The sequence below is a fragment of the Copadichromis virginalis genome, linkage group LG4, assembly GCF_057382275.1.
Source record: "Copadichromis virginalis isolate Kocher_CV1m ecotype Utaka linkage group LG4, C_Virginalis_male_GT1.1, whole genome shotgun sequence".
Lineage (NCBI taxonomy): Eukaryota > Metazoa > Chordata > Actinopteri > Cichliformes > Cichlidae > Copadichromis > Copadichromis virginalis.
In genome coordinates this window covers 11,647,526-11,867,405 of record NC_140621.1, presented here as the reverse complement: position 1 = coordinate 11,867,405, position 219,880 = coordinate 11,647,526, and the positions used below count along the sequence as shown (strand labels likewise).

The following is a 219,880-nucleotide window of genomic DNA, read 5'->3' as shown; positions in this document are numbered from 1 at the left end:
CAGACAAATGCAGCAGGCTGATCCAACTTTGTCTGCCATGTTGCTGAGGGCTAAGGAAAAGGACTCTGTTGAATCTGACACAAATAAAGAGCTGTACATTCTGCAAGATGGCATTTTATACCACCAGCACGACCAGGTTAAACAGTTAGTGGTCCCTAAAGTAGCCTGTGAAACAGTGCTTACTTTGGGGCACTCCATTCCCTGGGCTGGCCACCTGGGGAAGCATAAGACCACCGCTCGCATCAAGCGATACTTTTTCTGGCCTGGTTTACGCTCAGATGTTGCTATGTTTTGCAGGAGTTGTCCTCAATGTCAGAAGACTTCAATTAGAGTCCCCACCAAAGCACCACTCCAACCTCTCCCAATCATTGGTATACCATTTCAGCGTCTTGGCATGGACGTAGTTGGTCCTGTAGAAAAAAGTAAATCTGGAAATCGCTTTATGCTAGTCATTACAGACTATGCTACGAGGTATCCTGAAGTCTTTCCATTAAAAACTGTTAAAGCAAAAACTGTAGCTTCCTCATTGATTCAACTGTTCTCAAGGGTTGGATTCCCACAGGAGATTTTAACTGACCAGGGCACTAATTTTATGTCCACACTGTTGAAAGAGGTCTATAAGCTGTTAGGCATCAGGAGTATGCGGACAACCCCTTATCACCCACAGACAGATGGACTGACGGAGCGCTTCAACCAAACTCTCAAACAAATGCTCCGAAAGTTTGTCAATGATACAGGGTCTGATTGGGACCAGTGGCTGCCATACCTCCTTTTTGCCTACAGGGAAGTTCCTCAAGCCTCCACTGGCTTCTCCCCGTTTGAGCTTCTTTATGGCCATGAGGTGAGAGGCCCATTGACCCTGCTAAAGGACTCATGGGAGGGAGAGCAAGGTAAAGAGGAATCGGTCAATGTTATTTCATATGTCATTCATATGAGAGAAAAGCTTCAGCAGATGAGTGAACTGGCTCAGAGTCATATGGAAGCTGCTCAGAGGCAACAAAAGACTTTGTTTGATAAAAAAGCTCGCCACAGGAGTTTTGTCCCTGGCCAGAAGGTTTTGGTAATGTTGCCAACTTCTGACAGCAAGTTGCTGGCAAAGTGGCAGGGACCCTTTGAAGTACAGAAGAAACTTGGACCTACTACCTACAAAGTTTCTACACCAGGTCTCCAGCGAGGGAGTAGAGTGCTCCATGTTAACCTTCTTAAGGAATGGATTCCACGCACTGAGAATAAAACAGAGGGTTTGCTTATTCACAGCGTGGATGAGGAGGAAGAAGTTAATGACTACTTGCCTTCAGTAACAGTCTCTGTCCTGGACCTGAGCCATCTCACCAGTGAGCAACAGTCTCAGGTAACACCTCTGATTAATTCAGACATATTTCAAAAGTACCCAGGTCGCACGAGTCTGGTGGAGCATGACATTGTTTTAAAACCTGATGCAGCTGTGAAGCGTATGAGTTACAGGATACCGGAACGCTTCCTGGTGGAGTTAAAGGAGGAGGTGGACCTCATGCTGTCTCTTGGAATCATCCAACCTTCAACAAGTGAGTGGTGCAACCCTGTTGTGTTGGCTCCGAAAAAGGATAGCTCGATACGTTTTTGCATCGACTTCAGGTATCTCAATTCCATATCAAAATTTGACTCTTACCCGATGCCACGCATTGACGATCTCATTGAGCGTTTGGGGAAGGCAAAATATCTAACGACCATTGATCTCTCCAAGGGATACTGGCAAGTACCTCTCACTAAACTGTCTCAAGAGTTGACAGCATTCCGTACTCCGTGGGGATTGTTCGAGTTCAGTCTTACCATTTGGTCTGCATGGGGCCCCAGCAACATTTCAAAGGCTAATGGATAAGGTACTCTGTGGGCTCTCAGCATTCACCTGTGCGTACCTTGATGATGTTGTTGTTTTCAGTGGAACTTGGGAAGAGCATGTGGATCACCTAAGGATCATGCTGGATTGGCTGTGTTCCGCAGGCCTTACCATCAATCCAGCAAAGTGTGCTCTTGCTAGGACTGAAGTCCAGTACCTCAGGTTTACTGTTGGAGGTGGGACAATTAAACCACAGGTTGACAAAATTAATGCAATTGCATCATGTCCTCTTCCACAAACCAGGAAACGGCTGCGATCCTTCCTCGGCATGGCTGCGTTCTACAACAGATTCATTCCCAACTTCTCAGCTAGAGCAGCCCCACTGACGGACAGGATTGGCTCAAGATGTCCCAATAAGATTCGGTGGACAGCTGAAGCTGTTGCAGCTTTCAAAGACCTTCGCCAGTCCCTGAGTAAGGACCCCGTTCTGCACTCACCAGATTTCACAAAAGACTTTACATTGCAGACTGATGCTTCTGAAAGGGGTTTGGGAGCAGTGCTTCTGCAGGGACCACCAGAGGATCGACATCCTGTCGCCTACATCAGCCGTAAGCTGCTACCAAGGGAGAGCCGCTACGCAACGGTTGAGAAGGAAACCTTGGCCATTAAATGGGCACTTGACTCTTTCAAGTATTATTTGCTGGGAAGAGAATTCATCCTTCAAACTGACCACAAAGCCCTGCAGTGGCTGGAGAGAATGAAAGACACTAATGGGAGAATCACCAGGTGGTATCTGGCTATGCAGCCATACCGGTTTAAGGTTCACTATATCCCTGGTAAAGACAACACCATTGCTGATTACCTCTCCCGCTGCCTGATGGAAGATCCAGAAGTGGGGGGGTGTGTGATGGCCAAACCCGTGGCCACACTCTAAAGTCGGTAACTTTTGTATTTTCATTCTTCATTTGAACATAGTAATACATTTTAGTTGCCAATAACTTCATTGATTGGTTTGGATACATTTGTTCTATTTGTAAGCGCGCACATTTAGTTTACTTATGTATTCATACTACTTCATTTCTTTGCTTTCTGACTAACCTTTGTCTTTTTATTTCTTACCTGCCATCATCACTGGGAGTTGCTGGACAAAAGATGGTAGCCAGGGTTTGAAACCATTAAATACAAAGGAAGATAATTGGACCACACCACCACTTCCTGCTGAAGGGGGAATGTGTGTTTTCTTTACTTTAAAAACAAAGTATTTGTATTTAATTAAATATTTGAGTTTAGGGTTTAATGGGGTTTTTGATTTTCTTCTTTAGTGGTTAGTTTATTAACAAACTAGATTGTACTGCATCGTTTGTGGTTTATGATTGTGTTTTGTTTGTTACCCCTCATGTGTCACAATGGTCTGATCAGCCATTATATATACCCTTGTATGTCATTTCATGTTTAGGTCAATTATGTACGTTTGGGCAGTCATTTGGTTTGTTAAGGTTGCAGTCTTTGCCTGAGTTCAGTTTTGTTTCTTTGACCTCTTTTATGAGCTCAACATTTATTAGTCTTGTAAATATAATTTTTGGGGGTTAAATAAATGGAAACTATATTTTCTAATAATTCCTGGGACTCCTCCTGTTTTTCAACTCGGTCCATCACATGCACCAACTGCAAAAATGAGGGATATTCAGAGGTGACCGCATGCTTTAAAAACAAATGTCTTCACAGCGATCTGATCATGTTTCACAAAACTACTGCACATGCTGACAAAGTGCATATACTGTTCTATGAAAAACTAAGTGCACCCCAGTAGATCTTAGAAACACTTTTAGCAGCAATAACTTGAAGTAATAATTTTCTGCATGATTTTATCAGTTTGGGCCCACTCTTCTGTACCGGCTGGCAGGTCATTTGTCTACAGCTCTCTAAGGTGCAACTGCAGCTTTTTAATTGGGTTGAGGCCTGGACTTTGGGTCATTGCAACACTTTGACTCTTTTCTTTTTCAACCATTCTGTTGTAGTATTGCTGCTCTGCTTAGGATCATTCTCCTGTTATGCCAAGCGTCCCTACTTTGTTATACAGAAGAATTTGTAGTTGACTCTGAATGCAAGGTGCTCGGGTACTGTGGCTGCAAAAAAGCCCAAATCATCATGCCTCCACAGTATGACAGTATAAGAGGGGTTTGTGCTGAAACATGGTGCTGTGCATTTTGGACAAACATTTTTATTGATGCTCTAAGAAAGATTTGTTTTGCAGTTGATTGAGCAGGCATCCATTCTCTTCAGATACCAAAAACAGAGACTGGAGAATACTCACAGAGACATGACAAGAAAAGAAAAAGGAGATCAGAGAGAATGCTACAGGCGTCACTAAAACAGCAACGTTAAAAACATAATAAATTAACAGATTAACTGTGAAAAAGTATTTGTCCTCTTCCTGATTTCTTATTTTTTTGCATATTTGTCTCACTTACATATTAGACAAAGATAACCAATGGAAATACAAAATGCTGTTTTTGAATGACGATTTCAGTTATTAAGGGAAGAATAAAAAGCTATCCAAGTCTATCTGACCATCTGTGCCAAAGTCACTGCCTTTTAAACCTAACAACAGTTTGTGCCGCCCTTGGCAGCAAGAACTGCAATGAAGTGTTTGTGATAGCTGCCAATGACTCTTTCACATCACTGTGGAGGAATTTTGGCCCACTCTTCTTTGCAGAATTGTTGTAATTCAGCCACATTGGCGTGTTTACCAGCATAAACAGGCTATTTAAGATCATGCCAAAACTTCTCAATCAGATTAAAGTACAGACTTTTGACTATGCTACTCCATAACGCTAAACGTGTTTCCTTTAAACCATTCAGAGGTGGGCCAGCTGGTGTCTGGATCATTGCCCTGCAGCATAACCTGCTGTGCTTGAACTTTACAGCAGAAACTAATGGATGGACATTCTCCTTCAGCGTTTTCTGGTACAAAGCCGAATCAACTACAGCAAGTCATCCAGGTCCTGAAGCAGTAAACAGCCCCAGACCATCACACCACCATCACCGTGTTTGACTGTTGGTATGACGTTCTTTTATGAAAAATTGTTAGTTTTACACGAGATGTAATGGGACTCAAACTTTCCAAAAAATTCAGCTTTTGCTTCATCTGCCACAGAATATTTTCCCAAAAGTCTTCAAAATCATCAACATGTTTTTTGGCAAATGTGAGATGAGCCTTTGTGTTCTTGTTGGTCATCAGTTTTCATCTTAGAAAATTTCTCATGGATGGCATTTTTGTCCAGTCTCTTTCTTATTGTTGAATCATGAACTCTGGGAAGGGAGGCCTGCAGTTCTTTAGATGCTGTTCTGGGTTATTTTATGACCTCCTGGATGAGTTGTTGGTGCGTTCTTGGACACTTATCACCACGGTTCACTCAAATCCCAAAGCCTAAAAATGGCTTTGTAACCCTTTCCAGACTGATAGATGTGATGTGGTAGATGTGGCCTGGGTGTAACTGGTTAAACTGAGTTCAGCTTTCTAAAAAACATTTTTAGTCAGCTAAGGTCATGATATAACAAGAGGACGCAATTACTTTCCTCCCTTAATAAATAAAAATAAATAATGCAAATTGAAACTCTACATTTTATATTTACTAAGATTATCGTTATCTAACATTAAAATCTGATGGACGATCTGAAAATTTTAAATTGAACAAACATTCAAAAACCTAAGAAATCAGGAAAAGGGCAAATGCTGTTTATTACATGAAGGCACCAGGAAATTCAACCGCATCTCACTCTTAATGAACTGGAAACAGGTCAGCAATGTATGGAAGCCCGTTTCTGCCACTAAAAAAAAAAGGACCCATAACTCTAAATTTCGAGTTATTTTCTCAAAATTTCGAGTTAAGAACTCAGAATTTTGAGTTCGCGCTGCCAATCAGTAATCTACGTGAATGACGTAATTTCCTTGTTACCCGGAAGCTGAAGCCCTCAGCTACAAATGCTACAGCTAAGCTACCAGTATTACATCCAGTCATGAACGCACAGATTGCTGAGTATTTTCATCGTGACTTCAAAAATAATGAAATCCTTGTGTTATTAGCTGAATCACATGGCGTTACTATCAGCCAACGTACTTGCAATCCGGTTTTGAGTGCGCGTTACTCTGCGCCATATGCTTCCGGGTAACAAGAAAGTGACCTCATTCACGTAGATTACTGATTGGCAGAGCTAACTCGAAATTTTGAGTTATTAACTTGACATTTTGAGAAAAGTAACTAGAAATTTGGAGAAACAGAACTCGGAGTTCTGTTTTTCAAAAAAATAACTCAAAATTTCGAGTTATGGATACTTGTTTTTTTTTTTAGCAATGTGGTTTAAAAAAAGAAAAAAGCCTCCCAGTCAGGCTGAGTCTTTTGAAAAGATGAGGAGGAGTTCACTACTCTGAAACACCGTGGGGCAAATACTTCAACAATTTAAAAATAAGATGAAATTGCAGAAACTAGTCTATGGTACATAATATTAAAAGACTCAAAGAAATCACTGTAAGAAAAGTGGAAAACTGGCAATTGCCATGATAGATTAATTAAGCCATCTGTTTATTGACATTAGTTTAACCCCTTATGCAGCTTCTTTTTGTTTTTACTAAAATAGGCTGTTAGCTCAGAAGCTTTTACCTCTTCCACTTACAGTAAAACAGTATGCAGCACATAGTGAGTCACCAAACAGATGCCTGTATATTAAATGATAAGAAAATATCTTTTTAATGTTTACACATTGATTGGAAATAAATGCATTCTGTGGCTGCAGTTTGCTGCATCGCATGATCCTTTTGTATCCACCAAGAGAAGCCTATAAATCCATGGCCTGCTGAGCCCAGCTGCAGCTGTGACTGCAAAAAGAGACGCAGTACAAAAAGAGGGATGATGCAGAAGGAGTAAGAGAAAGATTAACCTCAATGGTGCCTTGTATCATTTGCATCTGTCTCTTCTGTAAGAAAACCCAGTCATATTACTATGATTTTTTAAAAATATCTACCAGTTTCTGCATATACCAGACAATATAATGTGTATCTACCTATATATACATATATGTGTGTGTTAAATTTTTGAAAGCTCTGTTACACGTCCCTACATATACACATGGTAATATCTGGAAACTCCCAAACAACCCATCTCTGTAGGACGAGGGGACACACTTGAAAAATGATAATTGGGCGGAATGAGAGGCGAGGGATGTGGAGATTGAGTCATTTGCAGGAAAATGTAGAAAATGATGTTCAAGAATTCAGCGGGGAACAAGGGTCCCCTTTGTTTGGATGTCTCTGCTGCATTTCTGGCTGGTTGCTGTTTGGGACATCATCGCACAGCAATGATGTTTCTTCCTGAAATGTTCATTTTTTAATGATTCTCTCAGACTGTTTTACCCTTGGTCACCAAACAAAAGTCTTAATAAATAACTTATTTGGCTTGACATTTTAGTGGCTGAGGACAACAACATGCTTTTCAGATACGTGCAAACACAATTGATGGAAAGTAATGGAGTGTATTTACTCAGTAACTGCAGCGAGTTTGATACTGTAGAATTTACAGTTAATCATTCTGTATAGTTCCACTCATTCGGCACCATGCAAAAGGTACTTAACGTACCTTTCCATGCAATCAGACATGTATGTAAATACAGCACATGAGGCAAAATGGTAAATGGCCTGTATTTGTATAGTGCTTCACTAGTCCCTAAGGACCCCAAAGCGCTTTACACAACCAGTCATCCACCCATTCACACACTGGTGATGGCAAGCTACATTGTGGCCACAGCTGCCCTGGGGCGCACTGACAGAGGCGAGACTGCTGGACACTGGCGCCACTGGACCCTCTGACCACCACCAGTAGGCAACGGGTGAAGTGTCTTGCCCAAGGACACAACGATGGAGACTGTCCACGCCGGGGCTCGAACCGGCAACCTTCCGATTACAAGGCGAACTCCCAACTCTTGAGCCACGATCGCCCCAAAAGAGTTTGTATAATTCTAACAAACCTTTAGGTTGATATCTGACATGACCACCTTTATTCCTCAACACACTCTGATCTCTCTTAAGCAGCTTTCTTTAAGCCGTTTTCAGGAATAGTTTTCCAGGTTTCCTTCTCTTTATTTGTTGGATGTTTTTCATCCATTTTCTGTCACTGCTTCAATAATGTTGCGGTCTGGGCTCTGGGGCCAGTCCATGAGTGGTTTCTTTTATTTGTTTTGTACTGACAGTGTGTTTGTCATCATTGTCATGCTGGAAAATGAAGCTGCTGCCAATCAGACAGTTTTTAGATGGTTGCATGGTGGATCAAAGTCTGATGATATTTTTCTGTGTTCATAATTCAATCAATTTTGACAAGATCCCTGACACCACAGGCCGAAATGCTGCCCCAAAGCACGATAGTGCCTCTGCCGTGTTTTACAGATGCCATTTTATATCAACTGAAGATATTCTACTTACCTTAGTTAATTGTACACATACTAAATAAATGTAAACTGGGAGATTACCTGGTAGCATATAAAAATAGAACTAGTTCTGATAAACTACAGCCTCTAAAATGATCATAACATTGGATTAACTCCAGTGCAACTCTAATGAAAGGTGGTGTTATTGCAGGACTGGTGTAGCCTGTGTTAGTTATTTTGTACAGAACCTATTCATAGTGTTTTCTAAAAGTGAACACATTCAGAGATTCGCTCATTGATGTCAGGGTTTGATAACGTCCCATTCACCAAACACTGCTCAACATACTCTAGGATATGTTTTGACATTTTATGACAGGTTCACATTTATAGCATCTTTTTAAAGTCATACAGCTTTAGAGGAGGTTCTGTAGGGCGTATACAATGAAGACGTCGTCACATCTTTATTACTCAGGGTTCAAACTTTCATTGTAGTTGCCTCTTCTCTTTTCTGATCAACTGCATTCAAAACAGTAAACATGGTAACATTATTTGTGTGATCGTAATGTAATGTTCATGCATCTTAACCGAATCAGGCAGTGAAAGCTCACTGGAAGTGGTTTGAACCATCACTGTGTAGTCCAGCGCTGGGAGAGGGCTGACCTGGGTTTTACTTCTTTTGTGTTTACAGGACATGAGTTGTTTTGATGATAGACAGAAAACCAGAGTCAGGGACAAGAGGAAGAGGGCCGATGCTTAAGAAGAGATACGGAAAACAAGAAGGATAAAAAAAAAAAGAAGTCATTTTCCAATCATGAGTTTTTCTCGGAACATTGAATTAAGCAGCGTGAAAGGGTGGGGGCCTCGAGGGTCTGGGGGTGGCTGCTGCAAAGTTGCCTGAATGAAAGAGTCCGTTGTTTGATGCTGGGAGAGGGAGATGAAAGGGGAGAGGGAGATGGCGAGTTTGTCGAGCATCAGTCCCCTCTCCTATCGGCTTCTCACCCTGCAGCCCTCCCTCACTCTGCCCATGTGAGCTAGAGTTCAAACGCAGGGCCCACAGCTGCTCATATATATATATATATATATATATATATATATATATATATATATATATATATATATACATACACACACATCCATACACTGAAATGCGCATACTTGTCCACATGCATGTAAAAAAACGCCTAACTTCAACATTTAGGTAGATGTGCAAATTACAATCCTTAGTTTGCTGTGTAAATGTAAATAAAAATAGAATGAAATTATCTTACAGATCATTTAAATCTGCTCAATGCGTTTAAAAAAACATAGCAAGAAAAATACTGCAATTGCTAAATAAAGAGATAGAGAAACCAAGGGTGGACACATGCAAAAAGCATCTGGGTCAACTGAAAAAATAATGTCACTGATCGTACATCACTTCATTTGAAACAGACACGATCCTTTAGTGGAAATAACTGTGGAGGCTCATGATCTTCATTCTTTGTCCACAAATGAAGATTAAAAAAGATCCATGCAAAGAAAAAATTGGATCCACAAATGCACCTTTTCTTGGCTTTAGCTGGTTTGTGATGGACTTAGCATTTCTTCGTGGCTCACCTCTTTTCACATCTGTGTTTTTATACACCTCAATTTTATTAATTGTCTTTTATCCTGTCTCTGGCCCCACAACTCAAATCCGTCACAGAGGATGGCAGTCTCTCCCTGAGCCTGGTTCTGCCAGAGGTTTCTTCCTGTTAAAAGGGAGTTTTTTCTTCCCACTGTTGCCAAGTGCTTGTTCAGAGGGCGTCGTCTGATTGTTGGGGTTTCTTTCTGATATTGTAGGGTCTGTATCTTACAATATAAGGTGTCTTGAGGTGACTGCTATTGCAAATTAGAAATATAAATAAAATGAATTGAACTATGTCGTCACCAAACAATATTTCTTTACTGATTTTTTACTGATTTTTCTTTCACAGTATCCTAAAGTGAAGTGGAAGGTTACAAGCACACAGGCATTTGTGGTGTGCATTAGTGCATTAAGTCTGTATAAGTTTTGAAGGCACCATTAATGCTGAAAAAATGTATGCAAGAAAAAGCATTGCATGTTTCAGCAACCCAATCCCAAAGCTTATCCTGTGTGTATTGCAGCAGCATGGCTGCAAACTAAGAGCCGAGCTGCTAAAATGGCTCGGTGTCGTCACCCACTGAAAAATATTTGTTCCATTATGAAGTGAAAAATACAACAAAGCTTTCCCTGATCTGCTGATAAGCTCAAAATTGGACATTAAGCAACAATGCGTAAAATGATTCACTTTCAAAACTGTAGCAGATGATCGCCCCAGTCCCCAAATGCCGACAGAGTGTTGTTAAAAAAAGAGATGATGCATCATGGGTAATCAAACCAGTGCCTCAGCTTTTTTTATATATATATGCGTTGCTGCCATCAAATTCAAAATGTGCATATAAGAAAATAAATCATCAGATTTGTCAGGTTTAAAATTTGAATGCTATTTTTGAAGGCTCGGAAATAAAATACATAATATAAAATACACCATACAGCAGACATGATGGATATGATTGAACTAGTTATCTTTTTTTTAAGTGATTTGTTAACATTTTTTTTTTTTTTTCGCCTGTCCCATTTGGTTCTTTAGCCATCAGAATTGTTGTCTGAAGACCAACAAGGATACCCAATGGATTTACTTTGCCAAATGGATCATCGTGGCATTGCCGTATTGGTCCATTTGGTCGATCTTTGTTTTTATTATTTATTATATTTTATTTTCAGATGTTACAGACGGGACAGACATGAGTGAGGGATAGGAAAGGGAGAAAGAAAGAGGAAGGAAAGGAAAAACAGAAGGGGAGAGGGACAGTGAGAAAGGGGGGGAGAAAAAAAATAAAAATCTCCTGGATCACCTGTTGAGAGAAGAATGGAAAACAAGCAAAAAAAGACAAAAAAAACAAAAAAAACAAAGCAACATACTAAACACAACACCATCGCATTAATCTAGCTAAGTGTAAACAGCAGTAAATACTAAATATTCAATGTTGTTGTGCAGCACGCAGGACAGATGTGCTTCGAAGTAGCAGCCAAGAAAGGTGTAATTTGGGTCTACGAGCAGTGAACACCCGTGTGCATACCTGTGTGGATCAGCGCGCTTGTATTCCAAAGGTTTCTCCATGTAACGATGGGAGTGTGGGGGGGCCACAGCCCCGTCCTCCAGGGTGTGAAGCAGGTATGGAGGAGATCAAAACTCCAGACATCCAGAGGCCCCCAGAACACAAGAAACCATGGAAGACCAACAGAGGGGCAGCCGCGCCACTGTTCCATACATAATTGTATTAAAATACTCCTGTAGGCACAAACACAGCCACGAGTTCTAGTTCAGTTAACATTTTTTAAGTGAATGTTTTGTAGCTACAGTGTTACAAAAGTTGGTGAACTCAAATTGCAAATTCATTTTTGCAAATTAATTATTTCTTAAATTTTCTTTTTCTTTATTTTCTTCCATGGCCACAGTCTTTCCTACAAAGGTCACTCAAAAACCAAGATCAGTGCATGGTTTTATTTTGTATGGGTTGAAGGGTACACATGAAAAACTGGAACTATTGTGGAGAGCTGAACCAATAATCTTATAAAGAGATAAAAATAATAATACTGAGCAGAACTGAGTCCACTCTTCCACAGAGGCGGCCCCACAGGAAAAATTAATTGACCTCTTCTTTAGATGAAGCTCCCTATTTCCATGATGTTTCTGCAAATATCCCAGCACAGCAGTTAGCCTCAGAACTTGTCTCCTGGCTTGAGTAATGGACATGATTGAAGTTCAGCATCTGTAACTTCATTACTCACAGTATAAAGCATTCAGATGACAAATGACATCAAAGTAATGGTTCGAGTTATCAGGTCCAACAAAGCTGCCCTTGTTGTGTAAACAGTGAGTGACATTTCTCATTGATTCTGTCGCGCTCTTTCAATTTCTTCCGAATCATCTGAAATAATGCTGTTTAACTGACATCAGCTCACTGTACACTGAAGACACCCTGTGAATGCCACACATATGAGGGCTCTGTTGTGGAAATGGATTGTAGACAGTCATTTAAATGTGGCATTCAACAAAGTAAAGAGAAAATTTAAATGGCCTGTTTCAACCAGTGAAAACCATTAATTTTGCATCCTACAGTAAAGTTAGTAGCAGTAAGACTCAGTTTCTGAATTTGCCTCCCATGACGAGTAAAAGAACCAACACAACAACAACAACAAAAATAAGATAAAAAGATCTTAAACTGAATTTAGTCCATTTCTTCCACTGATCCAGTAAAGGGTTGCAGGAGCCTATCGTCCAGGAATTTATAGCAACATTTAGAATCAGGTCCATAGGTTTTTGGATAGTGATTTTTTGGGGTGTGTTTTTGGTACTGCCTCCACGGTGGATTTTAAATCAAATATCAATGTCTGATTGAAGTGTAGACCTTCAACTTCAATGGGTACCAGCATTTTTACACACAGTCGCCCATTTTGAGTCCCCTAAGACTCAAAAGTAATTGATCAAACTAACATAAATATAAGGATTGCGTTTAATAGGCCTGGAATGCGTGGATATCATGAAATGCTGTGTTACTGAAGCCACCTTCAGTTGGTGCTTGTTTGTGGCTCTCCCACCCTTCAGTTCTGTCTTTAATAACAGAACAGCATGCTCTACTGGCATTTAGTGGCTGAGATCAGGTGACTGACTCGACCAGTGAAGAATATCCCATTTCTTTGCCTTGAGAAAAACTTGGGGTGCTTTTGCAGCACACTTTGGGTCATTGTCCATTTGCACTGCGAAGAGCTGCCCGATCAGTTTTACAGCATTTGAATGTGAATCTGAGAAGAGAGTACAGCCCTGTACACTTCACAGTTTATCCTGCTGCTTCTGTCAGCGGCCACATCATCAATAAACCAATGGAGACCCTGTTCCATTGGCAGCCATGCATGCCCATGCCATAACTATCTCTGCTATGTTTGACAGATGATCAGATGACAGGTCACACTATAGATCAGGGTGTCCTGCAGGTTTTAGATGCGTCCTTGATCCAACACAGCTGATTTAAATGCTAAAATTGCCTCCTCAACATGTCTTGAAGTTCCCCAGAGGCCTGGTAATGAACTAATCATCGTAATTAAATTGTGTTGACACAGCGTGAGATCTAAAGCCTGCAGGCCCTTGAGGCCTGGAGTTCCCCACCCCTGCTATAGATCATGAACTGGTCTCAATTAGACGTTTCGTTTCCTGTCATTCTGGTACAATTCAAACCCTTTGAGACGTTTCTTGATTGTAGACTTTAACAGTGTTACTCCTACCGCCCTAAGAATGTTCTTCACATGGTTAGATGCTGTGAAGTTGTTTTTCTTAACCATCATCCTGCACCTCAGTTGTCTTCTATGGTCTTTCAGGCCTTTTGGTGTTGCTGAGCTGGTCAGAATGGTAAGAATGAGCTAAATTGTTGTGGTGGCCACTCCTAAAGTTGTTGCTATCTCTCTGATAGGTCTAGTTTCGTTTTTTGATCTAATGGTGACCTCCTTCATTTACATGGACATTTCTTTGGACCTCATATTTAAAGATTTCAGTGACCCTAATGAAAGATCATAACTTGGAATTCAGCACTTTAAGCAGCGTAATTTGTCACTGAATAAAATGAGCACCTGACCTGATCATGAAACTGTTTGTCAGTCAATTGTTCAGTTATGTTTGAGTCTCTGAAAATGTGGGAACTTGTATAAAAATGGCTGTCATTCCTAAACAGTTTAGGCGATACTTTTGTTAAACTTTTGCTAATAATTTATGATCCTGACATAAACAATTAGAGCTTCATTTACAAAATAAACATAATCTTGTCTTGAGTGTGACTTACAGGTAGCGATTGAGACTGAAACGTGTGTACTAAAGTCATAAATGAAGTAAGAAGTAGGGACGTCTTCTCATAGACTTCTATAGAATCAGACGGCTTTATGTAGCCACATGTGTCGCCCACTTCTGGGCATTAGAAAGAATGCAGATTCCACATTTTCGGACATAATATTATTAAAATGCAAGCCTTACTGAAATGCTGAAATAAGAAAATCCAATGGTTAAGATTTTGATTGGATTTTCATGTGTTTAAAAGAAAAAATATATCTTGAAAATGTGTTTGTCATCCTCATTCTTGGAATTCTTAGGCCAAAATAATTTGGGAATCTGGAGTCATACACCTATAATACATAAAAAAGAAATACAGAGGAAGCACAGGCTAAACTTTTCAGAAGGAGTCATCAAAGAAGGGCATGTCTGAAGATGAAATTTTCCGTGGCTAAATGTGAGGATAATGTCCTATACAGACTTTAAGAGAGGCTTAATGTTTGAACGATCGAGCGAAAGCGAAACGAATCCAAGCATGGCATAATCAGAAACAGCTGATAAGTAAAAAATAAATAACACTGAGGGGGGAAAAGAAGAGGATTAGGAATGAAGAGAGAAAATGAAGAAGACGGACACAACAGGAAAGGAGCTTCAACCGGGGTCAGGCAGTGACTCTGAGATCAGTGGGGCTTGGTGCCTTGGGGAAAGATAGAAAACGGAGACAGAGAGGAGCTGGAAGAGCGTAAATCCCAGGAGAGAGATGGAAGAGACCAGAACATGATGGATACTTGCTGGCACACAGAGAAACACACATTTCCCATAATTAGCATGCTAAACGGCAGTTAAATGTCCCACACAAAGGCTTACTGTTGGGCCTCATTTGCTCACTCTGGAGACAATGCACAATGGGAGTCAGTGGGAGCCCCCAAATCACCCTAATAGCCGACGTGGCCCAGCACGGCTTCTCCTGTTTTACCATTCCAAGGATTGCGCTCATTCACTCACTCACTGACTCGCTAATGAAAAGCCGATAGCCTCGAGGCCCGAGGTTACTGAGCAGCTTGCCCCTTCATCCTCCTGTCCCTCTTTTCATTTTCAATGCTTCTCCACTTCTCCTGTGGCTCAGAGGTCGCCTGTTTTTGCTGTCAGGATTCTTGTGCATGGGAAATGCTTTAGACTGACAGACAGAGATGGCATATAATTAAGAAGTCGGTGAGAAGACAGGAAAGTTGAGAGAAATTATTTAATCAGAAACCCACAAAATGCATTTTGGATATTAGTATATTAACATCAGCTGTGAGGTCTCACAACTCTTAATGTTGTAAGCAGCCCATCAGTGTGACCCCTTTTATTAAGCACCCATATTTGCAGAAATAACTTATGCACTGAGAAGCTGGATTCCCTTTATAGTTACTCATCAAATGTGTAACATTAGGAGGTCTGCTCTGTATTTAGACCTGAAAGACACTACACCCTGCTGAATTGCAAATCAGTGGATCAGTTTTACATCATTAAGACTCCAAAAAGGATATATTTATCTCTCTATGTGATTCTAAATTGGCCATAGTCAGTGTGTAGGACTGATCTTTGACTGTGACTTAAAATCAACTTCCATTGATTGATCGACCAAATGACATCAACATACCATTGCTTGTTTGTGTCATGTTGGATTTTCTGCATTTTTACGTTATCAGAAGCAGTAATTTTGCATAGTTGGATAAGATTCATAGAGAGTTTGCATCTAGACACGCTTGACTAGAAGTGTAAAAGATTGCTGGTACTGCTGTCCATGAAGTTATTAGAAGCCAGTCAGTTTTCTTCCCTCTTTGCACACAATCTTTTCCATCAAACTAGAATGTCACCGATGAAAAAGGTCCAGTCAAGAACAAATTTCTAGTACTTGTCCAGCAGAGGGCGCTGGCTTCCATTGCACAAGAAGTTCCAGTACTTGCATTAATTTTGCAAACTTTCTTGGCTAAATTATCATGAAGTCATCAGATCTGGAAAGTTTGGAAGTCTCCGAGACTAGAATATTTCAAAAGTGTTATGTCTCCATCCTACAATGTTGTTTTGAATTGATCCGATTCCAAAATAGTTTTAAAGCTTTATAAATACATCTGAGAAAACACAGCATATTTATATTTCCTAAATATGTAAGTGACTGAATTTCTGCAGTTTAATCTTCATTTTGACAGCAGACAAACACCTTGCTTCCCAAATCAATCCTTATCCCCTCTTTCCTACATACAGAAATAGGTTGTTATTCCTGCACTATTATTATGTTATTTCTGCCACACAAATGAAATATGACAGATTAAAACGAATAAACAGTAAATACTTTTTTTTATAAGTAAAAAAAAACGACTTTAAGCGTCATCAGTTGAGGTTGTTTCGCTGCTTCCTCTCATCCGTCTGTTACTTTTTTGTTCATCACAATGCATGATGGTATAGTGTCCCTGGACATTGAACAGAGAACTTCAAATATAACCTTAGATCATCTCTTTTAGTCACTAAATACTGCAGATATTTTGAGTTGTCAGAGTTTAGGATTGCACAGGTGTATCGATAATAGCTGAAGTCCACTTGGCCTGCTTTTGTGCAGGATTTCTGTCATAGCTTTACGGGATACTTAAGAGAATCCAGCTATCACTAACTCCACCCGTGCTTTGCATACAGAAACAAAATGTGTGCTTTATATGTGTAAATGACCTATTTTGGATAAAAAATTACCCTTAGGGGTCTTCAGTTGTCAATCTGTTCCTTTGATTCAAACAAATATGCATTTAAAGACAATGATCAGTCTGGTTTGACGTGCTTGCTTTCATTCCGAGTTTCTGCCGATATTCCTTTGATTTTCTTTTGTCTGGTCAAACCATCCATCTCAGAGGAAAACACAACAGACATGTGACTCTGGATGGATGCACACTTTAGAGCCCTTTGAACATTTATCAGTCACTAGGATTGTGCTTTGTAGCACTGAAAGCTAATCATGTGATATGTACCATGGCCTGCTGTGATTACTGTCATTTGAAAATATAGCTGCTTTTTGGGGGGTCAGATATTTTTAATGCAGCAGGAAATGCTGCCGTGAGTTTAAAGCTTGTACCTTTTGAATCATTCAAACATAACTTGTGTCTTCTCATCAGTGAAACCTCTAATGAGGTTCATAAAAGTTTTCCTGTTAATAAAAAACAATCCTATAAAAAGAACCTCACATTTCCAGGACATAAGTTTAAAAAAGACCAAAACCCATCAAAATCTGAGTCACATTTTCTCTCTGTTTATCAAGTGATATGTTATAATGATGATGCTTTCAGCTCTCTGGCACCATTGTGGTGTCCCTTGTGAGATGCCACACCCAGGGCAATGCCCTTTAGTGCAAAAAGGCAGACATTTGAAATTACATCAAACTATCTGAGGCCAAAACTCTTGTTTTTCCAGTGATATATTTCTTTTTTATAGTTTTGCCTTTAAGAAAAACAAAATTATAAATTTAGGTTGCACTTAAAAGCAGCAATACACTTCTCGTGTGATGGAAACGCCTGCAGAGGCATCTAGTGGCTGCGGAGAGGAATGGCAAACAGTGCAGAGGAGTTCAGTGCATACACTAGAAAGGAGTGTGTGTGTGTGTGTGTGTGTGTGTGTGTGTGTGTGTGTGTGTGTGTGTGTGTGTGTGTGTGTGTGTGTGTGTGTGTGTGAGAGAGAGAGAGAGAGAGCAGAGAACAGCATTACAGACATAATTACAGAAATATTTATTTGCAACATCAAAAAATGTACAAGAAAGAATAAAGTGCTTTGTACTTCAGGGTTTTTTTTTTTGTTTTTTTTGTTTTTTAAATCTTTTCAGCTTATTTCAGTCTGACAGTAGTTTGCTCAGTGCGTGTGTTAATCCCCAAGGAAGGAATGGAAAATCATTTGATTTCTACAAAGCAGGAAGACTTTATAGCAAAGGATACAAAGCACATACTTGTTAAGTTAACACCCATTCTTGTCAAGTATTACACAATCCAGAACTGACATTGCATAAAGACTTTTATACACTGCCAGTCAAAACCTTGTGAAAAATGTGTTTTCACTTTTTTATTTTTAAAATAACTTAAGAATTTCAGAGTAACTTAAAATTGTATTTTTTTTGCCCATGTTCATGTCAAAATAATCTGTACACAAGTATAGAAATTTAACAACATTTCAATCAGAATCTGATTACATTTAAATATGGAGAACCAAAACCAACAATGTATATGTCTCAATAAATAAATATAAAGTAAAATTTCAGAAATTACACGAACAACCACACTAAAAAAAAAGTCAGAATCAGAAGTCCAGAACTCCAATTTTACTTGTTTATTGCATCTCACCTGCTTTCAGTAACTAAATGAATATGCCATCAAATGTGCCAAATCAGGCACATTTTCATTTAATATGTTAATTTAATTAAGTAATGTTTTGGTCCTCCGTATTTTAAGGTGTCCTTGTCAAATCAAATTCACACAATTGTAAAATTTGAATTTAAGTGTGTTAAATATGCATTTCATATGAATGTTTGAGAAAATTATTATGGATACAGTAATTTCAGTCTTATTTACAAGATGTACCAGGGCAAACAAAAAAACATTTACACCAAAACTTGCACTGTACTGTCAAAAACATTTATAAATATGAATAAACATGATGATAAACGTGAAACTGATATGCACATCAAAGTGTAAGTTATTTAAAAGTCAGTTATGTTTGTATTTTTTATTTTGTCATCCTGCAGTGTTGAATTCATTAAACCATAGTAAGTATTTTACTTTGGCTGGCAGTGTATGTTTGTCAGTTGAGTTGCTTTACATATGCTTTGTATAATCCTAGTTATCTGGATTGAGAATTTTGACAATAAAACATTATGAAAACTAAAACTATTTACTGTTTGTTGCTCAGATGCACGTCGTTTCTACATCCAGTCTCTCTCCCACACATTCACATTAATACAAAACAAACACGCCTGCTAGCAGTCAGCAAAAAAAAAAAAAAATTAAACTCATAAAAGTCTCAATAAACAAAACAAAACAATAAGATAAAATAAAATAAAATAAAAACCATCAGACTGAATATTGTAGTCGGTACAGTCTGATTACTGCATGTAAAAGCCACAGGGTAAACATATTACAAATATTTGTTCAGGCCTCAGTCTGAAACTAATTGATGGGAAATATTTGACGATACAATCAGTAAAGTAAATAATGTTTATTTACAGGTATTTTAGTATTTTCCATGGTAAACTTTTATCATCTATCATATCATTTGGCTCTCTCAGCATGCTTTCCCAGTAAATATTGGAAACTTATTTCTCATGTCATCTATCATACAATCATCATGTCAACTTTGTCTGCAACAATTCATAAGACATTAGTAATAATCCCGTCCACCCACATCCAAATACTTATTGCACTTCCTGAGACTGCACAAACAGCCTCCGTCCCTTTGTTTCCTGTTGTGCTTCCTACTATCATAGACGCAAGTACTGTACACGGGCCACTGTTATCCAACACCACACCTTTCTTTGGCGGACAGTAACAGAGCAAATGTGTTTTGAAGCCGATTCTCAGTATTGATTCTGTAATCACAGCCTGCAACCTCCGCAAGAAACAAACCAAGAAAGAAATCCTCAGAAGGAGCGATCAAGAAATCTGCACAGTAAAAACAAAATCTGTAAAAATACAGTGAAATGTGCTGGTTTAAAATGAAATCATTTTCCATATGAACTTTTTAAGGATTTTTTTTGTGTATTTTTTAATCACACAATAATTTTACCAGTTACCAAATACGCAAACCTCCATTAAAAATGTAATGGCAGAAAATTACCAGGACATTTCCCCCTTCTTTTTTTTTTACACAATTTTTTATAGTGTACTCTGCTTTTTAATCATTATCAAAAACTTAATAAAGTTATTTTAGTCTTGATACACTAATAAAATTAAGCATTTTAACAAATCAACTTTAAGCTCAAAACTATGTTTTAAACATTAGATTTTAAATCCAGTGACATCCCTCTAAGTTTATCTTAAGGAAACTTTATTACGTTCTTCAGGAAACATCTTCTGTTACACTTAGTGATTGCACTTAGAATTTTTTTTGCTACTGTACAAAATCAAAAAGTTTATCAATAATGTATGCTAAATAACTTATTATAGGGCAGTTTTAGGAAATATACTTGAATGAACGTTTATATAGAAGATTCTCTCCTGTAAATTTCAACATTTGCAGCGCACAAATATTTTCCATTTCAATGTACATTTGTAAGTCAAATATTCTGACTTCTTTCAGCAGTAGAAACAAGCTTCAATACAAATGGGAATATAAAAGACAATGTGGGAAACTATTGCCAGCATGATGATCCATGAACCAGCTGAAGTTTATCGAGCATAAAACTTGAAGAACTTCGGTTCTCTTCATAAAGAGAATTCAAATCAGAATTGCTATTTCTTTCATAAAATATATTGTTTATGTTCACATAGAAATTAAGTTAAGATAAAGAACATTTTAATTATGCAAAATATACATTTCTTAGTCCAAGTTTGTGGGCTTTTCTGCCACTGTGCTTTCCTTTGTCAAATCATAATAAAAGAGCCAAAATCCTGTCGGGAGCCAAAATAAAAAAAGCCAGATTTATTCTGCACAAAGAACCTTTGACAAAAGCTCTAAGAAATTCCATCACAAAACTATTTAGGAAACATTTCGTACTTTTGAGCCACTGAATGTGAATATAAAATAACACTGGAAAGGCAAAAGGGGTATGGGAAATGCAGAAAACAGGTCGAGAAACAGGAGGAGCATGGGAGACCATACCCTCCCCCTTCTCACTGAATCTCTTGCTCGCTCTTATAGGTCACTGGATCAAGAGGAATTGCAGTCTGTAAGATATCAAACTCCATCTGGTTATTGTCCATGTCAAGAACACACATGACATTGTGACTGCCTGAAGTCACGGTCGAGTTGTCGTGGAACATATTTTGGAAGTCAACAGAAACTGAAGTCCTTCTCTCCTCTGCCCTCTCCTTCCCTACAATCTGAGAAGAGTCAAATATATCATCCTCTTCCTCCCCACAGCTCAATGCCACCTCGTTCTCATAGCAGAAAGCGTTAAGTGACATGGGGATCAAGTCTTTTGTGGCTCTGCATGCAGACGCAGGAGAAGCAGCGGAAGAAGCCTTGCTCGCAGCTTCATCCAGCTCTTTGGCGCTGAGATGGGGCATTGACGGCACCTCGTATGTCTTGTGAAAGCGTGCGTAGTCTACCTTGTAGCGGTCGCGGTCCTCGTAGATCACAGGCTCAAACCTGTGGCCCCAGAAGATCTCTCTGGAAAGGTAGGAGCTACGGAACTGGGTGGTCATGGCTGTGGCCTCCACCATTCCTTCCAGGATCACAACGACCTCAAAGTCATCTGCCTCCAGATCAGCTCGGCTCAGAGTATACAAGGGGCTATCTTTGTCTATCTCGTGGACTATAACCAGTGGAGATACTAGAAACAGCCTGTCTGTGCCCTCATCATAGCCCACATTGAGGTCCATCTGCTCTAAAGGGATGAATTCGCCCTCAGCTGTGACATACGAACGTATGAGCTGGGCACGGACGTGAGCCTCCACAATGTGGCTCTTCCGCAGGTTCCCCACCCTCCACATGAGGCACAGCTTGCCATCACGCAGCGCAATGACAGCATTTTTGGAGAACATGAGGGTCTGGTTCCTCTTCTTTGGCCGAGCCATCTTGGCCATAATGGTGCCAATCATGAACGAGTCAATGATGCAGCCTACTATGGACTGTATCACCACTGTTATTACAGCAACAGGGCACTCCTCGGTAACACAGCGCCATCCGTAACCAATAGTAGTTTGGGTCTCCATGGAGAACAGGAGCGCCCCAATAAACCCCTGAACATGAAGTATGCAGGGCATCCTTTGTGCTTGCTCTCCAGTTGTATGTCCAGATGTGGCTCCGTGCAGACCTCCAGGTGTCAGTCCATCACCCTTCAGTGTAGGGTGCTCTTCAAAGTCCCCATGTGCCAGGGCAACAGTGTAAAAGATTAAACCAAAAAACAGCCAGGAGACAAGAAAGCTGGTGCAGAATACAGCCAACAGGTATCTCCAGCGGCTGTCCACACAGGTGGTGAAGATGTCAGCTAGAAAGCGCTGCCCCTTTTCTTCCATGTTGGTGAACACAACGTTACATTGTCCATTTTTCTTCACAAATCGGCTCCGTACTTGGTTGGAGCCCCTTGTCAGAACCTTTCCGTTGTAGTTGTTCATCACTCCTTGCTCCGTCGTGCTGGGCACGATAGCGGAGGTTCCTGACCTCCTCCTGTCTTCTCCTTCTGAGGTGCAGGCCAAGTGCAGTCTGAATCTGGGTGAACTGTGGCCGTTATGGAGTCCTAAGCTAGAAATCTTTTGCCTTTCTTCCTCTGGTAAAGTATCAGACACAATGCTGTACCTGTCAGGAAAAAAAGGGACTTGGATTAAAAATTGTATTTTTTTTTCTTTTATTCTTAGTTGATTGTGGCGTACTGTGCAAAACTCTTTTCTTTATCTGTTGCTTCCAATTAGCTCCAGAATTTCCAATTCCAATTTTTGAAGGGGTGTTGAGAAATAGTTCTCTGGGTTTCTGAAGCTCTTTTCAAAGTTTGTCCTTAGACATTGGCTGCTTTTTTTTTACTCATTCTCAGTCCAGTCAGATTGGAAGGTCAGCATCAAGTAACATTTATGACTCCAGTCATAAAACAAAACATATATTGAACTCAGAGTCACAAATGGTCTACTTAAATTGACCAAACTCATCTTCACCTGAGTGTATCAGCATCTCCTTTACATAGAGGATTACCTGCTAGGAAGGTGAGTTCAATTTAGCTGCGTGAGAAGGATCGCTGTCATCACAGATTATAGGATTATACGTGACTCAGTGTCAGTCAGACAAATCATTTTGGGATGGACATGCCTGTACTGTGGGGGCACTTCATCATATGTAAATGAGTGTTAACACTCTATTAATCATTCATTGACCCACTGACACTTGAGAGCTCTGTTTGAGAGATGCTAAGTTTATGTTGACAATGACAAATCGATGTTATGTGTTGTTTTTCTTGGGTGGGGATGTGAGCGGTTGTGGTGCTGGGGGTAAACATCATGCTGATTCGCAAGACACAAAACTGTAAGACAAAATGAAATCCATAAGAACCGCCTTGGTATATTTAAGTCACAACAAGCAGTTAAAGAAGAAAGAAATTAGGTGTTGTGTGTTCAAAAAATAAGGTGTCCGACTATTGATTTACACACAGAATGGAAAAAAATGAACATAGTGCATAGTACATCAAGGCAACCTCCTTCTTCACTGTGCGAGACCTGCTGCAGCTACCTGAAGCCGAGAGCTCTTCATGTGCCGCTGGTCAGGACAGCGTAGGACGGCCTTGGCCTTTTCTAAGGATCTGCTTACTGTAAATATCCCTGAGCTGGTCCTGACTCATCCTGCCAACCCAAATTAACAAGCCCATTCTCACCGGACGGTTGGATACTTCTAAACCAACCAACGTTCAAATTAAAAAAGGATGAAATTGTTTCAGTGAACGCAGCAGTCTTTGATCCTCTACAAATTAGTCAGGAAATAATGAGATGAAGCTGAGAATTCAAAGATAGCTGCCCAAACAGAGCTGATACAGTAATAATGAGATGCTACAATTCCAGCAACACCAAGTAAAATGAGTTCAAAGACCAATGGTCCGCATCAGTAAATTTACATCAGGCTGATATTACTGGGCTCACCTGTTGGCTCTACTTGTTCCCATGGCACCAGTGATCACAGGTAGAGGGCCACAGTGGGAGGCCAAACTGTGTCCTACTCCCAAACATCTGGTCTCTTCACAGCAGGTGGTGTTCAGGCCACTGAAGAGACCCCTGGAAGAAGCATAAAATTCAACAGAAACTGTCATGTGATGGTTGCTGTCTTGCTTTTTTAAACCAACCTCACCACATTTAATATTTTGCATAATAGTAATGCATGAGTGGAAAATCTGAGGAATAGTAGTCTATGCATGGTTTTGGTTTTGTGAGTTAAAATGTGGTTCCCATGAGGATGCATGAGTGTAACAGACAAAGCAAAAAGAAGTCATCTGAAGTTTTAAAGTCTTCTCACTGACAAAGACATCAACCACAGCCTGGCATCGCACACTGAAGAAGGCAGCATATTTTGTTTAATTTAAGGAGCGTTTTCTTTCTTTTTAATTACAGAAAATGGACTGAAACTGAAAACCTGTGCCTTTTTTCCCAAGACATCCCAGGCTTGTTGTCATTTGCTTTGTTATCAAATGCTAATGCTGATAAAATGCACCTCTACTTCTTTACAATAAAAAAAACTGATTTCTTTTTTCTTTTTTTAAAAGTTTTAGTCCACTTGCAATCACATGAAGGGATCTGTGGCCTATGAACTAAAATGAGTTTGACAGATACTTTGGCAACCTAGCAAAATTACATGTTACAAACCTGATTGCAGCCAGTGTGTTATATTACTGCTACACCCAGACCAAGAGATCAAGGATAGTAGCATGAACTTACCTCCCACCCCTCCAAGACTCACATACCTTACTATGACACAGTTTATTTGCATTTTGTGTTCACCATTGTGCTTTTATTTTCTCAGAAGCTTTTCAGACTTAATGAAATCCAGTCAGACAAGTCATTTGAAATTTTTTGAACAATGCGTTTACTATTAAACTCTCTCTTTGTATCTATTTAGCACATCTGCAATGTCAGAGAGCTGTTTGTGAGACTATTCGTATCTTATGCATCTTTAATTGAAAATAAAAGTTTATGCAGTTATTTGTTTAAGACATATGGGGCCCGATCTAAAGGCGCAAAACTGTCTATATCTGTCTATAGTGTAGCTTATATCGATAATATAACACTATATCGGGCATCAGAATCAAATGCATGTGTTGAGCTGAGTTTTTTTTTTTTACGTGATTTCTAGTTCAAAATATAGTAAAATAAGAGAATAAATTAGCAAAGTGACACTGACTTTTCTTGAATTTTCAGGTGTCACATGAAACTGTATTTTTGTTTCTCTGTAAGACGGGGTCGGAGGCTTTAATCATTTCTCCTAATCAACCAGAGAGTTCACTGGAAACCACATACACATAGAGAAATGTCTGTAAGTGCTGATCGCAGGGATTCGATTTTTAATAAGTAGTGTGTGTCTGCCTCCACTCAGGCTAACTTCCAGCTAACAGCATGATTTTGCAGATCTCCTAGCTTGTGTCTGTTTCAGTGAGCCAGCAGTGTATAAGCTCTAAGGCTTCCCCTTGAGTGCAAAAGGTTTCTAAGCTGTAATGAACAGGAGGGCTGGCAGAGTGCAGGTACCAAAGTGTTGAAGCAGTGATGAGACACACACAATACAAACCAGTTAATGGTCACCACCTAAAACTGGGGATTTTTTTTTCTGATGTCAGTTTCCATAGGAACACATCTCCTCTGGCATTTAGGGGATGGAGGGAAGTGGAGAGAGTCACCAGCTGTGTGTGTGCGTGGAGGGGGGCAGTATACAGTATTAAGTGCTCTTATAAAATAAGTCAGAGAGCTTTTGATAATGGCCCCTGATGAGATAAACGACATTGTCAGCCACTAAGAAAAGTAATATTTTCAGTGCGAATGCCAGAGCTTTATATCAGATGTCAGACATGCTTTATATCAGATACAGCCTCAGATGAAGCAGTCATCATGCACAAGGATCTTGATCGCTGGTCATCATGCGTTGATTGTTGAAAACAGGAAAGTGGCTTCAGTGTCCTTAAAAGACTTTGTGAACAAATGCAAATGACATTGCATATAAATGTTTTCTGCATGAAGACAAAATTAGAAGTAAACTGAAAACTACTCAAATACAACAAGCTAACCTTCAAACTCTGTATATACAGGAACTATTTTTCAATTGTTGCCTTAAACTATCATTTATTTTCACTGTCGTGGAATTTGATTATTCAGGTTTTGATCAATAACTTTGATAATCTTATCAAAAAGACTGTTTTTAGTTAGTCATCCCACTTCTCTTTGCTTCTCTTTCTTCTGTGAAAGCTAATCAATACATACCCTGGTTTCACCTCAGTACCTACAAAGCATCAGCAGTAGCCATGAAGAGAATTATTCCCACGCTATCTTCACATCCCAGACATCCTCCATCTTGGCTTCAATTCAGATTTGTTTGGGTTTTTTTTCCTATTTTGTCCTATTTTAATTTTTGCATAACATATTGTATTTTCTGGTTCACGATTCAGGCCGGTTATACAAACTGACCACATGATCATTTTGCAACACATCGGGTTGAAAGTGATGACAAAGTTTTAAAAGCAGCAATGACACTTAGTCACAGGTCACATTTACCTTGATCCCACCTAACTTCTCTTTATTCTCATGAGCAGATAGAGAAAGGTCACTATGGCGACTGCTCATCTGCAGCAGCTCAAGTCTATTGACCGTTTAAAGTTAGTTGTCTGATATCTCAGTCATGTCTCTGAACAATGTAGTCAGTTTTTTTGGAATAAAATGTCTCACTACAGTTTATTCAATTTAACTGACCTAAAGGATTACCAGCGTTTATTAGCCTGACGAGACTAGGTCACAGTGATGTAATCGAGGATAATTAATCAATTTGTCCTTCATACAAACTAAGAAGTTTTATTTTATATTAAAGTTCCTGCACACTGTTGTCCACATGTTTAGCATTTTCTGCAAAAGAAAATGTGTTTGCATCATTATGAAGATTGTGTCAGAGGATCCCTTCAACTTCTTCCATCTTTGTGGAGCCATCAGTGGATAATTTGTTCCCTTTTCCTTCACTTTACTCTGCAGATGTGGAAGATACAATGAGGCTGTTCCTCTCCTTTTTCTGAAGGCTCCAGAAACAATGATTCCCTTCTGATGAGATTGCATAAAAACATAAGACAGGTGCGTAAGAAGATCAACAGGTGGACAGCATCACTGTCTTCGGGCATATTTATACCTGATGATTCTTGATATGTCTTCATGTGATGCATTTAAGCTTCGCCAGGGTTGTAGAGATTTGCAGTGTTTGAATGACTAGTGTGACCTAACCCTACACAGCAGTTTCCATGATGCCCGAGCTTTGAGTACGTCTGACGCAGTGCTTATTCTGGGTTGATCTCTGCGAAACAGTGCGCTGTCCGCATGCAAAACTAAAAGCTGCTCTTCATGTCTGTCATCAGAGGTTACCAAAGTTCTAAAATACAAGCAAAGTTATCACATAAATGTATTCAAAGTTCGGTTTATCAAACTGTTTTTCAGCAAATCTTTCTGATACTTAAATATTGGCATTTGAGCAGGAGTTACTCTCACCTTGCAAATGATCAGTTGTTTCCTTTCTTTTGCTTGTACTTTTAGTTCGCTCTCACTCTGCGGGGCAAAGCTCCAACGTCCTTAAGTTCATAAGGTGTGTGACAACTTCTTTAATTCTTCCTTTCTTTGAATAGTTTCCTCTAGTTACTCCTTCATCGCTTATTCATCGTTTCATCCCCGCCGTGTCTCTCCTTCAATCCTTTGCTGTCCTCCGCTGCCTCCTTCGCTGATGGTAATCCTGTCTGTGCGCACCCTCCTCTGCTACTGTACTCATACGCCACAGCCTGAAAACGCTGTGTCAATCTCCCCTCTGCTGTGCATGGGGGGAGGGAGGGGGAGGTGGATGGAGAGGAGAGGAGAGGAGAGGAGAGGAGAGGAGAGGAGAGGAGAGGAGAGGAGAGGAGAGGAGAGGAGAGGAGAGGAGAGGAGAGGAGAGGAGAGGAGAGGAGAGGAGAAAAAAAGCAAAAGAAAGTAAGAGAGGAAGGAGAGGAAATGACACTAAATGGATATCCACTTGGTGTGCTCTCAGCTTGTGTAGGTGTTGAGTAATGCCTGATGTGCCCATGTAAGCAAGCAGGAACTCATTTGAGTCATGATTTCTGAAGTAAGTCTATTCAAGGAACAAAAATGGCAACAGGTGGGAGACAAAAATATGGGCTCTTGGAGATTAAGCAAGTTGCCAACACAGTTTAAAACTGTGCATCACCCTGATGATTACAGGGCTGTTGCCGCAAATTGCACTTTGACGGTAAATGCTTTCCATTTACTCCCGAACAGCTGTGCTAGAGATGTTTTCCAGCTTGTTGTTAACACCTGACAAAGGTTATAACAACAGTGAGCTACGAAAGGCAGAGAGCGCTGGATTTAAGCTTTGAAACTTTGTCCATGTCCCTGTGTTTAGTTTAACTTTAACTGTGATAAAGCAGCAGGCTTCCTCTCACATACTGTGGTCATTCCAGAAGGAGTGCAAATTTGTTACCTAAGTGCTGAAAGTGTTGTTTGACCTGAATCTGAGCAGAATGTGTGATTAATCTCAGTAATATATTGAAAATTCTCATTTTTAAATCATAATTATAATAATAATCATATTTTACTGCAAATCTTTAATTTGATATTCCTGAACTTCCAACTTAATGATGCAGTATGACTGAGCATATGGTGTGTTCACTATTGGACTATTATTTCAAAGTAACAATGATCAGCGAGTTAATACAGATACGTCTATACATTTTGTAGCTTTGCCTCTGTACACTATCACAGTGATTGCAGATCAAATAGTCAACGCAGACTTTCAGCTTTAATTCAAAGGGTTTAACAAAACGACTGCATTAACTCATTACTAATAATCGCAGTATCTTAGCTGTTCCTAGGACTGCACTCTTCTGGAAAGAAATCTTGGGTGTTGTTCCTGGGATCTGCTGGAGCCACTCGCGCTGCTTGGGGGTCACTGCCCTGAGTGCTCCGATTACCACTGGGGCCACTGTTACATTTACCCTTGACATCTTCTTAAACTCTTCTCTGAGTCCTTGGTACTTCTCCAACTTCTTGTGTTCCCTCTTCCTGATGTTGCTGTCATTCAGTATCGCCACATTTATCACTACAGCCAACTTCCTCTGTTTGTCTACCACCACTATGTCCGATCGGTTAGCTATCACCATTTTGTCTGTCTGCATGTCCACCCTTGGGGGCGTCTCCCATTTTGACCTCGGGACTTCCATGTATGCCCTGCCTGCTAGCATCTTGCACCCTGCTTTATGTGCTGGGTTGTCTCAGGGGCATCTTTACACAGCCTGCACCTGGGGTCTTGCCTGGTGTGATAGATGCTCAGAGCTTGTGCCTGTGCTTCCATGATCAGTGCCTCTGTGCTGTCTTTAAGCCCAGCTTTGTCCAGCCACTGGTTGGATTTCTGGATGTCAGCCACCTCCTCTATCTGCCGGTGATACTTACCATGCAGGGCTCTGTCCTTCCATGATGGTTCCTCCTCTTCCTCCTTTTTCTTGGGTTTCTGCAGCTTGAAGTATTCACTGCGCACACAGTCAGTCGTGGCCATCTTCCTGATGTTCGATGTCTCATCCTGGACTGTGGTTCTAGCACTCTGGCCTCCTTCCTTCTGCTTAGTGCACAGCCTCAGGGTCCTGGACTATAAACCATCCATGCATGGTCAGGAGCTTCCTTGCCTGCTGATAGAGATAGTGGCTTCTATCTCCTCCTTTAGCCAACTTATTATCCCTGCAGGGTAACTGATCACGGGCAGAGCTTAGGTGTTGATGGCCCGGATCTTGTTCTTTCCATTCAACTGACTCCTCAGGACTTGCCTGATCCTCTTCAGGTACTTGGTAGTTGCAGCTTTCCTAGCGGCCTCTTCTTGGTTCCCATTTCCCTTAACAGCATGGTCACTTTGTTGGCCTACCACTGTGGTCCAGACAGGAACAATTTAAAATCACATTTCTATTCACATTTGTACAAATATTAATGATCCTCCAAAAATAAATCCGACTTGCCTTACTGAAATGTTATGACTTTTTATAACCAGAACTTCAGTTGTTTTGTTTTTTTCTGCTTCTCAGTGAAATTCTCAATGTCTACTCAGCAGAGTGACTCCTAATTTTCTTCAGACATTCATGATTTCGAAACAGTGAATCATGATGAATTACAGTCATTATGATTCACTGACTGGACACCATAAATGTCTGTACAACATTACATTCTTCCTTTTCTCTACCATGATAATAGGCTATTTATGTTTTTGAGTTGAAAGTCCTAATATTGAACCGACTGTCATGAAATTACAGACAACTACAGGATACTTTGGGATACTTCTGTTTGTGACTACACCTGTAAAACCACTGTTGCTGCAGAGCCTCTGCACCCCTTCAGGAATAATTATAGAGGAGTAAACAGAATATATTTCCTGAAACACAGCAGAGTGGAGTTTCCAAAAATGAAAATGGAAACTAATATAGTTTCAGTCTGAGGGAAGCAGCAGACCTCAAACTCCCCTCAACAGTTTCAATGTACTTTTCAGACCTTCTTTTGTCTGTTTGCACGATTTAAAAGAAAAATCTCAGGAGACGTTTGCTAGTTTAGCTGCCTTCATGCAGAATCCGCATCACTATATCAGATATTAAACTGAGCAAAGCTGTTTCTATGGAAACCTTCTTCCTCCCAGTCCACCTTCACCCTTAGCTCCTCTTTAGGCCCCTCACTCCTCCGTGCTTTTCTCTAAGTCTTGCTCTCCTCCTCTTCTACCTAAATTATAGAGCAGGAGTCAGTGGAGGGGTGCTTCATTTCAAAATCTCCTCCTTTGAATACAGATGTGGGTGTTGCATTTGCTCAGATGAGAAACAAGGAGGAGGACGGAGACATGTTGCTATTAGGAGCAGCGACATAGAGATAAACAGAAGCTGGAGTCAAGGTTTCTAAAGTTAATAGACACAGCGAAAGCAATGAAACATTTCAAAGGCCAGTCTAAGAGGGCAAAGACTAAAACAACAACAAAAAAAACAGGAAAAAAGAAAGTCCAATACACATAAAGTACACAAAAGCTTCACCAAAGGATTATTGCCACACAAGAGCAGGAAAAAGCACCAAGAAACTTGAATGTATTAGCATTAAATGGCAAGCACACATTAACATTCATAATTAGTTTGAATTAGACCACTGTGTAGGTCTGTTCCTTTAAGTATAATGTACTGAAATGCTAATATACACAATATAAATCTAAACCACAAATAAACAAAGTAGAATGGTTTAAACAAGGGGTGTCAATCTAACTTTATACAGTATGCTCCAGTTTGGTTAATTTAAGGGGGCCAGACCAGTTAACTGATGCATAATGACCTACCTTTCTTTTAATGTAAAGGAACACAAGTAAGCATTCACATTTGGTAAGCTCACTATGTACAGCACAAGTGACAAACAGCTGTTTATCTTAGCTGTTTTTTTTTAACTTTCCGTGTGCAGTACTGTACAAAACTCTTGAGCCAAATCTCTTTTTTATATATATTTTGGGAAATAGCTGCAGGCAAAACAGAGTTTGCACAAATTTAACAAGCTTAAAAGTCAATATTTGGTGTGACCACCTTTATTAGCCAACACAGTCTGAACTCTCTTAGGCAGCTTTCGTGTCATTTCTTTAAGAAGTCTTCAGGAATAGTTCTCCGGGTTACTTGAAGGACCTTCAATTCTATTCTTTGGATGTTGGCTGCATTTTTTTTTTATCACTACATGATCACACACTTCATCAATAATTTTGAAGTCCGGGCTCTGGGGAGGCCAATCCATGACTGATGGTGTTCAAGTTTGTGTTTTTTTTTTTTTATCCATGTGTGTTTTTACTGCATTGGCAGTCTGTTAGAGATCAATGTCATGTTGAAATATAAAGCCACTACCAATTAATGGCAGTGCTAATAAATTTAGCTGTATTTTGTGACAGGATATTGCTTGTTTAAGTGCCTACAATTTAAAGGTTATTTATTGGTTTATAGGGTATTTGCTAAGTTGTCTGTTATGTGTAGACACAACATGGGTTCATCTCTTGAGTTGGGAGCTATTTTACGATTTAACAAACAAAAAAGCATATCTCTAAATTGTCAGATACACGAGCTGGAGGTTGAGTGAAAACCAGTGTCCGAAGAAGAACTTTGAAAGACCTGTCTATGTAGTAAACTTAAAAAACAAACAAATATTTAAACATTTAAGACATTAAAATCTCTCTGTAAAATCTCTAGCCTTTGGAGGGCCAGTTCTAGTCCACTACCCGCATGTTTAACAACTCAACTTTAAACCATCCAGTTGGTCTGATCCTTATAAGGTAGAAATACACTGCTATAAATATTTTTTTCGCCCATATTTCAAATAAAAACAAGCTGACAGGAGCCATTGTCATGGAGCATTGATGGTTTTGAACTGGATGCAGTTCTAGTGCAGTAGCTATGTGTGGCGAGAGAAAGAGAGGAGACAGAGGCTTGCAGACAGGATGATCCGACATTCACACCGTCCAGCAGAAGATGACCAGGCAGACAGACTCTCTGGGGCAGACCAGGCTGTGTGTATGTATAAATAGCTATTAATCGGGCCTGGGTGTCAGATTAGTTCCCATAACCTTTTGCTCAGCACACACTTGTTATGGGAGTATGGGTCAGCTCTGTCCAGGGGATGTCCTTTGTGGTACATTTGCTTCTATCATTCAGCCGATGAACATTCATCAATGTGTTTATAAGACTGGAACTAATGGACTAATATAGCATACATTAAGTTTTCTTCCATTTCTCCTTTAATTTGCTCATTGAGAACTTTTGCTTTCTCGTGTTTCAGATTTTTAAATATGTGCGTGCCTCTGCTTGAGGATAACCAAATCAGAAAAAACAACCAGTGCCTCTGTGCTGGATGCTTCTGGGGTATATAAAGAAGCTATGTACTTTTCGTTGGTGTCCGTCGCCCCCTCATTTCTCTGCACCACCACTGATGTACTCTAAGTAGGCTGGAAGCATTTCCTGAGTAATCTAGGAGGTCTATATCACATGAAAATGAGAGGAGGATGTTGGGTAGCGTGATGTACGCAAGGCCAGAATTCGGCTTCAGTTTGTAGGTTACGGTCAGAGGGAGGAGGTGGAGATTTTGTGGGATCATGTGGGATCAGAAACGCGGGATGGTGAGAAACAGTGTCTCAGTGATTCAGTGATACAGCTTTCCTCAGAATTAGGAGGAAAGGGGGCCAGGGTGAGGAACTGTCAGAAAGCAGTGAACACACAAAGAGGGTGGAGAATATTTTAAAACACTGATAAGTAAGAGTAAAATGTTTCAGGTCACTTTACAATCTAGTCCGGTTCTTTAGCCAAATAAAAAGAAAGCACAAACATTGCTTCTTGGTGAACAGCCTAAAGCCCGGTGTCAAAGCTGCCCACTCATCTTCACTTCATGTTCATGAGACATATACAGTTCTGAAGCAGACAGACTCCTCATCTGCAAAAGGATGAACACCGTTGGCACAGACTTAAACAGCCCTGAAGTGCTTTACACATTTCAGCGTTTCATAAGTTGGTAATTATTTGTTTTGTGTTCCATTGTGTGCCAAACTGAGCTGACATTTAGTTATGAGGCATTAGCCTTTTTCTTTTGTATCTGAATTTCTTTAGAAAACACAAAGAGAAAAACACAGTGCAACTCTAGAAGACCGAAAAATACATTTTTCATGTTTCCAAATTATTTCTTGCCAACTGTGAAACAGAAGTGGGAATCAGAGCTATTTTTTGCAGGGTACATTTGCTCACTCATTTTTTTATTGTTAAAAAATATCATATAATAGTTTAGTAATCTTTTTTTTTCATCTTGAGTTTTATTGAAAGCTTTTATGGGGTTTTTGTGATATCAGTGGTACAGTCATGTGAAAACAAAAGCTTTCACAGGACTAGGTGGAAAAAAAGTAGGTGAAAAACTAAGTGTACACTTGCTGCTTCTATAGGAATTAAGAGGTTAAGCAGCAGCCAGGAGGTGCTAATCAAATCCACTTGATTCACTGATCATCCAAAAGTGGGAGTACCTCTACAAAAGCAGAGGTTTTGGGAGTTTGCTGAGCATTCAGGTGTGTTAACTTGCAACTATGCAACTATCTTTGCAGGAGTGGACATTCAACACAAAGTCAGACAATACAAGGTTCAGAGATGCTGCAGAAACCCACGAGCACCACAAACTCCACAGCCCTCAGTTAGCATGTTAAATGTTAAAGTTCATCACGATGCAAAACACTAAAAAACTTGCTGCAAGGAGAAAGCTTCTTCTCACTAAAAAGAACATGTCAGTACAGCTCAGGTTTGCACAGCAACATTTAAATAAGCCATGAGACTTCTAGAACAATGTCTTTAGGACAGACAACACCGAATTGGAGATGTTTTCCCACAATGAACAGCACCATGTTTAATTAATATCAGCACAGACCCCCTCAAACCATCAAACACCGTGGTAGTGGTGGTGGTGGTGATAGAGGGATGTTCATATGGGCTTGTTTTTCATTCGTAGCATCTGGGTGCCCTGGAATCATGGAGTTGACCATAAACTTCTCAGAATATGTAATAAATATTGTCTAATGTGAATCCATCTGTCCAATGCATGTATTTGTACACTAGCTTTTAAATGGGTAAGTCATATGATTTATTATTATAGATCCACTGGTGAAGTTAATAAAAGACAACAAGCAAAATAATGCAGTTTGTTTGGAAAACACATTTCAGACAACCAGGAGATTCATTCAAACAAATTAAAAGGAAAACCATTTTAAATAACGCCATTAAATACATTTAATTATCCTATAGAGAAGGCGTGGCTCATTAATTTTCCCCAAGGAAACACAATTATGGCCTAATTGGAGCATCTATTCTTACCAGCAGCACTTTATAAAGAGACAAAATTAGTCCTGAGCAACTAAACTGAGTTTAGTTTGTTGGAGCAGCCCTCCACAACAGTGCCAGTTTCTCATCTGGTAATTTTAATTCCCCACCTATGCTTTAGAGCAGGAATATCAGAATGATTTTACAATGGGCTACATACAGCCCTGTTTGATCTTAAGTGGGCCAGATCAGCGAAACTCCCTTTCCTGCAAGTGTAAATAAGTTTAACCAATCCATGAGATATCCTAATATAAGAAATAAATTTTAACAATGCATCTCAGTTTTTCCCAGCGATAAAGAAATGCTGCCGAACTCACTGCCCAAAAGAACAAAAAACAAAAAACAAATCTCCGGAAAGTTGTACAGTAGATAATGAAAAAAAAAAACTGTACTTTTTCATATAATTGTTTATGTATTACTTAATTAATTACTGTGTTTTAGTATGAATGACCATGAAGGAGGTTATTCTGTAGGAAAAGCTGTAACAGTTAATAACAGACAGTAAGTCCCAAATTTGCCTTCCTTCACATTTTCCAAAGCTGGGCACCAGTGTCTGACACTCCTGCTCTCGAGGGACCATTTCCAATAACGAAACACCATATAGATAGGTAGATAAGTAGTTTGTCGCCATCTGCTGTGAAATCAGTGCATTGCAGGATGTCTTCCATCAAGTTCGCCATAGAAAGTCGGTCATTACCGGGAACAACCTTCAAAATAAAAATAGTTATGGATAGTGAAAGAGCTAATAATCACCCAGAAGTCAGAAGTCAGTGTGTTGAACTTAGTATTGAAAAGAAAAAAAATCAGTAAATGTACTAAAGAGTGTTTTCTACAGTCATTGGGCTAAACTCTCAACGAGCATGCGCTTTAACCAGCACAAGGTTTTACTTTGAAAGTCGTAAGCCGGAAACAGGTATATTTAGCTCTGTAATGAATCTATGACGGCGAAGAGCTGAGCTATCAGCCACGTCACCTCCTCGGAAGCGGTTTTCCTGTCTGTCCACGGCACACACGGATCTGTAAGCGGAATCCACGGAGTCTGTGTCTAGCGTCACGCGCACAGAGAGTGAGCCGTCCGACCGTGACCGCGCAGCTTGTCGCCTCTCTGCCCACGCCAGCACAGCACCCCTTTGGCGTTTTATGAGCAGCGACTGCCTCCTGAGGACGTGCAAGGCCCGTGAGGAGTTGCATTAAGGTTTTTTGCTGGAGCATAAACACCATGAATATCTTCCGTCTGGCGGGTGACGTGTCACACTTGGTGGCTATCATCATCCTGTTGCTGAAGATATGGAGGTCCAAGTCGTGTGCTGGTAGGTTGACACTAGCAACACAGTGTGGGTGCTGTGCGATCATATCAGTGCATTTGGGCTGTTATGATTTTTCATCCGCGCTAAAGATGTATGCGTGTGGCTGTGGTGCACAAAAACAGCTGTGACACAATGAAACTTCTCTTATCTGCTGTGTGCATTAAGGATGGCATTTGCATGGCGCTGATTGTCCTGCGCCAGTGGAAGCTACGTGGCAATGATAACAAAGTTAAGAGCAGCCTGCTCGACCAATCATACAGCTTTGTTTAAAGTGAGAGAGCTGCACAGCTGAGTTGCAGAAGAAAGAAGAAAAAAAAGGAAACGTTTAACTTCTCTGTTTCATCCTCTCACTTTTAATTTCTCTCATTTTATTTCCATTACAGGCATCTCTGGGAAGTCTCAGGTGCTGTTTGCGATTGTCTTCACCACCAGGTATCTCGACCTGTTCACGGTCTACATTTCTGCTTACAACACGGTCATGAAGGTAAGTTTGTAGGTCACACCCACACACAGTCACACACACATTTCCCTGTCAGATTATATATATATATATATATATATATATATATATATATATATATATATATATATATATATATATATATATATATATATATAAATATATATATATATATATATATATATATATATATATATATATAAAATATATATATATATATATATATATATATATATATATATATATATATATATATAAAATATATATATATATATATATATAAAATATATATATATATATATAATAAACACAAAGCAGGGATGTTAGCAAAATAAGCAAAAGCATCTTGTAGTGTTTCACAGTGTCTTCAATTAAGTTCACTTTTCCTGATCAGTGTTTGGCTCCGCCCTCAGGTGGTGTTCCTGGCTTTGTCCTATGCTACGGTGTACTTGATCTACATGCGCTTCAGGAACACGTACGACTCTGAGAACGACACTTTCCGCGTGGAGTTCCTGCTGGTCCCAGTCACCGGGCTGTCCTTCCTGGAGAACTATGCTTTCACCCCAATGGAGGTAAAGGTGTCTGTCAGAAATGTAGAGCTCCCTCAATTAAAAACAGCTTTAAAATTAACACGCACCCCTTTGCCTCCAGATCCTGTGGACCTTCTCCATCTTTCTGGAAGCAGTGGCCATAATGCCACAGCTCTTCATGATCACCAAGACCGGCGAGGCGGAGTCCATCACCACCCACTACCTGTTCTTCCTCGGCCTCTACAGAGCCCTCTACATCGCCAACTGGGTGTGGCGCTATCACACAGAGGGCTTCTTCGACCAGATCGCGGTGGTGTCCGGCGTCGTGCAGACCATCTTCTACTGCGATTTCTTCTACCTCTACGTCACAAAAGGTGAGTAAGAACACGATCATTCGCTGCTACGCTACAGGGCCGAGTCTAGGTGTGATCCATTTACGTTGGCAGGATGCCACGCCAGAATTATGTTTGAGTAATCATCCGATATTTGCAGCGTTATTATTAGGGTTATCGGCCTTGCCTGTTTTACTGCACTTTCTGTTCTGATGATATAAAACAGCATGCAGAAGTAATTTGCAATGAAATCTAGCACACAGCTATGCTCTGTGACTGAAAGAGAGCTTCTGCTCAGATTGTTTACCTGTCGAGGGAGGATATGTATCCTTAATGCCAGCTGCTGTAGGTTGCTCTAAAGTGTTTGCTCACCTGCTAAACAAAGGAGTGGGGGAAGCTAAAAAACACTCCCTCACCCTCGCTGTGTTCTCACTTTTTTCTTTCTCGTCCGTCTTCCTTCAGTGCTTCGGGGAAGAGGAAAGATGACCCTGCCGATGCCGGTTTAAAACGGACCCCTCCACCACAGCCCTCCACCCTTCTGTGCCTGCCACGTATCGGCATCTGAGAGCAGATCCTTCAGCTGTATTTGTACTTAATGATATAACTGGTCTGTGATTGTAGTTTAGACCATTTTTTTCTTTCTTCTTTTTTTGTCTGATCGGTTCTTTGGGTTTAAGTCTGTACATTTGCAGGAGTTTACATGGTTGTTTTATTAGTCCATAAGATGCAGGTGCGACACTGGAAGTGTGTCCCTAATATGCACCAGGCAAGTGAGCAACAGCAGTACAGAAACAGTATTTGTGCACGCTTGTGGGTTTTTTGTTTTTTGTTTTTCTTTGGAAGCTGAGGGTGACTGTGACTCTGGAGGTGCTTACATTTACATCCTGAACAATCAACAGTATTTTGAGCACAAAAATGTAGCTGCAATGTTTTTCGTACAGCACTCAGGTGGACTACACGTAGTTCTCTTTCAGTATAAATCCTTCACATTTCACATAGTCTTTAAAAATATGGTAGTGTTTGTACATTTGTGCTCCCCGATCTTTTTACGGCGTGTTGTCCTTTTTCACTCTGTGCTGTTAGACACTCCCTGAATAGGTCACTGCGTTGTATGCAAACCATTTCCTTTCCTCACTGCCAGCTGCAAACTGATGAATCCCTTCGTCATCTTTTGTGTGTCAGTGCATTTGTACAGAAGAGAATAAAGGGCTAAAATATGTTGTCACTTGTTATATGAAGCCAAAGACGGATAAGGTAACTGCTGCAATGTTTTAAACAGTTCTTCTTATTTTTAAATCTTCCTGTGTTGTTACCTTAACCAAATCACGCCATTGTGTCGGGGGTGGAAATGATGGGAAAATTGTTTTTTAATGTATTGTATCAGTGTAGCGAACTAACCTATTTTTGACAAATACAAATGTGTGAAGTCATAATAAGATGAACTGGACTTTTTTTTTTTGTGTGACTTTATTGTGCTGTGAGTTCGTATTTCACAGTATAGTCTAAGAGTGCGTGTGTGGTGCGCTTGTGGTGTTGAACAATGGAAACACAATCATAGTTAAGTGATGCATCTGTAGGTTCTCATTCATCCAGGTCATGGTGGAGCTTGAGAAAATGGCAGCTTGGCTTTTTTAGGTCTTTGAAGATGCTTCGCCTCTCATCCAGGAGGCTTTTTCATCCCTAGAGCACCTGGTGGATGGTCTCGGGCTATAAACCACTGGTAGGGATTTGACCCCTTCTCTAGAGAAACATCTTGGATGAGAAGCGAAACGTCTTCAAAACCTAAAGAAGTCCAGCTGGCCTTACATCAAGTGACTTGTCCTCACCACGTGGGTTTCGTTGTGTCCTGTCTCTTTGATTTACCTTTCAGCGCAGTAAAGTTTTTCTGTGTTTGTATAGCACCTTGCTTCCTTCTCTCACGGCCCCTCCCACTGCTTTCGCAGCCGACCTGACAGAGAGCGGAGACGCAGCCAGAGCTGCCACTTTCTCCACCACCTTCGCCTTCTTCACAGCTTTCCCTTTCCCCTTGTCCTTTCCCATGATCCCTGCCCCCTCCGCAGCACCTTTCCCCAGGGCGGTCACCAGCTCGCACCAGAAAAGCCTCTCCGCTCTCTTCCGGGCCTCCTCTTCCTCCCTTCTCCTCTCCTCATCCTCCCACTTCTTTTCCAATCTTGGCAGCCGCCCCTCTGTGACCTCAGCCTCTGTCTGAATAGACTCCACCACGTGCCCAGCTTCACCCAGAATCCTCTCATGTGCCTCCCTTATGGCACCTTCAGCCTCCTTCAGCATCTCATCGCTGTAGCAACCGCCTCCATTCTTAGCCACAATTTGGTCCACCTTCTCCAAAAGTTGCATGACTTGATGTGAACATTCATCTGTTTCCTCCTGCCTGCTGTTATCAAAGACGTGATATCCTCCATAGCAGCTGCTGACAAACTCAGACAGCTCCTGGCTCTCCTCTAGAAAGTCCTCGATGCGTTTCCCCTTCAGCTGGTCACCACAGGTGAACAGCACCATCGTAAACCTCATTACTCCAGGCCCTAATCTAGCTTTGATCCACTCAAAGGCCTCCCTCTCCTCATGGGTGAACCTGCCGAGCTGCAGTGTCACCAAGAAGGCGTGGGGTCCCGGAGAAGAGAAACCAACACACTGTCCCACCTCTGCCATAACCTCCTGAGAAGACAGGTGTGTGTGGAAGAGCCCGGGAGTGTCAATGACGGAGATACTCCGCTTTCCCACTATCCCGCTCTGTTTCTTGCATCGTGCGGTTACAGAACAGGGGGACACGTCCACCAGGAACGCAGACCTTCCCAGGATGGTGTTGCCAGAGGAGCTTCTGCCTGTCCCGGTCCGGCCCAGCAGAACGATCCTCAGAGATTCAGCCTCTGATGTGGGGGCTGATGCTTCACTGACTGCCAACCAGAGAGTCATGTGTGTGTCATAATTACCTTTGACATTAATATAATGCATGCACATCCAGGCAACATATATAATATTAAATCATGTAGGCACATTTACATTTCAAAGGGTAAGTGATTTGATCGTTCACAACTTGCTAATCCAAAGTAATGCAACACAAGTGTAATGGGCATACCTTCATGTGACGCAGCACTTTCAGATGACGACATTCTGATGGAGAAACTGTAGTGAAGCCTTCAAAATGTTTTTTTAAAAATAGCTGAAATCCTGGAGAGAGACAGAGACTGGCTGTTTCTGAGATACGCTCGTGTTTCTAGATCATTTGACCGCAGAGTGCTTCAATGCAGCTGCAATCTGTGGTGGAGCAGAGAGGCGCTGCTTGCACACTAGTGATGGGTCGTTCGCGAACGAAATGGCTCTTAGAGCCGACTCTTTGACGTGAACGACGCGAGCCGGCTCCTTATCGCGAGCCGTCACGTGGGTTTTTTTTTTTTTTTCTTTCTCTCAGCCTCTCTCTCGCACTTTTTTTCCGCTTCACTCTGCACGCGAGCCTTGTGCTTTACGCTGGGCAGAGGGGGGAGGGGCGGTAGTTACACTCAGTAGCACAGGAACAGAGCCAGAGAGAGAGAAAGAGAGGCAGGGACAACAACATTAGAAAGGTATAGTAATCATCCACAACTATTTTCGGTTGCAGATGATAAAGGATTGAGAAAGTTTATTCATGCAGGTCCATATGACAGAGAATATGCATGTTCTTTTTGTTTTCATATTATAATTTATATTTAATTGTGTTGTGGTTTGCAGTGTTTTGTGTTCTTTTCACTTTAAATTTGTGAAAGGAAAAAGCTGAAAATTTAAATAGTTAAAACTTGAAATGTGAATAGTTGATTTTTGTATTATATGATTTATTTATTACATTTTATGTGGAGTGAATAAATAAAAGTATATTTACGGTGGCCCCTAGAGACAAAGCACATACAAACTTCAAATCACGTACGAACTCTGAAGCATGTACAAACTCCAAAACACGTAAAAACACGTACAAACTCCAAAACACGTAAAAACTCCAAAACACGTAAAAACACGTACAAACTCCGAAGCACGTAAAAACTCAGAAGCACATAAAAACTCAAAACACGTACAAAAGACAACAGAAGTGCTCCAGGATGCTGGGCGCAGTGTTGAGCCTTTGTTATCTTGTGGCTACACAAGCCAGCAAGTACCAACGACCGGATTTGGTGTGTGGTAGTAACAGGTAAATGAACTTTTTTTTAAATTATTTGAATATATATATATGAGTGCCTGTGTATAAATACACAAACAATACACACATGCTTTCAGTTGTGTAATTTAAGTGATCTAGTAGCTCTGCTTTGGAAGTTCAGTTCATGCTAGAAATGTGTTTTGGAGTTTGTACGTGTTTTGTCTCTAGGGGCCACCGCATATATTTATATATAAACATATATAAATAAAACCATTTGTTTTTACGTTAGTAATTCCTTTTGTGCATAATTTTATATTATTGTTAATAATAAATTAATTAAAGCAACAAAACAACCTGAAGAGCCGGTTCGGAGCCGAAAGAGCCGGCTCTTCAGGTTGTGGGCCGAACCGAAAGAGCCGGATCTCTAAAAAGAGCCGGAAATCCCATCACTATTGCACACTGCCACCCTGACGCACAGTGTAACCAAACCCACAAAAAATGATAACACGAGGGATACGTGTTAGCTTGCAGTGAAAACTGCAGAAAAGTGTTATTAACGGAGCTCTGTGACAATACAATGGCCAACACGAGTGAGAAATAATAATTCGATCTTTTGATACAAATTTAATAATAATAATAATAATGGATTGGATTTATATAGCGCTTTTCAAGGCACCCAAAGCGCTTTACAATGCCACTATTCATTCACTCTCACATTCATACACTGGTGGAGGCAAGCTACAGTTGTAGCCACAGCTGCCCTGGGGCAGACTGACAGAAGCGATGCTGCCATTTCGCGCCATCGGCCCCTCTGGCCAGCACCAGTAGGCAAGTAGGGTAAAGTGTCTTGCCCAAGGACACAACGACCAGGACAGAGAGCCCAGGGATCGAATCGGCGACCTTCCGGTTACAGATACGCTTCCCAACCCCCTGAGCCACGGTCGCCCGCTGTTGTTTCAAACTGTGACCACTAGATGGCAGTGAATCCTCACATAATGAACGCATCAACGTCAATTTCACCAAAAAGACAGAAATACTATTTCCGTCTATTAACAATTATTAGAATATCCTAACGTAACGAAACTAACAAAAAGCCTTTAGTTCTTCAGTTCAGGGCTAATGGTGTTTTAAGTTATCCTCACCAGTCTCCAGACCAAAGTCACACTTTTGGCAGACTCCAAACATTTTTATTAATAATAGAAACATTAAAGAAAAATGTTAAAACTGGGAGAATTAACCATATTAAGAAAAATATTAGCTCATTTTGAGTTTGGTGGCAGCAACATGTCTCAAAAAAATTGGGACAGGGCCATGTTCCTTATCGTGTAGCATTTCAGCACTAGTCTGTAAACATCTGGAAAGTGAGGAGACCAGCTGTTTCCCCCTTTTTGTCTGATATGTGATTCTAGCTGTTCTACAGTCCTGGGTCTTCTTTGTCATATGTTTTGTTTCATCAGCATGTTCAGCGCCCGAGTCTTCTTTTACAAAGATGTTATAATAGATGCAGTATGTAGTTTAGGATTGTCCATATGCAAGGCCTTCCCAACAAAACATGTCATCTGGATGGGACCATATGGTGCTTTTACAGATGTGCAAGCTGATGTACCATGATACAATCAGAGATGCAGGCTTTGAACTGAGTGCTGATGACAAGTAGGATGGTCCTTTCTTTTCAGTCCAGATGTGGTAGTCCATGTTCACCAAAAAAATTTTAATTTTGTTTTTTCTGACTGCAGAACAGTTTTTTTCACTTTGCCTCAGTCTGTTTTAGATCTTTGGCCCCAAGAAGACAGTGTTTCTGAATCATGTTCACATATGGCTTCTTCTTTTAATAAAGTAACCTGCATTAGTGGATGCCATGATGAACTATGTTCACAGACTTCTGTGAACTTCAGACTTCTGGACACGTCTCTGAGCTCATGCAGTGATTTCCATGACAGAAACATCCCTGTTTCTAATGCAGTGCTGCCCGAGGGTCCAAAGATCACAGAGATCTTCTACTGATTCTCAGCCTTGTCCCTTGAGCAGATTTTTCTCCAGATTCTCTGAAACTTTCTATTTTATGTGCTGTTATTATGAGAACATTCAGAGTTTTCACAGTTTTACACTGAGGAACATTATTCTGAAATTATTCGAACCTCTGCCCCCCAAAGGTGCTCTTAGATGCGAAATGCTCCTCCAGCTGTTTCTTACTATGACTTCATTTTCCAGTCTTTTGTTGCCTCTGCCCAACTTTTTGCTACGTATTGCTGCCACCAAATTCAAAAGTGCCACACTTTTTTTCTGAAAATGCTCAGTTTAAACACTTATATGTGTTTAATAGGTTTTCTCTGTTTAACTGTGAGTGAAATATGGGCCAGGAAGTTGCAAATCTTTGCATTGTTTTTATTTACATTTTAAACTACCTTTTTGGACATGGAGCTTTGGAAAAGATCTGAAACTCTGAACATTTTGATTTAATTTTGATTTATTTGAAATGGACTGTGCTTATTCACAAACAGGAAAATAACTAAATAAGCCAGAGTTAGCCCTGTGGTGTAAAATTTCCTCCCTTGTCTTTTGCCACTTAAAGAGAAACCTAAACTGCAGGCCACAGATTACACAGTAAATACATGACACCAAAACAGTAGCAAGTCATTAAGATGAGCTAATACCAGTAGTTAATACCAACACTGATGCCAGTGTTATCATTTTTAAAGCACACTAAAATTAAGAGCGGGCTATTTATTGAAACAAAAGCTATTTCAGTAACTACTGTGAGCCCTGCTGTGATAAACACAACAAACTGCAGATCTGAGTGTGACAGGATAAATAGTTTTGATTGTTTTCACTTTACTTAACATTTCTCTTATTATTCATTATTGCATTGCATCTATGTTCCAGCCAGTTGTAAACATCAGAAAAGCATGAATCGAATGCCAAAACTCGCATATTAGCCACAAATTGAAGAGAGTTTTAATAATTTTGACCACTAGATGTCAGTAAACAGCCATCTATGGTCCATCATCTTCAGAGCAAACACCAGTTCACTCTTCTTCCATCTAAAAATGTATCAAGTTACCAAAGGGGGCAGATTCCCCTCTGTATGGTCAGGTCGACCTGATATGACTTTTCACCATCCCAACACTTTTCACCTCCTCACACACAGACTGAGCATTTAAAGCACAAGATCAATGATGTGCTCTAACTGATGTATGGTGACCAAGCTTCCTCTGATACACATTAAATACCATAAATGCTTTCCCACTAAATTACACAGGGGGAAAAAACTTCTGCTTTGATCCCACCTGTAACTATTCAAAGTTTGTCAGAGCCGGCTCTATCTTAATAAGAATTTGAACATCACGCTGCTGTAGTCCTTTATCTGCTCTTTTAAGACAAATGATTTCGACACATCAGTGGGGGGACATTCTCAGCAGATCGCTCCACTAGATTGTATTGTTAAACCAAATACCGTTCAAAGCTGATGTTTCTACGCCTTCGTTTTATCATAAAGGGATGGGGGTGCGATTAAAATACCAAGCTGCTTATCTCAAGTCAAACTCCGCGCTCCTCTTTGTTTAATTAACAATCTGTGTAAGTGCACCATCTTCCAGTATCAAATGGGCGCTTGAAGTCATTCTGAGTGATTTGAAATTGCATTAAACTATGATGGATTTCCAGCCTTAACAAGTACAGAGTGAGATAACATGTCAAACAAGCAGGAGTGCATTAGCAGCTGTCAGAGAGTGCAGGGGCTTTTGAAATCAGACATGCAGGCATTGATTTTCTCCTAGAAGTGAGGACATGTAGGAGATACAAACGGCCTCTAAATTCATTTATCTGGATGTTTGGGATGTTTAGATGTCATTTCATTAATAGTACATTCATTACTACAGCTCGTTTATGAGGTCGCACGCTGATTCAGCCTCTCAAGGCTGGCTAACCGACTCAAGCATTTGTATTTTATGCCTAACATATTGCACTTCCATAATAGTATTAACTGTGGCAACGCACAAAGAAGTTTAATTTGAAAAAGCGTCTCATTAAAATGGCCATATACTGACTTTCATTGAAAGACGCCGAGCTGAAAGGCAAGACCATTATATCCTATTGTGTTCTTACATTCTAATATGCTTTCAGCGCTCTCGTTCAGTTTGCCTCTCTGTGGTAAATAAACCAGAGAAACCGCTTCGAACCAAACCAAACGCAGCCGTAATTATTCAGTTACACATGCAAGTATGACAGCTTTTCTTAATCTGCCAAGCAAATGCTTCCATTTGACTGAATTGTGGGAATTTAATGGGTTTGTTTACAGCTCCGACAAGCAGCAGCGTGGATGTTTTTGTGCTGTAGTGAATAATGGGTTTTCAAGTCATAACAGCAACAATATAGCTTAATTTTTCCACCTAACAAGGTTAAATGGACTCTATATTAGAAAAGATAAACTAAAGCCAAAGAAATGTGCAAAAAAAAAAGGGAAAAAATCCACACAGCCTCCTTTTCATTTCCCGTATTTTCCATTATCTTGGGTGTGACAAGTGTGCGATATGAGCTTGTATCTGCCTGTCATTTAAAACACTGATTTAAGATCAGGAAACAAGGAGAATGTCTAAGTCACAGGGTCAAATTTGGATTTTCTGCATGTAAATTCACACTAAAGTCTGAAGGATCCAGGTGTTTAAGCTGACATCAGGATGGGCTGTTAGAGGGTCTCTCCCACTCCACTTGATTCCTTACTGGAAGACACGCCCCCTTACTGGGAAGCTTCTGAGTCTCTGCTTTGTCTTGAGGAACGTCTGTGGAAACAGGCGCATCACCATCTGCGCCATTCACCGTGCCGTAAGAGGCAGGCGTGTATTGTTCTTGTGACAACGGGCAGCTGCTTCCATCCACTGGGTCTGAATTCCCAAACTCAAAGATGGAGTTTCTTTCACCAATGTCCAGTCCAAAGCTCTCTAGCATGTCCATTACTGATGGCGTGGATGGGCATGAGGGGTTCTCCTCCTCAATGAGACTCAGCGTTGGCAAGATGTCCACCAACTCTGCCATCTCCATCGGCCGGATTACTTCAGTGATGCTGTAGGACTCCTGTGTGTCCAAAGTTGGATAGTCCACTTCCAGCTGTGCAACAGCAGCAGGCTTCAATCCAGACTCCATTAAAGCATTTCCAGATCCCAAATCTGACTGGCCAGAACTTGCCAAGTCTGCAGGCAACTGAGTGGTGATGTCTACAGGGTACCCTCCCTTCACGACACCCTCCATCAACACCAGCGCAGCCTCTGCAGGGATAGCTGGAGCTGAGACCTCAGCGGTGACGATGTTTGGCGGAGTCGCACTGCCCGAATTCTCTGAAAGAGAAGCACGAAGAAAATAAGGTCGAGAAAGAGAAAGTATTTATCTTTGTTTTAAAGCATCATTTGCTCTACAAATTACACTTAATTCTTGTAACAGCGGTTATTATGACAGTGCAATGGTAACAGTTCATTGTAATATTCAATTTTCCCTCAAGTGTTTTGACTAGCAGACATATTTTCTGTTTTGCCAAGTATAAATATCCGCAACTGCTTTCTGCTGCTGCTTTTCAGATTGATCGAATAAGATTTAAACATATAATTAATCTTATAAATAAAATGATCTGGATCAGGTGACCCTGAATCCTCCTTTAGTTAGGCTGCTGGGGCTTCCCGTGATGCTCTGAATTTGTCTTCTTCACTCACATTTTTTCACTCACTATGTGTTTATACACCACTCCACATTCAATCATTGGGTATCATCAATCTCAGGCTCTCTTCCACAGCAGGTCTTTGAAGGCAGTTGATCTATCCAGTCATTTGTCACAACTTTTACATTTAACATGCAAACTTTAAAGGCCATTATAGGGGAAAGTCAACAGATTTTAAAATTATGTAAATAAGTAATTAAATTCATGTTAAATAATGTTTTTGTGTATTCAGTGCTACATGTGTACACTAGCATGACTGCAGTACCTGTAATGGCTCTCTGTGCTAATCGATGGGGCCATGACAATCGGACAGTCAAACTCTCCTCTTCCTCACCATCAGGACATGGTGGTGGGTCTCCTCCCATCACCAGGCCTAAAGGCACCGCCCCCACCCACTGTTTGGACCGAACACACTGTAGACAGTCCATAATCCAGCGGGCATCCCTCCAGACCACATCCAGACGCTAATGAAACATAAAAAACAGGCAGTAGAGACAGTAAAGCGTTTGTCTCTAATTCACTTTCATTATGAAATCTTTACTTTACTTTTTTTAATATAATTAAGTCAACTGAAATGTGGATTTGGCAACAGTGGAAGCAAATATAAACCACGTGTCACAGGATCTCACCTGTGAAAGCCCACTGATGTGGTTCAGCCGCTCCCGGGCTTCCTGCACCTCTTTGGTCTCCAGCGCTTCCCGTAGAGCCTGCTGGGCAAGGTGAGTGTCCAGCTCCAGCCTTACCCAGGCCTGACAGTACTGTGAGAGGAAATCCCGCTCATATGTCCAGAAGTGAACTGGGTTACAAGCCAGAGAGGAGAGGAAAGACAAATGACTTCATCAAAGCCAGGAGGAAAAAGCCACAGAATTTATCAGTGCACTCTACTCTAGCTTTAATGAGAGGAGAACAGTGAACTGCATTAGACATTGTGCCTCAGTGTGCTTTCTGCATATCTTTGCAGGGATTTATTTAACATTTAAAACTGTAGTCTCATTTAGACGGTATGTGTCAGTCTAGCTCGCCGTTTCTGGGTCCCTTTTCTCATCACTGAAACACTCTGCGCTACCATTGTTAAATAGATCCACTGGATATATAGTTTTCCACTTACCCAGCTCAAAGATCTGCAGAGGCATGGTGAGGCCGGGCTCCTTGGTCCCCACCAGAGGCCAGTAACTGGAGCTGAAGTCCTCACTGGGAGGCAGCAGCAGCAGCATTGACAGGTTATCCCCAAACTGAAGCAACTCCTGGGTGTACACGCCGTACTGATACGCCTGTGAGAAACACAATTATTCAAATACAGATGAGAAACAGAAAATCCTTCCGCTGGATCAAGAGCTAGTGCTGATAAAACAACATAAAGCGGACAAAGAAAATCAGTTTAAAAGATTATTTCTCTTCATAATAGTCTGACAGAGAATTTCAGGTGTTTCAGGTAAATATGAGGTGGCTGGAAAGTAGTGTTTACCCTGTAGAGGGGGATGTTGAGCTTCGTCAGGAGATGTGTGACTGCTGCTCTCAGAGACCTGACGAATTCCTCCATACTGCTGCTCTCCATCGTGCTCTCGTCCTCAGCGTCCAACAGACTCTGAACACCGCCATTGGCTGCAGTGTAAACATGACTCTGAAGCCACGTCCACTCCTCTCTGCCACACAGTAAAAACACAGTCAACAAAACGGGCATAATAAGTAAGGAGAGAGGTCCAAAAACAATCCAGTATCACTGCCTGTTGAAGCCCTAACATTTGTATAGATACTGCACTTGTTTGTGCAGATCATTTAAAATAGTATATCTTTTTCGACGGTTGTTTTCCAGATAAAGTTGTAAAAATACTGCAATAACCTGATGAACGTCAACATAGTCTATCAAGGGACTGACACAGATATCACCTGGTCAAGTTACGTTACCTGGTCACGTGCGCGTTGTGCCGAACCCGTGTGTGGCAGAGTAAACTGGGCAACCTCTGAGGCACCAGCACCCTGATCTGTTCCACCGAGCTACACAGTTTCAGGATGCCCACATACAGACCCGGCTGGGCCCACTGGAGGCTGTGCCTGTGAAAGGACAGCTTCTCCTGGAGAACAGAGACAAAGAGATACGGTGCAAAAGAGAGCGAAATGTTAAGATCTGTTAATAGGATGTAAAGCTTATGAGACTTATTTCCCCCTGCCTCACTATGTGTTGTTAGCTAATTCAGTTTGGGGATCCCAAATTAATTTCAGTGCTTTTTCAGGGTTAGCAGCACAGGAGGTAAACTAGTGGCTCAGTAAAACTCAGCGCCCAATGCGCTATTGTTGAAAGCCGCTGCTGGGTGCGACTGTTTTCCTCTCCTCACCTTGAGCTGCTCAGCGAGCATGTCCATGGCGGTGGGCTCAGGCAGCAGAGGCGTTCTGCTGCGGTTCTTTTCCAGGCGTGCCAGAGGCATCCAGTGGAGCGGGGGGTCGGGGGGGCTAGAGCAGACAAGCCAGGGAAAAATGAAATGCAACCACGTGGAACCACCAAAGAAAAGGTCGATTCATCAAGAATAGCAAAGCCAGTACCCCACCAACAACCAGCTGACAGGCTGTATAACCCAAAGATATTGTACAGCATGACTTCCAAACATGCCCAGCTTGACACCTAATTACGCTACCACCGACTGCAAACAAAGGTCATTTTTGTTGTGATAGTGTGATAGAAGTTTTTTTTCCTGGTAAATTCTGAAACTATGATTTCATGACGTGCCAGATGGTTTCAGCAGGTGAAAAGCCTGGACAGCCAGACAGGATAGTTTAGCACTTCTACTATGAAGCCATGCTGTTATAATAAATGCAGTATGTGGTTTAGCCTTTACCTGAAAAAGACATAATTTGGACCAGAGCACACTGCACATTCCTCTAAAACCTTTTATATATGGTGCAAACTGTCAATTCCATCAGCACTGATGCAAACTAATGCCATCAGACATGCAGGCGTTTGATCCGAGTGCTGATGGTGCCTCTGCTCTTTAGTCCAGAGGATGTTGTGTCCACGTTCTCCAAAAAAGATTTTTGCTTTTCACCACCTTCACCTGACAGCAGAACAGTTTTTTCGCGTTGTCTCCGTCTATTTCAAATGAGCTTTGTGCCAGAGTAGACAGAGGCATTTCAGAATCATTTTCAAATACGGCTTCTTTTTGCATGATAGAGCTTTAACCTGAATTGTGTGGACGCCAAGTGCGTTCACAGACAGTGATTTATGGAAGTGTTCCTGAGCTTATGCAGTGATTTCCATGACGAATCACATCTGTTTTTCATGCAGTGTTGCCTGAGGGCAGATTTTCAGTCTTGTCCCTTACACACAGAGATTTCTCCATATTCTCTAATAATATACAGAACATAATATGAGATCATCAAAGTCTTTGCATTTTAATTTCAGAACATTATTCAGATTTCTTTTCATAATTTCCAGATACAGTTTTTTACAGAATGCTGACTACATTCCCATCTTTACTGAGAAACTCTGCCTCTTTAAGATGCTCTTTTTATACCCAGTCGTGTTACTGACCTGTTACTATTTAACCTAATTAATTGCAAAATGTTCCTCCAAACATTTCTTTTTACTTTCCCACCCCTGTCAAAATGTCTCAGTTTAAACAAATATGTTTCCTGTGTCTTCTCACGTATTCAGTATGGGTTTATGGGATTTTCATATTCTTGCATTCTGCCCTTATTTACATTTTCCAGGGTTCTAACTTTTCCAAATTGTATTTGCCCAATTAGTTTAAAGCCCTTTTGGTGCTCTCTGCCCTTTTTCTTTGACCTTTTCTTACCTGGGAGTGTTTGGAAATTCCTTAAGAGTGACTAGCAGTACGTTGCCCTGCCGATCCTTCAGGGGTTCATAGTAGATCTGGCCCAGGTCCACTGCTCCCAGAGAAGACTGACATCAGAGAGGTGGACAAGAGAAACCAAGGATTAAAAAGTATAAGTGCATTGGAGATTAATTCAGCCAAACAGGGGATCTGTGGGCGCAGTTGTGTAGCCGGACAGAGGAAAGCATGGCAAAAATAAGGAAAGGAAGAGGAGGAAGAGATGTAAAGAAGTAATTAAAATAGCAATTAACCCATTTTGGTGCTTCTTATCTTAACAATAGGCGGCTTAACTTCCTACCTGCAGCTGGGAAACAGCTCTTAAAATGTTGTGTCTGTTCTGAAGGAGGGAGGAGGGAGATGAGTGAGCGGAGGAAAGCCCTTGCTGTAGCCAGGGCACTTGCTGCCATGCACAGGACAGCTACAAGAAAAACCGAACACCCAATTTAAGCAGAAAAATCACACTGAGATTCATTTTCTGTAAATATATTTAATATTTATGAATTGTGATCATTCAATTACTTGTACAGTGAGTCAACAAGCTATGTAACAGTTCACCTTGGCAAGCCAAAGGAAGTCTTGGGTGATGGAGGTGGAGCAGCACTGGATCTCCACCAGTGGGATCTGATCTTCGGCTGTGACCAGGATGTTATCCTTGTGGTAGAACACAGTCGCCAAGTACATCCCCCTGACCGGATCAATTTGAGAAAACGCAGATATCGTCAGAAAAAGTGCACACGCTGCTTTCAATTTCACAAGTCACCGCGGACCGCAAAATTACAAGAAACAATAAAAAGCAATGCCTCCGGGGGGAAAGTTTATAGCTGAAAAAGATCAATTTTGTGGCTTGACAGCAATTTATTTTTTGAATCACCCAGTGGATTTTCAAACACTTATTACTGTCAAAGCAGCTTATAATCCCTCAAGTAAAGCAAAAGCACAGAGGCTGGTTTCATAGACCAACATGACAGTCCAGTAGGAAACATGGTCTCTTTTTTTTTAAATTACTCAGGGGTCCAAACACAGTCAACTTCTCTCTGTTCACTACCAAAGTTTTCTTTTTTTTTTTAACCTTCACTGTGGTTCATATTCATGAACATAATCATGCAGCACGATCTTTTGTACTTTGCTAGCTTCTGATGTGGTGAGTGTGGTCGACGGATCGCTTGTGGGAGGATGAAGGATTTATCAGTCACCTGCCACTTGCCACAGTCCAGTGATTACAGCCATCGTTCTGTTCAAAAGACCTTTTTACTAACAGCTACAGTGGCTCTAATGTGACTACTGTTCTCTGCAATAACAGTAAGAGATAAGGCTTTTCAACTTTGCAGCCTATGCTGCTCTAATGGGATTGCATTTAATCCATTACTTGTGATACCCTCAGGGCACAGTGGGATAGGTAAGAGAGACTGAGCGCTACCTCTGTAGGAAACGAACAAACTTGGTGGCGGACTGGAACAGTTGTTTGATGCCTCGAGACACTGACAGACGCTTGCTGGGACTCTGGGGCTTCGAGCTCTCTGTGGAGAGGAGGCAAGGAGGATCAGACTGGATGAAATTCATTTATCTCCCAAAATACATTCACTGTGCACGCACGACACTTGACTGGGTGAAGGCAGGGAAAAGACTTTTCTCTTTGTATTTAAAGGAGCTGACATCTCTAGCGCATGCTGCTGATATAAATGGTGAGAAGTAGAAATAAAATGTTGTCGAGTATGCACATTAAAGGCTTGTGCAAATAATCTGATTTTCTGACTGTTTGCACACATCTTGAACGGAAAACACAGCTACTTTGAACATGTAAACCACCACAGTTAAAGAACACAGAATTAATATTTTCTTTAGATATTAAATACTGGCATGGGACAAAATGTAAGAAAGTCCCTGAACAGGTAGAACCCCTCAGATGGTAAATGGTCTGTATTTGTATAGCACTTTAGTAGTCCCTAAGGACCCCAAAGCGCTCTAAACATCCAGTCATCCACCCATTCACACACTGGTGATGGCAAGCTACATTGTAGCCAGAGCTGCCCTGGGACGCACTGACAGACTGACGCCACCGGGCCCTCTGACCACCACCAGTAGGCAACAAGTGAAGTGTCTTGCCCAAGGACACAACGCCCGAGACTGTCCAAGCTGGGGCTCGAACCGGCAACCTTCCGATTACAAGGCGAACTCCCAACTCTTGAGCCACGATCACCCACTGACGGCTCCTTAAACACATCACAAAACTCCTACATGCAAACTACCCTATCAGTATATAAACAAAATTCAGATAAAGATGTTGTATCTGACAAAACTGACTTCTTGAAATCAATTTTTTTGAGTTCTGGGAGAAAATATGAAAATGTCTATGCTGTCAGGCTAGTAGGGAGCTCTTTCCATTCATTCATAGCGTTACCCTCCTAGGACCTGGCGTCCACATATGTGGACACATTTTGGGTTGTCTAGACCAAAATAGTAAATTTTGCTCTACAAGGGCCTGATATCCACTTACCAGGACATTGTACTGCCACTGTTCTATCGAAATTTAAAATGAATGTCCTCATATGTGGATCTCATTTTTCTCAGCAACAAAAATCAGGTTAAAATAAATTAATTAATTAAATAAAATAAAAAAAATCAGGTAATTCTTTGTTTTTACATTCATCAGGTCCCAATCAGCCCAAATAGCAAAGAGAAATTAAAAATGCATGCCATGAAAGAGTTTGGGTCTTAGTAGGTTAAATGAAAAAGCAGATTGTGCAAACAACTTTAAGAACAACTTTGCATTCTCTTTTACTATAATTTCAAGATGTGTTTCAAATTATTTTTAAAACAACATGAACATCTGAATACCACACGAGATTCTTAAGGCAAGGCTGAAAATACAACACATAAGAATTTCAATAAAAGCTCAATTTTGTGCAAGTATAATTACACACACACAACGGCAACAACATGTGCACTTGGACCCAATGCACCAAAGCATAAAAAAACCAGAGGTCTCACGTTACCTATGCAATATCCTCTAAGATGCGACTCCTTGGCATCTTCCAGCAGCTTCCTCACGAGGGCCTCGTGATTTCTGAGCTGTGACTTTACACCAGCGCACTCTCTCCAAACTGCACAGGACAGGCAGAGAGAAGCAGATTGTGGCTTTCACTTCTATGCAATTAGGAAAATCAGCTAAGACAGCAAGAAATAATTTGCAAGCGACTCCTGAGTGCCGCTTTTTTTTTTTTTTAATCTTTTGGTGATTAGGAAGCGACAGCGTCTCCATGAGAGACCGTCTGTATGCTGTGAAAGTTGAAATTGAAGTTGATTCATTGTGACTCGCTCGAATCATGTATCTATTTAAGCTGGGGATCTTTTGCGTGTGTGTGTGTTTTTAAAGTGAATCTTTATTTATTTATTTAATTTCCGCTCACTTCCATCTCAAGGTTGACAGAATAATTCCTACTGATCTTATACTGGGTCTTAGTGAAGCCCCTCAATCTCAAGGTATTAACAGCAGGCGGATGGGGATTCTGCACCCACCTGTGTGTGTGCATGTTGACATTATATAGTAACGTATAGAAAGAAACTGCCTGAAGCCTGAGTTTTGGGTTCAGAGGGATTTCTTATCATGATTGATATGATATACTGTCTACTGTAACAGCATATGTGACAGAAAATAAGGAAAAGCACAACAAATCTCCTTTACGATAAATTGGGCAATCTATTACACTCTGGCTGTGATTGTTTACTGACCAGTGTTTGCTTTGACATCAATATTTTCAGCCTTTATTCCCCATTACAAATCCTTGCTTGGCAGCTCTGGCTTTTGTTAGAAGTAGAAAGTAACAGCAAGTAAGCCCAGCGATAGGGGTGGGTGGCGTCCAAGAAAGATTACGAGCCAAAAATTCAAAGTCAAAGCGGCACGGCTGCAAGGCCCATTGACTCGTGTTTCCGTCTTTAAGTTTCCACGTTTTAATAACTCATTAATCTACAAGCCACGAGAGGATTGGACTTCTTTCACATCAAGCTTAATGTCAGCTAAGTAATTCTATTACACTGGGACAAAGAGGGAAAGAATGGAGCTCTTTCGAAGCTTCAAAATCCACATTCATCAAAGTTGTGTAGTTCTGCACACTCACTGGAGGGGGCAGCGCTGGCTGGAGTGGAGCACTGAGGCGGGCCCCATCCTTTCACGTTGTAGGCGCTCACTCTCACGAAGTAATGCACTCCCTGTGTTTGGAGAAACAGCAGACCTGCCAAATTATCACCGAGCATTAACCAAGAAGCCATACGGCGCTCTCATTATTAATTCATCTGGTTAAAGTGAGCCTGCTGATAAGTGTACTCTTATGAGAGGTGGTTCAGTGCAGAAGATAGTGATGGAGGAGCAATAAACACAGTGTGTGTGGGTGCAGAGCTGCAGCACGTGTTTTATACCCGTCTGCTTGATTATGTGCCTCTGAGAAATTACAGGTGTCAGTTTCTGTGCGTGTCTGCAGCATCTGTGCATTTGCAGCTGTTATCTGTGGTTGTGAATACGTGTGACTGTGGGCGACTTACTGCCGTCAGCCCCTTGATAACGTAGGAGGGGTTCTTGGTCTCTATAACTTGGGCCGTGCCGAGGATGCGTTTGAAGCTGGCCGAGGTGCTCCATTCGACTGTGAATGCAAAACAATCCCACAGATAGATTATTCTCTGGCTTTGCTCAAAACCCCTCGTGAGGGATAACTTAAGGACGTGAGTGTTTACAGGTTTAGGAACTTGCTGCATCTGGGCTTAATCTATTCTTGGCCGCGAAGCATGACATTTATACGTCTATAAAACCGACCAGCAAAAACAGCCCAAACTAGATACTGTGTCAGCCGGCTTAAATTACTTTCAAGACTTTGATTAAATTGCACCAGTAAAGTCTATACTCCATTAATTTCCTTATCTATCCATCATGAATCGATCCATTTTCTGCCCCACATCTAACTGACCCTTTTATCTACCCATCCATTCAACCAATCCTCCATGAAAGTCTTCTTGCCTGGTTCTCTCCCTACCTCTGTAGCGGGTGATGAGCCCCACCATGTCCCCCTCTGGCTCTTTGATTGTCACAAACAGAGAGGATGTGCTCGTCACCAGGATGGACACATGACTGGGGGAGCCCGGGAGCTCTGCGTGGAACATTGAAAAGATAAAAATCGGGTTAAAATGAGCACGAGTAAATAACAGAAAAAATGCAGACAGCCAAAGTACTGCACTGAGTTTTACAGAATATCACACTGCAGTAAACTTGATGACAAAAAAAAAAAACACACACACACAAATAAACTCCGGAAAATTTATCACATCCAACAGATATCACTGATAACCACTAGTATATTTGTCCTCTATCTTAGAAAGACTACATATTATTTTACACTAGCTCAGCTAAGGTTTTCTTAAATAGGTGATCACGGCAACCACAGACTGATGTCTGACCTCGGCCTATGGTGAGGTCAGCTGGTGGCAGGGCACACACTAACAGAAAAGGAGATAGATACAGTAACGGCTATTATTCTCTTAAACATAAAAGCTATTTCTCCATGGCTTTTATTCCCACACTGGTGCTTTTTAGCGCCACAACCAAGCATTTAATCTTTAACCATCTGACTGGGTTTGCCAACAGTTAAAGAAAGGTTAAAAACGAGCACTGCATTAGCAGCTGGCTACTGAAAAATGATATGCAATCAGACTGTTCCAGACTGATGTCAACCCTGCAGGGCCAACTGTACCATAGACAGACTTTATTAATCCCACACTGGGGAAATTCACATGTTACAGCAGCACAAGGGCCAACAAGACAAAGTGAATTAAACTGTATTAAAAACAGAAAAATAAATAAATTACTGTATGCAGTAAATACACTTACAAATTTTGTGAATTTGTGCGCTATTTATTTACATCATCATCAAATCTTTCTCCTGAAAAACCTAAATAAATTGCACAAAAACACCAGATTTTGTGAAAAATGATGCTTGAATAAACATTCCAGATTCAAAAACTTTGAATTTTGGGGCCATTATTTCATGGCTCAGGCTTTACAGGGTTGAAAATTGTATTCCCTGCAGACTCTGTGTTGTTTCAAGACAATCTTGGAGCTTTTTATTATCACAATTATGTACCTTAAAACGCTGCCAGAGTTTGATGATTAAATCTAATTGTGTTTCCGTTTCTTCAGCCTAAGATGTAATCTTGAGTGAAAACATTACCATAAGTAAGTCACAGTCGTCAGACAAAAACACATCCATATTTTATATTTAAAGATGCCATCCGGCTCTCCTACCCAGCGAGATTTACAATAAGAGTGAGTTTAATTTCACTGCACATGAAAACAAGCGCCGGGGCCTGGCTGCCCTTACAATAACGCTGCGATAATAAAACAGTCAGAGAGAGAATTGGCTGTGCTTGAAAGAGAAATGAAACGAGAGCTAAGGAGAGACGTTTATAAAGAGCTGTTAAAGTTGGTACAGCGGGGAACATTGCAATATAAATCTGAAAAAAATAAGACAAAAAAAATTAGCCCAACAGAGAGCCAAGAGGAAAAGGCTTGAACAGGTGGTGCAGAGGATGGTAAGTTGCCTGATGCGTCGACGCATGATTTGCCGAAGTCTTGAAGGTTTTTGCACGTGTGAATTTCTATTGAAATCTACAGCTGTGATTATTTGATACAGGCAGCCAGTGGAGGGAGTGCAGGGAAGGAGAGGATTTGAAAGGCTGATGACACGGCAGTCTGCTGAATGTTGGATGAGATGAAAGAGGCTAGAGGGAGAGTTTTAGTAAAACTTAAGCAAGATGTTGAGTTGAAGACTTGATCACTGCCGTCTTGTCAGCAGTGGCGGGTGGCTTTGTAGAGTTAAATTGGCAGGAAAGTACTGCGCTGGCTGCAGAAAAAGTTTTATTATGAGAGCAGAAATAAAGAATGAGGGGGAAAAACGAGCGAGAGTTCACTGAAAACAGAAAGAAAACTGATCTGAGTTTGAGTGCTAAGCAGCGAAACAGTGAAATACCACAAGCTGACCGCTGACCTGTGTTCTGGAAGTTCTCTCTCATCCGATAGTACAGCTGCTGCCGCAGCCTCCAGAGCTGGATGTGCCTCTGAAGATCAGCCTGTGCCTGAGGGCCTGCCCCGGCCTTTTTCGCTAACTCCGTCTTCCTCTCTTCTGTCCGTTTATCTGCCAAGGCCACCAGAGCGTCCAGCTTGAGTGCCCACTCCGCTGGTCGGCACACTGAGAGGCACAGGACGAGCACACGAAGCAAGACAAAGGGCATAATCTGAATTAAAGTCAAGCCGTACAGAATCTGATTTTACACCATTATTTTTGACATTTTACATGAAAAGACTTACAAACAGGGTTGTGCCTGGCTCCTGCCTTTGTCAGTACATGAAGCAGCGGGGAATTGTGGGTAAGGGCAGCCACATCCAGGGGGACCAGCCCCTGTTCACTCACTCTGTTCACCCCTTTCTCCCGGTCCCTCTCCCAGTCCCTGTCTTTTTTCTCTCCTTTCTCCCATACGCCTCCGCCTCCTCCACCGCTGCTGCGGTCTCTGGACAGAAGGCTTTGTACAGCCAGTGTATCCTCATTTTCCACTGCCTCCCACAGGGTCTTGTACTGATGGGGAGCAGGAGAAAGGGTGCAGGGCCGCGGGAGGGTAGGCAGGTGGAGGAACGAGATAGAGAAAGAGAAAGAGGGTTAAGAAGGATAGAGAGATTTATTTCCCGCAGTAAAGAGAAGGGAGCGTTAAAAGGGAGAATGATATCGGACACAAATCAAATCATAAACCAAAGGTGCCTCGACTGATGCTTTATACAGGAGCCTCCTGAGACCAGGAAAGTTTGTGAATTGCTCTTATTATTATATGAAGCAGCAGCAGGAGCAGCTCTATATAACAGAGGGTGCTTGAGAGTGATTTCCTTTTCTGAAAGCATTTTTTCCCAGTGTAATGTAATGCCCTGTGTAGTGGACGTTAGGGAATTTCTCAATAAAATAAAAGAAGACTGGAAAATTTTAATGCTGAACTTCAAGAATTCAGTTTTTTTGTTTTGTTTTGATTTTTTTTAAAGCAGATGTTAAAACTATAAATTTTTACCTGCACACACAGTGTTTTGACACATACTCAACAAGCTCAAAAATATTTGAAAGGGACCTGGGAGATCAAACTATGAGCAACTGCCAGTGTGTGTCAGGGCTGTGAGCCAATCAAGAAAATCAATTAACCAATCCCTAAATAAACTAATCGCAAGCTTCAGGTAACTGCCCATGCACTGCATACATGACAACGCATGCACAGTTCACAGTTCAAAGTAATCAGTCGTTACTATATATTTAGCTTTTGTGCAGCCGCTCGGTTCGTAAATAGAAGGGATGAAGAGCAGACGTTGCGGGCTTCTGCGCTCATAGCTATAGCTGTGTGCCTCTCTTTGTGCCGCCACACAGAGCCAGTAACAGAAAGAGAAATGTGTTTTAAAATACCCAACCAGAGGCTATTTCTGCAAGAGGTTTCCTCCTGTTAAAAGGGAGTTTTTCCTTTCCACTGTCGCCAAGTGTTTGCTCATAGTCGTTTCATTGTTGGGGTATTTTCTGTATTGTTGACATATGCTGACTACAACCACGTTTAGTATGCGAATCTACCATTTAATATATGAATAACATATATGACAGAATATATGACAGGAAATAAGATAAACCGAATAGGTCGGCTTTAAAGCTTACAATGCTTTGTCACAGAGGACTGATTTATTTTCTGAAACTAGCTTTGATTTTTTTTTTTATCTCTTGCTCCCATAAAATGTGGCTGTCAAACTACAGTAGGAGTCAGTTTGACGATGGTGACAGCCTCACACGTGAGACATCTAACAATGAGTCTGCTCGCCTATTGGAATACCCTTGAGAGACACGTGTCCACAAAATGTATTGTCAGGTCTCAGGAGGTTAGTGACACAGAGATAGCGTGTAATGTCAAGTAGAGATCTCATAGTTTTTAACCATAACAGAAACAAGGCAGATGACATTTCAGTCAACGTGACCAAAGCTCCCTTTCAGAATGACACCTGGATATCTTACAGCATCTGCAGACTTGCTGGGGCGTTTAGGCGCATCCAAGTCGGCGGCAACAGATGACTCTCCACCCCCCCTGAGTCTGAAGGACAGGTTTCTGTAGATGCGTTTGGGCGAGACGGGACCTAGAGAGCGCCGGCGCTGTGGTGGGTTCCTCATGGATACAGACATGACAAGAGAAGAAAGTAAAGGTCTGAAAGAGGACAGGCGAGAGCAGGAGAGGATGTGAGCTACGTGGGAACAGGGGATGGTTGAAGAAAAGGTTGGAGAGATAGTGTGAAAGGCTGGAGGGGGAAAAAAAAGAGTTTAAGAGTCCAGCTTTAGAGCCAGATAGAGAGGAGAGAGTAGTAAAAGATAAAAGTCAGTGGAAACCTTGATTAAAGAATAAGGTGAGAAATACAAAGAGGGAAACAAAAGAAGAACACACAGTCAGACTTTTTCAACGTTACAGAAAAAAATTGATGCTGACTTGAAGTACTGAGCAAAAGTACTTGTGTTGTGTGGGTGGATAAATGGATAAGAGTTACTATTCCTGTACAGACTAGATGAAAATGCCTCGAAGCATTTATTTTGTGCCTTGCACTATTCTCCCCTTTGTTCATCTTTTTTACCCACGATTATGTGACACGGTTTTATTCATTCTGAATGGAGTTTTCCAGCACGCGAGGCAACAGACGCATCAATCTAATTAGTGGAAGAATGGAAGGCCAGATCGCATGGAAGAGCCAGGATTCTTTCCTGCTAATAAACTCGAATCCGCTCCCATCATCCGCATGAAGATGAAAATCCATCACCACCGCTGTAATGATGGTTCATTATCAATTCCATTGGCTTTGCATCATTACAGTCAGTCACTTTTTTGTGCATGAAAATCTGTCTTGCAGTTTTTTGTTTTTAACTTTGGGCACCGTCTGAAATTCCCCCTCCTCTTCACTCAGCAGGTCGTTTTCAGTGCCACTTTCTGTCCATCCTCTCTTTTCACCGCCCTCCAGGTTAAAACTGATCTCGGTGCCGTTTTGATTTGCATCGCTGTCCTGAGCTTATGATATCAAAAGCATCTTTGTGAAAGCGAGACACTCAGACCCAGGGCTGAGCATTGGTGGCTGTCCTTGTCTGAAAGCAAATACTCCCCTGGTTGGTGCTACCTGAGGACAACACCTGGGGCCTTTGACCACGATGACATCTGAGTGACACGTCACGTCGCACATCACAGCTCGCACAGTACCTGCACTGTCTATATACATGGATGCGGGACTATAGAGGTAAAAGTAGCTACTGTTGTTGGTACAGTTTCCCCAGTTTGTTTACTGTGCCTTACATCAGCTATGGAAAGTGCTGAGGAGTCATTTAGAGAGCCGTAGTGTTTGTTTGCGTTTTCTTTTTCTTCTACTTTTTTCTTGAGTCTGCCTGAAGATAAGGCAAAACAAGAAAAAGTGTTTGCACATGTTCAACCTGCAGTCTAGCAAACAGCGGTTATGTAAGCAGGCTAGAGAGTAAGATGCTCCAGTCTGACCATAAACAGAAAGTATACAGTAGATTCACTGTGGTTTTATTTCATGTCTCAAACTGGGGGTTTTTTCTTACCTCTCTGTACTGTGGCCAAGAGAGCAGAGTGTGCTGCATATTTTGCAAAAGTCTTTCCGGTTTGTGAGTTTGCTGTGGCTGTATGGAAACATTTGATGACTAACATTTCAGATCCCCCAGGAAGTAATGCAACATATTTGCCTGGGTCTTCAGTACTTCCACTCCACCAGGTTGACTGGTGGAGTGGAAGTACTTCACAACTAGGGGATCAGACTGGGACACATGAATTTGTATGAATGAGGCACAAAGAGTTTCAGTTTAAGGGCTGTTGTTAAAACATGACTTCACTTTGTGCTTGCACACTGAAGTTATATGTGCTTCTCTGATTATTCAGCAGCAGGACAAATTAAAATGAACATAAACGATCTTGTTGATTGTGGCTCAAGAGTTGGGAGTTCGCCTTGTAATCGGAAGGTTGCCGGTTCGAGCCCCGGCTTGGACAGTCTCGGTCGTTGTGTCCTTGGGCAAGACACTTCACCCGTTGCCTACTGGTGGTGGTCAGAGGGCCCGGTGGCGCCAGTGTCCGGCAGCCTCGCCTCTGTCAGTGCGCCCCAGGGTGGCTGTGGTTACAATGTAGCTTGCCATCACCAGTGTGTGAATGGGTGGATGACCGGATATGTAAAGCGCTTTGGGGTCCTTACAGGCTATGTTTCAGAGTAAAAGTTTCAATTTGAAAACAGTAACAGAAGGCAAGCCTATTTTGGTCTATTTTGAGAAAATGTATAGGTCTTATTAAAATAAAACTTTAAATATATGTATAAAAAACTTTGCTATATCATATCTAACCAACAGGTGACGCAATGTATGCCACATTATAGCCACAAAAACAGCACAAATGATCAAACATCCAAAGTTTAAGTTCCCGTTTCACCGAGTAAAAAACATAACTGAGTTTTCGGTCTCTTACCGTCACAGAGGACTTTAACGGCTTTAATCGGGCTTTCCTCCGACTCTGCCGCGATGCTTCAACATATTTCACTGTATTTTCATAAATGACTGCCTGCTGATATCTTATAATCCATGGTAGCGGTTTCGGAAAGTTTTCACCTCTGAATGAGGATGAAGCGCACCTGAGCGCTACAGACGAGAGACAGACCGGCGAGCCTCCCCCAGCCGACGCACACGCATATTTTCCCCGTTCCGCCCACTTCCGATCTGCGATCATTTCTCTGAACCAAACTTTTTTTTCTCCTTTTTTGAGAACATATTTAGAAGCAGTGCTGCGTCATAAAACACTGATAGGTTTACACGAAGTGGCCCGTTTATTTATTTCAATATTTATTTGTAGTAAATGGGCTCAGTAACAATATAATGATCCAGTGCTGTGGTTTAAACACTCTGTTTAGGTTTACCGGGTGATGAGGTAGCGCAGATCCTTGAGTAGATAATCCTAGCCAGTGTATTGCTGTGAGCAGTCAGTGAATTGATGATCCCAGCCACTACTGAAAATAAAAATTGTTACTCTAAAAGTTGTTGCCTCTGTATAACAGCGTGTTGCAGTGCAAGGAAGCTGGTGATATGATCAAGCGTAGGCTGAAGATAATGGACAAATTTATAGAGCTATTTTTTGATTGCCACAACACCCCCATTAATGGCTTTCGCAGGGGCAGAGGAAGTGGTTCGAGCCAAGGGAAAGAAAGGCCAGGCAACGGTGTGAAAACTGTTCTCATGCTATGCCCCCCACTTGTGCTCAGAAAGGAGAAAGGAGTTGTTTCCAAACCATTTGTCTTCGCCCTGAAACGCCCCCTTGAAGTAAATGTAAAGCAGTTGTCAAATAAAGTTGACAGATTATGCAGCCTGTTTACCCGAGCAGCGAGAAAGGCTCTCCGTCTCTTTGTGTTATATTTGCCTCTCTCAGGGGGCAAATAAAAAGCCACAGACTGATGGATTTAGCTCCTGTCCTGGCACAAATTTATAAACCGATATCTTGTCTGACTCTTCTCAGTCAACCAGAAGAAACAAAACCCTCTGACCACTTCCTGCACACACAGTCCCAGCGCAGTAGCTACACTTCGCCTAAAATATGTTTGCTGGAGCGCAGCACATTTGTCAAAGGTTACATATATTGAACTCTGAGAGGGTTTATCTTTCTGCACACTCATTTACACCGTCACTGACAGACAGAGGCGCGGCGTGATGAGCTGGCCACACGTGTGATGCTTTGATGCACACTGAACTCTGCTTAAAGAGAAGCAGAGGGAGATTATAAATCGACATGTCGGTAGTAGCTGATACTCGCCCCCACACACCTATCATCACACAGTGGCTCAGTTACCCAGAGGCTTTTGTTGTCATGGTGATAACCAAATTGTGGCCTTCACAGCTAAATGATACTCAGACACACGTCTCAGCATAACGATCAGCTAAGATATTCCTTGGAGGGTAAATTGGTGTTGATATATAATTGTGAGGCTAATTGTGCATGGATTTGCTCAAACATACACCATCAGGCTTCCTTTGAATGTTAGAGACTGTTGATTTGATTGGACTTTTAATATTAGAGCAGTACAATGTACTGAGCTCCAATGTTCATCAGCAAGAAATATGGGACCTAAGCAGCTGTTTCATGTGATTTTATGTTAAAAAAACAACAACAAAAAAAACCAAGCATGAGTGTAATGATGAGGCAAGCATTTCCCATATGTACACGAAATTGAAAAGTTCCAATAACTGCAGCAAAAATGATCATAGCATTTCAGATAATTATCATTATTTGCCAGAACATTATCTTCATGCACTATTGTTCAACACATGGATCTTTCTAGTAAAAAAGTGAAATAACAACCAGAAAAAAATGCTTGTATCTTATCTTTTTTTCATACATTTACAAAAAAACAAAACAAGTTATTCATATATATTCATAGTTTACAACTATGGTTATGTACTTGCACTATTCCAGAGTTGTTTCATTTGCATTTTTATTATCATACACATTTAAAGATACCAGATAAATCCATTAGATCATCAGCTCTTTTTGTGGTTTTTAAATAAGGGTTAGCTTTCAACATAACACTTGCTAATATGAGTAAAACCACTCTTAAAGATATTAATATATTGTCCTGTGTTATCTTTTTGTCAGAATTTGGCCTTTTTTTTTGTTTATTTTAAAACCAACACTTAATGTTAAGGTAAATTTTGAAGGAGGCTTCACAGGAGAATTTAGTTATTTAATAAATAGACATCTTAAGTTTTTGTATCATATATTTGTTTATAAATATCAATTTTTATAGTATCATTATAATATTAAAATGTTTTACATTATAAATGCAGTTTTTATTAGTACAACAGTGTTTGGAATTATTTTGGTAACCTACTGTACTGTAATGTTCAATAAAGTTTGGGGTTTTGACTTTAGCCATCATTTCTGCACAGTTCTCGTCTGATATATACTGTCAGCAAAGGTTAGTTTATGGTTTATTACACATATTTTGTGGTTATTAGAGTTTGTCAATAGCATTTGTTTTAATAGAAATCTTCAAAAACATCTGTTTTTAAAGAAAATCATGGCTAGTTAAGTTATAAATTAACTCTAGCTAGTGCTAATAATATAGTTAGCATGTAGCGCTAGGTAATTTATAACTTAGCTAGCCATAATTTTACTTAAAAACAGATGTTTTTGAAGGTTTTAAGAGAAATCTTCAAAAACATCTGTTTTTAAGGATATTATGGCTAGCTAAGTCACAAATTAACTTTAGCTAGTGCTAATATTATAGTTAGCATGTAGCGCTAGGTAATACAATAGCTTGCTAGCACTCTTGCTCGCCTGCAGTTTTGTATAAAAAGCTGTTGTGGTCTTTCTGTCTGAACAGGCGAAACAAACAGAATGACAAGCAGGGATATAGTTTGCAACAAGATCCACTTCAGACATGACCCAAAGTGGAGTAGGCGCCTTGGGCCTGTGGAGGGAGGCGGGCTGCTGCTCTGTGTGGCCTGCCTCATTGAAATGATTGACGATGAAGACATAGCAGTGAGAAGAAATATATTTATATACATCTCCATGTTGTAGCTGTTTACTGTGGCTTTACATTCTCTTGCACAACCTTTAGGAAGGATTGGGAAATGTGTATGAAAATTGCATTATGCTGATAATTTCCCTTGATGCTCAGCTGGAGCTTTATTTACCCTCCTATATCTCTCCTCCTACACGCTTGTCTGTGGGATGCAGTCTGTGAGGAAGTCTTCTGCCTTGTCCAGTGTAAGTGGAGTGCTGAAGTATTCTCCGGGGGCTTTGAGAGAGCTGCTCCAACAGGACCACAGAGTCTGTCTGCATTTTACAGCCAAACTATTGGGTGAGAAATAGTAACACATGCAGCAGATTAGAAACAGAAGGAATGTCTAGCAAGGGCGATTGTGAAGCGCTGGACTTTCACCTCTCACTTGCTATCTCTCTAAAGGTGCAAACAGTTTTATGCTAGGTAGGCAAAATCAGACTGGAATGCACTTAGAAAACAAGGAGCATCAACAGTACTATTGCAGTGCACAGACCTTCAGTCAGTACTGACAGTCCTAACCATCACTGGCTGTTTTCTCACTAGCTCGAGCTTGATTGTTTAACATTTGCACTCCTTGAAGCTAATCACCACTGTGTTAGTCCACTGTTGTATTGGTGGTGCAGTCGCATTACAGCTTTTCTGCAAGGTCAGGCTGAACAGAGAGAACAATTGATCTTAGCAATCAACCAGAACACGATACAGAAATATTCACACTACTGGACATAATAGTTTTTGCGTTGATTTCATTTAAAAAAAAGGATCCACGCCGATAATGCAGTTAACCTTGAGTTTACTACTTTTCTTTTCTTTGGAGAGGTGTGCTTGTCATCGGTAGTGTGATTAAACCATTATACTGATTTGTGACTTTGATGTGATGCAGTAATTTGGGCCTTAATTAAGTGCTGTATATGTAACTGATTTTCATTTTTAATGACAGCCACATTAAATCTCATTTCATAGATGGAATCATCAAACTAAGTAGCCACCAAAAAAAAGATCATTAGCATGGGCTGCAGGCTAGTGGACAGCTTTGCTTTTAACTATGACGGGGATTGGGACCCACACCCAGTTTCACACCTTGGCTCAGGTGATTAGAGGATCATCAGGGGGTCCTTTTGTCCCTCTGTGGGGGGATACTCCCACTAGGTTTATATCTGGGACTCTCCACCATTTGACCTTAAGAACTGAAGAAGCTTCTCGGATGAGAGGTGAAACATCTTCCATCCATCCATCCATCTTCATCCGCTTTATCCGGGGCCGGGTCACGGGGGCAGCAGCCTAAGCCAAGAGGCCCAGACCTCCCTCTCCCCAGCCACCTCCTCCAGCTTATCCGGGGGAATACCAAGGCGTTCCCAGGCCAGCCGAGAGATATAATCTCTCCAGCGTGTCCTGGGTCTGCCCCGGGGCCTCCTCCCGGTGGGACATGCCTGGAACACCTCACCCAGGAGGCGCCCAGGGGGCATCCTTGTCAGATGCCCGAACCACCTCAGCTGGCTCCTTTCGATGTGGAGCAGCAGCTGCTCTACTCTGAGCCCCTCCCGGATGGCCGAACTTCTCACCCTATCTCTAAGGGAGAGGCCAGCCACCCTTCGGAGGAAGCTCATTTCTGCCGCTTGTATCCGCGATCTCGTTCTTTCGGTCACTACCCACAGCTCGTGGCCATAGGTGAGGGTAGGGACGTAGATCGACCGGTAAATTGAGAGCTTCGCTTTTACACTCAGCTCCCTCTTCACCACGACGGACCGGTGCAGCGTCCGCATTACTGCAGCTGCAGCCCCAATCCGTCTGTCGATCTCCGGCTCCCTTCTCCCATCACTCGCGAACAAGACCCCAAGATACTTGAACTCCTCCACTTGGGGCAGGAACTCATCCCCGACCCGGAGTGGGCACTCCACCCTTTTCCGGCTGAGAACCATGGCCTCAGATTTGGAGGTGCTGATCCTCATTCCCGCTGCTTCACACTCGGCTGCAAACCGTTCCAGTGCGAGCTGGAGGCCCTCACCCGATGAAGCCAACAGAACCACATCATCTGCAAAAATCAGAGATGAGATTCTGAGGCCACCAAAGCGAAAGCCCTCCGCCACTTGGCTGCGCCTAGAAATTCTGTCCATAAAAATTATGAACAGAACCGGAGACAAAGGGCAGCCCTGGCGGAGCCCATCACCCACCGGGAACGAGTCCGACTTATTGCCGGCAATGCGAACCAAGCTCTTGCAACGGTTGTATAGGGATCGAATGGCCCGTAGCAATGGGCCAGACACCCCATATTCCCGCAACACCTCCCACAGGACACCCCGAGGGACACGGTCGAATGCCTTCTCCAAGTCCACAAAACACATGTAGACTGGTTGGGCAAACTCCCATGCACCCTCAAGTATCCTGGAGAGGATAAAGAGCTGGTCCAGTGTTCCGCGACCAGGACGAAAACCGCATTGTTCCTCCTGTATCCGAGGTTCGACTAACGGACGAACTCTCCTTTCCAGCACCGTGGCATAGACTTTCCCAGGGAGGCTGAGGAGTGTGATCCCCCTGTAGTTGGAACACACCCTCCGGTCCCCCTTCTTAAAGATGGGGACCACCACCCCGGTCTGCCAGTCCACAGGTACTGCCCCTGATCTCCACGCAACATTGCAGAGGCGTGTCAACCAGGACAGCCCTACAACGTCCAGAGCCTTCAGGAACTCGGGGCGGACCTCATCAACACCAGGGGCTCTGCCACCAAGGAGTTGTTTAACTGCCTCAGTGACCTCGCCCCCGGAAATTGGCGGGTCATTCCCCTCATCCCCAGACTCTGCTTCCTCCTCGGAAGACGTGTCAGTGGGATTAAGGAAGTCCTCGAAGTATTCCTTCCACCGCCTGACAATTTTCTCAGTCGACGTCAGCAGCGCTCCGCCAGCACTATACACAGTGCAGGTAGAGCACCGCTTTCCCCTCCTGAGACGTCTGACGGTTTGCCAGAATCTCTTCGAGGCAGCCCGAAAGTCTTTTTCCATGGCCTCTCCGAACTCCTCCCACACCCGAGTTTTTGCTTCAGCCACTGCCCGAGCCGCATTCCGCTTGGCCTGTCGATACCTGTCGGCTGCCTCCGGAGTCCCACAGGCTAACCAAGCCCGATAGGACTCCTTCTTCAGCCTGGTGGCTCCCTTCACCTCTGGTGTCCACCATTTGGTTCGGGGATTACCATCTTCAAGTAACTTAAAGAAGTCCAGACGCTTTTCTTTGCAAGCTCCTTTGACTAACTATGACGGGGTTTCTGAAATTATTTCTGAAATGTTTGATTTAAAGACACAAAATACGAGCTATTAACAAAAGTATAAAACATATAAAACTATCAAGACTTTCATTATTTGTGATTTCTTGTTTGCATTTAAGTTGTAGCGTAAGTTATTTCGACTCCTGTACCGTGAATAATTCTCTGTGTCAACATATCGGATGACATGACAGCAATAATTTTTGAGGATCTTTAAATATGGAATGAGTTGCCGTGCCGTGAAAATCCCAGTGGAGCCAGTAAGACTGTTAATATATAGACCTGCATTGTGTTTCATTATTCTCACAACACTAAATTACTGACTCCTCTATTGCAAATGTTACACTGCTATAATTGAACCTCTGTATGTTTTTTTAATGCTAGATCATCCCAGGGTTTTATTGATAACTTCCTCATTGGAGGATTATTAGGTTGCCGCATTAAGTGCTATGTTGAAACCATTTAAGCTCTAATCAAATTAGCACAATAAGAGGATGTGTGGCAAAATGCTAAGCCATAAAAGCTCTGACCAATCTGACAAGACGTTAAAAGAGCTATTAGAGTTCTTGTGGGATTGTCTGCATGAATTGTGCTTCTCCATCTGAGCATAATCCAATAAAAATATGCCTTACATTCATCACTACACTGAGTTGTTTTTCTTTAACATGCTTTTAAGATAGTACTTTATCTTGGATGTCCAGCAAAGCTAATGCAAGGTAGAGTACCCTGTACAGTATGATCAAATAGATCTTTATTAGCATGAAGCCCCATCTAATGTCTCTGTAATTTGTATTTTCTATTTTGTCCTATTTCATCCTTTTTTTTTTGCATAATGACATTAAATTTCTTCCTCCTGTACTTCTGTGTAGAAGCAAGAGTGCATGTGGTTTTTGAAGTATGCCTTTTAAAATCTGCTCTGTCATATCTTCTCTGTCCCCAGGGATGCTTCAAACTGCAGAGGACCCTGTAACTCTGGAGAAGGTTGACCAAGGTGAAGAGATGCCTCTTTCTGGTTTGGTGATGTATGCTTGTGTGTCTGTGTGTGCTCAGGAAAACACACATACACACTCTATGTACAGACTCGTGCTCACATTGCACTCACGCAAACATAGATGGAGGCCTTCTATGCAGTTGTTTTTGTGAACACACACACACACACACACACACACACACACACACACACACAGTAATGGTCAGGGCTGGTGGCTAAGGCGATCTTTGACTTCAAAGCTGAAATGTGAATTTCTCTTTGTACTTAATGAGTTTATTTGGGCAGCCAAATGCAGATTATTCTGTATCCTCAATCTTGGCCTCGTGGCAAAGTCTCACTTTCAAACACTCAGACAGATTTTCCCATTGCAGCCTTTCAAAAATGCTAAAAATAAAAATTTTTAGTAAGTCCAAATTAATTCAGTGCAATTCACTTTTATTTAATTTATATAGCGCCATATCACAAGAGCAGTTGCCTCAAGGTGCTTTATATTGTAAGGTAAAGAACCTACAATTATACATGAGAAAACCCAAACAATCATATGAACCTCCTATGAGCAAGTGCTTTTGCAACAGTGGAAAGGAAAAACTTCCACTAAACAGGAAGAAACCTCCCGAGTCAGGGAGGGGCGGTCATCTGCCGCGACCGGTTGGGGGTGAGCAGATGAAGACAGGACAGAGACATACTGTGAAAGAGAGCCAGAGATGAGTAATAGCTAATTAAATGCAGGTATATAAATGCATCATGAGTGGAAAAAGGTAACTGAAGAAGAAACACTCAGTGCATCATGGGAATCCCCCAGCAGCCTGGACCTATGGCTGCGAATCAAATGATTTTACGGGAGCTGTCTTAAAAATGCCCAAGGGACTGCTTTTCTGTAACAGTTAGAAGAGTACTTAAAATGTGACACTGCATTTGGTTTCTGCACAGACAGTGTGTAAAGCACACGTTTTGTAAATCACTTGAGCGCTATAAATAATGCAGTCATAGTGTGAGGAGATAAGAAAGAAGGAGAAAGAAAGCCTACAATCTTCACAGAATTGTTCAGCTTTGCAGTTACAGCTTAATGAGAACTTGCGTTGTAACTGAGAGGGAAACCGATGCATTAAACATTAAACTTGCATCTATTGCAGTTTATTTATTTGGTACACTGCCTTTTTGATATGACAGGGTAGGGCTGTTCGATATATATCGGATGACGATATAAAAACATCTATCGTTTCAGATTACGCTATCGTTTTTTCGTGGTTTTGATGGTCACTGTAGTGGCTATATTAATTTGTTAAAGTTCTCTCTTTCTCTTACATTTAATATAACCACACTACGGACGGACAAGCGACTGTTTTTGTCGTTTGCAACCACGACCGTAAAACATTGGCGTGGCCCCGCCGTCCGCTTGTTTATTTTGCATATTAACCTTTCACAATAAAGCTCAAGATCCTGTTGAGACTTTTCAAAACAAAATAAATTATGTGAAAGTGTATGCAGAGTTTTTACGGATGAGAAGGAAAAAAGATGCGTTAGGTACTAAAAAAAAACAAACCTTAAACTCAAACGTTAGAACAGGCTTTTCCCCGCAGCACGCCGTGTAATAAATACAAAGAAAACGGCGGCTGTTACAACCTATGCCTTCATGCATCTGTTAAAAGTCTCAACTCCAGGTACACAGCGCCCAGCTGAAAACACTTCACGCAAGTCGAGCTGCCCGAGATTCACAGAATTTACAGAAAATGTTAAATTTTTGTGATTTATATCGTTATCGGGATGATAGATATCTTATATCGGGATATGAGATTTTGGTCATATCGCACAGCCCTATGACAGGGTTTAATATATGTCACTACTGTTTGGATAACGCTTGTATAACACCCAATAATGGAAATATACCACAACTCATAGCCTGTTGCACACCAGTGCACATCCTTTAATGGAAACAGGTTCTACTTGCATACGTATCATTATGTTTTGCACAGTTTTCAAATTGAACTTGCCCCAAATGTTATGTTTAGTTTGCAGTATGGGACTTTTGCCTCTCCCCTTTGGCAGGGAGAAAAGTAACACAAACATTCTCCATACGTACTCACGACAATGCTAATCCCTGTTTGTCCATCACTTTTTTTAGACCTTAAAAAAGGTTCCTAAACCTTCCACCTAACATGATATTGTTTTCTAGCACTACTTATGCCCTGAGCTCACTCTTCGTCATGTGACACATGAACCATGGAGCCACTGGAGCTCCAGGGCGCTAATGTCACACTAGACGCCAGCTCTAAAATTTCAGTATGCTGTAAAATAATGGCACATTTATCTGATACTGATTAACACTGATCGGTAGAAATGTTTGGTAAGGGCTTAAAGAAAGGGCTGTAAGAAATTGCTGGAGGTTGCTGGCAGTTGCTGTGAAACTAATTGCTACAGCTACCTTCATACAGACCCAGAGACTGGTCAGTGAACGCTGGCAACTGTATTCTCTGACAGGTAGCAAGTGGTTTACTGGAGGTTCCTGGCAGTCAGCAGGGTGTAATTGAGGGTGTACAGTGCTGCACCAAAAATCTCCTTGCAGTTCCTTTGGTTGCTAGCAGATTGCTGCAGTTAGCATGTAAGAAGCTGTCTTCTCTGCAGACTTGCACTTTTTGAACTGTGTTGGTTGCAGGCAGCATTAAGGCACAACCTTTACTTTCTCCATTCCCAGCTTGCATTGCACTTCTTCAAGTTTCACTACTGCTCGGAATAAACGGTGACTGCACCGTAATGAGCAACCACACCAATCTGCTGCCAACCATGGCAAAGTTTTCAGTGCACAACCCTCCCCCCAGTCAGGGAATGCACATTTTCCACTAGCGCCTTGTGGTTGTCAGGCTTGTGTGACACGATGCCTTATGTAACGCAAATTCCTTAACTACCATTATTTATAGGCACTTCATATTTAAGTAAATTCCTGTTTGAATCATTTAATCGCATGCAAATTTCTAAAGCAGTGGTAGAAGATTCTGAAGGATAATTTAAAAACTTCAAAAATTATACACCTGGATTTTTCATTAACATTGACTGTTTTGATTTTCTGTCTTGTAATTGCAGTGACTGTGCGAAAGTGTGAAACTGCACTTATTTGTGATGTTTATGCATACATTTGTGTGTGTGTTTACTTGCGTCAGTGCTGGTTCAGCTACTCCTGGAGCTCCAGAGCGAGCTATCATTTCGCTTCGTTTTGGATGAGATACACAAACAGGTAAGACAAATAGAGAAACGCTCCTACTCATGTGCACGTGCAGGCAGAAGAACATGCCCAACATCTTAAAAATTTTAATAGCACTTGTGTAACTAGCGTCATACTCTCCCAAGGCTGTTTAGTAAACAGACAGTGTGCTTGTCTCCCTCTTGCTGCTGTTGTGTCACCTCAGGGGGAGACAGTAATGGAGAAGGCTCATCCTGCTGCAGGTGGAAAACAGTATAGCTGTGTATACTGATGATGACAGAAAAATATAACACCAGCCACAGCAGACAAGTCTCATTTATGCTACAAGAACAGAGCTTGATTATAAGTTTTGACACAAACTGTTAGTGGAAGAAATTATTATTTTTTTCAGTTTAAACACGCAAGCACTTGGCTCAGATTAACCCTTCTTCTGTGTATCACTATGTATGGAAGTGGCCTAGTGTTATTATGCTTCATTTTTCTTGCACCAGATTTGGTAGAGTTGCAGTTGTAGGATTTTTTTGTGTTTACTTACCCATTATTAATTCTCCAATTTGCAGTTGGTATTTGGTGGAAATAAAAATGTCAGCTTTTGATAGAGTGTTTCCTACCTCACTCAAAGCTGGTGATGGGGGACAAGGAGGCAAAAATCTCTCGAGTGTCTCTAATCCTGTCACAGTCTGGCGAGGGCAGACTGTATGAATTGAAAAAGGACCCAAAATGCAGACTCCAAGGAACAGGGAACAAAACTTTAATGTTAACAAAAAGCGAGCCGTTTAATATGGCTGGTAAAAAAGGTACAAACAAAGGGCAAGGCAAACTGAAGCAAAATTAACACAAACCTAAACTGGGAAATCTAAACAAACAGTAAGAAAAACCTAGACAAGAAACTTGGAAGCATAGCATAGGAAACATGGCGTGGACAACAGACGACCTGACAATCACACACTGAAAACAGAGGACTTAAATACACAGGAGGTGATTAGGGGAAGTGGGAACACATGGAGGAACAGCTGAGGGTAATAAAGCAGGACGAGGCAAGGGAAGCAAAACTAGAAACACTCACATGAGACATGGACCTTCAAAGTAAAACAGGAAACACACTGACTGAATTCTAAACATGCAAACTTAACAGCAACTGGGGAGACAGAATATAGGAACCTGAAATATGGTACAAAACCATCACAGTGGACATAACATGGAACACAGGGAAGCCATATGACGAAGCCAAAGAGCAAAACCTAAGATAACCATAACTGAGATCTAGGGAAACACGAAACAGTACTACAAAGGACTCAAAACATAATCCATAATATAAAAACACGAGATCTCTCCAAAATGAAACAGGAACATGAGAGGCAGACATAACAACATAAGACAACAGACATGAAACACACGAAGGGCAAGGGAGATTTAACATAGTTGGAACACGAGGGGGAAATAATAAGAACTAGAAACACTTAGGCATGATAATACAAACTTGATAACATAAGACATGCAGCATGAAACACGAAGGGTGAGGGGAAGCTTAAATACAGGGGAAGAAAACACAAGGAGTCTAATAACCAAATGAACTTAGATAACCTAATGAACAAAATAAACTCAAACTTAAAACGCTGGGTCAAAAGACCCAGGACCATGACAAATCCTCTGAGCCCATTGTCGTGTGTGCTTGGCCTTACTGTTGTGGAGCTCTCGCTGAATAATTTCAGAGATTTTTTATCGAGTGGAAATAAAAAACTTAAGCGGTTAATAACATATATGTAGTATATGGAAGCCCGTTTCCGCCACTAAAAAAAAAAAGCTAGTATCCATAACTCGAAATTTCGAGTTATTTTCTCGAAATTTCGAGTTATTTTCTCGAAATTTCGAGTTATTATCTCAAAATTTCGAGAAATATAACTCAAAATTTCGAGTTAGCTCTGCCAATCAAAAATATACGTGAATGAGGTTGCTTTCTTGTTACCCGGAAGCATATGGCGCACTCAAAAACGGATCCCAACAAATTAAAGTATGTTTGCTGATAGTAACACCATGTGATTCAGCTAATAACACAGGGATTTCATCATTTGTGAAGCCAGGCTGAAAACACTCAGCAATCTGTGCATTCACGACTGGATGTAATACCGGTAGCTTAGCTGTAGCATTTGTAGCTGAGGGCTTCAGCTTCCGGGTAACATGGAAATGACGTCATTCACGTAGATTACTGATTGGCAGCGCTAACTCGAAATTTCGAGTTGCTTTTCTCAAAATTTTGAGTTAATATGTCGAAATTTCGAGATAATAACTCGAAATTTCGAGAAAATAACTCGAAATTTCGAGAAAATAACTCGAAATTTTGAGTTATGGATCCTTTTTTTTTTTTTAGTGGTGGAAACGGGCTTCCATAGTAGTAGGATATTTAGGTTGTTGTAGTAGTTTTAAAATATATTTTGGTCATTTTGAAGATTTTTTTTAACCTACCATTAAAATAGCCGTTTAGCTTTAAGACACCCGTGCAAACCGATGTTGTAGAGCTTTATGATCTAATGCATTAAGATTTCCTTTATATTACTGTGTGTGTGTGTGTGTGTGTAAGTACTGATGATTTTTTTCTGTGTTCTTTTTCTAGCTTACTGAGCAGCTCAGTGTGAAGCATTTCCTGCCTACATTCAGCTTCTTGGGTAACCTAATAAAAGCTGCCCCTACTGTGTCCCAGAGCCTTGTGACTCATTATGGTGAGACCCTGGAAATGACACTCAGTGAGACCTCAGAGTAATACAGGGACACGTAGCCCCTAGTAGTAGTAGTCTGTTTTCATCCTTGTTTCTATTTTCTTTACAGTCCATTATCAAGAAAGGTACATCAGTAAGCTCGTCTCTCAACACGAGCGTGAACTTTATCTCGTCAAGTGATAAACAGTTCTTGGAAATGTTGTAAGCAACGCATAATTTTTCCCCTTTGTTTTTACCAGCACTGGATACAGGTGGAAAGGTGATGCGTGGACTTATTTATAAAGTTCATGCTTCATGAATTCCTCTCATTGAGATTTATAATCCGGCGCTAAATACTTTTTAAACTGTAAACATACTGCTGTGTAGCAGGCCACAGCCACTGACCCCTTTGTATAGCAAAGACATTCATTTGCCTTACGGAATGTATAGAGTATCTGCAAGAAATTGATGACGTGCGTTGATTCAGGTCAGTTTTTAAAAATGCAGTTGAGACAGGATCGGTCAGGTTTCAGGTAGCTTACTGTGCAGTCTCTGTTTCACTCTTCACTGTGGCACTGGAGAGGCAGAAACTGAATTAAAAATGTATTATTTCAGGGGCTAAGATCCAAGAATGTGTTCGAAATGTAGAGTTCACCTGAAGTGGAAGAGGAAGATATAAAGGAATACATAATTTTCCTGATCGCTTTTGTCTTAGAGAGACATATCTACATTTCAGTCACCGTAGCCTATATTGATCTTCTTAAACTGTATCCAAGATGCATGGAAAGCATTGTCTGCATGTATTGGCGACATATCCAGGACGTTCTATACCAGCTCAGACAGGCTACAGCCTCCTGAGTCCCCTAGTTGGATAAGAAAATTGGCTGATGGAAATAGCTGTGCTATGTCTACTTTTGAAACCAGCTTTCTCATGCTGTTCCCTATTCCACCTCCTCTGCCTCTAAGAAATTAGAAAAAATCACACAAGTCTATCTTCCATATCCTTTCCCCTGAACTCTCTCAATTCAATCTCTCTAGCTGTTATGACCTTTTCAATTGCTCTCCAGCTGCACCGAGATAACCAACCTTAAAATTCCATCTGCATAGCCAATCCCATACCAGCACCTGCTGAAAGTAAAATAGCAAAAGCTACAAATACTGCAAATGTTCATCCGAACCTTTTCCCTGAATCTCCCCGTCTATATGAATGTATTTATCTAGGTACAAAGCTGTAGTATAGCGAGCTGAAAAGATACTCCTCCCCCAACGCACAGTTGTTGATTTAATCTCTTTTACAACCACCTGTATGATATCTTTGTACTCTCCGAATCATTTTTCCACAGTGCTTATTAGGCTTTGTCAATCAGCTTCGTGTTCGTGTGTGCATTGTGCTGTGTTTGTGTCACGCCTGACTGCTTGTCTTTACGATCGAGCGCGAATGTGGTCCTTATGCCAAAAAGGCAGCCACCGTAGTTATTTTATTATGCTATGTGTGTCCACCTCTCATGTATTTTCATGAGTTTTCCAAGCTCCCTCCAGCAGCTGCAGGTAGTGGTGAGTTGTTACAATGTTGATGCAAGATGTGGGCTGCCACTATTGACTGTGTGTGCTTGTCTGTGGCCTGTCACTCAGCAAGTCTCTGTGGGGCTGTTTGGACTAACGACAACAGCAAGGCAATGACAACACAAGCCCAGAGCACCCAGGAGATTGCCCTCTGTCTCTGACTCACTGGCTGCCTGTCTTTCTGACTGATTAACCCCTCTTTTTGTCCTCACTCGTTGACTTTTCTCTTCCAGAATTCTCTCTTCGATTTCTGTATTGCTGATACTGATTGAGGAGCGGATACAGACAAAACAGGGAAGATGAAACAGATAAGAAAAATGGAAGGCAAAAAGAGATAACAAGAGGGATGAAAGAAGGAAAGGACAATAGTGCAAGTTAAAAATGTTTCTCACAAGCTGATATGTAAAAATATCAGCCATCTAAAATTAAACAGTTAAATGGCAAGTTTCATCATTTCTATAGCTTTGCATCATCTCAGCATTCAGCATTTCCGCTTTGTTTTTGGTTTTTTGCAAGCACTTTTTTATGCTGAGACTTTTCACAAGACATTTTTTTTAGAAAGTGCTTACAAAAATATAGAGAAACTAAAATGTTTTTTAATAGACCAAGAAAGAGGAAGCAGGGTGAAGCAACAAGTGCAAAGCGATGGTTAAATACTGTAGAAAGCGGATCAGAAGATGAACAGAGAGGTAGTTCAAAGCATCAGAGTAGGGCAGCCAAACACTAAGCAAGGTAAACAGAAATGAACTTTTGCTCTTTTCTTTAAGGAAAGCACAAGACGACCTTTTTGTCTGTTTGCCGTGCCTCCCCCGTGTTTGTTTCTTTCTCATTGAGTGGCATTAAACAGCAGCACGTCGCTTTATTTCTCATCTGTTCTTTTGCAGCTCATATTTTGTTCCCTACATTTTTTTTATCCTCTGTCTGTGGAGGAGTTACCACCCCCTCTACCTCTTTTCCCTTCTTCTCCCCCACCGCTTCTCTCTTTATGCTTTGCTGTCATCTTGGCCGCCTCATATATTTCGGTTTAATCAAACATGTCTGGGAGCTTCTTCTGCTTCACATGGGTTTTGATCTGCTCCAGAGAGCAGCTGGCTTGGATTTGGCTCTCCTGCTCTGTCATCTCTGTCTCTTTCTCTCCATGTTCGACACTCGCTGAGTCCCGTGTTGCTTTGTGCTCTTATCCGCTGTGCAACTATTCTCATTGTTGCTGTTTTAGACATATTTGACTCTTTCACCCCTCTTTAGCCACTCCAGTCTCCTGCCTGTGTCTCATCTGCCATCGCGTATACTGGTGTGTTCACACTAAATTCTTAATTTTTTGCCCTTTTATTTACATTGATGTATAAAGGAGAAAATTATGAGTAATTAAGTTCTCCTAGCAACAAACTAATGTTAGGGTTCAAATTATTTTGTGAAAATAATTATAAAAGTACTCGTGTTTTTATATTTTTATGCTCCAATCTACGCCTGCATAGTTTTTCAATCTAGTCTGCTCACACTCTCATCTGCCGTTTAACTCTGCTCTCTCCCACAATTGCCAATCTTCAACCGTTTCATCTTCAAGGCAATTTTCCCGCCGACACTGGGTCCACCGTTGTCTGTCATAGCTAGAGTTGAAACTCTCCACCTTGTTCCCAGCAGTTTGCACTTTTTCCATTTTGTAATCTCACTGTCCTTTTGTGGTGTCTGTTGAGCTTCTCTCACAGTAATACAATTACTTCACCTCTGGGTTTCTCTTATTTTCCTGCATTTCTGTACATACTCGCAGACTTCTTTCTTGGTAATTGAAATGTACAATATCTTGAAATGTCACATGATGTTGCAATCATACGTCTATTTATGCACTTATCAGCAGCTTTATTAGGTACACCTCGATAGTACTTGGACCCCCTTTTGCTTCCAAAACTTCCTTAAATCTTCACAGATTCAACAATGTCCTTGAAACATAACTCAGAGATTTGGTCCATACTGACGTGATAGCATCACACAGCTTCTGTGGATTTGTTGGTCCACATCTGTGAAGTTAATCGCCTGTTCCACCACATCCCAAAGGTGCTCCATTGGATTAAGATCTAGTGACTGTGGGGCCATTTGAATACAGTGATCTCATTCTCATGTTCAAGAAACCGGTTTGAGATGATCTGTATCTCTTTATGAGATATCGTCTAATCCTGCTCAAAGCAGCCATTAGAAGATGTTACATGAAGGTCATAAATGAATAGACAATACAGCAACAATACTCAGGGAGGCTGTGGTGTTTAAATGAGACTCACTTAGTACTTAAAGGCCTAAAGTGTGCCAAGAAATTATATCCTCCATACCATCCACCACTGCCTGCCTGAGCCCATGAGAGAAGGTAAACAACATGATTTTATGTTGTTTATGCCAAATTCTGACCCAACATGTAAATGTTGCAGCCAATATTTGCCCAATTTTCTGTTGTCCAGTTTTGGTGAGTCACTGTAAATTTTAAGCTCAGTTTCTTGGTCTTAGCTGACAGGAGTGGCACCCGGTGTGGTCTTCTGCTGCTGTAACCCATCTGCTTCAAGGTTCAACATGTTGTGAATTCAAAGATGATTTTCTGCATACCTTGGCTTGAGTTCCTGTTGTCTTCCTATCAGCTCAAAGCTTTCTTGTTATTCTAAATGCATTGAGTTTCTGCTCTCTGATTAGATAATGGTGTTAACAAGCAATTAAGCAGGTGTACCTAATAAAGCAGCTGCTTCACAACAACATACAGACACTTAACAACTATACCACATGATTATGCCTGTGTCTTACTTGTGCTCTAAGTACTTACCTGTTTCCATTTCTCTCCACCAGTGCCCCTGTTAGACCGCCTGTGCTCAGCGCTGCTTTTCCCAGACGAAGCACTGAAGGGTGCAGTGGTGTATGTGTGGCTCCAACTGCTTGGAGCTCCTGGGGGCTCAGCAGCCCAGTCCTTGCCTTCTGCTGTTAGGGACAGAGTGTGTAATGTGTTGCTGAAAACATTAGCCAATGCCAGCTCCCCGCAGCTCCTCAGATATTGTGTCGGTGAGAAAAATATTTTGGTTGAATACATTTTATGAGTTTTATTTTTTGGGGGTGATTTTTTAAACAAATCCTTTTATAACATAGTATGTTTTACAAGATGGATAAAGTAATGTCGATGTAATTTGATACAGCATGTTGGGAAAATGACAGTTGATTATCATAAAGTAATCTCAAGGCATTCAGTTTCAGATTTTTAAAAGTACAATTGACTACATCAGTAGCTGCTTAAATGAAAAATTGCATATACCGTATTTCCCGGACTACAAAGCGCACCTAAATATTAGCCGCACAAGCTAAAATCAGGGGAAAATCCTGTTTTGTACATACATTAGCCGCACCTGACCAAAAGCCGCAGGTGTTTCAATGTTGACTTATCATATGTAAGAGAATATGCACAAAGGGAATTGTCAGGAAAGAGATGGCTGTTTGGAGACATCACTTTTATTAATATTTTGAAAAACAAGTTATGGGTACATATTTGCACATGTAGTACATAACAATAACCTACAGCACACCAGAACAATAGATTCGGCCTACCTTTTAGGCTCAGGTGCAGTGACACAGCTTTAACAAGAAGAAAAGTCAGTCATTCACCACCATCTTTCTCTTCTTCCTACGCACTAAAACCACCAAAGTCCTCTTCTCCAGTGTCGGATACAAACAGGCTCATGATGGCTTCGTCATCCACTCTTCTTCTCTCCTTCGTTGTCACTTTCAAAACCAAAGAAATCCTCATTGTCAGTGTCAGAGTCGAACACCCTCAGAAGGGCCGTGGCGGTGTCCTCCTCTCCATCATGCAGCAGTCCAGCCCTTCAAAATCCGTTGCTGATCGTGGATGTTTTCACACTTTTCCACGCTGTCAGAATCCACCGGTGGAGTTGGGCATAACTTGCTTTTTGGGCATAACTTGTAAGTTTATCGCCGCTCATCATCCACGACTCCCGCTGAACGCGTAGCGCTACTTTGAAGTTTGTTTTTCGCGCTACTTCGTACGGCACTACGTTGCCTGGCGGACGGACATGTGACTAACATACCACTCTTGAACCCCGATCCTTCCGCCAGGCAACGTAGTGCCGTACAACAGCAGAACAAACAAAACAAATCGTCTTACGATATGACAAAAATCATGGAAAATCCATAGAAAAGCCGCACCTGACTAAAAGCCGCAGGGTTCAAAGCTTGTGCAAAAAGTAGCGGCTTATAGCCCGACATTTACAGTATTTGCGTTTTTGAAGTGCAAATTAAACTGATACCTAACTAGAGTGAAATTGGTTTTCTACCATCTAAAAGTCTGATCATGTAGATTTTTGTTATTCAGGCCTTAAAAACAAGGATCTTGGTGAGATTAAAAGAGAGGTGGTGAATTTGTAGCAATGTATGAAACAAAATTTCACTCCCTGCTGGCTGAGAGAAGACAGCCGAGGACTTATTTGAATGGCAATGTGGTCATTTGACATCTGCCTTTCGAACTGAAAAAAAAATGTAATTTAAGAAATTTCCCTTACTTTGTACGGCTTAATAATAACAAAAAGGAGTTGTTTTCTTCCCTAAATCCCCCAAATCTCCTTAAGAGCGAAGCTATATGGAGAAAGAGGGAGGATTATGTGGAGATGAAAGAGTCCTGCTATCTGGAGGAGCTTTGACTTATAAGGACAATAAGCTTGCAGTGTGCGCTTTGGTGATAACCAGAACTGAGATCTACATTAGGTACAGACATTTACGAAAAATAAGACAGAGTCATTATTTCCCAGAAATTTAAAGTTGGAATGTATGCCACTGTAATAACTTGGGAGAAAAATGTGTTGCACAGCAGGTTTGAAATAGAGGTTGGTTTGCAATTGCAAAGTAAACATGGCTGAACTGTTGTTATTAGTTTAATACCAGCAAGCTTACCTACGATAGCAGCAACATGATGGAAGAAGCAGGAGGTATTATTAATTTTATTTAGCATTTGGAAATGGCTACAATATATAAGTAAGATTATTGTATTTTAATAATGTTGCACTTTGGGAAGTTGCATTTTTGTATTTTTATGATTACAAATCGGTGCTGAGTCTGAAGAAATCCCTCACCGTGAGACTTTTATTATTATAGAAGGTGTTTAATATTTATAAATGATTATCTAATATAAAACTTCCCTCTGTGATATTTGAAATAGCCCAGTTTATTATCAAATTAATGGTGGCGATTTTCAGTGGTGACACTGACGCTGTAGGTAATATTTGTGCACCTTTTATTCTAAATTTAAAAAGAAACCAGACAAAACATGAATGTATTTATCAGCACATGCATGTGTAGATCTCAGCCATGTTTAGGCCTTTGTATAAACTTTGCATCGTGTTTAAAACTTCTGATCTGTGTCATTAGTATCTGTAACAGCTTGTCTTTCATCTGTTAGGCCTGCTGTCACAACTTGTGCATCTGGCTGATGCTGTGTCAGTTCTGATGAACAGCCTGAGCTGTCAGGTCATGTGCGATGAGAACGAGGACATCCTCGCCAACAACAGCCAGAGCCTCAGCCAAAACCAAGACCAACAGCCCCCTGACCACTGCCTTCTGCCTCTCATACTGAAAAAGGTCTCTGTCCAAACATCCTGCTCTCATCCCCAAGACCTGCATTCTGGCTCTGACGATAATCATAACAAGAAGTTCTAATCCTGGATTATTGTGCCTTTGAATAGGGATTCAGTGGGGTTTTACCCTGGACAAATATTTGTGGTTCATGTCTGGGAAATCATTGTGTAGTTTACATCTCGTTAGATTTTCTCAGTGATGACTCACATTACAGAACAGCTAATGACGTTGGGAGGTTTTATGGAGGGCTCTGTTCTCTAATGTGTTGCTTCTAAATGAAACTCTTAACTAAATAATCAACGCTGTGACGTCAGACCAGCACTGTTTTGGGATTGGTTGTCGGTGAAACGACTACACCCTCAGCCGTATATAATCTGCACCTAATCCATTTCTGTGTGGAATTTACAAAAGTATAAATCCCCCCTCGGTACACGAGTCAATATGTTGTAGCTCCAGACTTTAATATATTCAAACGAAAACAAGAAGCACTCCGCCAAGGCACTTTACTCTTAGGGGAATAGTATTATATTATTTATTTATTCATTTTTTTCTTTGTTCTTTTTAAATCTACTTTATGAAGTTTTTAGTGCAGTAAGAATCAGATAAAGGTAGCATGACAGATGTTTACTTTGATTACACAAACATTATGTAGGAGTAGGTAATGGATGATAAGTACTGATTTGTAAATAAATGAACATGAATAATTTGAGCTTATTATATAAGATTGTATTACAGTATATTTCTAGCTAACTAGGCAGCTTGTTCTCTTTCTCTTGACAGTATTTAACATATTGTAGGGTCAACTTGAATGAAACGAGGGTCAAAGGTGACATGATATTTAGATACAAACTGTACACCAATATCATTGCTTGATTGGTGCCAATGCAAACAGGCAGCATAATTTTAAGCAGAGTTTTAAAGAGAAAAGAGAATTTCTGAAAGTTTGACCTTAAAGATGAGGTCAGAGGTCAAACAAACGTAATATTTAGAATACCAAAATATACTTCCCTGTATATCGACAATGGCACCAAGAAACATCAATAAATCTGTATAGCATTATTATCTCTTTGAACTTCAGATCAGTCTCTTGGCCTTGAAGGAGAGGTCAAAGGTTAAATGTGACACGATACTTTAAAACTTTAAATGGTGTTTTCTGTATGTTGATAAGGTTTTAAGGCTGTTTGTCAGTTTGCGGCCAATAAATCATTAAGTTTACCTTGAAAACCTTGGTGGATGTAAGCCAAATTTGAATGGATTGTTAACATGACCCCACTCGACACCCCTAGAAACTTTTAATAGAATTCATTCAAAACTTTTTGAGCTTTACAGACTCAGAGAATAAACATGCACACACACACACACACACACACACACACACACACACAAATGCTGCCAAGATTAACCTTCTTGGCAGAGGTAACTAACACACTAAACTGCAATGCCACACAGTGCATGGAAGATGGGAGCCAGTTGTTGCTTCAGTCTATCATGAGCCGTTAGAATCGAAGAAACATTTATAGTGTAAACACTGTAGTACTATGGAAGTCTTGCACACTGTTTGATTAACACGCATCTTTATTTAAGTCAAGGATTGGAAAAAAAAAAAACCTAAATTGTGTCTTTCAGTTGCTTCTGAGTGGCGATGAGAACTTGCAGGTGACCAGTGCAAAGTGTATTGCATCTGTTCTGGTTCATTCCCCCAGTCAGTACAGTGCTCCCTTCATCAACGCTGACGTACCTGGTAACACGCACACACAGGCACACAAACACAGTCGCTGCGATGAGTTAATGCCTTCTTTGAATTGTTCTATTAATGATTTCCTCTGTGTTCCCTTTGGATCCTTCTCTTTGTCCAGACTCCTGTTATTATGTTATCTGCCACTTTGTATTTCTTATGCTGTTTGCCTGCGATTATTATTGTCATTACTTTTGATGAGGCTTTGGCTAACATTGTCATAATTTTTGCCGTACTGTTTCACATGGCCCTGTTATATTTTTCCTAGTTACATACCTCCATATGTACTGTTACAACGATCCATCTGTATAATGTCAGCAGCCCCACCCGCCTGCTGCTCAGACCTTTTATTGTTCAAGGGCGAGCCAATCAGAAGAAAGAGGGAAGTAAAACCAACGTGTTTCAGACAGAAGATGTGCTAATGGGCTACAAAAAGACCCGATTAAATAATCTAAATAAATATTATTTTGAACTTTAAATCATGTGAAGCTTCTCTAGTAGGGTCCAAGAATAAAAATATGGAGCTGGGAATTAGCATAACAGGTCCTCTTTAATGTGCAAGAAAACATTGCCCTACTTTCAGAAGAGTGTTGTAGTAATTCTTCCCTGTCCTCTCTTTTTCTTTCAACTTTGTTTAAAAGAACAAAACAAAGTTTTAAAATTGTCTTTTTGTCACTGTTTTTAAAGAGTTTCTGTTTGACCGTCTGGCCTGTAGTAGCAACGAGGTGCTGCTGTGGTCTGCCTACAGCTGCTTGCTGCTACTAACTGAGGAGCCCCTCTTTTTCTCCCAGTGTCACTCTGTTTACGGTGAGAACACAGGCTGTAGGAGCACGACCACTGTATCTCTCTGTGTGAATGCAAAGACAAAATATGTCACTACTGCAGAGGCTCCGGTTGCGAATGGCATAAACAAGGTAAGATGGAAGCGTTTGTTTCTCAAATGTTTTGGCTTCACTTTTGTGCATCTGTCTCGACATCCATCTTTTAAATCTATGGGCGAGACAGCCGAAACAGCAGATCAGAAACCATTCCTGAGTGAATTACGACGATGCCATCTCTGCTTTTTGTCTTCAGCCCTGGGTTTCGTTGTATATCGGTTAACGTATCTGAAAATAGCTGCTGCTGGATAATTGATGGAAAGACAGGTCCTTGACAGCTTAGATGGAATGACGCTGCACTCTGTAATTTTTCTGACAGCGACTGGAAATTTTAATAAACCCTCCAAAGTGGAAGTTTCTCGACATCTGCATCTGCTCCATCTGCTCCCAGTCGCATTAAAATTGAATTTAGACCAATAGAATTTGCTACTCTATTCTGGGTTATTTCATCTAGACAGCTGGTGCTTTTGTAATATAACAAGAATCAGGCAAAATGGCCAAATATTAGGAAAATGGTTACAGAAGCGAGCAGTAATTGCTGATTGGGGAAAAAATGTCACAATATTGCATTTCTTAGCATTGTTCAGACACATGCATGTGTATGTGTCACTCTGTGTGTGTGTGTTTGTATGCCTTTGATGTGAGCCATTACAATGGATTATGCATGTGAGGCCCCACAGTAATTGCAGCACTTCAGCACCACCCCAGAGAAATAGTTTGAGAAACACTTGCTATGCAGACTTAATTTACGAGTACACAGGATATCTGCTCTAACCACTCCTTGTTGCTGTTAGGTTCTTGCTCTAGGTCAGTATGAACACAGCAGCAGACTCCGTGTAGCAGTAAATTAGAAAGATGTACCGCTGTCTCTGTTTGTTTAACATGCAAGGCTGCGAGTGCTGTTGTGTGTGCATCCTTTGTGATACATTTATGAGCATGTCACTCATTTTAATATGCGAACTTGCTGTAGGCTGTAGTCTCTCAACAACTCTTAAGAACTTTGGCACCGAGCAAGGTTAGAGAGTGTTTTTTTGTTGTTGTTTTTGTGTCTGCTCATTTGAGAGTTCGAGTATTTCTTTGAAGCAGTGAGCATGTTTGTGTTGCAAGCTAGGTATGGAGTCCTTGGTGCGCAGTCTGAAGGAGTCTTTGCAGCTGACCAACCTGGAAGTGCCAAAACAAGGGTTGCTGCTCCTTAGAGAAATACTGGAGAGGTGAGATGGATATTTATTTTCTTCAGTTACTCTATTTATTGACTAGCTCCATAGTGTAGTAGTTAACACATTTGGCTAACAAAACAAAACAAAAAGGTCACCAGGAGGGCAAACAAATCTCTGGGAGGCATGCCTCAAATGGGGCATTGGCATGACAAATCTGTGGCAAATCAAATATGCAGATCCATCTGCTACGACAACCCCTGGCAAATAAGAGAGCAACTGAAGAAGAAGAAATGATAATCACTGGGATCCCAAAGTAAATAGATTAATATTTAAAATGTTATTATACAGTTTACAATATGGCTCCCTCAGAAAATACGCTGGTGATTAGCCAAATGATATTAATATACTATATTGCCAAAAGTATTCACTCATCCATCCAAATCATTGAATTCAGGTGTTCCAATCACTTTCATGTGTATAAAATCAAAATCATGATAGCCCAGTCGTGAAACTTCCTTGTTACTAAGTAATCCACAGTCAGCTGTTAGAGGTATTATAACAAGGGGGAAGCAATTGGGATTGACAGCAGCACAGCTCGGAAGTGATAGGACTTTTTTTTTTTTTTTGCCTGTCCCGTTTGGCCCTTTTGCTATCAGAATTATTGTCTAAAGGCAAAGAAAGATGCCCAACGGATTTACTTTACCAAATTGACCATCCCAGCCTTGCCGTTATGGTCCATTTGATTCACCTTTTACTGTTTATTTTATTTTCATTTGCTGAATACGGGACAGACTTGACTGGTGGAAAGAAAGAAAGAAGAAAAAAAACCAAAACCAAAAAAAAACAACAACAACAACAGAATAAGCAGAGAGAAAGAAGAAGAAAAAAAATGCATATATCGATCACCTGGATCACCTGTTGAGAAAGAAAAAAAGAAAACAAGCAGAAGAAAACGAGAGCAATAGAATAAACAACATCACAATGATTTATGGGAATACGACAGTAAATACCAAATACTAAACATTACCGTGCAGCACGCAAGATCGACGGCACACAGTGCGCTTCGAAGTAGTAGCCAAAAAGGGTGTAGTTTGTGTGTGTGATCACCCGTGTGTACACCTGTGAGCATGGACGCGCTTGTTTTTAAAAGGTTCCTTCATGTAATGATTTGCTAGAGGGTGTGGGGAGCCACTGCCCCCGTCCTCCAGGGCATGAAGCAGGTATGGAGGAAATCAAAACTCCAGACATCCAGAGGCCCTCAGAACATAAGAGACCAAGGAAGACCAACAGAGGGGCAGCCGCGCCACTGTCCCAGAAAGAGCTGAGGCGAGTCCCCGATGAGGGGTCACTCAGCAGCCGCGGAGCAGAAGCCAGGAGGGGTTGCAGTGACGCGCCCGTGAGCTCCACCAGCAGCCAGCTGTGCCTGAGTGACCGAGCCCCAGGCCGAGAGACCGGGGGCACTCCGCCCCTGAAGCGGCCCGAGCGAGCCCTAGGCTCCAGGCCCCGATAAGTGGCCGCCAAGGAGTGAGCCGGTGTGTACCCGGACGCCCATCCCCGGACACAAAGAACCACCAACGCACTGATGATAGTGATAGGACATTTAAAATCACAGAGTGGGGTCAGGTCATTTGCAGGAGACCTCCTAACTTGCCTTGGCCTTCAGATTAGCTCAAGAACAGCGCAGAGAGAGCTTCATAGAACGGCTTTCCATGGCTGAGCAGCGCAATGCTTAAGGTCAGATGCAGTGGTATAAAGCACGCACTGGACTCTAGAGCACTGGAGATGTGTTCTAAGGAGTGATGAAGTGCACTTCTCCATTTGGTAATCCGATGGACAAGACCAGGTTTGTTAGGAGAACGGTACTTATATGACTGCATTGTGCCAAGTGTAAAGTTTGGTGGAGGGGGAATTATGGTGTGGGGTTGTTTTTCAGGAGTTTGGCTCGGTGCCTTAGTACCATTAAAAGGAACTCTTAATGCTTCAACATACCAGGACATTTTGGACAGCCTCATACTCCCAACTTTGTGGGAGCAGTTTGGGGATGGCCCCTTCCTGTTCCAACATGACTGTGCACCAGTGTAAAAAGCAAGGTCTGCAAAGACATGAGCGTGTTTAGTGTGGAAGTACTTGACTGTCATGCACAGAGTTTTGATCTCAACCTGATGTAACACCTTTGTGATTAAGTAGAGCTGAGCCAGGGCTTCTCGTCCAACATCATTGTTTAATCTCACAAATGCAATTCTGAAAGAATAATCAAAAATTTCCATAAATGTTGAAAAGACTTCCTAGAAGAGTTGAAGCTGTTATAGCTGCAAATGATAGGACTGCATCACATGTTTGTGAAGGAAGACGAGCAAATACTTTTGGCAATATAGTGTTCAAATGTTTGTTAAACCACTGATTCAATACCCAATACTTATATACGTTTGTAAAATGTTCCTTGTGGCTAGATATGCGTGTATTTTGTAACGTTTTTAAAAGTTATTCCATTATTATTAAACCATCAGCACATCTGTCTGTTTGCGGTAAGTTGTGGTTGTAAAGTTTACATAGTGTATGTCATTTCACCAAAACCCCACAGCCAATTATGCTGAAGATTTTACTCCACCACACATTTGCTCGTTTACTGAACATCGCGCGCAGCTCCATCTGCTCCGACAAGGAGACGCTACCTCCTGTAAAACATGTTAAATACGGTGGACTGGAAACTTTAATTAGATGTGAATTAACTGTCTGCTGTCTCGGAGATGAAAATATATCTCAAGCCAGTAAAAACAGGAGTCTTGTTTCTGCAAGGTTGACATAATTTTAATGGAACATTTCCCCTGTCACATGGCAGAGATACAGAGGATAAGAGATTTTATAATCTTAGGGGGAAATTTGTCCTTTACGCTGAGTAGAAGTGTAAAAAGTAGCAGGGCCGGTGCTCTTAAAGTGCTGAACAAGCTAAAGTGTGTGTGTGCACCTGTGTGTCTGTGTGTGTTGTCTGGGTGTATACTTGTATATCTGTCTTTATGAAAAACAGTTTGAGTTTGAGACCCAACATTTTAGGAGGTTGAGGAGGTTTTTTTTAGACTAGGTTTAGGTTAATGTTACGTGTAAGGCTTTGAGTAAAGCATTGAATTGTAATGGTAAAGCTATAAAAGCTATATTTTTATATAGAATCACCCGACATGACTCAGTTATTATTAAGGTCGGGGTTTGGGTTGGATCATCCACAGCGAATAAAAATCAATACAGTGCTCTAACAAGAACCATTATCACACATGCTCTGCAGGCTTGAACTTTTCAAGACAGCAACTAGCTGAGGTACAAGTCTGCTTTCAACCCTCTAGCCCCCCAATACAAAGTTAGTTTGATTACAGATTGTGCCATTGTGCACATAATGTAACTAATAGCACAGTTAGGAAGTTTAATTAGATTTGAATATAGTGCCTGCTGTCTCGGTGCATTCACTGCTAAGTGTAAGTGAGTGTGCTGCCTCCTGCACGCAGCTACCTCGCTTAAATGACGCAGGGGTGGCACGACAATTTGTGTGTTTGTGTACACTTCAGTGTGCATGCATGTGTTATTTAGGATGTTCTGTGTAACTAATGTTGCGGCAACAGTGAGCCAGTGCACAGCTGTGATGCTGCAGCTTGGAGATGTACTCTGGTGATCTTTCTAAGGCCGATAGGTCAGCACTATTTGTTTATTGTGTGTGCCTGCCCTTAAAGAGAGTTTGTGTGTGTGTGAGTGAGGGAGGCAGGGACTCAGCAAACAGTCACTGCTGCTATTGGCACAGCAGGACAAAGAATTATAGATAAGGTCAGGCAAAAAGAAAAAGTAGACGGTCAGCTTTTTCATGGTTTCTTATTGACTCTCATGTCAAAAATTTCCTATCAGTGAAAAATTCCTGATTTCTTTTAGCACAGTTCTCTGCAGCTTTCAGATCCACTGTGATGTGTCATTTTTAAATGTCTTCCTTTTTCATTCTTTGCTTCAACAAGCAAAACCCTATTAGGTTTCCTGGTAATGCTTTACATGTCTGTTTGTGTGCATGTGCAGACAACCTGCAAGTGTGCGTCTGTTCCCCAGTGGCGCAGGGTTTGTGGCAGTTTCAGAGGTCCTGGTTGGTGGAGTCTCCTCTTCCTGCCTGCTGGTAGCCACACAGGCAGCCAGCGTTACTTCTGCTTTGTTCAGGTATACACAAACATGTATGCTGCAAATATGTAAAAGAGTTACTTCTTGCCAAAGGGCGGTTGTGCAACTATATCCTGAGGAAACACGCAACCTTTTAGAGTCTTTTAAAGCAAATTCTCTGTATAATTTTTTCTGACCTATTAGTGATAAAGTGACAAAACAGACAGATACATTGCCTAAGACCTTTATGCACACAGTAAACACATTAGTAGCAGACATGTACAACAACACAGCATGACACAAAAAAGTAAAAACATACTTACACACTTAATTGATCGTTTGAGCTGTTTTAACTTCTGTGTAGGTCACACATGGGTGTACATACAGAACTACTTGATATCCACACCAATGCCCTTCTGCAACGCTTGCTTGTTCTTCCCTGCACCATCCACCTACTCCACCCCCGATAATATCAAGTGTTTACTTTTGTGTTTGAATTCTTCAGACTCGACCACCAGTCCAGACCAGTCCAGTACGAGGCAATAATCAAGTTGATAGAGGCCATCACCAACAGATTTGTCAACCTAACGCTGCCCTCCCCCGCTCATCTGCGAAGCTCTGTGAGATTTTGTTTTATCTGCAAATGGAAAAATACGAGATCTGTCTCGTCTGTCAATCTGTGCCAGGTTTTACAGTGAGTGGTCACCACCACCCCACCACCCACTGTGGTTATCAGTGCTTTCAAAAGTTACACTGACACAGAGCTCTCTTTGATGCCGTTTTTTTTGTCTGTCACCGCTGTTTTTTAAAGAGTCCTGATTCCTGGCTAAAAATGAACAGTGTTGCAACAATGGTATTTAATGTGACTATCAACAAGTTTGCATGCACTTATATTCAAGCTGTAACAACCAGAGATATACACGTGAGTGGGTGATTCTTGTATAACAGAGGGGTCTCTTTCAGTCTGTTTTTATGAAGAGGTTCCATTATTTACTAGTACTTGTAAAGGATGATGGTTTTCTGTTTGATGTGATTTCCTGACTTTTGCATCATTTCTTCTCTCTTTTCTGCACTCCCTTTTTAACATCTCATTTTCAGGGGAGAATGAAGAGGTCAGATCCCAGCAGCCAGGCTTTGAGGTCTGAAAGATTTCTGCTCCAGGCCCTGGTCTGTTTTCAGTCTGCCTGCAGGTCAGAACGTTGTTAAGTCAGTGGCATCACTGAATAAACGCATTTACAAAGTTTTATGAGTTTCTTACAGTATGTCTGTCAGATTTTCTCATATGGATGAAAAAAGGTGAAAATGAAGAAGATGAAAATAGGACTGAATCAATAACTATCGTAGAAGTAACTGAATTACATCTTTTCTGTTAAACTGCAGATGGAAGAGCTTAATGAAATCCTTGGTATGAGTGTTTACAGATATATTTTTTGCATCTATCTCTGTGTATTTTTTTATAGGCAGGTTATTGTGTGTGTTTGATATCTGTTCAAGGCTGGCTGAGGAGTGTGCATCAGACCCTGTTTTGAAGGAGAACACATTTACAGCTCCATACAAGCACAGCGGTGCTCAGGACTCTCTAGAGTCTCTGTGTCAATGCCTGCTCCGCTGCTGTGACGCTGTCTGGATACCCACTGTTATAGTGAGAGCTGAAAACCATCACACACACACGTACACCCAGATTTACATTAATCATCTTCTCATCTTAACCCTGTGTCTCTCTTTCATAGTCGTAACCAAACACTTGAGGAAATGATCAATTGCCGGCTGCTGTTTTCTGAGAAATAGGTCATGCTGATTATAATGCACCGTCTGGCGGCTCCTCTAAATGACTATATTAATAAGCACAGCCACACAACCTCTGTCTACATTAGCTTTGCGTACACATGGACATGCGTGCCTATTGATCAGTGCCTCTGCTGTAGTGTTGGTAATTGTTTTTATGTTATATTTCGTTGGGTCTCTTCAGGCTAAAAAAATCAATCACACGGGAAAAAATTGTTTACAGTTTGTGGTTTGTTTTTGTCTGTAAATTCCTATGTGTGTAGAGGATGTGTGAGCGTGCACCCAGTGCCCCCATACTGCAGAACTTCTACTCTATCCTATCTTCCCAGTTCACCCTGCTTCCATCTCTCATGCCTGCCTTTGCAAATAAGCTCGGTGAGTTCTGAATAAACTCAAAACAGCAGTAGGTGTTTCATGATAAGAAATGATATGATAGAATGATGTACGGTATCATTCTTTTTTTGTCTGTGGTAAATCTTAGTCTTGAATAAGAATGTTTTCACAGGAGTCTATGCAGTACTTTGAAATACTAAGTGCACTCATAGCTGCTTCCATTTGAATTATAAGCAGCAACCAGCTGATGCTAATCAACTGAGCTTTATTAACTGATCAACAGCAAGTCCAAGTATCTATATAAAAGCAGAGCTTTTGCCAGTTTGCTGGTCTGGAACATTCAAGTATGAATGGCACAATCTTTCCGGCAGTGGATATCTGAGCAATTTTGCCCGAGGTCAAACTGTGCAACGCTCAAGAGCTTGCAAATGAAACCAAGAGCCACATCCCAGGCTCTACAAAAAAACCAAAATAACATCAGCACGAACACCTCACACTTAATGTGAAGCACGGTGGTGGAGGGGTGATGATTTGGGTTTGTTTTGCAGCCACAGGACCTCAGCACATTGCAGACACTGAGTCAAAAATGAACTCTTGTGTATATCAAAGTAGTCTAGTGTCAAATGTGTCAGTTTGTCTGAAACAACAGATGACTGCATGTTGTCTAGGCTGCAAGGTTGTGTGTTGCAGCATCTATAAGAATTATTCCTAAACTGTTGTTCTTGTAATGGTTTATTGTATAGATAACAAATGGTATATAGGACAGATTATTCACAAATTATAAAGATGTTAGCAGAGAAATGTAAGTTACTTTGGTATATTTAAAAAATACATTGTTATTGACACGGACACAATAAAATATTTTACTATGTATGCTACTGTAAGATCACCAAAAGACTTGTTCTAAATTATAAAGCTACTTTCCTGGATTATAAAGATTATAAAGAATGCTCCTTTAATGAAAATTTCCTAGTATAGCCAATAATATAATTTATATTAGATTTGTGGGTTTTTTTTAATGTTCACAGAAAAGGGTGAATCACTTTCACTTCAGGTTTCCTGCACATTTAGATTTTAGCTTTAATACGATAATCAGTTGATTTATGAACACTTCGATCCTGGCCAAAGTGAATTTACAGACGTTAACAGATAATGTAAACAAAACATTTTGACAATAAAACAAACGATTTTTGATTGACACACAAGTGAACAGGAACTGCAATAGTTTACCACAAAGTTCAGTGGAGCAGTTCATGTGAATGTCTTCACCTTGCTGTGTATATAAAAGCTTCCACATCTGAAAAGGGAGACCAGTGCGAATATTGGATATGCCTGCATTCTTTCTAATCACCAGCAGGAGGTGACTGCTCTAGTTGGAAAGTGTTTTTAATACATAGTGGTGTTCATTTTGTGCGGATAATGGTCAGCATTAGAGTCAAAAAGTACGACGAAGAAGATTTAGCCTTTGCTTACCACATCATTTCCAAAAAATCACCGTCAGCTTGATGCTTCAAAAATGGCTGGCGTTACAGAGGCTACTGCCATCTTTTACATACAGTTTATGGCTTTACAGTGCAATGGGAAAGCACACTTAATTTTCACACCATGGCAGCACTAACTACACCACAATGTAAATACCACATTTGTTTGTCTGGAGGCTGATAGAACTCATTTACAGTGTAGTGAGATTCATGATATCAGTAGCTGAAAGGGCTTGTAGAGCCCTCACAGCTCATGTTTCTAAATTAGCCGCTCCTTTGAGTCTTGTTATCGTTGGCTCTGCAGATATCACGGGTGGTATTGCTAGAAACATACAGCCAGCCCACATCACCACGAGTCTCGAGGTCTCCGTGTGTCTGATCTTCACAGGAATACAAAATACAAACTAAATATATTTCCAAACAAGCCTGTTCGTTTAATCCAACTTGGCCAATTAAACGCTTTGCTTAAATGTTGTTTAAAGTCTTAAATTGTTTTACTAAATGAAATAAACAGAAGCAGTTTCATCACAAAGCTTTATTCCCAGCTAATCATATAAAAAGAAATTAAGCTCATTTTATTTCATCACCACCAACATATTGTGTTCACCGCCGAGCCACTGAACCTTTGATATGGTTAGATAACGTTTACAAAATGAAAATCGGGCTTTTGCACTGTTTGATGCCAGAAACAGTAATATCAACATTTTATTCTACATTTATCAAAAGTGAGGCTAAATGCCTTAATTAAATTTGATATCGCTGTAGTGGGAAAACTATGCAGGCTCTTAAAAATTGGCTGTCAGCACGATGAGACTCAGTAATTGACAGAGAACTTGTTGCCTCTGGCGTCCAGACAAGCCGATGTGGTGACATTATAAACAAACCTAAGCTCGGTATTTGTCCTGGAAGCGCTTATCAAAGCAGAGCAGTTTCCTGCAGATGTGGCATAGGTCCACATGGACAAAGAAGAAAGCAATTTAGTTCCCTTATGGGATTAAAACATCTCTCTAATAAGTCTGAGGTGCTTTCTCTCACTGAAGCACTGCAACGGTCAAGATATTAAATACAGCTTTACAGTATAGCCTTTTTTTCCTTTACTGAAGGCAAATTTGTCATAAGTCTTCAGTGATTCATTAAATTAAATTTAAAAGTTATTTTGTGTTGCTTGGAAACTAATTTAAGATAAAAAAAAATGCAAAGGTTTGGGCATCATGAACTGATGGCACCTGTGTTTTACCAGCACTTTTTCATCCCGGTGTTTCATAAAATGCATTTTTTTAGAGCCAGCTTGTGTCTAAACATGAGGTCTCCGTGGCTCGCTAGTGTGAGACCTGCAGCATCTGTGTTAGAAAGCTGAATGTGTTTTTCACTTTGTTTTGCTTTTTTAATTCACTGATTCCCTTCATTTTTACTCACTGTCACTAGTTACATTTAGGCACTGAAAACTACTGAGGCAGGGCTGAGAGAAAATTGTGTGCGAGTGGGGAAAAAATGTCGCTTTAAAACAGTAATCCTGCATGTTGGAAAATGACAAGTTATAACCTGTCAGTCACACATTACACCTAAAAGAAACCTTTTTTTGTCAGGACTCCCTGCAGTCCTGTGAAAAACCACCCTGTGATTCAGAAGCTTGTAGAACCACATTTTGCAGCAATATCTTGAAGAAATGTTTTTCTGTGACGTTATCAGTGTCTCGCATCAGTGTGGTTCACTCTTCTTTAGACCATTGCTTCATTTGTTTATGCGCAGCTCCCTTCCAACCGCAGGATTTCACTCTGATTGAGGTCTGGATTTGACATTCTGCTGCAGACTCTGCTGTGCGTGGGATCATTGTCCTGTTGTGTGACTCACTTTTGGCCAAACTTTAGATGTCAGCCCGACAGACAGAGAACTTCAGATTTTGAATCTAGACTAATTTGGTATACAGAGAAGCTGATGGTCGACTCAATGGTCCCATGATTACAAACAAACCCAAATGATCACCCTTAAACTGTGCTTGATAGTGTTGGTATGAGGTGTTGTCATTGTAGCTGAAGTCTTGTTCTTTGTTCAGATCAACGTTTGCAAAACCTTTCCAAACAAGTCATACTTGTTCAGTCTTTTTCTAATTGTTCTGTAATAAACTGTAACATTTAAGATGGTAACAGAGGCCTGTAGAATCTGAGATGTATTACCAACAACAACTGGTAAGTCTCACCTAGTTGATCCTAATCAGCTATACTACTACTCTGATAGGGTGGACATGGCAGTAAGGTGACATGACTTTAAATGTGACACATGAGATGAGATGAAGAAAATTTTGACAGCCTAGAAATAAAAAAGAGCTTCTATTACTCTTGCTCTTCCTCTTTCTCGTCATTTAAATTCATTGCTAAACTCGTCATTACCACACTGAGCTTTGGGTCGGTGTTTTCCTTAGAATTAGGCTGAATGGTTTTTTTTGTGTGTGTTTACACTAACTGTCACATTTTTTGTTAGTGGCTTTGATGTACCTCAGTGTTTGCATTATATAAATGGTGTTTTTGCTATCATCCTCATCTTCTTCCTCATTTCTCACTGTGTAGTAGTTTATTTATTCTGCTCTTCACCTCTTCTTCCCTCCAGCGTCCTCTGGTTTCTACAGACTGGCTGTGGAACACAAAGGCCTCCTCTGTGCAGGAAACAGGTACATTGTAAGAGGATAACCTGAGGACACACACACACAGAGACACACACGACAATTAAAACTGCAGCGGCGCACGCGTGTTTCTCTACACTGTGTGTATCCAGCCGCGGTGGCTCTGTGAGCCGAGCTGCTATTATCATTCTCTGTCGAAGCACATTTAGCAATGAGGCAGATAACACCGACCGAGGCATCTGTCATTTTTGAATCACTCTACTTTTTTTCCAATAAGCCAGTCTTCTCAGCAGTGTGTCTGTCTCTAAGCGATGGATCTACTACTTCAAAGTCCACAGTGTGCTTTTGCATTGTGTGTGCTTTGTTTTTCACATGTAAGAATATGCGCTTTTGTGGGTCTTCGTGTTAGAGTGTGCCTTTTTTTGTGTTCATATACTAGTGTGGTCATATATGTGGTTTACTTGATAGGCTTAAGCCCACCCCCTGTGCTCTGAGCTGTAATGAAACTAAACACTGTGCATTTCATCTTTGAGAGAAGTTTGTCAAAGCACATCCTGTCCTCGGTTTTACAGTTAGCTCTTAGCTGTATTGACCGCGCATTGAGCGGTAATTGTTCACTGTTTGTCTCTGGTGCCCTCATTCTCTCTTTTTTTAAAATCTTTTTTTCCTTCGGTGTGTTTGTTTGTGTGTGTTCAAGCGCCTTTTCCCTCTTTCAGGAACCCAAATCTGAATGCATCTTGCTGTGGTTTTCTACAAAAACTCAGTATGTGTCTTCTCTCCCAGTCAGACCTTCCTTCTGGCTCCCACCAGCACGGTATGCAAATACATGCACGTTTGCACCACACACGGAGACATGCAGTCAGGGTAAAAACCCTGTTTTTGCTCTCAGCAGTGATGTCATGCTGCCAGTTTTCTGAGAAATATTGAACTGTCATTGCAGTTTATCCGAATAGGCTAGGTCAGTGTGTCACCAAAGCACGTCTTAGCTGTAGCTGAGGTTTTCAACTGTTTTTTCCCGATTCACAGCTTAATCAAATATTTACCGCCTGTCTGTATTAACGTGATACATGTAGGTATAGTTCATACTCGGCAAACTAAATCAAACTGACTTCATATTACATTCAGCAGGTGCTTCTTCATCAAATCCTTCATTATACATTTTTTTTACCCAGAACCGCTGCCATGAACTGACAAAATGATGCTGGATTTTAAAAGTAAATAAGGTTCTTTTGCAGTTTTGCTTTAGTTTTTCTTTGTCACATGCCTGCTTCCTCGCCCACTCAGGCTCACGCTCTCTCTCTTTCGTCTTTATGTTGACTTTAAACATCAAAAACTCGAGCGAGAGTCTCATTTCCATCTGACTCACCTGTTCTTTTGAGTTAAGTTAACTCTGTTCTTAAGGAGGGTCTGACAGTCAACAGGCAAGCTTAAGAAAAAAACAAAGAAAGTGTTTGCACGTTGACTAACAAGAGCTCCGGTTTCTGTTAAGGATGAAAGGAAGGGAACCAGGTGTGCGGACTATAAACACGGTGATTGTGTTAACTGGCTTTGAATTGTATTTCCTATGTGAGAGAGCTCAGGCCAAGGCTTTTAAATGTCAGCGCGCTTTATGACACATAGGTCCGCACAGGTAACATTTCCAGTTCCAAGTGGTTGCTTTTAATTCCATTACACGGAAGCAAATGCACAAACTCCATACACTTCCTTATTTCACATCACTGCAGCATCCACTAAAATAAAGAGCAAAGGAAAGCAGCTCATTGGTAACTGCAGCTGTCCCCCGCAGATGTGTCTGTGTGACACTGACACCAGAGTGGAGTAAAATATTTCTTTGAGGTAATGAGATGTGTGTGTCTGTGTGTGTGTGTGTGTGTGTGTGTGTGTGTGTGTGTGTGTGTGTGTGTGTGATGGTGAATAATGAGTTTGGCAGAGCGAGAGTCCTGTTTGTTTCTTTTCCTGCCTGTCACCATCTTCCTCCCTTTTATCATCCTTATCAGGTTCCATTTCATTTTCAGCCTCTTGCTTTCCCTCATTTTTCTTCCCTCTCATCTTGAAATTTTCCTATCACATTTTACAGTGTATGTTTTTCTTGTTCAAAAACTCCTGTTTTTCAGGTTTTTAGCAGATTTTTTTCCCTGTCTGTCATGTCCTGCTTTGTGTACAGTCTCATTAGTGCTTTTAAGATTTTATATTACTGATTACTCCTGTGATACATCACAGCGTGTCATCGGGATTGTGCTTTTAAGATATCTGCTAATCTCATGTGAATGTTTAAGAAAAGGCTCTTGTCCTCTCGTCTCGGATTACTTTTCTGTTCTTTAGGACCTGAACAGGAGGCAGTGTGTCACTGCTGCCTGCTGTGTGGGTCTATTTCTTTTTTCTTTCCCATCTGTTGTCCCCTTTCTCATCTTCTTCATCTGTCTACCCTTTGCTGTATTTCTCTCTGTCCCAGTCCTCCCTCTTAAACTCAGTACAACCCCCTATTCTTCTTCACTCCTCACTCTTTGACTCTTTCCCTGGAGGCGATGGCTGCATTGGTAACTGGAGCCCTTCTTACTTTCCTCTGTTTTGTAAACAGTATATTTTCTTACTTACAGTTACCCTCCAGACCATAGAGCTCACTGTTGCCACTCTCTCTCTCTCTCTCTCTCTGCTTTTCCTGTGCTTTTTGTTTTTTTTTCCTCATTTCATTCTTTATTTTCTTTGTTGCACTTCCTGCAGATGCTGTTGGAGCTTTACTGTATATCCACTGTGTAGTCATGGATCAGGGTCTGTGCCTTGCCTGTGCCGTTCTTCTCCTTTCTCTAACACTGCTTTCCTGCTTGAGCCCTTCTGTCTTTCATCTTCATCTGACTCCTTTTTTCATGTTTTACGTTTTCATGTTCCCTCTTATGCTCCCTTTCATTTCACACCCATCATTCTATCGGCTTTTTAATCCATCCTAATTTTTCTACATTATGCAACAGAATGTGTTTTTTCAGATAATATTATAAGACATTAATTAAAGCTTTTCCATGTTTGCTTAATGATGAATTTTGGCGTTGTAGTTGGATTTGTTTGGATATCAGTCAAGCCTCACTCGTTTTTGCCTGTAAAAGAGTGTTTTTTCATAAACATCAGCTTTGGCATGCCTTCAGTTGTTTAAAAATAATAATAAAAAAATTAGTGAGTAATACCTGTTTGGAAAATTGGCCTCAGGGCCTCTTCTGCTGTGTTCTGTTTTATTTTCACCACCTCTCACCTTCATTCATTTCCTCTCATTCTCTCCACCTTCTCTTGTTGCTTTCTCGCTCTCTATCGCAAACCTTCTCCTCTTCCCATTTCTAGCATTGATTGCATTTCTCCTTTCTGTTTCATCACCTTGCTTGTCCCTCAGATCTGAAGGAGGTTGAAAATCTACTGCTGCACAACCTTCCCTCTTTGTGTTATCGCCTGTCAGAGTGGCCCTCTGTGCTGTGTGAATATCAAGGACCACAGGCTCCGAAATACTGCCTGGTGATAATGCTGTACCTCGCCCTGCAGCAAGGAGACAGGTAATAACGCACACAAGCAGCAGGGATATATTTAGATATATACAAGCACTCTTGGGATAAATTATTATGTACTTCAGTGTTGAACATCACAAACAGTTTGTTCAATTTAAGTGCCCAGCAACCTTGTGATATAAGCTGTTATTTTATTTATTTATTTTGTGGAAATAAAAATAACCGATGCATATTTTAGCATCAGCATCATTTTTCTTATGTATCTAAGCACTTGTGAAGAGTAAACATTTGTCTCTATCGTATATTGACATGGACCTTATTGAATATTACATTTCTCCGACTATTTGGAAAGAATTGTACATTTTTGCAATTAAAGTAGTTTTGGAAAATTTTGGTTCATGTGGATATGACCAAACATCTCGCACTCTCAAAGCCTTGTTTAGCTATGCTGTAGTCCATACTTTGAGAGCAGAAAAGGCAACATTTGAGCTATATTACTGTGTTTACATAACCAAAATCTCAAGATGATGAATGCAGTCATGCTATATCGAATATATCAGACTTGTATGAATATAAATTCGTCTGGTTTCACACGTCATTGCAGCTCTCTCCTTGTTCTTCTGCCGTGGCCCGTCGAGGGTGGTCTCAAATGCATTTTTTATAACCTGAGAAAAACAGCGTGTCGGCTTCTTGGAAAGTTTAATTTTTCTTTCTGCGAATCCTCGGCTATGCATTAACCTCCTGGGAAGGCGATGAAAGCCTCTCCCTGCCACTGCGCGGTCTCATCAAGATTATGAGAGATGTGGCCAGAGATTTACATAGCGTGGGAGGGCTGAGGGTGCGTGTTGTTTGTATACTCAGGGATAGGATCTCTGAATGTGTGTGTTGATCTTTTGCATATGTTTTAGTGCGTTTGTGTTGAGAGATATCGAGTTTCTTTCGTCAGCGTGTCCCTGGGGGCACTTTGTCTTTATGTGAACTTTGAATACTGCAATTAATGCCGTTAATATGTGTGTGTGTGTGTGTGTGTGTGTGTGTGTGTGTGTGTGTGTGTGTGTGTGTGTGTGTGTGTGTGTGTGTGTAATCCAGGCTCCTCCCTGACCAGATAGTCTTCTCCAATGTTGTGTGGCTGTTGCGCTCTGTGCAGGAGCAGGGCTGTGTCCCGCCTCACTCTGTGCTCCGCTCTGCCCTCTACCTGCTGGCACTCACACAGGACAAGAGCCCCTCACTCGATGGGGTAACTCTGAGCCAAAATCAAAACACACACAGTAACTTTGAAAACTTTCAAAGCAGTCACTACTTACAGTACAGCGTCACCGTGGAAGTAAAGTTTAAACTTTACCTAGATTTCAGGCTTCTCTGCTATTATGGTGCCTTAAGGCTCCAGTATTTTTAACTTTTCTTTTCCTTTTTTTAACCTTTATCACTTTTAATGCCAAAACACGCTGACAGCGAAGACACGTCTGCCTCGGTTTGAGAATTTTTTTTTTAAAATTTTGTGTTCAGTAAATCAGTCTAACAATATGAAACAGATTGAAGGTTGAGATAGGTGTACTGACAAGCAATGCCATATTAATGTGTCAGGATCTCATCATTTTGAACGTGTTCAGTTTTTTTTTTCCCCGTCCACAGACGAAAGAGTGGCGCGTACGGAGCCGATGCTTCTTTTTTTTTTTTTTTCATGATTGAATATGGAAACCATTTTTTAACAGGCTTAGAAATACTTAGAGTCAGAGCTTGACTGCTCATGTTCATCTCTTGATACAAAATCTATATTGTGCTGTAGAGAATTCACCAGCAAAGAATTTTAACTATAGTTGAGCATCACAGAAGAAAAAAACATGAAAAATGCGCCCTTCTTTATTTCACAGAGTATTACGCGGCCTCTCTGAGACTACTCAATATTATATACCTTACATTGACTGTGAATAAAAATAGATTACAGAAGAGTTGCTCCTCTGTCTAAGGGCTCTGCCTCAGTAGGGTTTCAAAAGAGATCCTCCTCCGGATTGTGAAGAAAATTATTTTCAAAATTGCAAGTTTTTAACTTGGATGTGTACACTCAACTCAAAGAGAGTACTTTGACTTCATCGATCTTTCTTCACCATGTTATTCAAGGCTTCTTTGAATTGCATCAGCAAGGCACTCTCCTCCTGCCAAAGCTTCTCTTCACTCTACTTTCACCATCCTGCGCTGATCCACTTCATGTGTCGATACCCAGAGCTGGCAGAGAAATTTGCCGCCCTGGTCTTGGAGCTGTGGTTGACCAAGGAACAGGACACAAACACAGGGCCTACCCCGGTAATGAGACATCTGCTTAAACTGTATCCCAGCAAGTATTTCTGAATAATTCAGTGATTTTACTGAACTCAATTTGCTTGTTTCACTCTGGCAACTTTCACTAATTAGTTTCACTCTGACAGAGCAAGTCTTAGAGACACATTGGGGTGTGTTTTCCTGAATTCCCTTCAACTCTGGTAAGTCAGAGTTGATGAAAAGGTGGCTGGGTTTCATCTGGTCTTACAGGCAGACACACAGGAGGAGAAAGAAAGCCGTGCTGATGAGAGGTCGGATCAGAAGACAGACACAGAAACCATGGAGCTGCTGTCTGTGATGGAGAAGTACCCAGCTGTCATACTGACCCTCCTGGTGAGAGCCAGAGACCTTGAATAAGAGTTCAGAGTTAATGACTTTGCTATATTCAAATGAACACATTTTTATGCAGCTGAATGCTGCATTGTAAAGGGAGCTGTTTGGAATAAAAATTTGAATCGAGCATGGAGTAAATTCTCCGTGCCAGCCCCACGTCATACCCTCCTAAATATCCAGCTTGCAGATCTCATATAGGACATGCTGGTTAAACTTCTTTAACCTGCCCACAGTTGCTGCCCACACAAGCCACTGTACCAGTCACCTCCACCACAGATCCTCCTTTTCATGCTGTGCCTGACTTAATCAGTTTCATATTTGTAGTCACCGATGTCTGCTCTGTTCTGTATCGGGGTCTCGCTGCTGCTCTCATGTATGCACATGAAAGGGTGGGGAGGTCCCAGAAAGAGCCATGGTGCCATATGTAATTCCTCTTTAGGCTACAATTGTCTTCATTCAACTGATTCTCTTTACTGCTTTGGGATAATACTGTTACCAAGAGATATTCTAAATGGATGTGCCTTCTTTGTTGTGACTTTTTTAATTGACCACAGGACATGGTTTGCACCAGAGAGGCTCCTCTAGCTGAGCGAGTGTTGGGTGTACTAGAAGTTCTTCTGGGAGGTCAAAGAGGCTACAACATAAACCTGTGTACAAAGCTAAGACCAGCCTTGCTCCAGGCCCTACAGCGGGTCAGTGTGGTGAACACAGACCATGGGTTTGAACAGGAATACGCTGCACAGGGTAAGAAACACAGAGCTTATATTGTAACACCTCTAGCATCTTCAAAGCAAAATAATCTGTACAGGAATCAGCGTAACTGTGGCTCTATTGTATTTAAATTAATGAGAATAGATGCACCAGAATAGAAAAGATGAAACAAAATTCACTTTAATTTTTTTCTTTTTCTTTTTTCCCCCAAAATGTACCAGGTAACATTTTTATCAGCTTCATGGAGAGCTGATTAAAAAAATTGAGAGAGCAGTTTTAATTCAAACTTCTGCGAGCTCTCTCTGGGAAATACAGAGATAAACCGCACAGCATAAAACCTCTGGCGGCAGCTTCGCGCACTCGCCGTGCAGCGATGAAGCAGTAATGGAGTCTTTCATTTAAAGTTAATGTGCCTCAATCAGGGAAAGCATTTAGCATATTATGTGTGACTCCAATTGTTTTTATAGCACAACAGCTTTTAAGTAGGCTCTGCTGTGAACGGTGTCCTGTCTGTTGGAACAGCTGATTGTATCTGTGTGCAGAGACATTCATTATTTTATTAATACATATTTAAAGGTGTATGTACACAAACAGTCAGCGTGTAGTGTGCTGTGCAAAAGTCTCAAACCACTCCTCATTTCTTGCTGTCTTTCTTGCTTTCTTGCTGCCGACGAGTCAGACTACCTGAACATTTTCAGGGATGCTTGTTTGTTTGTCATTCATCATTCAAGCAGAAAAAAGTACCTACTGTAACTCAAGGGATGAACCAGTGGTCTGTCTATACATAACAGACAACCTAGCAAAGAGCCACTTCTCAGTTGCATCTTTTGGCACTTCATTATTAGAAGCCTGCTATAAAGCCACAGTGTTTGCATTTCTTTAGTTGACTATGAAAAATGCCAAAGCTAACACAGTTAGCGTAAAATAGTGTTTTTCTGCCACCAAGTTGATTACCAAAGAGCTGCTAGCTAAAAACTTAGTGTATCTGGTATGGTATTGCAATTACTAGACACTGGGAGCAGATGTAGACCAACAATAAAAGGCTTATAAGGTTTATTTAGAGACTGAATTAAGTTAACAACAGGCAGATGAGCAATTAGGCAGCTAGTGTTTCTGTCAGATGAGCCCAGAGAGGGTCTGCAGAGAGGGAGACTGGTAGTTAGTGAAGGTAGCAGCAATAGAGATGTGCAAGGATTATTCAACTCTGAGATCTCACTTGTTAGATTCTGTGTTTGAGTCGTGGAGGAGTAGCAGGTGGGCAGACTGAAATCCAGGGTAGGCGAAGAAAGCTTAATGGAGAGTGGGCAGGTAGGGGCTGACTGACTCTTAGAGTGGAAGAGGAAAATGGCCAGCTGTGATCTTTAGACTCCTCAAGAGAGCACAAGTAGCTTCACCAGGAAACGAACAACGAACTCAGAAAATTACTGAGCAGAAAACACAACAGCAAAAACTAAACTGGAAGATCCAATTTTGAGAGAACAACTGCCTCAGCCGGTCCTTACGTACCGTAATGAGGCAATGGGCGCAAGTGCGTGAGTGGCGGCTTCGCCTGTGGGTGGAGACACAGGTAAAGCCCACCTCTCTGTCTGAGAGAACAAAGAGAGACAGAAGGAGAAAACAGAGGGGAAAACAGCCTGCCCAGACCCTAACAATATCTCAGCATAGTGTGCAGTGTGTCCTTGAGAAAAATGAGGAAAATGGACAAATGGAGGAAAGGAAGAAGTGGCAGACCTAAAAAACTATCCGCAGTAGGTAAGCAGTATCTGAAAGGTATGTCCTTTAGAAAGAGGAAAAGTCCTGGCAGAGCACCTGAGAGATTTATCTGATCCTTCAGATGATTCATCTAACAGAGCTAATATAAAATGAAGTTAAGGCACAAAATAAAATAAAGGTAAATTTTAAGAAATAGGTAATTTTAAGAAAATCTGTTATAGCAATAAGAATCTAAACAGCCTTGTTGAATAAAAAAGGTTCTGAAAAGAGTCCACAGAATTGGCTAAATGTAGTTTAGTGGGAGACTGTTCTAAAGCCTTGGTGCCACAGACTGAAAGGCTCTGTCCTCACTAGTGTTTAATCTTGTCTGACGAACAGCTAACAAATCCTGAGCCTGGTGGCCATCAAGAAGCTATTCATAGTGAAGGTAAACAGGCACAGAAGCTGAGATATGCCCATGTACACAAGAACTGGACTGAAAATCAGTGGTGACTGGTCTGATGTAGTGATGAATCCAAAGTAAAATTTATGGTACAAATCATCATCCGTCTGTACAGCAGTTACAAGAGAGGTGCAATGGTGAGTGTCTACAGCCATCTGTAAAACAGGGTGGAGGCTCGGACGTGATTTGGGGCTGCATTTCATACAGTGTTGCTGGTGATCTGGTCAAGATTTATAGAATTATGAATGCAGAATAGTGCAGTACCATCTGGAAAGCATCTGATTGGCAACGGCTTCGTTTTTCAGCGATAATAAATGATCCCAAACGTACTGCCAATGCAGTAAAAGCATACCTGGATAGGATAAAAACCACACAGTGGAACACTATCAGTTATGGATTTTCCTTCCCAGAGCCCAGACCGCAACATTATTGAAGCAGAGAGCAGAACAAAAGGCAGCCAACATCCAAAGAAGCAACTATTCCTGAAGACTGCTTAAAGAAATGACAAGAAAGCTGCCTAAGAGAGTCCAGACTGTGTCAAAGAATAAAGGTGCTCATGCCAAATATAGACTTTATTATATTCTGTATTTCCATGTATGTTTGCACGTTTCAATAAATTCCTGTGTCTATTTCCTTTTTTCCAAAAATGGCAAAATATAAAGAAAGTAGAGGTTTTTAAGTACCATGTGATAGATTTGTGATAGATAAGTATAATTTCTAATATATGTACTTATTTAGAAATGAGGGGTGGATCAAGACTTTTGCACATTACTGTCTTTTTTTTTAACTCAAAGTATATTGATAAATTAATTTTCACTTTACAACGTGACCTCTCAGACAACTTTCAGACTCTGTGTGTACTTCCACCGAAAATGTGTCCTCAGCTCTGTTTTTTAAACCTTGATCCCGAATTTAGGGATGAGCGCTAATGCCTTAATAACTGTGTTAATAATTATGACTCTGTGGTTACAAAACACAGCACTATACTAATAGATTAATTTTCTCACACATAAAGTGATTCACCATTCTGAATGAATGAATTCACCACTCAGCGTTGCGCATCGACATTAATGCCAGCTGATTTGGCTTCATGCTCACTTATGTCTCATTAAGTCACGGATACGGTTAATTACAGTCGATGTATAGAGGTAAACGTTGCAGCTCGGCCCCCAGAGTTTGAGTTTCACCATGTGGGACACTGTTTTATTCGTCTTTCTTAGTCATCCAAATGAAAACATTTTGTAGCAAATAAAAGTTTCAGCTGTTTCAAACCCACTCAGCACAAGCTCATCCACACAGTACACAGGAACACATCCACCTGCAGGGTGAGGTAGTGGGCTCCCACACAGTGAGACATAATAGATCAAACGCATGTCGGGTTTTTTTTCTCCCCACACAGCAGACACTGGAAGATTTATCCAAGTGAAGCAGCAGCAGCCACACCTGAGCTGTTTGGTTTGAGATGCCCTTCTCATCATTTTGACTTGAAAAGAAAAAAGATTTTCATTTAAAAAGAGCTATTTTTGATTTATTGTCTCTCCACAGTTATTAACACAGTTTATTACTCAGGCTTTTCACCACAGCTCAAACGAAGAAGGATTACATGCTGTTGATTGGTGAGCTTTTCTGTATCTAGGATACCAAATTTAATTGAATTAAATTAGGGAAATTTAGCAAGTTTATGCGTCTTCGTGTTTGCAGATGTTGTTAGTTCTTCTGGCATAAATAATCAAAAACTAATGGAACCTAGTAGAATAGTAATATATTAAAAATGCATTTGTATTTTGTTTAAAGAAAAACAACTTTCACAATCAATTCATCTTTTGCTCCATAACCGTGACGTGAGCGTGCCAAGATGTTTTACTGGGGGTTAAAAATAACAGTTGGCATATACCATAATAAAACATCTATTAAGTAATGTACACGGATTAATTGGAGCGTTTGGCACAATGTCTTGTGCGATATAATGGAAAGCACTTAGGCTAATTATTCTCAAATATGATTGATTTACGTTTGCGAGTCCATTTTCTCTGGCAGCATTTTCTTTCTGCTTTAAACGATTGTTATAGTGACATTCAGAGATAGCAGAAGAGCTGTTTAATGATAATTGTGTTTTTTCTTCTTTTTCAAATTAGTACATTTGCAGAAAAGCACAGCTGTTCAGATAAGAACATTTATTGCAGAGCAAACATGGGCACAAAGATTATATTGACTTGAATTTATTTAAAGAAAAATTTGTGGCAGTCGAATGAGGCTTGGTATATCCTAAAATATGACTTAACAGCAGCTGGACACAGTGCTCAGTTTAAGTGCAGTGCTATTTCTTATAACCAACCTGCCATATAAATCTCATTTTAAGTGAACTGGAATAACAAAGCCTCCTAAAATATGGTTGGTTTTGAATTGGATTAAAATGGCAAGAAAAAGTCTCCGTCGCCTCTGATTAATGCTGGAAGGAAAAAACCTCGTAAAATGAATTCCTCGACCAGGCAGTGGAAGGTGAGATACCATAAACTGGGGTGTAACTGGACACAGTCAGATTAGGTCAGACAATTTCACTTCACTTGTTTTGCTCATAGACTGTATTTAGTAGATGGACGTAGCCATCATGATGCCACCCATCAGTTTGTGCACTCTTCAGGTTGAAGTCTTATGGTGGGAGCCACCTTAACTCTCTGGAATGCTAATCAGATAATGCTAGCATAGCCACAGATACCAGATTATTTAAAACTACAAATCCCTCACCAAAACTGCCATATAAACCTCTTGGATGAACTGTAACTGGCTTCAGTTCAAATTATTTGTCAGATTATTGTATTAAAAATACTCCAAAGCGAACCAAAAACACGGTGGAGAGGTCCACTTCACTGACTACAGTTTGTGGAGTTAAAGGACAGTAGACAGTGACTGGCTAAAGCTGGCAATGTCTGAACATTCATTAGCTATACCAGCTACAACATTTTGTTTACCAGGCTGTAAACATGTTTATTTCATCTCTGAATTTGTGCATTTTATGATGGATGTGTACAGCCATTCGTTAGCTTTTGGATTTGCTTGTGGAGCCAACAAAGGAAATTTAGGAAAAACGTGTTTTTGGCTCTTCTCTGTTGACTTAATTTACATTAAACAGTTATATATGTAGAATTGGTCGTTATTACCATTTCACTCGATCAGTTCACATTTGAATTTTTAATATAGCTGCATGTTGGGCTCTGCGCTGGGAGCTCATCGAAAGCATAGAGCGTGTGTTGCATATTTTGATATGTTATGAGCTTGTATGACTGCTGCCTTGGCTAGATCTCTGGTGAAAGAGATTTGATCTCTGTTATCTTCCTGGTGAAACACAGTAAATAGTTAAAAAAAAATCTCCTGCTGGAACCTGCAGGTGGATGCAGGGGTGGTGGAGGGGTCAAACTGCAGGCAGCAGTGCAGACACTGAGATGAGAGATGAGACATTTACATCTTAAACAGAATTTGAGGAGAGTGTAGCATGTCACACGGGTATAAATTAGCTTGAGTGGACTGCCTAAACTAGCATCCGGGCCTCACTTGTTTTCAGAAGGCTGCTGTATCTTTATTAGAACCATAAAACCATGACATAAATGCTGAAATTGAAGGTTTGTAACAATGAAAAAAAGAACAAAAGAATGCAAATGTGCAAATAATGTATTTTTTTGTTATAGGTGTCTGCCGTATGGTGTTATTACGTCTGTGTACTTGCCCAGGTTAATGAGCACAGCTGAAGGGCACAACAGCAGCGTGCCAGCTGGGGATTCAGAAACTGTTGCTGTGGTTAGCCTCTGCCTGCTTTCTGCTCATCCCGGGCCCTGAGGGAATTACAGCCTGTTATCCCTCCACATGTTCCAATTCAGCCCACTGTAATTTGCATTAATATATACTTTATATTAGCTTCAGTGCGGCGGCATCCCAAAGGGGAGATATTTTAATGTTATGCAATACAGCAGTGAAAGGGGAATGTAGATGACTGTTCAGCCTGAAGTTTCTTTCCAGTTAAAGTCCCCTTGCCCTTTGTCTCCTGTCCCCTCTGGTCCTTTTTCTCCACCCTCTTACGCCACCATTTATCCTAGCTATATCTAGACACCTAATATTGGTTTCTAAAGTGTGTGTGTGGTCATTTTTAATCATTCTGAGTAAGATGTGGTCATTTCCTCCCGGTTCCTTTCTCTTCACGATGACTTGTGCTAGCTCCAGAAATCCCTCTTAGGGAAACCAAACTTCATAAAAACCACAAGTGAATGCAAGAAATCCTTCATCCTATAGAGTGCATGTTTGGACCACATCCTCTGTGTTGGCTTTGTTGACAAATGATGTGCACAACAGGTTCCAGACTAAAGTAATGACTTGAGAGAAAATGCTAATTCATTGTCATTCTCGTCTCTCGCTCTGTCACACTCCATCCTCTGTCTTACCTTTTCTTTTTTCTGGTTTGTTTTTGTTTGTGTCTGTTTTTATGGAGCAGTGAACTCACTCCCTCTGGTGCTGAAGCTGCTTTGTGTGACGCAGGCCAATGATCCACCTTCATCTCCCCATTACAGTAATATGGAAGGAGTGCACTTCAAACTGCTATACCATGGTGAGGCCCCAAGGTGCTGCTGACATGTCACGCTGAGCACAGCTCTCTCTCTCTGCATTTATCTAAAATATCCAAATAACCGCTCAAGCCCCCTATGTTAAGAGGCAGATTTAGCAACATGATCGCTACAGCAAACAGTTTCGCTTACAGTGATACCAAGAAAAGCTCCGACAGCAGGCAAACAAGTCAGCTCGCTCTCTCAGTCATCCACAGAGACTGCATCTCCCTTTCTTACAGCGTCGCCGGCATGCCATCTTACTACACAGCAACACAATTATCTAGCGAGAGAGACAATGTTGTCGTGTTTGTTTCCTCTTCTGCATTCATCTGTATTTCAATTACTCCTCACTCACCTTTGATTTAATACCATCCTCACAAACATACTCAGAGGAGCGTTTTCTGCTGATCTGCAGATCAAAATGCTGCACTGAACTTTACTAGACGGTAACTCATAACTCCATGCCTGTTACAAGGGTCTAATTTGCTTTGCTTTTCGTCTTTATGTCAGCAACACTCATCCCTCTGTGGCTTACCACGTTTTTCTTTTTACTGCATATTTGGAGCCTCATCCTCAGTTGTAAGTTGTATATTTCAGCCCACTGTCTTTTGCAGCGTTTCTCAAATAAGGGTGCTAGTAACCCTATGGTTTCTTTAGAGTATTGCAAGCACACTTTCTTTTTTTATTTAAAAAATATCCTATCATGATCTTTAAGATAACTGTTACTCTTGGATCTTGTCTTGTTGTTCTTTAATAATGATATATTGCTATACTAAACCCCTATATATTGCAATGTTTTTGGCATCATGAATGTTTTGATCAGGCATTTTCACTGTTATTGACGCACCACGACATGCAATAAATGACAAAGCCCACAATGTTACATTTGATCTGCTACATCACATTTGAATGCCCCTGTATAAAATCCTTGAGAGCACCGCAGATAAAATCATAGATGAAAGAGTGAGAAAATTGTTGGATACTCGACTATATTTTACATTACATTTAGGGTCAGCTGTGCAGTAAAGGTATATTTCCCAGAAATAATGCCCGTGTGTTTATGTGTGTGTGTGTGTGTGTGTGTGTGTGTGTGTGTGTGTGTGTGTGTGAGTCAGTGAGTAACATAGCAGGGAGGTTGAAGCCTATAAAAACAGAGAGCCTGCTGCCTGCCATCAGCTACCTGTACTGCTGCCTGAGCCTGTCCCCTGCACACTGCACTGACAGAGGTTAGACACGTTCTTACTGCCACTTTTAGTTACACTCTGCATGGTCTCTGTGCCTTTTATTCACTCCTTCTCTTAACGTCACACCTTTCACACACGCAGCCTCTTCACCCTCTGTCTCAGAAGGTTTCTCTCGACTCTTGCTGTCTTTTCATTTCGCTCCCCACTCTCCTGTTTGAGAGAAGCGAGAGGCTGACCTTGATGCACGTTGTACTGAGGCACAAAGCAAATAATAACCGTAAAAGCTCACACCTGCACTACAAATGGTACACAGGCTTTGGCTCGGTCGTGGACATTGTCTTTGGCTCTTGTCTTTTGTTACGGTGTCAAGTCTGTGAGCTTGTCGCACATTTGCACAAAAGCAATGACTGGCAGACTCGTGTCGTCGCCTTGCTACAGCTAAATACCTGTAACACACAGGTCCAAACACAAATAGCACTTACCGCCACGGCAACATGTAGGTTTCTAAGGTAAGAAATCTCACATAAATCCATATATAGACGAACAAAATCAGTAATTAGGTGCAGCTGGAAGATGTATGATAACATAAGGGGGTTTTTCCAAGAGAGTTTCACTAAAGCTTTTATTTTTAGAAATCTCTCTTTAAAACCAAAGTCGCTCAATCAGTCAATGAGCCAGAACACAAAAGTATCAGGTACTAAAGAGCTTGAGAAATTAATACTTGAATATTTTTCACAACAGACAAAAGTATGCCTTCAGACCTGTTACACTGCGCTTATCACAGACATTTATTTGATCAGTTACAGGGTATTCTTTTCTAGTCATGCTGAGTGCTCAAAGTGTTTATTCTATAAGTCTCATTTTACTCAAACATTGCTCTATTTTTTACAATTAAAGCACTTTATCCACCTCACATCTATGGCCAATTTAGGATCGCAAATTAACTTAGCATGCATACTGTATGTGTGGACTGTGGGAGGAAACCGGAGTGGCTGGAGAGAACCCACGCAGGAACACAGAAAGACTCCAACTGTGGTTTGACCCAGAAATATGCCTTCTGTGAGGCAACAGTGCTAACCAGTACACCAACTTCTCTGGTTAACTTGGAGGTCAGACAGAAGGGTTACCATTGGGAAGCAAAGCTAATAATGTCAGTGGTATTAATTTGCAGTAAGGCTCCGTGATTATGGACAACAATTATTTTCATCAGTACGGAGATCCACATTATTTGTCCGATTATTCATTGATTTTAGTGATAAATGTGTTTTTATTGCACTTTCACGTAAACCGAACGCTGATATTACGTTTCCATATATGTACAGATCTTTGCATCAAAATAAAATTTGTCCTCATTCACCTAAATACAGTGCACCTCTTTGAAAAAAGTAAAATAGATTTAAAAAGAAAATGCCCTGCAGAGCAAGAGGGCACCTTTATTTTGTGTTCTGTTCCTGTTAATTAATCCGTAAATTCATCTTTGCAGACAAATAAGGTGTTTGTTCACCTGGTCTAAGTGCATCTCTAGAAGCAAAATAAAAAGGTTGTTGTTGGGTCTGTGTTTCCACAAACCCCGCTAATTCTAGAGACTTATTCATCATGAAGAAAACAAGACAGTCGATCGATCCATTACTACATCAAAAGAAACAGATCTTTCAGATAGGATGTATCTACAATAAAACCTCCCCCAGCACAGAGTGGCTGGAAAGGTGGTCAGGATCAAAGGGATGGCTTTGATCCTACTGCTTAAACTAAGACTGTACAAATTTAAGAAACACAATGGCAACATTCAACAATTAGACTTAACAGTTGTCAATAAAACCCCTAGCAAAGTACTCGACGGCTTTATTTTCCCTCCAAGGTTTGCATACAGCACAGGTGTTGCCACTTTGGAATAATTGTGCGAGGGGGTGACATATCTTTTGTCCGGTGTGTTGACCATTTTCCTGAAGTGTTCGTAATTCACTGTCTTTACTGCACGTGGAGTGCGATTGCATTTGTGATTTCAGTGCGTCTTTGTGAGCTGGATGCATGCGCAGCTGCACTTTTATGGATGCCTGAATTCATGTTGGATGACTTACGTTAGCAACCACGATGTAGCTTTCTTAGGTTTCATGCCTCAATATACTGCAGTTTTTTTGCAGTAGATGACTGCCCTTCCCTTTATCTGGTTCTGTTGGAGGTTTCTTCCTGTTAAAAGGGAGATTTTCCTTCCCACTATCGCCAAGTGCTTGCTCATAAGGGGTTTCTGATTGCTGGGTTTTCTCTTTCTTATTCTAGAGTTCTTACCTTACAATATAAAGTGCTTTAAGGTCACTGTTGTTGTGATTTGGTGTTTTACAAATAAAAATCTAACGATTTGAGTCTGTAGTATTTTTTCGGACAGTTCAGTTGAATAAGTTCTGTCCTGCAGGTTTTAGACATCCCCCTGGGTCAACACCTGAATCACATGATTAGTTCTAAAGAACTTCAAGACATGTTGAGGAGGTAATTTAGCCATTTAAATCAGTTGTGTTGGATCAAGTACACATCTAAAACCTGCAGGACACCGGCCCTTGAGGCCTGGAGTTCCCCCACACCTGATCTAGAGATTCTAGAGACAAGCCCTTCACTCTCTGCTCTGCCAGACATTTGAGTTTTGTTGCATATTCATGTGTATCTTTTGGTGTAGTGTTATTCCAGGAAACTGGCACATGCAGGCACGTGATTTAGGGAGCGCTTAATTTTGCTTTGCATTCTATTGGCGAAGTGCGCTTTTTCAGTATCGCTCGATCATGCTCATTTAATTATGGGAAGACAAAATTGGGATTAAAGTTCGATTAATTGTGGCGCTCTACTTTGCAGCTTCTCCTGCAGCCTCTCTATGTATTCAGCCTTCATTATCACTAGTGATCAGTTTACAGCTACCTGTTTCAGCCTCAGGCTAGACACTATTTCAGTGATGGTGCAAAGGAGAAGGAACACATTACTCTGTTTCAAAGCGAAAAGAACATATGATTACTTTAAGATTGTTTCATTTGGGGGGATTTTTTTAGCACTTGGAGGTGATGCTTTGTTTGCATCTTGTTGCCCTTGTGTCATATCGTTCTATTATCACATTGTTTAAATTATTCAGCCTGCCCACATGTATATGGTAAAACAGCAATATCAGTGTTTATGAATAGAGAACAGTATAGTTTAACCTATTTTCACTTAGTAATGTTACAAAGACCTCACAGGTGTTTGCATTGTTGTGGGTCTGTTGCTGCAGCACGTCACTCTGCAGTCATAAGGACCAGCTGCTATCAAAACCCACGCACAGCGTAGTGAAACAGAAGCACACATCCCATTAAAGTGTGATGACACTGTTCCTTTTCTTTCCCAGCTGTCTCCATGCTGCTCTCTAACAGCGGGCTGATGGACCAGCTGCAGACAGTCTTCTCCTCTTCCTCCTCCTCCTCTTCCTCTGCCACATCCCTCTCTCCATCAGCCTGTCCTCCTTTGGCCCTGCTGTGCTGCTGCCATCTACTCCTGTCCTCCCTCATTACCTTGCAGCGTGTTCACTCCACTCAGGTACACACAACAGCTCAGCTCTGCTCTTATCACAACTTCACGATACAACTTCATACAGTCAAGGGCAAGACACAGCATAATGTAAAGTAGGGTATAGATTGAGATATAGGGGCAGAATGCAAAACAGAAATTGGATTTGCTTGATGCATATCTCAGTGAGGCCGTGGTACAAAATAACACGCTTTCTTCTTTGCTTTCAGCCGGCACTGCAGGGATAATAATGCATTTTAACTCACAAAGATTTCAGTCCTAATCTTGTTATATTCCTGATTCCTCCCCTCTCTCTCTTATTTTCTACCCTCTCTCTCTCATTTTCTATTATTTAAGGTCCGTAAGAGCATCACTTGGAGTCTGGACACAGCTGTGCAGCGACTCCTTACTCAGAAGAGAAACACAGACAGTCTCCTGCTGAGTAAGAGACCAAATTTTACTGATTGTTTTTACAAGTCTTCATCCCATGCAGACAGCCGGCGGCAAAACAGTTCATTAGTGCTGAAATTATAGCAACAGTGTGTGACCCAAGAATACAAAAGAAACTTGGCTGAAAATTCTGCATTTGTGGTTGGCTGGTGTTTTTCTATTTTCCTCAATTTGCTTTTATTCTTCCAGATTTGTGTCTTGAGTCATCTGTTCCAGAATTTTGTGCTACTCGGTTTCCCTGTCCAACGCAATTATGAAAACATCGGGAGGTCCATAAGACCAAGATACCTGTGTTCATATGAGTAGCATTAGGCATCCCTGATTAATGTAACATCTGTCCATATACTGTGCAAACCAGAGGGTACTAATGGGGTCCACCTTTGCTTGGTTTACATGTACATACGTAAAGTCAATGTGTTATCCTCAGTGGAGCTAACCAAACCATGCATTTCACACACTTTCATTATATTAAGTGGCCCCAATCCCACTGCTGCACTGGGAGACAGATCATCCCTGCTGCTCCTGCATCTCTGTCTGTCAGCTGGATAAGTGGCCTGTCAGAGTTGCTGTGATGTATTGGCTCCCTCCCTCTGCCTGCCTCTCTCTCTTTCTAGTCACTCAGCGTCCTTTCTCTGTCTTTCTCTCAATTTTTATCTCCCCTATGCTTCTTCCCAGCCTGCCCGTATATTTCCAACTCTTCCCGTTTCTCTCTATCTCTTTGGCCTGTCTCTCCTCCCTCTTTTCTTCTGCCACTAATTGAGTCCTCTCTCCCTCACAGGGCTCTAATCTCAGTGTACATGGCATTAAGTGGGATTCAGATGGCTGGCAGCACTAAGTTTGGATTCCACTGTGTTTTAGGAGTCTTTTTACCCCTGTTGTTCGCTTTTTCTCCATCACTACTTGGGTCTCGCTGAACTTCCTTCAGTTTCCTTCACTTCGTTCTGCCTTGCACTCTCTCTCTATGTACTTGGCACTGACATCTTTAACTTCTTGCCCTCTCTTTCTCTCACGTCTCTTATAAAAAAATTGCTCTCAGTTCCTTTCAGCTGTACTCTTGCACCCTCTGCTCCATGATTGTTACCATCTTTTTCAGTTTTTACTCACACACTCGCTGCTTTCTGTTGTGCTGTGGACCTCTTTCTTCTGTGGCCTTGCCTTCCACATTTATTTTCCTTCTCTCTTTCTTTCACCCTCCTTTGCTTAGACATTCCATCATTCTCTTTATTTGCTCTGCTTTTTCAGACATTTACAATTTTCCTCTATCTCCCTCTTCCCAGTCAGCTACCTGAGGCTGCTGCAGGCTCTGCTTGATACTGACCTGGCATCGGAAGTTGTGTGTCTGACTTCTGGTCCTGGCTTGGTTGGGCTCAGACCTCTTGGGGTTGAAGACGGTGCTTTGTACCCACTTGGCTCCAGAGGGGCGCAGTGCCTCTCAATTGCTCTCAGTGGACTCCTTCTGCAGGTATTAGCATGTTTGAATATGAGTAGGTTTGTATTGATATGGTGATTTGAGTGTATGGGTACAAAAAGCTATCTGGATCCGGTTCAGTTTGTAACATTTTCTTGAGAACATTATGACAGTGATTCACAGGTTTTTGGCCAAACGTTTAATTTTGCCATTGTTAAAGAATTCCTCCCAAAATTCCTGGATCTGGATCCAGAGTGTAAATCATTTTAATCCCTTTAGCCTAGAGGTGGTGTGGTAAAATTTGCCTGCAAATGTGTCACAACTTTTTGAGCAAACCTGCTAACAAAGAGACAAACAAACAGACCAAACCAAGCCAATCACATAGCCTTCTTGATGGAAGTAATCCAATCAGTTTCCAGAATTAACAGCTTTCTACTACTTTAAAACTTTCACTATATAGTTAGATATATTACCTATGTCTTCTGTATCACGCTCCCTTGTGGTTCAGCGGTTTGGAGTTGTGGCTTTCTCCTGGGTTTGACTCCATGGATTATATTCTGCATTTTAAATCAACTGGGAAAACATGTCGTATGCCATCTTGCTTGATTGCAGGGATTGAATAATATCTGCCTGTTATAAGCTGTCCTCTGTCTGTCTGTATATCCAGTTTGCCTGTTATCAGCCTGCTGAATGGCTATTATCAGGCTCATGCATATTGCCTTTAGGCCGTTACCCTCCCCTACCTGCTGGCACGCTCTAAAGGCTGTTATCATCTGTTGTAATCAGTGATAACAAGAGACCAACACCGGCCCCCTTCTTATTGCTTGCCTTGTACATCCTTGTTTCCTTTCCTTACTAAACCTCCTTGCACATCATTTCCTCCATCTTTCCTTCGTGCACAGACCAGCTCAGTGTGTCAGTAACGTGCAGATGTCAGACTTTTTTCCCCGTAGTTTAGCATGAAGGTGTACTTATCTGTGGAATCCTCCTCCTCCGTGTTCCAGCTGCCTGTCACACCTCCCTGCATCAAGCATAAACAAACTTCCACATAGGATACACATGTCATATCCTGGATCATAACTTCTCCAGCAAAGCTTCTTCTCTCCTCATTCCTTTCTCCTGCTGATTCGTTTTAGGTGTTGAGACATCCTTCATGATGGCACACCGAGATTGATTTTCAGGTCACGGGAAAGAAGGCAGAGGAGACAAGAAGGCACAAGTTAGAGAAAATGACAAAAGCCCCATATAGTGCAGGGGACGTGTGATGAAGCACATGTAAAATCTGCAGTGGTAAAAGATTACTATATTACTCATGTTGTGTGGGTGTAAATCTGCCTCGCTTCTGGAGTCTGGATAATTCTTGATGATGTAAGTCATACATTTCAGGGTAGGTTTCCATTTAGGGTAAATTTGAAGTAATGGTTGAAAAAGTAGTAATTATGTTTTGTGTGTGTGTGTGTGTGTGTGTGTGTGTGTGTGTGTGTGTGTGTGTGTGTGTGTGTGTGTGTGTGTGTGTGTGTGTGTGTGTGTGTGTGTGTGTGTGTGCGCGAGAGAGAAAGACTTTCACTGCAGCGTTGCATTTCCCAGTTCTTGCTTATGGAGGGTATGAATTAATATAACAAGCTAGTTCAGTAAATCCCTGTGTTATAATGAAAGCTCGAGCGCTGCAGTACCCAGTGTGCTGTCTCAATTGTTACTAAGCTAGCTGGTCTAGGACATTTAATTGTAAAACTGTGTCTTTAATGGTGGCTTTGTGAGCAAGAGGTACATAATGAAAAACTGGAGAAAGCTGCACGCCTTCTATAAATCGCATGCACATATGCAGCAAATGGAATAAAAACACCAGTGTGCACGCACATGGTTTCACAAATGCGTTAACGGTGTCGATCTATCGCCGGATACAATAAAGAATATATGAATGACAACTTAAATGCTCATGTTATGAAACCCCCTCCCCCCCATCGCTCCTTTGACACTTCCCCTTGCCCTTTATCCCACAGCAGAAGTAACACAAAGGTAATCTTTAAAATCTTTACATAATGACAGTGAACCTGCCTTTCACAAGCGCAGTTGTGTGGGGAAATGAGATGCCGATTGATTTAACAGTTAGCACTGCGGCACTGCACACGGATCCAGTGCAGTCACGTCCGTCTCTACATTGTTATTACATGTTGGTGGTGAAACAAACGGTCTAAAGTATGACTAACCCAAAAGAGTAGCAGATGATTTCTTTGTCAAAGAAATCATGAAGAATATTTTCTATAGGCTTTTCTTGTAGGATGAGAGTTATAGGAGGCCTCTAGCTATTAAAAAGGTATATAAGGGATCATTTGTGCCATAAAGCAATTAATATACTGAATAAGATGATGTGATGTATTTTGAATGGAATTGAATGTTCACATGTTTATATGTATGAATGTGTGCTTGATTTGAATCGATTGACTTGATGATCCAAAGACAATTTTTCCACTAATGTGGACAATAAAGTAATTTTATTCTGTTGTATTGTATATGTGGAACTGTTGGGTGGTTTCTGTGTCAGGCCCGCACTTGTTTTTTCTTCTTCTGTGCTGCAGTATACCAGCCTCTGGTTCCACACTAGCAGCATTTCCTCTCTCTGTAAGAAGCTGTAGTGCTGAACTGAGTTTCAGTTCTATGGTTCAGTGCTCTGTAGTCTGCTATTCAGCAGCTGATATGAGTTCCCCACTCTCCTCCTCTCCTTTTGCTGTCTTTCCTCTCGATGCTCCGATTCAGCAGCAGCAAGACTCACTGCAGCTCCAGAGTCCCTCTCCCACACATACTTTTTTCGACTCTGCGCTGCTCTCCCTTTCTCCTTGCTTGTTCTTAGCTCTCATTTTAACCTCTCCTTTTATCTTCCTGTCCTCATTTGCCCTCCTCTCATCTAAGCGTTCTCGTACCTCTGCACACTTCAGCTCCCTCGCGCTCACTCCAGCTCATCCTCTTGACTCCTTTCTTCAGCTTTCTGCTCCTCGCTGCTTATGGATTATAGTCCAACTTTCCACTGTCATCTATATATCTCCGTGGCCTACTTCAGTATTTTTGGACACTACATAGTGCTCAGTGTAAGCCCTGACACTGCGGGAGAGACATGCATTATTAAAACATCACTCAGTCACTCTCTCTAGTGTTCCCTTCTTACCCCCCTTCTTTTGCTGACTGCATCTCCGTCTGTTGGAGAGCAGATATCTGTGTTTCTTCCCCCAATTCATCTGTTGCTGCCATCGCGCCCATTTCTGCCGAGCGAGAGCACACAGGCACACGTTTCACATTCTGCTCTTTCCCTGGCTTGCAGCGATTTGACATTTTAAAGCTGAGAGATATTTTTTCTTTTTCTTTTTTTTTCTTCTGCGAATCTCATGTTTTACCTCAATGTGTCTCTTTCTCCTCAGAAGCACGAGTTGCTGTTGCGAGCCTCAGTCAACTGTCTGAGCTCCCTGCTGGGCTTCCTTCAGAGAAAGAGTCCCGCTACAGGTATCAAACAGAGAGATGGGGAAAGAGGGAGTGAGTGAGGATAATGTGCACACGTCCACAGAGAAAGAAATGAAAAACTGCAAATGTATATATTTGAAGGAGATTTGAGAAACAGCAGTGTTTTATGAGTATGACATGTACAGCTGTGGAAAGCAACTGTAAGTGAATTTACAGCAAGTCTTGAGTTGTTTTTTTTTTACTTTGTAACTTAAACTTGAAATAGCATATGTGAAGGTTACATGCCATTGTTTATTCGGACAATATCTGTGCAGCAACAACAGGTTTGTCTTGAGTGGATCTAAGTAAGGCGTGTGTGCGTGTGTGTGTGTGTGTGTGTGTGTGTGTGTGTGTGTGTGTGTGTGTGTGTGTGTGTGTGTGTGTGTGTGTGTGTGTGTGTGGAGCAGCCAAGCATGTGGTGTGTCAGCCATGGAGTCGATTCCTCCTCCACAGCCTGCTCAGCTCAGGACAGAGCTGCCTTCTGCACCCTGCCATTCTCAGATTCATCATACTTGTAAGATGCTTTACAAACACACACACAAATACAAATCCAAGTAATAAATATTTGATAGCAGAAGTATTCAAAGAAGCATTTAGATCACATCCAAGTGAATACAGTGCAGTCCATCCTGACACAATACAGCGAATCAAAATAAAAGAAAAGTCATTACCATGTCTGTAAGCTCACTTTATTTATTATTCATTCAGCTCGGGGTTGGAACTGTGGGATTACTTGGAACTACTGGTCAGCTGGAGCCCTGTGAGCCTCCCGCTGCATTAAAAATGTCTGACCTAAAGCATTTTGTGAAAAATCTGGGACAGCGTGTGACTTTGTCCTTCCAACACAAATAAACAAAATGGAAGCAGATTTAATGGAGTTAGGCAGCACTGTGACACGAGTTTAAACACTTTAAATATTTAGCTTGTTTTTCACTTGGTCTGAAATTCACTGTCCACAAACCTAAACATACAGTGGTTGTTAAGAAGGAAAAGAAACAGTGTTGCTCACATTTTTCCAGACATCATTGGATTACATGGAAAGGTAGAAGCAACCGAAAAAGTCCCAAACTATGAGCCAACCAATCAGTCATGTGTACTGAGGAGAACTTATTTTCAATGCAAAGTTAATGCAAATACTTATTTGGTGTGTTTGAATGATAATTAAAAAAAATATTCATGCCATTATTTATGAAAGACTCTTAATTTTAACAAAAGCGGAACAAAATAAAAATCAGTCAGGAGGGACAAAGACAGGAGCAGCCTGTGGCCACCACCACCTATTGGAGGTTGTCTTTTTGCTGCCTCTCCAGTGCACTTGTTGACACTGATGTCCCCGAGGTTTAATATGATAATCAAGTTAATGGTTTTAGAGCAGCGTTTGTTTTTTTTACTGCACAGTAATGTACATCTGTGCAGGATCGTGCATGCGTACGTGTACATGTGTTTCTGCATCTGTGCTTGTGTTCTCCGCAGCTGCTGCAGGACAGCGGGACACCAGTGCTGCGGGAGCCTGACCTGCTCCAGGTGATGGAGGGAGTGGAGAGGAGGGGGGTGAAGGAGCTCAGCAAGGAAGCAGAACAGGCCCTGAGGCTGCTGCTGACACAGGTAAACCTTTGCACACACACACGTATGCTCACACAGATAAAATAGGAGATAATCACACAACAACAGGCCTTCAGTTACCTGTGGATCTGTTCATTCCTCAAATGAATTAATTAGAAAAGGAATCATACAAAGTTCAGTTTTAGCTGGAATCAGTTTGTATTTATATGTTGTGAAAATCAAAACAAGCAGACTGTACTGAGGGGAAATGTGTTTGTGGAAGACCAGGTAGGTTTGTGCAGTTGAAACAGTTATTTCACGTATTTCAACATCTCAAAAAGTAATCGAGTATAAATCTGGATCATGACCAATGTTTGTGTTTGACTTAGATTAGAACATGTACAATACATAAAAGCAGCAAATGGCAAATAATAAGTCGAGCCCGCCCCACACGAGCATGAATCACAATACATTCCACCTCAAGTCAAGGTGAAAATCAGTTTTTCATTAGAAATGCAAAAGCGACTAATCACGACTCCCAGCAGGAAAAAGATTGAAGAAAAGTAACAAACAAGCCTACTGAATTATTCAAATAATTATAATATTCATCACGCATTGTGATGTTGATTTTGCCTTTGCACGCTTTTCATCACTCAGTCGTTCTGTGGTAAGCAAGCGTGTGTTGCTGAATTTTTCTCCCGATGTGTAGTTTATGTTGTTATGAAGTTTGCAACCCGGGTAACCACCTAAGCAAACATTTAGGCTGTCAGTGTGTAAATGTTTAAGTGCAGTTTGAGCTGACAAGCCAGGGTGCGATTTCAAATGATTACTGTCTCACTACCTCCTGAAAGCCAAACTCTAAAGAATTAACTTGCCATCTCTTTATCTCCAAGTATTAAATCTTATCACTGCGAAGCATTAAATTACAATAAAATCAGTTTGCCTCTAAGTAGACATTTCTTTTTTTCCCTCCTGGTCGTTATTTTAAAGATGACTTTGCAGAGTCTCCTGCTGCAAAGACAAACGCTGAGCATCCTGCTCCACTCGTCTTTTCACAGCCAAACCCAACCATAAATGCTATAAAGCATAAATGCATCTTCAGTGGCTAATTAAAACTTAGGTTTATATTTTTAAGTAACTGTTGTGTGTGTAAAACTGATTACTGAACTGTGAGCTAACAATATGATTGCAGTTCGTGTCAGTCTGGGCCTCTCCTCTCCATCCCAGAGCACAGCAGACCAATCAAACTTCCCAACATGGCAAAAGACTTATTGAAAAAATGACTGGTTGACTTGGATGATTGGTAGATCTGTCTGAAAAGTGAGAGGTTAAAAGTCATCTTTTCAAGTTGCTGAAAAGACCTTTAGATAAAAATGTCTTAATCAGCTTGAGAAGTAAAAGGACATCTCTTCAGTTCCCTTTTTCTATCACAGATAGGGTCAGGAGCATCTCAGTGGGTACTGGACCAGTGCATGGCCTCTGACACATAGAGAAACAACCATTTACACTCATATCAACACCTTCACAATCTCCTCAGACGACCAGCAGCTTTTAACGGAGATCCTTCTTGCTTTGAGTCATGCTTTCTTTGGCCACAGGCTTGCAGGAAGAAGGTCGCCATGCAGCACAAACAGTGTGACAGAATCAAACCTTAGATATTCATAAATGAAATAGACGCTTAATCCAGTGTAGAACGTGATTGAAAACGTGGATGATTTCAAGTGTTTGTGACAGCCTGTTACATTTTAACCAAATATCAAAGCTGTTGGGCCGTATAGCAAGAGTGTTTTAAAACACTGGGTTTCATGGCTGTACTCTGTTTATTCCAGGAAAGATGGACTAAATTTGGACCGGATCAGACAGACATGTGACATTTAAAAAAGAGCGAGCTGGTGGAGTTATGTTAATTTGACAGGCACAGAAATATTTGTGGTTTATTTGCAGAGCTTTTCTACCCATCATATTGTTGTGTTGCAGATTGCAGCATAATTTTTTTTGCCAGCCAAACAGATGTTAGCGGAATAGCTGAAATTACTCAGTTTATTTTCCCCACAGATCACAGAGGTGAACTGAGTTTAAAAAAGAAGTTGATGGAAACAACTGTGCTTTCTCTCTCCTCAACTGTGATCACTGGCACAAGCTCTTTGTATCGTTAGTATCATTTGCCAAATCGCTCTTATTATGTCTGAACTGGTCTCAAGATGGTGTATTCTCTGCACGGGTGGGGGGGAGGGGGGGTGCGGTCCGCGTGAGGTGAATATTCCTGTTACCCTAGTTAGCTTTGCTGCAAATGCATAAATCTCAGTTGGGTTCGCCTCAAGATTAGGGGCCACATCAGATTGCATAGCTCTAATATGGCATCGTGTGCAGGACCAGAAATGCTTTTGGTGTTCTGAAAGTGGCTCAGAGTCGGAGGAGTGACAGAATGATGGCATACACTGCAGCTCCCAGTGCACTGTGTTCCAGGCAATCGTGAAGTGTGTGAATACATGCGTCTGTGGCTTGTGTAGGTGTGTATGAGTGTGTGGTTGTGTGTGAGTGTGTCTGTATATCTATATGTGTGTTTTTTTAAGTCAGTGACACAGGTTAGGGTAGGCAGGGTTCAATGTGACGCATTTCTCTTAACGGTCTCACAAACAGTGTGATTTTTGTCCCCTGGCATCTCTGCTGCTCTTCTCTCACATACATTTTCACAGATGAGCTTCACAGTTTTCAGAGGTTTTGTTCATCTAGCTTTTGGACTAAAGTGAAGTTTCAGTTCACAAGGAAGTGCATATTTATAAATGATCTATTCTCAGATCACTGGTTTTGCTTCTTGTTTCCTCCCCATGAAAGCTGACATAACGAGCACCGGTGTGCCTGCATGCACATACAGTCAGCAGATATCACCTTTTCTGTTTGCAAGCTTCCATTCCCTGGTTTGTTGTTTCCAGTCAACATTTTTCAGTCTACCTGGTTCCCAAGTAGTCCTAAATACAGATTTCTAATGAATAGGTCTTCAAAATAAAGGAGTGCACCGAAATCTTGAGCCACCTGATTTCTTTGTATTTCGCTTTCTCTAATGTTTCAAAGTGCTCTAGAGCAATAGTCTCCAGGCTTTCTGAAGGTCTTTCGAGTTTTTCTTTGGACATTGGTTACTTTTTCACTCACTTTCAGTCCAGTCCTTGTACTTGACCATTTTCAGAGAACTGTTTTAATTGGGTTTTTTTATATCCTAATACTCTGATCTATGAATCATTCAAGCACCAAACTCAAGGGATGAACCAGTGTTGTGTCTGCACATAAAAGACAACTTTGCAAAGAATCTATTTAAATTGTATCTTTAGGCCATTTGTTAGTAGCAGCCTGTTGCAAAAACAGATAACTTGTTCCACTTGTTTAGTTGAATCTATGAAAAATGCCAAAGATAAGACAGTTTGACAGGAATAAAATAGTATTTTTTTCATGATGATTCCCGAAGAGGCATTAGCTGAAAACTTATCTCCACAATGTTTGCAGTAAGTCCTTGAAAAAGTTGTGAAAGTGGAGGACAAAAGAACAAGTTTCAGATTTAAAAAACAATTTACAGCAGATGAGCAGTGTCTGAAAGTCGTGTTTTTAAGAAACAAGAGGAATAAAATCCAGCAAAGACCCTGACACAGGACTGCAGAGATGCATCTGTACCTTCAGTTGATTCATCTGCAGTTCACTGAAGCCTTATCAGACATAGTCTCAGTGGAAGGGTGGCTGTCAGCCATTCTTAATGAAGAGAAACAGAAAGAAAAGGCTGAAGAAATTGGACTGAGCATCAATCCTATAAAGTGAGTGTCTACAACCACCTGTTAAATACAGTGGAGGCTCTGTCATGGTTTGGGGTAGTATTTTGGCCAGTGGTGTTGGAGATCTTGTCAAAATTGATGGAATTATAAACGCAGAAAAAACACCATTAAATTTTGATCCACCTTGCAATGCCATCTGACTGCCAACGGCTTAATTTTGCATCATAACAAAGATCACAAACACACTGCTAATGCAATAAAAGCAAACCTGGATAGAAGAACACACAGTGGAACTCTATCAGTCATGGATTGGCCTCCCCAGAGTCTGGACCTCAGCATTATTAAGCAGAGAACAAAACAAAAAGGCAGAAACATCCAAAGAAGAGCTTTGAATATCCTTCAAGAAGCCTATTAATGAAGACTACTTAAAGAAATGACAAGAAAGCTGCCTAAGAGAGATCAGACTGTGTTAAAGAATGAAGGTCGTACCAAATATTGACTTTCAAGCTCATTAGACTCGTACAGACTCTGTTTTTACCTTATATACTGTATTTACATAAATGTTTTCACGTGTTTCAATGAATCACTGCATCCATTTCCCATTTTTGTACCAAAATAAAAGAGAAATGAGGAGTTTCTCAAAACTTATGCACAGAATAAAGTTGTCCTATTTTCGGTTTGCATAGGTCTTAAATGTTTCAGTGCAAGTCTTTGAAGCACACAAATGCTTTAGTTCTTGCAAAGGTGCTGCATCATTCAGGTTGTGCTTCATAGTGCACCAAACTCTTTGAGGTTGTTTTCCTTTTTGTAAAAACAGTTAATGGAAACAATCGCCTGATAGAATACATTAAGTAGTTGTTAGCACAAAATTACAAAAACCCTTGGGTTGGGTGGGAATCGGTTCATTTCCATCCCAAGTTGGGTTTCAAGTTTAATTTAAAGTGGTCATTAAGAAATCTGAACTTTACCTTGGTTGTGGACATGTTTGAAGAGTGTTAGGAGTGAGCAAGAATACATACAGGCATAGTATTTACTTGTTAGCTTTTTCCATTCCCCAGTGAATTTATTTGTTTCCTCCTTTCCTTTTTTAATGCTCCCAATTGTATTGATCCTATTAGCTCCACCTCTGCCTCACCTGTTGCTTTTATCAGTTTTCAGCCCTTGTTTTAAGCTGCCTTCCATCTCATCCTGAACACACCACTGGCAGCAGCTGCTGCCAAATAAAACTGATTTGACTTTGACTTTAAAAAACCCCACTCACATACGTGTCGGGGTTCCCTTACATACTTTGAAATGATCTTTAGAGAAGTCTCTGAACCTTGGCTTCAGCAGAGAGCTGATCAGTTATAGCTCAGGCCAGGTTCTGGCTGTATCCGCATGAACAACGACGAATAGTAAATCTTGCAGCGTGAGTCTGTTTCTGTGTTGGGGTTGCTCATAACTGCAGGGAAAACTCTGCAAACTTTGAATGTTTGGAAAGTTTTCTGTTGATTGTGAATATTTTTCTCCCAGATTTCTGTTCTTGTTGCTGTTTGTGGCAAACTTTCACTGTTCCCTGTTGCCTACAGTACACATCTGCATCTTCACTGAAGTCCTGTTTGCTGCTTTATGCACATTTTCTGCTTGTGCATATGCTTATGACAGCTGAAATACAGATTTTCAAACTTAATATGCTTTTCATTATCATCTGTCATACATATTTATATATTTTTACAATGCTGGAGGTGTAACATGGGCAAAGTTTCAAATAATGAGTTCCTGTTTATGTGCAAGTAATCCCTGTGAGGCAAAAATTCTAAAAACTTTCATCCAAAGCAATTTTAGTGGAATCCACTAATAATAATTTTAAAAAGGAAATAATTATAATGGAATGCCTGTAAAATCTATATTATGTTGTTTTCAGAAGTTTTCGGGTTTTCTGTGCATCCCTTGGGGTATCCTGTGGGGAGTGCTTTGGGAGCATGGGGTGTTTGGCCTGTTGTTACAGGGCATTCGGTCCCTGTACACCTGCAGAGATAGCTTGGTTCATATTTCTGGCAATAAGTGGGACTCATTTCCATTTGGTCCTGGACTTCTCCATTCATAGTTTTTATGGACAGAATATCTATCCATAACCAATGATTTTCCCTTGAAGGTTGGCTGAGCTGTCCCTTAAAAATAGGGTGAGGAGCTTGGTAATTCAAGTGGGACTCGGAGTAGAACTCCTGCTCTTCCGCATCAAAAGGAGCTAGTTGATGTGGGTTGGATATCTGACTAGGATGCCTCCTGAGCACCTCTGAGGCAAGATATTGCGAAACATGTCCTACCAGGAGGAGGCCTGGGACTCGCTGGAAAGAATCCTGGGTCTCAGCTGGCTTGGGAATGACTCAGTGTTAAATGATAGAAATTAATGGATGGATTCATGGATTTCAAAATTCAAGATCTTAAGGTTCTTGTGTTAGGTCCTTCTAACCCTAGGAAGCTTTTTGTTTTTCCTCTTTTGTTCATTCAAATCCAGAGCAGAGACCTTCTACCCAGAGAGGAACACAAGCAGAAAGTGAAGAACATGATAGAGGAACTCGGAGAGCCCGATGAGAGCTGCAGACACAGTCAGTCCCACGATGTCCTGTATCCTTCACGTGAAGTGAAACACATGCACACCGTTGAACTTTGCTAACACAAACAGCCTCTGAACATGCCTCTGTAAGCAGGAAGTGCTGCAGAAAGCAGTAACCCACACAGTAAAGCACATTAGGAAACTCGTACTTTAACATCAGCATCTTCATTGATTTTTCACTGGCAGTTTAATAGATGCCTGTGTTGAACAACACACGCTCTACTGTACATTCATAGTCAGCATGTCATCTGTCATGCTGGCTGACTCCCTCTACTCACATTTTTCTGCTAATATTAATAATAAACAAATACACAACATATACGTGGAAATAGTAGTTCATTAAAAACACAGTGCATTCAGGCTCAGTAAAGCTGGTAGCAGTTTCAATTTGTTTCTTAATTTAAATGTTCTATCTTTCATCTTCACGCCCACTGCCCCCTCTCACTTTGCTCATTGCTCCTTGACGCTTATCTTCAGACATGTTGGAGACGTGCCCCTCTGCCTGTCTGACTTTGTGCTTTAGACAGGACATCGATTTTGAAAGTTCTTCACCTTGCTCATTTGTTGCATCCGTTTGACTGTTTCTGTTGTGCTCCTAAAACAATACAACCTGTAGTTTCACAGCGTTCTAGCAATCTGACTGACTGCATGCATTTGTTCATAGAAGCTAGTTCATATTTGCAGCAGTGTTAAAGAAAACAAACATCTTGAATTATAAGTGCATCAATAAATCACTTGTTTTTGTTACAGGTCAACGTTGCTGCTTTTTTGTCTGATGTGGTAGCACTGACAAGCTAATCAACCTTTCCTCTTAAGAAAATGATTTTTGTACTTTAACATATTTCCATCATATATGCAATGTTACAATAGTAGTTATTGTTGTTATAAAGCATGCCCAAAGTTTAAAATATATTAAGCATATATACATTAACCCCTTTGAACCAGGTGCTCACGGTTAAAAAAGTACTCAGGATATGCCTAATATGGTCATCTCAGGCACAGAGCTCTGACTGTGAACACAGAAGCCTGGTAGAGTTGGTCATCTAATAATGGAAAGGTTGATGGTTCTATCAGAGGGTGCTCTAGTCTCTAGTCTGCATTCCTAAGTGTCCTTGGGCAACATATTGAACCCCATGTCGCTCTCTGATGCGTTCATCGGATATGAATGTGTGAATGTTAGGTAGAAAGCACCGGGCGTAGACAAAAGTACATGTATGAAAGGGGGTGAATGGCTGAATGAAGCATGTTGTATCAAGCCCTTTGAGTGCTAGAGTAGAGTCGCAAAGCATTATATAAGAACAAGTCCATTTAGCATTTATCTAGACCGTCTGTTTGCCGGGGACAGCCAATTAGAAGGCGTTAAAGGAGAAATGTTAAAACAGCCTATTACAGGCAGAGAGTGAATCTTTTTAGACCAGGACACTGCTAATAAAAAAAACACTGTCTAAGCTGCAGGTGAGCAGCTCTGTTCGGGGAATTAACTCTCTCGCTTTCCCACCTAGAGTTTCTTCTGCCAGGATTTAACCACATTAATGTGAATTTCTCTACCCCATCCACACCTTCTCAAAGTGTCAGGTGATGGGAGTACGACTCCCTGTAGACCACTGGTGTGTGTGGCAGTGGTTGTGAGGTGGACAAGCTGCCAGAGAGCAGCTGTCGGCGAAGTGCTTGAGAGCCATGTGGGATATAATTGCAGGGTAAAACGTCTCCTGTGGTCTATTTTTGAACTGTATGGCCACTGATGGGCTCTCAGGCTTTAGGCTACTGCAAGAAAATCAATCGTTCATTGTACCATCGGGTAGCTCCAGTGTGTTTCTTTACTTCTCACTGGCAGCTCATTAAGTGGCAATGGTGGGGTTCTTATATGATCGCACAGTCCCTTTTGACGTCCAGTTGACTTTTAAATTGCTGTCACAGCCAGCTTCCAGAAAGGCAAGTTTTCATTAGCATAGCCAACCCTAGCTGCAAATAAACTACCTAACATGCTCGCTTACTCCGCCCTGCTGCCATCTTTATAAAATACCTCGGGAGTTTATAGCGTGGCTGGACAGCATCATAATCCCCGAGGAAACTGAGCATAAACCGAACGCAGCCCCTTATCCCCACGTTCTGGCGGTGTCTCCCTCTAACTCCTCCGTGTGGAAACCGCACTCCTCCTCCTCCGTGTTTAGCGCCCGCTCGCTGTCATTCGTCCAAGACGAGCCAGCCGGTGCGATCGTGGCACTGGCAGAGTGGAGCAGCGAGAGCCGCATGTAAATGAACGCCTCCACCTCCGTTGTTGTCACCTGAGGATCCAGAGGAGAGCAAACTCACTGTCCCGTCTACCTCATCGGCGAGCCGAGCTCTTTTTCTGTCTTTGTTCACGCTCGGAGCGGAGATAAAGAAGGTTCAACTGCACTCTTTACTTTGGAGCAAACGCCGCTCGCTAATCGCTGCCTTGTGGCGCTGTCGTTTCTCGCTACAATACGGTGAGTGGACCTCGAGTTTGGTGGCTGTAGTGTCCAGCAGAGCTCTATCTGCCGGGGAATCTGCTGTGCTGGCCGCTGGCTGGCTGGCGGATCCGCCGGAGCGTACAGCTGCGATGACAGGAGGCATCGATTTGTCGACTTTAAATACTTAATTTACAAAAGTGAGCCCCTAGTTGGGAAGTCTTCTATAAATAGTTGTATATCATTGAGATGTTGGTGTATAATACCACTGTATGTAGCCGTGCATCCAAGATACAAAAAGCGTGTAATTCTCCGTTTAGAATATAAATAGTTGCTCAGTAGTTGGGTACAGACAGCCGTGCAGCTGTGGGAAGCCAGGTCAGGTAGGGGACATGCAATCAATTACCGTAAACAATCTGTAGCTGATGGTGCATGTGACAGTCTTTATCCACCATCACCATTACGCATGTCCGTCCCTCTGTATGAATGATGACAGAAGGAGAGCCTCTAGGATGGAAGCAGAGAGAGAGAGAGAGAGAGATGATGTGTCAGTCCTTGAACCTCAAGCCTCCCACAGCAGGCTGGCAGCCTGAGGGGAACCGGGCTCCACTCCTGCTGCACATCCAGCTGTTTGAAAGGCATCTTGCTTTTTTCCCATCCTCTCTGGAGCGCTGTTCACCTCAAGGGTCAGCTGTGGCTCTTGAAATGAATGCTGCAGAGCAGGCTTGTTTGCGGGTCGGACTTCTTTCTCCTCCTTGATTGAAGATTATCATCTTTCATCACACTGGTGAAAATTGGATACATGTTTTCAACAATACAGTCAGAGCGGTTCTTCTTCACGTGTGATTAGATAATGTAACCTACTTTACTGACAAAGCTGGAACCTGGATCTCCCACACAGGAAATCAAACTTCAGCCTCTTTGCCCCAAAGAGGTTGTTGCTAGCAGCTCCAAGCCAAGAGATTTACGTGGGCTCACACGACTTCAGCAAGAACCACTCTGCCTCTGCCTCCAGACCTCCCCGACACATCTCACCAGCTCGAGTGCCGGAGGGACAGACGGCTTCGGAACCGAGCCTCCCACCTTGGATGCTGAACATCTCCCCTGAAGTTTCTTCATTCCAGGACTCAGCAGGGGAGAATATGAAAGAAAGCGTTTTGCAGATCAGCTGGGTTGTCCTAACAGTGTTCTAGTGCATGCACTGCTTTGAGATCAATTTTGTTTATATGTGCACCAAAAAAAGAAAAGGGTTGGTTAAAGACCGATGAGAACCCCTGCAGGGATCTGACGATCCCTTTTGAGCAGCACATGATGGCGATGGCCAGGTGAACTCCCCCCCTCAGCTGGTTTTACTCCTGTAGTAAGACAGGCTGGGGGTGCAGGGATGCAGGCAATGACTGTTGTGTAAGTTCTCTCTCACAGAGCAGCATCATTTTTAAGGGGAGCTTAAAGTTAACATTAATGTCAGCAGATGATGATTTTTGCATAGTTTTGTGCTTCACACTCCTTTCAGTTCCACTCAGGACCGAGCCAAGTGCCCTGGAATTAGTGACGTGCCCATCCTGTGTAATCAGGGTTGCCTGTTTACAATTAATGGATGCACTTCTGCACTGCCCGTGCCACATTAGAAATGATTGATCCTGCCTTAATGCCCTTCCTACATCACTTCTTACGGCCTCAGCACTTTGCCCCTCTGTGCGGAAACATCAGCAGCTCCTGGTTATACGTATTGACGGTGATGACCTTTTCCCTCATAAATATCTGTCAGAGCTACATGGCTGCCTGCTAGGAGGCACACAGGAACATCAAATAACCCGACAAGCTGCTGCTACTACCAGAAAGAGAACCCCCACCCGTCTCTGGCTGTTATCGAGAAATATTGAGGCTTTCGACCAGCACTTAAGGATATTTAGTGCAGCATTTCTCAGAAAGCTGGGAAGCTACCCAAAAGATGTTCTCAGAATGCACAAATTGGCCTTAATCGAACATTGTCTTCACTCAGCTGTCTGCAGGAACGCCGGTTTCTGCTGACTCCGTATGAACAAAGTTGTTTTTGAGTTTTATTTTTAAAATAAATGACCCCAGAGACTGGCAGGGAAAGCCAAAATGAAATAGGGGGAAAAAAATCTGCTTTCATTTTTCCGGAAATAATACACCGACGCTGCCGTTAAACAGAAGAATGAGTCAGTATGAAATGCTCATTGTTTGTCTGCGTTATCAGCGTGCCGTAGATGTACAGGCAACGTTGAGAAGCAGATGGGGTTTCTTTCTTTCCCTGTTCTGATTGGAGCAAGTTCTCTTAAGGGTGCTCACTTTAGTCTAAATTAATATTCACGCCCTGAAACATTTGCTCCCTTTCCCGTTCCTTGAGATTTGAGAACAGGCACCCCGGGTTTGTAAAGATTAATCCAGTCAGCGCAGAAATCGAGTATCCCGTGCTCATTATCTGTCATTCCACAGCCGCCTCCTCTATCTTGCACTAGTTCTCCCATCTGTGTGTCTTTGGGTTTCACCGCTGTGCCTTAGCAAAAGGTAGATGAAATATTCACCAGGAAAGCTGTTGTTTCCCTCAGGGTCTCCAACTCCTCTACCCCACCCCCTTCTTCCAAACGCTCCAACGCCCCTCCCTCCTCTCCTCCTCTTCCCCCCCGCTGCTTCTCCTAATATTACTCTCCCTCCATCCTATCTGTACCCCACTGAATCCCTCTGATAGTATCATTGATGGAGCCCCTGCTAAATTATGCATGGATTAGATGAATTATATCTTGTAGCTTTTCATCTACATGTCCTCTCCCTGCCTCCAGTTACTTCTGTTTTCTGCTAATGTTTTCTTTAAAAAAAAAAAAAACTTTATTTTTTGGCTCGCATCGAATCCTCCTTTGATGAGGTCCTATATTTAGCTGTTGTATTTATCTTCTCACTTTCATGCCTCCCTTTGAAACGTACCAAAAAAAGAAAAAAGCCTTGGAGGACGGGGACAGTTGCGACAGGATCAGAATGATATAGAAGACCGCCGCTTTTGAATAGAGAGGGCAGAGGACGGGCAAGAGCAGACCGGGCACCTGCTACAGAGACTGTAAAAGTTCCTCTGGGGATTATGCAAGTGCCAGACATCAGACGTGTCTTAAAAGGAACATACGGAGGCCCTCTTCAAATGCCGGCTACCCTCTGGTGTTCTATATTGACCACTTATCCCCAACATGTCTCCGTATTTCACATATTCCACAAGTATCACACGAGAGAGCACGAGCCCATCTAGTAGCTCTGGAAGGAGAAAAATGAATGAATGGAGAAGAAAGCTGTGTTTGCTGGCTCCATGTGAAAGCGTAGCGAGTCAGGCAAGCTGAAAGGATCTAATCAGGCGACTGTGTGACAATATTCTGCTGTGGAACAATGTCTGATGGCTCATCATCCCTGTTTTCAGAAGAGTGCCTCTCTGCCACCCCCTGCTGACCATGCGGAGTGTGGGTGCAGTGGTCCTGGCGCTCGCCGCTGCCGCACTCAGCTCGGCAGACTCCGACACGCACCGACCGAGACACGACTCCAACCTGGAGATCTGTATCCTTCTGCTGACGGCGTGCAGAGCTGCCGCCAAATGCTGTCCGCTGATGTCTGTGTGTGTGTGTGCAAGTCACTAAGTGTTGAACTTAAGCATCTTCACGGGTGTGTCTCTCTTGATGTAGAGAGCGTTTGTCCTCCTGACCTCCTCCTGTCAGACAAGCGGCTGTTTGAGACCAAGAGGAAAGATCAGCTGAATGCACTCAAGAATCTAGTAGAGCTGAACGACATCAACCAGCAGTACAAGATCATAGACATCATGCTCAAAGGGCTCTTCAAGGTACAGTGTGTATGTGTGTGTGTAAGACATCATATAGTGCCTGGGAAGCAGCAAGTCAAGCACAGACAAGGCCACTAGCATCAGAGAGCAGGCGCTCTGAAGCTCGACCTGCCTGGTGTTTCCAGCAAATTGAAGGATAAGAACGTTTGTAGCTCAATAGAGAATCAAAAGCTCTAAAATCCACCGCATTCAGCAGCGCGTGAGCTCGCTTTTCATTTGAATCTGAATTCATGCTGCTTACAGGTGCCATTCACTTGCACCAGACTGGGAGCTGTGATTTTACTGTAGGCCTCCATTTCCCAGCGGGCAGCTATGCGTGTATCTGCATCGCTCTCAAGGAGAACGAGCAGAGTCGACCTTCGGGGGCTGCAAAACATCGTCAGCACTTCTATACGTCTGCGTGTGTGTGAGCCAGCGTATCTATTCTGTGCAGTGTCCACACAGATCACGCGTTGACTGTAACGTCTGTGGGAGGTGGTGTGTAAAATGTCATAAGAATAACAATCGTAGCACGTAGATGGGAGTACATAACCCTGGAGATTGAGCTCTCTTTCTCTCTTAAGGTGTTGGAGGACTCCCGACAGGTCTTGGTTGCGGCCAACATGCAGCCCGATGACCCCTTCCCCATGGACGATAAGATCAAAGAAGGTCTGATTCGCTTTTAAATCTCAGCTGTTGCCTTCTCTCTTGCTCTCGAGTGTTTTTCACACACTGATTCTGTCTCCAACACCTCTGCCTGGGTTGTCTTACGCTCTGTTACCCATCTCAAAAAAACCCCACTTCTGCCTGGTGTTCATCATCCCATCTTTATCCCCTTCAGTGCGGTCTGAGTGTGCTCCCCCAGTAAAACCTTGAGCTGTTTTCCTCCCTTTGTTCTGTTAAGCATCATTTTCACCGTGCGCTATATACATGTGCATATTCATATTCTGTTTCTGTCCTGCAGCTTATTCCCACGTAGTGGAGAATACGGCGTTCTTTGGCGACGTGGCGTTGCGTTTCCCCCGTATCGTCCACCACTACTACGACCGGAACACCGACTGGAGCGGCCTGCTGCGCTGGGGGCTGAACTTCTGTAACCAGACGGGGGTTTTCACAGGAGGAGCCCACCAGCACGTCCTCACACTTGTAAGACCTGCCGCAGCCTTTTTATTAAGGGTGTCAAAAAAAATGTTTCTGGTTTCACTTTTTCTCATTTCGATCGTGTGGATTTAGAAGAGATTTGTCGACGTCTCGCTGAAGACTGAGAGTTGTTGCAAAAGCTGAAAGAAAATGATTCAGATCAAAATCTAACTACCTAATTCTTCCTTTGCCAGTGCTCCACTAAGTTTCATGAGATTCAGCGTGATTGATCTTGCAGTGATTGCATACCGCCGCTTCAGCTCACGCCTTGGATTAGAAAAGAAAACATCTCTCTGCAGGAGGATATAATGGAAATATTCAAAACACAGCGAGAAAACAGTGCGTTACAAACCGTAGCACAGTGATGTAAATGTGTCTGGCACAGAGCAAAAGAATAGTTGAGGTTTACAGGGATTCTTCGGCTCCTAATATCCAGCCTTATCCCTGGCAGCGTGTTTAAGGCTCAGCGAATTCTGAAATCTATAGATTCTTGCAAAAGCAACAATAATGGTGCGATGGTAGTAGATTAATATCTCCAGAAGCGAAAAAGCTGCACTGGCTAAAAGAAGGAGTTCAATATCTCAGGGTCTTGCTCACGAGTGGGAGCAAAAGGCGAGCTTGACGGACAGATCGGTTTGGCATCACCAGTGATGTAGACTCTGAGTCTGCTTCACTGTGGTGAAATGAGAGATGAGCGTAAAAGCGAAGCTGTCGATTTATCGGAGCACCTACGTTCCTGCGCTCACCTGTGCCCGCAAGCTCCGTGTGGCGACTGAAAGAATGAGACTGCAGATAGAAGGGGTGGAAATGAACTTTCTCTCAAAAGGTGTCAGGGCTCTCCCTTACAGACTGGATAAGGAGAGCGGTCATTCAGGAGGGGCTCAGAATAGAGGTACTACTCCTCCACGTTAAAAAGGAGCCAGTTGCTTGGAAACGCCTCGGTGTCACCCCAGAAGAGCTGGAGGAAGTGGCTGGTGAGAGGGAGGTGGGCCTGGGTAAATGGCAAGGGATGGAAGGGTGGAAAGAACCTTTTATTTTGGAAAACAATACTCAAATATCGAGGGTTTTTTTTCCCCCAGATTTGTTTTGTTCTATAAATACAGTTCTTATCTCCCACTCGCTATTGAAATTTAAATGAATTTAGATAATGCTTCCCAATAACTGCCCAAACTGCCCACCTGCATTTCAAAGTGGCTGCTCAGTGGCTTCTAGATCAGTTTTAGCCACACGTTAAACAGAAGGCACATTCTCATAAACCACAAGAGGTTATCTTTTCAGCAGAAGTGCCATCTGTGCATCATTAGCTATACCAAACAGGAAAAAATGACTTTAAAAAAAAGGGTGACAGTTCTCTGGAAACCTGGTGGGTTTGAAGAGTGATGCAATCTCATGTCATGTAAGTGTGGAGTTATCAGTCATCAGTGTCAGCCAGCGTGTCAGATATTTCTGTAGAAATTGAAATTTGGCCTTTTAAACTTTAAAGACCAAAGGCGTCTAACTGGTGTTTCCTTGTTTAATGTGCGGGTTAATGAACTAAACTCCTGCAGGATTAATCTGTGACCTTAGCAATGTGCCAAGAGGATTATGAAGTGGATTAATTCTGAGGCTCGAAGCAGCAGCAGCAGTTTTGCGTCCTAAAAGTGTGCGTTCGACCCTCGCTTAACCCCACGCTTGGTTTCCGACTCCCTCGTCTCTATTTCATCCACCTCCATGAGCGGTAAATAATGAAGAATGAGCTCTAATACTCACAAGGAATGTGGTTTAAATTGCATCAAAGCGCTTCTTAGCTGTAGCATAAGTGATGTGACGTTTCTTAGCTCTTTTTGAAGCAAGCATTATGTATCATCTCCCCCTCTTTTCTTTCCTCTGCCATCTTTCCTATTCTGCTCACCTTGCAGATGTCACAGGAACTGGGAATAACAGAGAAATCCCCAGACTTTATAAACCCGTACCGCACAGAGAGAGATGATGTGAGTACGCTGCGTACATGCTGTTCTACACTTTGCCATCATCCATTATTATTCTAGCCTGATACCTGGTAACAGCTTTCTTAATACCCCGGAGACTCTCTGGGTACACCTTTGCAACCAGCAGGAGTAGAAACACATGCAGATCTTTGCTTTGTTTTTCGTAGAAATTCTCTAAGAAAACACAGCCTCTCTCACATCGCGACTTTGATCTCCCCGCACCCTTTCTTATCTGCCGCAGGTGCTTCACACAGCCGAGGCTTTCCAGAAGATCCTGAGGGAGGAGGAGAAGAGGAGGAGGAAGGAGGAGAAGAGGAAAGAGATCAGGAAAGGCCCTCGCATATCCCGCTCTCGCAACGAGCTATAGCGCTACACCTCATCGAGCGCGAAGAGCAGAGGAGAGGGAGGAAGAGGAGGAGGAGGAGATGAGAAGGCGCGTACACTCCCAGTCCACAAGGGGTGGCTTGACTTGTAGACTCTGGTGACAGTGAAGAAAAACAAAAAGCTGCCGTCACTTGTACAAAAGCCAGGTGCTCGAGAGAGAGAGAGAGAGAAAACCTCAATGTGACACAAAAATGTAAAGTGGAGGAGGGGGTTCGTCCAGATCTGAGAAAAGCCTGAGCTGCTGTAAGTCAGCAGTTCTTTAGAATTTGGGGGGGAAGGAAAAAATAACAAGAGAAATAACTCTCTGGAGATGAAGTTAAGGCAAACTCATTTTTGATAACTTGAAGCTTATGTAACTGAACTTTGGGATATTAATTAATTTTAGTCTAATCGTTTTTCTTCAAAACTTTGCGAAGCCCCCGCTGTACTGTGTCTGGTCTCGGTTTAATGTATCTAAAATCCCATACGCTTCAAGTAGGTGCAATTGCCAAATTTGACCTTTTGAAAATGTGGCGTGTTTATGGTTGGGTTGGGCTCGACCGCTGATTGAATATTATCTTTCATTATTTCTAAGAGCTGTTGAATTTCTCAAAGGATGTTTGTGAATAGGCAGATTTACATTCCCACTGCTGCTCAGAATTAATAAGGACACATCATTATGTTGCGTTTGCCTGAAGGATGGCGTAATGATAAAGATTACCATGGGTTCATTTTTATGTCTGCTATTTTATTTCCATCTGAGGGACTCATTTGAGATTTTTTTTTTAATTGACCATATAGTTTTTTCTGCCTTAATGAGCCTTCACATTATTTTTATCCTGTCAACCTGAAATACAACATGTGACCATTCATCTAGCAGTCCCTCGTCTTTAACCTTTTTTCCCATATTTTTCCCCTTTTTAAATTGACACGTTTTGTGGATTCAGAGCTACACAATTGAGACTGATGTAATTTTCATATAGTAATAATGACTGTTATGAAAACTATATGTATATTCAGAGAAAAATATCATTGCTGCAGAATGAACAAGCCATTTTGTTAACACGTGTAATGAAATAAAGTGACTCTGATACATAAGGAAGAAAATTATATATATAATATATTTGTACTTCATGTGGCTTCATACTGTAGGGATGTCAATCTCATTTTACATTGTGGGCCACGCACAGCCCTCTTTGACCTTAAACGGCTGGACCAGTGAAAGTACAAAATAAATAATAAAAATAAAATTACAGAAAAAAGCTCCGGTAGTTCATTATACAGACTGTCACTGTACTTAATATACAGGTTTTGTTAATTCACAAAAAATGTCTCTTTTTTTTTTCTTTTTTTTCTTTTTTTTTACTGTGTAATTTACCTGTCATTTAATTTTTTATCTGTTAATTAATTGCTTTTAGTAAGAATGGCAACGGGGCTGGGCTTTATCAATAGGAAAAACTGTAACACAAACTCTATACAAAGATTCAGGGCTTTATATGTGACAACTCTACACTTTGGCGTTTACTCAATTTGTATAATAGCAAACAAAAGGTTACCGGTTCGAGCCCGGGGAGACACACAAACCTCTTGCTATTGTGTCAGGATGGAGGTAAAAAAAAAAAAAAAAAGAAGAAGAAAGTAATCTTCCAAATCAAGCGTGAACATGAGAGCGGCTGAAAGCAACCCCTTCTGTGCTCCACAGACCTGCTACATTTGTTTTTGTCGAGCAGATGAACCGACAGAGGGCAGGAAACCATCAAAGACACAAAGTCCAGTGTTTGCATTTCATATGCGGGCAGAACAGTTTGACTTCAGCCCATCTGTGGCCGCATGTAGAGGATGAAGGGGAAGCTGGCATGCAGAGAAGAAACGGCCTTTTAGTCTCTCTGCGAAATGTTTCATCATTTGTACTGTGGTAAGATCACTCTTTGATGTTTCTGTCAAAGTTAGCGACTTGCTAACGAAAGCTAAGCTAAAGCTGTTAACGTGCTAAGGCTGAATTATTAGCAGGCAGTCTAATTAACGAGATTAAAGCGTGAGCTCTTCATTCGACATTTGATTTTTAGTTTCAGGGTATGTTGTCACTGGGTGGTGTTAAAGTTAGACATTTAATTTAACCACCTAGTGGATGTTGCTAGCTTCGCGTCCCTCTTGCCTGTAGCTAGCCTATTGCTGTTTTGTTTATGTGGAAGAAGCTTCCTGATGCTCTCACTTGACAAAGCTCATTACATTGCTGTTATCTTTCCCAACGACACAAAGTGGAGATAATACAAGCCTTGGTTGCTGTCTGCTTTTCCATTGGTCATTACATTTGCAGTGAACATTTCAAAAAAACATTTACAGTAGTCTGAGCGTTAACGCCAAACGTTTTCTGCTCCTAATGTTCTGTTAGAAGACGAGGAGGGGAACAAGGAACCAGTACACATGGAGGGTGAGAAGGAAGGAGTCGACTCTGAGACCATGTGTAGCGAAGACCTCAGACTGGTCCTTGTTGGAAAGACCGGATCTGGCAAGAGTGCATCTGGGAACACCATCCTGGGCCGCAGGCAGTTCCTGTCACAGGTCAGCGCCAGCTCTGTCACTCAGATTTGCGAGATGGGAAACACTGAGCTCGCTGAAGAAGATGGCCGGGCCGTCCCACAGAGGAGAGTGAGGCGAATCATGGTTGTTGACATGCCAGGCTTTGGAGACACTCACCTCAGTGTGGAGCAGATTCACGCAGAGATTGCCAAATGCGTGTCTCTCTCTGCCCCTGGCCCCCACGCTTTCCTCCTTGTAGTGCCAATAGGACGATACACAGACAACGAGAACCAGGCTGTTTGTGAGCTGGCCAAGATATTTGGGGAGGATGCTGTATTTCACCATACAGTGGTTCTTTTTACAAGGGGGGATGACCTAGAGGGAATGGGGATAGAAGAATATCTGAACATGACTGCACCTCCTGGGCTGAGGGCTCTGATAGACAAGTGTGGGGGTAGGTACCATGTGCTCAACAACAAAGACCCCAGTAACACAGCACAGGTTAAAGAGCTCTTGGTGAAGGTAGACAGTATGGTGAGGCAGAGTAACGGAGGGTTTTATACTAACATTATGTTTTTAGAGGCAGAGGCTGCAATCAGGGAGGAGCAGAATAGGATTTTGCGAGAGCGAGGGCAAGCAGATGGTGAAGACCAAGAAGGAAGTAACTGCAGAACTGATGAGGGAGCTAAACTTGCAAAAAGAAGGAAATGTGTTTTAGAGTCTGACATAGCAGGAAGCAGCGAGAGAGGATTACAAGAGCTCCAGAGGAAAGGGGTAGAAAGAGGAAGTGAAGATGATCTTAGGGTGGAGAGATGGGCAAAGGAGAGCAGAAGCAGTCCTTTCAGCCTGCTGAGAGACCAGATCAGAGGCCGACATCGGGGCCATGGCAGAGCTGTCAGCCGGCGGCCATCTGTTCGGTCGTCACTAATTCGTTTCAGGAGGGAAGCCGCGCTCTCTCCCATGGTGCTGGAGAGAGTTAAGGTCCTGGTGGCTGCTGGAGCCACTGGCATGGCAGTTGGGGCAGTTTTTGGAGCGGCTGCCCCTTTGGCAGCCGCAGCTGGGGCATCTCTTGTTGGGAACTCGGTTGGTTTTGCTGCAGCTCAGTTAGCTGGGATGTCTGTGGCGGGAGGCTCAGGTGTGGGGAACGCCGTGGGCGCCATAGTGGCAGCAGCCTCGGGGAAAACTGCAGTGGCTCTAGGCGCAGCAACAGGTGGCGTTCTGGGTAGTTCTGTTGGAGTCATTGCTAGCGCTGAGGCTTCCAGTCCTGCAGAAGGTGCTTTAGATACCCTCAGCCAGGTTAGTATCATAGGGGCCACTGCAGTCGGGGTGGCGGCCGGTGTGGGATGCACCATGGCAGGTGGGGCTGCTTTAGGAGCAGCTCTGGAGGGAGCAGCTGCCCTCGGTGGAGCTGAAACTGCAGCAGCAGCAGGAGTAGCTCAGGGTAGTTTAGTGTCAGGAGCCACTGGGACTCCTCAGTGTGCTGCCGCCTTAGCTCAGGAAGTGGCCGCTGGTGCTGTGTGTGGGGTAACAGGGCCCAGTGTGGCAACAGCAGCCAGCAGGGTTGCATCAGACCCGTGGGGCACCATGTCGACAACAGCGCGCATCCTGAGCGCGGTGGCCGAAATCGGCAAAGCTGCAGCCGGCATCGCCCTCGCTGGTGGTCTGGTGGTGAAAGTGGTGAAGGAAAAAGTGAGAAGCGGCACAGGAACGACGGAGGCTTCCTACTCAGAGAAGAAGTCTTATGAATTCTACTGGAACAAATAAATACAGGCTGAGCGTAGAGTCCAAATCCAGGATGTAAGAGATTTATTTTTCCACCTTCACAAGTAAACACCACACAACACAGTAGCTTACTGCAGTGAGGGATATTTTTACATGTATGTAAATGATTAAAGATGCACTGCTAGCAACAACATCTGTGTAATAAAGTTGTATGCGGTATTAATATGAAACCACTTTTTGAAAGAAAAGGTAGAAATTTCTTATTCTAAATGTTGGTTCAAGCTGAGGCTGAATAATCCATGACATTTGCACTTGTGTGGGACGACTGAAAGACATATTAGATGGGTGTTGATTCTGTTGTTTCTTATTTTTAAACATGTTCATTTCATTGCTGGTTGGTATTAAAACACACTTTAGTCCTTGAGCACACATCATACTTAAAAAAATAAATAAATACAGTGAGTATTATAAACAGAAAAAAGTCATCTTAAGCACCTCATCAGTTTCCATAATGAATGATATGCAACGATTGGCTGGGTTTATTGTCACGTAATATGTAAACCGGGAGAGTTATCCAGTTATGTATTAACACAGGTTAATACAGGCAACACATCTGCTGGAAATGAGTCAGCAGTTCACTGATGTGTTCATGTTTTTGCTGTGAAATAAAAAAAATACAAATATTGTTGCAAGAACTAACGTTTTTGGCCTTCTTTTTTCCTTTTGTTGTGGTATTATATTTGTGTTATCTTTTTATAATGCCATATGTGTGGAGTTGATTTATTGGTTAAAAAGTACAACTATGGTTCTCCATTTGAAGAATTCTGCAAACACATTAGGTAAAAATGTGATGGTGCTTAGAATTAAGATCTGTGCCATTTTAAATGTGTAGATTTGATGACTTTGTTAGGTACACTAATACCTGGTTGGACGTCCTTTTGCCTTCAGAGCTGACTTAATTTTTCCTGGCATGGATTCAACAACAATGTCCCAAAGATGCTCTGTTGGACTGACGTCTTGTGACGGTGGTGGCCATTTGAGTACAATGAACTCATGTTCAAGAAACCAGTTTGAGATGATGTCAGCTTTATGGTTGTGTTATCCTGCTGATGGTTCCTGTGAACCATCAGAAGAAAGGTACACTGTAGTTATAACTGGATGGGCATGATCAGCAACAATACTCAGGTGGTGCGATGGTAAGTTGGTACTAAGGGGACAGAATCCCTGTAGATCAGCAGTTGCTAAAACACACAGTGCAGCCCATCTGCCACCAACACCTATGCCAATAAACTTAAAGCAACTTAAACTCCCATATTTCTCCGTGTTTCTGATGCTCAGTTTGAACTTTGGCAGGTCATTTCGACCTTATCTACATGCCTAAATGTGATTGATTACCTACCTAATAGAGTCGATGAGTAGCTCAACTGTAGTTCTTTCATTTTTATTAACACAATATCATACAATTTTTATGCTTAAAAAGTAAAATTTGGAGTATATGCCATTAACCCTTTTTTCCTATAACACAACTTGTAATCTTTAAAGCTTTAAAATGTAAATAATAAATACGATAGTATTAATCTGTACGCTGGAAAACATGCTTATCACGTTAGCTGTGGCAAAATAGAAGAAACGAGTGAAACTGTGTGTTTGGCGAATGACGGCAGAATGACTGTGTGGGTTTATCGCCGTCATCTTTTCCAAGGAGCTGCATTTGTCCACCGAGGTCGAGTGCTTTTCGTGAAGGTAGGGGGAGCGGTTTATTCAAATGACACCCAAGCTTCTGATAGTTGACGTACTATCAGACCACGGCGAATACGGGCCTGTCATTGGACCATGATGACTGGTCTCATGACAAGAACGAATTGGTCTCAGCCAATCAGATCCCTCTATGGGCCACGGAGTCTGTTTGTGAATGACGTAATGAGCGTGAAACAAGATGGCGTCGCCTCAAACATAAATTGATGCCAATGAGTTTATCGGTGTAGAAGTGCTCCTCTCTTGGGGCTTCTGTTGTTTTGGGGTTGAGAGGACATATTCCGCGGTCAGTTAGCTGTGTGGTAGGCGTTGCCGAACGCCCACGGAGGAGCTCGTGGACCTTGTTTGTTTTGTCCCTCCGTTGACAACCGGAGAGGAGAGCTGCTGACAGATAGGATGGACAGCGGGGAATATATCTCCACCATGGAGAACATGGACACGACTTTAGCGGAATTAGGGGACGAATTCACCTTGGGAGACATTGACGGTGAGTGTCCGTGTCACCGTTAAAAAAAATAGGAAGGTTAAGCTGTGTTTCACGAGTGTTGGCCTGTTTCCGTTTAGCCCGACAGCTGTTCTTCCTGCCGAGCGGAAGGAGATGAGCAGCTCTGGCTCTTAATTCTTGCGACAATGTTTAAGTATTCAAGATACCACTCAGGAAAATAGAGACCACTTATATTTAGTAGTCCTCGAATGCTCTGTTATTTTGGCATTATCGTTGTCTATTTTCTTTATTTGTTTCTCTAATACCCCCCACCCCCCAAAAACAACAACAAACAAAAAACCCAAAACAAACAAACAATGAACATAAACTAAAAGATGAAGAAGTGATACTGTTGTGTTGTCTTGACTCCTCCATAAGAAGTGTCAGTTACTTTCTGACCTTCTTGTTTTTGAAGAAAGCTTTAACTCCTACTTGAGCATCTTTTTGCTTCTGCAGACCTAATTGAGCATCATCTGTGGGACAACATCTAAATAAATAAAACCGATAGCATTTTGCACTCTGTGGGCCTGTACCCTGTGAACAAACAGCATCCTTGTTCCAACTTCCCTGTTATCAAAACATGTTTCACCCTTTGGCACACAGTGAAAGGATGGGGGCTTTTGGTGTGAGGCTGGCCAACGCAGAGTCACCAGCTTTTTATTAGGGTGGAATTTTACTGAATGCTAACCCACCAGACCGGATTGATACACTGGTGAATTTGTGTGTGTGTGTGTGTGTGTGTGTGTGTGTGAGACGCACAGTATGGGATGAATTGGTTGTGTTAAGTTTAAATTACTCATCAGCATACAACCAAAGTGCTCTAACTGAGATCATGCAAAGCCTAATAAAGATTACTATGCATGGGTTTGAAAACCTACCTGCCTGTGGCATCTGGTGTTAATTCTCTCTCGTGAACAGCCCAGTCACAGCTATTTAATCTCACTTAATCACTGTGTCAAAAGAAGAATGTGCAGATTGTGTGAAAGTCAAATGACTGTTGAGGTTTGACTGATCCTAACTTGACTTTTGCTTCACTCAGTGCATTTTGCCTGCAGCTGTGTGGGGGGGAAAATGCAGGTTTCCCATGAGGAAAAGCATTTAACTGCTGCAAATTCAGATTAGTCACAAGCTTTTCTTTTGTGCATTTGACTCTGTATTAATGTTGAACATTCTTGCTTTTCCAATTATTCACTTAACAACTGCTGCTCTGCTTATGTAACTTATTTTCTTTGCTCTCAGCAGCCCACAAAATTGTCCCCCACTGCACCCTCACCCTCGCCCTACACCCCCATTTAATGGATTTACCCTTTGTGTCGGAGTCTCGGTCTGGAGCTCCATGGGCTCAGAGGTGCTTTGTTCTGTCAGCCACTGTAACCCCCTCCCCTCGAGGTGTTGAAGTGTGCGAGTGCCTTACTGTAAGTGTAAATTCGACTGGATGGTTGGTAGAAACGGTTCTGAGAGGAAGCCCATTTAGTGTTCCTGTGATGTTATTTGAAATCCCGTCCTGCACTCCTCTGGGCTCACTTTTCAAAGAAAGCATCACAGTGTTTCCCTTTTATTGGTTTCGAAAGTGGTCATTACTGTTTCTTTACCTCTCAATGTCATGTCAACACAGGTCACATGCAGACTTCAGTCATGGCTATCAGTGCATGAATTACTGGCCTTGACCTCTCTGCTGCTAGTGTTGGACTGTTGATCTCTTTTTTACAGCTTGAGATTTTGCAGCAGTAGAAATGCAGATATGATATATTATCCAAGATGAGATCTAAACACACATGAGTTCGTTTTAAAGACTTGTTGGATTTCAATTCATGTCTGGAGTCGGCAACCCTTCACACTGATGGGAACGAACGCCTTTTATTGTTTTTGTACGCTGTGCTAAAATGCAGCGAGTGATCAAAGACAAAGCTGACAGGATGTTGGCTTCTTTTCCAAACATATCTGAGAACCTTTTGGTGTTTTAAAAAGTTTGAGTTTTCCTTCTTCGCTTTCCAGCTTCAAGCATCTATTCTTGTACCCCAGTGCTTTTTGTGTTGCGTTTGTTTCAAACATTACACCATTAAAGTAGAAACACAAAATGTCCTGCAGCGATATTGTGCTAAAAAAAAAATGTAGAAATCAAATCACCAAAAAAGGAAGTATTAATTTTATTGCAGGCGTAATAGATGCAGAACATGTTTCACTGCAGCGTGATTGATAACTATGTATGTCTTTAAAAAGGTGTTATAGTACTGTATTATACAGTGGCCTTGTATTTTCCTGATGCCTAAAAAAATCACTCAATGCAGGAAACAATCACTCATTTTGAGGCTGCAAAGTAGTGACTGTAGTTAAATTTAACATGTGGCTTGCAGGGCTTCTCGGGTGTATTGATATGTGGTGTCTAAGGGTTGTGCGCTTAGTGATTTAACACTTACACTTGACAAAAAGTTCTTTGTCTTTTGTATTGTCTGATTTCTCTGCCTCACATTAAGACAAAGTTCAAGGTTACAGGCTCAGCTTATTGACGCTGCGCTGACCCTGGGAGCTAAGGGCATAGGCACAATCAATCACATAGGCAGACAAGCTTCAACCACATGGGATACTATATGTCAAAAGTGTTTTCAGTTGTCGTTGTCTTTTTTGAAAGGGGATTCCTTTTAGAAACGTTAACCTTCAAATTACTAAAGTAAATAATACTTAGCAAAACAATCATTTGGACCAACACAGTTGTTCCAAAAGAGTCAATAGTACCATCAGATTTGTTCCACCATACAGTAACATCTGGAAGTATCTTACTGGCAGCTATTTCATTTTCCAGCATCCAGACAGTGGTCCCAAACACACTGCCAACCCAGTAAAAGCATGCCTGGATAGAAAAACACACATTGGAGCGCAGTCAGTGATGGATTGGCTTCCCCAGATCCCGGAACCCAACATTATTGAAGCGGCATGGGATCATCCTGACAGAGGACAGCCAACATCCAAACAAGAGCTTTGAATGTCCTTCAAGAAGTCTGGAGAAGTATTTCTGAAGACTACCTAAAGAAATGACATGATAGGTGCCTAAGAGAGATCAGGCTGCCAGTCATACCAAATTTTGACTCTCAGGCTTGTTACAAGTGTACAAAAGCTCACTTTGCCCTAAATACTGTTTAGTTTTGATAAATAGCTGCACATATTACCCATTTTTATAGCAAAATATAAAGAAATGAGTGGTGGTTTGGCACAATACTGCATTTGGCAAGAATGTGCTGGGAACATATTGAAAGAGGCTGTGATATGATTATGTAAGTGTATTGATATTTTGTCTCAACACTATTTCTATCAGAGATGTTTTTCAAACTAAATTTCCAAAAATGCTTAATATTTTACCCTATACTTTAAACCTCATATACAAAAATAATTCCCAAAAATAATCAAGACATTAAGTTGATCATTGTTTCCTAATAAAACCTCTCCTCACGAAGAGGCAGTTTGTTTTAGATTCAGTACGATGGGTCTAATGAACTGGCAACTGAGTGCATATTGTCATGTTGCCAAACCACGAGCACCAGCATACACAATGTCGGTGGGTGGGTGAGTGAGTGAGTGGGGGGCATGTATCTGTCTATCACACCTTTCAGAGCTGCTCGATTCTTCATCTAAATGTTCTTTACTCTATATGCCTATCTCTTTTGTGGCATCAATTGAGATTACATCAAACCTCTTCAAGGCCTTCTGTTTGAAGGTTTCTTTATACTGATTTATGACCAGAACAGTAGCTGTGCTTGTGTGGATATCTGTCAATTCAAGGTCAGGTCTTGAAGATTCTATTCATATCTTTGCAATAAATAGTGTTCATATCTTTGGCTGATCTACACTGGAGCAACCTCAATATTCTGCACGAGGCCTCACTTACAGAGGAGACTTGCGGAGATGTTCAGATACACCTCAGATGATGTTTTTGACTTCTTGTCTGTTTACTTTCTCCCTATTTTCAGAGATGCTGCAGTTTGTCAGCAATCAGGTGGGAGACTTCCCAGACTTGTTCGAGGATCAGATGAACTCAGCAGGCTCTCTACAGGGTGGTGGAGTCACCTCCACCCCTCGGCCTCAACCTCAAATTGCTCAGACTCCCCAGACACCGCAGCCCTCAACCAATGCTGCCTACCAGAGCTCCAACGCTTGCTTCACCTCCTCCCAGACACTGTCCCCACATTCAGTACTCCTCACCCCTCCCCTCACTCCCGCACAAACCCCCTCCCCCCCAACCAACGCTTCAGTGCAGCAACAGGTGACCCGCAGCCCTCCACTCCTTCAGCCAAGGCCTCAGATGGTCCAACCCATCCAGCCTCAACCCCAACAGGCAGCCCAGACAACCATCCAGGTACAGATTTACCTGACGCTTTCTCACACGCTACTCATACAGTCCTATTAGGAGTGGAGAAAGCTGTAGTCTGACTGTTACAGTGATGGGCTAGTGCTGTAGTGGTGCTTCTGCTGACGTAAAACATTTTCAGACTGCTTAAAAACTGTAACAGATAAACAAAGACAACAAAAATCTGTTTTTCTGTTTTTGAATGTAGATGCACACCCAGGGCATCCCCATGCAGACTCAAAGCTTTCCAGTTCACACCCTGGTTCAGACCCACAGCCAAACACCCATGCCCATACAGACACAAGCAGCCCAGACGGTGATGATTGCCTCCAATGGCGGACAGTCCCGCTTCATTCAGAACCCTGTCATTTGCCAGCAGAGCCCTGCTCCTGGCTTCCAAGGTGAGTACAGAGCAGGGAATGCAATTTAATTTGGCTTTTCATTTTTCCTAAATATCTTTTTTGTTTTCTCTCTCGTCACTCCAGTCCTCCAGCCACAAATGCAAAGCATCATGACGTCACCTCAGCTTCAGCCAGTGGCCATTCAGCACCAGCGTGTTCTGACCCCAACAGGTCAAACCATCCAGACCATCTCCACAGCGCCCACTGCAGTCCACACTGTGCAACAGCAGGTGCAACAAGTACCTGTAAGTAATCCTCAGTTGTTAGCAGGATTGGATGAGTAAACAAAGTTTCTGCTATCAGAATATTTCACCAAAGCTTACCTAAATAATTTTACCCCAAGTTACTGCAAACATAACCCCTAACATAATATTTAGTTTCACAGTGATAATCAAGCAAACATGAAAACGTTCAATTTATGGTTGTCTTCACTCAGGTTTTGGTCCAGCAGCCTCAGATTCTTAAGACGGACTCACTGGTTCTCACAACTCTCAAACCAGATGGGACACAGGTGCTGTCTACCATGCAGAGTCCTGCAGGCATCACCACCCTGACCACACCCATCCAAAACACAGCTCTGCAAGTCCCGGTATGCACTGTGCATGATTCAACACTGCTATTTACATGCAAACAAAGGTTATGATTAAGACTAAAAACTGTTTTTGTGTATGTTTTCGTTCGCCAGACACTTATGAGCAGCAACATCCTGACCACTGTCCCTGTTATGATGGGAGGAGGAGATAAGCTGCCAATCAAACAGATACAACCAGGCTCTTGTCAAAGCACAGCTAGGCCAAGCATGGATCAGTGCCAGGTGACAGCGGGAGGAGTCGGGCCAGGAGGGGTAGTGAAGGAGGGCGAGAGGAGGACAACTCACAACATCATTGAGAAGAGGTATAGATCCTCGATCAACGACAAGATCATCGAGCTCAGAGATCTGGTCATGGGCAGTGATGCGAAGGTTAATATTTTTATTGTCTCCTTTAAAATAAATAGATAAATTACTAAGTCTGGGTAATATCATATGCTTTCAGCATTTTAAATTCCATGTATTTCTTCCTAGATGCATAAGTCAGGAGTGCTTAGGAAGGCCATTGACTACATAAAGCACTTGCAACAGGTTAATCACAAACTACGCCAGGAGAACCTGGCCCTTAAGATGGGCAACCAGAAGAACAGTAAGTCTTCACTTTACTTAAAGCTGCGAGCGGATCAGAAGTCACAGCAGGTCCAATGCATTGACACTTTCTCTCAATCCCAGAGCCCGTGACGCTGTCTGAAGATGTGGAGCTCAAAGAGGAAGTAGTGCTGATGTCACCACCGGCCTCAGATTCTGGTTCTGGTTCCCCTCACCAGTTCTCTCCTTACTGTGTTGATTCAGAACCAGGGAGCCCTTTATTGGATCATGAACAGGTGAGGACACACACACACACACACACACACACAGTATGGTTGTGGCTCAGTGGCTTAGCAGACTGCAGTGTTTTAGTGTCAGCAAACTGATTAGCTCAGTGTGTTTATGTAGGTCAAAGGAAGGACAGTGGCAGTTTTAAAAGACTTCCTATTCTTAGCTTCAAAGTGCCTCTTTGAAGATTAGAGTGAGATTTTTTTTTTTTTTTTTTTTGGTTCTTCATACCTGAGGCGGTTGTAGTTCTTTCTGTCGACAAAAGCTTTATTGCACATTACTCCCACTCGCTTTGCTTCACAGTAAAAGCTTTTAGCCGGTGAACGCCCATAAGCTAACACATTTTTTTGAAAATTTTTCCGAGACAGCTGATTTCTTGTTTGATAAAATTTGATTTACGTTGATGTTTTAAAAGGTTTCTTTTTCCGCTTGCTTCACTAGATGTTTTTTGGGCAAAGCAAGGGTTTGTGATTATAAATCGACTTTAAAGTATTATTTATCGTCCCTGTGAACCTGTTCTTCGTCTCTCTTACTGTGTCTTAGATAAAAAGCGAGCCGGACTCTCCCTCGGTTGGTGTGATGGATCGCTCTCGGCTGCTCCTCTGCGCCTTGACTTTCTTCTGCCTTTCCCTGAACCCTCTCCCATCTTTACTGGGATCGGAGACATCGAGCAGCCCCGCCCTTTCCGGAGGCCACGGCCCATCTAGAACGCTTGTCTGGTTTCCAAGTCACACGCAGGAATTTGGTGAGAATTGATGATCTTTAACTTAATTTATCCCAGAAGTTGATGAATTGCTGATTCCTGTTCATACCACCTAGAAAATCCTTTGTTAGAATCTTAAAAATACAGGTTTGTCCATCCTCTCGTAGATTTGACATTGTTTTTGACATGTTTCATTTCTTCACGTCCTCCAGCATCTTGGCTCCGTTGCCTGTTGCCATGGGTGATGGTGTGGGTGCTGAGTGGAGTGGGAGCAGTGTGGGGCTGTGTCAGGGTGCTGTACCTGTGGGAGCCAGTCACACCGCTTCACTCACCAAAATCTGTGTCCTTCTGGAGGCACCGCAAACAAGCAGACCTGCATCTCAACAGAGTGAGTGCAGATCAGATCAGATGGACTTGAGATGTTTTAAACAAACCATTATTCTGATGCTGTTGGATTAATAGAACTTCTTAGAGTTGGATGTACCCTAAGATTTGTTTTTCTTTCTATTACAGAGCACTTTGCAGATTTGTGCTTTAATTCTCACTGTTTTTGATGTCTCAGTTGAGCCAGGTTCCTCTGCACATGGTTTTACTTTTAGCATCTTTCAGAGCTAAGCCACAACCTTCTCGGTTTTTCTCTTCCGTCAGTCTACGCTGACTACTTTACCATTTCTCATGTGATTCTCTCTCCTACAGGGAGATTACACAGCAGCAGTGGCCAGTTTAGAGACTTGCCTCTCTGTTTTGACGAGAGCTCTTCCCTCAACCAAGCTGGACCTCGTCTGCTCACTCTCCTGGAACGTGATTCGCTACTGCTTGCATCGCCCAACTCCTCTGGGCTGGCTTGTCCACCAGGTCGGAGGGAAGCACGAAGGGGAGGAGGCGAGGACCAGCGCGAGGGACGCGGCACTTGTGTACCACCAGCTCAGCCAGTTGCAACTCACGGGTAAGCGTTTAGGATGCACAGACAGGAATCCAGCAGATGGTTTTGTACTTTTCACACGTGTTGACATGATGAGAAGATACATTATCTGCTTCCTCTTTGTCTCTACAGGAAAGCTGCCTCAGCGTAGCAGCCTGTGGGCTCTGTCGCTCTCTCTAAGCGCTGTGAACCTCAGCGTGAGCGCCCAAGGCAAGATGGCCCCCACACAGCTCGCCCAGATTTATGTCACTGCCACAATAGCCTTGCGCACTGCGCTGGGCCACCATCTCTCCTGTCTCCCTGTAAGTGTGTCACCTTTGAAATCATCACTGTTGATGTTTGGCTTCGCTCGCACTTTATCATGTTTTGAACCTCGTCTGTCTCTCAGGGTTACCTGCTGGGCTGTGCTGAGAGTGTGGCCAACCAATCAGAAACCAAGACGATCCCCGACTGCCTGCGCTGGCTCTTCACTCCACTTGGGAGGCAGTTCTTCCTGAGCTGTGATTGGTCAGTGAAGTCAGAAAACGGCGATGGGGTGTACACTTCTCAGAGAGACCCAGGTATGCTGTAAATGTTGGGGCTGCTCCTTAAGTTTCCTCTAATTTACTTCTTCGAATTCAAAATAAAATAATCCAGTTAACTTCTTTCAAAAGTTAATCGTGAGTGATATTCCTGTTCTCTCTGCTTTCCTGTTGATCTTTCCTCCCAGCTGACCCCATTGCCCAGCTGCACCGCTCTTTCTGCAGGAAGCTTTTGGAGAGAGCCGTTCACACCCTCATCCAGCCGCAGAGTGACTCTGAAGCAGAAAAACGCAAGAACGAGTCTGGGTAAGGCCTGAATAGCAGCAGCAACGCACTACCGAGAAACTCAGACACTTTAATGTTTATAGATTATGTTTTGTTTTGGTTTTTTCCACAGCTTGGTGTAAACTTTAGGTTTAGATTTGCTTTTAGCTTATCTTTTCTTCTACCCTTTCAGAGAGTTTTCCAGCGCCCTGGAGTTCCTGCAGCTGTTGAACAGCTGCACAGAGGACTCTCCTTCCCCACCTCCCCCTTTCTCGACTCCTCCCAGTCACAGCACTATTCCAGGTATGATTGATATGAAGAAGAACCGTGACAGTTTAATAAGAATCGTGAACAGATCTTTGCGTGGGGGGGGGAACGTTTTCTTCTGTGATAACTAAGCAGATAGCAATCTGAGTTATTACTGTCAGCCTGAATGGATTTACTTTCCTCTAGCAGCACACTGATAGTCAGTCACTAGTCGCTTTCCACATGAATGTTTTGTGGTATTATCACAGCTTACAGTCATCTACAAATGAATGCAGTGGATAAGAACACAGTGACAATCTGGTTGCTGCCCTACAAAAAAAAAGTGTTTTACAGTCATGCATGCAGCTTTTGATAACAGCAGGAAAGCTACAACGCCAAAAGGTTGACCAACCTGTTTGAGCTACATTTTCTTTATGCATAATTTTTCTTCTTTTATGTACTTTTTTTTTTTTTTCCCCTCTTCCAGTGGGGGACCCAGTGAGTCGCTGGTGGGCTGTGGTCCTGAAGGCTGCAGTGTACTGGCTGCAGGGCGATGATGTCGCAGTGAAGTCACTTTTGGCAGAAGCTGAGCGAATGCCGAGAGCTCTGCACATTCTTGAGTAAGTGCACTGAAATATATTGTACCTTAATGGGAGTGGTCTATTCCAGGATGTCCAGCAACAGAGGTCACGGAATGGTCAGAGTATGAAAATTGACCGACTGACATGTTACACAGCATTTAGCCAATATCAAGGCAAATTAAAACTGTCCTGCAGACATTTGGCGGTATCTGTTTATCTGCTTGGCTGTGTTTTAATTAAATCAGAAACATGCAGCACATACAGGTGTATATTCTATATTCAGCACTGTGTTTGCAGTCTTCAAAAATGGCAATAAAGCTGACTCAATTAAGATGTTATGACTGAACAGTCATAAGCCAACAGAGAAATCAGTTTTTTGCACTTTGCTATTTATTCTTTGTGCACCTTCGCACCTCCAGTAAACATGTTCGAGTTAATTTCTTCTCCTGTTATTGCATTTTAAGCCCTGGATCGGCCCCATCCGCTTTAATCTTGTGCAGATTTGATGATTAAAAATCTGATGCACAGTTGGTGGTTCTACAAACTGCTTATAGGTGCCGATTTTTCTAAAATAATTGTATCCAAAGTGGGAGGGGGGGAAAAAACAAAGCACAATAACCTGATAAATGTCCCTCTCTATTCCAGCCATCCTCTGCCCAAGGCTGTGCTGCTTCTCTGCAAGGCTGTACAGATGAGCCTGTCCCCTCTGAAGGGAGAAGGGGCAATAGCCTGCCTTTCTTACTGTGACAGAGGCAGCAGCTACCTGTGCTCCAGCATCTCAGTGGCGCTCGCCCAGTCTGGGAACTGGCTGAACAAGGTAGGGTATCAACAGTTCCTGAAAGATGTACCAAACATGGCCCCTACATTCATACATGCAGTGCATGCAGACATCAAAGAGTCTTCCATATATTACAAGTTACTGTCTCACAGTGCAGCACTAACTGTAGTTAAAGCTTAATCATGCATAAACACTCACACACACACACACAGAGTTAGGGTCAGGTCAGGCTGTTGTGGGGCTGTGTGTGCGCGCAGTGTGGGTGGCAGGAGGTGGCTGTGGTGCATTGTAGTTGCATTGCATGATCCTGAAGCCGAGTGCAATGTGTCTGCAGTGCAGTACAGAGGCCTCCCTGATCTGCACGCATCCACTACACCCCACCACTTAACACTGAGCAACAATGAATATCTTTTCAGATTTGATCTCTCTGGCATACACGTCGGCTAAGATTTACCGGTAATTGTGGGGTTTGGTTTTTTATGTGCATCTATACCCAACCCAGCTGTGTTTTCATTTTTTTTTTTTTTTTTTTTTCTTCTCCAAGGGGGTTGAGCTACTGGTTTGTGACCTCCTGTTGACTTTGAGGACCAGTTTATGGCAGCGGGGAAGCAGCAGTAATGGAGAACCTGGCCCGGCTCCTGGATCTCAGTTGGCTGGTTTCCAGAGGGACCTCAGCGCACTCAGAAAACTCACACAGTGCTACAGACAGGGACAACACAAGGTCGGGCTTTGGGGAGATTAATTCAGATATGTTAATAATAGTGCTGATAGCTGAAATATGCGAAGGATCATAAAGACAGAACTCTCTATGTTCAGGCCTCAATGAGAGGAAGAAGTGAAAGAGATTCGTCATTCTGAATTTCTTAGGCTGGCAGTTTGGCACCGCAGGAAATGGTTTTTGGCATATTTTATGATTGGGGGGGGGGGGGGTTGTTTTTGTTTTTTTAAATGTAGCTTATTAAATTTCAAAAATATATAATAGAATTTGCAACAGTGATCAGCTTCCAAGTATTCGCAGTAGTGAAACTGTAAATGGCTCCATCCTTCAAGTGAGAAATCACCTCGGTACATTTCTGATACTCATCTTGGTCATTATGAACATAATATATATATTTTAATTTTTTATTATGAATCTCCATCACTTTTACCATTTCCAGAACTTTCATTTCAGTTCACCATATCATCAGTCACACTTCTGAGATTTACTAGAGGAGCCTTAACGGCTCCTCTAGTAAATGTATTTGTTGTTTTTTGAGACTGTTAAGTTTTTCACATTTGGCCTCTTAGATAGCACAGTGGAGGAAATCTGAGGAAAGAAGGTAGACAAAGAGTTAGAAGGGTGTCAAACATAAGGCCCGAGGGCCAGAATAAAACCTTCAAGGACTCCAATCCGGCCCGTTTTGGCTTTGGAAAATGTGAAGGAGGTCATCAATTTTGGACAGTCTTTTTCACAGGTTTTACAAGCTTTCCCTGCTGATAACAATCTCCCCCATTCATTATACAACACAGACAATCAATTATAGAGTTCTGTAATTTTACACTTTCAGTTATTACAATTTAGGTCCAAAAGTCATGCTGACTCTTTATTTCTTTATCATGTAGAAAAACTGAGACACACTTTTGAAATTGCAATACTTTGTCTTTTATTAAGATGTCTCATTGATTTAATGTGCAGTTAAATTTCTTACAATGACAGAAATTGGCGTTCAGATTAAAGTGTGTTTGATGTAAAATGAGTTTGCGTTGGTGTGGTACTGAAGAGGCTGAAGAAAGACAAATCGTGAAGTTTTTAAAGGCCTGCTGTCAATCTTGAAAATCTAAACCTCCACTTTTTAGTTTAATTAATATTTAATTTAGTTGAATTGTAAATGTTATGCATACAGAGCTGTTTCAAAGAGTTCATGGCCAAAAACAAACATGAATACAGAGTGTTGGGGAATAGTTGTAGTAAAGCAGAGGAACTGGTTGGTAACACGTGCACGGACATTGGTGCCTGCTGAGAGAATTTGAGGGCTGCTCAGATGTGTGTTCAGCCAAGTTGAAATGATAATAAATACCTGATAATGACAGCTGTTTGTGTTATTTAGGTGTTCCTTCATGAGACCACAGTGAGGCTGATGGCTGGAGCCAGTCCCACAAGGACACACCAGCTGCTGGAGCACAACCTCCGACGCAGGACGCACAGCTCCTACACAGCTGGTAGGCAACACCGTCCTAGTGTACGACACGAGACACACCAAGAGAAAAGACATTTATCCAGTTTCTTCTTCTTTTCCCCTCCTCCTCCCTGCCTGCTTTCAGATGGCGAGTGTGTTTTAGGCGAGAGGGAGAGAGCTCACGCCATTCTGCTGGCCTGCCGCCACCTCCCCATGCCCCTGCTAACCCCGCCCGGGCACAGAGCTCGTCTACTGGCTGAGGCCAAGCGAACCCTGGAGCGGGTGGGAGACCGCCGGTCGCTGCAGGACTGTCAGCAGATTCTGCTGCGCCTCAGCGGGGGTACCACCATCGCCGCTTCTTGAACACACACAACAAACAAGGCTTCTCTGTGGTTCTGCTGTCTCACACACACACACACACACACACAGGGACATTAACCAGGCTTCTCCTCCGCCAACATGTAATTTTATAATTGTCAGCTATTCAGAAATATAGACTTTCTGCCACGTGGACACCGTAACACACACAGCTGTTTTTGTTTTTTTGCTGATGGATACAGCGCTGATGGATACAGCGCTGATGGATACAGCGCTGATGGATACAGCGCTGATGGATACAGCGCTGATGGATACAGCGCTGATGGATACAGGGCTGTATCCATCAGCACTGTATCCACACGCCTGGCTGAAACGTTTGCGCCTTTGGTGCTTAAGTTTAATTGCAGCACAGTCGCCCCACCTTCTGGTCATTACTGGTACTACGCTGGCTGGCTGCCTCTTTTCAAACAAAAGAAAATCAGGTTTAAAAGGCCCTAGAGGGAAAAGGGACCATTATCTAATAGCTATTTAAATGAATGAATGCAGCAGTGCATTGATTTGCTCTAGGACACCACACCGTACAATCATTACTGGCACCCAGCAATGTGAGTGCTGCAGTAAGAGTAATGTGTCGTTTCATTTGCAAGCTTCATTTAAGAGCTTCACAGAATTTAAGAGTAGACAGCTGAGGTCTGAGCACGGCTGTGCTTTTAGGATAGCCTTGCTTGCTTTAAACCGTACAGTGCTGAGTAGTGTCTCTCCTTATCTACCTCACAACTGTACAGTGCCAGCATTGTACTGTGGAGCAAAAAAAACAGAATTCTGTGACCATTAAGTGATTTGTGCTTCAGTCCAGTGCAGCATCATTCCAGTAACACACAGCTGATCTGCTTTCCTTGAACAGCAGGATGCAGCAGAAACAACACTTCAGGGTTTGGTTTGCTGCTGCAGGCATGCTCCACCCCGTCACACATGAAGCAGAGAACAGGGGAACATTTAAATGACAGAGGGAGGCAGCAATGGGGCTACAAGTTTGAAAATGCCTAAATACACACACACACAAGCACGCTGGTGCATTTACATGAGAAATGAATTGCATTCAAACTTATAATGTGATTGTATACAAGTTGTACATAGAAGAAGTAGGTTTAATAGCAAGTTCTTAGTTACAAAGAAAGAGAGCAAAAAAAGGAAGCTGTGTGACTTCACTGACCAATCATCTTCATACTGGAACTCAAGGTGTACCCCACCCCCCAAATCTGTGTCACTTTTTTTGACACGCAGCACAGCGACATCTTTGAGCTGTGATTTCCATCATGAAGAGCAGGGAGGCAGGTGGTGTAGCTTGGTCTGAAAAAGAAGACCAGAGGATAAGAGTTTGGGACATGAACTTTAATGCCCATGGCCCATCTCACCCCCCCACCCCAGTCTTTTTTAGACTTGGGGAATTCCTGTTGAGCTACTACGCTAAACTGCATTTCATTGTGAGGCTGATTAGTATGTGGGAGTGAGTACAAGCTGTAAATGTCTGGAGAGGATCCTCTGATGCAGAGAGCTCTGAGAACAGTCACCTATGAAAAACTGCTGGAGCCTTTTAGATTGTTTTGTTTGTTTTAAATAAAAAAAACAAGAAAATATCCCTCGTGTAGAACAGGTATGGTCAGTTTGAATTCACAAGCTGTAAGTGGAGTAGTGACATGTTTTCACTGCAGCAAAGAAAAGCATCGAATTGCAAACAAGTTTGTGCAGAATAACCAATTTCTCTGCTGCGTCGCTATATAAACCACCTTTAAAAGCTACAGGTTTTAATGGGGGGGTGTTTGGTGTTGTCATGCTCTGCAGACTGACAGAACTGATGTTGTACAGATTGCAAGCAAAAAGGCCTCGATGTTATGTAAAAAAAATTATATTTCATCACGTTGGATTGATGGAGGAGCTTTGTGCTTTGTGAAATTGTAGTCCAATTTGCTTTTTATTTGTAATGATGGTCTTATACATGATGCGGGATTTATAATATCATTTTTCCTTTTTCTTATTTAATGGTTCTGTAATATTAATATAAATGCTTCTGGAGATGGAAGCAGTTTTGCAGTTATGTTATTGTTTTGTATGAGCAGCGTAAGGTCGGGAGCCGAGGAAATCTGTTTTATTAAAGGATCCTTTCATTTAAACTTTTTAGCTTGGTATGGTAAATTTGATCACTTTCTATGTTTTTTGTTTGTTTTTCTTTGGCGCACATTGTAATGTCTTGATTTTAGAATACGGGCAAACACACTAGAATACAATTAGAGGTTTCCAGTACCCTGTCTTCCAGGTCAACTCAAGCTGTAATCTAAGGAGTACTGAAAGTGTTGCTATCAGTTTAGATTAGGCTTCCCTGACTGGTAAACTACACAAAGAAGAAATTTATGTTCAACAACATCTGCGAGCTGGAGTGTTTGTTTGTTTTTATTTTGTTTCTTTTGTCTTTTTTCCCTTGAGGTGTTTTTATGGTCTGAATTTATCTGTTCATTTGAATGTTTTCTAATAAAATGACACATGAAAGTGTGAGAGTGACTGGTCTCTACTAAATGCTGTATGTTACTCAGTGGTTGTCGATGAGTAATATGTAAAGGAGCAAATTAAAGAGGGGAAGGTGGGCGTTGGCTGGGTGTGAAGGCCAGTGAAATCTGATAACTGTGCTGAAGTTGAGTTTTCTCCTTCAAATGAAACACTTGTGCACTTTTTACAGAGATGAGACGTTTCTGGTTGCACAGTAAGCCCCTACAGTAGGAGGAGAGGGAAAGGAGCCATGCAATTATGATTCGAAGTTATGAGTGCTCAAAATGCTGGAGGAAAAAAAATAAGTAAACTTAAAATGCACCAGATTTGGACACAGTGTTATGTGCTTTGATAATATTCACAATATGAAGGTAAAAGGTTTCCTTGATTTCTTTTTCTTTTTTTCAGTAAAAGTGATTGTGCATAATGACAGCTGATGCATTCATAGGGGCTCACATGTAGGACGCTCCTTTAATTTTAATGGAGTGACTTGACTGCAGTACATGGATTGTATATTTAAAATAAGTAGACACGAGAAAATCATACAATTAGAGGGATTAACATGAGCTATAAATTTATGTATGAAATAAATATTTATTTTAGGGGAAAGTATTTTTATCTTCTTAATTTTAAGTTCTCTAAATGTTGTTCCGTGTTGGTGCAGTTTCGGGTTTGCTTTGGAGTCCACCCATCTCTTCTCATAATGAGGATTTTCCCTGAAAATAAAATCGATCAAAAGAAAGAAAATCTCGTCTTTCTCTTATTAAACAAAATACACACTGGTGATGATTTTAATCCACGGATATGACAAGAATATTTCAGATCAAGACCAAAAAACACTTCTGGGGCCAGAATTACATCTGTACATCTTCTGTGATGTGTTTATAGTTAATACGTCAAAGATTATTTCCCACTGTACTGATATAACCGGTAAGCAATGTTTGTTGACATGTTTATTGATTGATGGATTGATTCCATCCATTAATTTTCTTCCGTGTATCTAATTCAGGGTCGTGGGGGGCTGGAGGTTATCCCATCTATCGTTATAGGGCGAAAGGTGGGGTACAACTTGGACAGATCGAAACAGTTCAGTTCATTTTTAAATATGAAACTCACATTTATACCCACAACCAATTTAGAATTGCCTCCTAACCTAACCCCACTAACTGCATGTCTTCAAACTGTGGCAGAGTACCCGGAAACAACACAGAAAGACACGGGGAGAACACGCAAATTCAGGACCTTTTTGCTGTGAAGCAACAGTTCTAGCCACCACGCTAATTTTATTTTATTTTATTTCAAGTGTGTATGTAATTAAAAAAACAAAAAAAAACAAAACTAAAACGCCGCTATCAAACTGTTGGAACTGTAGAGGTCATGTGGTATGTGTTCCCCCCCGGACAAAAATAACAGACGTGCGGTATAGTAATTTAGCGAACTCACGTGCACAACATGAAAAACTTTAAAAACAAAGGCTCCAAAAAGGCTAAGTTCAAGCCAGGATCGAAGAAGAGGGAGAACAAATGCATCGTAACGTTTGACGAGAAAAACAGACAGTGAGTTTGAAAGCGCGTCGCTGAAAACACTGTTTCAACATGTTAGCTAGCATCATAGCACTAGCGCTGATTAGCAGGGACTAGTACCAGCTTTTAGTAAATGTTTTTATTTGGGAAGCTTGTTGGAAATAAATGTGTGTAATTTGTGTAAGATTTTAACCAAATAAGTGGAGGCTTTCCCATCTTCCCACTCTCCTCGTCATATTTAAAAATGCTGATGGTGTATGGTGTTCAAACTATCATATACCTGCATTTATAAATATTGTTAATTTCTAGAAATGTTATTATTTGACTAAAGTTTTTTGTTAGGTAATGTAAACCTCATAAATTAACTGTAGCCAGTCTTCCAGTTTGAGTTATAAAGGTTCTCCTTAATAAAGTACACCTTTCTAAGTCTGGCTTAATAAATCTTGGTTTTGGACTTTAATCTGCTTCTCTCTCAGGGAATATCTTACCGGCTTTCACAAGCGTAAGGTGGAGAGGAGGAAAGCGGCAGTAGAAGAAATTCGAAAGAAAATCAAGGAAGAGCAGATAAGAGTCAGAGAAGACGTGAGTCCTCATGGAAAAGAGCCCCGATTTAAAGCCTGTTTTTGCTAAACGCCTGAGCATGTTGAGAAAATAGGCAATGTATTAAATGTGTTTGTCTCCTTACAGAGACACAAGGAATACATAAAGATGCTGAAGGAGAGGACAGAAGCTCTCGGTGAGTTTACAGGAAAACTTGCGCTCTGGTTATTTTACTGATGTCTCATAATCTGTGCATGTAGCTTCATTGCCCTTTATGTGATCCTGTATTGCAGAGGAAGGCGAAGATGATCTGGAAGATGCAATAACCAGCACAACAGAGTCTATGCAGTACGATCATCCCAACCACACAGTAACCGTGACAACCATCAGTGATCTTGACCTCACAGGAGCTCGCCTTCTCAAAGCTGCAGCAAACCAGGTAAATATTAAGGTCTGTAATCATCTGAATAGGCTATATGTGTGTGTTCTTCTAAGTTTGAAGATAACACTGAAGGTAATAATACTGCATTAACACTGAGTATGCTTGTTTTGAAGGCTAATGAGGAGCGTGACGATGAGGTGGAGGGGGAGAAAGAGGAAGAGAAAATGGTTGGAATGCCAAAAAAAGCTGGGAATCCAATACTTAACAAAAAGTAAGCAGTTTGTTAATCACATCTCTAATTGAGAGCAGCTTGTGATCAGTTGTGTCCTGCTTTTAAGATTAAAACGTTGGACTTTGTGTCCAGTGTTGGACGGTTTTTCGTTTGAGCTGATTTCATTTGCTCAGCTAATGTCATGTCAGGATGATGCTGGTGGATGAGATGAGTTGTTCTGTTTGTAGTATTCTCAGAGTATAATGTATTTAATAAAACATTGATATTTGGTGTCCCTGTATCAATACAATATCTACACGTGAAATATCTTAATACTATGCTGCATTGCATTTAGGGATGGGTATTGATAAGATTTTCACGAGTCCGATTCCATTTTCGATTCTGTTTAACGATTCGATTCTTTTTAAAAAAGGAGAACACTGAGGTCGATTTGCTTAGAACTTTGTTTTATATCTTCTCTTTGAACAAGATAGAAATTTAGGAGTAACATGGCCTTACAAACCCAACAGTGAGATCTTAAGAGATCCAGCCTACGGCTCTTCAATGGGGTGTCACAGGGTCCCCAGGAAAAAAAATTGTAAATGTAAAATAATAAAATAAATATTCATCTGTAGCAATAACAAAGTATAACATAAATTATTCAGTAGCAATTACACAAGAATATCCAGTAATGTCCCTGCCTACAATTAAACACATTCACTTACTGAAAATCGGGGGCATCTGCTGTGGCAAATGGGTTCAAGCCTTTGACCACAAACTCAGTCACTGCTCAGTGACATTCGTCTATTCTGGCCTGAAAGGAGACGCTACCAGTAGACTGCAGCGAGAACTGCCAGCATCTGAGCCAGCCAGACTCTGTCTCTCTCATCATGGTCACCTAAATGCACAGTAATGGCAGGTTTTGTAATAAGGCAGATCGCGCTAACATAATATGCACTGTTAGTTGATTATTTACCTGCCGCATTAACGGAAGAGGACGTGCAAACGTCACCGCTGCTGCTGGGTTGAGATTCACGAGTCCGGAGCGGAATTAAAAACACGACATTCATTTAAGGTCATCGCGTGTTTTGTGAGCAAATGCTTTTGCATATTCGTAGTGTTTCCTCCCTTAAATGAAATATCTACTTTGCAAGTATTGCAAGTTGCCCTGTTGTCATCTGTTCTCGTAAAGTATAATCAAACTTTTGAGCGTTTGAGCCGCTAAGGCGCCGTGTTTCCTGCCAGGTAAATGACGCTCCGCAACGTGGTGACGTCATTCGGGGCGACTGGAATCGATAAGGGAATCGTTTGCAAAAATGGCAAACGATTCCAAGGAATTGAAACAGTGGGAACCGGTTCTCAACAAGAACCGGTTTTCGATACCCATCCCTAATTGCATTTCTCTACCTCCAGAGTACACACAGCTACCTTACCTGGCCCCTCTAACTCCAGCTGATTGGTTTATTTATTTTTCTCTCTCGCTCTTTCATCACTCCAGGATCCGCTCCCTTACAACGCAGCTCAGCACTTACACCAGCAAGCGGAAGAGGAAAGGGAAGCAGGAAGGCCAAGGCGGACGGGGGCGTCTGACAGAGAAGAGACCTGGTGTCACAGAGGGTAGAAACAAAGGCGGCAGGACCAGCAAGCGTCAGAGACGTAGACAGACCGGGAAGAAAGTGCATCATCAGGACTGAAGGAGTGCATGAAGGGAGGAAGAAACTCCTGACAATGGACTTCTGCTCTTGTTAGGCCAGCTCAACAAACTGGACTTGGTTGTGTTTATGCTCACGCGTCGAACAGAATACGTGTATGCATAAAGATGATGTTGGAGTTACCTGCCCTGTGAAATCTTGTGCTCAGTTTTGTACATTTTCCAACTTTTTTTGTTTCTTCCCATTATTTGTTAATTGTGTACTGAGTGTGCTGTATTTACCTCAAATTTGATTAAAGTAAATTTGAATAATTTCTGATGATCTCATGTTGCGGTCATATGTCACATTATGTCAGCGTGCCCTGTGAGGAATTTTGTCCCACTGTGCTCTATTGTTTAATAGGAAACCTGATGCTGTTGTCAACATCCTCTGGAGAACATCAGGAAACCAACCCTTAGCTCTGTATTTCCTCCTAGCTGAGTATCACCTGTGTTTGTGTGATCTAAAGGAGAACCAAGCAGTTTCATGTAGAACGATAAACAGCCAGCGGCTTTAATATATGTTAAACACCCCCACCTCGCCGGTGTTTATTTATTTACGTTAACCTGAGCCAGCGTGTGCCAGCTGTCGCTAGCATGAGCGTTTCATTTCGCTTTCTAAAGCCCATGATATTTAATACAGCTGCTCAATAGGAGAACCAATAAGCCACTGGCTCCATCTTGGTCCTGGGGTTTGTGTGCGCTTCAGGGTCTCAGCCGTGTCGGCTAAGAGCCGCCATGGATGGCACAGATGCTGCAGTTTCACTCATTGTCAGAGCAGCCAATCAGATTGATTCAAGTGTCTAGCAGGCCGGGAGGACAGAGAGCATGGGGAAGAGGAGGCATGTGCCTGATGGGGGTCTGATGGGCAGTTCATCCTTAATGATGACACGCTGAAGGCTGGAGTCCCTCTTGTCAGGTAATTTTTAAATCTTTTTCATAACAAAACCATTTTTATATATTTCTACCATCCTCAGTTTTACACTATTAAAGGCTTAATTGACATGTTGACTATTACCAGAGGCGCTGGTGCTTGTAGAAGTTGCTTGGTTACAGTGCATGTGTCTTGTGGTGTGTAGTACTGTGGAACTGCTCTGACTGGACTGTATTTCATCAGCTGTGAGTGCGGTTAGTTATCAGTGATCTTAACAGTTCTCACGTCCTGAAACAAAAACCCCTTTTTTAGTATGCACTGTTTGCAGCTGCTCTGCTTACACCACCTTACAGTAATGTGTCACAATCACGCATTAGTGGCTCATGCTTGCTCTGTACATTACCAAATTAGATTAAATGTGCAGAAACACTTCTGTAATTTGACAGTCTTTTTTTAATGTCTTCCTCAAGTGTTAGATAAATATTTCTGCATATTTCCTGCTGTGGTTTCCCAGTTTTCTCTGTTGGAGGCAATGAACATCCAGGTTCTCCCTCTGCGTTCACCATGGCCCTCTCCGGCGATGAGCCCATCTGCCCCAAGTTCCAGCCCAATATCTTCGACCCCTCCCGCTGCCACGACTGCCTGCGCCAGAGGCACCTGCACGCCGGTGCGGGGGAGAGCACTGAGGTCACGCAGCAACAGATATCTGCTGCCGAGTCCGGAGCCGGGGCTAAAACCGGGATTGGGTCAAGAAAGGGAGAAGCGTTAACACCGATTTCTTCCCAAGCGGAGGAAAGAGACACCAGCAGCAAGGTGAGACAAGCAGGACGGTGATGTGCACAGCAACAGCAGCAAGGTAACCAGGAAGAGATAATGAGAACTCAATGTGCGCTGAGTGATGGGATTAGCTGGACGTGAAGAGCAGCAGGAAGATGCATTAGAGGTCACAGGTCTAAGCAGTAAGGCAGCGCAGCACTGAGATCAGATGTTCTGGTGCAGGAATCAATAAGGCACTGCTGTACTGCTTTAACTTTAATTTAATAATCTACTGATTACTCTTAAACTTAAGTACACCTGACTTAACCCTAGAGTTCGATTCTCTGGTTAAAGAAAGGACCAATTAAGAATTTCCCATTCAACTTTACATGTAAACAAAGTAAATGCCATCATGTCTGAAACTTTACTACTTGTGAGTAAATGAAAGAGAGATCAGAGACGGAGAATAAGAGCCAATGGTGTGGAGCAGGGTAGCAGTAGTGGCTTCTATTAAAAATGAATGAAGCTGGATCATTTACTGCCCTCTTGGGAATGACTTGTAATATTAGACGGGGGTTCAGAGAGGATGGGCATGTTTCTGGACAGTTTCGAAACGGCAGAAACCTGTGCCCCAGCTTCTGTTTGATATGCCTCTATGAAACGTTTGCAATAATCTGTTTATGTGCATATTTTACACCTGATTGTGCTTCTTTTAGATCCCGTAGTATATTACCTGTAGATTCCTAGGAGGTGTTGGGGATTGTCATTCTCTGGCATTTGCAGACAGTTTTCAATCATTCCTTGAGACGGCAAAGTTTATGCAGAGGACGAGTTAAAAAAAAAAGTGATGAAATATTAATGAGGAAAGCCACGAGACAGGTCAGGTTACAGAGGTGTAACCCTAATCGAACAGCAGCACATGTGAGCGTCTGTCAGGGAGGACAGAGGGGACAGACGCTATTATCAAAACTGCTGTTCCAGGAGCCGGAGCCAGACGAAGAGGGTTTGTCATGTATGCACTCTGATGTGTACTTTCAGTGAACCTTCACGTGCCGGTGGAGGCGCATCACTTCCTCTCCTCTTTTTGTGACTTGGAGAGATAGAGGGATGGAGTTTGCCGCAAAATTGTGATTTGTCCATGTCTTTCCCTCTCATCCTATCAGGAGGATTCTGATGGTCTGTCAGTGGTGAGCAGCTACTGCGATGTCAATGGAGTTCATCTGGGTTATGGGGAGCCCTCTTTGTGCATCCTGAGCCCCGACTGCGAGCTTTATATCTGCGAGGCTGACGACGACAGCACAGACAGGTAAGAAAGAAGGCATCGTGATGATAAAAGGAGCTGCAATGGCAATTCAATGACTCTAAAGTGTAGTGTGAGAGTTTGTGGAGTTAGATTTAAAACGTACTGTAGTTTATATTGATCTTCCTGCATTCACCATGCTCTCTGACCTGAAAAATGGCTTAAGTTTTATGACGTGTCTATTAAACTGATCAAATTTTCTCCTTTTCTCTGACTTCTTCTCTTGCTTTTCACTCCCCACTCCCGATCTCTCACCTCGTTCATCTCTGCTCTCGTCATTCTTCTTCCATCTCCTCTTCCACGTAGCTGCCGTGAGCAGAGCGACTACCAGGAGTTCAGTGGCTCAGCCAGTGCAGAGGACGAATACCCACCGATCCGTCGCCACCTGGTCAAACTCGATATGACCCGGCTTGACCCGCCACCCCACCGGCCCAACCCAAGGGCTTGGATGGATGACTCTCGGAGCAGAGACAGCTTCAGTAGACATTCGGGTACTTGTAGGCTGACATTGTGTGTTGCTGAATCAATTTCTTAGAACATTAGACTCATAAACCAAAGAAAAATTATAAGAAAGAGAGAAACAGAGGTAGCAGAATCGCCAAAGATATTTACAAATACTCCGTACAGCGGTCGACTGAGTCTTTAGTAAACTTGTGACTTGCTGCAATTGACCAATCTATATCCAGTTACAGCCAGAGGTGTTATTTACTTGGCAATACTATTTGCTGTCATCAGGTGAAGTGTCCAAGAGCAATTATCAGTAATACAATATAGCTCGGTTTGTGTCAGGAAACCTCTGGTAGTTGCTCAGAGGTTGAACTTTGACCTTTGCTTCTCCTATTTCTGTTACCATTGCGTCTTTCTATTTCATCCTATTTAAAAAATATTTTCTTCTCTTCCAGGGTTGAAAGAAGAGCGAGAGAAGCGCGAAAGTGGCTATTTCTCGCTGGGGAGGGCAGCAGGTGCCCGTTCGCTCCATGACAGCCCGTTCCGCCACTTCGAGCGAGGCCATCCCATCTTCAGCAACAGGAACGTCGAGCCAAAAGACATCGTTCCCTTCAGAAATCCTAATCTTGGTGTGGCTTCTCAAAGGCCGATACCAGAGGCTGTGGATGAGGACGTGGAAATCCCTCCTCCTGACCCATATGAAATTGCAGTTGAAGTCGAGGCACAAGTTGGCCCTCGCTCTCCGAGCCCTACTCCCTTTAAAATAGCGGAGTCGCTGGCCTCTAGCAGACGAAAGGGTTTCGGCAGTTCATACGGCCGTGTAAGCCCTTCTTCTCCCGTCTCTTCCTATCAGCAGTCGGGGTCGTACAACTCCCCGAGGCAAAGCTCGGCTCTGCAGTCTCGCTCGTCTTCTCCCTCACGTGGAAACCCGACATTCCGACGCAGCGAATCCATCGCTTCCCTCAGCAGGACTAACTTTGACGGTGGGGGGAGGTCTTCAGGGAGGGAGCCGGGGTCTAGAAGCTCCTTGCAAGGCACACATGGGCGACGTATTGAGTCGGGAACCCTGCCAAGAAACTTCAAATCGTTTGCCAGTTCAGTCAAATCCCAATCCAGCATGATTTCTGATTTTAGGAGTACCTTGCGAAAGACGGAAGCAAATGGGTCTTTAAGTGGTCGGGGTGGCGACTCCAGGAGCTCATCTCCGCAGAGGAAGGACTTTAACAGTTCAAGCCAAATGCCTCTTCACAAAACTGAAACCAGCACTAGTTTATCACATGGACGTGTGTATAACAGAAGGACTTCATCTCCATCAAGAAGGACTTCTGACAGTCGCAGCTCCTCACCGCCAAGGAGGACCTACAGTTCATCTAGCCAATCACTACTTCATAAATCTGAGTCCGTTATGTCTCTAAATGGACGCAGTCACCACGCACGCTGTGGGTCCCCGATAAGAGAAGGTTATGATATTGAGAGCCAGGCTCTGTTGCGTAACCCATCTGTTAGAAATGGGCAGAAAGATCAAGAACAAGAAGTCCCCATCCATCCGTCTCCATCTAAAAGAGGTCATGATACACCAAGTCATTCCATACTGCGTAAGACTGAATCAAGCCCTGCCAGGAGCAGTCGAGGTCGGGATAGCCGTTCTTCCTCTCCTGGAAGGAGGGGTTATGACACCCCCAGCAGGTATCAGCTGAAGAAAACAGACACCGGTAGCTTATTACATGGCCGTAGTCGTGAAAGTCATAAATCTCCCCCTTTGAGGAAAAGCTACGAGACTCCTACTCAGCCTTTGCTGCACAAGTCTGAATTTAACAGCTCAGTCAGAAGTCATGATAGATACAGCTCGTCATCTTTAAGGAGAACTTTTGATGCTTCTGACCAACGTTTGGCACACAAAACAGAAACTAGCAGTTCCTTCAACAGCAGGAATCAAAACAGCCGCAACTCCTCTCCCTCTAGGAAAGACAGCAGTCATCCACCGGGGTACTCAGTCCTCAGAAGTGCCATTAATGGAGACTCTGGTAATTTCTTTCAGAGAAAAAACACCCACGCTGACACAAAATCCAACTCTGATCGCTCACCACGCTCATGGCGAGATTCAACTCATTCCCTCCGCAGCTCCTCGTTATCTCGGGCTGCTTCGCCCTCTAGACATGGTGGAAGTGGCAACCGATCCACTGCTGTCACCTTGGAACGACCAAGGAGCCCAAGCAGCAACAGATCCAGTGTCGGTAGAAACATCCGCGAAGACCGCTGCCCTTCTCCTAATGACAAGAGGACCTCCCGTCATCCTGAGAGCCCTTCACTTCCCATTCAAATGCAGAGGCACACCTCCTCGCAAAGCTCCATGGAGTCCTCTGAGTCAGGCCGGCTCTCTGTGGGATCTACAGGGCGGAACAGGGAGGCGTATGCCATGATAGCTGATGTACCGAAGGTCAAAATGATCCATCACAGCGAGGCCTCGAGCCACGCGGGGAGGCTGCAGAACCAGCAGTCCGTCCGAAGACAGGAGCTCTTCAAGCCAGCCAGGTCAGACTCATGTTACACCTGCATATGTTAAACTGAGCATTTGTTGAGTGGTATGATTACTCGCCAACATTTTCTTGGAGGATCTATAATCTCTTGCCAGCTTTGCTTCTTCTACTCCATTCAACTGGATTAATTAGAGACACTAATAACCTGTCTGCTGTTTCAGCCACTCCTTGAGCAAGCTTCCCTCCAGAGAGTGGGAAGATACAGGAGACACTGAGAGAGAATGGCACAGTGGGTATCTATCTCGAGCTCACTCCTCCACCTCATTACAGGTAGGCCGGCTCAGGCCCATGCCAGTTAATTAAAGGATGTAAGAAACCCACGTTTTTTTTTTTAGCTTCTTGATTTAGGTATCTGAAAGTAAGCAGTAGGGCAGACTGGGAACAGAGAGTGCAAATGGTATAGAAGGGTGTAGGAACTGATAAAACCTTGCAATGGCATTTATTGTTATATTATATTATTAATATATTATATTACCTTATATGTTAATGCCTAACTTCATCTACCACATACCACACATCAGGTTTAAAAACAAAACACCTCTATGGATGGGACATGTTTGCTCAGTCCCGTATTGATTTGGTTAATAACTACAAGCTGTTCTTTTCCAGAGATCGGGCAGTCCCACAGCGGATGAGGGCAGTTCTTGGAAAGGTTATTATCACAGATCCGAACAAATGCAGGTATGTTTACACAGCAAAAATATTTAGTCTTGCTTACTTGCACGCCTTGCATGTGCCACATGTATTTTGCGATTCACCATAATAAAACCGCTGTTTTAATTTTACTGCAGTCCCGCCTATTTAAATATCCCTTTTTGTCACATATTTACCAGTGTTTGCACAGCTCCTGTCTGTAACTGCAAAAGCTTTTTAGGTGCTTAAGGTTAAGGTTGCTGGTGTGTCTGTTCCTACACTCTTTAAATTCTCCTTTTAACAGCTGACAGTCGCGTGTCTATCTTTTTTACCTACACCCTGCAGTCATTTCACAACACTGACTGAACTCTGTCAATTGTGGTCTGCTGGGGCATGTGTTGAAATTCCTGAACTGAAACCAATAGCTACAAGAGAGGCTTTTGGTAGAGGGTGGGGGTGCCACTTTATGTGCAAGAGATTTTCAGACGGGAAAATGTGGCAAGTCTTTTTTGAGAGTTTAGAAGAGAAAGCTTGTCTAAGCCAGGGAATGTCAGGATTTTGTATTTGCAGACTAGGACTTTAGATTGACAGACTTTTTTTCCCCCTCCATATCTTATCTTGTTGGGAATACCTGTGTGGCTTCAGTCAATAAGGAGGGTAAAATTTTCCATGGGAGATTCCAGGGAGACTCAGATTGATCCCCACTTTCTCCCCCGCAGGAGCTCCCCGGACCCCTTTTCATAGCCAGGCAGTTTTTTGGGGGTGGTGGGGGCGACGGAGTAGGTGGTAGGCTTGTTTTCTGAACAGATCTTCGCGGACCCGCCCAGGAAGTGACAGACAGACAGAGAGCGAGAGCAGCGAGCAAACAGGCAGCAGGGCTGAAGCGCTACATTAGCTCCGCTCCACTTGTCACAAAGTTGAAAAATTGTTTTTGCTGTTGTTTTTAAAACGCGAAAAACTCGTCCGCGTGCAGCGACATGGACGCACTCTCCCCTTAACGAGGCGGGGTACGTGCTCGGGACGCTGGCGGTTCGCTTGATTGGGTTAACATGGGTATGAATGGCGGGGTTTCATCTTAACTTTTCCTGCGATAAAGTAAGGTGATTTTTTTTAAAATAGCTAATTAAGCTTGTGCGGTAACAGTACTTTTGTCTTTATCTCACCCTCCCCGGATCCTGTTATCATGACGGTAAGCGGCACCCTCCTTCACTGTACGGCTGTACTTTGAAAACACTTTGTTTTTCCTGCTTGTCACGTCTTCCTGAACCTCTACTTTTCAAACGAAGCCTCTCGGCTAGCCGTTCACTCGGCTCGGTTGGGTTAAAGTGTTTAGCTAGTTTATCATAGATGTTAACGTATATTAGCTTTACAAAGCTAGCTAGTTTTAATGTGGCGAGCGTTTGTTTGACTTCGAGGGGTGTGTACATGAAGTTACCGCTAGCTTAGAAGTGACTTTTATTCGTTTAGTTTTATTTGTGGTTCGTATGGAGAAAAACAAGTAAAGTAACTGCTGTCGAAACGAAATACTTGACACTGGTTTCAAAGCGTGGTGTAGTTTCCTCCCCTTTTACCCTACTGCTACTGTTTACAGTAACTGGCACTAGCTTGTAGCTTGAACTGTGTGTGCCTTTTTTTTTATAGCCAGCTGTGACACATGTCCTCTGGTTGCAAACAGGCAGACACTGCCAGGCAAAGCTGGCAGGTGTTTTTTAATAACCTAGAAGTACTGGCTGTCCAAACAATAGTAATTTAGGAGTTGGCCTTAGAATGAGTGTACTGTATACCGGGACACTCTCATTAACAATAAGAAAAAAAGGTGAAACCTGTTTAACCTTAAGGACAAAGCTCACCAGACAATACGTCTTTATAGTGACAGGAAACGGGAGATGAAAAGAAGTGATGTTGTCTGTTCATTTGACTGTTTTCCCTTCTTCAGTTTATGACCTTTTCAAGCAAGGTCACGGTTCTGATAGTATAAGGGTTTACTGCTTAACAGGTGTCCGTTTTTCTACGTCAACCATCTGCTTCCTGTTTCTGCTCATGGGCATGTTTTGACATGATGTGAATAATTTGTAATAAGGTTTGACAGATAACTTTCTGTTGTATTTTAGACTTGTCTTTTTTGTTTTTTCAAGGCATACAATCAGTGTTCATTATGGATTTAAAGCCATGTTTAGTTCGATTGTTTTTCTTAAACAAAACCTATAACAACAGAGCTTAAATACAGTAGCTCAATAAAATAAACAGAGAAAATAGCACAGTAAGGTGCAATTACACCTAAATGAGGAACAGAATTTAAAAAAACAAAATGCTCTCTGTGGGGAAAAAATAAGTCTGGGGGAAAAAAAGTAAAATACATTAAAAGAGCTCAGTGAACAAAGGTCTAAATATGATGCTCGACTGTGTGTGTGTGTCTACACCCAACAATGCTTCTCAGTTAAAGAGCTCAACTTAATTAAATTAAGAATAAAAGGAAACCTGGGGTTTCTCCCTACATTATTCCTGTTATACTCTGTTGTTGGGAGTCATCAGACTGTATCATTGTTAGATTAAAGGAGATCAGTGGCATATATTAACTGGCTCAAACAGAGAGAAAGTGGGCGGTACCATGGCTTGCAAGAATGCAAGTACATAATGGAACATAAATACAGAAAAGGGGTAGTTAAAGATGACAGGACAGACGAGAGAAATTATATTAAGCGTACAGACTTGCAAACAGATGGGAGAAGAACAAAGTAAAAAAAGAGTGGAAAGTCGTGGGGAGCGAGATGCCAGTTGGAGATGAGCTGACAAATGCAGACAGATTTAAAAAGCGAGGAATGTACTTGTTGGTGAGTGAGAGATAAGCCAAGTGAGGAGTGTATTGCTTGGAAAAAGGAAGAAAAAAGAAGCTGCTGGCTAATCTTCTAATCTGGGATCACCTCATCTTGAGGTACCTAGCACATGTTTTCCTCTTCCTGTCATCGTGTTTGAAGCTAAAGCAGACCTGCTGCAGTGCAATAGAGCAGCACCCTGTTACGTAAACACAGTGCTGTTGATGTATATAGATTGTTGAGTGAGCTCAATACTGTCTGCTTTACCATCTTGTTAAATGTAAAGCAGTAGAGGATGTAATATAATATAAACTGCTTTAACTGATTTGGCCTATCACTTCTTCACACTGGAAACCAAATTATGGCCTCTGTGGCAAAATAAGGCAGGAGTCTCTGGTCTTTATGTACAATGATAACATAAACCTGTAGTGATGTAGCTGCTGCTCATAACATAAATGTTGTTGTAATTATACTACGCTACCCGCTCTTTAATATGGGGTTGTGTGGTTTGTCCACCCTAGTTCGTTCTTTCTGTTTCTGTTCACTTTCACTTTTTCTTCCTTCGTTAAAAAGCGTTGAACTTTTGTTGCATTTTCTTTGGCGACTTTGACTTTGTTCTGCTTCACAGCCCGACCTCCTGAACTTCAAAAAGGGATGGATGTCAAAACTGGACGAGAGGGGGGAGGTAAAGTGCAGCCAAGTCATATCCTCCTGTCACTCCTTCTCCTTTCCTAGCCTCTTCCCAGCATCACTCGTTCCTAATGAGAGAGGCTGTTTGTAAGGCGATAGCAGCAGGTTATCTTTGTTATCATGTTAATAGCTTGGTGGCTTGAGGCATAACAGGTGTGTCCTCTGTTTGAATGAAACGCTTGGGTGGGTGAGAGAGCTTCTCGCTTCACACATGCAGGCTTCCTGTTCCGCTCGTGTTTGTCTCAGCTTTTACAGACCAGGCTCGCTCAAAAAAAAATAGAACATAATAATAATTCTGATACAGTCTTAGATGGCGTGTTATGTTGTTGTGTTTTCAAGCCATGTGAAAAAGACTTTTCAAAGGAATATGCAGTCATGTGAAAAACTAAGTACACCCTGATTGCTTCCATTCAAATGTTTGCCTTGATTTATTGATCATCAGCAAGTGTGAGCGTATCTAAAAAATAGAAGTTTTGGTAATTTTCTGCTCTAGACGTAGGTTTACAAAGTTGGATCTGAACAAACTACAAGACGTCTGGAGCAATGTCCTTTGGACAGTCGAGACCAAAGTGGAGATGTTTAGGCCTAATATACACCGACATGTTTGAAGAAAACCAAACTCAGCGCATCAGCGCAAACACCTCAGACCAACTGTTAAGCACGATGGTGGAGGTGTGATGATTTTGGTCATATTTTACAGCCACAGGACCTGGCCACCTGCGTCAGTCATGAATTCTTATGCATACCAAAGTATTCTACAGTCACTTATGAGACCACCTGTCTGACAGCTAAAGCTTGGATGTAATTGGGTCGTGCAACAGTGCAACGATCCCAAGCACAGCAGCAAATGTACTACAGAGTGGCTGAAAAAGAAGGAATCAAGGTGCTGATATTGCCCAGTCAAGGTTCAGAGCTAAGCCAGGACCTTCAGAAAGTTATGCATAAAAAAATGTGCACAAACCTTAGTGCACGGAAGCAATGTTGTAAAGAAGAGTGGGCCAAATTCCTCCACAAAGACGTAAGAGACTGATAAAGTGAAACAAAAAATTATTCGAATTGTTCCTGCTAAAGGTGGTTCTACAAGCTATCGAATAGGAAGTACTTAATTTTCAACTGGACTGCATAGAGGACTGAAAATCTTCTTTTTTACTTGTCTACATATTTGGCCTTTTAGAGTTGCTGCTTCCAGTAATTCAGTCTTTGTTTCTTTAGTGGAAGAAGCATTGGTTTGTTCTGACTGATGCAGGACTCAAGTATTACAGGGACTCCACTGCAGAGGAGGTATGTATTGAAGCAAACTTGCATTATTTATGCAGACTGTATAAAAGATGGACAAAGCTTATTGGTCAGAAAAGAAGAGCTAATGTTAGAATTGCTTTAATCTTGCATTCTGCAGCAGTTGGGCGATCATATGGCTGGAAATAGAAGTCTATAGAAATGACACTACTGCTCACTTGATTTATGACCTCATTAAATGTTTTTCTAAAGGGTTAATGGTCCTGCTCACTTGTTTTAAGTGTCATTAAATACAGTATAATGTCCTCTTTCTAAAATATGGTTCCATTAGACTCAAAAAGTGATGCATGGTGGTCAACATGTCACTGCCATATGGGTGGGCTGTGGTTTTTCAGTCAGGTTCACCCCTGTAAGGTTGTGAAAATGCTCAGCTTGAGGCCTAAAAGTGGACTTGGTCAACCAGTGCATGACATTATAGTGATTATGTCCATCTTTTATATGCAGTCTAGTTTTTGTTTTTTGTTTTTTTATAATGAGAATATGAAATTGTAAGAGAAGTATGCAAACCATGTTCCTGTGGTTTATGTACAGAAAGATGACTTGGATGGAGAGATTGACCTAAAATCCTGTGTCAATGTGTCAGAGTTTGATGTGGAGAAGAACTATGGGTTTCAGATACAGGTGACTGTTTTTGGCACCTTTTGTAGACTGTGACTGTTTTTCATCTTTATATCCACCCATTCTCATCTTCCTTATCAGTTCCATACCCGCTCAACAGTTCCTGCTGTGTTTTCTTACTAATCACGTCTTACATCTCTGTCAGTATCTCTTCCACCTCTCTCTCTGTATATCTCTTTCAGTTTTTCCTCATCCCAACCCTATTACATAATTTTTATTTTTATTTTTTGTTTCCATAACCTATATTTCTTTTGTGTTTCAGACACGGGAGGCTGCATTCATGCTGTCTGCCATGACAGCTGGGATCAGGCGGAACTGGATAGAGGTTTTAAAGAAGTGTATTCGGCCCAGCAGCTCTCCTGACATCACACAGTAATTATGAGCAGACATGTTAACATTAACATTAAAATAAAAAGAGTGTTTATTATCAGGTAAAAACATGCCATACAGTCTGGACAATAATGTTTTGAACTATAAGTTTGTGTGTAATTATGGCAAAATGTAGTTATGATTAGACACACAGGGGTGGCTCCTAGAATCAGAATAGTTAGATAGTTTCAAAAAAGAGAATCTCTTTCTTCCACTCGTTTTTACAGAGGTGGTATTCTGGGGAATACATATGGCCAAACCACAGGAATGCATATATCTTGTAACTTGTCACTGTTCTGCCTGATCACAGGCAGATAGACTTACAAAGAAACTCCATAAAGACCCAAAATGTCTCCCACACACTGTCCAACATGAAGTATTTTGACATTTCAAAAAGTACTTTGTTCTTGAGCAACTTGTGGGAGGTGTTTGTCATAGTAACCATATAAAAATGGATTTATTTAAAAGCTAAACATCTAATAAACTCTTAGTGTTGCTTACAACCTCTTGCCTTGAAGGGCAACATCTAAGAAGGCTGGGCTGAAGTGCTAGCTTACACTAAATTCAAGAGTTGCTTGCATCACATTCTTGGACATTTTCTGTTGACCACACAAGAGTCTGTACATGTACCAGCAACCTGACAAGTCACTTTCTGCTGTGATGGTTCAAAATGAGTCAAAGCGTAATTATTTGGATTATTAATGTTCTGCTTGTGTAATGACTCACCAGCAGCTGTGTTCATGTGAGTGTTCATGCTGTAGAGCAATGTTCAGTCCTGATTAATCTCTGCTGTTTTAAATTTGATTTATTGATTTTCTTTTTCCATTATGTATAATTTTTTTTTTTAAATTTTCTTTTAAACTTCTCTAGATTACCCGACAGCGACAAGGAAAACTCCCACGATCGCGTTTTGCTGTCCTCTCGTCGACCGACATCGCGCCATGGTGAAGCTCAGTCAGAAGTCCCGGCCTCCACCCCATCTTCTCATCGTAGGTTTGACTACGTTGAGCTATCCCCTGTTCCCGCCTCTTCTAGCCTTCGTCTTGCCAGTCAGAGAGAAGCAGGAGAGGGGCAGGGGAGAGAGCACAGCCAAAGGCAGGAGGAGAAGAACACAAGCAGCCAGTGGGATGCCGTGCTGTCCAGGAAGGGCACCGGATCAAACCAAAAGCTACGCATGGAGGAGGAAATCGAGAAGAAGTGGACAGAGTTTGAACAGATGCCCTTAAAGGAGATGAGCTCCTTACCATCAGTGGGATCACGTGCTTCCGGCCAGACAGCCAATGAGGCGCTGCAGAGGGAGGTAGTGCGTGGAGATGATTTTCCAATTTGCACATGACATAAAATGCAAATTAACTCTTCATCGCTATGGATGAAGTAAACACTTCTTATCGTTTTCCACTGCTTTCGGATGCTTTTCAGCAGTGTTTTCCATCTTAAATAAGATGAAGCACATGATTCAAACGGACGGTGTGGGATTGAGAAGGACCCAGATAGTAAACTGGAAAAATACTGCTGAAACTCATGCCTGCTTTTGGTCTGTGTGTGATGTGGACTTTGTTTTGAATCGTTTGCATTTCCAAATCCTAAGGCTGTCTATACCTGACACACCTTACTATGATTTATAAGCACAGAGAATCCCAGCATATTTAATCTTGAATTACAGTTTTGTTTATATATAAAGAGAGTTGAATGGTTTTTCTTAAACTTAAACCCTGTTAGACCAACTTCATAAATTCAGCAGTGAATAGGGTTAAAGGTCAAGCCCAAGGTAGCTCTGGAGTAAGTGTTGGTGTCATTGGACTGCCTGTAGGAAAGAAATGACTCAAATGTGTGTTGCAGTAAAATGGCACATTGATCAGCTTTCTCCACCAGCTTTCAGTAGGCTTTACCTCCGCCTTTTTCTTCTCTCAGGTGGCGTCACTGAGGCAGCAGGTCGAGCAACTACAGCGGAAGGGAGGGGAAGGCGGCGGAGGAGGTGTGCGGGGTGGCTGTGGCCCTGAGGCACCCTGCAGCCGCAGCCTGTTGGCCATGGAGCGTGCTCATCGGCAGGCCCTGGAAGAGCTGCAGAAGCAACACGACCGCCAAGTCAAGGAGCTGGAGGCCCAGAAGGACAGGCTGCTGCTGCAGGAGGCCCAGGACACAGCGCGAGGTCAGTCAAAAAGCACATCAGCCACATATTAACTGCTAAATTCTGAAGCAATAGCCGCTGTTAAACTAAACTTTTACAGGTTTAATTTAAACTTTTACTGACATTACTATAAATGACCATGATTTTTTGTAGTAAAAGACATAATGTGCAGTGCCTGCCTGTGAATGTTCTTAGTAGAATTGATTTCTACTGTATTATGCCACGTCTACCTGTATACATCCTTCTGTTTTAATGCAGTTGAAGGCTGTGAAACATGTTTTCACCGTGCTTTCAACATGCTTTCAGTCTTTCTTGCTAACTTTCCCCTTCTCAGTAAAGTTATGGTGTGATAATGTCACTTACAACAGAAAACATTGTGTAACACTCGAGTTTGTGTTTCAGTGATGGAGGCTTTGAAGAAGAAACACAAAGAGGAGCTGGAAAGAGAAGTTGAGAAAGTGAAGAGGCTGAGCAGCGGCGCGGTGGACTCACAGACTCTGCGAGCTCTGCATCAGTACGTAACTTTAGATCAGATTTTGCCAGTGACTTAAAGATGTACTGGGGTCACACTGATACTTATGGAGACAATGATGATGTGACGGATGATTACATAACCTGTTTACTTGTTAAACGATCAGAAAGCGGCTTAAACTTCCACTGCACCCTTCCTTTTAGCTCGGCCTTCATTGGTAATTTATGTGAACATGTCCTTTTGCTTTTGAGTGGGAGCTACGTGGCCATAAAAGGGTATTCTGTTAAATAAAAGTTTGAATTTGCAGACTCGTTGAAGTAAGGCCATTACCACAGCCGCCTCTTGGTCCTGTCAGGCGCTTAAGGAATGCGGAAGAATTTGGTCATGGATTAGTTTTCTTTTGTAAGCGTCGCAGGCCTTTGACACAGACTGTCTCAGTGGCTGCAGCTGGAACCTGCATTTTAGGGCTTAACTATGTTGCCTACACTGCATTTTTTACCTCTGCATGCTCTTCCTTATTTTTGTGGTCATTGGTTATAAGTAGCAAAGAGGTTTTAAAACCACAGGAGGAAATACTCAAGTCATGAAGGAAAAAAGAGCACCACGAAGGAAACCTACTATACTCTAGTTATATTTTCATAATGTGAAAAAAGGGGTTGTCCAACTCTTTTTTTTTTTTTTTTATTTTTTATTTTTATATGAAATATATATTGTTTTGTGTAACTGCTGCTGATGTGTAATAGAGTAAAGAGAAACTTGATGTGAAACGGCAGCATTGAAGTTGTTGTATCAGTGGTTTGGTTCACCGAAGCCCCGACGTGAACACAGTTTTCTTTGTGTTGCTGCAGGGCAGAAGCTCAGGCCTCGCAGAGAGAGCTGGCCGGACTGTCTGAGCGCTACTCTCAGAAGTGTCTGGAGCTAAACAGAGCTGAACAGAACAACGCAGAGAGGGAACGGGAAATCAGCCGCAAGGAGAGAGACATGGAGCAACTGAGGAAAGAGAACCAGGTGGGTCAGCTGCAGTAGACTCAGCTGGGAAGAATGATGCATTCACTTTACAGCCCCCAACTAAATATGTGTATGCAGATTTCTACAAACAAACGGCCATTACTTGAAATCACACAGGCCAAATTTTTTCCTTTAGGACTTAAAGGCCCGTTTGACAGAGGAGATGAAACGAATACAATCTGCCATCAGAGATCACGGCTCAGAGGACAAAAACAGGATGCCCTGCGAGCTAGAGGTAACAACTCTTTAATGTATACCTGAAACTGAAAGCATACCAGGCACTTCTGTATCTGCTAGGACTTTTTTTTTTTTTTTAAGCAATACCAGCGTGAAACGGTTGTGAAAATCTGCAAGTTGCACCGAGAGCTGCAGCATTAGTTTAGAAGAACAACAATAACTGACAGCAAGCCTAAGAAATGGCCTGCTTTATGGGTGTGTTGTGCTCAGCTACATAAAGATACCTGTTTGTAGTCAATCTGATGCCATAGATGAGGCATTCAAATGAGTACCTGTTATACTTATTATTTTCTCTCATATCTATACTGTTGAAATTGTGGATGCTTACAATGAACATTGCCAAAGATTAGACTTTGCAAAAACTACTTTAGTAAAGTCCAGCGAGCTGTAAATTCCACTACAATCTATTTCTCTGTCGTCAGTACATTCGGCCTTGGGTGAAAAATAAATCTCTGCGAATATAGTTCACTGTAACAGCTGCAGATTATCTAGCATGATTTATGCATTTGGGTCACAGCAAACATGTCAGCAGTACAAACCTCTCCAAATTCAACTGGAGAATGCAGTTTGAGTTGGACTCTACGGTAATCTGTCAATGTTTGCAGAAATATTCAAGAATATGCTTCAGCCTGACCGTTTTGGCCTCTCAAGTAAATGACAGTGGTGTTCCGGCCCTTATCTACAACTACATAAATTACAGTGCAGGCTGTTTTGTCATTTAAAGGAAACGCCCACAATATGTGTTTTTTATTTTTTTGTTTTTTTCCCAGGTTCTACTCAGGATGAAAGACAACGAGATACAGTACTTGCAGAAAGAGATCAGCTGTCTAAGAAATGAGCTGCAGTTCCTTAACATGGTAGTGTGTGTGTGTGTGTGTGTGTGTGTGTGTGTGTGTGTTTGAGGGGTGGATTTTTTTCATGAATTTACCAATAGGCTGTAAATAAAAGATGCAAGTAGTTATTGTGACCTCCCATTGTGTTGGATTTTCGCTGTTGCCTTTTTGGTGTTTTGAAACAAGGTGTGTTCAGATGAGACGGTAGAGCTTTTAATCAAATGCTAGCTGGGTTAGCAGGGCGCATCTCCGCCCTGCTTCTCCGTGACTTGTCTACAAATACAAGTTAGTTTTTGGCTTGTCATTTTTGGCAACTGCGGCAGTCTGCTGTCATTCAGAACAATCTCAGTGAGGTTTTTGGCAGCACCCTCTTTGTGACCAGTTTCACCTAGCAACAGCTACCAACCACTTTGGTTGGTTTTCTGGGGAGTACAAATCTTTCCCCCTCATCGAGAGGTTTCCAACCATTAGTACCTACTCAGATCGACTTGTACCAAGGTGTTTTTTTTTTTTTTCTTTACTCAAATGAGGACCAAAATTTACTAAATGAATCACCATGCTCTGTAGAAGACATATTGACTTTTTAGGTCTGAAGAGCACTGTCATCTTTGATGTACAGTCTATAGGTGAATGCCAACATTGTCATAGAAAATGCAGATCATGAGTAATTTAGCTAGTTTAAAACATGCATGCAAGATGTTTTTTTGTTTTTTTCCCTTCACAGTGGATGTGATGTCACTGAGATAGCCTGAGAGATTTTCTGTCACTCTGCTCCACAGGAAAAACAGCTGGCCTGTAAGCGATATGGAGAGTTGCAAGAGGAACTGAGTGGGATGAAGGGCCGAAATGAGCGAGAGATTCAGAGTCTAAAGGAGCACTTGAAGCTGGCTATGGCTGCTCTGCAGGAGGGGCAAAAGCTGGGGAACAGCCTAGACCACTGAGAGAATACTTCTGGTACTAAAGCTCTGTCAGACATGGTGACCAGTGCGGACTGATATGGAACAGATGTTTTCTCGTTTGTTTGTTGTTTAGGAGAACGAAAGGATGGTTACTGTTTTTGCTGGACAGTCCCTGCTGTGTGGAGACTTTGATAATGCCTTAAATTTTAATCACTCTGCCAATAAGAGCACAGGAGAGAAGTTTGCCTTCGTTGCTTTCTATTGTGTGGTTATAGTTGTGAAAGAGCGTATTTAAACCTGAAGTATGACCTTTTTCCAAGTAGTTTTGTTCCTTGATATAACCAAGTACTTTCAATGCATAAAACTGTGACTCAAATCTGAAAACAATATTTAAAAACTAAACAAAATCTGCAGTAAAATCACATCTGGCTTTGAAGCCCAGTCTCCTGGGGAAAAACAGTGTTTCATCTATCAGTTTAGTACAACCTGCTACCTCTTTGGACGTTGTTACTGCTTAAACCATGTCACCAGGCTTCATAAAGGTCAGAAAGCTTTGAAGGCAACCTTCTCTCTCTAGCTTAATGAGCAGCATAGAGTAGCCATTAGCTGGTTACGTTACACTGGGCCATATATAATGTACAAAATTGCACTTTTAATTTTTTTTTTTTTTTTAAGTTTGGCTTTTGTTGGTTTTGAGTGGAAGCGGTGTGTATGAGTGCACACTTGGTCTGAAAACTGGAAAGCTTTATTGAGTATCTTTTTTGTTGTTGTTTTTAAATGTGGTATTGTAGATAAAGACTTCATACTGTATCAGCTTTTTCTTTTTTAATTTTTGGATGAATAAACTTCTCATTGGCCCTATGTGCTGCCTGAGACGGCAAAGGTCGGAAGAGCTGCTGTCATCTGTTTTCTGTATTACAGCTTTTGAGGCATGTTTACTTTGTGAAAATGGCACACAGTACTTAAGAAACGTATTTGCTGTATTTTTTTTTTCTTTTGAACTGGGAAACTTGCTGATGTTCTGTCGGGTTTGAGAATATAAAATTCAAAAATCTCTATTGGGATGAAAACAGGACAAAACAGCAAAAAATGTTTAATTCCTTGGCGGTTTAAGGGGGTGGGGCTGGATTGGAAGTTGATCTGTGATCGTACAGAAGCAGATTCAGCTCAGCTTTCTTTGGTTGCTTTTAAAGGCTGTTGAATGAATGTTGTCCCGTATCACAGATGTCCTCAGTTTTAAGCCATGGCTGAGAACTCTCAAGCCTCCAGTCTCTCCTGATCATTATTGGCATACTGTGTGCCACCATCACAGCAAATGACAGGTGTTGCATCAATGAGCCAGTTTTTTTGTATTGACGGTATGTATTGCGATAAAAAGAATTATCTAACTTTTAAAAATGTGTTCATATTTAATGTACAGTAGAGCCTTTGTCATCTTTGTAAATAAACATTTTTGCAATCAATAAAAGACGTTCAACAGCACATAATGTACGTTTCATTTCTGCAAGATTGTATCCGCCCAAAACCTGCAGACGTTTGTGTTTTTCAGTTCTGTGCTTAATCTAATGTAAGGATACGTTTCATAAAGAAAAAAAAAACCCTGCATGGTGTTGGAGATGTGAGTACAGGTCCCACTAAAGGCTGTCAGGCCTTCATGCCACCCTCACAGAATCTATTTCTCACAATTTGGTCAGAAATATGGACACAAGTTGTCAGCTGTAGGTCACTTTATAGAGCAGTGGTAGTCGTCCTGATGCTGGTGTGATGCCCTTCTTTGAGCATCACACCAGTAGCAGGCCTGGTCCTGGTTCTTGGGCCTAATATCTCGCATGAGAACTGAACAAGCTTCTCGGATGAGAGGTGAAATGTCTTCAAGCAACTTAAAGAAGTCCAGACGCTTTTCTTTCCAAGCTCCTTAGACTAACTAATATCTCCTTCATGTCCCATCCTGAATGAAATGGACTCTCTGGACTGCAGGTCTCATATCATAATGCTAGCATGAGAAAAATCAGTTGGGTTTTTTTTTTTTCGGGGGGGGGGCACACAGCAAGAGTCTCTGGGAATGACCTGTAAAACCATCTTTTAGGAGGTTGTCCAGTTTGACCTGTTGTTACTTTTCTTTCCACCAGAGCAAGTGAAACGGATCCACAGTGGTTTCTGCTTCTTAACTGGACAGGTTGATATCCCTGAAGTTTAACAAATTTTGTGTTATTCTGTAATGAAGCGTTCCCTTCATTTTGTGAGCGGTGTCTTGAACCAGCCGTACCTCTAGGTGGCAGCAGAGCGCTTTCAGCACTAATTTAATGAAACCGGAAAATAGCAACAGTAGCAGTTATGGCGTCCACAGCGGCGACCCGGACGGCAGCTGGTGCTGCTAAAGTCGTTAAACCGATTTTTAGCCGTGATTTGGACGAGGCTAAGCGCCGAGTCCGGGAGTTATACCGAGCATGGTACCGGGAGGTCCCCAACACAGGTACGTGTGCTCCCTTTAGCGGGTAAACTGTGTGGAAGAAGCGAGGCGAGCGTCAAGGTCGCGTCTATGGAGCGGTGCAGAATAATTAACATTAGCTGCTAGCACAGAGGATCCTGAATATGACAATGTTTTAAAGACTCTCTCCTCTCTTGTGTCAGATAGAGATGGTGATGTTTCCGTTTAATCTAAACTGTAAAGGGAAGTTCATGACTTCAAAGCAACCTTTAGATACTGACTCTAGCTAGCGTTCATTTTGGCTCCAGGCAGATGAGGCTGCATCGAGGATTATGTACTCTGTACTTTATGTCCACACATTTTAACTTAAAATCATACAAACAAATACAGAATCGATTAAAAAAGAAAAGAGGTGCATATATTACGTTACGTTGTTGTGTGGGTTCATGCTTACAGAAGACCTGTTACTTTATTGAATATAATATGTAAAGCAGCTTCGTAACACCCGTAGTTAGCAAGAATTCCATGTTCAGCATTCACTTTGTTTTGGCTCCTAGCAGGTGGTTACTTACACGGTTACCCATCAGATCCTTTAAGAGGTTTATTTAAGGTGTACATCTAAGGGGTACATTAAATCTTCGGATTTTTAAAAGAACAATTTTCCTATATCCATATGCGGTGTAAAAATGTGGAACAGTACAAGTTTGGAATTAAATATATATATTGTTTTATGTGCAGACTAGTACATAGTTAATTATGTATATTGTCTGATTACATGTTATATCGAGGAACACTGATGAGTAAATTATTAAATAGCATTAAGGGAGTAGGATTAAATAAATGTGTACTTTAGACCTTTTCGAACATGTAAATTGTTCGCTGTATAGATTTATTCCTTGCAACGTGATTTTTTTTCTATTTTGCTTTCTGTTCAGTGCATTTTGTTATTACGATATTATTACTATTTACCTCTTCAAAATCAATCAATTACAAACAGAGTGATTTCCTTATGTTTAACACCCAAATGCTGATGATCATCTGATCTGATGTAGCAAAACAAATATGGCATAATGATGATGATGAGTGGCAACTTTGCAAAAACAAAGACAGTAGGACAATTTTATTTCAAATAGCCGCTGTAGATTGATTTAATTCATGCAGCTGTAATAGTAACATTTAGGAATGATGTCCTGGATAAAGTGTGTGTAGCAGAACCAAAATGGCTCTCCGTTTGTGTCTGTTCCTCTGCAGTCGCAATGTTTCAGCTGGACATCACAACACGCCAAGGAAGAGACAAAGTTAGGGAGATGTTTGACAAGAACAAGCACATCACCGACCCCCGTGTGATCGACATGTTGGTCATTAAGGTAAAAGCAGCACCTGTGACAAGAAACAGTAAATATGATTTTTCTCAAGGCAGTGTCTCTTAGGGCTCTGATTGCTGGTTAAATCTAACTTAGAGCCACACTGAGTTGTTTACTTCACGGTGTGTTGTGGTGTTCTCCGTTTTTTGTGTGTGTGTGCTATTTAAAGGGGAAAATGGAACTTCAGGAAACGATCCACGTCTGGAAGCAGAAGACCCACATAATGCGCTATTTCTACGAGTCTGAAGAACCTCGCCCCACCGACTTCCTGTCCAAATTCTACCGGGGACACGACCAATGAACTGTACAGCTCTCGGCCTGCCCTGTGACCTGTTTTTTGGTTGTGTCCAATTTGACAGCTGTTTCTCTTTATTGTAAATATACACTTAACAATCACCTATCTATAGTTCAGTCTCTTTTTATTATTGATATTGTCAGTTGGATCAATTAAAGCCATCAGCACACCATGACTGAACGTGCAGATGCTGTTGTGAGCGGGTTGTTTCAAACAACATAAAGCTTTTTCACTGCAGACAGTAGGAAAAGCATGTGAGAGCTGAATCTTCATTATTATTATTGATTTCATCAGTTTTATTATTATTTTTTTCCTGCTGCTATGAAAAGCTTTAATCTTGTATTTGGAAAATTGACATTTCCAGACCAAAACTGAGCCGAAAGCTCTAACAGTAAGAGGGACAAATAACATTTTACAGTCTGGATTTTGTCCTCCTTAAGAAGGTATAATCCATAAAACTGGACATGAAACAGCTCCTGGGAATAACTTAACAGCTTTGTTCCAAACAAGTTTCATATTTCATGCAATGAAGTGTTTTAAACAGTTGATAGAAAATTACATTTTATTGAAATCATTGTGTTCTGGTATCGATGTGTAAGATGTGAGTAGTGAATGACAAATACAGTACAATACGATCAGCCCGGGGCAGCAAAAACCCTGAATCTAGTGCACAAAGACGCAACTCCGGCAAGGTGTTAATCTGCTGAGATGCTCACTGACGCTGGGCGGTGGTCATCGTCACACAATACACAATCTGTGAGGGGCAGAAAAAGTGTGTTGATTTATTTTTACACTATAAAGGCCTGTAAACGGTTACATCTTAATATGAGATGTTTAAGAACTGCTGCAAAAGCCTGAAGAAAAATAAAGCAGACAGAAGCATTCAAGCTGCTAATGTGAGCGTAATGTTTTTATTACAGAGCTGAAGCTCTGAGCAGCAATCTTAAAGCCTGGTCGGCAACAGCAAAGGGGACCTATTGTACTGATTGGTGACCCCTCACAAAGATTGTAAAATGACTATGTATTGATTTTCCTTCTTTTTGACTCGCATGGATTACTCAGTGTTTTTCATAAAAGCATCCATCACTATTATAGTACACATATATATGATAGAAAACAAAGAATCTTAATAGGTACCTTTTAATGAAGCATGTTATTTTTTTTAATTGCAATGGTAACTCCCACATTTCAGTCTGTACTGAACAACACTGTACAACACAGACGGAGCAGGGAGCGTGCACTCTGCCACACCCACAGCGACAGCCAGCGATACCTGCTAACCTGAAGCTTTCCAGACCCCCTCAATCATCATCATCGTCGTCCTCGGGGACGAAGATGTCGTGCTCCTCCAGGAGGGCGGCAAAGTTCTTGCTGATCTGCGTCCCCACATACAAGAAGGGTACCACTATCAGGGCGATCCGGATAAGGCCGAAGGGGGTCTGCTCCCCGGTGTCACACACCCCACCACAGAAACAACAACGTTATTTAACGGCGCTCGTGAGACTACACCTTCCGAGGATCTGATTTCGTAACACTGCGTGCAAATGAGACTCACCTTTCTGGGTTTGGGGAGCATAGCACCGGACGACGAGCACACGGCCGTCCGGCACGCTGTCACGGTGTTCCCCGGTACACTGGAGGGGGTCAGCGGGGATCTGCGGGGGGCTCTGAGGATAGACAGCCTGACGAGGCGACTGAGGGCCGACGCCATGTTTACAGCGTTTGACGATGCAACGGCAATGCGGAAAACGAACCGGAGATGAATTGTGATGTGCAAGAAGAGGGCGGAAACAGCGCCCCCCTGTGGTGACTCAACAGCACCGCGTTTTTGTTTTTATTTTCCCGACTGCATTTCCCAAAGTTGAAATAAAACACGGAGGCTATACATTGCGCTTTACTTTGTCTTGCAGCTTACATTTAAATATCATAATCCTTAGCAAACAGCGGTTCATTCATCTTAAAAAGTTCAGACGGCAAAAAGGCAAATCAATAAATTACTGTACAGCATTAAATATTTACAGAATTCTTATACTAACTAAAACATCAAGGAGCAGAAGAACAGTAATCATGACAAAATGCATTGAAATAGTGGACCGTACCACACAGTAGATACTGGAATTACGAGAGATGCATGCTAGACATGCACTGTTCAAGTGTTAAGTTACTCCGCTGTTGTCAAGTGAAGAAACAACCAGGTAAAGATCAGACTTCCTAAATGTGACTTAAATTATTTAAAGAAAGTTTCAATTTAAAAAAACAAAACAAAAACAGATGTCTTTCTCAAGTACCAGAAATGAAATTTGACTTTTGTTTGAATCAAACGTGATGTAAACAGCTTCGTGGATGAACTGCCATCATCGCCCCGGTGCAGAGTCATCCGCAGCTTTTCGTCCCTTTCATCCTTACTCAAGTCCTTGTGGCTGTACCGCGTACTTGTGAGGCAGGGTCGTGGTAGCAGAGCTGGCTCCTCGCTACAGAGTTGAGAGAGATTCACTCGTCAAAATTAGCGACACTCCAGATCTGACTGTCCGCACCCTGCGATTCCCTTTCTCACCTGATGTCTGAAGGTCAGATGTCTGAAGAACTTGCTGACCTCACCGGGTTTAAGGGCTCCCGCGGTCTTGCTGCCATCTCCTATCCACACAGTTTGCCCTTTGGTGATAGCAGCTCTGAGGCTCACACACTTGACTATGTAAGTGCTGGGGACAGAGTTGGGCATGGTACTGGAGGACACTGTGATGTAGGATGCGTCTTTCTGATGGTCTTGGTAGCGCACTATCAGTGAGGAAGAGTGGTCATTCATTAAAAAAAGTACAGAGTACAGTACAGAGAGAGGCTCTGTTCTATGTTTCTTTTTAAAGGCACGGTGGCGATTACCTGCAGATGTGACTGCTGTGTCTGTGGTACTGGCGAGCTCCAGCAGAACTGTGGGATATGTAGGATGGAGCAGGTAGAGCTTTCGAATGAGAGGCTCTGCCACGGCAACACCCGGCGACACCTATAAACAGCCGGAGAGCACATTTAGCACAAAAGACTCCTTAACAGAGTCGAGCACAATGGAGTAAAATGATCACAGAGGGCTCCTCTTCCTGGGTTCTCATTAACCTAGCAATTCTATCTGAGGAAGACTTACGGTTGTCTTGGTAACATTCTTCTGTGCTTTGATTGGATCGCTGGCCCAGAACAGGAAAGCGGATTGGCCCGTGGACGTGGAGATTGCAGAAGTTTCTATACGAAGATGGGGACACACGAACTCGGCGGCCCACAAACGGGTCCCATTCGCCCCATCGATGATTAATGTCTGAAAGACAAAGAAGAGGAGGAAAAACCACCAGTAAGATCGGAGCAGATGTTACATGTCAGCAAAGTAATTTCAGCCCTGAGGGGGAAAAAAGCATGAAAGAACCTTTGGTTTGTTTGTTTTACCTTCATGACTCCGTTTGATGAATGCTGAATGAAAAGATCGAGGATTCCATCGCTATTGAAGTGTCCTGCCACTGGTTGACTGTGACATACAAATAAGTATTTTAGGAACGCATATTTTTCTAGTTTTCCAAAGGATGGGACAGATGTTTTGGTGGAATGTGATTTTAAAAAAAAAACAACAACAAAGATCGGGGCATGCAGCTAAAATGAAGTCATGGAAACCATATCTGACTGAGTGCTCTTCTCTCTAATGATTTTGCATTAATCACACGATTACCACACAGAAAGTTGCTAAAACAACAGTTACATGAACTATTGAAAACTTCAGACCACCTCATGGCAATAGTAAGGCGCCCCTCGCCAAAATATAATTTTCAAGCACATCAGTTTGTTCAAACCTCACCACCCTCAAGTGGTTGCTGCAGGGGGGAAAAAATAAACAGGACTGTACCTTTGACTGGAAGCTGTTTTGTAGGTCCATTTCTTTCGCAAATTCTTCTGCCGGAGCAGTAACTGTACGCTGCCTCCATACACCAGCACCCAGTCACTTCTGGTGGAGTTCAGGTTCGAAGCGGTGTCCAGGTTGTTGTGGTTTCTGCCAAAACCAGCCACAAGAGGGAGCAGGAACCTGGCCTGGTCATGGTCACGTGGGCTAGAAAGGACACAACAAAGATCTGATTTTGACTTATTTTAGACAAAAACATATATCTAGTAATCTGCTTTCTACTTTAGTGCCAGCTGGTTAAATGTATTTGGTATTTAACAAACAAAGAAGAGTTTGCACATTGAAAACAGATCTATGCATCAATAGCAGACACCCACCTGTAAATTTGTATGATGGAAGAGAAATTGTCCTTCTTCATGCCCTCCCACCCTGAATCCTTCTTTCGAAGCGCCTGAGTTTCGGGCAGTTTTCCAGTAGCCTGAAAGTAGATGTCTCGCAGGGAGACGGCCTTCACATTACCTAAGGGAACACACGATGACACAAAGTCCTGTGAAACCACCATTAAAATAACTTCAAGGGTCACTTCAATAGTTCTTAAATGAGCTCCTCAGAATCAGTTGTTGTTGTTCAATAACTTTAGTATATTTAATGAAAATATGCTTAATTTTATCTGATTATTTTCCCAGTTAGAAAGCTGTGAATGTCCTTCAAGAAGCCCGGAGAACTATTCCTGACGACTACTTAATGAAATCATAAGAAATCTGCCTAAGACAGATCAGGCTGTGTTGTAGAATAAAGGTGGTCATACCAAATTTTGACTTTCAAGCTGGTTAGAAAACTGTGTTTGCCTAATACAGGATTTCTGTGTGTTTGCACCTGTTTCCCATTTTGCTAGAAAAATATTATAATATGTGTCGTTATAATCAAAACTCTTGCAATATGAGCACACAGAAAAGCTCATGGGGTGATTCTTTTTGGAGCAATCTTTAAGTATTTAAGCAGTTAACCTCATGGTAGTGAATCTAAAAGAAGGAATGAAAGAATAGGAAAGAAAAATATTCCGCTCTTCTCCCCTCTGCTCTTCTTCCCTTTTCTGGGAGGCAGTGGAGAGGTAGAGCGTACAGCTCGATCCGGCGGAGAGGTGTTGGAAGCCAGATCGGGTCCCCCCCTTCATCGCAAGGGGGGACCCGATCTGCCTTTCGTTGAGGCACACAACAATGTGTGCCGCTAGTAAAGTTTCTGAGCTGCTTTTCCTCATAACAGCCACCCCCCAAGATTTTCTCCATTTAAAGCAGTGCATTGTCAGGGATTGTAACATCTAGTCCTTTTACTGAAACGTCACCTAGACCAAACAGGATGTAGTATACTCCTTGTTGTGTCTCATATAGCCAGGGACCAATCAGCGTCCCTTGGGCTGTGACGTTGAAAGGCACAGCACGTCCGAGTAACGCTCCCGTCTCTCCAGAGATCAAAGTCAGAGAGAGATCGAATTTCTGAAAATACACAAAGCAGCAAAAAATAAATAAAAATACAAGCAAACTGTAAATTCTTCAGCTCGTAATGATTGTTAAATGAATTAGAATGAATGAATTGTGCTTACGTGAACACTACAAAAAAAATAATGCTCTGCAAACTGTAACATGCATCAATATAGCACATGAAGAAATAAGGGAGGCTGGCATACATCATCCGCTGGCAGGGTGGCTACAAGCAGATCTGGGTGTGAGTCGCCCTGGAGGTCTGGAAGTAACACTGCCTGAGATTCAATGCTCTTAATTGATGATGACCACAGCTTCTTTCCTGTGGAGGGAAAGGAAATATCTTTGAATGCTTAGAAATGAATACTTGCAGTTGATTAATTTTATTTACTTCTGCACAGCTGGGACAGCACTGAGTCCAACCTGTGGTGCCGTTGACAGCCATGATGTAGGATTTGCAGATGAGGAGGCACACGGGCGACGGCACGGTGCTGTACTGCAGACCACACTGGATGTACATCACAGCCTCTGACATGACATTTTTCCACAGCACCTTGCCGCTGACGGCAGAAAGGGCCACTGCACTGTAAACTGGGATGAAGCGCATACACCATGTATAAATATCAAAGAGGTTACAGAGAGAGAAAGCACACAGAGTCATCTTCAATGACTTTTTGCTGCCAGTGGTAGTGGATCACTGCACAAATTGTATGGAATAATGAAGGACTACATCCAAATTCTTCACCATCACCTCAAATCAACAGCTAGACGGCTGAAACTCAAATGCAGTTCGGTGTTCCAAGAGGTCAATGATCCCAAACACACATCAAAACCAGTTTTGAAATGGATAAAACAGGTTAACATTAGGCTTCTGAACCTCAAATCTACTATCGACTACACTTAAAAACCCGGGTCCATGGTTGGAAACCAACCAATTTAAAGGAACTCCACCAGTTCTGCAGAAGCCAATCAGAATGATGCCAGAAGCAAAATAAATATACACTTGTGCACACGGTTCATTTTTTTTTTAAAGTAATTAAAGATGTGTGCTGTACAATTATTCCAGCCTGGAAAAAGAAGAGTTCAAAGAAACCACTGAAAGCCCAAAATTACCATGACACAAATGCTCATGATGAGTAAGTAAACTTCTGATCACAGCTGTGGATGGGTACCGGCATGAGGCTGCAAAGATATTTACATATCGCACATACTTTGTGTGGTGTGGGTCTCATTGGTCGATTCGGTAACACCCAAGAACACATCCTCCACTGAATCACCATCAACATCCCACAGTGCCAGCGCGGGTGGCGTGACACCTAAAAAGAAAAAAACATGAACACCACCCACTAACAGAAGCAATGTTTCATGTGTAAACAGAGCATGTGATGGGTAGAAAGATGTTTCACAAGCCTGTGTAATGACAGGTGGAAAATTACAGGGTTAGGCACTTTGTCTAGCCTCCACGACTCCTGAATAAGCCTTATTATCGTGGCACCACTCACTTTAGATATCAGCAGAGGAGAGCGAGTTCTTATCAAGCACTGGCTGTTTATTTTTCCTAGTTTACTCTGGAGCTAACTACAGGCCTACTAATCTGTATGCTATGTTACATGATGGGCATTAATAAAAGAGTCCCTAAATGTGCATTAATGTTCTTACCTCCTGTCCCTCCCAGTGCTTTCTCCCACTGCAGCCTCTTTTCCAGGTCTCCCTTCTGGCATGGAATCAGGAACGCACAGAGCAACACAACCACTGTGGCACACACCAGAGGCACCAGAAAAAACGCACTTCGGATAGCGTTCTTCACCCTCAGCCTTTTTTGTTCATCAGAACTGTGAAGCCCTAGCCCAGCACCCCCCATTGCTCCAGGGCCCCCTCTGTCCTCCCTCTTCCTCTCTCCGTCCGAGTCCCTGTGGCTCCAGTACTGCACTCCCTTCATGTCATTCCTGTCCTGCCTGGATTTGCTGGGGAGTCGCTCCCTCCACTCGTCCTCCTCTTCGTCCTCGTCCTCGTCTTGCACCCCGTCTTCCGCGCCGACAAGTCTTCCAGATCGGCCGCCGCGCAGCTTGGAAGACCCCGTGCCCAGGCAGCTATCCCTGCCGAGACCATTTCGGGGGTAGTTGAGCACAAGGTCATCCTCTTCGCTCTCGTCATCACTATCTGCTTGGGTGAGAGGGTCATACTCCCCGAGCTCCGAGCCCTTCTTCCCTGCAAAGACACACAGAAACTGCTCATTAGGAGTACACTGGTTTGAACATGACAGACAGATTCAGACAAATGCTACAAAACTGAACAGACAGCTCTTCACAGTACAAAAGAATAATGACCCAAAGCAAACTGCGAAAGCAACCCGAGTTTCTCAACACAAACAAATTAGATATTATTCAATAGCGGAGTCAGTCACCTGATCTAAACACAATGAAGCACCTATAGAGGAGCTAACAAAACTGAAATCAGAGACCCACAAAACAAGCAGCGACCAAACGTGGCTGCAGTAAAGGCACGACAGAGCATCTCAAGGGAGAAAACACAGCATTTTGTGACGTCAGTGGGTTTTAGACCTCAGGCAAATAGTGACTACAAAGGATTTTCATGCAAGTATTAAAAACTATACTTATATTTAAACGTTAATTTAATATATAATATACAATAATTTTGAGCCTCTGATGTTTGATTACACCACTTTACTACCATACTGTAGAGGTGGGCAGAGGCAAAACTAGAAAAATAGTGGATCTAACGCATCCACTTAACACACTGGTTACTGCTACAACTACACGTTTCTTTTCCAGCTATTTATTTATGAGTGACTTATGTATGTATATATATATATGTATATATTGTACTATTCTTAGTTAGCGTATTGTCTGTCTTGTCTTAATGTTGGTTTATAATGGAGCACTGTAACAAAAAACAATTTCCCCCAGGGATCAATAAAGTATTCTGATTCCTGTATTTTGAGGCATTTTTTTGATTGTAGCCCCCCTATTGCACAATAACACACTTAAAACAACAATAAAAAATAAAAATAGTAATAACACGATGACGTTAGCTTGGTTATTTTATTTCATCAATGCTTGTCAGCATTTTTTTTTCACATTACAGATTTCTTTAATTAAATAGAAATACCATTAGAAGAAAGAATGGAAAGAAGAACAGAATAGAATAGAAATAGTATTACCGTAATACAGGCAATGATGGGCATCACTGTTTCCAGTAGGATATTGTCGCCAGGTCTGAGCTTGTATTATGTATTTGTCATGATTTTTTTTTAATGGTGAACTGTCTAACAGCAGGTTGTTAACATTAGCGAGCAGCGCCGTCAACGTGCCGCTCTGACGCTGCACTACACAAACAGAAAAACTGCGGCCATCTGATTTGACTAGGATTAAAAAATTGGCACGAGAAATTGGCAGAGATAAAACGGAAAACCTGACAACTGCGTATGACAAGCCAGTAAAATCAAATGACTTCGCTACATTGAGAAGGCTGAGAAGCGAAATGGGAGAGCACAGACTATCAATGAAGCTAAGCTCCGTTACGTCTGCACATTGGTCTGATAAATAATACAAATCAGTGCGGCATCTTACCGGGCAGTTTGAGGGCACGGGACAGCGCTGCAGCCATTTCTCCTCTAACAGAGCCGACGTGAGGTAGCAGTGATGTACGAACCCACAGACTCACCGAACCAACAGTTTGGCTTTGCGCCAGACCATTTGCATCATGGGACTTGTAGTTTATGAGGAACTCTTGTTTTGCGACGTCTGTAACTGTACATATATATTTATAAACAGTGTAAAAACATCATGGACATTGACTACATGCTAAATTTGAAATCATCACATCATTTTTGAACGATATAATTACCCTATAGATGATACATGAAGTAAATATTTATGCGGCATATTTATTTGCTATATTTCGCAATATCGTTGTGTTCTTTTGCACTTTGGAACTTGGGGCATGCTCCCCCACGATGTAATTACCATACCTAACACTCCAATTACAAGTTTATTACCTTCGGTAATATATGTATGTTAGTAGAGGACAGCAGCTTTTTATTTTGACAGTGTTTGGGACTCGGGGAAGGTCCTTGTCCCACGAGGCATCTCGCAAAGTAGGCGAGTCACCTCAGCAGGCAGACCTGTGCCCTTTCAAAAATTAATCTCGTTAATTGTACGAGGACACGGGCGTCACCCCGCGTCGTTATTTTCCTTACTCATCAGTTTAAGGCATGACCCCACTACGGTGGAGGACGGGCATAGACCACGTACACAGGCACTCTCTATTATGGTTTCAAATATAAGGTTCCTCCATTGCGTTTTTTAAGTTTCTGTCGAATTGTCTTATTTCCGTGAGTAAAGAAACGATCGATTAGCCAGATTCTGACCCTTTTAATAGTTATATGCAATGTTTATGTCGTAAAATCGCTGCGCTATGTGACACAAAGGATCATGGGTATGCAGGTATGCGCGCTATTCGTATTTCGTCAAGACTAATCGATCACAGATTTATTACGGTAGCAACACGGTCGTGTTTTAATTGTCTTTGTGTGTATTTCGAAGACGACAACGTTAGCTATTTCGAATCTTCTATAAAATATCATAATTCTTCAAATAGCCATTTTGGATTTTGGCCCAAATCGGTTCCCGTAGTCATAGCCCCCAAGAAATCTCAGGCGCGCACGCGCTTTTGGAAAGTGTGTGAGAAAATGGCAGACGTCTCTCTGGATGAAGTTATACGACAGCGCCGTATTAACGTCAAAGCTGCAGCGAAAAGGTATTTTTTGAGTGTGGGGAGACTGGTGCATGTGTGTTTATTAAGGATTTCGAAACTTGTAGTAACATTTCTAAGCGCATATCGAAAACTTAGTGCTGCTTGTAGCTACTCGACAGTCGTAAGCTAACGTTAGCATGTTACAGCTAGCAGCGATTACGGGCTGAAAGCTAGTCTAATAGTGGCTTCAACAAACTGTAGGCCTTCACATTTGAAGCCATTCATATTGGAGACAAAGAAAACGCAGTTTAATCTCGGAACCACTCTCCGCTTAACTAAACAGATTTCTTTGTTTAAGTCTTTAAATTGCTCGTCTCTTTCAGCATTTTGTTTGTAGCTTCACTCGTCAGGCTTGGCTAACTAGCACGCTAGTGCTTTTGTTGGCAACAAATCGTAGTTTTGTCCTCACGTAATGAACAAATGTGGTAGCTGGAATGGGTAAAATTTTCCATAATTTTCAATAATCCATAAGTTTCCATAATCATCTGAGAAAAAAAATCATATTCAATGTGTTTCTAGAAGTGATTGTAACGTGGAAGGTATCGCCCTAATGCATGTTGTTGTGTTTGTGTTGTTGTTGAACCTAATGAAACCTTGTTTTTCTCAGGCCAGCGTTTGGACGAGGTTCAGGAGGAGATGGGAAAAGTTTTGATGCCAGACAGAAGATTGGAGTTAATGATGTGAGACAGAGGCTTGGAGGAGGCACAGGTAAAGTCCAGCAGATCAGTGGGTGTAAATGTTACTTTGTAATGAGCAAAGTCATTGTCTTAAAACTCTCAATTTCTCCCCTTAGGTTTTCAAGTAAAAGATGCCAGAGAGAAGCTGGGGCAGAAAGATGCTCGTTTCAAAATCCGTGGCAGGGGAGGAGCAGGAGTGGTGCAAGATGCACGTCAGATGATCAACTCACGCAAGCAGGGACAGAGTCAGTTCACCGTCTCTGCACCGACCACACTAAAGACAGCAGTAACACAACATTTACAGAGCCAGACGCTTGTGCCGCAGATACAGATACACACCAACAACAATCTTGCTGGTGTGAATACAAGGCAGTTTGGTTCTAATGCACAAGGACCGAGTCTGAAGGCCAGTGCAGTACCACAGCTGAGCAATAATGCAAGAATGATGGATGCTCGTGATAGGCTGAGCCTCAAGAGGAGCATTGGAGGGACACAGACACAAGCAGCAGTTGCACCACCTTTAAAGATAACTAAGACCATCCAGGTGAGAATAAATAAATCAGGCTTGTATGCTTGTAGAAATATACAGTCAGAACTTCCTTAAGTAATGTATTATGTTTCTTTTTCCAGCAACGTCCAGTAGGGATGTTAGGAGGAATACGTGCCGCTACACAGGTAGATTAGTTTCTCTTGACATATTTAAATGTAACAGGACATTTATGAGCCCATTTCTAAAGATTTAAGATATCATACTAAAAGGATTACTTTGTTTTTCTACAGCCTACTCTAAATGAGCATGATGACGCCCCGAATAAACAGTTAAAGATCACAACTGCAAACAATTTGTTACAATCTCGGGTAAGATGTTTCTCTGTGACAAGGCTACATGTGGGCCTTTATACAGAAACTTCAGCATGTCTGCTGTGCGTACCTACATGAACTAGAGTGTTATCTATCTTGTCTCTTTTTTTCACACAGCCTGGTACAGCAGGCTCAGCTTTCTCCATGTCAGCCCCCATCACCAAGGTGGTTAAGAATGATGCTTACACGGCCCCACGGCCCGCTGTTCCTGTGGCTTCTCCTCGGCCCACTACCAGCCTGGCTGCCACTCGGTCTTCAGCTGCAGCCTTACAGCCAGTCTCTAGGACTCTTCAGCAAAGCACAGCAGAAACCAGTGCAACAGCTCCTCCTCCTCCTCCTCAGGTAAATCCATTCATTTTTATCTGCAGCTCAGTGTGTGTTCTTTCAAATTGTGCTCATATAACTTGTGTTATTATGGTTTTTATTATTATAATTGGTCTTTTGGCTTGATGCAGCAAGTCAGACAAGTTTCTAATATAACAACTGCATCATGCCCCAGACAAAGGAAAATAATTGATTTCCTTTAATTGCTTTATATATAGCTGGGATGTGTGACATATAGTATTGTCACAACACTAGAATTTGAAACTCGATACTGATACCTCCCATTTTCAATACAACATCAAATATTTTGGCCATTTGCCCATAGTGCTACAACAGCAGTCCTGGCAATAAGGTCTTTTTTTTTTTTTTTGCAAAGTTAACGTGTTACCAGCCGGCTCACAGCTGGCTACAAAAAAAATAACAAACACATTTTAATAAATTATTGTAAAAGTAGAAAAGCTATTTTATCATATTGTCCACATCTGCCATTTCTTCCCTGTTCACACTGCTCTGCCTCAGTCTGCAGCCCTTCTTCTCCTCAGCTCTGCTCTTCAGGCCCGTCTGATTCTGCTGCTCTGAATTTTACTCTTTATTTTACTCAGATTAGTTCTCCACACTCTGGACTGACATCAAATTCGGAAATGCGAGCTTTACTGATCTCTGAAATTCCTCTTGAAGTGTTATTCAGTGTTAACTACTTCAGCTGTTAGTGAAGGGAGTAGCTGTGTGTCTGTCTGCACCTGTGCTGTGGGATCTTAAATCTTAATTTGATATTTTTAATATCGATTAATACCCAAGTATTGATTTTTATTTGACAATATTAAAAATAACTAGCGTAATTTTAAGATAAAAAATTTAAATCTTCAAGATAACAAATAACTAATGTTGTAACAAAAATGTAGTGGAATATAGACTATGGCCACTTTTAGAAACAGTCCCGCATCCTGCAGAAATTATGCCGACAGTCAAAGGCAACAGCTGCTGTCAGTCTGCAGCTACATTTCTGCCACATTTCAAGATCTGCCAGCAGCCTGTCTTCATACAGACCCTTTAATTTTTACTTGCTCTTAATTCAATAAACAGCTGTCACTTTGTAAAACATTGTGGAGGTAAATCTTTTCTGTTTGTTTCATGCTTAAACTTAAACCACCGTTTAATATGTTTAAAGAACTTTGATTGGCTTTTAACTGTTATGCTCATACTATCCTTGCCTTTTTTGCCATCCATGCCACACCACAATGAACTCTTCTTACATCCGTAGATTTGCACATTTAAAGGGAAACGTGTAACGTGCAAAAGGCTAACAGGTGAAAATACTGAATGCAAGATAGAATGAAAAAATTTTTTTTCTTTGGTTGTTTTTGTTTTTTAAACCTGGCTGCAGACTCTTTATCAAATAGACCCCTGCAGTGATTCTGTTACATGTATCAGTTCGATTGATATTTAATGTGTTCACACAATCTTTACATTTACTTGACTGTTTGGTTTTGTCATTTTTCATTTCAGCCTACTTTTAGTCCTTTGGAGGGGACAAAAATAACAGTGAACAACCTGCATCCCCGAGTCACTGAGGAGGACATAGTGGTGAGGAAATTGCTCTGTTTGCCTTTAACCTTTTCTTGTTTGAGATTAAAATGATGTGCAGAGTGCTGTGAGTACCGTGATGAGTCATTCAGTGTGTATTTGTAATGCCTGTCAATATTTGTCCACAGGAACTGTTCTGTGTGTGCGGTGCCTTGAAGCGAGCACGGCTGGTGAAGGTGGGCGTAGCTGAAGTGGTGTTTGTCCGTAAAGAGGACGCTGTGAGCGCATACAGGAAGTACAACAATCGCTGCTTGGACGGTGAGTGCCAAGAGCAAGGACGCACACATGAAAGTCTTCTGTTTAACATGCAGTTTAATGGCTGCTGTAGCAGCGAGATGTTTTGCGAGCATGTTATACATCATATATATAGTGTTGTGAAAACGTGTTAGACTCCTTTCTGATACCGTAGTACAGTTTTCTGGTTCGTGTCAGACTTTTCATAACGAAACCATGTCCATGGTACAGACGTAGCCCCTCGTTTAGAAATAAGGACCTCGATTTGTTTTGATTAGTCTTTCTGTTTGGATCTACCTGGTTCTGCCTCATCTTCACTGGCCGTGCTGGTATTCTCTGTGCCTGCATCCACGTGGTGACTGTAAGCGCCATTTATAGTTACTACATGTTTTTGAAGTCATTTGTTTGATGCAGATTCTGAAATTTGATGTCTGAGAATAATGTATTTCGTCGTCATCTCAGTTTATTTAGAAGGCAAAACCTCAACAGGATCTTCAGCTTTATTGTGAAAGGTTTATGTGGAAAATAAACAAGCCGACGGCGGAGCCACACGTTGGGTTTACTGTCGTTGTTGCTAACGACAACGCGTAAAAACAGTCGCTTATCTGTCTGTAGTGTGGTTATTTTAAATATAGGAGAAAGAGAGAACTTTAAGAAATGAATTTAGCCATTACAGTGACCATGAAAACACTGAAAAAATACTGCAGTAAACAGTAGGGATGGGTATCGTTTAGGTTTTATCCGATACCGGTGCCAAACCGGTACTTTTGAAACGGTGCCGGTGCTTAAACGGTGCTCAAACCGGTGCTTAAAGAATGGAGAACACAAAATTGGTCCAAAAACCTCTCATGTTCAGCTGTTTTTTTTGTAAAAAGATAACAATGTTAACCTTTTCTGCAGCTATGGGGCATATATGGTATCACTCTTGGCTGGAAGCAGTGCTTAAACAATGGAAAAAACACCAACTTTGTCCAAAAACCTCTCATGTTTAACTGTTTTCCACTTTTTCTTTGGTCATTTTAGCCTTTTTGGCCAGGGTGAAGGGAGTATCTGCCATCAAACAAGAAGACAGCTGCATGTAACTACGACGGTGTTTGCTAGTTCACCTTACATGCATTAATGTAATAACATGGTTAGCCTACTCAACGTAAATTACACACGGACAACATTAAGCTACTCACGCAGAGAAGAACGGCTGCTGCTGCATCATCATCCGTCATCATTTCTGCTACACTGGCAGGGCTAGGGGCCAGGACTCTCCTCTTCAGGTTTTTGGGGGATGTTGCTAACTCCGGGTCCGATAACAGGCAACCCACCCGCAGTAGATGTGCTCGGTGTGAGGTCTCGCAGCAAGCTATCAAATACGGCGCATTTTTCGGCTTTTAAAAAAAACGCTACGCGTCGCCAGGTGTTTCATCGGATTCGAGGTGTTACCTCCTTTGCACAGTATCAGCTTAAAGCACTTGTTGCAGGCTGCTGAGTTTGCATCTTTTGCTGTGAAGTACAGCTAGACTTTTGACCGCTTCGCCTTGGGCATTTTTAATCTGTAGCTCTGCTCTAAAAGAACGTACGTACCTGGACCCGCCTACTATCCTCGGAAACGTAAAATGATTGGCTAGAATTCAAAGTGTATGACATCTCAGGAAAAAAAAGCACCGAAATAAAGCACCGAAATGTGCGCTGCTTTTCGGTCTGGTTACTACCGTTTATGTCATGGCACCGGATACCGGTACCCATCCCTAGTAAACAGTTTATTTTGTGACACCAAGAAACAAATGATAGCGTAAAATGAAACGTTAGACATTTTCATATCGTCATCCGATATATATCGTTATTTCGAACAGCCCTAGGTGTTAGTGTGATGCCAAACTTCCTTCACAGTGATGTGATAGACTCATTGCCAGTTATTCCAAGTGCTTGATTGTAGTTCTTAATGCCAAGAGTGGCACAACCTGCTATTAGGTTTGCAGGGCAATAACATTTTCATATCACGCCCCTTAGGATTGGGTAGCTTCTACGTTAGTGAACAAAGTCCTTATTTGAAAACTGCATTTTGTATTTACTCAGGTTTTCTTTGTGTGATATTCAAATTTGTTTGATCTGAAACATTCAAGTGTGGCAAACATGCAAAAACCTAAGATATCAGGAAAGGGGCAAATAGTTTTTCACAGATCTGTATGTGGTCAGGATCGTTGTGATTGGTTCATTTATGTCATCTGTTTTTTCCTTTTCTTGTCCACCCCCAGGCCAACCCATGAAGTGTAACCTTCATATTCAGGGAAATGTCATCACTTCTGATCAACCCATTCTATTGTGAGTGAGCCCTCGAGGCTTCTTTAGTTAATTTCAAATGAATCTCTACTCAATTGTGTTTGCGTGTGAGACCAGGGTTGGCTCAGACAGAGAGAGGGGACAGTATGTATAAGCGGTCCATGAAAAGGCAGTGAGTCACTGTATCCTCGTTATATGTGACCTTTTGTATAGACATGGTATGTAGTGTGTTGGGTAAGTGAAAATCCAAATAACAGAACTGGTTAAAATGCATTACAGTGCTGATCAGCATCCTTCTACCCTTCACAGACTTCCTCTGTATAGGAAGAATCCTAAATTAAAGAAATCATTGTTTTGCATATTTTCATTGTGCCATAATCTGGCTTTTATCTACATACTAAAACCTATTAGCTATCCATTCACTGCATTCCTAAAGTAAAAAGTATTTTATTGTGGTCCTCTTGTGGTGCTGTCTAAAGTGAGCGACTCTGACTCCCGTCCCCCTTAAGGAAACTTTCTTCTGATTGGCTACCCATCATTAACAGAAGGGGTGAACATTGTGTGTGTGCGGGGCTTTTGTGCTCACAGCCAGAGCTGTGAGACTTAAATGACCGTGTTGTCCTCTTGTCCCCTTTCACTGACTTCACACAGATTCAGGAATAGAAAGAATAGTTTGAAAACAAACATTTAAAACAGTCTTTTAGCTTTGGTGACCTTAGTGGGCATATTTAATATGAACTGAGGCAAACTGTATATAAGGGAAAGCACCATAAGTCCATTTTGAGCTGGTTAGTAGCATTATTACATTGCTTTTGAAAAACAAGCTATTTGTATTTAAAGAAATGGATGTTATCAAGTTTAACTTCACACTGAAATGTAAATACCAGGTGCTGTTGCTGTGATCTCCACTAGAGGTCAGGCATGTAACCCTTTTGGCCTAACAGCTGTCTCTTTAACTGAACTCAGTGGGAGGGGACCCCTCTGTGTTGTTTGAACCATTAAAGGACTTAAAAAATAGTAACAACTGTTTGACTTGCCCACAGGCGACTCAGCGATACTCCGGGTACAGGCAGCAGCACAAAGAAAGAAGGTCTGCCCGCCTCCTTATCACGGCCCGCCGGTCAGCGTTCCTCCTCTCAGCCCACTCCAGAGGTGGACCCCCAGACCATCCTCAAAGCTCTCTTCAAGTCCACTACACAGTCGACCTCCACCACTGAGCCTCCCAGCTCACAGGCCACTGCCTTTCGCATCAAGATATAGCCCACGTCTAAAGTGAAAACTCTGTCTGTTCATGTTAGTGCATTCTCAGTGTTCTCATTTCAAACTGTGGTGTTCACATTGACAGCAGCCAGCACACATTCTCATGAAACTAATTTTTACACATTTGATATACATGACTCCTGCGAACGTGAAATTCATCATTCATGCATCCTTGTTTGGGTTTTATCAAAAGTCACCTGTTGGTTTTGGAAACGGAGCGGGGGGAAGTTTCATATGATCTTTTAATCCGATGTAGAGGTGGAGGAGGGGTAGTACCAAATTTAATTGCAACGGGTGTTTGGGGTTTTTTTTTTGTATATTAAGTGACAGTTTGATTTAGTTTAATATATATCCCGTCATTGCCGCTTGCCTCCAACTTCCAAAAGAGTAGGAGTTTAAAAAAAAAAAAACCCAGCCCAAACCCTTTGACTAATTGAGGACTGTGTGGTAGTGTTATTCTTGAGAGTTATGTAATATTTAAGGCTGAATATTCATGCAGGTGTGTTCATTTATCTTACCTGTGCTTCCCTTTGGGTTTAATGAGTGTGTATAATGCATTGGGGGAAAAATATATACAGACAAAACAAAAAACCAAACGTCTGTCATGTCTGTTTTATTAGGAAGGACAGTTTGGTTAAAATGTGGGAAGATGATTTAAATTGAGCCCAAAGTGATGCCAAAATAACTGAAAATACCTGCAAATCGGGGACTGGCGTAAGCTACATAATACCATAATAACTTCAGTAAGCTAGCTCTGAAACGGACATGTCAGTTTATTTAGTTTTAACATTCTTGTGGCATCCAGACTCGTATGCTCCGTGACTGGTTTTTGCTTGATGGTCAACATGTTTAATTCTTTCTATTATTACTCCTGATTTGTGTTGAAAGACTGTAATTTACGTTCTACTGCATTCTTGGTCTGTAATGCAAGACGAGACAAAGTGGTAGGATGTATCTGAAATGTCACCATTAAATATTTAGCTTTGTAGATGATGTCTGAGACTCTTTGCTTTTCATATCATGATCTCTTTGTTGATTTATGTATCTGTGCTGTTAGGCTTTCTAAAAACAGTTCTGGACTTGTGAATGATTTACAAGTCTGGTGCTGAACCTTTAGCCGTCTTTGTTTCAGTTTTACTTCATAAATACACACCTACAAGTAAAACCAACAACCAAACTATTAAAAAGGAGAGATTCACTCCAGTTGTTGAAATTGGTTTGAGGGAAGCAAAACCATGGAGGCTTGTTTCTTTAATCATTAAATCAAGCTCAAATTTTCAACATACCAACTCAAACTTCTGAGAAAATAACTTAAGTAATTAGTTATTTTGAAATTTTGATATAAAAATTCATCTTCCATTTAAAAAACATCTAAATTTAAAACCCTGGAACAGGCTGGTGAAAAAAGTTATATGACAACATAAACGATAAATGATCCTCAGAGCATTTAGCCTCAAGGTCGAGGCTAAATTTGACCATTGAATTCATTTTTTAAGGTAGGCTGTAATACAAACTAAAAACTAAATGTGTGGGTTTAAAGCAAACACAGAACCTGCTTAGCAGAAAATCTGGGGAGGGGAACGGTACCAAACGGGAATTCAGTTGTACTTCCGGCGTGAAAGGTCACACCAAAATGGCGCCGTCCAAGAAGAAACACGCCAAGAATCAGGCTTCTGTTATTCCTGGAGGATTTACGGGTATTTCTAATTATTACGCCGTTTTTTCTGTACCGCTTTGTCCTCGTAGATAAATGTTTGTGTTACGTAACCCGGCTGGTGTGTGTATGCGTTTGTGCTGATCTGTAGTCTGCCATGTCGACAGGGTGATAGCAGACGCTGATGTGTTGTTTTTTCCCGTCTCTCCTCGCAGTGTTGTCCTTACAGTTCAGCTCCGATAGCGCCGCCAGGCACTCGCTGTACGTGAAGGAGCACCGGGTGCGAGCCGAGAAGAGTTCCCACAGACCGCTGGACCGGACTTTATTCGTGCTAAACATCCCTCCATACTGCTCAGAGGTAGCGCGCCTGCCTGGCTGCTCTGTGTGGTTTGTTTGTCCTTCATATAAACAGTAACTACTGCACACTGCCTTTCCTCTCACTGTTTGTGTATGTGTGTGTTACAGGATGTTGTCAAAGATTTATTCTCGCAGTTTGGCAGCATTCAGTCAGTTGAGCTGAAAGACCACCCGGGGTCCTCCCAGGAGGCTGGACCCAAACTGTCCAAGTTCTTCAAACCAGCTGAAAAACAGGTTGACCTGTGTTCCTGCGCAGTTGCTCGTTTGTTTATGTATGTTTTGTAGATTTCAGTTTCACGTTATGTGTCTCTGTCTGTTTCAGGGCTTCAAAGTTGGCTATGTTGTATTTCAAAACGCCTCCAGTTTACCAGCAGTTAAATCACACCCACATGATGTGCCTTTGGTGGTCTGCACAGAGCAGCGCCCAGTCAAAACAGGACTGCAGAGTAAGTAGGCTGTTGCTAAAGTGACACAGTTTAATGTATGAGGCTTAAATAAAAACCAAACGAGACATAAAACCGCCCCAAACACAGTGGATGGCTACAAAAAATGCGAAATATAACCAAAGAAGCAAAAGTATCTGCAAAAGATGTGTTCAAAAGTGTCATAAAATACTCAGAGATTTAGCTACAGAGAGTCACTAATAATAAAATGTGACACAAATGACCAAAAATAAGTGTGAATAAGCTTATGAGTGAAAAATCTGTTATAAAGACGCCAAAAGTCAAGCTTAACGTAAATACAGTGGCTACAAATCGATGCCAAATGGGACATAAAGTGACCTAAGAATGAGAAGAAATGATGCAGAACATCTGGAATCATCTGTAACAAATGAGGTGTATGACACGTGTGTTGTATTTTCTTTATGGCAGAGTGGATCCAGCAGTACACAGACTCCTTTATCCAACCGGAGCAGCTGCAACAAAAAGTCGACTCTTTTATGGAAGACTACGATAAGCATAAAGAAGAGGTGAGAACTCTGTCGCTGTTCCTTCAGCACCGCTGACACGTCCGCTCCGCGTAGCTTCAACGTGGGTTTGATGTTTTGTCCACAGGAAGCGGAGCGGCAGAAGAAGGAGGCCGAGGAGGAGCAAGAAGATGAAGAGGGCTGGGTGAAAGTCACGAGAGGGCACAAGGGTGCCAAGGCGCGTCCTCACAGCGAAGCAGCCAATCAGAGGACTCTACAGAGGGAGATAACGAAGAAGAAGAGGAAGGAGCTCTTGAACTTCTACACCTGGCAGCACAGAAACACGCAGAAAGAACGTAAGTCTCTGATATGTTAATGACATTGTTTACATTTGAGGTTGTGAAAGCATTTTATTTAAATAAGTTTCCTTTTCTTTCTTTTCCAGATATCGCTGAACTAAGGAAAAAGTTTGAGGAGGATAAACAGAGAATAGCTCTGCTGAGGGCACAGAGGAAGTTCAGACCTTACTGAGTCAGCTGCCCGTTTTTTCTTCTCATTTCACTGCTTTTGTGTATTTCAGTTGCATTATAAAGGTTTTATGTTAATAAACTGGTATTCTGACTTTATTTTACGATGATTAAATTTCTCGCTCCTCACATTAATGATAGTAAATCTAGTGAAGCACAGTAAAGCTACAACATGAAGTACGGAAATTTTATAAAACAGCAGTTTAAGACTAATCTCTTTCGCCTGAATTTTAAGATCACAATTTTATGATTTTTGTTCAACTATTTTTATTGTGAAGCACAAGTAGACAATTTTATGACTTCATCAAATTATCAGAGCAGGCGCCAGCAACTTTCTGTGATGACATCATAGGTTGATCTTGGTGTATTTCTGCGTGTGTACAGTGTACCCATCTTCAGCCAAATGTCAGAGCTCATCTCAACATCTCAATCCTATAGAGCACCTTTGAGTTGTGCATGAAACAGATCTGCATTGTGGTCGAACATGTCAGTATAGATCAAAATGTCTGAAGCACAGTCATGTCATGCCTTATTTCTTGATATTTTTCAAGAAAAATGGGTTCAGTAATTTATCGAAGTGCAAACACATACAGTACATGAGGCAATAACAGAGTTTGTTCACTTCTAACAAGCTTAAATCAGTATTTGGTGCGACTACCTTTATTCTCCAACACACTCAGAACTCTCTCGGGCAGCTTTCTTGTTCATTTTTTAAGTAGACTTCAGAAATAGTTCTCCAGACTTCTTGAAAGACATTCAAAGCTCTTCGTTGGAAGTTTGCTGCCTTTATTTCTGTTCTCTATCAGGAGGATCCTACACTGCTTTAATAATGTTGAGGCCCAGGCTCTGGGGAGGCCAATCCATGGCTGGTGGTTTCACTGTGTGTTTTTCTATCCAGCTACACTTTTACGGCATTGGCAGTGTGTTCGGGCTCATTGTCATGCTGTTAATAATTAGTTGGTTTCACATGGAATTGCATTGTGGATCAAAATGTGATGCCCTCACACCATGACAAAGCCTGCTCTGTGTTTTACAGATTGCTATAGACACTTGCATCCCATCAGATCTGCTGTTACTGATTTCCAGTCCAGTTTTTCCTGCCATTTGGCTCTCAGCCTTAAGCTCAAAAAACCAAAACAAATGCACATATGGACAAATTGACATTTATTGAGATGCATCTTGTTCGTCACGTGCTCGTTGCATTCTCCTGATGCTTGAACACACAATGAACAGCAGGACCACAAGAAGGCCAGCACCAACACCAGACAGGATGTATACGATCACCTGAAACACTAAGGAAGAGAGGGTGCGAGATTCTATTTAAAGAGTGTCATTCATACTCTTTCATGTAATGATTCTAGTTTGGTGTATTGCTGGATTTACTTTTTTCCCGTTTCATGCAGGGGTCTTTCTCGGCTTCAGTGTTATTCTGGACCAGCTGCATTGGCCCCAAAGAGACCAGTTGAAGCTGGTGGGGTTGAGATGCGGCCTCTCTTCTCGGCCTCTCCCCCTCAGATGCTTGTGGGAGGACACAGGACAGATTTTTAAAAAATTCCAAAAATAAACAGCACATTAAGTGTACTGTGGTATACTCACAAATGAAGGTACAACGCTGCGCACAGTCAACGTCATTCGTGCAGATTTCCACCCAACAATAGAAGTACATCTGAGTGAGAGAAAACACATAGCCAGGTCTGTGGGGAAAAAAAACAAAACGCTGCGTTGCTGAAATATTATAATCTGATGAAACATACTTCCTCTGGACTTGGATGGCCTGTGCTGGGGTCCAAGAAGGCAAAGGTCTTGACATCAAACCTCCTGATTTGTGAGTGAGATGTGGTCTTCCCCTGTTTGTCCACAGGGACAGAGCTTCTCATATTATCCTGAGGATTTGGACATCTGTACAAAAGGGACAAAACTGTGCTGTTATATTTTTAATTTTTGTTTTTTTATTGAGGGGTGGGGGTTAATAACGTACCCATCATAGAGAAGTGTCCACACAGAGTGTCTTGACCCAGGATAAGCAAAGCAGTCTCGCACTCGCAGGGAAAGTGTGGGATCTGGAGATGGCTGCACGATGGAAATCTCCACATTCGCAGCTTCACGAAGGGGCAAAGTCAGTGGAAGCTGTTCCTCGGGAATAAAGGATGTAAAGGATGCATCTGCAGCAACAAACATATACACATCACCAGCTGTCATTTGCATACAAAGTGCCTTTTCATTCCATTTTAGTACCTGTGGCTATTCTCATTTGCACTCCGATGGACCCCAGTGCAATGACAGGTGGTGGATTAGTCACCGCATACAAAGACCGCAGTTCTGCTGCACGCTTCAGATCAGAGGAGTCGTATTCACACTGGACCTGAAGACTAAAAACCCCAAAACATTCATCACCACCAGTACTGTCTTCTAGAAGAAGATGTATCCATCTCCATACCTAAATTGAGAATTTTTCCCATCATTTCCTGTATGTAGCTCCACCACTTCCACCTCGTAGATCACCACATCTCCATTTGCCTAAAAGCCGGAGAGATTTAAAAAAAAAAAAAAAAAAAAAAAAAAAAAAGGTTTAAGAAAAGAAGATGATGTGAAAATTCATGGTGGACCACAGACACATCTAAATGAAAGCTTGTGCTCAATGCTGTGACTGGCTTTGTGTAACTGTGCAAAAATATTAGGATGATACCCCAATCTAAATATTAGATATAATATTTACCTTCCTCTTTGCACCGCAGTCTGAGACTCCTATCTTGAAGACAGCAGTATCTGGGGTTGTGACAACAGGGTGACAGTGCGGCTGATCCTTTACAGTGAGGCTGCTGGGATCAATGGGCGTGTGTGCATCTGCAGCGTTTACTGAGAACACAAAGTGTCCGTCCAGAGAGCAGGCTGGATGGAGTCAAACAGGATAATGTTGCATAGTTGTTTTTTGAGTAAAACACAAATTAAAAAACCCAAAAACAAAACCCTGTTTTGTCCTCATCTCTGCATAATTGTCTTTATAACTACATAATGTTGAATACTGCATTAGCATGTATTGAAAGCTCTGCTGCCAACTATAGATGTCATTTTACTGCTCATCAGTGCCAAACATTATTGGTACTGCTTGGTACCTGGTACTCTGTAGTACCAAACATATTTACAGTGGTAACAAGACTGCATTTTGTAATGAAGGCCACGCATATACTGGCAGGAGGTCTGTCCACAGTCAAAATACATAAACCTCTGATTAGGTATCCATTTCTGATATTTCTGATTTCCCTTAAGCCCCCCACACGACTGGTTATTAAGGGGTTAAGAGTCCTAGAAGCAGCCCTGCTTGTTTAGACGAAAGGTTGGAGGGGAAAATACAGATCTTACCATTGAGTGTGTAGTAGCAGGCTGAATCACGAGCATCATAGCAGCAGCCCAGTTTGTAGCAGACATCACTGGAAACCCTTTGGTGGCCACAGTCCACTCGAAGAGCTCTTTCAATGTCACAGTTTCCAGGGAATGCTGGAGAAGAGTTCTGTTTTTAAATGTCTTAGATCGTCACTCTGAACTGTGCAGACTCCTACCCAGTATTGGTAATTACAAGAACAACAAGACAACACTCTAAACTTGGCTCCATAGGGAAATTGTGCCAGGGTGACTTTTGACTGATGAAAAGGGAGAGCGGATTTTAGGTATACAGGACACAACTGGGTCAGTGAGTTTGTCAAGCTCAATCAGCTGTCTCCACTCACGTGTTGGGCGAGGCTGGGTCCTCTCACTTCTTGCCTTTATCAGGGGACAGCTGATGTTGACCCTGATCCATCGATCCTCTCCTGCCAGCTGGACCTGCAGCGGGATGATGACTTTGCTGCCCTGAGGATGAAAGGTTATTGCAGCATGGCTGTCAAGAAGTGACATACATGCAGATTGTAAACTCATTTTTACCTCCATTGGTTTCAATCATTAAAACTTAATAGTAAATATACTATAGTTGCATTATTTTTGGCCCTACTTGGCAATCCCATACATTTCCTTCATGTAAACTCTGCAGCAGGATTCACACCTCAACACGGACAAAGCAGCTGTCATATCTGCTGAAAAACGAGAGGCTCTGGTTCTTCACTCTAGCCACTTGCACTCCACAGGTCTTCTCATACTGAGGCACTGGGACTGTGGCCCCTGTCACGTCTAAGGAAACAAAGCGCACACACACACATGGTCTGAGATCAATGCAAAAGATGAGGGTCAACTAAATGAACCAAGCATCTTCCTCACATCCCGCTGCCCTATACCTCACCTCTGGCGTACACATTGTTTTTCACCATTGGACCAAACACAGCTCTGATGCCTCGGAGAGAGCAGGTGACTCGCGGCATGGCGAGCTGTTTCCTCTGCTCGAGTGTTTTCTTCCTGTGATCGGGGGAAAGGCAGACGCAGCGCCGAGCCATGACGGTGAAAAGTAAAAGAGTCGCGCAAATCTTTATAAAACGATAATTCATCTCGCTATAGTTTGCAAACTTAACAGCAGAAACATCCAGCCCTATCTAAGGCGCTGGAGACGGTCACGTGACAGCTGTTAATTAGTGTTAATTAATTTAAAGCTATGGCGTTCCTCGGGCTCGGGGACCAGTGCAGTGCAGAGAGTTAAAGGGTGTCGCAGACCTGCTCAGCGTCACCCGCCTGCGCGCACCGAGAGCTACAGAAGCTGACGTGCACGCGGCCACAGAATAAAGCCGGTAATTAATAAAAAAAAAGGTCAACGTTTAAATATTAAATATCACACTGAGCGCATGCACGGCCAACTCTATCCTAAGGGGGCCATTAAATGAAAGCATTGCATAACTCGCTGGCCTCACCCCCCTCTCGCTCTCCCCATGGCAAAGCTTGTACCCACCCCAGTTATTATATAAGCAGTCTTAAACCTTTACTCACTGCCATCAGAACACCCACTCATCCTGTCAGAATTGCAAGGAAATGCCCATTTTGTTGCTCTATTCCAGCTGTGTTTGCTTTGAAAACATTTTGCTTTGCAATAAATGACCTGATTTTCTGTGCAGGCTTAAATGAAGTTAGTTATCTTAATCCAGACCTAGCTGGACTCCAGCACAGTGCAGCTTTCAAGCTAATTTTAATTTAGCTAAACCTTAATTATCCCATTCAAAGGCTACAGTATAGAAAGTGTAGTACATAGAATCAGGGAGAGATCTCGGCAGTTGCTATAATGATGTTGCCTGCGTGGATATGGTTGTCGTTTTTTCTATTTCCCTTATTGTCAACAAGTTTATATACACCGGGAGAAACAGATATATAGCCAATACATAAGGGGGCAAATAGAACAACAGCAAAAGAGAAACTGGGAAATAATCGGTTACACTCTATGCATAGTTTTGTATAAATAACCTAATTTTTGTAAATTATTTTTTAATAATTTGCAGGATAAATGTTGTAACTGTAACATTTACTATATTAAAGTAAAAATGTAAAATACCTGGTTAAAAAAACAGTACTTCTGATTGCATTGCACGTCTACTTCATTGTATTTTGGATGGAAATATAACAGAACATAAAAGCTTGAATTACTTACGCACATTTTGATGTTAAACTGCGTATTAATACAGAGGATTATGCCTTAAATAGCGGCAGTACTTCATGTTGTAATACATCTATATGAGGGAGCAGGGCAGCTCACGAGTTTCTCCATCTGTGCTTTACCTTGTATAATATCCCGGAAACACCCATCATAATATGTAACTATATTATTTCAAATTATCAATAAAATGATGAACAGTTGGCTTGATTCACTTGTTTGTATATGTAACATTCAAACAATAGCTAATTATTAACTCTGTAATATTATTCTATTTTATCTACAGAATTCCTACATTAAATTACACTAAAAAGTAAAAGGGGTGGAAAAATAGGTGAATTAAAAACTACACGTTAGCAAAAAAATAACAACCAAAGCACCCCCCCCCCCCCCTCCCCGATGAGCTAGCAAAGAATTAGTAAATGATAACGGATAGGAACAACAACAAAAACCAAACCAACAAAACAAAACAAGACAAATAAAAAAACAAACAAACAAAAAACCCAGTGGATTTTCAGAGATAAAACTAAATGAATACGAACAAATCCAGTCTGGAAATTAACTGAAACTAAGTAAGAAAATAAATAATTAAATAAATAAATAAAGGAATTTCTTAGTAAAGGAATTAATAAATAAAATAAGATAAAATATATTAAAACTTGACGGAAAAAGACTGTGATAACTTGGAATCAAATTATTCATTTCATCGTCAAATTTATTTGATTATTTATAATTTACATTATTAGAAAAAAAATGTTACACCTATCCAAAACGGATGGGTGGCGGGGAAAATACGTTGGGAATAACAATCCAGCGTAAACACACTTTTATTCAGAAACCATTCTGAATATTTCTAACTTTTACTGGGATCGTGTGAGACACTTCTTCTGTTTGATCGTGTGGATATTGTTTACAGTCCCACGGCAGGTCACGAGTTGTCAGACGGCGTGGTGACGTAAGGCTCGTGACGTTTCTGGGTGATTCCCGTCAGGCTGATAGACTGGCTTTAGCATTAAGCATAGGCAACAGGAGAGCGTAGGACGGCTCGTAAACATGGCTTTGAATCGAAATCATACGCATAACGGCAACGTGTTGATAAACAACGGAGAGAGGTGAGGGTATTACCTAGTGTCAGGGTGTTTAATTGTATTAACTAGCCAACTGTCGCCTCTGTTTTCGGCTTGTTTACCTTTTACTTTCCAATGCGTAGTCAACTCAATGCTATCCAACTGCTAGCCTCCAGCTAGCTGGCCTAGGTAATGTTAGCATTAGCTGTTTTATTGTTTACTGTATATTTCAGGGCGTTGTGTATTTTGTGTGCTCTTTTAACGGCGAGACATTTAATGGCCTTACTTTAAAGTCGTCGCATAATGTGGTTTAAGCAAGATGCGTTAGCGGACTATCCAAACAGGAAGTTTTGGCAGCATTTTTTGTCAGGATGTTGAAATCTTGTAAAACACAAATGTCTTCCCATTGCATGTTTCGTAAAGCAATTTTTTTTCTAGCTGCTGCGAAATACAATTTCTACATGTTAGCGTACTTTTTAGCTCCTTTATAGTTACTGTAAGCAGTGACCTAATTTTCATTTGCCTCATCTTTATCTAGTGTTTTAAGGGAGTGCAAGAATGTGGAGCTGTCATTCAGTGATGTCACCTGCAAGACAGATCTGCTGAAGGGGACCAAGAAGGGCACGGTGTACCTCACACCATACAGGGTACTACCCAAATTATCAATAAACAAAAGATTCCTGTGATGTTTACGGCTGCTTTTCATGTGCTCATGTATCCTTATGTAACTCATCTTTTTGCCTCATCTCTTGTTCACCGGCTCAGTTGGTGTTTGTATCCAGTAACACCAAGGACTGCCTGGGTTCAGCCATGTTCCCCTATTACCTGATGAAGGGCTGCAGCATTGAGCAGCCAGTCTTTGCAGCCAACTACATTAAAGGGACAGTGTCTGCTGAGCCCGGTGGTAGGAAGCCTTTTGCTTTTACACTTAGTCACTATCATTTGATTGTCTGTCTCTAAAACAATCTCATATGAACCCATATTAGTGAAAACTGTGGTGTATTAGTTTCAGAACTTTACTTTGCTTAAAAAAGGCAGCTTTCTGTATTTACTCTAAAGGGAATTGACTTTTTAATCAGGTGGCTGGGAGGGTCAGGCACATTTCAAGATGTCATTCCCCAGTGGAGGAGCCATAGAGTTGGGACAGCACCTCTTCAAACTGGCCACAAATGGTTCGTATGCCATTTTAATTCAGTACCTTTTCTTTATAACCAGGAAACACGTGTTAAGGTAGCTAAACCCTTTACCAAAGTAGCAGTACTACTATATTAAAAACATGGTACAGTTGCAGTAAAAAAAACCAAAAACTTTAAAGATTAAACGCTTTATAGAAATAAAGGACATTACGATACAGATAACTCTGTGTCTTCTGGAGTCTTTGGAAAGTCACTTTTATTCTTTCTGTGCTCCAGCTTCTCGTGGCGCTCCGGTGCAGAATGGAGCTGCTGCCTACGGTTACCCTTCACCTGGTATGATGAATGGCTATGGCCAACCTCCACCTGCTCCTCAGGGCTATCCCTACCCACCACCTCCCCAGCAGAATGGCTTCTACCAGGGGCCTCCCCCTGCTGCTGGGAACATGCCCTACTCTTATCCACCACCTGCTGCTGCAGGTACACAGTCTCGCTGTCTGTAGGTCTATTTTTAAACGTCTGATTCAACTGAAGACCGGCGGCAACATAAGTAGTGATTTTTAAAATCTAGCTTATAGTCAGCGCAGTTGTAACTCCAGGTTCTGCATTTTATTTTGTAGATTTCTTTCACTTTCTTTTTTCCTTTCTTCCTCATAATCAATAAAAGTGCTTATAGTTTGTAGCCTTGTTTTCTTGCATTTGTATGTAAGCGCACTTTTTTTTTTTGTCTCTTTGCACATAAGTTAAAAATGTGCACCCTCGAGGCGCAAATCATGCTGTCCCTCTCTCTCTGTCAGTGTCCTGTTTTTTTTCTTTATCTTTTTTATTGTGTAAATAATTGTACAAACAGGCTGCAACCCCCTGTGACCTTCAAACTGCATCTTTAAAAAAATAATAAAAATTCTGTTGGCCATCTGTGTTCCAGGAATGTACCCATCTGGTTTTGACTACATGGCCCCTCCTCCCCCGTACCCTGGGCCACCACAAAACTGGGCTGCACCCTCTCAGAACTGGACAGCACCACCACCACAACCACCTCCAGGTCTGTTTCTCTCACTCTCCTTTTTTCACTCACTCCCTATTTTTTTTTTTTTTTTTTTTTTTCCTCTGTGCCACTGCACTTGTCAGATCGGATCTGTCTGCCTCAACATGAATCACTTCAAAGCACGCCATTAAAAAAGAAAAAAGGGGGGTGCTGATGTCTCCTTCTCTACAGATAAAAATGTCAAGGAATAAAACAGTCTTCTCGCCCTCATGTTGTTGTTTTTCTAGCAACTTTGGGGATTTTCGGTTAAAAACAGCGTCACCTTCTGTGCATCAGTCTGTGCTTCATCACCTTGTGCCAATAGATTTTTCTAAGTTTGAGGATCTTAGAAGTTTTCAGTTGCGCTTCATGTGACTACTAAAGCATTCTTCTGTGCATCTTTTCTCATTACAGTGTTAGGAACTGTTCTAGAGTATGTTCTGCGGTCATTACTCAGTCTTCATCTCCCTGTTTTTTGCCATTTTATGCACAGGTAACGCCAAGGCGGCTGAAGCAGCAGGCAGCGCATATTACAATCCCAGCAATCCACACAATGTCTACATGCCCATGGTAAGCTGCTTTGGATGTCTTTACCTCAGCAACATGTGACCTCTTCTTTAATGGCATTTTAATCATATTAAACCATCTTCTGGGTTTGCGTGCAGGAGCGACCTCCACCATACGCACCTTCTTCAAACTTCCCTGAAAAGAAAAACAACTGAAACGTGGGCAACGTCACTTCCAAGACACTCCTCTCTCGCATCCTCTGTATCCTAAATAAATTCTAAAGTGAGGTTTTTCTTTTTTCTTTTTGTAGACTGCAATAAGGTAATGCAATTAATATAGCGGTTAAAAAGATGTCAATTAAAATTTCCCAATGAGAGATTGTTTTTTTTTATTTTTTTGGGAAGGACTATAAATGGAACAGCTAATGACGTTTTAGTGTTTTCCATATTACATCAAGTCATTTAAATGGTGGACAACTTGTAAAGCAACAGTTGGGATTCATTTTTTTCTGTCTGATTCTTCAGCACCTACGCAGGGACTCGTGCAGTGTCCCAGCTGGAAAGGGGGGGGGGGGAGGATTTGGAGAATGTATTTTTAAAGACAGATTTGTTACCAAAACATTTTGTAGCCGTTTATTGATTGCAGTTCATGTAATTATTAATAATATCAGCTTCTACTAAGAACAGTTATGTATGATTGCAAGTGCATTGTGTTTCCCCATTATAGCTTTGTAGTCATTTTCCACATAAAAAAAACCCAGAACTGTGTTCATTTATGTTCAGCGACACAATAACTGACTGATTCTCATACTATGGCTCGCACAGACACGCAGACTGGTGACCAGTATGATCCTGTACTCAATCTAAGTAACTTCATTCATGGTATGACCTTAAACTCCCAGTTCTAATTGAGTATCTTTACAGGGTGGTTATCAAAAAGAGTTGCGTAATGTTCAGAAAGATTTCTTATGAAACGAGTCTGTGTATGTGCAATATTTCAGCCTTGCATAACGGCGTTACAGGTCACCTGCGGGGTTATCTGAATGACCTTGTGCTGTACTCTGAGCTTCTGTTGTGTTGCTGTATGCAGAGCCAAGCTGAAACCAGAGCTCTTCTCCTTCAGTAATTAACCTAGTGTGAGGTTACAGGTTACACTGATTTATTAAGGCTCACCAGTATTTTGCCTGCAGGTGAAGCTTCTGAGTGCAGACTGTTATCCCTGATTCTGCTCAGTGTGCATCATTTAGCACCCGTTTGAAGGTCTTTTTGCGCATAGTTGTGGTGGTTAGAGGTTTTTGTTTTTTTTAGGTAGATTTAATCAAATGCCTGTATATTAACATCTCTTTTCTTATTCTTTTTGCTGAATTTGTCAAAAATCTAATAAATGTCAATTATTAAATTTCCCCCATTTTTGTCTTCAGTCATTTATAAACTGTCAGTTATTTATGCCATGTTTATTTCATAGATCATAAATCAAATAGAGCCTCAGACAAACAAAAATAAATTTTACAGAGTATCATTTTTTACAGGGAGTGCAGAATTATTAGGCAAATGAGTATTTTGTCCACATCATCCTCTTCATGCATGTTGTCTTACTCCAAGCTGTATAGGCTCGAAAGCCTACTACCAATTAAGCATATTAGGTGATGTGCACCTCTGTAATGAGAAGGGGTGTGGTCTAATGACATCAACACCCTATATCAGGTGTGCATAATTATTAGGCAACGTCCTTTCCTTTGGCAAAATGGGTCAAAAGAAGGACTTGACAGGCTCAGAAAAGTCAAAAATAGTGAGATATCTTGCAGAGGGATGCAGCAGTCTCAAAATTGCAAAGCTTCTGAAGCGTGATCATCGAACAATCAAGCGTTTCATTCAAAATAGTCAACAGGGTCGCAAGAAGCGTGTGGAAAAACCAAGGCGCAAAATAACTGCCCATGAACTGAGAAAAGTCAAGCGTGCAGCTGCCAAGATGCCACTTGCCACCAGTTTGGCCATATTTCAGAGCTGCAACATCACTGGAGTGCCCAAAAGCACAAGGTGTGCAATACTCAGAGACATGGCCAAGGTAAGAAAGGCTGAAAGACGACCACCACTGAACAAGACACACAAGCTGAAACGTCAAGACTGGGCCAAGAAATATCTCAAGACTGGTTTTTCTAAGGTTTTATGGACTGATGAAATGAGAGTGAGTCTTGATGGGCCAGATGGATGGGCCCGTGGCTGGATTGGTAAAGGGCAGAGAGCTCCAGTCTGACTCAGACGCAAGCAAGGTGGAGTACTGGTTTGGGCTGGTATCATCAAAGATGAGCTTGTGGGGCCTTTTCGGGTTGAGGATGGAGTCAAGCTCAACTCCCAGTCCTACTGCCAGTTTCTGGAAGACACCTTCTTCAAGCAGTGGTACAGGAAGAAGTCTGCATCCTTCAAGAAAAACATGATTTTCATGCAGGACAATGCTCCATCACACGCGTCCAAGTACTCCACAGCGTGGCTGGCAAGAAAGGGTATAAAAGAAGAAAAACTAATGACATGGCCTCCTTGTTCACCTGATCTGAACCCCATTGAGAACCTGTGGTCCATCATCAAATGTGAGATTTACAAGGAGGGAAAACAGTGCACCTCTCTGAACAGTGTCTGGGAGGCTGTGGTTGCTGCTGCACGCAATGTTGATGGTGAACAGATCAAAACACTGACAGAATCCATGGATGGCAGGCTTTTGAGTGTCCTTGCAAAGAAAGGTGGCTATATTGGTCGCCGATTTGTTTTTGTATGGCAGAAATGCATATTTGTGAATGTGGAGATGTTATATTGGTTTCACTGGTAAAAATAAATAATTGAAATGGGTATATATTTGTTTTTTGTTAAGTTGCCTAATAATTATGCACAGTAATAGTCACCTGCACACACAGATATCCCCCTAAAATAGCTAAAACTAAAAACAAACTAAAAACTACTTCCACAAACATTCAGCTTTGATATTAATGAGTTTTTTGGGTTCATTGAGAACATGGTTGTTGTTCAATAATAAAATTATTCCTCAAAAATACAACTTGCCTAATAATTCTGCACTCCCTGTATTTAACATACAGTTAAGCCAGAATGCAGAAGCAGTATGTAAAAACCTGCGTGTGAACACACCTTACTGCTTCCATTTAATAGTTATAGTGCCGCTAATCAACTGGATTTGATTAACTTATAATCAGCAAGTTTGTGTTTGATAAAAAACCAAACGCAGCATATTAGCAAAAACACTTCATACCAACCGTCAAACGTGGAGGTGCCATGGTTTGGGCTTGTTTTACGGCCACCGACCTGGGCACCTTACAGTCACTGAGTCGACCACCAACTCTAGTCTAAGGAGCTTGGAAAGCAAAGCGTGTG

At 41.8% G+C, this 219,880-nt stretch overlaps 17 protein-coding genes and 1 non-coding gene across 25 annotated transcripts; 11 read left to right on the top strand and 7 right to left on the bottom strand.

The window, feature by feature from the left end:
- Nucleotides 1-17,817: 17,817 nt before the first annotated feature.
- On the bottom strand, nt 17,818-27,725 carry kcnj4 (potassium inwardly rectifying channel subfamily J member 4). Its single transcript, XM_085453572.1, has 3 exons — nt 27,468-27,725; nt 23,886-24,017; nt 17,818-22,563 (listed from the first exon to the last, which is right to left on the bottom strand). The coding sequence occupies exons 2-3, from the start codon at nt 23,906-23,908 to the stop codon at nt 20,937-20,939; spliced, it is 1,650 nt and encodes a 549-aa protein (XP_085309698.1). The 5' UTR covers nt 23,909-24,017; nt 27,468-27,725; the 3' UTR covers nt 17,818-20,936.
- Nucleotides 27,726-35,453: 7,728 nt separating this feature from the next.
- kdelr3 (KDEL endoplasmic reticulum protein retention receptor 3) lies at nt 35,454-38,699 on the top strand. Its single transcript, XM_085453575.1, has 5 exons — nt 35,454-36,162; nt 36,543-36,643; nt 37,033-37,191; nt 37,271-37,523; nt 37,944-38,699. The coding sequence occupies exons 1-5, from the start codon at nt 36,072-36,074 to the stop codon at nt 37,985-37,987; spliced, it is 648 nt and encodes a 215-aa protein (XP_085309701.1). The 5' UTR covers nt 35,454-36,071; the 3' UTR covers nt 37,988-38,699.
- Nucleotides 38,538-41,846, bottom strand: LOC146710899 (GTPase IMAP family member 7). Its single transcript, XM_085453573.1, has 2 exons — nt 40,576-41,846; nt 38,538-40,393 (listed from the first exon to the last, which is right to left on the bottom strand). Exons 1-2 carry the CDS (start codon nt 40,607-40,609, stop codon nt 39,348-39,350), a joined length of 1,080 nt encoding a protein of 359 aa, XP_085309699.1. The 5' UTR covers nt 40,610-41,846; the 3' UTR covers nt 38,538-39,347.
- Nucleotides 41,847-42,812: 966 nt separating this feature from the next.
- On the bottom strand, nt 42,813-62,847 carry LOC146710898 (ankyrin repeat and fibronectin type-III domain-containing protein 1). Its single transcript, XM_085453571.1, has 19 exons — nt 62,686-62,847; nt 60,201-60,566; nt 58,484-58,748; nt 58,164-58,364; nt 56,157-56,270; nt 55,672-55,769; nt 55,251-55,341; nt 54,129-54,236; nt 52,553-52,652; nt 51,691-51,820; nt 51,434-51,553; nt 51,097-51,203; nt 49,642-49,756; nt 49,214-49,380; nt 48,774-48,951; nt 48,417-48,579; nt 47,938-48,104; nt 47,574-47,772; nt 42,813-46,934 (listed from the first exon to the last, which is right to left on the bottom strand). Exons 2-19 carry the CDS (start codon nt 60,363-60,365, stop codon nt 46,276-46,278), a joined length of 3,147 nt encoding a protein of 1,048 aa, XP_085309697.1. The 5' UTR covers nt 60,366-60,566; nt 62,686-62,847; the 3' UTR covers nt 42,813-46,275.
- Nucleotides 62,848-65,104: 2,257 nt separating this feature from the next.
- Nucleotides 65,105-129,287, top strand: mei1 (meiotic double-stranded break formation protein 1). Of its 3 annotated transcripts, XM_085453563.1 has the most exons (33): nt 65,105-65,179; nt 65,588-65,745; nt 65,944-66,067; nt 69,961-70,011; nt 73,167-73,240; nt 75,819-75,924; nt 80,287-80,496; nt 82,895-83,073; nt 84,697-84,811; nt 85,493-85,612; nt 86,795-86,894; nt 90,888-91,022; nt 91,468-91,582; nt 92,061-92,152; nt 92,457-92,604; nt 93,011-93,122; nt 97,166-97,226; nt 97,895-97,992; nt 100,555-100,711; nt 101,753-101,900; nt 102,782-102,964; nt 103,190-103,312; nt 103,867-104,056; nt 110,659-110,772; nt 111,886-111,996; nt 115,316-115,503; nt 115,831-115,915; nt 117,201-117,385; nt 120,742-120,823; nt 121,228-121,334; nt 122,294-122,425; nt 128,612-128,727; nt 129,194-129,287. In XM_085453563.1, the coding sequence occupies exons 2-33, from the start codon at nt 65,602-65,604 to the stop codon at nt 129,237-129,239; spliced, it is 3,951 nt and encodes a 1,316-aa protein (XP_085309689.1). In that variant the 5' UTR covers nt 65,105-65,179; nt 65,588-65,601; the 3' UTR covers nt 129,240-129,287. The 3 variants fall into 3 exon arrangements, with proteins under 3 accessions (XP_085309689.1, XP_085309690.1, XP_085309691.1); XM_085453564.1 differs by lacking the exon at nt 111,886-111,996; XM_085453565.1 differs by lacking the exons at nt 110,659-110,772; nt 111,886-111,996.
- Nucleotides 129,288-131,018: 1,731 nt separating this feature from the next.
- Nucleotides 131,019-139,676, top strand: ccdc134 (coiled-coil domain containing 134). Of its 2 annotated transcripts, none has more exons than XM_085453570.1 (7): nt 131,019-131,184; nt 134,570-134,703; nt 134,862-134,983; nt 135,547-135,631; nt 135,927-136,108; nt 138,001-138,072; nt 138,311-139,675. In XM_085453570.1, the coding sequence occupies exons 2-7, from the start codon at nt 134,601-134,603 to the stop codon at nt 138,434-138,436; spliced, it is 690 nt and encodes a 229-aa protein (XP_085309696.1). In that variant the 5' UTR covers nt 131,019-131,184; nt 134,570-134,600; the 3' UTR covers nt 138,437-139,675. The 2 variants fall into 2 exon arrangements, with proteins under 2 accessions (XP_085309696.1, XP_085309695.1); XM_085453569.1 differs by having other exon boundaries at nt 131,127-131,184; nt 134,573-134,703; nt 138,311-139,676.
- A 289-nt stretch (nt 139,677-139,965) lies between these two features.
- LOC146710895 (uncharacterized) lies at nt 139,966-143,369 on the top strand. Of its 2 annotated transcripts, none has more exons than XM_085453568.1 (2): nt 139,966-140,347; nt 140,828-143,369. In XM_085453568.1, the coding sequence occupies exons 1-2, from the start codon at nt 140,326-140,328 to the stop codon at nt 142,714-142,716; spliced, it is 1,911 nt and encodes a 636-aa protein (XP_085309694.1). In that variant the 5' UTR covers nt 139,966-140,325; the 3' UTR covers nt 142,717-143,369. The 2 variants fall into 2 exon arrangements, with proteins under 2 accessions (XP_085309694.1, XP_085309693.1); XM_085453567.1 differs by having other exon boundaries at nt 140,825-143,369.
- Nucleotides 143,370-144,577: 1,208 nt separating this feature from the next.
- Nucleotides 144,578-160,097, top strand: srebf2 (sterol regulatory element binding transcription factor 2). The gene is made up of 20 exons (XM_085453562.1): nt 144,578-144,916; nt 148,876-149,261; nt 149,461-149,653; nt 149,738-149,898; nt 150,090-150,242; nt 150,339-150,614; nt 150,717-150,831; nt 150,915-151,066; nt 151,602-151,803; nt 151,974-152,149; nt 152,458-152,707; nt 152,816-152,985; nt 153,072-153,243; nt 153,393-153,510; nt 153,662-153,771; nt 154,202-154,334; nt 154,941-155,112; nt 155,618-155,794; nt 157,161-157,272; nt 157,375-160,097. Exons 1-20 carry the CDS (start codon nt 144,826-144,828, stop codon nt 157,590-157,592), a joined length of 3,537 nt encoding a protein of 1,178 aa, XP_085309688.1. The 5' UTR covers nt 144,578-144,825; the 3' UTR covers nt 157,593-160,097.
- Nucleotides 160,098-161,436: 1,339 nt separating this feature from the next.
- Nucleotides 161,437-164,712, top strand: nol12 (nucleolar protein 12). Its single transcript, XM_085453561.1, has 6 exons — nt 161,437-161,644; nt 162,088-162,193; nt 162,299-162,347; nt 162,445-162,590; nt 162,707-162,804; nt 164,243-164,712. The coding sequence occupies exons 1-6, from the start codon at nt 161,541-161,543 to the stop codon at nt 164,436-164,438; spliced, it is 699 nt and encodes a 232-aa protein (XP_085309687.1). The 5' UTR covers nt 161,437-161,540; the 3' UTR covers nt 164,439-164,712.
- A 3,052-nt stretch (nt 164,713-167,764) lies between these two features.
- Nucleotides 167,765-183,234, top strand: triobpb (TRIO and F-actin binding protein b). Of its 2 annotated transcripts, XM_085453554.1 has the most exons (15): nt 167,765-167,855; nt 168,267-170,343; nt 170,510-170,618; nt 170,958-171,029; nt 174,423-174,479; nt 175,697-175,765; nt 176,312-176,401; nt 176,661-176,770; nt 177,638-178,067; nt 178,679-178,916; nt 179,298-179,409; nt 180,216-180,375; nt 180,512-180,610; nt 181,383-181,469; nt 182,225-183,234. In XM_085453554.1, the coding sequence occupies exons 1-15, from the start codon at nt 167,765-167,767 to the stop codon at nt 182,384-182,386; spliced, it is 3,963 nt and encodes a 1,320-aa protein (XP_085309680.1). In that variant the 3' UTR covers nt 182,387-183,234. The 2 variants fall into 2 exon arrangements, with proteins under 2 accessions (XP_085309680.1, XP_085309681.1); XM_085453555.1 differs by lacking the exons at nt 167,765-167,855; nt 168,267-170,343; nt 170,510-170,618; nt 170,958-171,029 and adding an exon at nt 171,478-172,170.
- Nucleotides 183,235-184,643: 1,409 nt separating this feature from the next.
- On the top strand, nt 184,644-187,005 carry ndufa6 (NADH:ubiquinone oxidoreductase subunit A6). Its single transcript, XM_085453558.1, has 3 exons — nt 184,644-184,817; nt 186,024-186,139; nt 186,306-187,005. Exons 1-3 carry the CDS (start codon nt 184,679-184,681, stop codon nt 186,435-186,437), a joined length of 387 nt encoding a protein of 128 aa, XP_085309684.1. The 5' UTR covers nt 184,644-184,678; the 3' UTR covers nt 186,438-187,005.
- smdt1a (single-pass membrane protein with aspartate-rich tail 1a) lies at nt 186,976-188,202 on the bottom strand. 2 transcript variants are annotated; one of them, XM_085453560.1, is made up of 3 exons: nt 187,987-188,202; nt 187,713-187,870; nt 186,976-187,185 (listed from the first exon to the last, which is right to left on the bottom strand). In XM_085453560.1, the coding sequence occupies exons 1-2, from the start codon at nt 188,140-188,142 to the stop codon at nt 187,733-187,735; spliced, it is 294 nt and encodes a 97-aa protein (XP_085309686.1). In that variant the 5' UTR covers nt 188,143-188,202; the 3' UTR covers nt 186,976-187,185; nt 187,713-187,732. The 2 variants fall into 2 exon arrangements, with proteins under 2 accessions (XP_085309686.1, XP_085309685.1); XM_085453559.1 differs by having other exon boundaries at nt 187,705-187,870; nt 187,987-188,195.
- A 110-nt stretch (nt 188,203-188,312) lies between these two features.
- On the bottom strand, nt 188,313-195,484 carry fam234b (family with sequence similarity 234 member B). Its single transcript, XM_085453556.1, has 13 exons — nt 195,371-195,484; nt 193,440-193,988; nt 192,992-193,096; nt 192,204-192,371; nt 191,987-192,102; nt 191,645-191,795; nt 190,680-190,821; nt 190,309-190,509; nt 189,858-189,936; nt 189,565-189,732; nt 189,309-189,429; nt 188,986-189,206; nt 188,313-188,902 (listed from the first exon to the last, which is right to left on the bottom strand). Exons 1-13 carry the CDS (start codon nt 195,405-195,407, stop codon nt 188,834-188,836), a joined length of 2,127 nt encoding a protein of 708 aa, XP_085309682.1. The 5' UTR covers nt 195,408-195,484; the 3' UTR covers nt 188,313-188,833.
- Nucleotides 195,485-195,862: 378 nt separating this feature from the next.
- On the bottom strand, nt 195,863-196,016 carry LOC146710888 (U12 minor spliceosomal RNA). Its single transcript, XR_014920307.1, has one exon. It is a non-coding gene; the product is annotated as a U12 minor spliceosomal RNA (small nuclear RNA).
- A 331-nt stretch (nt 196,017-196,347) lies between these two features.
- Nucleotides 196,348-204,755, top strand: poldip3 (polymerase (DNA-directed), delta interacting protein 3). 2 transcript variants are annotated; one of them, XM_085453551.1, is made up of 10 exons: nt 196,348-196,559; nt 197,164-197,264; nt 197,350-197,777; nt 197,864-197,908; nt 198,014-198,091; nt 198,212-198,431; nt 199,923-200,002; nt 200,131-200,260; nt 202,483-202,549; nt 203,551-204,755. In XM_085453551.1, exons 1-10 carry the CDS (start codon nt 196,492-196,494, stop codon nt 203,765-203,767), a joined length of 1,434 nt encoding a protein of 477 aa, XP_085309677.1. In that variant the 5' UTR covers nt 196,348-196,491; the 3' UTR covers nt 203,768-204,755. The 2 variants fall into 2 exon arrangements, with proteins under 2 accessions (XP_085309677.1, XP_085309676.1); XM_085453550.1 differs by having other exon boundaries at nt 196,353-196,559; nt 198,212-198,436; nt 199,925-200,002.
- A 570-nt stretch (nt 204,756-205,325) lies between these two features.
- On the top strand, nt 205,326-207,311 carry rrp7a (ribosomal RNA processing 7 homolog A). Its single transcript, XM_085453553.1, has 7 exons — nt 205,326-205,464; nt 205,637-205,779; nt 205,887-206,012; nt 206,101-206,224; nt 206,651-206,748; nt 206,834-207,041; nt 207,131-207,311. The coding sequence occupies exons 1-7, from the start codon at nt 205,401-205,403 to the stop codon at nt 207,214-207,216; spliced, it is 849 nt and encodes a 282-aa protein (XP_085309679.1). The 5' UTR covers nt 205,326-205,400; the 3' UTR covers nt 207,217-207,311.
- Nucleotides 207,312-207,665: 354 nt separating this feature from the next.
- On the bottom strand, nt 207,666-211,892 carry LOC146710885 (zona pellucida sperm-binding protein 4-like). Its single transcript, XM_085453552.1, has 12 exons — nt 211,483-211,892; nt 211,249-211,373; nt 210,938-211,058; nt 210,573-210,707; nt 209,929-210,101; nt 209,650-209,729; nt 209,448-209,581; nt 209,191-209,374; nt 208,967-209,111; nt 208,809-208,878; nt 208,596-208,730; nt 207,666-208,504 (listed from the first exon to the last, which is right to left on the bottom strand). Exons 1-12 carry the CDS (start codon nt 211,682-211,684, stop codon nt 208,377-208,379), a joined length of 1,632 nt encoding a protein of 543 aa, XP_085309678.1. The 5' UTR covers nt 211,685-211,892; the 3' UTR covers nt 207,666-208,376.
- Nucleotides 211,893-213,715: 1,823 nt separating this feature from the next.
- wbp2nl (WBP2 N-terminal like) lies at nt 213,716-217,905 on the top strand. The gene is made up of 8 exons (XM_085453549.1): nt 213,716-213,884; nt 214,378-214,486; nt 214,605-214,743; nt 214,919-215,011; nt 215,252-215,452; nt 215,898-216,014; nt 216,490-216,566; nt 216,662-217,905. The coding sequence occupies exons 1-8, from the start codon at nt 213,826-213,828 to the stop codon at nt 216,716-216,718; spliced, it is 852 nt and encodes a 283-aa protein (XP_085309675.1). The 5' UTR covers nt 213,716-213,825; the 3' UTR covers nt 216,719-217,905.
- The last annotated feature ends 1,975 nt before the right edge of the window (nt 217,906-219,880 follow it).

Excerpts from the sequence above, each read along its gene's own strand:
- LOC146710885 (XM_085453552.1), bottom strand. The coding sequence starts at position 211,684 with ATGAATTATCGTTTTATAAAGATTTGCGCGACTCTTTTACTTTTCACC. Across the intron at positions 210,102-210,572 it reads CTGCTACTACACACTCAATG|CCTGCTCTCTGGACGGACAC; the intron begins GTAAGATCTGTA and ends GACTCCATCCAG. Across the intron at positions 209,582-209,649 it reads GGGAAAAATTCTCAATTTAG|TCTTCAGGTCCAGTGTGAAT; the intron begins GTATGGAGATGG and ends TGGGGTTTTTAG.
- LOC146710899 (XM_085453573.1), bottom strand. The coding sequence starts at position 40,609 with ATGTCGTCATCTGAAAGTGCTGCGTCACATGAAG. Across the intron at positions 40,394-40,575 it reads AAGTGCTGCGTCACATGAAG|TCAGTGAAGCATCAGCCCCC; the intron begins GTATGCCCATTA and ends TCTGGTTGGCAG.
- ccdc134 (XM_085453569.1), top strand. The coding sequence starts at position 134,601 with ATGCGGAGTGTGGGTGCAGTGGTCCTGGCGCTCGCCGCTGCCGCACTC. Across the intron at positions 135,632-135,926 it reads GGACGATAAGATCAAAGAAG|CTTATTCCCACGTAGTGGAG; the intron begins GTCTGATTCGCT and ends TCTGTCCTGCAG. Across the intron at positions 136,109-138,000 it reads ACCAGCACGTCCTCACACTT|ATGTCACAGGAACTGGGAAT; the intron begins GTAAGACCTGCC and ends CTCACCTTGCAG.
- LOC146710895 (XM_085453567.1), top strand. The coding sequence starts at position 140,326 with ATGTTTCATCATTTGTACTGTG. Across the intron at positions 140,348-140,824 it reads GTTTCATCATTTGTACTGTG|AAGACGAGGAGGGGAACAAG; the intron begins GTAAGATCACTC and ends ATGTTCTGTTAG.
- mei1 (XM_085453563.1), top strand. The coding sequence starts at position 65,602 with ATGACAAGCAGGGATATAGTTTGCAACAAGATCCACTTCAGACATGAC. Across the intron at positions 84,812-85,492 it reads CATCAACGCTGACGTACCTG|AGTTTCTGTTTGACCGTCTG; the intron begins GTAACACGCACA and ends CTGTTTTTAAAG. Across the intron at positions 128,728-129,193 it reads AGTCAGTCCCACGATGTCCT|ACATGTTGGAGACGTGCCCC; the intron begins GTATCCTTCACG and ends GCTTATCTTCAG.
- kdelr3 (XM_085453575.1), top strand. The coding sequence starts at position 36,072 with ATGAATATCTTCCGTCTGGCGGGTGACGTGTCACACTTGGTGGCTATC. Across the intron at positions 36,163-36,542 it reads GAGGTCCAAGTCGTGTGCTG|GCATCTCTGGGAAGTCTCAG; the intron begins GTAGGTTGACAC and ends TTTCCATTACAG. Across the intron at positions 37,524-37,943 it reads CTACCTCTACGTCACAAAAG|TGCTTCGGGGAAGAGGAAAG; the intron begins GTGAGTAAGAAC and ends GTCTTCCTTCAG.
- smdt1a (XM_085453560.1), bottom strand. The coding sequence starts at position 188,142 with ATGGCGTCGGCCCTCAGTCGCCTCGTCAGGCTGTCTATCCTCAGAGCC. Across the intron at positions 187,871-187,986 it reads TGCTCCCCAAACCCAGAAAG|ACCCCCTTCGGCCTTATCCG; the intron begins GTGAGTCTCATT and ends ACCGGGGAGCAG.
- rrp7a (XM_085453553.1), top strand. The coding sequence starts at position 205,401 with ATGGCGCCGTCCAAGAAGAAACACGCCAAGAATCAGGCTTCTGTTATT. Across the intron at positions 206,013-206,100 it reads TCAAACCAGCTGAAAAACAG|GGCTTCAAAGTTGGCTATGT; the intron begins GTTGACCTGTGT and ends TGTCTGTTTCAG. Across the intron at positions 206,749-206,833 it reads ACGATAAGCATAAAGAAGAG|GAAGCGGAGCGGCAGAAGAA; the intron begins GTGAGAACTCTG and ends TTTTGTCCACAG.
- LOC146710898 (XM_085453571.1), bottom strand. The coding sequence starts at position 60,365 with ATGTCTGTATCCATGAGGAACCCACCACAGCGCCGGCGCTCTCTAGGT. Across the intron at positions 55,342-55,671 it reads TTATCAAGGGGCTGACGGCA|GGAGTGCATTACTTCGTGAG; the intron begins GTAAGTCGCCCA and ends CTCCAAACACAG. Across the intron at positions 51,554-51,690 it reads ACTTCCTTTGGCTTGCCAAG|CTGTCCTGTGCATGGCAGCA; the intron begins GTGAACTGTTAC and ends TTTTTCTTGTAG.
- ndufa6 (XM_085453558.1), top strand. The coding sequence starts at position 184,679 with ATGGCGTCCACAGCGGCGACCCGGACGGCAGCTGGTGCTGCTAAAGTC. Across the intron at positions 184,818-186,023 it reads CCGGGAGGTCCCCAACACAG|TCGCAATGTTTCAGCTGGAC; the intron begins GTACGTGTGCTC and ends GTTCCTCTGCAG. Across the intron at positions 186,140-186,305 it reads TCGACATGTTGGTCATTAAG|GGGAAAATGGAACTTCAGGA; the intron begins GTAAAAGCAGCA and ends TGCTATTTAAAG.
- fam234b (XM_085453556.1), bottom strand. The coding sequence starts at position 195,407 with ATGGCTGCAGCGCTGTCCCGTGCCCTCAAACTGCCCG. Across the intron at positions 190,822-191,644 it reads CTACATCCTGTTTGGTCTAG|GTAATGTGAAGGCCGTCTCC; the intron begins GTGACGTTTCAG and ends GTGTTCCCTTAG. Across the intron at positions 190,510-190,679 it reads TCCATCATACAAATTTACAG|CCCACGTGACCATGACCAGG; the intron begins GTGGGTGTCTGC and ends TGTCCTTTCTAG.
- srebf2 (XM_085453562.1), top strand. The coding sequence starts at position 144,826 with ATGGACAGCGGGGAATATATCTCCACCATGGAGAACATGGACACGACT. Across the intron at positions 144,917-148,875 it reads CACCTTGGGAGACATTGACG|AGATGCTGCAGTTTGTCAGC; the intron begins GTGAGTGTCCGT and ends CCCTATTTTCAG. Across the intron at positions 153,244-153,392 it reads CACTTCTCAGAGAGACCCAG|CTGACCCCATTGCCCAGCTG; the intron begins GTATGCTGTAAA and ends CTTTCCTCCCAG.
- kcnj4 (XM_085453572.1), bottom strand. The coding sequence starts at position 23,908 with ATGGGAACAAGTAGAGCCAACAG. Across the intron at positions 22,564-23,885 it reads GGAACAAGTAGAGCCAACAG|GTACAGCATTGTGTCTGATA; the intron begins GTGAGCCCAGTA and ends TTTTCCTGACAG.
- nol12 (XM_085453561.1), top strand. The coding sequence starts at position 161,541 with ATGAAAAACTTTAAAAACAAAGGCTCCAAAAAGGCTAAGTTCAAGCCA. Across the intron at positions 161,645-162,087 it reads TTTGACGAGAAAAACAGACA|GGAATATCTTACCGGCTTTC; the intron begins GTGAGTTTGAAA and ends CTTCTCTCTCAG. Across the intron at positions 162,194-162,298 it reads AGATAAGAGTCAGAGAAGAC|AGACACAAGGAATACATAAA; the intron begins GTGAGTCCTCAT and ends GTCTCCTTACAG.
- poldip3 (XM_085453550.1), top strand. The coding sequence starts at position 196,492 with ATGGCAGACGTCTCTCTGGATGAAGTTATACGACAGCGCCGTATTAAC. Across the intron at positions 198,092-198,211 it reads ACAATTTGTTACAATCTCGG|CCTGGTACAGCAGGCTCAGC; the intron begins GTAAGATGTTTC and ends TTTTTCACACAG. Across the intron at positions 200,003-200,130 it reads TCACTGAGGAGGACATAGTG|GAACTGTTCTGTGTGTGCGG; the intron begins GTGAGGAAATTG and ends ATTTGTCCACAG.
- triobpb (XM_085453554.1), top strand. The coding sequence starts at position 167,765 with ATGACCCGGCTTGACCCGCCACCCCACCGGCCCAACCCAAGGGCTTGG. Across the intron at positions 176,771-177,637 it reads AGCTCTCCTGACATCACACA|ATTACCCGACAGCGACAAGG; the intron begins GTAATTATGAGC and ends AAACTTCTCTAG. Across the intron at positions 178,068-178,678 it reads ATGAGGCGCTGCAGAGGGAG|GTGGCGTCACTGAGGCAGCA; the intron begins GTAGTGCGTGGA and ends TTCTTCTCTCAG.
- wbp2nl (XM_085453549.1), top strand. The coding sequence starts at position 213,826 with ATGGCTTTGAATCGAAATCATACGCATAACGGCAACGTGTTGATAAAC. Across the intron at positions 215,453-215,897 it reads TCCACCACCTGCTGCTGCAG|GAATGTACCCATCTGGTTTT; the intron begins GTACACAGTCTC and ends TCTGTGTTCCAG. Across the intron at positions 216,567-216,661 it reads ACAATGTCTACATGCCCATG|GAGCGACCTCCACCATACGC; the intron begins GTAAGCTGCTTT and ends GTTTGCGTGCAG.